Genomic DNA, 259,634 nt, shown 5'->3' with positions numbered 1-259,634 from the left:
GCCTTTGTGATGTCTTGACAGGTGAGCATCGTTAGCTGGCCGGGGTCCACATTTAAAGCTTGATCGTAGCAGAAGCAGCTCAGGTGGCTATCAATGATTTACGTCAATGCACATATGTTAATCTCAAACAAGGTGAAGGGGCCAGGGAGTGTACGGCACTCACACGAGTGTTTATCTTGACAAGTCACTCTGCGTCAGTTCAAATCCTTATCTCTGGGGTACACACGCTTCAGGGCAGTGGGGAATGTGTCCTTAATATTACACTTTACGTTTTAAGGAAAGCTAACTCAAACATTTTAAAACTTCTCTAACGTTCTTTAAGCATTTTAAAACATTTCTATATTTTACTGCAACGATTGACTTGGGGCTGGGGATGGAACCTGCAACCCAGGTATGTGCCCTTGACCAGGAATGGAACCCGAGACCCTCTGGTGCTCAGGCCAATGCTGTAACCGCTGAGTCACACCAGCCAGTGTGAAAAAAAAAACAATGCAACATTTCTAAGGTATGGCAGAGTAATATATTAGAAGGAGCCTGTTACCTTGAATGACTGAGAAGCAGAGCTGCAGACCACACTCATTTCTAGAAAAGAGAAATAAATTTGATCTTGTTTGAGTCATGGGAATTGTCATAGCAAGTTAGCTCATAGCTTGACTAATATAAATTTAAATGTCTGTCAATATATACTCCCCCCCCCCAATAAATTTTGTTATAATGGAATCATTAAAAGTGATTTTATAAATCTATAAATGTCTACATATATTGTTGGGTTTCATAGTGTGCCTGAGTTGCTATAATGAAATTATACAGCATGGCTTAACAGAAATTTATTTCTCACAGTTCAAAAAGAGGCTGGGAAGTCCAAGGTCAAGATTCCAGCCAATTCAGTTTCTGGTGAGAGCTCTCTATTCCTGGCTTGCAGATGGCCAGTTTGGTAGCTGTTCACATGGCCTTTCCTTGATGTATAAATTTGGGGAGGTGGAGCGGTGAGGTGGTGGAGAGAAAGGGATTGAGAATGTGCTCGGGTCTCTCTTTCTATTTTTATAAGGTCACCCATCCTGTCCAACTAGGGCTCCATCCTTATGACCTTATTTAACCTTAATTAACTCCTGAAGACCCTATCTCCAAATACAGTCTCATATTCATTTGAAGGGGGACACAATTCAGTCCATAGCATTGTTAAAAGAACTACTAAAATCATGTATGTGATTCCAATTATTTTAAATGTGATACGTATGTGGGTGCGTATGTATAGAGTGTGTTTACACAGATAGAATCTGAAAAGATGCTCTCTGCAGCAATGAACTCTGTGTAGGTGGGACTTAAGTAGGCAATGACAGGCATCCTTGGGCTACATTCAGAACAAAATATAGCACAGAAAAGCAGGTATCACTAAAAATAGTGGTTGACCTAAGAGTAGCCAAAAGCTATATAACAAATTAAGATGTTTCATATAAACCAAATTAAGTGTAAAAAAAGATAATAACCCCAAAGAATGACACTTTTCAAAAGCACAAGTGTGTACAATGAATTCTACCATAAAGTGAAATATTTCTTGAAAAGTACAAATTTCTTCTTGCTGTTTCTGTGCTTTATGTTGGGTTGGGTTAGCCTACATATTTTAGAGGCTATTTCTTTTTCTTTTTTTTAAATATATATTTCTTTATTGATTTCAGACAGGAAGGGAGAAGGAGAGAGAGATAGAAACATCAATGATGAGAGAGAATCATTGATCGACTGCCTCCTGCACGCCCCCTACTGGGGATCGAGCCCACAACCCAAGCATGTGCCCTTGGCCGGAATCGAACCTGGGACCCTTCAGTCCGCAGGCTGACGCTTTATCCACTGAGCCAAGCTGGCTAGGGCTAGAGGCTATTTCTCAGGAATAAATCATGCCTTCATTTCCTGAGTCCTTTCAAATTTCTACTTTGGTTCACTCTGTCATCTCTCACTTATTTGCCCCTTTCTCAGAGTGTTATGTATGGATCTCCTTATTCGCCTTCTAGCTCTCAATTGCTACACTTTTCTTCTTCTTCTCTTGTTAGTTACATGTTACATATCTGTGTAAGTGACTGTTGCTTTTTTCCTTTTATTCTCTTTTCCTTCCTTTGTTCCCTCACTATCTTCCTTGTTCTCATGCTTTTTACTTTTTCTCAGTCCTCTTATTGACTCAATCTTGATTTATTGAGTTTTTCATTGCTTTTTTCCCCCTCGGAAATCTTAATCTCATAAGAAAATGAAACAAAAGTGCCTCCACAGAACAAGCAGAAAATAAAAATGTGGGGCTTTTCTCTGCCCCTAGATATTCCTAGAACAGTCTGCAAAGATATTACAGTCCTTAAATTGATTCTGTCCATAAAGGTGATAAGTTGAACTGAGCCTCATGGTCAATATTTAGTTTACAGCCCACTTCATTATTCCTGTCCTTTAAACAGGAAAAAAATATGTCTTTTCTCTTGTCACTCTCCAGCCCTTATTTGACTTATTTGCCTCTGCATGTATTGTTCAGAAAACATTATTTACCTAAAAGAAAAAAAAATTATTGGGGAGGAGAGGTGGTGAGGGAAAAGAAAAGTCACCTGCAAATATCTGTCCTGGACCTTCCTCTTTTGAAGATGGCTCATAAGAACCAAATATTTGAGGGGGGGAAAAACTATAATTGAGGCAAATACTTGGAATGGAGCAGAGGGTGAGAAGACTAAATCATCAGGAAACAAGCTCTAGATTTATGGCTTCCATAAAATTTGGGAGATATTAAGGTAATACAGATTATGCTGAAACCGGTTTGGCTCAGTGGATAGAGCGTCAGTCTGCAGACTGAAGGGTCCCGGGTTCGATTCCGGTCAGGGGCATGTACGTTGGTTGCGGGCACATCCCTGGTGTGGGGGTGTGCAGGAGGCAGCTGGTTGATGTTTCTCTCTCATCGATGTTTCTTTTTCTTTTCTTTTCTTTTTTTTAAAATATATTTTATTGATTTTTTACAGAGAGGAAGGGAGAGGGATAGAGAGCTAGAAACATCTAGGAGTCCGTTATTCCCCTAAGGAATTACAACCTAGTAGGAGAAATGATATGCCCTCTGTGTTGGGTGTCCCCAAGACCACCCTTAGTTTCAATGATTTGCTAGAAGGATGAACAAGATTCAGAAATTTTCTCCACTCCCAGTTATCATTTATTACAGAAAAAGGATCTGCAGTGGGGGAAAGGTGCACAGAGAAACCAGGAGCAAAGCTCCTCTCCCAGTGGAGTCCCACAAACAACACTTAATTCACCCAGCCACAATGTGTAATAACAGTGCAAAGTGAAGGAAATTCACCTAAGCCTTAGTATCCAGCATTTTAAATGATGGTCAGTTACATAGGCATGCAGCACCCATGTGACTGACCTTAGCTAATCAGTCCCCAGTTCCCCGAAAGGTAAAGCTGACACAGCATGGCCCAGGGCCTCAAGTACACAAAAAACTCCTATTAGTCCTAATTCATGCTGTTGTTAATAAAAACTATCTGGTCAAACTGATGGAGTGTGGCCCAAAGCCCCAAGCATACAAAAACATTCTTTTCAGGTAGGATAAAGGTTCAGAGGTCATCTCCCATGAGTTAGTCAAGGACCAGTTCTTTCTTTGGAATGTGCAGGGTTTGAGTATTCTAAGCTCACTAAGTTAACCCTTTAGTGCACCCCCAAGTAGTATGTACAGTAGACTATAAACATTTGTTGTTGTTAATAAGGATTTTTTCCAATATATATATATTAGAGAGAGAGAGTGGAAGGGAGGGAGGGAGGAGGAAAGAGAGAGAAACATCGATTGGTTGCCACCTACACTCATCTGAATGGGGCCAGGTATCTAACCCGAAACCCAGGTACATGCCTTAACTAGGAATCAAACCCATGACCCTTTGGTGCTGCCCTGGCCAGGGCTAGGCTATAAACATTTTTTTAGAATAACTATGTATGGTGCCCGTTGGGTACTGGATATATCAGGGGAACACTTAGTAAACTATATGATTGTCTAATCACTATGCTATACACCTAAAACTAATACTAAATAATATTAAATGTAAATTGTAATTGAAAAAAATTAATGTAAAAATTGTAAATAAAAAGTATCATAAAAGTAAAAAAAATGAATTTTATAAATAAATAAAATAAAAATAACTGAACTTTTTATCTTCCTGATGGCAGAAAACTTAATCTAGTCATATTCTTAACTAGAGGCCCGGTGCACAAAATTCATGCATGGGGAGGTGTGTGTCCCTCAGGCCAGCCTGCACCCTCTCCAATCTGAGACCCCTCAAGGGATGTCTGACTGCCCATTAAGCAGGCAGTCGGACATCCCTCTCACAATCCAGGATAGCTGGCTCCCAACAGCTCGCCTACCTGCCTGATTGCCCCTAACTGCTCCCCTGCCAGCCCGATTGCCCCTAACTGCCCTCCCCTGCCAGCCTGGTCTCCCCTAACTGTCCTCCCCTGATGGCCTGGTCACCCCCAACTATCCTCCCCTGCAGGCCTGGTCCCCCCCAACTGCCCTCCCCTGCAGGCCTGATCACCCACAACTGCCCTCCCCTGCTGGCCATCTTGTGGCAGCCATCTTGTGTCCACATGGGGGCAGCATCTTTGATCACATGGGGGCGGCCATCTTGTGTGTTGGAGTTTTGGTCAATTTGCATATGACATCTTTATTATATAGTATTATTTTAGGTTTTCTTTCCATTTTGGTTTTGATCATCATTTCAGGTTTTAAATCAGTCAATTCAATATTCATTCTCCCTTCTAGTTAGGGCCGATTTGCAGATCCAAGGGATTAATAGTGCCATGGCATACGGGGGAGCCTTGGGCATCCTTGGTCATGGCAGCATACACAGATGTGCCTTGCCTTCATTGGTTCTTGACTGCTGGCATCTCTGTGGAAGCCCCTGAGATAACGTAAGACAAACTTTGGTTCCTGAACATGCATCCTTCTTGTCCTAACAATGAGGACTCTAGTCATCCAGGCCTCTCAGCTACTAGTGAAGGTACAAGGAACTTTTCCTTATTTCTCTAAAACTATAGGAGATTGGGTTGTTACCTGACCGTTTCTGTGCCAGAGACTGGCCCTGCCCTTGCACATCTGGGGACCTTTCTTGTGTCAGGTGACCTCCAGGTTCTTGACTCACCCAAGAAAAATTTCAAGAATGGGTATGTAGGAGTGAGAACAAAGCAAGTTTTATTCAGTTAGAGAAAAAGAGAGTCCAGGGTGCAGGCACCGCTGTGAAAGAACCAAAAAGTATGCAGATGAGTGAACTCAGGGCAACTCCCAAGTGAATTGGGCACCTGGTTAGTTAGTTCTTGGGATTTTATATGTTTCCAAGGTGGGGTTGTCTCCAAGTTTTGTGACACCCAATTCTGACTCTGCCTTTTGGTTGGGAGGGGGAGGGTCTTGTTCCTAATATGGTCAGCTGCCTAAGTGTCACCACATTAGTCCCCCTTGGGCCCCCTACCTTTCTACTTGTGGCGTCAATTTTCATTATAATGATGGTATAATGAGCTTTGGGGTCATTTTATGGTCAGTTTTTCCTCCACCTTGGATTAGTCTGGAACTAACTGTTTTTTTTGTTATCTACCTCCCTCACTACAGTCATTTAAACCATCTGCTCTTAGGCAACTTCAGTTAGGGAGGATAGGGTCTCTTGCTCAGCTGTTCTGGCTGTTTGTTCAAATATTTGTCTGGGTTTCCTCATTCCACTTGCCAGGGAATTTTCCTAGTTTTGTACTGTCCTGTGTCAGGGTAAAGGGGTTATCTCAAACCCTCCTTACCTAGTCATGTATCATAACGTCTGAGAGGTCTGCTCAAAGACGATTTTGTTAAACTTCCCTGGAAACTCTAGAATTTCTACCCATTACTACCTCTTGAGGGGTGGGCATGAGAAATTCTCAGTAGCATTTAATGCTCTTGCTATCCTTGCAGACTCCCTTCTCTTCCAGCACAAACAAGTTTTGTTTAATGGTTAACAGTATTCCAGATTTTGCCTGTTTTCCCTTTTTTGTCTACCTCTCTCCCCCACCATCCAGCCTCCACCCTACCCAGGCCTTCACCACATTATTGTCTGTATCCATGGGCTATGCATATATGCATATATGTTCTTTGGTTAATCTCTTCCCAGCACAGACAACTCTTATCTCCACTCTCAGAGGTGATGGTAAATGTGATGGTGGTACAGTTTAGACAAAGGCAAGTCATCCAATTAGGCTGAAACTTAAAATGGGTATGGAAAAGCAGTAATATTCAGGCAGGAAGACCAGATAGGAATGAAATTGTAGAAAGCCTTGCATGCAGTAGGGAGCCATAGAAATTAACAGAACAAGAGAGGGGGATAGAATGAGAGCTATAATTAAGGAAGAATACTCTATTAGTAGTGTGGATCTCTAAAATATTTGGGGGCGGACAAGAATATCTAGATTTTTTAAAATCACATGAGTAAAAGACCTATAACAATAAATTCATTTTTTTTAATTTTCAAGAAAAACAATTTTAAGTATAAAATGTTACATGCAATAAACATTAATATTTTAAGAAAAACTATTTTAGCCCTAGCCGGTTTGGCTCAGTGGATAAAGCATCAGCCTGAAGACTGAAGGGTCCCAGGTTTAATTCCAGTCAAGGGCACATGCCTGGGTTGCCGGCATGATCCCCAGTGGGGGCATGCAGGAGGCAGCTGATCAATGATTCTCTCTCATCATTGATGTTTCTATCTCTCTCTCCCTTTCTCTTCCACTCTGAAATCAATAAAAAGAAAAAAAAGAAAAACTATTTTAAATATAATAATATTACATGCAATAAAAATTAATATTTCAAGAAAAAAGATTTTAAATATAATAATATTACCAAAACTGTACTACTATAGTATAATATCAAAAAAGTTGCAGGAAATATTAAAAATCTGCAAATAACAGGATTACTTCTATTATATTCTACAATATTTTTTTCCCTCTGGCTCTATTTTTGTTCATCAGTTTATGTTGTTCATTACATTCCACAAATGAGTGAGATCATGTGATATTTATCTTTCTCTGACTGACTTATTTTGCTTAGCATAATGCTCTCCATGTCCATCCATGCTGTTGCAAATGGTTCCTTTCTTTTTATAGCAGCATAGTATTCAATTATGTAGATGTATCACCATTTTTTAATCCACTCATCTGCTGATGGGCACTTAGGATGTTTCCAAATTTTAGCTATTGTAAATTGTGCTGCTATGAACATAGGGGTGCATATATCCTTTCTGATTGGTGTTTCTGGTTTCTTGGGATATATTCCTAGAAGTGGGATTACTGGGTCAAATGGGAGCTCCATTTTTAATTTTTTGAGGAAACTCCGTAATCTTTTCCACAGTGGCTGCACCAGTCTGCATTCCCACCAGCAGTGAAATAGAGTCCCTTTTTCTCCACATCCTCACTAGTACTTGTCATTTGTTGATTTGTTGATGATAACTATTCTGATAGATGTGAGATGGTACCTCATTGTTGTTTTGATTTGCATCTCTCGGATGATTAGTGATTTTGAGCATGTTTTCATATGTCTCTTGGCCTTCTGTATGTCCTCTTTTTTTTTAAAAAAAATATATATATATATTATTGATTTTAGAAAGGGAGATAGAAACATCAATGATGAGAGAGAATCATTGATTGGCTGCCTCCTGCACACCCCCTACTGGGGATCGAGCCCACAACCCAGGCATGTGCCCTTGGCTGGAATCGAACCTGGGACCCTTCAGTCTGCAGGCCGACGCTCTATCCATTGACCCAAACCAGCTAGGACTGTAGGTTCTCTTTTGAAAAGTGTCTATTGGGTCCTTTGCCCATTTTTTTTATTGGATTGTTTATGTTCTTTTTGTTAAGTTGTATGAGTTCTCTGTAAATTTTGGAGATTAAACCCTTATTGGAGATAATATTGGCAAATATATTCTTCCATGCAGTGGGCTTTCTTGCTGTTTTGTTGATAGTTTCTTTTGCTGTACAAAAGCTTTTTATTTTGATGTAGTCCCATTTGTTTATTTTCTCTTTAGTTTCCATTGCCCTAGGAGCTGTATCAGTGAAGAAATTGCTTCGGCATATGTCTGAGATTTTGTTGACTGTGGATTCTTCTAAGATTTTTATGATTTCCCGTCTTACATTTAAGTTCTTTATCCATTTTGAGTTTATGTTTGTATTTGGTGATCTAGTTTAATTTTTTTGCATGTATTAGGTGTACCAGTTAATAATGCGGATTTTGTAATCAAAGAAAACACGATAATTTCAAGAGAAACATCAAAAGTGCTTTATTCAAAGTAATGTCCATTGCTAGTTACACATTCCCCCCACCTTTAGGTAATGTGTGGATCTCGTCCCAATAGAACTTTTCTTGTTTTGAGGCAAACCATTCAGAGACCCAATTTTCCACTTCTTCAGATGTTTTGAAGTGCTGCTCAGAAAGTGCGTGTGCCATCGATCAGAACAAGTGGGAATCTGAAGGAGCAAGGTCTGGTGAACATAGGGGGTGGGTTAATACTTCCCAGGCAAGATCTTTTAACGTGTCTTTAACTGGTTTTGAAGTGTGTGATGGTGCATCATCATGAAGCAAAATTACTTTGCTGTGTCTTCTGGAACATTCAGGTCGTTTCAAGATCAAAGCCTGTTCAAATTGATTATTTGTTGTCGGTAGCAATGAGTATTAACGGTTTCACCTGTTTTTAGAAGCTCATACTACACCACACCTTCCTGATCCCACCAAACGCAGAGCATTGTCTTCTTTCAGAAGCGATTTGGCCTTGCAGTTGATGTTGATGGTTGACCTGGATCAACCCATGATTTTGTGCATTTGGGATTCTCAGAATAAAGCCACTTTTCATCACTAGTCACAATTTCATGCTAAAAAAACTTTTTTTCATGCCGTTGAAGCAACATTTTACTGACGACTTTTTGGTTTTCCATTTGTCTTTGGTTCAGTTGATGTGGCACCCATTTTCCTTCCTTTAAAATCTTTCTGATTGCTTGTAAACAATAAGAAATTGTTTGCTGAGCAACATTTAATCTTTCTGCAAGTTGTTTTTGAGTTTGACATGCATCTTCATCCAATAATGTTTGTAATTGTTGGTCTTCAAACTTTTTTGGTCGGCCTGGATGTTCTTTGTCTTTCACATTGAAATCATCACTTTTAAAGCATTTAAACCAACGTTCACAAGTATCTTGAGATGGAGCATGTTCACCATAAGCTTCCAGAAGTATACAATAACTTTTTCTTCAAAATAATGAATTAAAACTTCCCGCAAATGCTTGGCACGAAATTTGACATTTTTAAGCATAAAAATATCTATGAAGTTAACACCTTCAGCAAATTTGACATATGAAATTTTGAAGCTTGTTGTCAATACAGCAAAATAGCATACATATCAAGTCACATATATATCAACGTATGTGTAACTCCATCTATTGAAAAATATCCACATTACTAACTGGTACACCTAGTATCTGTCCAATTTTCCCAACACCATTTATTGAAGAGACTATCTTGACTCCATTGTATGCTCTTGCCTTCTTTGTCAAATATTAATTGAGCATAATCTCTTGGGTCGATTCTGGGTTCTCTGTTCTGTTCCATTAATCTGTATGTCTGTTCTTGTGCCAGTACCAGGCAGTTTTGAGGACAGTGGCTTTGTAATATAGCTTGCTATCTGGTATTGTGATCCCTCCAACTTCCTTTTTTCTCAGGATTGCTGCGGCTATTTGGGGTCTTTTTTTATTCCATATGAATTTTTGGAGTGTTTGTTCTAGGTCTGTGAAATATGCTGTTGGTATCTTAATGGGTATTGCATTGAACCTATAGATTTCTTTGGGTAGTATGGACATTTTAATGATGTTGATTCTACCAATCCATGAACAGGGTATATTATTCCATTTGTTTATGTCTTACTCTATCTCTTTTTTCAATGCCCTGTAGTTTTCTGAGTACAGGTCTTATACTTCCTTAGTTAAGCTTATTCCTAGGTATCTTAATGTTTTTGTTGCAATGGTAAATGGGATTGTTTTTTTAGTTTCTCTTTCTGTGAGTTCATTATTGATGTATAAAAAAGCCATAGATTTCTGGGTATTAATTTAGTGCCAAATTCATTTATTAAGTCTAGTAGTTTTTTGATGGAGTCTTTGTGGGTTCCCATGTATAATATCATGTCATCTGTGAATAATGACAGTTTTACTTCTTCTTTTCCAATTTGGATACCTTTTATTTCTTCTTCTTGTCTGATCCCTATATCTAGCACTTTCAGTACTATGTCAAACAGGCATGGTGAAAGTGGGCATCCCTGTCTTGTTCCTATTCTTATAGGGGAAATGGTTTTAGTTTTTGCCCATTGAGTATAATGTTGACTGTAGGTTTGTCATATATGGCCTTTATCATGTTGAGATTCGTTCCCTCTATTCCCACTTAGCTGAGAGTTTTTATCAAAAATGGGTGTTGGAGTTTGTCGAATGCTTTTTCTGCATCTATCGATATGATCATGTGATTTTTGTCTTTCAATTTGTTTATGTGATGTATCACGTTTATTGATTTGTGAATATTGTATCAGCCTTTCATCCCTGAAATAAATCCCATTTGATTATGGTATATGATCTTTTTAATATATTGCTGGATGCGATTTGTTAATATTTTGTTGTGGATTTTAGCACCTATGTTCATTAGGATATTGGCCTGTGATTCTCTTTCTTTGTAGTGTCTTTATCTGGTTTTGGAATTAGGATAATGCTGGCCTCATAAAAAGAGTTTGGAAGTGTTCCTTCCTGTTAGATTTTGTGAAATACTTTGAGGAGTATAGGTGTTAGTTCTTCTTTGAATGTTTGGTACAATTCCTCTGTGAAGCCATCTGGGCCTGGGCTTTTGTTTGGTGGGAGTTTTTTTGACTACTGCTTCTATTTCATCAGTTGTTATTGGCCTATTCAGGTTTTTTTATTCTTCCTGATTCAGTTTCGTGAGTTTGTACTTTTCTAGGAATTTGTCTATTTCATCCACATTGCCGTTTGTTGGCATATAGTTGTTCATAGTATTTTTATAATCTTTTGTATTTCTGTGGTGTCAGTGGTTACCCCTCCATTTTCATTTCTGATTATATTTATTTGGGTCCTCTCTCTTTGTTTCTTGATGAGTCTGGCTAATAGTTTATCAATCTTGTTTACCCTTTCACAGAACCAGCTCTTGATTTCATTGATTTTTTTTTGTACTTTTTTTAGTCTCTATGTTATTTATTTCTGCTCCAATCTTTACTATTTCTTTCCTTCTACTTACTCTGGGCTTTTCTTGTTTTTCTTTTTCTAGTTCTTTAAGATGTAGAATTAAATAGTTTATTGCTGATTTTTCTTGTTTTTTGATGTATGCCTGTAGTGCTATGAACTTCCTTCTCAGGACTACTTTTGCTGTGTCCCAGAGATTTGGGGTTGTTGTGTATTCATTTTCATTTGTTTCCATGAAGTTTTTTATTTCTTTTTTATCTCATTGGTAATCCATCCATCATTTAATATCATGCTATTTAGCCTCCATGTGTTTGAATGTTTTTGGGTATTTTTACTGTAGTTGATTTCTAATTTCATTCCACTGTGATATGAAAAGATGCTTGATATGATTTCAGTCTTCTTGAACTTGCAGAGACTTGTTTTGTGGTCTGTCTTTGTAAATGATCCATTTGCACTTGAGAAGAATGTATATTCTGCTGCATTGGGGTGAAATGTTCTATAAATGGCAATTAAATCCATTTGATCCAGTGTGTCTTTTAGAGTCTCTTTTTCCTTCTTTTTTAAATTGATTTCAGAGAGGAAAGGAGAGAGAGAGATAGAAACATCCATGATGAAAGAGAATCATGGATCGGCTGCCTCCTGAACACCCCCTACTGGGGATGGAGCCTGCAACCCGGGAATGTGCCCTGACCGGGAATCAAACCCTGACCTCCTGGTTCATAGGGTTGATGCTCAACCACAGAGCCACACCGGCCAGGCTCTTTTTCCTTCTTGAGCTTTTGTCTGGAAGATCTATCCAATGAAGTCAGAAGGGTCCCCTACTATGACTGTATTGTTGTCAATCTCTCCAATGAAGTCTTCTAGAAGTTTTTTTTCTATATTGAGGTGCTCCATTGTTGGGTGCATATAGGTTTACTAGGGTTATATTCTCTTGTTGGATTGATCCCTTTAGTATCTATAGTGACCTTTGTTGTCTCTTGTGATGTCCTTCATTTTAAAGTCTATTTTGTTGGATATGAGTATTGCTACTCCAGCTTTTTTTTCTTTTCCATTTGCATGGAAAAATTTTTTCCATCCCTTCACTCTCATCCTGTGTGTGTCTTTTGTATTGAAGTGGGTCTCTTGTGGACAGCATATAGTTGGGTTATGTTTTTGTATCCATTCTGCTACCCTACGCCTTTTGATTGGAGCATTTAATCCATTTACATTTAGGGTTATTATTGACTAAAGGCCCAATGCATGAAATTTGTGCAAGGGGCTCCAAGAGCCAAGGTGGCAGCCCCAGCTGCTATGTTAACCCCTGCAGCAGCAGCCTCAGCTGCCGCCTCGGCCCTCGCAGCCCTGGTTCATCCAGAAGGTTGTCCGGAATGTCATGCAGAAGACTGTCCAGTCTAATTAGCATATTACCCTTTTATTATTTTAGATATTTCTGTATGGCTGGGTTTCTCTCTCTGTTTCTTCTTCTCATTACAGCAATCCCTTTAGCATTTCTTTTTTTTTTTCTAATATATTTTATTGATTTTTTTACAGAGAGGAAGAGAGAGGGACAGAGAGTTAGAAACATCGATGAGAGAGAAACATCGATCAGCTGCCTCCTGCACACCCCCCACTGGGGATATGCCCACAACCAAGGCACATGCCCCTGACCGGAATCGAACCTGGGACCCTTGAGTCCGCAGGCCGACGCTCTATCCACTGAGCCAAACCGGTTTCAGCAGCATTTCTTTTTTTAAAATATATTTTTATTGATTTCAGAGAGGAAGGGAGAGGGAGAGATAGATAGAAACATCAACGATGAATCATTGATTGGCTGCCTCCTGCACGCCCCACACTGAGGATTGAGGCCACAACTTGGGCATATGCCCTGACCGGAATTGAACTGGTGACCTCTTGGTTCCTGAGTTGACACTCAACTGCTGAGTCAAACCTGGCTTGGCTCTTTAGCATTTCTTGTAATGCTGGCTTGGTGGTGATGTACTTCTTTAACTTTTTTTGTCTGGGAAGCTGTTTATTTGATCATCTATTTTGAATGATAGCCTTGCTGGATATAGTAATTTCATTCTCAGATCCTTGCTTTCCATTACCTTGAGTTCTTCATGCCATCCCCTTCTGGCCTGTAGGGTTTCTGATAAGAAATCAGGTGTCAGCCTTATGGGAACTCCTTTGTAGATAACACTTTTCCTTTATCTTGCTGCCTTTAAGATTCTCTCTTTTCTTTAATTTTTGGCATTTTAATTATGATGTGTCTGGGCATGGGACTGTTTGGGTTCTCCTTGCTTGGGGTTCTCTGTGCTGCCTAAACTTGTGTGACTTTTTCCTTTACCAGGATAGGGAAGTTTTCTGCCATTATTTCTTCAAACATGTTCTCTATTCCTCCCTCCCTTTCTACCTCCTCTGGCACACCTGCTATTCTAATATCGTTACATTTCAATTTTCCCACAGTTCCATTAATCTGTCCTCCTGTTTTTTATTTTTTTTAAATTTCTTTATTGATTAAGGTGTCACATATTTGTCCTCATCCCCCCTTTCCCATCCCACACCCCTCCCCATGGATGCCCCCACCCCCCTGTTTTCCTTAACCATTGGTTAGGCTCGTATGCATGCACACAAGTCCTTTGGTTGATCTCTCCCCCCTACCCCCACCCTCCCTTATCCTCCCTCTGAGGCCCAACAGTCGGATCGATGCCTCCTTGTTTCTGGGTCTGTTCTTGTTCATCAGTCTATGTTGTTCATCATTTCCCCTAGATGAGTGAGATCATGTGTTACTAGAAATATACTTATAAGAACCGAATGTGAGATGAGCAATAATAGTTATGCTGACAGGCAAATGAATCAGTCTGTAGTGAGTTTCTTTCTGGATCAACAGTTCTTTTGAGACCCAATTTCAATGTCCACCAGTTCCTTATGTGTACATGTCGGCACTGACTTTTCAGTTCTGGATGGTGGACAAATGGTGGTAATGCAGGTCCGACTCCCTCTGGTTTGGTCTCGCCCGGACCCAGGGGCGCGGCCTCACTCGGACCCAGGGGCGAGTGGCCTCACCCGCACCCAGGTGTGCGCGGCCTCACCCGCACCCAGGATCTAGCCTCACCCGGACCCAGGGGCGAGTGGCCTGAACCAGACCCGGGGGCGCGCAGCCTCACCCGGACCCGGGGGTGTGCGGTCTCACCCAGTCCCAGGTGCGCGCGGCCTCACCCACATCCAGGGGCGCGCGGCCTCACCCGGACCCAGGGGCGTGCGGCCTCACCCGGGCCCAGGACCCAGCCTCATCTGGACGCAGGGGCGCGTGGCCTCTCCCAGACCCAGGGGCGCGCGGCCTCACCCGGGCCCAGGACCCAGCCTCATCCAGACCCAGGGGCGCGTGGCCTCTCCTGGACCCAGGGGCGCGGCCTCACCTGGATCCGCGACCCAGCCTCACCCGGACCCAGGGGCGCGTGGCCTGTCCTCCTGTTTTTTAATTGTGTTTTTCTTCCTGGTTTTCTGATTGAGTGATATTTTCAACTCTGTCTTCTAATTCACTGATTTGATCCTCAGCTTCCCCTAATCTGTTATGTATTCCTTCCAATGTATTCTTTAGTTGTGTTATGTCATTCTTTATTTCACTCTGTTCTTTTTTCATAGTTACTATATCTTTTTTCATGCTGTTGATATGTTTACCATCATTACTCTGAACTCTATTTCAGATAAATTTCTTATCTCTGCCTCATTTATCCCTTCTTCTGGAGAATTCTCTAATTCTTTCATTTGGTGGTTGTTTCTTTATCTCCTCATTTTGGCTCTCTGTTTGGGTTTGTGACTATGTATTAGTAGATCCTCTACACCAAGGTGTCAAACTCGCGGCCCACAGGCTGCATGCAGCCCCCAATGAATATATTTTTTTAAATTTTCTTTACTGATTAAGGTATTACATATGTGTCCTTATTCCCCCCTCTCCTTACCCCCATAATGAATATTTTTGCTGCTTAGCCAATATAACGGTATGTAAGAAACATTTTAATAAAAATTTCATAACTTAATTTTTATAATATCCTGTTATAAATAATTATTAATAACTAACTACAATGTTCACTAATGACTGATTACTGTAATTGTGTTGTATTCATTTCCCTTATGTGCCTTACATGCAGGCGCACCATTTCTCTCCACTAATACTAGCAGCGAGTATTTTAGCAACCAATTGCCACATCATTAGTCTTGGACTAACTTGTTTGGTGTGCACAGCAGGAAATATTTTGCTTTTGGAAAACAAGAAAAATTGGTTTGTGTTACACTTATTAATTTGTGCAGTTATTCAGTGTCTGGTAAGTTAATTTTTAAGAAAAATACTAATTTTTATTAAAATGTTCTATTATTTTATGTTAACAATTACTAATTTATTTCAGCCCTTTTTATTCAGTATGTCTCTATCAAAATAACCTATGTTTCTATGAAAATTGAAGCTTTTGTTTTTTGGGGCCCACATAAATATAAACCTTGTTTATTTGGCCTATGTTAGCCTTTGTGTTTGACATGCTTGCTCTATACCAATGGTTCTCAACCTTTCTAATGCCGCGACCCTTTAATACAGTTCCTCATGTTGTGGTGACCCCCAACCATAAAATTATTTTTGTTGCTACTTCATAACTGTAATTTTGCTACTGTTATGAATCATAATGTAAATATCTGTGTTTTCCGATGGTCTTTGGTGACCCTGCTAGCAGTTCTCAACCTGTGAGTCATGACCCACAGGTTGAGAACTGCTGCTGTAGAGCCTAAGACCATTGGAAAACACAGATATTTACGTTACGATTCATTAACAGTAGCAAAATTACAGTTATGAAGTAGCAACAAAAATAATTTTATGGTTGGGGGTCACCACAACATGAGGAACTGTATTAAAGGGTTGCGGCATTAGAAAGGTTAAGAACCACAACTCTATACCTTTCAATCTTTCATGCACGACAGTGTTAAACCCTGTTTCTGACTAATTAGATCAGGCAAAGACTCAAAGCCTCCAGAGAACGCCTCTGCCTACAGACTTATAGGATTCTGACTTGAATTGCCCCCCAGACAATAGTCCTCAGGTGTGGTGAGAGGTTTTTTTTCCAATAGGGTGGGGTAGTTGCTACTGCCTGGAGGCTAATTGTTAATTTTAATCTCTTAAGTGGCCTCAGGGCAATGTGTTTTCCAATAGGGTGTGTCAACTGTCTTCCCTCAAGGCATGGCAGATGTGTATGTGGGAAAGATGTCCTTGGCTTAGTAAAGAAATGACTCAGCGTGGGAAACTTAGGGTGTCTGCCTTCTGAACTATATCCCTGGGAGTCCCCAGTCCTGGCTTCTGCTCTCACAGTTCCAGTCCACTTCACCCTCCCTATACTGGAGCACACGGTGGATGGCTCCACATGGAATTTGGAACATTGGCCCTTTAAGACAGTGCTAAATTTCCAGCCATCTCTCCGTGGCAGACAGCACCCTGCTGCTTTTCACAGCCAAATGTTTTGTGGGTACCCTCCTCAGTTTTGGTGCTCTCTGATGGGGGGTCCACTTTGGGGATTAGATCCCAGAGTTCTCAGTGGCAACCCCCCACAGCTAAGATATCTCTCCGGACTTCAGTTGCTGTCTGTGGGTGCCTGGCCAGCCCTTTCGCACTTCCATCACTCCTATCAGTCTCTATGAGGTCTCCACTTTTAGTCCTCAGGTGTCAGGGTTCTCTCCTGCAAGTTTTCTGTTGATTATTCAGGAAGTTTTTCTGTATTTTAGTTGTAATACCAGTTTGTTCCTGCAAGCATCCACTTACTCTGCCCAGGATCTAGGATTTGAATAAATTCACTTTTTGGATTTTAAAAAATTCAGAGCCATCCCTATTTGAACTAAGTAAAACATATAATTGTTTTTATTACACGAGACTACAAAATTTAGGAATATAGAAGATAATTAACACTGATTATCCATTATGATTGAGAAACTAGTGGGGTATAGCAAATTTCATGGAATTCTCTCAAAATAAGCCTCCCCAATTCATCTCTCATTATTTTTTATGTGCCCTGACCAGAAGGAATCAGACCTGCAACCATTTGGTGGAATAAGAAGGACTTGTCTTTATGAATTATCATATTAAAATCATTAACTTGTAACAGATTTTTATTTTCTAGTATATAAAGATTTTCCAGGTGCAGCTACAAAAAGATAGAGTATAGAATAAGTACTGGGGAAGAAGTGATGAATTTTGAGGTGTTTTAGGAGGACAACAGGTAAGTCTGCATTTTGAAGTAAGGGCATTCCAAAACAAAGGGAAATGTACTAGTATGTGCTCAGCAGGAGGCATTAAAATTAAAGCATGGGAATAGTGGGAACGTCAGCTTGAGAGGTGAATGCTAGTGAAATCATGGGCAGGACAGTAAAAAAATTCAGACTCTTTCTTCATAGAGCACCCAGATAACATCATGAAATGCTGCTTGCTGCTACAAGTAAATATGGGGATAGACCCAAAGAACCAGCTTGCTTTATTTATTTATTTGCTGTTTATTTATGTATTAATTATTTTAATGCTAATCCTAGGGTATGTTCTTACTGATTTTTAGAGAGAGAGGGAGAGAAAGAGGGAGAGAAACATTGACATGAGAGAAACATCTATTGGTTGCCTCCTATAGGCGCCCTGATCTGTAATGGAACCGGAAACCTCGTTAGGTGTCCTGACCAGGAGAAATTGGACCTGCAACCATTTGCTGTGTGGGAAGATGCTCTAACAATTGTCCCACCTGGCCAGGGCAAAGAACCAGCTTTTAAACTAGCTGCTAGTGATTCTTATGCAAACTAAGATTTAACAAACTACTAGCATACAAAATAAATAGCACTTGAGTTCATTAAAGAACTTGGCTCAACCATGGGCACCAGGAAGGTATAAGAGGGGCATATGTAATACTTTCAACAATAAAGATTTGAAAGAAGAAAAGAAAAGGAAAGGAAAGGAAAGAAGAGAAAAGAAAAAAGAAAAGAAATAACTTCACTCAAGAGGCTTATGGAAATTGGATTTAATGACCTGTTTGGAAAAGAGGCTGGTAGGAGAGGAATCTTTTGTGAAAGTAAGGTCTTGAGGGTATGCTAGGATGCCTAGAGTTTATCTGCCATTTCTTTTTCCAAAATCATTACAATTTTAACAAAACCTTTTCTGACCCCATCCCACTCATCTCAAAGTTCCAGCACTACTTTATTTGTACTTAAACATGGCACCGCCATACAAACTTTTAAAGTCTTGTGTACTAGTATATAAGAAAGCTTTGTTTCCCCCACCTCGATTCTTCAAGCTCCTTAAAAGTTTGTCTATTTTGTGTGTGTAAAAGGAGGGGGAGGGAATGAAAAAGAATACTGAATTCATGACTTATTGGGATATCTCTATTAATATTTACTTTTATTTCTTGTAATAATGCATATATACAATAACGACATTTGCAAACAATCTTTATATCTTAATTCCTTGGAAAATGATCCATTTTTACTCACTTAAAAAGCAAATCATTGACTTGAAAAATTAATTTCTTTTTCAGTGGCGAAATTCTTCAAAAATTTCTTACTTGTAAGAGAAGCTTCCCCTTATTCGTGTTCCATCACTCATCATATAGATTAGTGCATTCAGGTGGCAAAACCCATGCTGCTTCCACATGTTTTTCCCACATTTTCCATGTTTAAAATCCATTCCTTATTCGCTCTTCACTATCTCCACTTCGTCATCCTCAGACCTGACCCTCTCACCATACTCACTCTTCCTACAGGACCCCGTCTCCAGTAATAAAACCAGTTTTGAAAGCAGTCAATTAACTCCTAGACGCGGTTGAAGCTCCACCCTGTAAGGAGGAACCAACACAGGCGGGTTGGATTAGGCGGCGGCGGCGAACAAATAAACCCTTAATCTTTAAAGAGGAGCTGCACGCACGCGAAGGCCCAATCAGAGGCCGCGGTTCCAGAGTCCTGAGGGGCGGGGCTGGGCGAGCGCCCTCCCACCGCCCAGCCTCCCGCTGCGCCGTCGGAGCCTCGCGGGCTAAGGGAGGCCCCGCCCCCTGGCCAGGCGCGGCGGCTATTGGACGAGGCGCTGCCAGCCGTTGTTTCAGTTGCTGGGAGAGAGGGCGGGGGCGGGACCGAGGTGGGCTTGGGCCCCAGAGAAAAGCGGGGAGGCTCGGCCGGGCTGGGCGGGCTTGTTGAGCTCCCCGGCCATTGGCGAAGCGGATGGAGCGCAGCCTCCCTGGTGCGAGGAACCGTCCCCGCTGACAGAACCCCCTTTTCAGGCCGCGCTACCCGGGAGGCGGATCCCCGGTTCCCGAGAAGGCTTCCTCCGCCCTCCTTCCCTCCCTCCTTCTCCCGCGGGCCACCCGAGCGGCCTGTGAGGAGGAGGAGGAGGTCGTCGGCAGCCGCGGCGGCGGCGGCGGCGGCGGCGGGCGGAGACCGCGCTCCCCCTTCCCCGGCGGCGGCGGCGGCGGCGGCGGCGGGGGGCAGGACAATGGAGGTGGCTGTGGAGAAGGCGGCGACGGCGGCCGCGGCGGCTTCGGCGGCCGCCGCCGGGGGACCCTCGGCAGCGCCGAGCGGAGAGAACGAGGCCGAGAGTCGGCAGGGCCCTGACTCGGAGCGCGGAGGCGAGGCGGCCCGGCTCAACCTGTTGGACACTTGCGCCGTGTGCCACCAGAACATCCAGAGCCGGGCGCCCAAGCTGCTGCCCTGCCTGCACTCCTTCTGCCAGCGCTGCCTGCCCGCGCCGCAGCGCTACCTCATGCTGCCGGCGCCCATGCTGGGCTCGGCCGAGACCCCGCCGCTGCTCCCCGGCCCCGGCTCGCCGGTCGGCGGCTCCTCGCCGTTCGCCACCCAAGGTGAGAGGCGGGCGCCCCTGCGCGGCGGGACCCGCTGTCACGTCGCCGAGCGGGGTGCGCGGCGGGGGAAGGGCGAGGAAGCGGGTCTGTGTTGGCGGCGGTGACGGGGAAGGGCCCGCACGCCCCGCGAGCAACTTCCACGGGCGCCGGGGACTTGGGCGGCGCTCCTGCCGCTGCTCTGCCCGTCGGCAGCCTCCTCCGGGAGACCCGCACTTTTGGAAAAATCTCTGTCGGAGTCGGCTGCTGTCTGTGTCTCGGATTCTTTGCCAACTGCCTCTCGTTAACGGCTACCCTCTGCCTCCCCAAAGCTTTGTCCAGGTGCATGTGATCCTAGTCATCTCGCCTAGACCCACGTTTTTTTTGTTTGTTTGTTTTGTGTGTGTGTGTGTTGGAGGAGGGAAGGAGGGATGAGGATGAAGTGATTGTGACTTTCTTTGATGGTTGATTACAGATCAGATGTTGTCTATTCTCTTGTCTTGCATGTTTCGAGTTCTTTACCTTAATGAGAACCCAGTTCTCTCTCTGCGGTGGACAAAGGAACTATGAGACAGTGTTTTCTTCTTGTCTTTTATCTTTTCCAAGATTTTATTTTGAGTCGGTAAAGGGTAAAGAGAAATAGAACAAAGTGATTCGGGGGTGCAGGATTTTCTTGTATTTTGTAGACAACAGCTGGAAATGTTGACGCTTCTGTTCTCTTTGTGGTGTTTGTTGCCGTCTAGTTGAGAGTTTTGACAGGTGGCTCCCATTGCTAGCTTTAAAAGGTTTGAAACATTTAAAGTTAAAGTAAGTACAGTAATTATTTGTTTCTAGTAGGATACTTGAGATTTTTTCAATTTTAATATTGCAAATACTTGAGCACCTTATTTAAAAAATACAAAGTAACTGAAAAGGGGGAATTCATTTTTAATTTGAGGTGAAATGCTAATTAAATAATTGAGCTAGGTCAAGGAATATATAAAATTAATGTTTTAAATAGATCATAGTGTTAGACTCCTCGTTTAATTATATGTTAGGAACAGTATCTGGTTGAGGGAGACAATTTTCTGTTTCTGCAGATCCTGCCCGCAGAGTGACTGCCCTTTGTTTCTATTTTAAAAGGATGTTTGTATAAGGAACAGCCTTAGAAGATGGTGTCTTCCATCAGAGCAAAGCGCGGGCATGCATATGGTCCAGTATAATAAAGATAAATGTGTCTCTCTTTGGAGTAAAAGGCTTGCTTACTGCTCCTCATAAAGATTAGGGTTCCCAGAGAGAAAAAAAGAAAAGAGAAAAAAAAAAAAAGATTTGGGTTCCCACAGCATAGATTTTTCTCATGCAACACAACCCATTGCCTGTGTCTACTGGTCCTCTTCATTTTGCTTGGTGGGAACTGGGATTCAGAACCAGTGCAAAATGTTGGTGCTTTGTCTTATATAATTATTGTAAGTAAAATACTGCCTTTTTCCTGTGACCTGAATCTCATGTCTTCTACCAGTATCCACGGTAAGCTACTTCGTTAGCTTGTAAGTTGAGTAAAATATCAGTCTTCACACTAGTTTGCTCAGATATGGCCCACCTGTTGGAAAGTTAGTACAGGTGAAACTGAAATCTTAGTTATTAAATTCTTTCTTTCTTTTTTTTAATATATATTATATTAATTTTTTTTTTTTTTTACAGAGAGGAAGGGAGAGGGATACAGAGTTAGAAACATTGATGAGAGGGAAACATCCGATCAGCTGCCTCCTGCACACCTCCCACTGGGGATGCGCCCGCAACCAAGGCACATGGCCCTGACCGGAACCGAACCCGGGACCCTTCATTCCGCAGGCCCATGCTCTATCCACTGAGCCAAACCGGTCAGGGCAGTTCTTAAATTTTTTAAGACACATTTTAAGGTTTCTTTCATTTTTTAAATGGTTAAACAGGCCAGTAGTCAATTAAGACCTGAATTTTGCATAATTCTAGGATTAAGATGTATTACGTGCCTGGCCATGACATTCAGACCTGAATGAATGAGAACATGGGTAATAAAAGTACTGATTCTCAATTCTGAGACAAGTTTGAATTTCATTTCTCAGAATTCTCTATGTAATTCCAGTCTCCAAGTATTTTTTACCTTTGTGCTTGTATTATATGCAAGTGTTCAAGGAAGGCATTTAAATTTAAAGATAAATGTTTTTGGTTTTATACTAAGCAAAGGCTTTAACAAATGATACTTTTGAGGTGTATACCTCTAAAAAAAGTTAGGGTTATCTTCAATAAATTAAAAATATTATCCTAAATCTTACTGACTTGAATGCTTTCCTTTTTACTTCTTGAAAACTTATTTTAATACAATACATTTTAGAACTAAATAAATAGGGTTCATTTGATGAACTTAAAAAATTTCTTGATTTCAGAGAGGAAGGGAGAGGGAGAGAGAGAAACATCAATGATGAGATAATTATTGATTGGCTGCCTCCTGCACATCCCCTCCTGGGGATTGAGCCCACAACCCGGACATGTGCCCCCACTTGGAATCAAACTGACATTCTGGTTCATGGTTTGATGCTCAACCGGCTGGACCATTTGATGAACTCTTAATGAACCTTCATATATACATACATACACACACACACACACACACACACACACTAGAGGCCCGGTGCACAAAAATTCGTGCAGGGGAGGGTCCCCCCCAACTGCCTTCCCCTGCAGGCCTGGTCCCTCCCAACTGCCCTCCCCTGCTGGTCTGATCACCCACAACTGCTCTCCCCTGCCAGCCATCTTGTGGTGGCCATCTTGTGTCCACATGGGGGCAGCCGTCTTTGTGTGTTGGGAGTGATGGTCAATTTGCATATTACTCTTATTAGATAGGAGACATTGATTTCAAAGAGGAAGGGAGAGGGAGAGAAAGCTAGGAACATCAATGATGAGAGAGAATCACCAACAGGCTGCCTCCTGCACGTGCCCCCCCCCCCCCCCCCCCCACTGGGGATCAAGCCTGCAACCTGGGCATATGCCCTGACTGGCAATCAAACAGGTGACCTGGTTCCTGGGTCACCACTCAATCGCTGAGCCACACCCAGCTGGGATTAATGAACCTTCTTAATGAAGATTCTTTTAATTAACTTGTGGATACAGGCACCATGGATCAAACTACAATACATGCAGGAGCTAAGCAGGTAATTGAGATGGAGAATTGTGAGCCAGCAAATAGGGAATGGTGGGGGAGTGGGAGGTGGCAAATTCTACTTAGCTCCAGCAGATTGTCATGTGAGAATGCAGGGCCAGTGTTGAAGGATCTTTTTTTTTTTCTTTAACAAGAAGTCTGAGGTCTGAATTTTGTGTAAAGTTTCTCTAGTATTATATATTGGCAGGTAATTAAGAAAAAAATGGCATACCCACACAGGCCCTTTCTGTAGGCCGCATAACCACACAAGCCCTTTCTGTAGGCCGCATAACATGTTCCAGTTACACTCTTAGCTTTTAGATTTAGATAGGGGTTTTCAAATATTAGCTACTAGAATCACCTGGTACACTTGTTAAAATTTGGATTTCAAGGCCCCTCTCCCCAGGGAGTCCAATTTGGCATAGTTTTAGAATTCCAGAATATAATATAAAACCCTAGTGTTTCCTTAGATCAAAATATAGTTGATCATAAGGATTCTGTAGAAAATTATGACCAAAATTCAGGTGTAGAGGAGTAATTCTCAATACTATCAGGCCTACTTTCCTTTTCTTTTTTAAAGTTCCTTTGTTTTTCCTTACCCGAGGATATTTTTCCATTGATTTTTAGAGACAGTGGAAGAGAGAGGGAAAGACAGAAACATCGATGTACTAGTAAGTGAAACATTGTTTGGTTGCCTCCTGCAAGCACTCTGACCAGGGCAGGGACCAGGGAGGAGTCTGCAACTGAGGTACGTGCCCTTGACCGGAATCGAACCCGGGACGTCTTGGTCCGCAGGCCAATGCTCTCTCCATTGAGCCAAACCGGCTAGGGCTACTTTCCTTTTCTGTTAACTTTTTGGTGCTCCCTATGTTATCCTAAATGAAATTTATAGAAAATAAGTTCTTCCTAACACATTTTTCATAGTCAAAACATAATACTTTACCTTTTAAAAAAGAAATAAGTTATAATTTAAAAAGTATTGCAGCCCAGCCTGTGTTGCTCACTGGTTGAGCATTGACCTATGAACCAGGATATCACCATCTGATTCCCTTCAGTTAGGGTACATGCTGGTGCTGGATCCCCAGTAGGGTCCATGCAAGAGGCAGCCAATCAGTGATTCTCATTGATGTTTCTCTCTCTCTCCCTCTCTGAAATCATTAAAAACGCTTTTTAAAGTATAATTTACAAGTGCTCAGAAGTGTTTGAAAGGGGTCACATTATTTGTCCAGGGAGTGTGAAATATAAGAATCCATGGCTGTAAGGTATATAACTCAATTCTGGGAGCTGATTTCTTTTGGTTCTTGGCAAAAAGTATAAATCATTTTTGAGTACAAAATATGAGGAAGGATTAAATAGTATTTAAGGTCGATTCATATTGTATCAGTTTTTATACACAGTTCTATATACAGTATATGCAGTATTCACCTGTTGATGGAAATTACTACTTTTTTTCAGTTTGGGGCTTCTGTGAATATAATTTTTATAAGTATTTGTGGACAGTTCTTTATGTGGATATGTTTTGTTTCCTTGGGCAAATACTTAGAGTTGGAATTTACCCTGGTTGTACCATTTTGCATTCCCTCCAGCAATGTATGAGAGTTCCAGTTGGTTCACATCCTTGGCAATTTGGATATTATTCTTTAATTTTCGCCTTCTAGTTTATGTGACGGAGTATATCAAGGTTTTAATTTTTATTTCCCTGACGAATAATGATGAGCATCTTTTCTGTGCTTATTGGCCATTCATATATCTCTTTTGGTAAAATTTAAGTCTTTTGCAGATTAAAAAAATTAGGTGGTTTGTCTTACTGAAAAGGAAAACTTGTTTACACTGCATCTTGGTCCTGTTAGGTACCTTTATTGCAAGTATTTTTTCTCCCACTCCTTTTTACTTTTGAAATGGTATCTTTTGAGGAGCTGAAGTTAAATTTTGACTGGTTTATCAGGGTTTTTTTTTCTTTTATGTTTAGTGGTTTTCTAAAAATTCTGTGCCTACTCCAAGCTTACTAAGATTTTCTCCCATTTTTTCTTTCATTTTTATTATTTTTAAATATATTTTTATTGATTTCAGAAAGGAAGAGAGAGAGAAATAGAAACATCAGTGATGAGAGAGAATCACTGATCTGCTGCCTCCTTCACACCTCCTACTGGGGATGGAGCCTGCAACTCAGGCATGTGCCCTTGGCCAGAATCGAACCCTGGACCTTTCAGTCTGTAGGCCGATGCTTTACCCATTGAGCCATACTAGCTAGGGCTCTTTCATTATTTTTATAATTAAGCTTTTATACTTATATCTAAAATCCATTTTGAGTAACTTTTTTGTGAGGTTGTAGTGTTGAGGTTCATGTTTTTAACTGTATGTTAAAGCACCATTTACTGAAGAGTTCTTTCCCATTATATTACTTTGGCATTCTTTATGAAAAGTCATTTGAACAAATATGTATAGTTCTATTTCTGTACTCGATTCTTTTCTATTGATCTGTCCTTTCAGTACTATCTGTACATTTACGTTTTAAGTAAAATTTGAAACTGGACAGTTTTGTTCTCCTTCAAAATTGCTTTGGCTCTTCAAAGTCATTTGCATTTCTTTGTAAGTTTTAGAATCAGCTTGTCAGTCTCTACACAAAAGACTGATTTTGATTGGAATTGCATTGAATTCGGAATAACAATTTGGGGAGGATGATCTTAATGTTGACTATTCTTATCCATGAACATGTTTTATCTCCCATTTATTTAGATCACTAATTTTTCTCAGCATGCTTTAGTTGTAGTAGTAGTATACAATTTTTCAGAAGTTTATTCTAAGGCATTTTATGATAATGTTTAATGTTATTGTAAATGGTGTTTTTAAATTTTCATTTCTAATTGTTGCTAGTATATTGACATATAATCGACTTTTGTATATTGCTTGTATCCTTTATATTGATGAATTTAATAATTAAATCTAGTAGTTTTTTGTGGATTATTTTCGTATAGTTATACTACTTTCTTGCCCTTTATAATTTTATTCCATTATTGCACTAGCTAGAACCTCCCATACAATATTGAATAGGAGTTTAATTTTAGTGCTAAATGAAAGATGATGTTATTGTCTTATTCCTGATTTTAGGAGAATATTCAGGTTGTTCACTATTAATATGTTGGCTCTGTTAGTTTTTTAATAGATGCCCAATACCAGAATTAAGAAGTTTCCTTCTAGTCCCAGTGTGCTGATGGTTTTTATCATGAATGGATAATGAATTTGGTTAAATGCATTTTCTATACAGTATCTGTTAAAATGATTGATTTTTTTTTTTCTGTTAATGTGGAGAATTACATAGATTTCCAGATGTTAAACTAATCTTGCATTCTTGGGATACACCCCTATGCTATATAATATAGAGGTAATATGCAAATTGACTGTCATGCCCTCGCACAAGATGGCCACCCCCATGTGGTCAAAGATGGCCACCACAAGATGGCTGGCAGGGGAGAGTAGTTGTGGGTGATCAGGCCAGCAGGGGAGGGCAGTTAGGGGTGATCAGGCAAGCAGGGGAGGGCAGATGAGGGTGACCAGGCCGGCAGGGGAGGGCAGTTAAGGGCGACCAGTCCTGCAGGGGAGGGCATTTGGAGGGGGGGACCAGGCCTGCAGGGGAGGGCAGTTGGAGGGGGGGGGACCAGGCCTGCAGGGGAGGGCAGTTGGGGGGAACCAGGCCTGCAGGGGAGGGCAGTTGGGGGCGACCATGCCTGCAGGGGAGGGCAGTTGAGGGCAATCTGGCCAGCAGGGGAAGGCAGTTGGGGGCAATCGGGCTGGCAGGGGAGCAGTTAGGTGTCGATCAGGCTGGCAGGCAGAAGCGCTTAGGGGCAGTCAGGCAGGCAGGTAGATGAGCGGTTGGGAGCCAGCAGTCTGGATTGTGAGAGGGATGTCCAACTACTGGTTTAGGGATCGGGCCTAAACTGGCAGTCAGACATTCCCCGAGGTGTCCCAGATTGGAGAGGGTGCAGGCTGGGCTGAAGGACAGGCCCCCCCCCCCCCCCCAGTGTACGAATTACGTACACTGGGCCTCTAGTTTGGTCATAATGTATTATCCTCTTTGCATATGTCTGATTTGTTATTTTGAAAATTTTTAATGTTCATGAGGAATATTGGTGATAGAGTTTTCTTATATCTTTGTCTGATTTTGATACCCAGGTAATACTGGTCTCAAAATGTGTGAGGTGTTCTCTTTATCTCTATTTTCTAAAAGGATTTTTGTAAAATGAGTATTCTTCCTTAAATATTTGACAGGATTCAATAAGTCCATCTTAGGTTGGAGTTTTCTTTTTTGGAAAGGTTTTTTATTAGGAATTCAATGTCTTTAATAGACACACAGCTATTCAGATTTTCTGTTTCTCCTTGAATTCTGCTTTGGTAAATTTAAGAAATTTGTCAGATTTGTCTAATTGTTATACTTTTTGGCATAAATTGTTCACAATAGTTCCTTTTTTTAAAATTTATTTTTTTTTAATTACTTTATTGATTAAGGTATCACATATTTGTCCTCAACTCCCCCCCGCCCCATTCCCATCCCAAACCCCTCCACACACATGTCCCTACCCCCCTGTTGTCCATGATCACTGGTTAGGCTCATATGCAAGCACACAAGTCCTTTGATTGATCTATCTCCCTTATCCCCACCCTTCCCTCTGAGGTCTGACAGTCTGATCGATGCTGTTCTTGTTCAGTCTATGTTGTTCATCTTTTCCCCTAGATGAGTGAGCTCATGTGATACTAGGAGTACACTTATAGGAACCAAAACTGAAACAATAATGGTTATGCTGAGAGGCAAATGAATCAGTCTATAGTGAGTTTCTTTCTGGGCCAACAGTTCTTTTGAGTCCCAATTTCTATGTCCAACAGTTCTTTATGTGTACATGTCAGCAATGATATTTCAGTTCTGGATGGTGGACAACACAATAGTTTCTTATCCTTTTAAGGTTTTCAGGAGCTGAATGATGCCCCCTTTATTGTTTCTATTAATTGTTAATTCATGTTTACTCTTTCTTTTTGCTGCTATTATTAAGAGCTTATCAGCGGACTTTTGGCTTTTTGTTCTATTTATTGTTTGTCGCTGCTTTAAAGGTATAGTTTTTTCTTTAGCCACCTCAAATTTTGTGTTGTTTTTATTAATATTCCACTAAAATATTTAAAAATTTGTCATGATTTTTTCTTTGAGCAATGGATTGCTTAGAAGTGTGTTAATTTATAGGTATACTAGAGGCCTGGTGCACGAAATTTGTGCACGGGGGCAGGGGGGTGTTGTGGCCCTCAACCCAGCCTGCGCCCTCTTGCAGTCCTGGACCCCTTGGGGGATGTCTGACTGCCGGCTTAAGCCTGCTCCCTGCATTGAGTGTCTGCCCCCTGGTGGTTAGTGTGCATCATAGAGACTGGTCATTCTGGTTGTTCTGCCAAAACTGTCGCTTAGGCTTTTATTATATACACTAGAGGCCCGTTGCAGGAAGATTTCCTGCAAGAATAGGGCTTCCTGCGGCCTGAGCGAAGCAGAGAAGGGAGCGAAGCCCACTGAGGCGGGCTTCCCTCCTGCTGCCGCCACCCCGCGCTTTCCCTCCCGCTGTCGCCGCCCCATGCTTTTCCTCCTGCTGCCGCCGCCTTGCTTTCCACTTTCCCTCCCTCTTCCTTCTACGCTGCCTTCAGTCTTCGCTCCGCACCTGCATATGCAAATTAACCAACATCTTTGTTGGGTTAATTTGCATACTTGCTCTGATTGGCTGGTGGGCTTAGCGGAGTGATGGTCAATTTGCATGTTTCTCTTTTATTAGTGTAGATTTTCTAAATAGCTTGTTCCATTACTATAAAAAATAGTGTAAGATTTAAATGGAGGGTATTTTTCCATTTTCAGATTTTTTTAAGGCTAACATTGATATAGTGATTTTTATTTTTTCTTTATTGATTAAGGTATTACATATGTGTCCTAATCCCTCCATTGTCCCCCTTACCCCGCTCATGCCCTCAAACCCCTGGTGTCTGTGTCCATTGGTTATGCTTATATGCCTGCATACAACTTCTTTGGTTGATCTCTCCTCTTTACCCCCACCCTCCCCTACCTTCCCTCTGAGGTTTGAGCATCTGCTCCATGCTTCTCTGTCTTTGGATCTGTTTTTGTTCATCAGTTTATGTTGTTCATTATATTCCACAAATGAGTGAGATCATGTGATATTTATCTTTCTCTGACTGACTTATTTCGCTTAGCATAATGCTCGCCAGCTCCATCCATGCTGTTGCAAATGGTAGGAGTTCCTTCCTTTTTACAGCAGCGTAGTATTCCATTGTGTAGATGTACCACAATTTTTAGATTTTTTTTTTAAAGAGAGTGGTAGGGAGCGGGGAGACAGAAACATCAATTGTTTGCCTCCTGCAAGTGCCCTGACCAGGGCCAAGCCTGCACACTGCAACTGTGGTTCATGCCCTTGACCAGAATTGAACCCTGGACTCTTAAGTCCACATCGTGATAATCTGTCCACTGAGTCAAATCAGCTAGGGCTTTCCATCCCCCTATTAGTAATGGAGAAGAATGTTAAAATCTTCAGTCATGATTATTGATTTACCCCTATTTAACCTGGTTAGTTTTTGCTGCAGGTATTTTAAACTTTTGTCTTACTGCTTCATAACCTCCCCTTTTGAACCCTCAAATGCTCTATCTCATACTACTATTTCATGAAATCTGACTACATTCTATTATTAGTATAGCTACACCATTTTCTCTCTTTGTGTTTGAATGATATATTTTTCCATCCTTTTACTTTTAACCTTTATATTTGTGTCTGTTGTAAAATAGTGTATAGTTGTCTAACTTTTTTGTCCAAACTGAATTTTTGCTTTTAATTGTTTAATTCATTTACATTTAAAGTAATTATTAGTATGGTTAAGTTTAAGATGCATGAGTTTATTTCTTCCTGTAACCATGACCCCTTTCTCAAATTTTATTCCTTCATTTTCAAGAACATACTGTACCAGTAGTCTGCAAAACGGGTGTGTGCCACATTCTGAAGTAAAATATACTCTATTGATGTGTTGGAAAACATTAGAACTTATTTGCATAAATTAGGTTTTAAAGTACTTGGTATGTAGATTATCATGGTCATGGTCACATGAATAAGCATGTCAGATGGCTACTCTTGAGGGAGGAGTCCAAATATCTTTCTATGAGTTAGAAATACACTCTTTTTGGCATATGCAGCACTAAGCGATACATTTGCCCTCTTAAATTAGACAGTCCCTTTTGCTATACAACCTATCATCTACATTAATAAAAGAGTAAGATGCAAATTGACCATACCTTCACAATGCCTACCAGCCAATCAGGAGTGAGCATGCAAATTAACCCAACAAAGATGGGGGGGGGGGATGCAGGCATTCTGCACCGCCCCAGCCGTTCTGGGCCTCTGGGCAGCATGGGAAGGTGAAAAGGCAGCTCCGGCCGGAGCAAAGGCTTTGCCGGCAGCCAGGGGAAGGGAGGCCCATTCTTGCATGAATCTTCGTGCATTGGGGCTCTAGTAGTATGCATCACTGCCCTGGAGGTAATGGTATTTCTGTATTGCAGACCTCATTGTTTCACCCCCACCCCTTACCTCCAATATTGTACTAATTTCCATGTACTTATTTTTATGGATTTTAACATGTTTTTATCTAAAAGTGACAAAATATTGAAGATTATAGTATGCCATCACCAGGACCCTGGCATAAAACTCTAATCTCACTTCCTAGGGAAGTCCCATATAGAGGTCACTCAAAAAAGCCCCTCAATCTCAGTAATATGGAAAGTCCCTAAGTTGTAGGACACATGTGCAATAAATATAGTGTTCCCAATACCAATTAATAGCATAGAGGTAGTTCCATTTAAGTGTATAATCAAGGTTAGTTGCTGATGACTTGGCTTTTTCCCAGTTTAGGAATATACAGAAGGCTGAGTCAGAAAAATCAGGGCTGCTCAAATTTGATGACATCTTCATTGTTGTAGAGGAATAGATACTTGTCATTCTTGGCACCTGACGATGCAGCCAGTGGTAGATTAGCTGGCAAGGAGATCCATGTTCTGTAGAAAGCTGTAACCATTGTTGCCCATTTTGTGTTTTATTTGATCAGGTGTATGGAGTTGATGGAGTTGAGATTTTCCACCAGTCTTAGTAAAAATGTGAATCTTTCAAGTCTCATTTTCTGCTAAGATAAAGATAATGCTACATAATTTTACAAGTATAACAACAGAGTGCAGAACTGATACTTTAGATTTATAGGCTTTGTCATTCTTATTGTGAGGTTAACAGCAATGATTATCTAACCATATCTAACAAGAACTGGCCCTAAAAGTTTTAAAATTAGCAAAACTTTTTGTAATTGATTGACATCATCTATTAATGATGAACTATGCCTTAACTATATATTACATCTTGGACCATTAGCTCATAGTAGTATGAAGCTATCATCATTAGCAAGACATTTAAAAATTCTTATTATCTAAGTTTCATTACTTAACAATGTCTTATTTTTAGATGGTTTATGTACAAGATACACACCAGTATTGTAGTATATATACGTAAGTATGTATGGTACATGTTCAAATATTTGTGTTTAAAATAACACGCTAACATGTAACTATCAGCTGAGTTTCCTCAGTGTTTTTGCACGTTCATCTAGTTTTTCAGATCTTCTTTCAGTCTGGTTGGGAGTCCGTGGATGCAAAGGGCCAACTGTATGCTTTGTTCTGTGCCATTTTATGTAGATAACTTGAGCATCTGCAGATTTTGGTATCTGCAGGGATCCTGGAACCAATTTTCCGCAGATATGTAGGGACAACTTAAGTTTTTTGGGAGTCAAGTTATATGAGGATTTCCAACTGTGCCGGGGGCAGGTGTTAGTGTTGTTGTTCCAAACCCCCACACTGTTCAGCGGTCAGCTGTATAGACAAAAGGTCCTCATCTCATTGTACATACAATACATTTAAAAGAAACATGTCTTAAATAGTTATTAGGAGTCATAACTATCAGAAGAACTTTATTTTACTTTGCTTATGAAGGAAGAGTCTCCCTGGGATCACTTGATTGTCTATATTCAACATTAAGCATAATCAGGAAGGGAGCCCAAAGTACATGAGACTCTTAGTGTTTGTCTCTCTATATATACTGCTACATGTTGATTTATGTTTCTTCCTGTCCTTATCAGTCTTCTAGACTTGGCTTGTTTGTCATGTGCCTTGCTTTTACTAATCTTCTCAGCTCAGCTTTCCCACCCATCTTTTGGTATAAGATTCTCTTCCCACTTCTGTGACCTTTCTTTTTTGGTCTCCTTTTTGTCTTTCCTTCTTTTACTCTGAAGAGTAAAGTGAGATCACCTAGGACAAACCTTCAGGAATTCTGATATGTAATGATCTACACTAATAAAAGAGAAACATGCAAATTAACCATCACTCTGCTACACCCACAAGCCACGCCCACCAGCCAATCAGGAGTGAGTATGCAAATTTACCCAACCAAGATGGCGGCCAGCCATGGAGCTGGAGCAAGCAGGAAGCTTCTTCCAGCAATGGAAGAAGCCAAGCTTCCCATCCGCCCTGGCCTCCGCTCAAGGCTACAAAGTTTCAATTATAGAAGATAAATAAATCCTAGATACTTGCTTCTGCTCAAGGAGGCACTGAGAAAAAAAAAAGAAAGGAGGGGCTGGGACCTTAGGTCACCGGGGGAAGGGGGGTGATCAGCCCAGGATGGGATGGCAGGGGCTGTTGGGGGTAAGCAAACCAGCAGGGGGGCCAGTTGGGGGTGAAAGGTCGTCAGTGGGGGTCAGTTGGAGGTGATCAAGACAGTGGGGGGGGCAGTTGGGGGTGAGCAGGCTGGCAGGCAGAGTGGTTAGGGGCAATCAGGTAGGCAGGCAGGCAGGTGAGCGGCTGGAGCCGGCAGTCCTGGATTGTGAGAGGGATGTCTGACTGCCGGTTTAGGCCTTATCCCTGTAAACCGGCAGTAGGACATCCTTTGAGGGGTCCCAGATTGCCGGGCTGAGGACCCGTTCCCCCCCCCCCACCCCACCCCCGTGTGCACGAATTTCGTGCACCGGGCCACTAGTTACTAGATAAGGATGAACCTTCAAAGGAGACTGAGAAAAGAGGTAGGAGAAAACCAGGAAAAAGAAGGAAAGTATTAACAAAGGCAGCAGTGCTGTTAAAACATTGAAATGTGAGCTATGGCTATGCCTTCTCCAACATGGACTGATAACAGACCTGGAGGGAAAATTCTTCTTTGTGCATTCTGTCTCAGCCTTAGTGGTATTATAATCATACATCTTATCAGGTCTGCTATCTACCTGTGTTCTTTAGAATTCTTTCTATTTACTAGCCAGTCCTTGTTAACCCAATTGCTTGATGTAGTTAACCTTTTGCACTCAGATGTCGAGTGTGACTCAACACGGTTAGCATCGGTAGCAGCTCTTTTTATACTCTTTGCATGTATCAATAATTTGAAATATAAAAAAATCCAAATAAATAAGTTTGTATGAAAAGAAACTCCAGTTTTTTATTCTACTGCCGCGCTTTGTAAAATCTGGGGTATTTAAAAAATTAAATCCCGAGTAGAATAAAGGAATCGAGAAAAAAGCAAGCGAGTGCAAAGGGTTAATATTACTTGTGTTAGCCCTAAGCAGTTTGACTCAGTGGATAGAGCATCGGCCTGCAGACTCAAGGGTCCCAGGTTCGATTCCGGTCAAGGGCATGTACCTTGGTTGCGGGCACATCCCCAGTAGGGAGTGTGCAGGAGGCAGCTGATCGATGTTTCTCTCTCATGATGTTTCTAACTCTATCCCTCTCCCTTCTTCTCTGTAAAAAAATCAATAAAATATATTTTTTAAAAATATTACTTGTGTTAAACTTTCTTTTTTCAAACTTAATGTGTGATTTCTTTCTCCTTATTGTATTCTGCTGTGCATCATTTTTGGCAAAAGTGATGTCCTTTTCAGTGCTTTACATTAAGAAACATGATCTCATTCTGTCCCATTATTGTTAGTTTTGGTTTGAATCACTTGTTTAAGGTGGTAAACTGCCAGGTTTCTCCATTCTAAAGATATTTTTTCCTCTTTGTAATTATTCGGAAACCTTCTGGGAGATTCTTTGGGGTCTGTATGAATATTCTGTTCCCAAAAACCTTAGATTGGCATCCACTGATGATTCTTGCCTTCATCAGTTATTATTGTAATGTTACAAAATGGTGACTTTTTAAAAATTTATTCAAATATATTCAGGAGAGCACACTGCAAAATGGTGACTTTTCTATGCTAATTATTAGTTGTTAGTCTACTGTATGGGTGACATTTTCTTTTCCATTTGTCTATCATTACAGATTCATTAAATTTTTAAATTTAATGTTATAATCCATTTCTTGTATTATTTTGTTAATCAAATTCTTCCCATTTGGGCAGTATGAACCCTTTCAGGTTGACATCTTGTTCGTTGACACCCCCCTACTGTTTTTGAGCACTTCGTAGTTTTTGAAAAAATGGAGTTTCAAGTTTCATCTTGTATTTGTTCTGCACCAGCTTGATCATCTCTTCAAGGAACCCAATTCCTTATTTTAATGAAGTCCAGTTTACAAAATTTTATTTTGTGCTATGTCTGAGAAATCTTTACCCAATACAGATATTTTTCTCCTTATAGTTTCACAGTTTTAATTTTTATTTTTAGGTCTATGACCCATTTTGAGTTAATTTTTTATGTGGTATGAGGTATGGATTCAAGTTTATTTTACATACAGATATTTAATTTTCCCATCCTATTGTTAGAAAGCCTACTGCATTGCCTTTGTGAAATGATCAGTTATCCATGTTCATTGGGAGGTTTGTTTCTGGGCTCTCTGGTTTTTTTGTTTGTTTTTTATTGATCTATTTGTCTGTCTTTATTCCAATACCACTCTGAGTCTGTATATCAATGTCAAAAGGCCTTATGCCAGGAAAACAACAGGAAAGATGTTCTGCAGAGAATTCTTATGTTTAACTGTAGAACTGAATTTAATGATGGGGATAAGGGATGACAGAGTAGTATGTACTTGTTATATGCTCTGACAATGTAGGTATAATACAATTATTCAGGAACTTAAGGAATATAGTTCAAATGAATCTTTCCTGAGGAAGCTATGAAAGAATAAATTTCAGACAACCAAGAAGAAATGTTTTAATAGAATTATTGATTTCCTTATAGAAATTTACCTGGGAATCAAAGGATATTTTACTTTATAAACGGATGCTTGGGGATTCAGTGCAGGGATGGTATGAGTAGGAAAAAGCTAATTTCTATATTGCTCATACTAGGAAGTTAAAGATAGCATCTAATGAAGAGAGGACTAAGGTTATATAAAGGTATTAGTATAAAGATAACCATTAAGACAAAAAACTAAGCCTTTCTAGATTCCAAAAGATATATGGAAGGGGGAAAAGGGGAACAAAGAAAATATGGTTAAATAATATATATATTTTCTTTATAACAGAATTGAGATCATATCAATAAATGGACTTTGGCCTATAAGAGAGAGAAAAATATTTTCGGGTAGGAGCAAAATCCAAATTTGTGCTCTATGCAGAAGATATCAGTACAAAACTGAAAGACTCAGAAAGGTGAAGAATAAGAGGTTATGCAAAGATAATACCAGAAAAATCAAATATAAAGAAAACAGGTTATTCCTTTGATGTTGCATAAAGTAGAACTCAGGCCAGAAATGATTAAAGAGGGAGACACAAATAAGACTACAAGCTGCAGTCTCAATGAAGATGTATGGATATTATTACCTCGTTGATTTTTAAAAATCATTTTAGGAGAGTCAATAAGACTTGGAAACATTAATAATATAAGACTTAAAATCTCTCTTAGTTGAAGATAGATCAAGTGGGAAAAAATTTTATAAGGCTGTCGAAGACCTAAATAATACAATCAAAAGGTGGATCTCACAGTTGTGTATTACATATGAAAGAATACACCTTCTTTGGGTGGAGGGTGGCAATGGTAAGATATGTACACATATGATACCTTAATTAAAAAAATTGAAAAAAAACATAAAATAAAATAAAACAAAAAAAAAGAAAGAAAGAATACACCTTCTTTGCAAATGCACATGTAGCATTGAAGAAAAATGATCATTTGTTGAAATATAAAGAAAACTCCCTGAAATTTACCTCCAAAATAGATACAATGTGTTAGTTTGTTTTTACTAAAAATTAGTTTAAAAAATTCATAGCCCTGGCTGGTATGGCTGAGTTGGTTGAACATTGTCCCATGCACTGAAAGGTCACTGGTTTAATAATTCCCTGCCAGGTCACATACCCAGGTTGTGGGTTTGTTCCCCAGTTGGGATGTGTGCTGGAGGCAGCCGATCATATATATCTTTCTCTCTTTGTCTCTCTGTCAATTAAACTTTTTTTTTTTTTTTTAAAGGCCCTTCCAATCTGGAAACTAACAAACACATTGCCAAACAACTCTTGACTTGTGAAAATACAAACAAAATTGGTAGTTACTTGACATGAAACATCAGAACATAGGTTTGATAAAACAATAGGTTTTATCAGGGGTCAGAAAACTTTTTGAAGAAAAGGACAGATAGTAAATATTTTTTTAAAAAAATGGTTTTATTGATTTTAGAGGAAGGGTGAGGGAGAGAGACAGAAACATTGATGAGAGAGAGAGACTTCTATCGGCTGCCTCCTGCACACCACCTACTGGGGGGATCGAAGAGCCCGTAACCCGGACATATGCCCTGACCAGGAATCAAACCAGAGACTCTCAGTTTAAGAGTTGATGCTCAACCACTGAGCTGCACTGGCCAGGCAATAGTAAATATTTTTACAGTTTGTGGACGCTGTGGCCTCTGTTGCAACTTTTGAACTCTTTTCTTGTAGCATGAAAGCAGTTATAGACAGTCTTATCTATATTCTATATCAGGGGTCCTCAAACTTTTTAAACAGGGGGCCAGTTCACTGTCCCTCAGACCGTTGGAGGGCCGGACTATAGTTTAAAAAAACTATGAACAAATTCCTGTGCACACTGCACATATCTTATTTTTGAGGACTCTTGTACAACCAGAACGACCAGTCGCTATGACGCGCACTGACGGACAGGGGGCAGATGCTCAACGCAGGAGCTTCCCCCTGGTGGTCAGTGCACTCCCACAGCCAACCTCCTGTGGCCGGCCAACACTCCCCCTCCCCCTTGTCCCTCTCCATGGCCAGCCAACCTCCCGCGCTCCCTACCCTGCTAGTCCCTCCCCCAGGCCGGCAGGCCCTGATTGGCCCTGATCACTGGTCAGGCCTAGGGACCCCACCCATGTACAAATTAGTGCATCGGGCCTCTAGTACATAAATAAGTGGATATGGCTGTGTTCCAAAAAGACTTGCTTTACAAAAACAGGTGGTGTGTTGGATATGGTTCATGAACTATATATAGTTTGTCAACCTCTATGTTATAGCCAAAGCAATCATCATAAGAAAATCTGAACATCAAATGCTTATATCAGTGAAAATGAATATTAATGAATACTCAAAAAAAAAAAGTAGAAAAACAACAAAGTAAACCAAAGAATGAAGAAGGAAAGGTAATGAATTTTAGATAACAGAAAAATAGTAAAAAAAATACATCAAAATTTTGGTCCTTTGAAGTTTTTGTTTCTTTATCTCTCTTTTTGTTGTTCCACTTATTTATGCATTTATTGGTTGATTCCTGTATGTGCCCTGACTGGGGATCAAACCCGAAATCTTGGCATATTGGGAGGATGCTCTAACCACCTGGGCTATCCAGCCAGGGCCCTTTGAAGTGTTTTTTTTTTTTTTTTTTTTTTTTTTTTATCAAACAGACAAACTATTAACTGCCCTTTAAAAAGGAGAAGAAACCTTAAGTACAGTGGGGAAGAAAATGTATGCAAATAAGTTTGAAAATTGATGACAAAAAGGATATTTTATAGGAAATCAGTTTGTCACAATTGACTCAAGTAAGATACTCAGCCATATTGCCAGTGGGATGCAGAGTGATAGGTCTCCGATGGAACAAAATGTTGCCCAATTGCAATTGCATTTCCTCATTGATCCAGCAATCTTCACTCTATTCGTAAAGATAGATTTGCAACAGTATAAAATTAGGTATGTTGGTGCAGCATTGTTTGCAGTAATGAAAAGCTAGAGTGAAGAGCAATAGACAGCTACTGGGATAAATCATAGTATAACACTGGGTGGATGTAAAAGAGAAATGAGGAAGATCTGTAGACTACTATAGAGAGCATTCCAAGATGTATTGTTGAGTAAAAAAAATGGCAAGGTATAGAAGAATATGTATTACATGCCAACTTTTGTGAAAAATGGGGTGAAATTGTGTGTCTGTGTTTCTTAGATCTGTCCACTAAAAGGGCCTAAAAGCAAAAGCAACAATATCTCAGTAATAATAAAGAATAAGGAGGAGAGAGAGAAAGAAAAAAAATTATATTTTAAAAAGAAACAATAGAAAAAAACCAAAAATGGCTACCAATGGAGGTAAAAGGGAATAGAAGGAACTGTAAAATACACTTGGATAATATAACTTGTATATTATGGAATTGATTTTAGAACAATATAGATATGCTGTATAATAAACAAAAAAATAAAATATTAGTCCCTACCCTCCTCCACTCCCCAAGAAAAGAACAACCATGAAATGAACATTATATATATACAACCAGATGGTTTTCAGCTGAATTTAAGTTACAATATTAATTGTGCATCTCTAGTGTGATATATCCTAATCACAAAAAGAAATTTTATATTTCATTCAGTGGCCTATTTTTAGTGGTAATATTGGTATGGTTATTTTGAAATTAGATTTCATATGGCATAAATATGAAATAGATAGAATGACAGCTTGCCGGCAGGCTTATTAATGATTGGAGCTGAAGGAAAGAACAGATTTCAGAGTATACATGTGAGGAAACAAGTAAAATTCATAGGTTACTTGATGGTTTTGAACATATTAAAAGCTACTTTGGGAAAGTTTGGTGTTGATTTAGTGATGAATACCTAAAAACAAAGCAAATAAGTAACTTAATTACAGAGAATAAGATCATTTGAGAAAGGAAATATAATTGCAATATGCTCTGTGGCTCAGTTGTGAATATTACTAAATGTTCAAATGGTTTGATTTAATGGAAAACGAATAGAAATAAATGTTAGGATGAAGAGGGACCTTATCCATCATCTTCCATTGTATGGTTGGATAGTGGACTACATCTTAAAAATAATGTATTAGTAAAGTTAAAGAACTGTTAGAGCCCTGGCTGATGTTGCCCAATGGTTACAGCGGTGGCCCTAAGCACTGAAGGGTCGTGGGTTAGTCAAGGGCACGTACCTGAGTTGCAGGTTCAATCCCCAGCCCTAGTTGGAGTGGGTGTGGGAGGCAACTCACATCGATGTCTCTGTCTCTCCCTCCATCTCCCTCCCTCCCTTCCCCTTTCTCTTTCCTCCTCTCCTCCCTTCCTCCCTATCTAAAAATCAATGGAAAAAATATCCACGGGGTAAGGATTAACAACAACAACAAAAAATGTTAGAAGTATTTTTATTAATAGGTCAGGGAAAATTATTTTGAGAGTAGGAAAAGTCTTTAAAATAATACCTACGGCAATATTCCATTAATAAAGCTCAGCTTATTATTATAAAGTGATATTTGAACACTGAGGGGTTTTTTTTGTGTGTGTTTTTTTTAAACTGAAAAGTAGAATTCTTGGTCAATAGGGTATGTGAATCTTTAACTTACTTTTACCAACCCTCATATACCCACTAGTAGGTAATGTGCATTCATATTGTTTAAGATGAGGACACTCATCAACATTTGGTGTTATCAAATCTCTAGTTTTTGGCAATCTGGTAGATGTTTCTAGTTACCTTCTTTGGATCTGATATGCCTTTTCCCAAGTACCAGTTAGGTTGAGCAATTTTCATATGCATATTGGCCACTTGGATTTCAGCTGTAAGTACTTGTTCAAATCTCTTTTCCATCTTTCTGTTGGGTTATTAATTTTAATACGAGTTCTTTAATATTTAGTTATCCTCTCCCATTCTGTTTGTCTTAACTTTTTAAAATAGGGTCTTTGAACTAAACTTAGTTTTATGAATCTTCCCCTTGTGGTTAGTGCTTTAGCTTAAGAGTTTTTCCATGCCTCAAAGTAATAAAATTATTTTCCTCTATTTTCTTTTAAAAGCTGTAAGTTTTGCCCTGCACATTTAGGTTTTGGTTTCAATTGCAGTTGATTTATTTATGTGGCAATAGGTGGGAGTCTTGTTTCATTTTGTTGTTGTTATATTTTTGTTAATTCTCACCTGAAGATATTTTACCATTGATTTTTCAGAGAGTGGAAGAGAGTGGAAGAGACAAAGAAACACTGATGTGAGAAAGATACATTGATTGGTTGCCTCCCACACGTGCCTCAATGGAGCTGCAACCTACGTACATACCCTTGACCAGAATGGGGACCCTTTAGTCTGCAGGCCTATGCTTTATCCACTGAGCCAAACTGGTTAGAAAGTTTCATTTTTTACCAGCTGTCCCAGCAGCATTACTGAAAATGGCCATTCTTTTTTCAATGCACGGTCATCCCTATCTGTTATTAGTTATTTATATATGCAGGAGTCTTTTTCTCAGCACTTAATCTCTGTTTCTCAGCCAGTTTTGATCTGTTCATCTATTTGTCACTCCTAGAAACAGTGCCACCCTCTTTCAATCACTATGTCTTTATATATTTTTTTAATCCTCATCTGAGAATATGTTTTTATTGATTTTTAAAGAGAGGAAGGGCATAGGGGGAGAGAGAAACATTGATTGGTTGTCATGCCCCAACTATGGATCAAACAGGTAACCTAGGTATGTGCCTTGACAGGGAATCGAATCAGCAAACTTTCGGTGCACAGGGCAACACCCAACCAACACATTGGCCAATCAAATGTGTTGAGCCACACTGGCCAACACAGGTTTTATTTCTGTGTTTATTAAATTTTTTTAAAAATATAGTTTTATTGATTTTAGAGAAGGGAGAGAAAGAGAGAGAGAGATAGTTAGAAACATCAATGATGAAAGAGAATCATTAATTAGCTGCCTCCTGCACACCCCTCATTGGGGATTGAGCCCGCAACGTGGACATGTGCCCTGACCAGGAATCAAACCGTGATCTCCTGGTTCATAGGTTGACTCTCAACTGCTGAGCCACACCAGCTGGGTTATTTATTTTTTTAATGTTAAACATCCTATATAATAAAAGCCTAATATGCTAAGTGACAAGTCAGCTTGTTCAACCAATCTAAATGTAATATGCTAAGGCCACTCAACTGCTCGCTATGACGTGCACTGACCACCAGGGGGCAGATGCTTCAACCAGTAGGTTAGCTTGCTGCTGGGGTCCTGCTGATTGGGACTGAGCAAGATGGGCCAGACATGCCTTGGAGCCCTCCCACAGCCCCTCCCCAGCTGGCCAACCTCCTGTGTCCCTACACGGCCCCAGTTGTGCACCAGTGGGGTCCCTCAGCCTGGCCTGTGCCCTCTTGCAATCCGGGACCCTTCGGGGGATGTTGGAGAACCAGTTTTTGCCCGATCCCGCAGGCCAGGCCGAGGGACCCCACTTGTGCACGAATTCGTGCACCGGGCCTCTAGTATACTGTATTGTTTTGATAGCTTATTCATCCCATTGGTGAGGGAGAGATTCCTACCCTAGGAATGGCCTAACACAACACCCAACACTGGACAGATGAGATTGACAGCAGTTTATTAGTCACATATACTCACAACCCTCTTGGGGAGATCACTGAGTACCATGCAAGGCCACACAGAGGTTACACTTGTGGCAGAGTTAGCAACCAGGTACTGTGGGAGGCAGTCTTTATATATACTTTTATGAAAGTGGGGTGCCCCCTAGAAGATGCAATTGGTTTTTTTGCATAATTCTATAAGCTGGCAGAAAATAAAACCCGCTCGTCGGGGATAAGCAGAAACTACCTGGTCCTGTTGATAAAGGAGGGATGTTTAGTTGGGGACCTTATCTGTGGGAGTAGAGGGGAGGAGAACCCGTGGTTATGCTCTTCTTGGCTCCAATTTTACCAGAATTGAGCAGCACATTATATTAAGTCTTAATTTTTAGACCTTACCACAACCTATTTATTTCTATTAGCTACAAAAGGTTTTTGGTTTTCTAAAGTTATGAATATATTTTTTTAAAAATCAAACCTTTTCTGCATCTAATGAGAAGATAATGTGTTCCTTTAATATGTTGTATAGTGAATTCTAAGGATGATTTTCTAATAAAATGATTTTGCATTCCTAGGCAGAAATCTACTTAGTGATGGTATATTCCCCTTTTTACATGCTGCTGAATTTGGTTTGCTCCTTCTGGCAGAAGGAAGTGCCTACTACCAAGGGCTTCCTCCCTTCTCCAGGCAGATCCTGGTGTCAGTTGCAGGGCTGCATCTGCTGGTGGTCTGCACTTTCCTCCCTTCTCATCTCCCTGATTATTCCCATTTGCCCACCTTTAGATGTTTCAGTGTGAAGGTCTCTCAGGCGTGCATCTGTGTTAAGCAGGGATTTCTTCGTTGAATTATAGTTGGTTAGCTTGTTGAAATTTCAGGGGGAAAAGACATGGTGCACCCTCATGCAGCATTCCTCTGACATCACTTTGTATACCTTTTTAATATAGTTTTTGATTTTTAAAACATGTAAATGTTTCACATTCAAAAATAAGTTTATGCCAAAATTAAAACAAAAATCTAAAACTACATGAACTAGTGAACCCGAAAAATATTAAATGGTAACATAACAGCATATTGCGGAATTTTATTATCCATTGCGACAGTTTATCTTTCAACGAATGCATCTTATTTTATCTTGAGCGATTTTTTCTGCTGGATTTAAGAGTTCTGGCTGTATAAGATGTCTTTCTATTGTCTTCTCTTTCCCATCATTGCTGATTAGAAGTAGGCTATAAGTCTTACTTTTGTATTTTTTTATGAGAACCCACCTTTTCTTTTTTTCTGTAAGATTTTTCTTTTTATCCTCTCACCCCCTTTGGTTTTTGCAATTTTAGTGTGCTATATCTAGAAGTAGTTTCTTTTTATATGACTTGAGATTCATTCATTCTGGCAAATTTGTAGGATTTCTCATTTCACTTCTACAGATTCACACCCATTTTGTTTTATCTCAATTTATCCTTTTGAGACAATGAATAAATACTTTAGACATTTTCTATATATACTAGTATATGTCTATTTTTGGACTCTATTCTGTTCCATTGTTGTATTTCTGTTACTAATTTTTACCTACCCATTGCCTTGTAGAACTGGCTTTGGTTTCATTGATTTCTTTATTCTCATTTTCTTCCCTTCCCCCTACTTTCTGTTCCTTATTATTTCCAGTCGTCTATTTTCTTTAAGATTAATGCTCGCTCTCTCTCTCTCTCTCTCTCTCTCTCTTTTTCCTGCTTCTTGGAGTGGAGGCTTAGATTATTGATTTTTAGACCTTTCTTCATTAATATATCAGTTATTTGGAACCAAATATTGGGTATTTTCCAGTTTTATCTATTACTGATTTCTGAGTTTATCCCATTGTGGTCATGAAACATATTTTGTGTGTTTTTAGTTCTTTTAATTTATTCACACTATTTTATTGCCCAGCATAGGTTATTTTGGTGAACATTCCATTCACACTTAAAAGAGTAGGCATCTGGCCCTAACTGGTTTGGCTCATTGGATAGAGTGTTGGCCCAAGGACTGAAGGGTCCCAGGTTCAATTCTAGTCAAGGGCATGTACCTTGTTTGTGGGCACATCCTCAGTAGGGGGTGTGCAGGAGGCAGCTGATCGATGTATTTCTCTCATCGATGTTCTAACTTTCTATCCCTCTCCCTTCCTCTCTGTAAAAAAAATCAATAAAATATATATAATTTTAAAAAGAATAGGCATCTGCTCACTGGGAGTTCTTTAAACATCAGTTGGATCAAAGTATTTCATTCTTTTTTATATATCCTTACTGTTTTTCTCTTTATTGCTTTTGATTACTGTAAAGTGAGTTGAAATCTCCAACTATCATGAAGTATTGCTTCTCTTTTGAGTTCTATCAATTTTTACATTGATTGTTCTGAAGCTCTGTTAATTTGGTGCATGTACATTTAGGATTAATATGTTTTCATGAAGAATTGACCCCTTTATCATTTACACTGTCCTCACTTTATATCTGGTAATAGTTCTTAGTCTGTAGTTCTACTCTGTCAGATATAAGTTCTCCAAGTTTCATATGTTTATTGTTTAAATGTGTATCCATTTTCATCCTTTTATTTTTAACCTGTGTGTGTATTTTATTTATTTTTAATTAATTCTTTATTGTTGAACTATTACATATGTTCCCCCCTCCCCCCCCCCCCCCCCCATTGTCCCCTTCTGGCCTACCCCACCACTCTCTCCAGGCCTTCACCACCCTATTGTCTATGTCTGTGGGTTATGCATATATGCATACAAGTTCTTTGATTTCTAACCAGCCACCCACCTCCCCCAACTTTCCTCTGAGGTTCTGCAGTCTGTTCCATGCTTTTATGTCTCTGGATCTATTCATCAATTTATTTTGTTCATTAGATTCCACTTATGATTGAGATAATGTGATACTTGTCTTTCTCTGACTAACTTATTTTGCTTAGCATAGTACTCTCTAGGTCCCTCCAGGCTGTTTCAAAGAGTAAAAGATCCTTCTTTTTACTGTTGTATAATATTCCATGGTACAAATGTAACACAGCTTTTTTATCCACTTGTCTACTGATGGGCACTTGGGCTATTTCCATATCTTAGCTATTGTAAATTGTACTGCTATGAACATAAGGGTGCATACACTCTTTCTGATTGGTGTTTCGGGTTTCTTAGGATAGATTCCTAGAAGTTAGATCACTGGGTCAAATGGCAGTTCTTTATTTAATTTTTTGAGGAAACTACATACTGTTTTCCATAGTGGCTGTACCAGTCTACATTCCCACCACAGTGTACTAGGGTTCCCCTTTCTCCATATCTTGTCATTTTTTGATTTCTTGATGATAGCCATTATGACAGGTATAAGTGTTACAGAAGACCAGAGAAAACCAAGCAACCCTTAGATTGGAGTTCCACTTTGTTACCATTTATGTGCGGTCCCAGAGAAAAATGTCTTTCAAATTCTGGGCAAAGCAACAAGCAGAAGTTTCCTTTTTATTAAAGAGCCAGCCCTATGTGTGCTTAGTTAGTAGTTATCTCGCTGGAAGCTTGTGGCCTTGAAAACAACACTGCTCTATTCAATTAAATATATCTGGCATGAGAGCACGTGAGTGTCTAGTCTCTGGACTACAAGGTCAGACAACTAAGTTTATCTTCCTTATTATTCAAGCAGGCTAGGAAGCAAAGTTATTTTTGCAGAATAAGGGGCTGTCTAAAAATAGCAGAGTTGACTTTACAGAACAAGGGACTATCTAAATAGCAGAGAATTTCAAACAGTTTTACAAAATAGGGTTTAGCCTTCTCTTAAGGTGATACCTCATTCTCATTTTAATTTGCATCTCTGATGATCAGTGACTTCGAGCATTTAAAAATATATGTCTGTATATTATTGATTTTAGAGAAGGGAGAGGGAGAGAGAAAAACATCAATGATGAGAAACATCAATTGGCTGCCTCCTGCATACCACCAGTGGGGATGGAGGCCACAGCCTATGAATGTGTCCTGACCGGGAATCGAACTGTGACCTTCTGGTTCATAGGTAGATATTCAACCACTGAGCCATGCCAGCTGTGGGCTCTTTGAGGATTTTTTCATATGTCTCTTGGCCATCTGTATGTCCACTTTGGAGAAGTGTTTATTTAGGTCATTTGCCCATTTTTTAATTGGATTATTTGTCTTCCTTTTGTTAAGTTGTATGAGTTCCTTTTTTTTTTTTAATTTACTGCCTGGGTCCTTCAACTCCCTTGTAGGTTCCCTTGTCTTGACTCTGAACATGTTATATGCCACTTTGTAATCTTCAGTATTTCCTTTAGGAGAAACGGTTGGAAACAATGGAGATTGAAAAGCTTTTACCAGTACAGCTGCTCTCTCAGTTCCTCCTCTCATATCTATGAGTTCCTTATATATTTTTGATATTAACCCTTTATCAGATGTATCATTGCTAAATCTCCCATACAGTGCACTCCCTTTGTTTTATTGATGGTTTCTTTTGCTGTGAAGAAGCTTTTAATTTTGATGTCCCATTTGTTTATTTTCTCCTTAGTTGCCTTTGCCCTAGGAGATGTATCTGTAAATATATTGCTACAGAGATGTCTGAGATTTTGCTGCCTATGGTTTCTTCTAAGATTTTTATGGTTTCACAACTTACATTTAAGACTTTTATCCATTTTGAGTTTATTCTTGTGTATGGTGTAATTTGGTGGTCTAGTTTCATTTTTTTGCATGTATCTATCCAATTTTCCCAACACCATTTATTGAAGAGATTCTTGACTCCATTGTATGTTCTTGCCTTCTTTGTCAAATATTGAGTATAATGGCTTGGGTAAATATCTGGGGTCTCTGTTCTGTTCCATTGATCTATATGCCTGTTCTTGTGCCATTATCAGGCTGTTTTGATTACGGTGGCATTGTAATATAACTTGATACCTGGTATTGTGATCCCTCCAACTTTGTTCTTTCAAGATTGCTGAGGTATTCAGGGTCTTTTTTAGTGTCATATAAATTTTTTCATTTGTTTCCAGAAAGTTTTTTCTTTTTTGATCTTGTTGGTAACCCATTCATTGTTTAATAACATGCTATTTAGCCTCCATGTGTTTGAATGTTTTTTTGTTTTGAATGTTTTTGGGTATTTTTACTGTAGTTGATTTCTAATTTCATTCCATTGTGATATGAGAAGGTGCTTGATATGATTTTAATCTTCTTGTACTTGTAGAGACTTGTTTTGTGTCCTAACATGTGGTCTATCTTTGTGAATGATCCATGTGATGGCCTTCATTTTGAAGTCTGTTTTGTCAGATATGAGTATTCCTACTCCAGCCTTATGGGAACTCCTTTGTAGGTAACAGTTTTCTTTTTACTTGCTGCCTTTAACCAGTTAATGTCCACGTGTCCAAAACGGAAACCATCCACTCATGCCACCATATTTTGAATTTAATTAAAAAGAAATCAATTTGCAATGACTATTATAAAAATAAATATATTACAATTCGGGTGTTCTTGAATATTTTCCTTTGAAAATTCTCATAGAAAATGATTTTTAAAGTGCCATTAGACACTTATGGCATACAAATGATTAAGATTCTCTCTTTGTCTTTAATTTTTGGCATTTTAATTATGATGTGTCTGGGTGTGGGCCTGTTCAGGTTCTTCTTGATTGGGATTTTCTGTGCCTCCTGAACTTGTGTGACTTTTTCCTTTACCAGGTTAGGGAAGTTTTCTGACTAATCAGATTAGGCAGAGACTCAAAGCCTCCGGAGACTGCCTCTGCTTACAGACTGATAGGTTTCTAACTTTAATTGCCCCTTAAGTGTGGGGAGAGGTTTTTTCCAACAGAGTGGGGCAGTTGCTACTGTCTGGTGGCTAATTGTGATTTTTAATCTCTTAAGTGGCCTTAGGGCAGTGGTTGGCAAACTCATTAGTCAACAGACCCAAATATCAACAGTACAACGATTGAAATTTCTTTTGAGAGCCAAGTTTTTTAAACGTAAACTTCTTCTAATGCCACTTCTTCAAAATAGACTTGCCCAGGCCGTGGTATTTTGTGGAAGAGCCACACTCAAGGGGCCAAAGAGCCGCATGTGGCTCTCCAGCCGCAGTTTGCCGACCACGGCCTTAGGGCAAGGTGTTCTCCAATAGGGTGTGTCTATTGTTTTCCCCCCAGGCAAGGCAAATGTCTATGTGGGAAAGATGTCCTTTGCTGTGTGAGGGAATGACTTAGCCCAGGGGACTTGGGGTGTCTGCCTTCTAAGCTCTATCCCCGCAGGCCAGGCTGAGGGACCCTACCAGCCGGAGGGACCTCGCTCACTCTGCAGACACCCTTTGAGCCCCGGTGTCACCCCACGTGTGGCTGGCTAGAGAGGGACCACGGGAAGTTGGCTCCAGGGTGTGTCTGGCCCATCTCACCCAGTCCCACCTTCTAATTAATTTCCTTTCAATGTGCACAAATCCATGCACAGGGTCTCTAGTATCTATATAAGTCTTAAAATTGATAGTGATTCTTCTCACCTTTTCTTTTTCAAGATTGCTTTAGTTATTCCAGTTCCTTTTCTTTTCCCCTACATCTTGAAATAATCTTGTCTATACCTACAATGAAATCTTATTTGGGGAGACTTAACATCTTTACTGCACTGAGTCTAACAACCCACGAACACAGTATATTATCAGCACTTTTTTGTTGTTGTTAATACTCACTTGAGGATATTTTTCCATTGATTTTTAGAGAGAGGAAGGGATGGGTAAGAGACAGAGAGAGAGAGAAACTTCAATGTGAGAGAAGTTTGCCCATATTGATTGGTTGCCCCTGCATGCATGCCGACCAGGGCTGGGGATTGAACCTGCAATCGAGGTACATGCTCTTGACTGGAATTGAACCCGGGACCCTTCAATCTTCGGGTCAACACTCTATCCACTGATACAAACTGGCTAGGGCAAGTATATTATCAGCATTTTATACTTGTCAGCATAAAGATACTTTTACATCTTTGTAAAAAATCAGGTGGCCCTGCTTGTGTGTGTGTCTCTAGTTCAGGTCTCTTTTGTTTCATTCGTCTATGTGTCTATCCCTCCCCCTCCCTTGGTCAATATCAGACATTCTTGATTATCATAGCTATTCATAGCTTATATAAGTTTTGATATTGGATAGAGTGATTTCTCTATTCTTCTTTTCAATATTGATTTAGTTATGCATTTGCCTTTCTATATAAGTCTTGAGGTAATGTCTAAATTTACAAAAAAATGTTGCTGGGATTATATTAGGAATTGTGTTAAACTTGTAGATCGTATTAAGGAGAATTGACATTTTTGCTATATTTATTACCCCTATCCATGAACACTGTGTCTCTCCATTTATTTAGATCTTCTTTGATTTCTTTTATCAGTATTTTGTAGTTTTCAGCATATAAATCCTATACATGTTTGTTAGTTTTGCACTTAAGTTGTTTAGAACCAACTGCCATATACTTATAGGGATATTCAAATTAATTTCATATTGGGTAAGTTTTGGTAGTTTGTGCTTTTTGAGGAATTGGTTCATTACATTGTTACATTTATATGAGTCATGTTCTTAGTGTTCCCCTATTCTTTTTATGTCCTTTGGTCTGTAGTGATATTCTCTCTTTCATTCCTTCTTGGTCATTTATATCTTCTTTATCTTGTCAATCTTGCTGGAAGCCTGTTAAGTTTATTGACTTACTCAAATAACCAGTTTTTTGTTTCATTGACTTTTCAGTTTTCAGTTCCATTGATTTCTGCTCTTATATTTATTATTTTCTGCCTCTGTGACACCTGGAACAAGTGGGACAGCCTTCTCCATACTGTGGACGGCATGAAAGTTCAGGCTCCCCCGAGGCGTCTGTTGATACATCCTTGGCTGGTAGGGATATGGGTGCCTATTGACTGCTTTCCATGTGTCTTTTTTCATTGACACCTTTAAGGAGTGGGCACATGGGCAGGGAAAGGAGGTTACTGGTAGGCAGTAATAAAAGTCCTGACTTTAGGCCTCCTCTGATGCCAGCACAGCATAGAGGTGGAAGAGTATCTCATTACCATGCTGGAGGTGCAAGTTCAGGCTCCTGTAACGAAACTGAATGAAGGTGTGTGCCTGCCCAATGTGCAGCAGAGCCAAACACTGAATATTGAGGTTTCCAGTGGAGAAATTAGAGCTGTTTATTTGCAGGGTGCCAAGCAAAGGAAATGGGAAGCTATCACTTCTTTCAATCAAGGGTTTTTAAAGACCAAAGATTGAGGGTCAGGGAATCACAGGTGAAGCTGATTGGTTAACTCTTGTGCAAGCTTCAGTGGTTTTCTCTAGTCTGATTAATTTAGTTTCTGATGTCATCTTGTCTGTAGCCTTAGAACTGTGTGCAGGTAATATAAATAGGTTGAGGAACCAAGATTCTGCAAAATATCTCATGATTGTGCATCAGTGATGTAATCTTCAAAGCAAAGGACAGAAACTGAACATTTTGTGAACTTTGTTATTGTTTAAGCTGTCAGTTACTTTATACTTAACTAGCTATATTTATGTTATCTCAAGCAAAGTATACTTTTTTTTTTTTAATTCAAAACGTATTTATTTAATATATTCATCACAGGGGCTCAACCAGATACTTAATTTAAAAAATAGACACAAAACAAATATGACACCACAGCTGAAGATAGAGTCCTATACAGAAATCAAGGCAAGGACAGACCATCCGAGGAAAAAAGAAAAAGACAGCACAAGGAGACAGGCTGGACAGCCCAGGTCAGGGCTCTTGGCTGGAGACCTGCTTTGCGTAGTTTTCCTGTAGGTACTTCATGAAGGCTGTGGGGTTTTTCCAGAGCTCTGCAGCATGTGTGTTCAATGGGCTATCGATGTTGGGTTCTCCTAGCAGGCTCTGGATGGAGAGCAGGATGGTCCTGACGTCATACAGGGCAGACCACTTGTCCTTTAGGATGTCCAGGCAGATGTTACCCTGGGTGTCTACGCTGGGGTGGTAGCAGGGCATGAGGAATTTCACCGTGGGCGCATTGTACGGGTAGCCACTGGGAAACTAGGGAGAGTTTATACCTCAAGTCTTCGTATACTGTGCCAGCTGCTCCATGGATGGTCCCCACCCATTTGAAAAGGTTGTCTGATTCAGGGAAGGCAGAAATTCCTTTGTCGCCAGATGTCATGAGGGTCATCAGCTCCTGATGTAACCTCTTGCCCACCGGGCCCCGGGCGGCGCCCCCGCTGGACTCGGCTCTTTTACAGCTGCGGCGACGCTGGCTGCGGCTGGGTCGCGGTTTTGGGAGGCCATCTGGGCAGCGCTGGGAGAGATGCGAACTTGGAGAACACGACTGTAATTGCGAAGCAAAGTATACTTTTAAACATTTCTTTTAAACATTTTTTTTTCTTGGAACTTGCTTTACAGCAGGCCTCTAGGATCTGACTAACATACTTTTTAGATCTTTGACTATAAACTGTGTGACAACCAAAGCAATTGAAACATTTAAATAAAGCCTATCTATACCTACAACTCTAGACTCTATATAGTACCTAAGCATATTTACTATTAACTGTCAGATTCATTCATATGGTCTCCAATGAGACTGCAAGGGGCCTCATTACAACCGAATGGGGATCAAAGCCTCAGCTCTCACCAGAGCTCTCTGACAATGCCCAGCAGGGGATAGTTAGGGGCACCCTGTTTTTGTTTGGCCAAGGTGGAAGTCTAGATATCCCATCAGTCTCTGATAGTGGGAAAGGGGAGTGCATCTCTTCTCTCCCCCCCCCACCCCCCCCCCCCCGCCCCCAGTCGGCTGGAGTAGAGCAGTTACTATCTAAATGTTTTCTGTTTTGTTAGGCTACCCTTTCCCTGGTCCTTTGGATAGAGGAAGCATGCTTCTTCGAGCATTTTTGTTGTTGTTTTACACCTGTTAGTGTTTTGGGTATGGTGGCTTTAGCAACACCCACTTTATTATATAAGGCTAAAAGAAAACCTAGGTTCCTTGGGTTCTGAGGCCTCTAGCTGGTCTGTCACCTTTTCTCTACCTTGTTTTATATAGAATGTCTAGGGTTTTAGCCATATTTATCTGGAGGAATAGGGAAAATGTGTTTATGCCATCTTTCTCTTCTGCAAAATGCATTGTCACATATTTATAGACTTTAATTATATGTGTTGGGTAGATCTCTCAGCTTGGAGCCTTTTTTTTTCATTTTCTTCATAGCAATCTTTTGACTAGTTGTAGTTCTTAATTAATTTCAATGAAAAATTCTATTGAAATTCCTGTTTGGATTGTTATTAAAACTGAATTGAATCTGTAGATATGTTTGGGGAGATTTGCCATCTTTAACATCATGGACATTTTTTTTATTACTTAGATATATTTTTCTCGAATGGCCTTATACATTTTTAAAAATTTATTCCTAAGTACTTAACATACTTTTATTGTTATTATAAAGTGGATTTTAAATTTTAAGAAATGTGTTTATTGCTTGTATATACAAATAAAATTATTGACCTTTGGATTGTTTTATGCTTATTCTAATGCATTTTATTTTGCAAAATTATCTGAGAAACTTATTGCAGTCTCCTTGGTACAAATTACAGCATCAAGTTTATATCCTACCTGATAATAGACAAATATTCAAATTGACCGCACCTTTGCTACGCCCAAGCCACGCCCACCAACCAATCAGGACGAGCATGCAAATTACCCCCAACAAAGATGGCGGCTAATTTGCATACCAAGACTGCGTAGAAAGAAGCCAAGAGATGCTGAAGGGAGCAAAGCTGTGGAGAAGCAAGCAAGCCAGGGGGAGGAGAAGGGTGGAGCGGAGGCAGGGCCGGGGGAGAAGGAAGGAGAGTGGGGCGGGCTGGCGGAGAAGGTGGGCCGGGGGACAAGGGAGGAGCGGAGGCGGGGCGGGGTAGAGTGCAGCAGGAAACCCTATTGCAGGATTTTTCCTGCAACGGGAACACTAATTAGATATATAAAAATTTAACTACAAATTTAGATTTTAACCTTTTGCACTCGGATGTCGAGTGTGACTCGACACTGTTAGCATCGGTAGCAGCTCGAGAAAAAAGCAAGCAAGGGTTAACTCATTCATAATTATGTGTTGTCTTATCAAGCACTATAAGAAACTAGAGGCCCGATGCACAAAGATTCATGCAAGAATGGGCCTTCCTCCCCCTGGCTGCCGGCACCGCCTTCGATCCGGTCCGGAGCCACCTTTCCACCTTCCCATGCTGCCCAGAGGCCCAGAGCTGCTGGGGCTGTGCAGAACGCTTGAGTCGCCCTACCCCCGGCTGCTCAGCGATTGTGTATGCAAATTAACCCACCATCTTTGGGTTAATTTGCATACTCACTCTGATTGGCTGGTGGGCGTCGTGAAGGTACGGTCAATTTGCATCTTTTTTATTAGTGTAGATGATTCCTTTTCTCCCCTAAAGGAACATTATTTGCACTTATTAAAGGGAAATAGAATAGTGTTTCCTAATCTCCCAAGGAGATTTTAACCTTTTGCACTCGGATGTCGAGTGTGACTCGACACGTTAGCATTAGAATAAAGGAATCGAGAAAAAAGCAAGCGAGTGCAAAGGGTTAAACTAAACAAGTATGTCTGTGCTCCACTTTCACAAATCCTGATGCTATAGGTCCAGAGCGAACCAGAGCTCTCTGTTCTTTTAGTAATCTCCCACGTACTTCTGCATATTCCTATCTGAAAACCACTGCTAGAGAAGTTGCTAAACAAGAAAAAGAGTAGTCCATAGGGATGTTTATTTGGAGGAGTAACTCATTTAAAATTATGGGGACTAGGTGTGGGATATGTATAGACACACACATATAAAATCCTTATATGTACATAAACTGAATTGCTTTGTGTTAAGTAGCAGCAGGTATGAATTTGAAGAGCATGAACATTATAAAAGAACCTATTCCCAGTTTGGATGAGATTGGTTGGTTTTAGTGCTTAGTAGATTTGTATTAAAACTTAAAAATGTGAGCTCACGGATATAGAGAACAAATTGGTGTTTGCCTAAGGAAGGGTTGGGGGTGAATTAAATGGGTGAAGAGTCATAAGGTACAGATTTGTAATTATAAAGTGAATGTCATGGGAACAAATATACAGTATGGTGACTGTAGTTAATACTATAATGTATTGCATATTTGAAAGCTAGGAGAGTGGATCTTGAAAGTTCTTAACCACAAGAAAACAATTTTGTCACTGCATGGTGATGGATGCTAACTGAACTTATTTTGGTGATTATTTTACAGTACATACGTATATCAAGTCATTATGTTGTACACCTGAAAGTAATACAATGTTACTAGCATTCCCGTTGCAGGAAAAATCCTACAATAGGGTTTCCTGCTGCACTCTACCCCGCCCCGCCTCCGCTCCTCCCTTGTCCCCCGGCCCGCCTTCTCTGCCAGCCCGCCCCGCTCTCCTTCCTTCTCCCCCGGCCCGCCTCCGCTCCTCCCTTCTCCTCCCCCCCAGCTTGCTTGCTTCTCTGCAGCTTTGCTCCCTTCAGCATCTCTTGGCTTCTTTCTACGCTGTCTTGATATGAAAATTAGCCGCCATCTTTGTTGGGGTAATTTGCATACTCGTCCTGATTGGTTGTGGGCGTGGCTTGGCTGGTGGGTGTGGCTTGGGCGTAGCGAAGGTGCGGTCAATTTGCATATTTGTCTATTATTAGGCCAGATGTCAATTATACCTCAATTTGTTGTCTTTTTTAGTGGGAGTCATTCGCTGTCCAGTTTGCAGCCAAGAATGTGCAGAGCGACACATCATAGATAATTTTTTTGTGAAGGATACTACTGAGGTTCCCAGTAGTACGGTAGAAAAATCTAATCAGGTGAGTGTATTAAGTCTTGAATCTTGTGCCTCCTCTTTTTTTTATTTTTAAATATATTTTTATTGATTCAGTGAGGGAGAGGGAGAGAGGGATAGAAACATCAGTGATGAAAGAGAATCATTCATTGGCTGCCTCCTGCATGCCCTCTACTGGGATCGTGCCCACAACTTGGGCATGTGCCCTGATGGGGAATTGAACCATGACCTCCTGGTTCATAGGTTGACACTCAACCACTGAGCTACACCAGCCGGGACCTTTTGCCTCCTCTTAATGAGACAGCCAGAAATGTTAGAGGACTTGAAAATAAAAGGTGTCAAACATTAGAGCATTATATCTATGAAATGATATGGTATTTTAAAGGAATATATGTATATGAAGAATAATGATTAATTCATCTGAAGGAATAAAATAGTGCCAATCTAGAAGCTCTGATGACACTTCTATCTTACCTATCCTGGCAGAGAAAACCTTTATTCTATACTTGACATTATTTAATTTCATTTCTTTGTAATTTTACTCTGTATTGACAATTAGATTTTTTATTTTAAGCCCCCCTTTAAAAATTTTTTCTGTTTTAATTATAAGCTCTTTAATGATATATATGATCCAATACAGTTTCTACATTTTAAGAAAGTCTTCTTTCCTACATGGTATTTCTTTGAAAGCCTCATTTGGTGGCATTGTCCAAGGTATTACATTTAGAGGTCCAATGGTGTTTTTCTTTTTTCCTTACTTCCATAAACCCACATGTAGAACATTTCTGTTGGCCTCTTATATCTAAATGTCAGGTTCCTAGTGGATGTACTCTAGTGGAGGTGAGCTATAATTCTGCAGTATGTGCTAAATTTAAGTGTAGTGTATTATTCTTATTTTTGGATCATGAATCATTGATAGTTTCTCTAGGCAGTTTCTTCAATTTGGAACAGAATATCTCTGAAGGAACTGAATCTGAGTATAAAAAAATGATTGTTAATCTAAAATGTAAAAATCTAAAAAGTAATATTTAGGACTTCAGTAATCACATAGCTAAGTTTCTGTACTTTCATTTTCAGTGTTGTTTTTTTTCCCATTGGGAACTATAGGAACTTAGGGTTCACTTTAAATGAATATAACCACTACTAACTAAAATAACTCTTTGTTTAAAAAATATCTACAACTCTTCCTAATGTGAACTTTCATCAAGATCAAAACAGGGTTTGGTGCAGAGAATAAACATTCCTAATTGTTGTGAAATCAGCTTTAAGGCATGGAATAATAATTATGTGAGTTACAGTGTCAAATAGCCCCACTGGAAGTTCCCTTCTGAATACTACTGACTTTGTTTCTGTTGTCTAGAGTGCCCTATTACTTTGCTTTATATATGATAATATTTTCAGATGTATTTTGTTAGTAATATCACACATCAATTACAGTTTAGGTGAACTCTAGTAGTACATGTGAATGATCAACCCAGAAAATTAAAAAACAAAGCAGCATAAATAATCAACCAGGTGGAGAAATGATAAGACATGAAATTATGGTAAGAGGTGAGAATTGAAGGAATTCACATCTAAAGGACAATTTTAAGAGGCTGTTTTATGTCTTTATAATCAGTTTTCAGTGTTTGTTTATTTACTCTGCTTCTATTACAGAAACATAAAATAAGTTACAATCAATTAAACTAGAGATAGAGTCCAATAGACCTCTTCAGTGTTAAGTAAGTGGAGGTGGGAAGAGTATTAAGTTTGGTTCAAAGAATAAGATGCTTGTAGGGATATTTTGGGAATAAAGACTTGGGTGATAATGTAGGATGAGTTGGGGTTAGGAAGCAGTAGGTGAGAGGTAGAGCTGAACTAGCATGGTGGTGATAAGGAAAGGAAGGGATAAGTTATAGTCCACTCAGGACTTGATAATACCTGATTGCATGTGGAAGATGAGAGAGGCCCCACTGCCAAGATGGTGGTTCCTTTTAACAAATCAAGAGAGCCGGGAAGTAGACAGAGGTGTAGAGAATGGGTTTTGAATGTGGTAAATTTATCTATAAGATAGAAATGTCTTTTGTGGTCACACTGGAGCTCTGAAGAATTTATAGCTAGACATAAAGTTTGAAAAACTTTTGTGATGGATAATTTCAAGCATTCCCCAAAATTGACAGTTTAGCATAACAGACTCCCATGTACCCATTAGCTCAATTGTTCACAACTCTTGTTTTATGTAAAATAACCCTGACACCCCCTCCCCCCGACACACACACATACACACACACACACACACACACAACACACGATTATGTTGAAGTTAATTCCAGGTTTTATATAATCCCATAAATATTTCAGTATTTATTACTATGGAAAAATAAATTTTTAAAAAATATAACCACCATATTAATTTATATGTAAAATTTATAGTAATTCCTTAATATTATCAAACATTCAGACACTGATTACATATCTCTATTTGTTTTTTTGTTTTGTTTTGTTTTTAAATATATTTTATTGATTTTTTTACAGAGAGGGATAGAGCGTTAGAAACATCGATGAGAGAGAAACATCGATCAGCTGCCTCTTGCACACCCCCTACTGGGGATGTGCCCGCAACCAAGGTACATGCCCTTGACCGGAATTGAACCTGGGACCCTTGAGTCCGCAGGCTGACGCTCTATCCACTGAGCCAAACCGGTTTTGGCAAATCTCTATTTGTTGCAGTTTCTTTTTTTAAACAGTAGCTTATTTATATAAGGATCCAATAAGGCTTACACAATATATAAGGATCCAATAAGGCTTACACAATGCATTTGGTTGATTTATCTAAAAATATATAAGGATCCAATAAGGCTTACACAATGCATTTGGTTGATTTATCTAAAAAATATCTTTAATGTAATCTCAAATCACCCCTTTGCCTCACTGGCTTTCTTTTTTCTCTCTTCTAACATATTTGTTGGATAAACTGGGTTGTTAGTTCAGTAGAGTTAGCCCTATTCTGAATTTTGCTGACCATTTCCATGAAGTCATTTAATGTGCTTTTCTCTCTTTTGTGTAAACTGGAAATAAAAATGTAGAGGCTAGGTTAGATTCTGGTCCCATTGGGTGCAGGGGTGGAGGGTTAAGGGGGTGTGTAAAATAATTTCTCTCATATGTCCATTTGTATTTCAATTGGCAAGCATATGATGTTTGGTTGTCTTTCTCTTTTCTGATGTTTATGTCCATTAATGATCATTGCCAAATCCATATTTCATTAGGGCTTTGTGAAATGATTACATGGTCATTCTATCATTCCCCTTTATCTTAACACTAGAATGGAAAGAGTTTTCTTTCTCTATTCTTTGGTTAAGCAGGGAAGGTAGGTTAAACATTGATTCTTTCCCTTCAGTTGCTAACTTTTTTAAAATATATTTTTATTGATTTTTTTACAGAGAGGAAGGGAAAAGATAGAGGGTTAGAAACATCGATGAGAGAGAAACATCGATCAGCTGCCTCCTGCACACCCCCTACTGGGGACATGCCCGCAACCAAGGTCCATGCCCTTGACCGGAATCGAACCTGGGACCTCTCAGTCCTCAGGCAGATGCTCTGTCCACTGAGCCAAACCAGTTAGAGCTAGTTACTAATTTTTAAAAAATATATTATTTTATTGATTTTACAAAGGAAGGGAGAGGAGAGAGATAGAAACATCAATGATGAGAGAGAATCATTGATCAGCTGCTTCCTGCACACCCAGTACTGGGGATCCAGCCCACAATCCAGGCATGTGCCCTAACCTGGAATGGAACCCTGACCTCCCGATTCATAGGTTAACACTCAACCGCTGAGCCACACTGGCTGGGCTCATTGCTAATTTTTAGAGTAGTAACTTAGTTTCTACTAAGGTGACTCATGAGTGGTAGGTAGGTGTTTGTGTTTATCATTATAAAATCATGGATTATTAACATAAAATGTGTTGTGGTTATTTTTATTGGTGCTCAAATTGTGCCATTTGGCAATAGGAGACTCACATTGATTCCTGAGTCCTCTTGACACAATTACCATAGTCATTGCTGTTTCTCTTGCTTTCTCTTTTGACAAGATACTGGTCATTTTCTGTTCTAGACCTGGAACCAGCCATTTCTCCTAGGATCCTTGGTTTCTTTTAATCTGGAAAGGTATTTGGAGACCACAATATGGGTGCTAGGATGCTTAACACCATTGGGTTAGTCATTTTACTATGTCTTTCAGAAGAATGATTTAATATGCTTTTTACTTTAAAAAAAAGGGAAAGAAAAAATACCTCAGAAGTGTGTTTATATAGTGTAATTATTATAGGGTTTTACTTTTTTTTTTTTAAATCCTCACCCCTGGATATGTTCTTATTGATCTTTATGAAGAGAAGAAGGAAGAGTGGGAAACATCAATTAGTTGACTCCCATATGCACCCCAGCCTTGGATCAAACCCATAACTTAGATATGTGCCCTGACCAGGAATTGAACCTGAAACCTTTTGGTGTACAGAAAACTGTACCAACCAACTGAGCCACATAGCCAGGGTTTTACTTTTTTTATTTTATACTATAGGCCCAGTGCATGAATTTCATGCATGGGTGGGGTCCCTAGGCCTGGCCGCAATCAGGGCCTATTGGGGCCGGGCCCATCGGGCCCGATGGCCCCAGCGGGGTCAGGAGAGGAGGTGACGGTCACCAGCCGCCGAAGGAACGGATGCAGGACACCAATGTCGCTATCGTCAGTGCCCTGACACTGCATAGTTCCCCGTCTCTCCCTCTTCTTCCCTCGCTGCCATACCTCCAATGCGGTGGGCAGGCAGTGGGCTGATCAGGGCCTGCTATACGGCGGCAGGGAAGGGGCACTGGAGGTTGGCCGCCGGCCCGGAGGAGGGAGCCAGCCCTCGGCCCCCCCCCCCGCCGCCGCCACCCACCACTGGTTCCCCGTCACAGACCAGGGCCCGGAGAGAAGGCAAAGGTCGCTGGGTTGGGCACGGAAGTAACTGATGCCAACGCTGCCATCATTGGCACCCAACCACCATGCAGTTCCCCACCTCCCTTCCTCATCCTTCCCTTGCTGCCGCACCACCACCACCATGGCGGGCAGGCAGCGGGCTGATCAGGGCCTGCTGGCTGCAGGGAGGGACGGAGTATGGGAGGTTGGCTGCCAGCCCCAAGAGGGAGCTGGCCCTTGGCTCCCCTGGGAAAAGGGCCACGTCCGTCGCCACCCACCCCCAGTTCCCTGTCCCAGTCAGGGGCCCAGCCCTGATCGGGTGATTGGGGCCTGCTGGCGGGGCCGGGGGGGGGGGCGGGGGGGGGGGGGAGGAGGTTGGCTGTGGGAGCGCACTGACCACCAGGGGGCAGCTCCTGCGTTGAGTGTCAGTGTGTGTCATAGCCACCGGTCATTCTGGTTGTTTGGTCGTATAGGTCACTTAGGCTTTTATATATATAGATTTATTTAACTTCTGTAGTACCAGAAGTATTGGTCCTTAACTACATTGATATAATTATTTTCTCCAAATATATAAAAATATTAATATATTTAGTGATGTGTTCATATTTATTAAAATAAATATCAATGTAATACATAAAATATCTGTATAAATATATATTTACATTATGTATTATAGGTTATATGACAGTTTTGGTACAATCAGAAATTATTTTAATTCATTTTGTAATGTTAATTATTTAATTTATTTTTAATTCTTTTTAAATTAAAAAGTTTTTAAATTGTAGTTTACATATTAGTTTCAGGTGTGCACCATAGTGATTAGACATTTATGTAACTTACAAAGTGATTACCTTATTAAGTCTGTTACCCATCTGACACCATACATAGTTATTAAAATATTATTGACTATAGTCTCTATGCAGTACTTTACATCCTGATGCCTATTTTTATAAATGGCAATTTGTAATTCTTAATCCTTTCATCTTTTTCACCCAGTTGGCAACCATAACTTTGTTTTCTGTATCTATGGGTTTGTTTCTGTCTTATTTGTTGGTTTATTTTGTTTTTGGATATCACATATAAGTGAAATCATATGGTATTTGTCTTTCTCTGTCTGACTTATTTCACTTAGCTTAGTACTCTCTAGGTCCATCATGTTGTCACAAATGGCAAGATTTCAGTCTTTTATGACATCCTCACCAATATTTGTTTATTGATTTATTGATAATATCCATTCTTACAGGTGTGAGGTGATAACTCATTGTGATTTTAATTTGCATTTCCCTGATGATTAGTAATGGTGAGCATCTTTTCATATGTCTGTTGGCTATCTGTATGTCCTCTTTAGAGAAGTGTCTATTCAGGCTCTCTGCCCATTTTTTAATTGGATTGTTTGTTTTGATGTTGCGTTATAGGAGTTCCTTATGTAGTTTGGATATTAATCCCTTATCAGATATATCATTTGTGAATATCTTCTCCCATTCATTAAGTTGTCTTTTTGTTTTGTTGATGGTTTTCTTCAATGTGCAAAACCTTCTTAGTTTGACATAGTCCTATTTGTTTGTTTTGATTTAAAAAAATATATTTTTTTATTTCTAAAGAGAGGAATGGAGAGCATTATCCCAATCCTTTGAGGTACTGCTTCCCGGCAATTGTTGACAGTTTGGCTCAAATAAACTAACAAAAATTCTTAAAAATAAATAAATGAATGAATGCAATAGAGGAAGGGAGAGGGATAGAGGGTTAGAAACATTGCTGAGAGAGAAACATCGATCAGCTGCCTCCTACACGCCCCCTACTGGGTATCGAGCCCACAACCAAGGTACATGCCCTTGACTGGAATTGAACCTGGAACCCTTCAGTCCGTGGGCCGATGCTCTCTCCACTGAGCCAAACCAGTTAGAGCTGTTTTTTTTGAGTTTCCCTTGCCCAAAAAGATTTATCCAAAATAATATTACTAAGAGCAATGTCAAAGAGTTTACTGCCTGTGTTTTCATCTAGGAGTTTTATAGTTGGTTTTATATTTAAGTCTTTAATCCATCTTGAGTTTCTTCTTTTATATGGTGTAAGAAAGTGGTGTAGTTTCATTCTTTTGCACATTTTGGTCCAGTTTACCCAACATTTATTGAAGAGACTGCCTTTATTCCATTCTTGCCTCCTTTGTCATATATCAATTGACCATATAGATAAGGGTTTATTTTTGGGTTCTCTATCCTGTTCCATTGGTCTGTGTGTCTGTTTTTATTCCATTACCATGCTGTTTGATTACTATAGCCTTGTTGTAATGTAGTTTGAAATCAGATCGTATGATACTTTGTTCCTTTTCAAGATTGCTTTGAGAACAAAGACAAAAGTTTGGAATATTGTAAGTTAGAGGATGGGCCTTATGGAATGTCAGTTTAAAACATCCGAAGAGGAGATGCTGTTTGTCTTGTGATGGTCTCTGAACCTTTGGCCTTGGAATCTCAGACCTCAGAGGAGCAAGAGTAGGCTGATGATATTGATATATCTAACGCTGGTTTTACAAGTATTGGAAAAACTACAAACTTGCGCTAACTGTTGCTATGGAAGGAACTGCTGCTTTGTATGGTGTGCTCAGAAATCGATAGCAAATAGGAAGCCCACTAAGACGATTAAGTCCTTTCTTCCTCTGGTATTGCAATACCACCTATTCTTGGTATGGAATGTGAAACCAGCTCATAAAACAAAAATATGGCTTGCAGAGTAAGAGTACTAAAGAATAGAATTGGTGCTGAAAGTAGAAATTATAGAGTTGTGTCTGTCAAAACAGAAAGCAAGGAAGACAGTAAGAATATGTGTATGCACTGGAGATGCTTAATCAAATTATCATCTTTTAAAGTTACTTGAAGTAAATAATTATTCTCTATATGGCTAAGCCACCCACTTGATAAGACAGGTTCATTTGTTTCATTTTTGCTTTTGATGTTTAAGGATTTAAATTTGTATAACTACATATAAAACATTTATATAGTTCTAAATAAAATCTGTAGCTCAGGGTGTATTCAGATAACTCAGACATCTATCCCCATCTCATCTATCTGTCTACCTTGTTTATTCTCTGCTTTATAGAGAATTTCTTTAATGGTTTATCCTTGTATTTTTAATATTATTTATATATAATTTTGAGTAATTTTATGTTTTAACAATGTAAGCAAATAAGTCATCCCACCCAAATCCCATCTTTTCTTAAACAAGCAGTGGCATGCTTGCTTTTTCGCTTTGCTTTTAAAATTTTTCTTTATATAGTACTAGAGATCCCTCCCTAGCAGTATACATAGAGATCCTTTATTCCTTTTTGAAGCATTGTGTGGAGACTGTTTTAGGGGACATCCTTATTGAAGTGACAGTTGAAGCTAAGGGAATGGATGAGACCAATCTCAACATCCAACAAAAATCTACGGAATCAAAGGAAAAAGAGTGGTGGTAGGATTCGGATTCAGAGGGACATTCAGACAAGAGGATCCGGAGGTTTCGAGGAATTCAAATGATTTCTAGGAAGTAGGAGTCAGTAGCATCAAATGATGTTAGAAAGATTGAAGATGATAAGACCTAAAAAAGGGAGGTTTTAATTAATAGAAATATTGTCCAGATAACTTGGAATTTGGCTAATGTAAATCACTGACTGGCAGGGGAAATTTTTCCATCCCTCAATCACTATAATGATATAATAACAACTTATATGTGGTGTAACTGGAATAACTATGTACATGGTGTAATTTAAGCTGGAAATATAGGAGCTATCTTCTTCTTTACCTCCCATATGCTGGGCATTCAACAAACCAGTCTGTTTTACTTTCATATATATATAATTAATTTAAAGAGGAAGGGAGAGGGAAGAGAGCTAGAAACATCAACGATGAGAGAGAATCATTCATCAGCTGCCTTCTGCATGCCCAATACTGGGGATCGAGCCCACAACCCAGGCATATGCCCCGACCATGTCAAACCATGACCTCCTGGTTCCTGGGTCAACGCTCAAACCACTGAACCACTCAAGCCAGGCTGTTTTACTTTCTAAGTCTCCTTATTTATCTCCACTTCCTCCCATTTTCACCTAAAACACTGAAAAAGCCTCCTATTTGTCTCTATGCTGAAACACTTGCCCCTTTTCTAATCTCTTGTTTACATTGCAGTGGTGGTGATTTTAAAAATGCAAATTTAACCATTTCACTTACTGCTTAAAAACCTTTTAGGAGACTTCTTTAGACAGAAACCAAATTGTCTTGTGATCCTGTTTGACCTGGCTGTTGCCTGCTATGCCACCAGCTTCTCTTGCCAGTCTTCCCCTTGATCTCTCCACTTCAGCCATACTACTTTTCTGTCAGCACTTTGAACCTGCTATGGTCTTCTTGCCGGAGGCTTTTGTATATACTGTTCTCTCTGCCTAAAAGGCTTTTCATCGGTAATTGATGACTCAACTTTCATATTTTGATGCTAATATGATCTCCTTGAGAAGATGGCAACCGGCAGGAAGGTAGGGAGAGAGAGAGTGTGAGTGAGGAACCCATAGAGGAGAGTGTAGACGTGTGTGGTGTGTGTGTGTATGAGCTAGGGTCAGTTAGATTCTGCAGGTCTTCCAAGGGGCTGCCTAACCGGGCAGTCCTAGACGGTGGAGCCCCGCGCACAAAGCGGACACATCTCGGCGGCTGGTGCGGACGCGGAGACCACGCCATCTTGAGAAAAAGAGCTGCCTGAGACTCGGATCCTGGCTTCTAACACAAGCCAGGACCCTGCAGCCACTGGGGACAGAGAACTGCTATCACAGCTTCAGACCAACAAACAACAAGAATCCAGACTTCCCGGCAGAATTCCGTGAGTCAAAGAGCCTATCCCCCTTCCCGTAGGCGCGCAGACAGCGCCATTGTAACTGATAGACCCGCCCCTGGCCCAAGCCGCAGAACTTTGCGCAGGGACTCGCTCCCCCTCAGGGAATTTGGCGCGCGCGGGAGAGAATCAGCTCCCTGTTGGGGAAATCTGTCAGTGCACACAGAGGGCTCCCCTTCGGAGAATTTGGGGGAATTTGGCTTGCGGGTCACAGCTCCCCCTTCGGGGAATCTTGGTGCTTGCACAGAGGGGCTTTCCCTTTGGGGAATTTGGCGCGCAGGACGGACTCCGCCCCCCTTCTGGGACTCCGGTAGAGTGCACGGAGCCAGCTCACCTTCAGGAAATTAAGAGTGTGCGCCCTAGCCGGTTTGGCTCAGTAGAGAGAGCACACACAGGACGCAGCTCCACTTCAGGGAATTTGGCACGCCGGACACAACTGCCTGGGATCCCTGACTCATAGCGCATTCACACTAAGAGCCAGCGACCCCAGTTGTTGGTGCATGCACACACAGGGACCCTGATTCTCAACGAGAAACTGCACAAGGCAACAGAGACTCTGACACTCGAGTCTTGGTGCAGACACAGGGAAACTCTGACTCCTGGCACATGCTAAGGATCTCATTTTCGGCACATACCAACAGTGTGGTGCAGACAGGGCCCCTGATTCTAAGTGTGCACACGAGACCACACGCAACACTGGGGACACTGACCCTGGGCAAGTCTGGTTCCCACGAACCAAAGGCAGCCACACGTCCTAGTGTCAGAGCACTTCAGTGAAACTCGGGTGGAGCGAAGTCCCCACAGCACACGGCCCAGGTCCACGCAAACAGAAGCTTGAGCTTTCTGGTGATAGCCAGAATGGGGAAACGAAATAACTCACAGAGGAAAGAAAATGTGGAGTCGCCAAGAAAGGAAATCAGTGAAACTGAAGCTTGCAACATGACCGAAAAGGAGTTTAGAGTAATGGTCGTGGAATTTATACATCGGATGGATGAGAAAATCAACAACTTATGCAAGAATCAGGAAGAAATGAAAAGTGATATAGCTACAATCAAAAATACCATGGAAAGTTTCAACAGTAGACTACAAGAAGCAGAGGACCGAATTAGTGAGTTAGAAGATCAGGTACAGAAACAAGCTCAATCTGAACAGCAATTGGAGAAAAGAATTAAAAAGCAGGAGGAAAGCCTAAGGGAGCTTCGGGACAACATGAAACGAAGTAACATACGTGTAATAGGGCTGCCAGAAGGACAAGAAGAGCAGCAGGGATTAGAAAATCTATTTGAAGAAATAATGACAGAAAACTTCCCGGATATGGGAAAGATCAAAGTCACGCAAGTACAGAGAGTCCCAATAGGATCAACCCCAAAAGACCCACACCAAGACATGTCATAATTTCAGTGGCAAATATAAATGATAAAGAGAGAATCTTAAAGGCGGCAAGAGAGAGAGAGTTACCTACAAAGGAACACCCATCAGATTGTCAAATGATTACTCAACAGAAACACAACAAGCTAGAAGTGAATGGAAGGAGGTATACAAAGTGTTGCAAAGCAAAGGACTGAATCCAAGAATACTATATCCAGCAAGACTATCAATCCAAATTAAAGGGGAAATCAGGAGCTTTGCAGACAAAAAAAGGCTCAAGGAGTTTATCACCACCAAACCAGCAATGCAAGAATTGCTAAAGGGAATACTGTAGAAAGAAGAAATAAACAGGTAAGAAGGAATACAGACACAAAAGTAGATATGACTACAAACAAATACCTTTCAGTAATAACTTTAAATGTAAACGGACTAAATGCTCCAATCAAAAGATATCGAGTAGCTGAATGGATAAAAAAACACGACCCATATATATGCTGTCTACAAGAGACCCACCTCAGAACAAGAGACTCACACAGATTGAAAGTGAAGGGATGGAAAAATATCTTTCAGGCAAATGGAAATGAAAAAAAAGCTGGGGTAGCAATACTTATATCTGACAAAATAGACCTCAAAGTAAATGCCATAACAAGAGATAAAGAAGGCCACTTCATAATACTAAAGGGAGAAATCCAACAAGAAGAAATAATTCTGGTAAACATATACGCTCCCAATATAGGAGCACCCAAATACATAAAAAAACTCCTGGAGGATTTCAAGGGAGAGATTAATAGCAATACAATCATAGTAGGAGATTTTAATACCCTACTATCACCAATGGACAAATCCTCTAAACAAAAAATCAGCAAAGAAACAGCAGTCCTAAATGAATCACTAGACCAGATGGAATTAATTGACATCTTCAGAACATTTCACCCCAAAGCCACAGAATATACATTCTTCTCAAGTGCACATGGGTCATTTTCAAAGATAGACCATATGCTGGGTCACAGGCAAAGTCTCTTCAAATTCAAGAAGATAGAAATTATATCAAGCGTCTTCTCAGATCACAGTGGCATAAAACTGGAAATCAACTACAATAAATACAATCCAAAGAAATCAAACACATGGAGACTAAACAGCATGCTATTAAACCATGACTGGGTCACCAGAGAGATCAAGGAAGAAATAAAAAACATCATGGCAACAAATGACAATGAAAACACAACAATCCAAAATCTATGGGACACAGCGAAAGCAGTCTTGAGAGGGAAGTTCATAGCTCTACAAGCCTATTGCAAAAAACAAGAAACAATGGTAATAAATTACTTAACCCTACAACTCAAAGAGCTAGAAAAAGAGCAGCAAGAAAAGCCCAGTGTAACCAGAAGGAAGGAAATAACAAAGATCAGAGCGGAGATAAATGACATAGAGACCAAAGAAACAATACAAAAGATCAACAAAACCAAGAGCTGGTTCTTTGAAAGGAAAAACAAGATTGATGGACCTCTAGCCAGCTTCACCAAGAAGCAAAGAGAGAGGACCCAAATAAACAAAATCAGAAATGAAAGAGGTGAAATAACAACAGATCCCGCTGAGATACAAAGGATTGTTACAAAATACTACGAACAACTCTATTCCAACAAACTGGACAACCTGGAGGAAATGGACATATTCCTAGAAAAATATAACCTTCCAAAAATCAATCAAGACGAATCTAAAGAGCTCAATAGGCTAATATGATCTCCTTAGAGAAAGCATTGTCAGGGTAATCTCTCCTTTCACTTTTTCCCATCTCTGCAACCCCACTAAAGTAAAATCAGTTTCCCCAACTGTACGTTGTTAACAGTGTCTCATACCTTTTCTTTTATAGCACTTCTCAGTTTGTAATTACGTATTAGTGTGATTATTCCAGTAGCATTTGTCTCATACTTAATCTTCACAACTACTCAGTAAATTCTGTATTACTACCCTCATTTTAAACATAAGCATTCTAGGCCTGGCCTATGTGGCTTGGTTGGGCGTAGTCCTGTGCACCAAAAAGTTGCAGGTTTGATTCTCTGGGCACATGCCTAGGTTTCGGGCTTGATTCCCCGGTGCGGGGCATGCAGGAGACAGCCAATCGATGTTTCCCTCTTACATCAATGTTTCTCCTTCTCTCCCCTTTTCCCTTCCTTTCTCCCTCAAAATCAATTTAAGAATCTTAAATAAATAAGCATAAGCATTCTAAATAACCTGCCCAGGGGGACTCAGCTGGTAAGTGGGGGAACTGGGATTTGAACCCATATTCCATCTGTGAGACTCGGTATCATAAGGGCAGGTACTGTGCTTGCTTTTCCTGATTGTTGTAACCTCAACACTTGCATATTGCCTGCAATATATGCTGTATGATACTAAGGACAATGTTGTTATATTTTCACTTCATATGTTTATAGTTCAAAACATGTCAGGCCCTAGCCAATTTTCTTAGTGGTTAGAGCAGTGATGGTGAACCCACGCGTAGCCATTTCTGATGACATGCAGCCGCTTAGTGATAGATTTAGTCAATTTAGAAGTCTAGAACAGACCATGAAAATAATTAAGTATCCTGACGTAGTAGTCTACAGTAGTTTGGAATTAAATGGTTTCCAATGGATGCAAATTGATGATTTGGAGATGCAACTTGCAGAATTTCAAGACAGTATCTGGGCTCAGGTGTTTGTCGCCTTGAGGTCAAAGCTTGAGAACCTGGAAAGGTGCTGCTTGGAGAATCAAGAGGAGTGCCACTATGAACAGGAAATTTGGAGTGCCTGGAACCGACTACCAGACACTTTTAGCACCCTGAAAAATATAGCAATGGCTTTACTCACAATTTTTCCCTCTACATACTTTTGTGAGGCCTTATTCTCAGCATTAAATAATATCAAAACCCAACAAAAGGAACAGATTGACAGATGAAGTTAGTAGCGCTTGCTTGGGCCTGAAGTGTACAAAATACCAACCTTCAATTGAAGATTTAGCCAATGAAATTCAGCAACAAAAAAGTCACTAATAGGCAGGTTAGTTAAAGAATTCCCCCTCCCCCTCACTTATCTTAGTTCACGGCACCCCACACAAGCTAAATAATATCAAGACCAACAAAAGAAACCGACTGATGGATGAACAAAGAAGTCACTAAGTAGGTAAGTTAAATATTTAGTTTTTAGTTTATTAAATACAATTATATATAATAATTATACATTTATATTATTTAAACTATAAATATCGCGAAATAATGTTTTTTCCTCAAAGTGACACACTACCCGAGTTATGCTCAGTTTTTTGGCGAAGTTTGACACACCAAGCTCAAAAGGTTGCCCATCACTGGGTTAGAGTGTTGGCCCTCAAACTGAAGAGTGCTGGGTTCGATTCTGATCAAGGGCATATACCTCAGTTGCAGGCTCGATCCTGGCCCTAGGTCATGGCGTGGGTGGGAGGCAACCAATTGATATTTTTTCTCTATCACCCCTTCCCTTCCACTCTGTCTAAAGTTCAGTGGAAAAAGTATCTGCAGGTAAGGATTAACAAAACAAAATAAATAAGCATAATGTCAGTTTAAATTTACAAACCCTGTTAAGAAGATAACTGATAGAGTCAGGTATGGTTGTATCATTTATATATGATTAGTGTTGTGACCACCTTTTCATTTTTCTCAAATTGATGTGATATGTTTCTTTTATTAGGTGTGTACAAGCTGTGAGGACAATGCAGAAGCTAATGGGTTTTGTGTGGAGTGTGTTGAATGGCTCTGTAAGACATGCATTAGAGCTCATCAAAGGGTGAAGTTCACAAAAGACCATACTGTGAGACAGAAAGAGGAAGTATCTCCAGGTAATGAATTAGTTCTTTTAATCTCTTTTTCTCTATTCCTCCCACCATTTTTTTTTCCTTTAACGCTGACATGTTTTGATACACTTATAAGCACTATCATGTGCTTGGAAAAAAATATTAAATGTGTTTACAAGTTGTGAAGAGAATTGGACAGAAAAGTAAGAGGTTATAAACAGATTCTTAAAAGAAATGCAAATGGTTGATGAATGTGTCAAGTTTTCATCTCCGTTATTAAAGAAATGCACCTATCCCTAACCAGTTTGGCTCAGTGGATAGAGCGTTGGCCTGCGGACTGAAGGGTCCCAGGTTCGATTCCGGTCAAGGGCATGTACCTTGCTTGCGGGCACATCCCCAGTGGGGGGTGTGCAGGAGGCAGCTGACCAATGTTTCTCACTCATTGATGTTTCTAACTCTGTATCCCTCTCCCTTCCTCTCTGTAAAAAAAAATCAATAAAATATATTTAAAAAAAAAATGCACCTAAAGATTGTGAAATATTTCTTTTTTTAATAAAATTGGTGAAGAGTAAAAATACTGAGAAAACCTTATTAGTAAGCTAATAGTCTACCCAAGTAGGAGTACAAATTGGTACAGTTTTTCGGAGTACCATTTAGTTATGTATATATGCCCAACAATTATGTTACTAGGAATTTGTCTTATGGAAACATTCAATGCCTTATACATTGTGTTTGTTTGTTTCAACACTAACACACAATATTGAAAAATGAGAAACATTTAAATGCCCACTACCAGGTAGTATATCCTTTTGATGGAATACTATCTATATATACAAAAGCCTAAGCCACCGTCCGACCGGTAGCTATGACGTGCACTGACCACCAGGGGGCAGATGCTCAATGCAGGAGCTGCCGAGCAACAGCATCTTTGCAGAGTGCCCTCTCGAACTCTGGGACCCCTCAGGGGATGTCAGACTGCCGGTTTCGGCCCGATCCCCGCAGGCCAGGCTGAGGGACCCCGCCTGCTGGAGGGACCCTGCTCACTCCACAGATGGCCTTTGAGCCCCGGCACTGCCCCAGGTGCAGCCGACTGGGGAAGGACAGCGGGAGGTTGGCTCCAGGGTGTGTCCGGCCCATCTCGCCCAGTCCTGCCCTGCTGGCCACCTTCCAATTAATTTCCTTTCAATGTGCACGAATCCGTGCACCAGGCCTCTAGTATAGTTAATAAATACATAGGTGTATTTACTAACACAGAAAGATAGCTAACATAGAGGTAAGTGGGGAAAAAAAAAAAAAAGTGTATTTTTTACCTCCCCATCCTCCCTCTGAGGCCCGATAGTCCGATTGATGCCTCCTTGCTTGTATTTTTAAAATTTTATAGAAGAAAATACCCACTAATATATATATAGTTATATAGAAAAACATCCAAAGGAACACATACCAGGTTATTAATATTGATTATCTCTGGAGGTGAGATTATTTCTGAAATGTTTCAATTTTACTTTTAATTATTAGATAACTGGTGGTGGTACTGTTTAATCATATTTATTTGTATTCTGAATTTTTCCATTTAACATTATAGTAAGTATTGCCCAATTTTATTCCTGTTCTGGTTAACTATTGTAAAGTTACATGGATGACTGTATAATAGTGAAAACTTTATAATTACTTGTGTTGATGGGTATCCTTTGTTAGTATTTTTACAAAAGTGAAATTTCTTTTTTTTTTTTTTTTACCACATTTCATTATATTTTCTGAATAGCATTTTTAAAAATGTCCCCCTGTACTTGGAATAGAAAACATCAAATTGGTTCATATTCACTTACCTGGGCCATTAAGACTTTTAATTTTATAAAGCATATTTTTAACCACATTTTTTTCTGAATTAATTGAAATTTACACATTGGAAAGTGAATAGCTCATTTATATTTTCCTTCTGAAATGCTGAGAATACTTAACATTTTAACTTGTAAAACCTAGAACCAGTGATGTTGTTGATGAAATTGTTTGTAGTTCTTTTATATCTCAGTAGATTTAGATTTAAATAATCTAATTATTTACTATTCGATTACGTTAATTTTCTTTTTTTGCCTCTCATTGTTTCTCCAGAAGCAGTTGGTGTGACCAGTCAGCGACCAGTGTTTTGTCCTTTTCATAAGAAGGAGCAGCTAAAGCTTTACTGTGAAACATGTGACAAACTGACATGTCGGGATTGCCAGTTATTAGAACATAAAGAGCATAGGTACCAACATCTTTCATTCTATACATAGATTTGTAATATAGCTTTATGAAAGTAGAGGACTGCTGGCACCCAGCCAAATGGCAGTCTGCAGATAATGTTTTGCTTGGGCTATTCAGGAACTAGAGGCCTGGTGCACGAAATTCGGGGTGGAGTAAGGGGGCCAATGGGGGGGTCCCTCAGCCCAGCCTGCATCCTCTTGCAGTCCGGGAGCCCTTGGGGGGGTGTCTGACTGCCGCAGAGGCAGGAGAGGCTCCAGCCACTGCCACTGAGTTTGCCAGCTGTGAGCCTGGCTTCTGGCTGAGCGGCGCTCCCCTTGTGGGAGTGCACTGACCACCAGGGGGCAGCTCCTGCATTGAGCGTCTACCCCCTAGTGGTCAGTGCACGTCATAGTGACTGGCCAACTGGTTTACTGTCTTCCCCCTGGTGGTCAGTATAAGTCATAGCGACTGGTCGACTGTCTGCCCCCTGGTGGTCAGTGCATATCATAGCGAGTGGTTGAGCAGCCTTAGCATATCATTAGCATATTACACTTTGATTGGTTGAATGGACAACTGGACACTTGGCACATTAGGCTTTTATTATATAGGATATTTCAACTTTGGCACTATTGACATTTTGGGCCATAGATAATTCTTTGTTGTGGGGGCTGTCTGATGCTTTATGTGGTATTTAGCTGTATCTTTGATCTCTAATCACTAGATTCCAGTAGCATCCTTTTGTCACAACTAAAAATGCATGGTCCTGGGAGCAAAATCACCACTAGCCCCACATACTGTTTTACTTATTTTGTTTTTTAAATTTTTATTGATTTCAGAGAGGAAGGGAAAGGGAGTGAGAGATAGAAACATCAATGATGAGAGAGAATCATTGATTGTCTGCCTCCTGCACGCCCCCTACTGGGGATCGAGCCCAAAACCCTAGGTATGTGCTCTTGACAGGGAATTGAACTGTGACCTGCTGGTTCATAGGTCGATGCTCAACCACTGAGCCACACTGGCTGGGCTGAAATACACTTTAGACAGAAGAAAAATGGGAGATGATGCATGGAGAATAAGAGCAATTAAAATAAGTATTTGTATATCTGAATAAATAGCCTATATAATAAAGAGGCAATATGCAAATTAATCCTCACGCCCTCACAAGATGGCTGCCTATGACCAGGCTGGCAGGGGGGTTAGTGAGGGATGACCAAACGACTGAACAAGCAGGCTGCATAGTACCACCAGGCCAGCAGGGGGTTAGTGAGGGGCCACCAAATGACTGAACAAGCAGGCTGTGTGGGGCAACCAGGTTGGCAGGGGGGTTAGTGAGGGACAACCAAATGAACAGCAGGCTGCATGGGGCGACCAGGTCGGCGGGGGGGGGGGAAGGGGGGGGCGTGAGGGGTGACCAGGCCGGCAGGGGGAAGCAGTTGGGGGCGACCAAGGCTGGCAGGGAGGGCAATTAGGGACGATCAGGTCGGCAGGGTGGTGCAGTTAGGGGCGATCAGGCAGGCAGGCAGGTGAGTGATTAGGAGCCAGCAGTCCAGGATTGTTAGAGGGATCAGGCCTAAACTGGCAGTCGGACATCCCCCGAGGGGTCCCTGATTGGAGAGGGTGCAGGCTGGGCTGAGGGGACACCCCACCCCCCCCCCCGCAATGCACCAATTTCGTGCACTGGGCCTCTAGTTCACTTATAAAGCAATAAAAATATCTAGTTGGTTTGCATTGTGTGTGTTGTATATCACACAGCAGGCATGTTAGGAGGATGTGGAGTTCATGGTCTAAGGCTTCTGAATAATTTAGGATGGAGGGTAAAATACACAAATCAATATTAGATGATAAGTCAAGATCTGTGTTTTGTAATATCTGGAGTAGTCACTGAAAGAATAGTAAAAGTATTTAGTGGGGGAGAATGGAATATCCCTCTATAGATAAAAAGCCAGTGTCCCTAACGACTGTGATGACCAAACGACTGGTCACCATGAGGCATTTCTTGGTCCCTTCTCCCCCACCCCCCACCCCCGGCCTGCAGTTTCTGATTGCAGCGTGGCAAATGGGGAACCACAGCTAATGAGGCAGCAGGGCAGAACTGGCAAGCAGGTGAAACGGGATCTCTTGTTCCCGCCCCCCGGCCTCAGGAACCAGAGCCATGCTGCGATCGGGGATCCATGGTGAACCAAGGGGTGGCGGCAGGGACTGGCGAGCAGGCAGAAGATGGCCTAGGGACCCTAACTGCGCACAATTTCATGCGCACTGAGCCTCTAATAATTAATAATCAGTCTTAACACAGGTCAAAAAAAACAACAACAAAGAACAGATTAAGGACTTGATAGATCTATAAATATATTGTAATTATAATAAATGTAAAAAGATAAAATGTTCAAAATATTTTAGGCTGGATAAAAAGAAAATAGAAAGTCTGTTATTTGCTTTTTTAAAAAAATATATTTTATTGATTTTAGAGGAAGGGAGAGGGGGAGAGAAATAGGAACATCAATGGTGAGAGAGAATCATTGATTTGCTGCCTCCTGCACGCCCCCTACTAGGGATTGAGCCCGCAACCCAGGCATGTGCCCTTGGCCAGAATCGAACCTGGGACCCTTCAGTCCGCAGGCCGATGCTCTATCCATTGAGCCAAACCAGCCAAGACCTGTTATTTGCTTTTTACAAGAGAAACATCATAAACCTGAGTATGTTAAAAGGACAGGTAAAGATGTGCCACACAAACACTAACCAAAGGCAAGCTGGCATAGCAAAATGCATTGAGATAAAGGGGGAAACTTTATAATGATAAATGGTTTTCTTCATCTAAAAGATACAACAGTTCTAAATTTGTGTTCTTTAAAATATATAGAGAAAAAGAAAATAAAAAGAAAAAATATATAAAGAAAAATGACAACTTGGAACAAATATAAACAAATCTACAATTAGAGTGGGAAATTTAACATCTCAATAATTGACAAAACAAGCACGCTGAAAATAATGATATTTCCGTAAAATTCAAATAACAACTAGCAAATAACCTCATGGATGTTAAGAAATACTGCGGCCAATACACATTCTTTTCTAACATAAATAGAAAAATTTTAATCATGTCAGAGCAGTCTTAAATTTCAAAGGGTTAAAATCATATAAAGTCTTGTGTAAACTCTGCAGTTAATCTGGAAAATAATAATAGATGAGAAAAATCTCCAAATATTTGAAAATGAAGAAATACAGTTCATATGAAAACGAAATGTAATGATGTATTATCCTCGATTGTATCCTGGATTAGAGGGAGAAAAGATTATAGAGGACATTAGTGAGACAAATGACATAATTGGTATATGGTCTATAGATTAGTTGGAAGTATCTCAATGTCAATTTTCCTATATTTAATAATTATGGGTAGACAATAGAAAATTCTTTTTAGGAAATGCATACTAATTATGGAATTAAGGGGCTGTTGAAGAGACAATATTTGAAAAACTAAGCAGTGTAAAAGTATATGTGAACTCTACTATGGCAAATTTATCTTTAAAATTATTTCCAAATCAGTTAATAAAGTGTGAAAAAAGAAATCCTGATATAGTATACTAGATAATATTTTTATCTGAATGATAGTGGAAATATTTCTGAAATAATACTGCTAAAACCATGATTAGAAAGAAATATATAATTGCTTATATTAAATAGGATAAAAAAATGAATGTGCTAAACATTTATCTCAAGTTAGAATGAGTAAAATAAACCTTAAGTAAGTGGGAAAAGGGACAAAGACAAGTGCAGAAATTAATGAAATAGCCAAAGCCAAAAATTGGATCTTTGATGAAGACTAGTAAAATTACCAAATCTTCTTATGAGTGATTAAGAAGGAGCAGGCCCAAATAATAGGAGTAAGGGGTTATTTTGTAAAGCAATTAAATATAAAAAGGGTATCTGTAAAAATGGGAGATATCTGTAATACTATCAATAGTAAAATATATTAAAAAATTAAAAAGGATATCTGTCAATAGAAAATTTTTACATGAAATGGGATAATTCTTAGAAAGTACAGCTTACCAAAACTAGTACAAAATAAATAGAAAATTAGATTAGTCCTTCAATTTAATGTAAATCCATGATTTATAATTTTCCCATAAAGTAATCTACAAATCCAGGTAAACTTCACTGATTATGAGGAATAAAAATAGAAAATTACAGAGTAGTCTCACCCATGAGATAAACCTAAAAATTCTAGGCAGTTGTAAAGTATATTATTGTCTACCCACTATGCTGTACAACTGAAACTAATACAAAATAATATTGAATGTAAACTGTAATTGAATAATAAAATTCTAAGAAATAAATTGGGAAACCAAATTCAGTAGTATTATGATTTTTGGATAATGTAATCACAACTAAGTTGGCCTTATTAGTAATACAAAGTTTAACATCTGAAAATCATCATGTAATTCATATATTTAAAGAATAAAGGAAAAATTATGTAACCGTCTCAGTAGAGGCAGAAGATACATTAAATTAAAAATATAACCCTTGATTACCCTGGTTGGTGGTGGCTTGGTTGAGCATCGTCCTGTGCACAAAAAGGTCATTGGTTCAATTCCCAGTCATGGCACATGCCCGGGTTGCAGGTTCTATCCCGTCAGGGTGCATACGGGGGCAATGTTTCTCTTTCTTCCTTCCTCTTTCTCTAAAATCAATATAAAAACATTTAAACATATATATGCATATATATAAAAATCTTAGCAAACTAGGAATAAAAGGAGGCTTCCCAAACATACTAAAGATTATGAAAAGAACTAGTAAACATCATAAATGGAATATTGTAAGTTTTTGCTTTGAGTTTAGGAAGAAGGTAAAGATGACCATTTTGACCATTTCATTCAATATTACACTGTATTAGGATCCCAAACAGTGTAGTAATGAAAAAAAGTTTAAAATAAAAATCTTGTTACCTAAGAAGGAATTTAAACAGTCATTTATAAATATGATTATGTACAAAGGAAATTGAATGAAATTATCTGTTTATCTTTCCTAACTTTGACAACCCTCTTAATACTTAATTTAATTATACTTTCAAGTTACATTACGTAAAATACTGTATTTATACATTTTATGAAAAACTTTTAATGAAAATCTTTGTATCATTTACATCGTTGTCTTTCTCTCAAGATACTCTTGAGTCATCTTATTTGTCAGAGGCTATCATCTTCACTTCTAAGTTAAATATTTTAAAAGGGCTTATTATTTAAAAATGATCTTCAAAATGATTATAGCATCAAACTTTCATAATTATGAAATTGTAAAATAGTTAAATCTGCCTAAATATCTGTTACTACTTTTTGGCCAAGTGAACTCTGTAATTCTCTAAAACTTTGATAATGAATGTGTGTCTCCCAAATTTTCAAAATAATTTAAAGAGTGTTCATGAATAATATCTGTAAAGATTCCCTTTTTCTTTTTTTTTATAATCCTCACTCTAGGATATTTTCTATTGATTTTTAGAGAGTGTGGAATAGAGATAGGGAAAGACAGGGAGAGAAACACATTGGTTGCCTCCTGCATGTGCCCTGACCATGGCCCAAGCCAGGGAGGAGCTGCAACCTAGGTACGTGCCCTTGACCCGAATCAAACCCGGGACCCTTCAGTCCACAGGCTCTATCCACTGAGCCAAACCAGCCAGGGCTAGACTCCCTCTTTCTTAACGGATAATTTCCACAGGAGAGGAAAACCTGCCTTATATACAGGGTGCGTGCCCCCCTCCCCTCCCCCAATGTATACACACTTTAACAGCAGATAGCTCAATTTTGAAAATGAAATGTATTTTAATTAACACTGCCTTTGTAATTATTCAATGTGTGTGTATACATTTTTTTGGGCCACCTATATTTTGTATTTTAACTGATTTTTTATATCCTTTCTATTCTTATTATCTTAATAGTTTTCTATTATTTCTTTGCTTTGGGGCTTTTCCTCATTTTACACAGATTAATTCATGTGATAATTGACTTATTTACTTATTTCTTCAGATATCAATTTATAGAAGAAGCTTTTCAGAATCAGAAAGTGATCATAGATACACTGATCACCAAATTGATGGAAAAAACAAAGTACATCAAATTCACAGGAAATCAGATCCAGAACAGGTAAATTTACATTTATATATTACAATAAATCATCTTTATATAATGTGTTAAGTATTCTCACTTTTAGAACAGACATTTTATTTAACTCACGGTGAAATAGATCTAAGTAAGCTGCCAGATGACTCAAATAGCACAGAGTTGATAAGACTTCCACAAAATTTTGGGTTTCTGGAAAGTTTGGGTTTGAAAGCATCTTTTCAGCCAGCCATGAAATTTAAAACTATTTTGATGATAGACTGCATTATAGCAGCTCACTTAAGTTGTCGATAATTCATCATTATCAGTGTTTTTCAATTTTAAAGAAATAACAGGCTTTTAAAGATAAAATCAACTGTTTTTGCTAGTGTAAAATATTTTAACACTATTATATACATAAATGCTATTTTAAGTATTACTAAACTTTGAGATGCCCCCTCTGGGCTGTCATCTTAACTGCAATGAATTGGAGACATTAGGACCAGGAGACAGGGATTGTTACACTGTTTCACACACCTTTTATTCCTTGTCAGGTACAATACTTACACAGTTTCTACATATTATTTATTATGTTTTTGTCTTCCAACTGTCCAAGGCTCCTGTCTCACAATTTAGTGATTGGTGGAGGAAACCACTGGCCTCTGTGAGGAAGAGGGAGTTTGTCTAGTTCCTTTTTTTTATCCCATTTGGGGCACACACTGACATTTTGCAACCTTTACAACACCTATGAAATTCTATATCCCCTTTCTTTTAACATGTCTGCCTAAATAAATCAAGAAATGCTTATTAGAAAGAGCCTGGATAAGAGAGGCCTCATAGGGGATTTGAGTGCTGTTTTCAGAGAAAATTTTGTAAGGCTTTGTGGTTCATCTTCCATAAGAGCAATCATAATTTTGGAACATGACTAGGGTTGGGCATTTGGGAATTTTTTTCAAGGAATTCCTTGGTTTACTTGATTTAAAAAAAAAAATCTTAAATATAAGTTAACTTTTCTTTTTCTTTTTTTTTAAAATTTCTTTATTGATTAAGGTGTCACATATTTGTCCTCATCCCCCCATTCCCATCCCACACCCCTCCCCATCGATGCCCCCACCCCCTGTTGTCCTTAACCATTGGTTAGGCTCATATGCATGCACATAAGTCCTTTGGTTGATCTCTCCCCCCTACCCCCACCCTCCCCTACCCCCCCTCTGAGGCCAGACAGTCAGATCGATGCCTCCTTGTTTCTGGGTCTGTTCTTGTTCATCAGTCTATGTTGTTCATCATTTCCCCTAGATGAGTGAGATCATGTGTTACTAGAAATATAAGAACCGAATGTGAGACGAGCAATAATAGTTATGCTGACAGGCAAATGAATCAGTCTGTAGTGAGTTTCTTTCTGGACCAACAGATCTTTTGAGACCCATTATTAGTAGTATAGCTAGTCATTATATATTGTGGTAATAACAGTTTTAGTGTATGTCTTTCAGTTTTTATTATTCTGATTAGCTCTCATTTCATTTTACCTTTCTCTTTCACGTAACTATAGTTAACCACAAACTATTTCCCTTACCATATTTTAATCATAATACTGTACTTTTCCAAGTAGAGTAATTGGTGAATTGGTGCATTTAAAATATTTTGTAACTGAATAATTGAAAACTTGTAATTAATATTTATAGAATAAGGAGAGATAATGATAGTCAAATTTCTACCATCTAGTGGCAGATGGTAGCAATTGTTAGATTACTAATTTTATGTGAAAGATCCACCCTTGGTAAAATTTACCCTTTTGACTTTTTTCTTATTCTTTCACAATGTAATAGTATTTCACTTTTTTTAAATTGACATATGGATGTCCATTTGCTCCAACTCCATTTGTTGACAAAACTATTCTGTTGCTATTGAATAGCCTTGGCACCTTTGTAGAATATCAGTTGACCGTATATATGTGTGGATTTCTGGACTCTGTTCTGTTCCATTGTGTTCATTTGTTTGTTTGTTTGTTTGTTTTTCGCCAATACCCAACTTCTTCATGATTATACCTTTTTAAACAGTCAGTCTTAAAATTAGTGTGAATTATCCAAATTTGGTGGGCTTTTATATTTTTAGTATTTTGGTTTTTGAATTGTAAAAATTAAAGAATCTTTGGATTAGGTGTTAATTGTTTATATCTTTATTGCCTACCTGATTATAGAAGATTAAATTTACTAGACTGACTTATTTGACCATTCATTTTCACACAAGTGCAAACATGGTACTGATTGTCCCTTTTTTATCCTGTCCTACAATCATGAGGATTTATATTAGTTTTTCTGAACCGCTAGCCAATATTGATGTCAAATAATTATCTTGAAGATTTTCCGACAGAGAATAAAATCTCTGTCTTTTTAGTCTTAAGAGATTTGGAGGGTAACTATGGGAGAAACAGAAGAAAAGAAGCTTTATTTCTCTTATAATATTCAGTGGGTGCCTCATTATCCTTTTCTGCTTTTGTAAGGTATTCTGGTGTAATGCTATGTATTTTCTTTATGTCCTCGATCTCTTTGAAAACAGCATTTCCATTTTTTCTAATTAAAGGAAAAAACTTATTTGGTGGTTGATTAAACATCAAGTAGTTATTTGGCTGCTTATTTAAAGACAAATGTGTTATTAAAAGTAACAAACTATTGTCTTTTTGCTTTTTGTATTCAGGTATAATGAGTACTGTAGTAGTTCACATGACTAAATAAAAGGGACACATTTACCCTTTCCTATTTCTTAGTTGCAGTGAATAAAATAGAACTCTTCCAGATTCATGGTTTTCTTTATCATCCTTTTAGGCTGAGTATTGATTTTCCTGGGTGTTACAATAATCTTTCCAGAACATATTTTCTTAAAATGTTTTTTATGCATTTTGATTTTAAGGTTGAATTAAATGACTATGTCTTTCAGAAGAATAGTATTTCTGCTGTATTATTTTCAAGAAAGCCAATTTAAACTAAAGCATCCTAGAAATAGCTGAGCTTTTAAGTGCTGAAAACATTTTGGTCTAATTTAGACCTTAAAAAATCAATTTTAAATATTGTAAAGCAATTTTCCTGCCTTATATTTCCCCCTTTTCATTTAATTTTCAGGATAATTGAAGTAAATCAAAATCAAAAGCAAGTGGAACAAGATATTAAAGTTGCTATATTTACATTGATGGTAGAAATAAATAAAAAAGGAAAAGCTCTACTGCATCAGCTTGAGGTAAGTTACTGTTAATGCAGCATACTAGTATGCTGTAGTGATTTAATAGAATTTCATATGTATTTGCGAATTTGAAATTATAGCCTTTTTCATATAATTGTTTTATGATTCAATAGTATTTCTTCTCTATTCCAATGTTTTCCTTTGCCAGGCTCTGCATTGTTAAGCTGATGATTTAGGCCTTTTTTTTTTTTTTTTTAATATATTTTATTGATTTTTTACAGAGAGGAAGGGAGAGGGAAAGAGAGCTAGAAACATCGACCAGCTGCCTTCTGCACACCCCCTACCGGGGATGTGCCCGCAACCAATGTACATGCCCTTGACCGGAATTGAACCTGGGACCTTTCAGTCCTCAGACCGATGCTCTATCCACTGAGCCAAACCGGTTTCGGCTGATTTAGGCCGATATAAAACAGTAGGAATGTCTTGTTTTTAAAAATGTCAATCTTTATAGAACTGTAGCCTGAAAAATTAGAGTGAATCTACATTAAGAAAGTTTAACTGAGGGCAAATATGAATGGGTGCTGTTATTTAATAGCATTTATGCGGTTGATGCCCATATATGGGATTTCCAGAACTTGGACTATTTATGGAAATGATAGAAAATACATTTATTGGCATATCCAGTAATAATTTTTTAAACCAAATTATATCATGATGTTAGTTTTGTTTGCTTTTTGTTAATCCTCACCTGAGGATATTTTTTCCATTGATTTTTTAGAGAGAGTAGAGGGGAGGGAAAGAGAGAGAGAGAGAGAAACATCGATGTGAGAGAGACACATCAATTGCTTGCTTCCTGCACAAGGCTCGACCTGGGCAGAGATCGAACCTGCAACCCAGGTACGTGCCCTTGACCAGGACCCTTCGGTGTGTGGGCCAGTGCTCTAACCACTGCACACACAGGCCAGAGTTATCATGTTTTTTTTTATAGATTATAATTATTTATTCCAGTTGATTTCCAAATAAAATAATTCTGAAGAAAAGAATTTAAGCATTTTTGAACTTTCGACATGCCTTATAAGGCAAATGTAGATAACTGAATTATTAGAAACTTTTGTGTGAAGTATTAAAGAAAAAAACTCAAGGGAGTAAATTTGAAGATCTAATTGGCTATATTAAACAATTCATGAATCCGGCAGCGTCCCATCTAGCAAGTAGGTTGATACTCCCACTAGGAATGTCTTAATTCTTATTTACTTCACAGTGTCAAACATAATGCATTGCTTGCAGGAGAAACTCTATAAATGTTGAAGAGATGAATCATTTTAGAGATTCATTGAAGTGACAGTTTTGCATCACCAAAGGGGTGGAGTGCAATTGAACATAATTTTTGGAAAGATACACTAAGTTAACTATGTTTAGTTCTCAACTATATACATTTAACCTTACGAGATATTAGGTAAAAGGAGGTGCCTCCTGCCCTTAACATTTTATGGTGTTAATTGCTAAAGCCAGTACTTCGAGAGAAATGCCCATGGCATTTTGGATAGTTGTTTCCCACTGCAGATAAGAAAAATATTACTATCTTCATCAGCTGTTTTATGTTTCTGAAGATCAAGATCCGAATTCACTGCTTGACTTCAAATAATATGGAGGTTACAACTTCTACATGGTATATTAACTGCATGATATTTTAGAATTCTTTTAGTATATTGATGCAGAAGGAATTCACAGTAAAGAAGCAATTTAGAATGGGAAAAGAGTAAAAGAATTGTCATGTTTGAAGATTAGAAAAAAACTCCTAGAAATAATTTAGTTCAACATCTTTTTGTTGTTGTTAATCCTCACCGGATTAACACGTACCCTGCACGTACCCTGATCAGAGCTGGGGGATCAAGCCTGCAACTGAGGTACATGCCCTTGACCCTTCAATCCTCAGGCCGACGGCCAAGGCCAACATCTTTATTTTATAGTTGACAAAATTATATGGTCTTTGTTAGAAAGTTTTGTCCCCTGCAAAGCAAGGCCACTATTATGGTTTAGCATCTATACTGGAAACAAAGACTAAAATAATTCTTTGTTCTTTTATAATCAAACTAGCATTCCCGTTGCAGGAAAAATCCTGCAATAGGATTTCCTGCTGCACTCTACCCTGCCTCCGCTCCGCCCTTGTCGCCTGCCCCGCCTTCTCCTCCAGCCCGCCTGCTTTTCCCTTCGCCCCGGCCCTGCCTCCGCTCCGCCCTTGTCGCCTGCCCCGCCTTCTCCTCCAGCCCGCCTGCTTTTCCCTTCGCCCCGGCCCTGCCTCCGCTCCGCCCTTGTCGCCTGCCCCGCCTGCTTTTCCCTTCACCCCCGGCCCTGACTTCGCTCCTCCCTTCTCCTCCCCCCGTCCCCCTGCCCCCCTACCCCCCCCCCCCCCGGCTTGCTTGCTTCTTCGAAGCTTTACTCCCTTCTGCAGCTCTTGGCTTCTTTAGACGCTGTCTTGATATGCAAATTAGCCGCCATCTTCGTTGGGGTAATTTGCATAGTCGGCCTGATTGGTTGGTGGGTGTGGCTTGGCTGGTGGGCGTGGCTTGGGTGTAGCGAAGGTGCGGTCAATTTGCATATTTGTCTATTATTAGATAGGATACTTATTTAGTGAAGAATTATTCTGTCCAGGAAGAATCAGACCTTATTTATAGTAACTGTTTTTTCAAGGTTCTCTGTTTCTGTTTTAATAGCTACATTTAAACAATTTAAAATGTTTTCAAAGTTCTGCTTAATATAAAAAGTGACTTCAAATTGCTTTCTCAGAGATCAGTAGTGGCTGTGGTTATTTCCAAACTTCATTGTAAATCAAAGTTACTTGCAGATTAAAAGAATAAGAAAAAATGTAGGAACAAAATATGACCAAATTCCCAATCTCTAGGAATGAATTTAGTTATCAGTATTATTTTTAATCAACGTTATTACCTTACAATTTTTATAGAACTGTTTAAAAATGTTTTTATTGATTTTAGAGAGAGGAGAAGGGAAAGAGAGAAACATTGATGAGAGAGAAACATCTATCGGCTGCCTCCTGCCTGCCCTCTACTAGGGATCGAGCCCGCAACCTGGGCATGTGCCCTGACCAGGAATCAAACCAGTGTCCTATTGCTTCATGGGTCAATGCTCAACTGCTGAGCCACCCTGGCCAGGCTACAGCTGTACACCTTTTACAAATGCCTCTAGTCCTCATACCCTTTCTTCTGGCATGTTTTATCTAAGAATCAAGAGAAATCAGCCCAAATAGTTGTTACTATGGAATACCAAGAAACTAGACCTTCTGATTCTCAATTTGCAACCTAATTAAAAATAAACAGAATTTCTATTCTTTCTAGAATGTCTCCAAAGAAACAGTTTTCACAGAGGTCAGAAATAATGTAATAAGTAAGTTATCTCTGATATGACAAAGCCATTAACAGTCACTGCAGTTTTTTTCTTAATTCAATTTAGCACATGTGTATTTTCAACATTTGAAACTGACTATGGCTAGGATCTAGGTTCTTTTTTTATTGAGACTATAAGTCCATATTGGAACATAGCAATTTTACTTTAAACTTTTTTTTTTTAAGCCAGTAGAAAGCCCTATTTTCTTTCTCTTTCCTTGCCAGGTAAAGGAGATTTTTGGATAGAGACCTTTAAAATAACCCAAGTTCAGTGCTCTTCACTTTTTATTAACCTGTGTTCTTCCTTGTGTACTTCCCTAAGAGAAAGGTAAATCCCTCAGAGAGAAATTCTATGTACTGCTTTTCTGTAGCTTTTCTGAGAGTGCATTGGCACATTAGTCACTAAATCAGTGGGTTCCCATGTAACTCTCACTAGACAAAAATAATGTTATAGCTTTTTTACCACATGCAAAGCATACATGTTGTCTGCCATATGGTTGCAATGAGGAGTAGAATGCCTAAAAGGTGAAATCATGTGATTGAATAAATTATGTGATCTGGTAACTTGACTAGATTGCTGGAAAGGTTACATTTATTTTATTTGTGGGTATTGAATTTAACAGTCATTTACTGTATGATAGCTGATCTACAGCTTTTTGTTCCTGTTGGATATTGGAAGATAACATGAACAAAAACCTAAGTCCCAGAATATATAAAACCAGACTGAGGGTGGAGGTTAGGGGCCGTGGAGGCCATGGTGGTGGTGGTAGCGGTGGCTATAAGGAGCATTTGTTTTGCTGCATTAAGACTGACCCTTTGTACTAAGTGGGGAAAAGCAACACTAAGAGGATTTTCAGTTTCTTAAAGGTGATGGTTATTCTAATATGTTAATCTGAAAATGACCATTAAAATATGTTACAGACAGAACTAATTTTGAAATTATTTTCTTCATTTTAGACCCTAGCAAAGGACCATCGCATAAAACTTATGCAACAACAACAGGAAGTGGCTGGACTCTCTAAACAGTTGGAACATGTCATGCATTTTTCTAAATGGGCAGTTTCCAGTGGCAGCAGTACAGCACTACTTTATAGCAAGAGACTGGTAAGATAGACCAAGTGTGGTATTTAATATTCCATCAGAATATAAAGAGAGCCCTGGCTGGTGTGTCTCAGTTGGTTGGGCATTGTCCTGAGCACCAAAAGGTTGCAGGGTTGATTCCCAGTTAGGGCACATGCCTGGGTTGCGGGCTTGTATTAACCTACTTTTGCCCCCACCCCTTTATACAGTAAACCCTCAATTTAACAGACTTCAGATTTAACGGACAAAACTTTTAGTTCATATGTCATATGTGAAAATTAACACCCTGTTAATTTTAAAATGCTTTTTAACCAAGATTTGCTTATAATTAAATTAACAGGGTTTTGTTTTTTTTAAACAAAACTGTTATTTTTAACAAATTCTACCGAGCAGGGAAAAAAACAGTGTAGTAATTTTGCCGACATAAATATTACATAAAATATCTAGAACTGTGGTCTACATATTTAAATCCAAGAGTCACCGCTTGTAAACAGTGTTTGGCAAACATTAGCATATGATCACACTGCATCTCATGTGCATGGTAATTGGTTCTGTTGTTAACGTGGCATGACTTTCTGCAGCAGTTTTAACGTGTTCCGATGTGTGCTAAGCCATGCCTCAGTCCCTGTGCATTTGTTTACTCTCGGTGACTGGTGAATGTGTGCATTTACTAGACTTATTCAGTATAAATTTAAAATTACAGTAATACATAAGAAAACTTTTCTGTGAAATTAAACTTTTCATACATGCTTAATTTTAATTACACAAACGTGTCTACATAAGTAGAAACAGGTAAACTAATTTGTCACTTTTTTAATACATGCATTCAGAAAATCTACTTTATTCTATAATGGACTTTCAGCTTTAATACTAGTCGATACCCCCTTGCCTAAATTAGTCTGTTACAGTGAGGTGTTACTGTATTGGATTTTTTAAAATACTGTTTTAGCTGATAGAGAAGCACAAGTCCTTCATGCATTTCCTGATGGGCATGTGCTCTATCATCGTGCTCATGTTCACAGATTAGAAGCTCCAGGTCATCTATTTGGGATTGGGGTGTGGGTAATGAATGTAAAGCCTTCTCTCCACCGCTCCCCCACCCAAAGGTTTTGGTTGGTGGAAGAGGGGTACCTCAAGGGCCCCACTGGGGACAGTGCCAGCTATTGTCTCTCTCCCAAGTGGCTGGACTCAAATTCACTCATCTACCACTAGGCTCAGACTATCCAGAAGAAAATCAATCTAGGGAAGACAACATAATTGTCCCCTTCTTCCATGTTGTTCTCTTTTTCTCCTGTTTTTCTTTGGCCTTGTGGTCATTTTTCCAGCCTTTTCTTCCAGCCTCCATCTCCTATTTAGAGAGTTATTTGTAACCCCAAGTTGATAAATCTATTGATTGCAAGAGTAGATAGGTAGGTAGGTAGGTAGGTAGGTAGGTAGGTAGGTAGGTAGATTGATTTGTAAAACTACCATGTCACTCCTATATTGTTCTTTTCTAAGTTTTCTCTGTCTTAGTAGCAAATGAATTTAATACTAATAATAGTAAATTTTTCCTGATTACCTATCGTGTGCCAGGGACTAATTTTAATATTAGTGTAAATATTCTTGTAATATTTCCTTAAACTTTTATGAAATAGGTATATCTTTCCATCCTCATTGTGTGGGTGATGAAACTTATGTATAGAGCTGAGTTTAAACTGCCTAAGGTCACACACCTGAGCCCAGAGGCTGTGTTCCTCTTGTTCTACATTGTTTATTCTGTCAGCAGTATATTTCAACCCATTTACTAGAGAAAAGTGGCTTTAGGATTTGATGAACTATTTTGACCAGGCGTCCTCAAACTACGGCCCGCGGGCCACATGCAGGTGTTTTTGCCATTTTGTTTTTTTACTTCAAAATAAGATATGTGCAGTGTGCATAGGAATTTGTTCATAGTTTTTTTTTAAACTGTAGCCCAGCCCTCCAACGGTCTGAGGGACAGTGAACTGGCCCCCTGTTTAAAAAGTTTGAGGACCCCTGATTTTGACAGTACTCTTGAATCTTGGTACTGAAAATATGATTGCATAGTAACCACCTAAAGATTCTGGTTCAGTGGATCTGGAGTGGAGCCAGGTTTTGAATTTTTAACAAGCTCCCATGTGATGCAGATACTGTTTTCTGTGGACCAGGACTTTAGTATTAAGGATATAGGACACATTTAGTCATTGGAGGTAAAAACATATAAATGTTCTTAAAAATTCCTGCTTTCCTTTTCATTTTATTAAAGATTCCACATAAATGTATACTTTATAATCAGATTATGATATCCAAATCAGTGTTCTGTTCAGCTATTCCATTTTTTGGAATCAAGTGGCAGAAATTTCTAATGACCATTTTGAAATAATGAAATGCACTTCTGGATCAGCTTTTATAAACTAAATCCAAATGCTGAGTGATTTATTAGAAAGTTGATTTGCAACTATTTCTGATCATGAATTGTATTCAACTCTTATGATTTTTTCCTTTCATAATAATCAATGATGTAGTCTTAATCTTTTTTAAAAAATATATTTTATTGTTTTTTACAGAGAGGAAGGGAGAGGGATAGAGAGTTAGAAACATCGATGAGAGAGAAACATCAATCAGCTGCCTCCTGCACACCCCGCACTGGGGATGTGCCTGCAACCAAGGTACATGCCCTTGACCGTAATCAAACCTGGGACCCTTGAGTCCGCAGGCCGGCGCTCTATCCACTGAGCCAAACCGGTCAGGGCTGTAGTCTTAATCTTTAGGTCTTTTTTGTAAAACTGCTTCATTGGTCTAATGAAAACAAACAAACAAACAAAAAAACCTTCTACGTAGTACAGACCTTCTCTGTTACTGATGTTATTTATGTATGTAAGAAAGCATGTTATTCACACATAAAATAATCAGATACTCATTCTTATCAGTATAAAATTTTGTTTCTCTAGTTTTATTCTATAATTTTGTTAGTAATTATAATAGGAGAAAACAGTGAAAATAGAAGATGGACCCTGGCCTGGTTGCTCAGTTGGTTGGAGCGTTGTCCTGTTGTGGGTTCCATTCTAAGTCAGGGCACATAGGTTGTGGGTTCGATCTTCAGTCGGGCATGTACTGGAGGCAACTGATCGATGTTTCTCTCTCACATCAATGTTTGTTTCTCTCCCTCCCTCCTTCCCATTTTCCCTCTCTCCGTCTCTCTGCCTCTCTCCCTCCCTACTTCCCTTTCTCTCCAATAAAACAAACAAACACATACAAACCATTAAATATATCCTCCGGTGAAGATCTTAATAAAAAAAGAACTCCAAGATAGGTTTACTTAATCTGCCCAATCTTTTGAAATAGGAGAGAGGATGTTTGTCTTCTCTGTTACTTATAGGAGAAAATAGGCACAGAGAATCATAAAGAACTAAAATTACCAGATTTCCTGATCATGTTTTTTTCTAAATTTTAAAAGCCTATGTAATTCGAGTTGGCCTTAGTGCCTATTTAGAAAAGGATATAGTTAATAAAATAAATTGCCTGTAATGCATGCAGAGTTAAAGCTTATGATTATTTTTAAACATTTGAAGGATTTTCAGTCTCAGGAAATTAGAAAATCACCATATTATGCCAACTGTGTTCTTTAGAGCTCTTATACTTTGTAAATATGATGTTTACCCACGTTATTCTTTAAATGTATTTTTACACACTTAGAAGGACTTCCAGTCTCAAAAATTTGAAAATTTGCTCTTATACTACCTGTTTTTTTTTAAGAGTTCTTATGCTTTATAAATATAGCCATGTCTACTCAGGTTATCCTTTGAATGATGGCTTTTACATACTTAAATATAAAAAAAAGTCTTGCTGGTGTGAAATTTCATTCTTGGATTGTAATTCTTAGTTCATCTTTTTGCTTTAGGAATTGTAGTCAGTAAAAGACCAGACCTATTGGAATAGCAGAATCCTTTCAGAAGTCCAGTTTTAAATATATTTTAAAACATTTTCACAGTATTTCCTTAGGATTCTTCTGTTACCCTTACATTTATTTAGAAGGAAGGTAAGAAATATTGACAGAAGAGAGACCAGAAGAATAAAACACAGGCATTCTTTTTTTTTTTTTTTTTTTTTTTTTTTACAGAGAGGAAGTGAGAGGGATAGAGAGTTGAGTTAGAAACATCAGTGAGAGAGAAACATCGATTAGCTGCCTCCTGCACATCTCCTACTGGGGATGTGCCTGCAACCAAGGTACATGCCCTTGACCAGAATTGAACCTGGGACCTTTCAGTCTGCAAGCCGACGCTCTAGCCACTGAGCCAAACCGGTTAGGGCCACAGGCATTCTTTTTACTAATAGTAGATATTTCTATAATACTATAGATAGATTAGGAAACTGTTAAGGGTATAAGTAGTAAAAAGGAATTCTACAATCCTATTCCCTTTTCCCCATTCCCCGCCCCCCTCCCGCCATCTAATTGATCTTCAAAGACCTTTTTTATGTTTCCTGATGTCTCTTTGCCATTTCCTTATTTCTGATCCTCAGAACATACTTGGGTTCTGGTACCCTTTCTGAAAATGCCTCCTCTTTCTCCTGAGTAACTAATGTTCATCTTTTTGGAGACTGCCAGGTTCATTTAGGTTCGTCTTCCTTACCTCTTCACAGCCTCCAGTGACCAAAACTGGGTTAGAATCTCCTTCTCCTTACAAAGCTCTTATGCATATGTCCATCATGCTATTATTTACTTTCATCTACTGTTATTACAGTTGTGTATTTTTCTATGAATTTCATTAGATCATACTTCTAAAAGTAGGAATTAAGGAACTCAATGAAAAATTGGTAGTGAAAAATAATAATTAAAGTACCAGATAACATCTCCTACCAGAAGCTGTAAGTATAGATGAAACTTTGTTAATTTATAGTGTTGGGAACTTAGAAACATGACATTTTTTTTAATGAAATATTTTTTAAGTTTATGTAACTTAATACAAGACAGTTACAGTACTGCAATCTCAAATGCTGTTAGGACATCCTTCATATTTTTAAAAAAGTTTTTGCATTTTGAACAACAGCTAAGTTTTCAGTGTGAAACCTGTGCTCATTTAAGTGTAGATACGCCTGAAGAGATGAATAAATATATTTAATGACCATTGTTTATCGTCTATACTACTTAGGCTTTATGATTTCTCAGCATTATTTAAAATCTGCATCTGATGGAAGGAGACATGATTTGGGGTGATGAACACATAATACTATTTACAGAATGTGTTGTGGAATTGTGTAGCTGAAACCTATATAATTTTTTAAAATATATATTTTTTTATTGATTTCAGAGAGGAAGGGAGAGGGGGAGAGAGCTAGAATCATTCATCTGCTGCCTCTTGCACAACCCCTACTGGGAATCGAGCCTGCAGTCCAGCATGTGCCCTGACCAGGAATCAAACCACAACCTGCTGGTTCATAGGCTCAACCACCGAGCCACGCCAGCTGGGCCTATATAATTTTGTTAATCAATGTCAGCCCAACACATTCAACAAAAGTAATTTGACAATAAGAGAGTTCTCATTTTTACATTGAATGGCAGTAAAATACAACCAAAAAAATGTTGCTTAAGATAAGGAGCAGAGTTTGGCCAACTTTGACATTACTTTTAGACCTTGCCACACTAAATTGGCAAATAGATATTAGCTATCTGAATTGTAAGTAAATTCTGTGTCTTGTAGCTTTTCATCAGCAAAAGTTTACAGTTTAGTATCTCAAGGGGAAAAAAAGTATCGATGTCCTAGTAGTTTACCTCAAAGTTCCCTTTAATTAAAGCTGATTTTCTTTTAAGGAAGTACATTTCTGATTTTTTTTTTTTTGGGGGGGGTGGGGGGCAGGTAAAAGAGCTTTTACTGCTCAATTTCCATACTAAAAATTATAAGATACTCAAAATGTTAAGTCAGTATATTTACCTAAAGACAGAAAAAAAGTGTTTTTAAAGAAAAATGATCATCTTTCCTTTCTGTCATGGACTCATCAGCATGGTGACTGAGGACTCAGGGTAGTGAAGATGGTTGGGGGATTACACTGCATGAGGCTAGCAGCCAGAGATAGGAAGTGGTGAGTGGAGAACACAGAGAGAGTGAGCAGAAGTATTTCAGATTTTGGTTACATTAAGCAAATAAGTGAGTGGATTGAGGAAATAAGTAAATATATTGAGGGTAATGGCAGCTAATATTTTTGCTAAAGATACAGTCATAAGGTGCAATAGATTGGAATTAAAAATATAAGTATGAACTCACGACTTATACACATATACACAGAGATCTGGAAATAGTTATAGGTGTTTATATATACATATATGCACACACACATAATATGTAAATGAGTGTGTGTGTTTGTGTTTGTGTTTGTGTGTTACACCACAAAAGCAATGAGCCCAATGTTATTCCAGATCTTTGTTTCTAAATTCCAAGCAAAGTGAAGAAAAGCTCAAATTGTACTCCGAACATCTTTTACCAGAGACCTGCTGGGGACATGTCAAAAGGACCAGGATCCAGCTTAAAAGGGCTCTTTCTGGGCAAATCAACCAATTTGAAACTCAAACTAAATAACTATAGTAATGAATCAGAACACATTGAATTAAGTAGGAATATGTGAGTCCATGATGATAAACAAGTAAATGATAAAGAAAAATTTGTCAGAACATAAATTAATAAATGTCATATGATAGCCAGTCAACCTTAGGGACTGATCTGAAGTAAGATTTGTTTTATCTGTGGAAAAGGTTGAGGAGAGGAAAGGGATTTTGTGTAATTGGGATGAGAGAGAAAGAGGTGTTGAGGGTATATGCAAGGAAATGATGATGATGATTGACCCTGGGATTTAAGCTTGATAAGAAGGAATTGAGGGCTAAGAGGGTAGGGATAATGGTAAGGTAATATTGATAGGACAGGGAAAAATTGTAAGAGCAAATGCTTATAGGACCTTTAAGGTTTGTGAGAGTGTTTGTATCTGTGCAAGAAGAAGCAAGCTATAAGGAAGATCACTTAGGTGGATGTTAAAATCACCAATAATTAATATAGTAGTAATGGTGACGATGGTTATAGTGAATCAGGAGCTAAACTCTTCAAAGGCTGAGGGAGAATGACTCAAGTACTCACTGAGGACTGCATGTGGGTGGGAGGATGATGACAAGGAACTCAAAGCATAGGAACAAGGAGAACCATTCCACTAACTAGCAGGCCTAGTTGTTGGCTGTACTTATACTTCCTTAGCAGAGATTAGTTTGTCTTTTCTGTAACTCAGTAGCCACCTAATCTAAGTTCTGAATCCTTCGATAAAAGAAGTAGTAAAATAAATAAAAGAGCAAAATGTGTTAAATTTTTTTATTTTAAAAATACTAAGTTGGTGCTTCTGTGATGTTAATTAAAAGACTGACCTTTAACCTGTCACTTTAAGATACTCTTTAATTTTGTATTCAACATCATAACCAACTAAACTATACCTCAAAAAAATTGTTTTATACCTCAAAATTTTTGATGTTTTGAAAAGAAAGCTGTTATAGGTCTACTTTTTTATTTTATTTTTAAAAATATATCTTTATTGATTTCAGAGTGAAAGGGAGAGGGAAAGAGAGATAGAAACATCAATGATGAGAGAGAATCATTGATTGATTGCCTCTTGCATGCCCCCTATTGGGGGTGAAGCCTGCAACCCAGGCATGTGCCCTTGACTGGAATCAAACCTGGGACCCTTCAGACTGCAGGCCGATGCTCTATCCACTGAGCCGAACCAGCTAGGGCAGGTCTACTTAAAAAAAAAATGTTTTGCAGTGGATAGTGCAAATGCACATAGCTAGTACAGATCAGCCCGGAGCTCCTGAGCTTCAAATTGCTGTGTCTAACTGCACACTGGCCATCTCCACAGGCTCTCTGTGTCCTACCCCTCAATGTCCATGTGCTTGTTACTAAAATTTGAAACGTGGGAGTCAGCCTTGATACCTCCCTCTCCTTCAGCATCTCTTTCACATTTAAATGATCAAAACACTCGCTCATTGGATAGATAGAGCATCAACCTGCGGAATAAAGTGTCTCGAGTTCTATTCCAGTCAAGGGCACATGCCTGGGTTGCAGGCTTCATCCCCAATAGGGGTCATGCAGGAAGCAGTCAAATCAATGATTCTCTCATCATTGATGTTTCTCTTTCTCTCCCTCCCTCTCCCTTCCTCTCTGAAATCAATAAAAATATATTTTAAAAAATGTTTTTATTGCTTTTTGGAGAGAGGAAGGAAAAGGGAAAGAGAGAGAGAGAGAAACATCAAAGAAAGAGAAATGTCCATCAGCTGCCTCCTGACATCCCCTACTGGGGATCAAACCCACAATCTGGGGATGTGCCCTGATCTCTTGATTGGTGCATTGGTCCAGTGCTCAACCACTGACCTGAGCTGTCTGCTTTTTTTTTTTTTTTAATTTCAGAGAGGAAGGGAGAGGGAGAGAGGGAAACATCAATGATGACAGAGAGAATCATTGATCATCTGCCTTCTGCACTGGAGATCAATCTGGCAACTCAGGCATGTGCCCTGATCAGGAATTGAACCATGACCTCCTGGTTTAAAAGTCAACGATCAACCACTGAGCCACACTGGCCAAGCTGGGCTGCCTACTTTTTATAGTTTATATTTTATTGTTTATTTTGTGTTGATATACATACAAGAGACTTATTTTTTGTGTATTTACTGGGAGTGTAATAAATTATTGGCCTGATAAAGATACTGATGTTTAATTGTCTCCTTTCTTCTAGATTACATACCGGTTACGGCATCTCCTTCGAGCAAGGTGTGATGCTTTCCCAGTGACCAACAATACCATCCAATTTCACTGTGATCCTAGTTTCTGGGCTCAAAATATTCTCAATTTAGGTAGGTCATTGTGTATATTTTCTCAAGTGCCATTTGTTTCTGGAACTCTTAATGATTATTATGTTATTGAAAATGTATTCCTTACACCCTCAAAATGTTTTTGTTACCTTGATTTAAAAACATGGAATTTTTGTTAGTATTTTATTCACATGCATGAATGTTAACATACATGTAAGTATATGGATGTTAAGAAACATCCTCTGTTGACTCGGGATTAAGGAATTCTATTTTTCATAGATTCTTGCTTGAACTTTTTATCAGAATGGGTTGATAAAACTTTTGACTTGTGACTGGCATTGTTATAGAATTTTTTGATATTTAGAATGTTTTCTGATAAAATAGTATTTCCAATACTATTATTGGCTTTCTCTTTAACCCTTTGCACTCGCTTGCTTTTTTCTCGATTCCTTTATTCTACTCGGGATTTAATTTTTTAAATACCCCAGATTTTACAAAGCGCGGCAGTAGAATAAAAAACTGGAGTTTCTTTTCATACAAACTTATTTATTTGGATTTTTTTATATTTCAAATTATTGATACATTCAAAGAGTATAAAAAGAGCTGCTACCGATGCTAACTGTGTCGAGTCACACTCGACATCCGAGTGCAAAAGGTTAAATGCCTAATGTCACTCATTTGCTTTATCTTGCTAGGGAAAACTTATTGCTTTTTCTTTTGCCTTTTTGCAATAATTATACATATAATTTTATGTAATAAATGTAACTACATATATATTTAATTTTCTAATTGAAGTGTTATGTGCATAAAGAAAAGTGCCCACATTTTAAATAGTGGTGTCCACTGAATTATCACAAAGGAAGACTATCAGCTTGGTAACAATAAGAGCTTAAACATTCTTGCAGGCAGTTCAGTAGGAAGTTATTTTAACTTTCTTGTTATATTATTTGCTAGGAGAAAAAGTCCTCACATTTTGCCTCCTCTCTTAATTTCTCACAGGGAAATTATAAAAACAAATTTAAGAATTCCCTATGCATTCTTCATCAACTACTAATATTCCCTTTGATGACAGCATTGGGCTCATTAACTTTGTTTCAAAATCATCAAAAATGATTGCACTCTCATTCTGTAGGTTAGATTCTGAGTAAGTAAGTAAAAAATGATGGGATAGAGAGCCAGTACTCTCAGAATACACCAGGAAAGGAAGAAATCAGCTTACACAAAGCTCATCCATACAAGGGAAGAACAAAAAGAATAATGATAGGGTGTCCCCTTAAAGAAAAAATATGATGACCCCTGCAGTTCAGTTTAGAAGTACGCAAAGCTATATGTTTATTGATACATAGCAAGCAACTGGAACCACACACAAACACACACCTATATGTGTTACTCTGTATCCTATATAACAAAAGCCTAATATGCTAAGTGTCCGGCCAGCTTTTCAACCAATCAAAGCGTAATATGCTAATGATATGCTAAGGCTGCTCAACCACTCTCTATGACATGCACTGACACCAGTGGGCAGACAATCGACCCGTTGACCAGTTGCTATGATGTGCACTGACCACCAGAGAGCAGACACTCCAACTGGTAGATGAGCTTGCTGCTGGGATCCAGCCGATTGGGACTGAGCGAGATGGGCTGGACATACCCTGGAGCCCTTCCGCGGTCCCTCCCTGGCTGGCCAACCTCCCGTGTCCCTCCCCGGCCCCAATTGTGCACCGGTGGGGTCCCTTGGCCTGGCCTGTGCCTTCTCGCAATCCAGGACCCCTCAGGGGGATGTTGGAGAGCCTGTTTCGGCTCAGTCCTGCTTGACACAGGAGATGCCCCCTGGTGGTCAGTGCGCTCCCACAGTGGGAGCACCGCTCAGCCAGAAGCTGGGCTCACAGCTGACAAGCACAGTGGCAGTGGCGGGAGCCTCTCCCGCCTCCGCGGTAGTGCTAAGGATGTCCTACTGATGGCTTAGGGAGCGTTCCTAAGCCGTCAAGTCGGACATCCCCCAAGGGCTCCCAGACTGCGGGAGGGCGTAGGCCGGGCTGAGGGACTCCTCCCCTCCCCGTTTACTCCCCAGTGCATGAATTTCATGCACCTGGCCTCTAGTTAATTAATACAAAGCTTGTGTCTAAATAACTATCTCTTAACCCTATCCCTCTCTACCAATCCACATTCAACTGTACAGAAAACCTATCACAGTTATATATCCACACAAGTAGTCATATCTATAGAGATGTATGTACTTATGTATATCAGTTACAATACAAATATAGGCATAGGTAAAGGTAAGAATAGATATATAATTGCACACACAAAAATAAATATAGTTTTAGGTAAGTCTGCATCAGTAAAAATCAATTAAAGACAGCATCTCCTGTTTGTGAAGAGTTTGTGAAACTCTGATAATAAAGTTAAATAATATTCTTGACTGTAGAACTTCTAAGAGCTGTCATTTATATCTCTGTAAATTGTCATACAATGAAATTTACCTTTTAATTCTTCCAAAGAGATAAATTTTCCCAACTTGTTTTCCATGGCTTTGGGCAAGAGGAAAATATTGATCTAGATCAGTGATGGCGAACATATGACACACGTGTCAGCACTGACACGCGTAGCCATTTCTGATGACAACGCGGCCGCATGCTGAGGAGGAAACATTTGCGACTAGAGTCTTGGAGTTAGTTTTTTCCTCAAAGTGACACACGACCCGAGTTATGCTCAGTTTTTTGCGAAGTTTGACACACCAAGCTCAAAAGGTTGCCCATCACTGATTTAGATAAATATTCAGTTAATGTTTTGGGGATTTGGGTAAGTTCTTCAATGTCTCTGAACCATAAATCCCTTATCTGTGAAAAGGAATTTAACAGTATACATAGACCTACTGTCACAGTGCCTAATACCCAGTAAGTATTTAATGAATTATAGCCATATTTTTTTTAGGATGCATATACTTTGTAAATCTAAAACATTTAATTGAATCTCTACTGTTGAAAAAATTAATCTTTGCCTTGTGCTTGGTTCAGACCTATTAGATGCAGCCTTAAACTCTCTCAAGGGTAATTGTAAGTGACTCAAAATATTCTCTATCAGAAAACTGACATAGTATGTACTGTGAAAGTGTAAGGAACTCGAGAGATTACAAATTATTAATATTAAAGAATCCGAAATACTTTGTGGGAATATTTTTGGAACCAATGTCAGATTTGCTTGTTTTGTCTTAATATACAACAGCAGTTCTCAAAGTGTACAGTTTGAGTCTCCTTCAGGGAACCACAGAGGCCTCCCTTTTCCAACTACATGTCTGTGTGGCTGGATTTTCTTCCTATATTTCAACCTAAACAATATATTATGACAGATAATGCAGAAACAGATATGGGAGTTCAGCTATCAAGCCAGACATATAAAGATATTTTTAAAAATATAAAACAGTGCACTCTTCACTAAGATTTTTAAAAATATTATTTTTTTATAAAGGTATGCTATTAAGGGTTTATTATTTTGAAATGAATTAGTAAGTAAATTTTTTAAATTCTTATTTTTAGTGTCAAAGATAGTAAATTTTGATAGAATCTCCATCAATAAAAGCTCTTTGGGGCAATCTGTTTTTAAGAGTGTAAAGGTTTCCTGAGATTGAAAAGTTCCTTGACAGTTTGGAAGTTCAGCAACAATAGCCTTACAAAATGTGGTATTTCACTATCAGAAAAACTTTAGAACTTAACCTTTTCTCTTTAATTAGGTTCTTTAGTAATTGAAGATAAAGAGAGTCAACCACAAATGCCTAAGCAGAATCCTGTCATGGAACAGAATTCACAGCCACAAGGTGGTTTATCTTCAAACCAGTTATCCAAGTTTCCAACACAGATCAGCCTAGCTCAGTTACGACTCCAGCATATGCAGCAACAGGTAATGGCTCAGAGGCAACAGGTGCAACGGAGGCCAGCACCTGTGGGTTTACCAAACCCTAGAATGCAGGGGCCCATCCAGCAACCTTCCATCTCTCATCAGGTAAATTTGGAAGCAGGCCTGTCCTAAATTAGATAATTATAGTACAATTTTATTTAGCAGCTCTGAAAATAACCAAGACATCCATCATCCATGATTTAAATATATGAATTTATAAAAATGTATTGCATTGAGGATTCCTGATTTAGCTCCTAGATTTTAGCCCTTCTCAAAAAAAAAAAAAAAGAATTAATGGTTTATTAAACCGGTACATCTATTTTTATTACATTGTCTTAATATTATAGAGAGTGTGGGGATGCAAGTGTTTAGAAAACCACATTGCATCTTAGAAACTAGGTCAAAATGAAATAGAAAGGGGCAGGGATGTGGTTCATTAGAAATATACCTTTTTCAGACTTTATTTCTGAGCAAATATTCCATGAACCATTGTTATTTTCACTAATTATGAAATATTATTTACTTTTAATCCAATTTTTAAATCAGCTTAGATGTGGGCATACTTTGTTTTAATAAAGGTTTAGTAAGGAGTATAAGGTCAAATTCATACAAATTGTCTTTTATTTTCAGTTACATATATTTATGAATTTATAGTCTTCCTATTTCTGAGAAGGATTTGAAGGACAGTAAATGACATGAATGAAATGGAATGGGGTTTAATAAGAGTCAAAGTGTGTAGAACTAGGCTAAGAATTCTCATGCTTGAGAGCAAGCCTTAGCTCAAAACTTATTGTTAACCTAAGAAAAGAAAATAGAAATAACTATATTGTGTGATAAAAAGGAAACATGTTAGTTATTTAGAGGAGAAACATTTTACTAGCACTAAGAGGCCAATATTATGTGAGCCTTTATAAAACAGCAATTAAATGGCATAATTTTATTTTTGTTAATTTTACTAGTACAGAACATAAAAATGGTCTTCATATGACTCATTTTAATTCTGAATAAAAGTTATGGGCATATGTAGATTCTGATTTTGTTAAATTGCTTCTTTGAAGGCCTTAGGTGATGTATTTGAGGTTTATGGCTTTCTAGTGATTTGATTAGGAAGGCAAATCAAATCCAAGGGAATATTAGTATACCCAATTGATTATTCCTTTCAAACTTTGTTTTAACTCAGGTTTTTACAGGAAGTAAATAACAAGCAATTTAAGGTTTTATGGTGAGTGTTCTATGAGGAAAGAATTGTACGCTTTAGATACCAGAAGTGAAACTGGCAAAGTTGAAATTTTGTTAAGAAAATTGAGGAGTAATTTTGTTACTACCTCTGTAGACTGCAGTGATGATTGCAGCTAAACTTCAAAGAATGCCAAAACTTTTTCTGAAGATAAATGTGAGGAGGAGAAGAGAGAAAAAAATAATAATTTGTTGAGTGCCTAGTGCTAAGCATTTGCATAATTAATATTTATCTTAAGTGTCTGAGATATGGTAAAGTGATTTTTATTAAGTAGTCTGTTAACCTGAAGAAGAGTAAATTGGCTTTTCAGTAAGAAGTGAGGAACTGAGGCGTTAATAGAAATTATGTAACTTGGTCGCATTCCCATAAATAGTTATTTATATAAGCAATGACAGACAGAAATGAACACTGAACCTTTAGCTTGTATATTTCAGAAATTTGCTTTTGATCTTATTTTTCCTCTCTAGGACTTACTGCTACATAATCTATATAATGCACAATCTCTATTATCCAACCCAGTTTTCTCACTTAGAAATAAAGTAATTTTTGCATCTTTTGGTCATTACCTCATACACTGTTCTTTTCTCTTGACTCTCAATGACTCCTGAACCTTTTTTCACACTCTCATGTTTCATTTTTAGCTGCTCTCTGCCAACATTCACTCATACATTTTCCACTTACCATTTGCACTCTCTACAGATTTTTACATTGCCCTGCTTACCAACATTCTTCGTTTTCTACAAGTTTATATACATATATGTGTGGGAAAAATGACTGTCTATAAGTAGGTGTGTATATGTGTTCCTGGCTTTGTGGATATATTCAGATTGTACCGTACATCTGTCCATAGGGTTCAGGCAAATTTAAAAGACTGCTTCTAAAAGTCACTTACATGATTGCTCTCTATTCTTCTTCCTCTGAAGATTAACCATGTACTCTGCATGGTTAAAGAGTTCGGTGATACAGAGGTTGAATACATAGTTACATGATTGAGTAATAAAACTTTTTTTTTTTTTAAGTAATAAAACTTGATAGACATTGTGCATCTCTGTTTATTTAGCAGTATACAATATACTCTATTACACTCCAATGTTCAGATCTAAGTTTGTTAGCACTGTCACATGTGTTATTTTTTAATATATATACTAGAGGCCCAGATTTGCATAGGATTTGTTCACTGGTGGGGGTCATGGCCTGCGGGGATCGCCCGCTGTGGGAGTGCCACTCATCCTGGTCAGCCAAGCGGCTGTGGACCTGCCCTCTGAGCAGCTGCTCCTGCTGCGGAAGCACCGCTCATCCTGGTCAGCGGAGTGGCACTTCCACTGTGGGAGCGAACTGACCACCAGGGGCAGCTCCTGCGTTGAGCGTCTGCCCCCTGGTGGTCAGTGCACGTCATAGCGACTAGTCGACCGGTCTTTCAGTCAGTGGGCTTTTATTATATAGTATAGGATTTTTATTGATTTCAGAGAAGAAGGGAGAGGGGGAGAGAGATAGAAACATCAATGATGAGAGAGAATCATTGATTGGCTGCCTCCTGCATGCCCCCCACCAGGGACCAAGCTCATAACCTGCGCATGTGCCCTGACCAGGAATCTTACTGTGACCTCCTGGTTCATAGATTGACGGGTGCTGAACTATTGAGCCACTCCGGCTGGGCACATGTGTTATTTTATACATAATTCACATCAGTGTTTCTCAAACCTGAGCCAGATTAACTGTTGTGGAAATATTTTCATTTTATATGTACATGTTAATTTCCCTACACAGTGATGGATGTTAGAAAGACATCTGCTATCCTTCATTTTATACACAGTTGGGAACTACTGACCTAGAATAAAATAAAAAACCTGCCCTAGTCAGTTTGGCTCAGTGGTTGTAGTGTCGGCCCTCGGACTGAAGGGTCCTGGATCTGATTTTAGTCAAGGGCATGTACCTCAGTTGCAGGCTCTATCCCGACCCGGGCGGGGTGTGAGCAGAAGGCAACCAATCAGTGTGTCTCTCTCACATTGATGTTTCTTTCTCTCTGTCCCCAAATATCCTCAGGTAAGGATTAATGAAACAAAACAACAAAGAAACCTGTAATACTAAAGGTACTTAAAATGAAGATGAGGATAATTATATGTCAGTTTCCTTAAGATCTCTATTCTTCTCTCCCTCACCCTCCCCGATATCTTACAAATTAATTGACTCCATATAATTAAAATAACAGTTATTTTGCCCTGCCGGTATGGTTGAGTGTTGACTCATGAACCAGTTCGATTTCAGGTCAGGGCATATGCCTGGGTTGAGGGCTCAATCCCTTGGGGTGGGGGGGGGGCGTGCATGAGGCAGCTCATCGATGTTTCTATCTCTCCCTCTCCTTTCCTCTCTCTAAAAAAATTACAAAATACTTATTTTAAAATAAAAAGTATTTATTTTAAAATAACAGTCATTTTACTATTGTTTTTAATGCTCATAACTAGTTCCTAATGTTATTCTTTCAAGTTGCTTCCTCTGTCACAAGGTTTTTAAAAATAAATTCAGTCAAATAAAACAGTTTAGGAGAGGCAAGAAAATTACCTCACATCTTACCAAACTTCAGGGTCAATGTTCATTCCTACATTGATTGATTCCTCAGAGTACATTGCTGTGGCAAGTATCTCTTCTTGACTGAATCTGGGTGAGGGTGTGAAAGCATGGTAGCGAAGCTTCTACAACTACCTTTATTCTCCCTTAAGGATTATTTTGGGTGCTTTTTCACTTTAAAAAAAAAAACTAAAGATAAATGTAGGAATTTTTCACTATGATTCTCCAACTATTTTCTCTTTGTGTTTCTATGATATAAAACCCTTCAAATCACAAAACTTTAGTAGAAGAATAAAAATTGTTATTGCTTCAGGCTTTTTACTTCTGTAAAATTTTGACACTTTCTCTGTTTTTCACACACAAAATTTTCCTTGGTCTTGAGACAATATTTAAATCTATTTTTCATTGGTTTTATAATTACTCTTGAAAGTTACTGAGGGTGAACCCAGTGCTAATTAATTTGTAAGAGAGAGGAGAGAGAAGCAATGTTATCCAGGAAAGGAAAGGAAACTCCAAAAAAGGGAGAGGAAAAAGAAGACAGGGCTATCCTCTTTATTGCTATCTGCCTTCACAGAGTCAAAGTTTAAGGTGTTACTAATTCAACTTTATAAATTCCACATTCATTTTCCCCTGTGAATGTGAGAGTTAATAGTTCCCTCTCTGAGAAGTTCTAGTCGTAAAAATAAACTGTTAAGATAGCCTGCAAGTAAGTATTTGCAATAGTTGCCAACCATAAAGAGAACTGGATAAGCAAGAGAGACTGGCATATAAGGTTACCTTTTTCTAGAACACTGGTCTCAGTTTCTAGGGCTAGCATTTATAAGCAAAGTAAGCTTGCCTTCCCAGCCCTTGCCCTATCCTGTAATCAACCAATTTTGTCCTTGAAGTGTTTCCTTTCAAATCTATTTCTTTTAGGGAAACACATCCTCTAAGCTGTAATTAGTATATTAACTCCTAGCTAAATAATAGAACATGGCCCTGATCAGTTTGGCTCAGTGGATAGGGCATCGGCCTGCGGACTGAAGGGTCCCAGGTTCTATTCCGGTCAGAGGCGTGTACCGTGGTTGCGGGCACATCTCCAGTGGGGGTTGTGCAGGAGGCAGCTGATCGAAGTTTCTCTCTCATTGATGTTTCTAGCTCTGTATCCCGCTCCCTTCCTCTCTGTGAAATTTCAATAAAATATATTTTTAAAAAATAATAGAACATGATTTGGTAATAATATGGCAGACTAGATTTGGAGAATAGCCTTAGTGTTGCCTTTTTACTAGCTATGTGGCTTTTTTTTTTTTTCCAAGTTATTTAAGCTTTCTGATGTTTAGTGTCCTAATTTGTAAAATGAGGGGAGGGTAAAATGCTGATCACAATGCCTGGCATATAGTTTTATTTCAACAAGATCTAAAATTCATTTACTTAAAAATGTTGTTTAATATCAGCTGTTTTCATTATTAATGATTTATTGGTTGAAAGTGCAGACCTTAGAGCCAGAGTACTTGAATTCAAATCCCAGCTCTGTCCCTTACTATCTTTGTTAATTTTTGATAAGATACTTAAATTGTCTTTACCTCAGAGAATTGTTGTGAAGATTAAATGAGTTAACACATGTAAAGAACTAAAGCAGTACCTGGCTTGCAATAACTGATAAATAAATGTTAGCAATTATTATTTTACCACCACCTTATTTAGGAGGTTTGAAGAGGGCAATTCTTTGCAAAAGTTAATCATAAACAAGGACTGAGAACCAAAGATAAATTTTCCCTACTTCCCCACATGGTATAGGCCCAATCCTGGTATAACCTACTTACAATTGGAAACCCCTCTACCAATGCTCTTAATAAAACTCCTTTTCTTTAAATTGCTTTTATACATTCTGGAAGGCTGCCTTTTCCCCCTATTCCCTTGTTGTAGTGTTAATTGTTGATTCATCTGTGGCAGAGTTGCTGTTTTTCTGTAAAAGTAATAAAATAGAGTGCTTTATAATTTTATCTTTCAGATTATTGTCACTGAATTGGTTTTATTTTCTTTTTTCAGCAAACCCCTCCACGTTTGATAAATTTTCAGAATCACAGCTCTAAACCCAGTGGACCAGTTCTCCCTCCTCATTCTCAACAGCTGAGATATCCACCAACCCAGAATATGCCACGACAAGCAATAAAGCCCAACCCCCTACAGATGGCCTTCTTGGCTCAACAAGCGATAAAACAGGTATACATATTCACTTATTTTCCTGTTGCTACTTTGAAATTACGTTGAATTTATGGATAAAGTAACAGTTATGAAAAGTAAGAGCAAGCCTTTTAAAAAAAAATGTGAATTACAAAATTTATTATAGACTTATAGAGACAAAGCTAAGAGAAAAGTCTTGATGCTTTGTAATTAACAAGAAAAATCAAGCCACTTTATATGAATGAAGGCCAGAATAATCAGTGTGTTACAGGTATTGATTTTTCTAATAGTGATATATGTAGCTTTTAGGTGAATACAGGCAGAAGTATTAAGGTGCTAAGACAGAAGTATTCTAATACAGGTTACATTCTGCATAGAGAATAATAAATTAATCTTTAAATGTTTCAAGGAAATTTCTTGAAACAAATTTAGTATGACAGTTTTAATATGGAATACATATATATCTGATAAAACTTAATAATTAAGATTGTATTTTAAATCTGATGAAGTTTAATATTTATATTCTTAATGTCTTCAGATAAAAATATATTCTAGGTATTACATTATCTTTAAAAAAGTAAATGTTCTCTCAGTGCCTGTCTTCTCCACGCACTGGGTCAATAGTTCTTCCAGCTTAAGACTTGTAGATTGATTTCAGCTTAATTATTTTGCCAAGGCTAAAATCCATATGCTATTTCCATAATTCTGTGGCATTCATTTCAGTCAAATGATTTGAAAATTTTATTTTAAAAGCATACACACTTCATCTGTGTAAAATTCATTCCTATCTTTATTTCATCATTAGAGGCGAAGAGCAAAGGGTCCAAACAACAGTTTGACCTTAGATTTTGGCCTTTGAAGGGTTATTATTTTAAATCTTATTCACCCCGAATATAAATGCTTTATAGAGTTGTGCTGAGACTTAATGCTAATGTGTATTAAAACACCTACCACATTCTGTGTACTCAAATTTTACTTTCCCTCTTTCCCATTTATTATTTGCAATGGACAGACCTACACTCTTAAGAATGTTTCCTGATCAAAAATCTAAACATGAATGAATAAATGAACATGCTAGTGGAAAATGTAGTGAAGAATTGGTTTTAATTGATAGATTTTTTAACAAATTATATTTGTACATTGGGAATACCAGTTAGCTATTAAGAACATGCAGTAATCTATATATGATCTAAGTATATTATATGGAGGGAAAACATGCTAAATTCTTGTGAGGTATCTTATTTTTGTGTGTTTTTCTTTGTTTGTTTGTTTTAATATTATATATATAAAGAGGAAATCTGGAGGGTCATAATCAGCTGTAGCTGATTATTCTAGGGAGCAAAGGAGGACATGAGTCCAGAAAAAGGAGGGTGGGCAGAGATGGGAGAGGTGGGTGGCTATGAGGTGAGGGGTGGGTAGGTAGTAAAGATAATTCACATTCACAGGTTTCCTTACATAGTTTTTTCAGTGGATCATATAAATTAGAATGTTTCAGACACCATCACTCCATATAATGTAGGCCATATGTTAATGGTATTGTATTTGGGAATGTTTTTTTCTGCATAGTCTTGAAATAGCTCTTAGTTGCTTTCCTTTTTTCCAGTATTTTATTAAGAAACAAGAGGCCCAGTGCACAAAATTCATGCATTGGGGGGCAGGGGGGTTCCTCAGCCTGGCCTGCACCCTCTCGCAATCCGGGACCCCTTGGGGGATGTCCGACTGCCTGATCGCCCCTAACCACTCTGCCTGCGTGCCTGATCGCCCCTAACCACTCTGCCTGCCTACCTGATCACCCCTAACTGCTCGCCTGCCTTCCCGATCACCCCTAACCACCTCTGCCTCAGCCCCTGCCGCTGTGGCTTCGTCAGGAAGTACATCCGGAATGTCTGGAAGGTCTTTCGGCTGTCTGGTCTAATTAGTACATTACGCTTTTATTATTATAGATGTTTCAAACATAACAATTTGGAAGAGTGGTATAGAGGACAAATTGCTTTATATGCCTTCTCAGTTATTATGTATATACCCCTTGATCCAGTCAATCAACTCTTATTTTTTTCTAGATTTCGATGTAGATTTAAGACACCAGCATGGTTCATCTCTGTACACTTAAGCATTCCTAGTGTTAGCTTAGTTAATATATTTATCTTGGCCTCTAACATAAATGATGCTTGATTACCTGTTCAGATACAAGAAATGAGTAAAAAAAAAAAGTGAAATCTTGGGTCTGGGGCTAGTGTTTGATGATTGAGTTTTCACTCTAATATTAAGGCTACTAGCAATGTTTATTGGGAGAATTCCTAGTGTCACCATCTTTAGGTCTTAACTCTTAGGCTGATCCATTCCCCAAAGGATCTTTGTCTTCTGCCTAAAATGCAGGGTCTGGCTGCTTGTTGAAGCCAGCTGAGAGAAGAAGATAGGGAGTGAGCCATCAGCAGAGTGGGTGAGAAACTCAGCATTCAATGTGTGTTTGGTTTCTGAATCTTCATTTTCCATGCAGTACTTCTGCCTGCACCTGAATATGGTGCTCTTCAATCTAAAGACACTGTTTTGGAGAATAAACTTCTAGCCTTTTTCAGTGTAGGTGGAGGAAGTCTTTATTACCTTGGGGTAACTATAGGTAGAGTAGGAAAGAAACACGAGATTTAACACTGGTTAAACACTCAGATTATTAGCCTCAGCTTCACCTCTCATGCTTCTAATTTCCAAGATTTTAGAGGTTCTGCAGTATAAGTTGATTTGCTTCTCTATCTTCCCCACTGCCACCTTAGATTTCAGCTTTATTAAATTGATTAAGTAATTTTCTATTTGTCCATTTGCTTTCCGTTTCTGTCTTTTCCTGTTTTGTCTTTATGACTCAGTGCCTTTTTAAAATTCCTCTTAACTATTATTTTAGTTTCATATATATCAGGTAGGGACAGAAGAAAATGTTGGTTTTTTGCCCTCTATCTTTACCTTGAGGTTGCTGCACATGTGTTTATATTTCTTTTCCAGTACGTACAAGCTTTCCAAGATTGGTACTGTGGTTTTCTGGTATATACTAACTGCTATCTTCTTGTAAAAATCAGTGCTTTTTATTTTTCAACAGGATTCATGAAAGTTATGTATACCTGTGCCCTCTCCCTCTTCCAATTACAATTGAATTCAAATTGCAGAATGTGCCTTCCATTTTGTTGTGTGTCTGGAATAGGGATTAGGTGGACATTTTATGTAATAGGCCTGCTGATAGACAACTTTTCTTTTTTCTTTCTACTGTAGTGGCAGATTAGCAGTGGGCAGGCCCCCCCATCAACTGCCAATAGCACATCCTCTACTCCTTCCAGTCCCACCATTACTAGTGCAGCAGGATATGATGGAAAGGCTTTTGGTTCACCTATGATTGATTTGAGCTCACCAGTGGGAGGTTCCTATAATCTTCCTTCTCTGCCAGATGTAAGTATACAGAGAATTTTTAAGAATCTATTTCGAAAATTTTATGTGGACTTGGATTTGGTAAAAGACATGGATGGGTTTGTTGCATTATAGGTTGTGTGTGTTTGTTTTAGAAGTTATGTACATCCTTTAGAAATATAACAGCCAGAAAAATAAAAAGTTTATAGACACTTGACCATACTACATAATATTTTTCAAGGTGCTGGAGCTTAAGGTGTTTGTAATGAATGATTTACAAAATGGTGATGGATTATGGAAATTAATGATTGTGGTGATGGATATGGAATCTAAGCTGGGAATGCAGGGAAGTAAGGACATGGGAAAGAGGTACTGAAGAAGTGAATTGCTGGAACGTGATATAAGAATTTAATCAGATTAGAAAGGAAGGCTAGAATTCAAGACATTGGCAGAGATGGAGGCAAGTTAGAAATGAAAATATTTTCTGTTACATCATACCAGTGCAAAACTACCTCTGATTTCTACTTAAGTTAAATATATTAACTCTCTTCCTGGCTGATTTGGCTCAGTGGATAGAGCATCAGCCTGTGGACTGAAGGGTCCTGGGTTCTATTCCAGGTAAAGGCACATGCCCGGGTTGCAGGCTCGATTCCCATTGGGGACATGCAGGAGGCATCCAATCAGTGATTCTCATCATTGATGTTTCTATCTCTATCCCTCTCCCTTCCTCTCTGAAATCAATAAAAATCTATTAAAAAAAATATATATATATATATATATATATATATATACACACACACTCTCTCTAATTTTGTTAGTATGACGTTTTAAAAAGATCTTTCAAAAGGCAGAAAATATTCTGTGAATTGATCTCCATACATAAGTTGATATTTGTTTTATATTTTGTTATCTTACAAGGTTAGGTAATCATGCACACAAATATTAAAAACTTTTAAAATCTTGTAAGATTGTGAAAGAATTTTAAAATTTTTATTAGTTTAAGTTACTGAGATCAGCTAACATTTCCCAATTGTGACATCATTAACCTTACCAAAGTTATTTCATTTTTTAAATAATTGTATATACTTTAAATGGTAGAGTACATGTATTTTTCAAACATAGGTAATACATAGGACAACTTTTTGTCTTGTTCTGATAATGTTATTTTAGCTTTTAGGATTACTCCACAGTTGTAAATAACTTTTCTTACATTAAGATCTTTCAAATCCAATCATTTCAATACTCTTTGCACTCTCTGAAAAGTACTGACCAAGCTATTGCCAAAAAAATATTAAACATAAACGACCCTGGTACTTCCCTGCTCCCCCAACTGAAAGATGACCCACAAATATTAATATTATCCTTCTGCTCTTTTCTCTGCAGTCCTCAGATACAGGTGACTCTGTTCACCAGCCTTTCTCAACTGAGATTCCTCATCTAAACCACAGAACAAGAAACTGCTTTGAGAGTGTGTTTTCTCAGTCCTCCTAACGGATGGTTCATAACTAGCACCATTCTAGATGCAGAGGCAAGAAGTAAATTTGTTATATATAGTCTGTGCCCTAGGACTATAGGACTTAATTCTTTTATAGAATCCTGGTTGAGAAAGGTTGCAGCTGTATTAGAAAATTGAACTGGATTTTAATCACAAAGACATTCTTGGAAATAAATGGTATATAGAAGCATGAAAAATATTTGCATTTAAAGCATTAAAGTCTTATTTGATAGAAATTTATCACTATTTTGTAGCATGGTAATCAATTATAAAACATGTGTTATTTGTAAACCTATTTTATTAAAGCAAGAATCCAGGAGGGATCATTTTTTTCCTACCAAACGGTAATAGTGTGCTTAGATGACATTAGTGTTCTGGAAATGTTGTTTCAGCTTTCTGGTGCATACCAAAGCCTCGGTTCTCAAAGTATGGGCCAGGGACACAGGTGTCTCTACAACCCTTTCAGAGATTCCATAAGGTTTCCCTGTGTAAGGCCAGATTTTTCTTCATATTCTTCAATCAAAAGAGATTTAGTACATAAGCAGCTATAAGAATCCTGTTAGTTGTTATTAAGCAAGATGCTAAAGAAATCTGCAAAAATGTGAAATTTTGCTACTTTTCTCACCAAGCTTTTTTTTAATTGGCTACATTTTGTTATTGTTAAATAAATTAAGTATTAAAAACTGTTTTTGCTTTTATTTTTAAGGGTGTGAATGACATACAATACTTCTTCCTCTTGGCTCATGATTTCTGAAATAGCATGTATTTTTCCTACCAAATGGTAATAGTGTGCTTAGCTGACGTTAGTGTTCTGGAAATGTTGCTCAGTGTATTTACTAACATGTAACATTTAAGAAGAGTGAAAACCCTGGCCTGTTGCTCAATGGTTAGAGCATCGGCCCTTGGACCAAAAGGTTGAGGGTTCAATTTCTGGTCAAGGGCACGTACCTCAGTTGTAGGTTTCATCCCTGGCCCCGGTCTGGCTGCAAGCTGGAGGCATCCAATCAATGGGTTTCTCTCACATCGATGTTTCTCTCTGTCTCCCACTCCCTTCCACTCTGTCTAAAAATCAGTGGGAAAATATCCTCAGTGAGGATTAACAAAAAAGAGTGCCAAGTTTTTGTTGTTTTTTAAATGTTTTTATTGTTTGTTTGTTTGTTTTTAGAGAGAGAGAGAGGGAGAGGGAGAAATATCAGTGATGAGAGAGAATCATTGATCAGCTGCCTCCTGCACACCCTTACTGGGATCGAGCCCTCAACCTGGGCATGTGCCCTGACCAGGAATCGAACCAGCAATAAGAGTGCAAGTTTTTTTAAGATTGTTATGGGGGAAATATGCATCAGAACTTCTCAAATACAATTTTTCATGTTTTAGCATTTGGTAATAATTAAACTATTAAAGTTTTCTTATTCATTTAAAGTGGTTTTTAACTTGCAAACCCTGGATACCACAAAATAATTTTCTTTTTTATAAGATTGACTGTTCAAGTACTATTATGCTGGACAATATTGTGAGGAAGGATACTAGTATAGATCATGGCCAGCCAAGACCACCCTCAAACAGAACTGTCCAGTCACCAAATTCATCAGTCCCATCTCCAGGTCTTGCAGGTAAAGTGGGCTTCTTTTGATTTTGTTTTTCCAGTTTTTTCTCAATTTGTAATTTTAAAAAAACAATCCCCCCCCCCCCCCTTTTTGTTGGATGATTTAAAAGGGTTTGGCACCATTTAAAATGAGTATAGTATACGGTACTTTCAGAGGAGAAATCAAAGGCTAAGCCTCTGTACCTTTTCAATTTCAGCTCCTGTGCCAGAAATTTAGCAAGTACTTAACCATTTCATATACTTTGTGTTCCAGTTTCAGTGTAGTGCTAAGTGAAAACACATTCAATTGGGATTAAATACATAATTATTCATTTTATGAATGTGTATGATTTCCTCCTCTTCAGGACCTGTTACTATGACTAGTGTACACCCACCAATACGTTCACCTAGTGCCTCAAGTGTTGGGAGTCGAGGAAGGTAAGCTGACTTAACCTCATTCTCCAGATAGAAAATCTCTAATTATATTTATTTTGCCCCAGTGCTCAACACACTTTGGGTAGTCAATACATTTTGAACAACTTTTTTTATTTTTTACTTTTAAATTAAAATAATTTAATAATTATTATATATTATGTTAATTTAATAAACTAATGGATTAAGTAAATTATAATTTTAACTTTAAAGATACAAATATCTTTGTATATATGTTAAAAATAAAATGTTATGATTTTATCATAGTAGCAAGGAAAAAAATAAAAACGTGGGATACAACAAACACTGTACTATATAAGAACACACACAAATACAAACTTAGGGAAAAGAAAAATAATTTTATATTAACTTCAATGTTTTCTGAATTTTCTAATGACCAAGTGTTGATTTTGCTTTAAAAAGAAGTTTACATTTGTTGGAATTCTATTTTAACTTACTGCTTTGCTCATCACATGGAAGAAGCATTCTCTAAAGAAAGTTTGGGTTCAATTCCATGAAAACATAGTGGCTATCTGTAAAAGTTTTTTTCCCCCCACTACATTTTTTAAATAGCAGAACATCAATAAATTATGTCCCTCATTGTCTTCACACTTCATAATAATAAATCATTAATATGAGCTTAGTGTTCTCTTTTTCACTGATTAGAGAAAGAAATGGGAAAGCCTAAAAAAAGATGCTAGCTTTAAGAAGTAAATCTGGCTGCCCAATTTTAGAGCTTCAGAATATTGAAGGCAGTTTTCTTTTAATTGAGGTATTATTTAAATTTATTTAAATACCTTTTCAGATGTAACATAACTATTTAGATAGGTTGATATGTAGAACATTTTTTATTCATAAGTGAAATTTTTGTACATAGCAGTTGCATATAAGTTATGTATCATTTTTTACTGATATAGTAGTTACCATTGCTGTGAAGATAGGGCATTATTCTCAAAGCGGTTATACTTTATTTGGAGATACTTAAGGTAGCATTCTTAGATGGTTTTTTCTTTCTTCTTTACACTTATAGCTCTGGCTCTTCTAGCAAACCAGCAGGAGCTGACTCTACACACAAAGTCCCAGTGGTCATGTTGGAGCCAATCCGAATAAAACAAGAAAATGGTGGACCACCTGAAAATTATGATTTTCCTGTTGTGATAGTGAAACAAGAATCAGATGAAGAATCTAGGCGTCAAAATGTAAATATATCTCCTGGCAGGAAGTTGGCTCAGTGATTGAGTGTCGACCTATGATCCAGGAGGTCACAGTTCGATTCCTGGTCAGAGCACATGCCCAGTTTGCAGACTTGATCCTCAGTGTGGGGCGTGTAGGAGGCAGCTGATCAATGATTGTCTCTCATCATGGATGTTTTTAACCCTCTCTCCCTCTCCCTTCCTCTGTGAAGTCAATAAAAATATATATTTTTATTATTTTTTTTTGCCCTAACTGGTTTGTCTCAGTGGATAGAGTGTCGGCCAGCAGACTGAAGGGTCCCAGGTTCAATTCCGATCAAGGGTATGTACCTTGGTTTGCGGGCACATCCCCAGTAGGGGTTGTGCAGGAGGCAGCTGATCCATGTTTCTCTCTCATCGGTGTTTCTAACTCTCCATCTCCCTCCCTCTCTGTAAAAAATCAATAAATATATATATATATATATATATATATATATATATATATATATATATATAAACTATATTAATGACTTCAAATAATATAATGAAACTTATATTATTTCAGGGTAACTGAAAGGCATGAACATCTGAACTGAAAGGGCCTCATAAGTATCAGAACATTAGTGAAACAAAATGATCAATCATGGGTAAAAATTAAACACTTTGTTGGTTTGTTTTTGTTAATCCTCACCTAAGGATATTTTTCCATTGTTTTTTTTGTTTGTTTGTTTTTGTTTTTGAGAGACTGGAAAGGGAGGAGGAGAGACAGTGAGAAACATCGATGTGAGAGAGACACATTGATTGGTTGCCTCCCGCACACACCTCGACCAGGGCCAGGGGTCAAGCCTGCAACCAAGGTATGTGCTCTGGGACCCTTCAGTCCATGGGCCAACACTCTATCCACTGAGCCAAACTAGCTAGGGCTAAATAAACATTTTTAGACATGCATGCAAGATTGAATAAAAATAATTTCCATGTACTCATTCTCAGGAAGCTATTTTACAATATGATTCATCAAATATGGAGTAGACCAAGAAAGAGGAAAACAGTAGTCCAGGAATGGGATATAACACAGACCAGAGGCAAAGAAAATGGTAGTCCCCAGTACAGCAGCTCCTGAAGTATACTCTGTAGCAGGAGGACAGAGGACTCCATAGGAATGTATGTAAGGGTAGGAAAGTATTTTGACAGAATTGAGGAGCATTTTATTACACTGATGGAGATTGTGAGAATGACTTAGTGATTTGACATTTTCACCATCCTAGGCTCCCAACATAAAATTTTGATTTATCTTAAAGTTATTAATAGCTCTATGAATGAGTTTTTTAAAAATCTATACTAGGCATGTTTTATGTCTAGGTATAATTTAAATGAACAGGTCCACTAAAATATACTTACATTTCCTATGGTTGACTTCTACCTACCCATTCTCCCATTTCTGAAATCATCAGCTAATTCATATAATTTTCCTTTATTGTCCAAACTCCCTTACTACTGATACTTTATTTTGCTGATGTTTTCCAGTACAGGTTCATGTCGTCTTTACCATTAGAGATTCGATATACGTTTAGCAGTAAAGATAATTTTTTTTCTTCATGCGTGTTCATAGTCTCCTTTGAAGTTAGTTACCAGGCGCCCTTGAGAGAGCAGTCTTTGGTCTAAAATTGCAGTAGTGCTAATTAAGAATGCCAGTTTTAAGAATACATATGCTCTTACCTCCTTCCATTGCAGACCAACTATCCAAGAAGCATACTCACCTCCTTGCTCTTAAATAGTAGTCAGAACTCTGCTTCTGAGGAGTCTGTACTAAGGTCAGATGCCCCTGATAGTACAGGAGATCAACCTGGACTTCACCAGGAAAATACCTCAAATGGAAAGTCTGAGTGGCTGGATGCCTCCCAAAAGTCACCTCTTCATGTTGGAGAGACAAGGAAAGAAGATGACCCCAATGAGGACTGGTGTGCAGTTTGTCAGAATGGAGGGGAACTCCTGTGCTGTGATAAGTGTCCCAAAGTATTTCACCTTTCTTGTCATGTGCCCACATTGGCAAATTTTCCAAGGTAAGATAGTACTTTCTTTTTCCACATTCTTTCACTATCCTATATAATAAAAGCCCAGTGACTGAAACAGTGGAATGACCAGAATGACCGCAGCCCCTTGCCCCGGCTGGCCCTGCCCCCCAGCGGGAACCCCCACCACGATCGGGGCCCCCAATGAGGGCAGCTGGCCAGCCCCCACCCGTGCACCGGGCCTCTATCCTATATAATAAAAGGGTGATATGTAAATTGACCCTAACGGAAAGACTGGTTGCTGTGATGCAACTTGACCACCAGGGGGCAGACACTCAACACAGGAGCTGCCCCCTAGTAGTCATTGTGCTCCCACAGGGGGAGCTCTGCTCAGCACAAGCTGAGCTGACAGCTGCGAGTGCAGCGGTGGTGGCGGGAGCCTCTCCCGCCTCGGCAGCGCTAAGGATGGCCGACTGCGGCTTAAGCCTGCTCAGAGGAGGCTTGAACGGTATAGACGTGCAAATGAAAGCTCAGAAAGTCACTCTTTTAGGGTCCTGTGGTGCATCCAGGCAGAGACAAACTGATTACCAAAAGCCAAGCACAGATTCTATCCCATCCTCATCCTGCAGCCTCAGCTCCAGACAGGCACTCCCTGTGGCAGGATACAAGGAGAGCCCTGTCTCGAATCTTTGCAGAGATAGGAATGCCCAGGAGGTCAAGATAATAGAAACCTCAGGACCCAAATGCTGAGGCCTATGCTGCCAGGACCTGCTCAGCACAAGGCCAAGGGGAGCTTGGACCAAGTTCTCCAGTTCCTAACCCAGTCGCGACCTGCCATCCCAGGACTGCAGCATGCGCTGGAGTGTGTAATCGCAGGGGGCGCTCTGGAGGCGAAGGGCTCACCTGAACCCCTGGGCCCCAGGGGCTCCGCCTGCGCGCCCTTCCCCAGGCACTCAGCCCCAGCTGTGCTAGCAAAGCCCCTTTGCTAGGGTGGGATCGCAGGGGGCAAGCCAGGGGTGGGGTGGTTGGCCCGCAGCATTTGCTACGGCTGTTTGCACACATGTAATTAGCTCTAATTATCCTGGGCTTTCAGTTCTCCGACTCCGGGCCTGAGAGCTGCGCCCGTGGTGAACTCGCCCATGGAGCCACTGCTCCGCCAAAGGAGCCCTCTCACCGGGTCAGGGAGCTCTATCCCCGTCTATAGCACCCTGTGTCGTGTGTCTGTGTTTGCCCAACTGTCTACAGAGCCATCACATGCTGGATTAGGGATATCTTTTTGTGTCCTTGGTGGTGTGTCTACACTGACCTCTGGGAAGGTTTGCGAGTACCAGGCACTGATGAGAGGAGGGATGGCGGGGGGAGGTGGAGGATGAACTGGTTCTCAGCTCCGAAGGAAGGAAGTGCTAGCGCCGGCTCTCCTGTTTGTGCAAGTCCTACATAAACGTGAGCCCATGGCAGCAGCCAAAGCCAAATATCCCTCGGATTTCGGATGTAACCGCCAAACCGAGGTGTCCTAAACTGTGCTCTTGTCTCCTCGCTCTCCAGGCCATTTCAAACCTCAGCCACCAGCATTCCTCTCCTGCAGGTGGCATAGCCAGGGCTCAGAGAGGTTAGAGAACTCATCCTAGGCGGCACAGCAGACCAGGGCCGCCACTCTCCAGAGCTGCGGCATGGGATTCGGGATTTGGGCTTCGCTCAAAAACATTGGTGTGCAGGGACCTGGGAGGGAACAGTTCCAGATCCTCCTCTCTGGTCTCAGATACCTAGCCCTCGGTGACCCTGGTCCTACATACTCAGTCTGTTACTCGCCACATCCTTCCAGCCCTTTCCTGAGGCCCGTTTAGCTGAACGGAACCAGAGCACAGAGGAGAGCAAGCTCAGCCCCAGGGGCCTTAGTTGGAGGTGGAGGAATCAGCCTCCCCAAAGCAGGATTTCTCAGCACACTCACTCTGCTCTTAGGGTTGAGTCCCTCCCTTAACGTTCCGGGGTTCTCTGTGTCTGTCTTTCTTGCCCTGTGCTTCTCTCTCTCTGTTGCTTCCTCTATGATCCTGTTTACTCATTCCCCATGTCTTGCTGGGCCTCTTGTCTCTGTCTCTCATCGGATCTCTGCCTGTGGAGAACACCCCTGCTGCCCCCGCAAAGGAACACACAGCAGCAGAATCCACCTTTTCAATAAAAAATGACAAGTGGGAAACTGAATTAAAAAGCATTAACTTAACCCTTTGCACTCGCTTTTTTTTCTCGATTCCTTTATTCTACTCGGGATTTAATTTTTTAAATACCCCAGATTTTACCAAGCGTGGCAGTAGAATAAAAAACTGGAGTTTCTTTTCATACAAACTTATTTATTTGGATTTTTTTATATTTCAAATTACTGATACATTCAAAGAGGATAAAAAGAGCTGCTACCGATGCTAACCGTGTCGAGTTACACTTGACATCCGAGTGCAAAAGGTTAAAAACAGTCCATGTGTCTGCAAATGCATTCCAAATGGCAGCACTTTGGCGGGGGTGGCAGGGGCGAGGCATGTTGGCCACATGTTCTGGAGCCTCAGACACAGAAGTGTAGGGGGCTCAGCGCCTCGCTATGGACCCCACCCACTAGCCACCTGGGATGGCAGGGTCTAGGAAAGGGACTTAGTCTATACTCACCCTTGCGGACCTCCACCTGATTCCATAGACCCTTTCCCCTGTTCTGGATCTGCTGGTCCCTCTTACTCCCCCAGTACCTCCAATGGTACTACCTTCCTATGCTGACCCCAACTCTCCCTCTGCATCAGCCCTCCCCACCACACCAACACAGATTTCACCCTCTCCTTTCCCCACCCCTCAGTCTTCTACCCCATATTTCTTCCTGCCCTGCCCCACCTCCATTGTGCCCTCCTGCCCCAGACCACGCAGGAGCCCTGGCTCCAGGAGGAATGATTAGAACAAAGCTTTTCTTTGGCCATAAGAGACTCTCCAGGGAGCTGCATGCAGAAAGGCGCTCCCAGTCCCAAAGCTGCAACTACTCTGTCCTGCCAAATGCCAATCACTAATTGTGTCTCTGGAGAGGGAGGGTAGCAGAAGTAGGCTGCTGCCCTTTGAAGCCCCTCATGAGGAGGAAACTCTCCCCATCCCCTCCCCCCAAAAAGTTCACCTTGCTGCCTCCCTTGTCGCTTTCAGCAACCCTCCTTTGTCCTTTCCCTGGAAGTGATTGGAGCACATCTGTCTATAATAATAAAAGCATAATATGCTAATTAGACTGGACATCCTTCCAGACGAAGCTGGGGCTGCGAGGGAAACCCAGGTCCCGCATGCCAGAGGGAGGCCGGTGCCAGCAGCCAGGGCAAGGAAGGCCTACTCTTGCACAAATTTCGTGCATCGGGCCTCTAATATATATATAAAAGAGTAATATGCAAATTGACCTAACTGGAATGACTGCTTGACCAGTTGCTATGAGGTGTACTGACCAACTCTTGGTCCCTCCCCCTGGTGGAGGGCGGGGCCAGCAGCCGGGAAGATAGCCCTGATCACAGGTCAGGCCTAGGGACCATACCTGTGCAAGAATTGGCGTGTGCCGGGCCTCTATAATAATGGGCCAGTACTCTATCCACTGAGCCAAACTAGCTAGGGCTAAAGAAACATTTTTAGACATGCATGCAAGATTGAAAAAATTTAATTTCCATGTACTCATTCTCAGGAAGCTGTTTTACAATATGATTAATCAAATATGGAGTAAACCAAGAAAGAGAAAAATAAGAACCCAGAAATGGGATACAACACAGAGCAGGGGCAAAGAAAAGGGTGACAGTTATTATAACAAAACCATTGTAAAACCTTAAAACTAAAGTCCACTTGTCACAAATGCATACTTCAAAACGTACAACATAGGGTTTCCTTCCCATACCCTGCCTCTAATTCCCTGTGCTTCTCTCAAAAACCTAGTGTTACGAAAAGAAGAAAAACTTTAAATTATTACATGGGGTTGCCATAAAGAGCAATGATCCTTATGGATCACAATTGTTTGGCAGGCACTGACATTTATAAATATCTCAAGTAAATTTTCACAGTCCCTTTGAGATGATGATGAAGAAGAGCATTGAGTTAATCTCTCAGTTCCTCAAAGGATATACTATTTAAAATATAATTTCAAACAAAGTTGCAAGGATAGTACCAAGAATGTTTTTTGTCTTGAATTATTTGGGGTAAAAATATGAGTTATACATCACATCAGCCATAGACTAATGTGTTTATTTTATGTATATTTCTTACCTCCTTAGCTAGACATATTTATACCACTTAGGCTCTTGCATTATATTATTATAACTGTTTAGCTCTCTCAGGATGGAGCTGAGTGCATAGTAGATATACAGTAATTCTTCAGTGATTGAAATTCATGCCAAATAAATAATTCTGTATCATAGATGGCATGGATGAGGTAGGAAAGAGATACGGTGAATAGCGATTCAATGCATTATAATTCAAAGACTTTATCCCCCAACAGTGGAGAGTGGATTTGCACTTTCTGCCGAGACTTATCCAAACCAGAAGTTGAATATGATTGTGATGCTCCCAGTCACAACTCAGAAAAAAAGAAAACGGAAAGCCTTGGTAAATTAACACCAATAGATAAAAGGGTAAGTTTTTGAGCATTTCCAACCTAGACTGTTATACAGTTGTTTTGTTTTTTGGTTAGATGCATTATTGTAATGCAGGTGTGCTTTTCACATTAACGTTTTTCTTTAGTGTTTATTTCCACAAAAGTATAGGGATTTTAAATAATATACTTAGAGGCAGACTAACTTTTTTTAGTTAAAAAAAATAATCTTAGTACTACATATACATTTTCTAGAAACTTAAAATACTGTACTTGAACAACGTAGAATGTGTGTCCTTTATGTGGCCTGCATTATTAAATTTGGTCTATCTTTAGTAAATTTCTGTTTTGTTTTATTTCTATTATAGATAGGTTTTCTTCCTCAGAATTTGTTGAGAGATGAGTTTTTCTATTTCCATTCTTTCACCCAGTGGTACTAGGTTTATACCTTAAAGCCAGCTAAAATATTTAACTGTAATTAACATTTAAACCTACTAAATCAACACTCTGTATTATTAAAGAAGCTCCTTTGCTCAATTATTAAGTAGAACAAAGAGTATGAAAGTTGTCATGCAAGAGGGGGGCCAGACACGCACTACAGTGCTTCAGCGTTTGTATAAGCCCATAAGCAGAGAAGTAGCAGAGTGCATGATAGCACCATCTGCTTTAGGCCTTAGGATTGTACACACCAGGAAAGGACTCCACCTTTAGATCTCTTTTCTCTACTAATAATTTAATACAAATTGGAGAAATAAGTGTAAATTTATTTTTAAGAGCTTCAAATGGGTTTCTAGTGATAATGTGTTTGTTTCTATAATTAAAAAGGACTGCTCTCATATATCACATAAACCCCAAGCTATCAAACAGTACAGTTCAGTAAATGGGAAGGAGATAAAAACTCTTAAGTATCAATACTTTCCTTGTATTCATCTGGTTTTAATTTTTATTCTGGTACTTTGATATATATGACATTGTTATAAAAAATAAGCTGTGACTTCATTTTATTTTTTATTTTTTGCTTAGAAGTGTGAACGCCTACTTTTATTTCTTTATTGCCATGAAATGAGCCTGGCTTTTCAAGACCCAGTTCCTCTAACTGTAAGTATTAATGTCATTTTGTCCATTTTTACACTATGAAATGATTTTTCTGCAACTTGATCTATGATCATCTAGTTTCTGTACCATTTTTCAGTAGTTAATTTCTTATGTCTAATCTAATCTTAAAGCTTATTGATACATACTGAAAGCTTTGATCTTAAATGTTTTTTAATGTTAATATAGTTGGCCTAAAACATCTACTCATTTCTCATACATTCTTACACCTCATCTCATGTATTTTACCTACTTTTCTCTGTAATGATTTCCATCACTTGCCTCTTAGGAGATTTAGGTATATATCTCCTTAACTGTTGAGGGGGATACTTTCCATTTGAGATAAAACCCCCCAAATTCTCTGTTCATATTTTGATGTATATGTCCATACTTCAAAGATTAAGTAGACTTTAACAATAGAAGAAGGTGTGCATGCACATTGCATGTGTGTTAACAAATTGATTTCAGCAAAGTTCATTTTGAAAGTTTGATGAGACTTCAATGCACAATCTCCACTAATACCAGCAGCAAATATTTTAGCAGCCGATTGCCACGTCATTAGTCTTGTACTGACTTGTTTGATGTGCGCAACAGGAAATATTTTGCTTTTGGAGAACAAGAAAAATAGTTTTATTTGCATTACGCTTATTAATTTGTGCAGTTATTCAGTGTCTGGTAAGTTAATGTTCAAGAAAAGAATATTAATTTTTATTAAAATGTTCTATTATTTTATGTTAACGATCACTCATTTATTTCAGCCCTTTGTATTCAGCATGTCTCTATCGAAATAAACCTACGTTTCTATGAAAATTGAAGCTTTTGGATTTTTTTTTTGTAGCCCACATAAACTTAAACCTTGTTTATTTGGCCCATGTTAGCCTTTGAGTGTGACATGCTTGCTCTAGGGCCAGTAATTGCTTTTTGTTTAATAATGAAGAAGGAGAATAGAGAAGAAGGTCTAGGAGGGAAAAGTGATTTTTTTTAATTAAAAAATAATTGGTGAAGCTCTGGCTGGTTTTCTCAGTGATTAGAGCATTGGTCCATGGACCAAAGGGTGCCAGATTCAATTCCAGTCAAAGGCACGTACCTTGGCTGCAGGCTCAATCCCTGGCCCTAGGTCAGGGCACGTGTGGGATGCAATCAATAGATGTATCACTCTCACATAGATGTTTCTCTGTCTCTCCCTCTCCCTTCCACTCTCTTGCGGGGAAAAATACCTTGGGGAGAGGATTAACAATAAATAAATAATTGTTGAAATTTTTTGAAAAAAGTGATACAAAACATTTTCCACTGTGTGGAAGGCTGTAGGCACATGCACAGGATTTCTTAGCAATGACAAAATAGTACAATTTGAATTTTATGCTACTGCTTGTAGAATTTATTTAGGATGAGGTAGAATTTACATTATAGTATCTCTCTTATTTTGAAAGGTGCCTGATTATTACAAAATAATTAAAAATCCAATGGACTTGTCGACTATCAAGAAAAGACTACAAGAAGAGTATTACATGTATACAAAGCCTGAGGATTTTGTAGCTGACTTTAGATTAATCTTTCAGAACTGTGCTGAATTCAATGAGGTGAGGTGGAAGGGAGGGGAGACTAATAGTAATATTGAAAGCAAGGTTAAACCAAACATCTTATCAGCAAACAAGGATATTAAGATAATCTATTTATGTTAGCATAAATTTCCAAATATTCCAGTCTCTCAGAGAATGATTTTACCCATATTTATATTCCAGTGTTTATTATATGTTGAGTGGAAATGCAGATTATAGCTGACAACTGAAAACACTGTAGAAAATATTTTTAACCTAGAAGCATTCTTTGTAATTCTTACCTTTATTTCTTAGAATATAGCACTTCCATACTTAAGTGGGTTTTTTTTAATATATTGATCTTGAAATATTAAAGATGTGGTCTAAATAGCTCTAATTTAATATTTTCTTATCTGTCAATTTATCCAAATAGCTGTTAGACTTAGAGTCTTGTTCTATGTATTGGTTACTCATTCCAGAGTTCCACATTTTATATGTTCTGAAAATACCTGTTATACAATACTGTAATTATGGCATCTTTATTTCTGTTTGGGAATCCAGTCCTGCAACTGCCATGCCCTTATAGAATAAGCCAGATGAGTCAAAGCCTTTTGTTTACCTTTAATGTGACCTTCTCTACACTTTGTTTAGCCCCAGACTATTATTTACTTTATATCAATGACATTGTATAAATATTTTTTCAAAATAATCCACTGGTATTCCTAATTTCAAGTTAAAAGGGAACAAAAATGTGAGAAATTTACTACTTTTGGATGTCTAAATGTTGGTGTCTGTATTTTAATTCATATTTTTATTTTTACCCAACAGCCTGATTCAGAAGTAGCCAGTGCTGGTATAAAGCTTGAAAGCTATTTTGAAGAACTTCTAAAGAACCTTTATCCAGAAAAACGGTTTCCTAAACTTGAATTCAGGAATGAATCAGAAGATAATAAATTTAGTGATGACTCAGACGATGACTTTGTACAGCCTCGGAAGAAACGCCTCAAAAGCGTAGAAGATCGCCAGTTGCTTAAATAAGCAGCACCATTGGCGTGTGCTGGTTTTTAGATTTTTTGTTTGTTTGTTTTCAAAAATTATTTTGTAAATAATTTAACATCATTACAAAGAAGAGTTTGTGACAATGCTGATCTATAATTTTTTGATGTTTACTAGATTTTGCTTTTCTTAACCCATTTTTTTAACCTTCTGATTAATAACGTAAGAAAAAAAGAAAGGGAAGGAGAGAGAAAGAAGAAAGAAGCACCTCCAACAAAATATACATTGTTCCTACTTTCTGGATTTCAAAACTGTAATCTGGAATGATAACTACTATAGAAAGGAAATAGACTTTGTATGAATTCTAAGTTGAAATTTTAATGTGGTTTGGATGTGTGCATTAATCCACTTTTAGAAAATACCACTACTAATTAATATGGCCCAACCGTGAGTTTAGGTGTACTGTCCTTAAGAACAGCTGGGCCACAGTGAATTAACATGGATGGTTATAAGAGTTCTATCGTAGGATGCCCACTGGTGCAACAAAAACTAGATTAGACACTATTAAGAAGGCACCTAATAGTCATGTAAGATGGCAATTGTATTAAAGAAAAAATGGGAAAACAAGTGTTTTTTATTTATTTTTTCTTGTCTGTAGAGATGTTTGCTATAGCAGATTTTCAAGGCCATTTTCATACATTTCTTAATTGAACTTCTTCCACTGAGAAAGTAAGTGAACACATTTCGTTTTACTGTATGTCTATCTGTGGTTTTGTTGCTTGTTTTAACTGTGCAGATGATCCTTATATGAAGACTCATTGTTTGCAGTATGGTTTTTAGTGGAACACCTGAAATATGAAATACAGTTGTGTGCAGTATTTGATGTGAGGATTTTAAAAAACACACCCTGAAAGGGACTAGTTTTTGTTGTTTTCATCTGTCTTTTTAATTTGGAATGAAAATGTATTGTGGAATTTGGGAACAGGAAATTGGAGAGAATTATAGTGAAATTTTAATTTTTTTCTGAAGCATCCATTTCCTATTTTTAAGAGCCAGACCCTAAAATTGATTCTTGGATCTCACTTAATTCTGAATTTCATTTATGTCCTTCCAATAGAGATACAAAAGATGTCTTCTGAGGGCAAGCGTATTCCTTAATGGGCCAGACCTAGCTAGTTTAACTGACATTCATTTATTTATTGGTCAGTGTCAAAGAAAGAAACTAGATTAAGATAGTGCCCCTTGCTAATTTAACATTTGATAAAATATTTACATATGAATTATTTTTAGTTTGCCAAAGTAAACCTTTATTTATAAAACACTAATTGGCTGAGGACATTTTTCTCTGTAGGCTGATGGAATGAAAATATGGCTGTCTTGAAAGAATGTTACTTTTTGGAAGGTATCATCTTCCATGAATTAAACCTAGAGGACTTGATTTTATCCATGTAGCATTGCTTCTTAAAATGGACAATTTGAAAATATTCTGTGGCTAATTGATTGGGTTTTCAGACATTGATAAAGATAAAATATGAGAAAATAACTTACTAGCAATAGTGTCTCACTTTCTATATAGATTTAATGCTTGTCCAGAGTGTAAATTATGAATTAATGGTTAAAAAGTCTTAATATTGTTTTGAATATGCATTTGACATTTATTCTCCAAAGACTGAACAAATTTTTATAATCACATATATACCATTTAATTGTCTTATTTTGTACCAGCACTTATTGCACACCAGCTGTTGAGCTTTTAGTAGTAAGTTTAATGTTGGTATCTTAAAATATTGTTCTTCTGACAGTTTGTTATTCCATATTTGTCTCCAGAGTTGAAACAGGACAATAAAGATAAATTTTGAGAAGGATCACAAAGGGGAGTAGCACTAAACAGAATATATATATATATATATATATATATTTTTTTTTTTTTTTTTTTTCTAAAGGCATCCAAGCCAGAATTTCTAACATTCTCAAAACTTTCACTGATATATTCAGTGCCATATTAATCTTTTAAAACAGTATTTAAAGTGTTTTTCTCTCCAAATAGCCTTCAGTGACAGTCTTTATGATGCAAGTCCCGTGACCTTATTAACAGGCATCTATATACTCAGGTGAATCCCAGCTAAGTAGTCCTTAAATTCTAATAGACAGCTGTAAGATATCCTAACTGTATACACCCCCTGTTCATTTATTGAACATCCTCCCAAAAGTTTAGTGCAATTCAGGCAACCTTGGCCTAATAGAAAAACACTCCAGTGTTTATCTGTGATTCAAAAACTCCAGGAGATATCCTTCCGGATTTGGAAACAAGAGCCCAGTATCATAGCTGCAAGACCCTCTCAATACATGATCACACCTTTAATGGGGGCTTATGTACAAGGAAAGCATATGGGAGCTAGGATTTACTCAATTCCAACTCATGGAAAGCTTTCCCAGATGCCAATTATTTGATCTTTCCAGCAATGAGGAAACCCAAGTGCACAGTCAGTGACTTATATGACCTTGGCAAAACGTATAAATGGACTGAGATATACCTACCATATTAAATTCAAAATGTATTTGTACATCAGCATCTGGCAATGCAATCATTTTGTCCTTTGAATTAACAGGTCCTGCCTACCTTTTCTGAATGATGGGGTAGGAAATTGGAAAATGCTAAGAGGAAATGTCCTCTTGCCTGGGTAGTTTTAACTTTCTTTTCTAAACTAAAGAGGCTCCACATTTTACTACAACATAATAGTGTAGTTGTAACATAAGTTAATGCTTTCAGAAAGTTTCACTAAGTCCAAAAGGTGAGTAGTAGACAGACCTTTACCCTATTTATGAAATTGCATTTTAAAGTCCTATGATGCTGCATTGCTTAAACTTTTGAATTTGGGTTTCATGGAGAGACTAGACAATGAAAGAAGGAACTCCTCCTTTTGCTGAGCCCTGATGTACAAATGCATTGTCAAATGCATATTCAAATGTGAATCCCAAAAATAAGTTGCTTCATGTGATGAACAAAAAGTTTTTAGGTTTAAACTGAAGATATACTCATTTTCTGTTTATCTGTACTTGTTATGAATGAGAGAAATCAAGTGATCTGATTAGCCATTAAAATTATGGACATGACCATGAGTTCAACTATCTAATTGCTTATTGAAATAGAGCACCTCCTTTTAAATAATCATGTACATATTTTTTTAAGTATTTTATAACCTCATGTAAATTAGTAGTTGAAGTCTTTTTACAGACATATCGCCCTGTCATTTGGGTGTGAATTTACTAAGTCATAATTCACATGCTGGTGGCTCATGTTTCTGAGTGAGAATAATGCTGGCCAATCAGATCACAATTTCTATCTCCATGGAGGTTTTGCTTATTGTGAAGGACATCTGAGATACAGTCCTTGTTTGTTTAATTTTAGAGAGCCAACTGGTGCTTTGATTTTAATAAAAATTAGCATCGATTGATTTTTACTATGAATATTTTACCACAACAAGGATTTTTTAATGAAAAACTCACTCTGTGTCATTGAGTAGAATTTAAACTAGTTTGAGTCTGCCTTCTGTACTATCTTTTTGTGTTCCTCTATAAAATTGATACATAGGGACAAGCTACTCGTCAATGATAATAAACTTTAAAATTCTAACACAGGTATTTTACCACTTGAAGGGAGTGAAAAATATCTTCAAACGTTGATTTCCACTCCCCCCCCCCCCCAAAAAAAAAAAAAAAAGGAGCTATTGGCTCAGTGGTTGAGCATCAACCTATGAACAGGAGGTCACGAGTAGTTTGATTCCCGGTCAGGGCACATGCCCAAGTTGTGGGTTCGATCCCCAGTGTGGGGCATACAGGAGGCAGCCAGCCAATTGATGATTCTTACTGATGTTTCTATTGCTCCCTCTCCTTTCCTTTCTGCAATAAATAAAAAATATATTTTAAAAGGCAGGGTTGGAGGTGTGAGGAACTGTTGGGGGAGGAGGATGTTACACAAAGTATGAGTGATGTTTTTTACAAGTCACTTTGAAAATTTACCTATGTTAATTTTACCTGAAAAGTTAGAAAGTTTTGATTCACAGAAATAACTTTTTAAAACTTACTATTGGATATTTAATAGATCTTACTTTGATGGGGATTTGATTCGTAAATGAGTTTTTAAATAGAATAAGTAGGTCCTAATTTGAGTCCTAAAAATATCCTTTATTAGAAGTTATAAGTTAAACATTGAGCAAAATTTTATCTTTCTGACACTTTCAAATGTGTTATAGAAGAAAGGCTGTTTTAAAGTTGTTGATAGAAGAATGTCCAAATCTGCAGAAAGCTCTATAAGAATTTGAGCCAAGATTTGAGGACATTCCCTAAAGCAAGATCTCAACAGACAGAAAATGCTGCAGAGGATGGCAGTTTTGCAGCTTATTTTCTACATTTAGAATCAAGAGAAAACGTAAGGGAGATTGTATGGAATCTGTTGGTGGTACATTAAAAAGGCAAGAGAAAGCAAACCGTGGAAATGCCCAGGATTGGAGAAAAAGGGAAATGGAGAGAAACATGCTTCCTTTTATATTGGTGGGTACAGGATAGTTAATTAACATTTACAGCACATAGAGGTGGTATGCCGAAACAAGATAACAATGAAGTGTTACGTTGTCTCCAGAGTAGGTGGTTGTGCCTTAGAGGGGTCTGGAAAAGAAAATTACTTGAACATTTCAAAGGTATGTTATCCTAGATGCATAAGAACAATGAATAGGGCTCACTTAAGGTAAGTGATTGACTTTTGCTAAGGAAGCTGTAGTCCTGGCTAAGCTTGTGGGGTCTACTGTGCAGTCCCTTTTTGTTCACAAAGTCGTCTGCTATGTATCAGGAGACTCGTGAGTATGAATCCTTTGCCTATGTTCTCTAATGCCTTTAATGCCAAGTGAGCCAGAAAATTCAGTCAGGAATCTTTCCATTGAAACTGACTGAATCCCAGGTTTGATTGTTTTAGGGGAGGGAATAAAATACATGGGTCAACCAGGTTAAGGACTTTTCACACTTGGAATGGCAATATACTGACCTGAGAAGTGGCACATCCCCAAAGAAGATAAGTGTCCTTAAAAGGAGAGGAGGAATGGCAAGACAGACAGGAACAACAATTCAGTGGACCACCAGATCCACTTTGACAGTGAGTGATTCTGGTTCTCTAATCTATTGTACTAGGCATTAACTAATGACGGTATATGTTAAAAAAGATCAACATACAAAAAGTCCAAATTAAATGTTTTGGCATTCATTACAGGAGTTTTTGCTAGTATAGATTAGGTTTTTAAAGAGATTACAGAAATTCCCCCTCTATATGTCATTTGATTCAGACAAATTCAACCTCTATAGTATTACATAAAACAAAATATGCTTGTACCGAGATTCCACTTATATTATTACTGTTTCCAGTACTTCAACGAGTATTGTCTTGGTTTTTTTATAGGCTGTGAAATCAATCCAAAAACATTTACAGGTGATAGGAAATTTATTGACTTTCATTTCTACTAATGACCAATAGTAGAAATGTAAACAAAATGAACACATTTATCAAGGATTTCTCAAATTTAGTGTTCAATTAAATTTATGTTATTAGAGTTTTCTGGTCATTTAATGTCTTCTAGGAATTCTGGTTGATAGACAGTGCTGGACAACATCACAAAGTTCCTTAAGCCTGGATAACCCCACAACTATTGAAAGTTCCTGAATTTGGGAAGGTGCTTGAGCATCAGGTTTGTCATTGGTTGACTTTGGTTTTAATTATAAATGGCTGCTGTAAACTTTGAAATTAAAAAAAAAATTTTTTTTTTCAATTATCATTGACATACCAGAGAGGAAGGGAGAGGGAGAAAAAGATAGAAACATCAATGATGAGAGATAATCATTGGTCAGCTGCCTCCTGCATTAATCCCCTCCCCTGCTGGGGATTAAGCCCGCAACCCAGGCAAGTGCCCTTGACTGGAATCAAACTGGGACCCTTCAGTCCACAAGCTGGCACTCTATCCACTGAGCCAAACCAGCTAAGGCGGTAATTTGTATTTCTTAATCCCTTTACTTTTTTTTCACCAATTCCACCAACCGTCTTTCTGTCTGACACCCATCAATTTGTTCTCTATGAGTTTGTTTTGTTTGTTCATTTTTATTTTTATTTTTAGATTCTACATATAAGTGAAATCATATATTTGTCTTTTTCTGTATGACTCCTTTCACTTAGCCTAATACCTTCTAGGACCATCCATGTTGTCGCAATTGCTAAGATTTTATTGTTGTTGTTTTTTTGTGACTGAGTGACGTTCAATTGTACATACGGACCACATCTTCTTTATCCAATTGTCAATAGACACTTAAGTTGCTAACATATCTTGACTATTGTAATAATGCTGCAATGAACATACCTTGTTTTTAGTAAAATCTTTTATTTTTTTATTTATTGTTGCCAGTATTACATATGTCTCCTCTTTCCCCCCATTGACCCCCTCCAGCCCATCCCCCATCCCAGGCCCTCACCGCCCCATATATGCATGACCTCATCTGTGTCCATGGGCCATGCATATATGCATACAAGGTCCTTGGTTGATTATCTCCCACTCACCCACCCTCCCCTGCCTTCCCTCCGAGATTTCCACACACTGTTCCATGCTTCCATGTCTCTGGATCCACTCTGTTCATCAGTTTATTTTGTTACTTAGATCCCATATCTGACTTGAGATCATGTGATACTTGTCTTTCTCTGACTGACTTATTTTACTTAGCATGATACCCTCCAGGTCCCCCCATGCTGTCTCAAAGGGTAATAGATCCTTATTTATATATATATATACATATATATATATACTGTTGCATAGTATTTCATGGGGTAAATGTACCACAGCTTTTTTATCCACTCATCTACTGATGGGCACTTGGACTGTTTCCAGATCTTAGCTATTATAAATAGGGCTGCTATGTACATAGGGGTACATACTAGTACATTTTTTCTGATTGGTGTTTCGGGTCTCTTATATGTTCCCAGAATGGATCACTGGGTCAAATGGCAGTTCTATATTTAATTTTTTTGAGGAAACTCCATACTGTTTTCCATAATGGCTTTATTGGTCTGCATCCCCACCAACAGAGTATGTACTAGGATTCCCTTTTCTCCACATCCTCGCCAGCAATTATCGTTTGTAGATGGCAACCATTCTGGCAGATGTGAGGTGATACATCATTGTTTTAATTTGCATCTCTCTGATGATCAGTGACTGTGAGCATTTTTTCATAGGTCTCTGGGCCATCTGTATGTCCAGTTTAGAGAAGTGTCTATGTCCTTTGCCCATTTATTTGTATTATTTGTCTTCCTTTTGTTAAGTTGTATGAGTTCCTTATATATTTTGGATATTAACCCTTTATCAGATGTATCATTGCTAAATATGTTCTCCCAAACAGTGGGCTCCCTTTTCATTTTGTTGGTTTCTTTTGCTGTGCAGAAGCTTTTAATTTTTATGTAGTCCCATGTGTTTATTTTCTCCTTAGTTTACTTTGCCCTAGGAAATGTACCTGTAAACATATTGCTACAAGAGATGTCTGAGATTTTGCTGCCTATGATTCTAGGATTTTTGTTTCACAGCTTACATTGAAGTCTTTTATCCACTGTGAGTTTATTCTTGTATAAGTTGGTGATCTAGTTTCTTTTTTGCATGTATCTGTCCAAATTTAACACCATTTATTGAAGGACTGTCTTGACTCCATTGTCTGTTCCTGCCTCCTTTGTCAAATATTGAGTGTAATGGCTTGGGTCAATTTCTGGGGTCTCTGTTCTATTCCCTTGATCTATATACCTGTTCTTGTGCCAGTACCAGACTGTTTTGATAACAGTGACTTTGTAGTAAACTTGGTATCCGGTATTATGATCCCTCCAACTTTGTTCTTCTTTCTCAAGATTGTTGAGGCTTTATTTAACCAACTCTCAACAATAAAGCAGGCAATCTACATCCCAAGGGTCCAGAGAACTGCAACATGGGGCAGAATGTAGGAAGCTTTTATAGAATGAAAAATAAACAACAAAGAAGAAATTGGAGGCTTAGATTGGCTTGGCAATTTGGAACTGGCTTGCTGGTTATAGTGAATTTCTGGTCAAGCGAAGACTTTCCAGGGACACAACCTTGGGCCTAGAAATTTTATTTCAACAGCCCCCACTCCCTTTGGCCATCCTCTCGACTATTCATAAGGTTTCTGTTTATTTTTAATGTACTAGTGTGACTCTAAAACTTTTGAGAGAACACAATAGCAACCATTATTAATACCCACAGTTTGGAGTGTGCTCCTAAGCCAAGGTTCCCATATCCCAAACCAACTAGAATCAAGTCAAGAAATGATTCCAAAGAGGAGGATACTTTTTTTAAGCCAGTTGTCTTGTTTGTGTATTTCGTGTAACTCTGCTTCCCCAGAATTATTCTGCAAGCTTGTTTTAGAGAAACTGAGGCATTAGAAATCAGAGAAGTGTGTGTTGGAGGTTGGATTACCCTCCTTGTAATGGCCTGATGTGTGTGAACAAAGGCATCTTCCTAGGTTAAGGGAAGTAAAAGGTTGACAGAATTATAAATACCTTTATGGTGTAAAAGTTAGGGAATGGATGGTCAAAGAGGGAATGGAGAAATCTTTCTTGATCCTCCTAGGAAGCAGCAGTCTACCTCGATGTTGGCTACTTCTCTTCCTAGTCAATTTGATTTTGAGGTCTATATATTGTTTACAAAGTACCAGAAGTCAGGTAGAGCCTTCTTCAGTTATGAAATATACACCTCAGATTTGACACCTTGAAATTTGGCAGTGATGTCAGTAGTCAAGAGTACGTAGTATCTTTTCCATGAATTTCACTTTTGCAAAAGGATTGGAGTAAAACAATAACTGTAAATGACAAAAGGCTATATAATTGACTTGACAAGGAAATGGTTATTTCTGTGATGTAACGAAATACCTGGTTTTCAGGAATTTTATACAGTTTCTGAAACCATTTAACTTATACCCATACAAATATAACCTAAGAAGTTTAAATGAACAACATTTCTTATTTAACATATCAAATAAGCTTAATTGGTTTAACATTTCTCTTTTACAGTTGACCTTTGAACAACATGGGTTTGAACTGTGTGAGTCCATTTATACAGATTTTTTTCAATACATACTGTAAATGTATTGTCCTTATGATTTTCTTAACATTTTCTTTTCTCTAGCTTACATTTTAAGAAAATACAGTATATAATTCATATACTTTTTATAACCTACAAAATCTATGTTAACTGTTATTAGTAAGGCTTCTGGTCAATAGTAGGCTACTAAGTTTTGGGGGAGTCAAAAGTTATACATGGATCTTCAGCTGCACAGTGGAGGGGGGGGAAAGGGATCAGCACCCCTAACCCTTCCTGTCTCAAGTTAATTCGAAGTCAAAAAGGCTTTAGAATTTGATTTGGGGGAGCTTTAAGTTAATTTTGATAAGATAAAAACCTTTGCTTTCCAGGCCGATTTTTTCAAAGCTAGAAAAAAAAAACTTGATCTGCAGTTTCTTAAGATCAGACCAATAGACTAAGAAAATTTTGTCCTTTTAACATAAAAAAATTCTAATTTTGCACCAGTATGCTTTTTTAAATTGTTTGTTTTTTTTAATCCTCAGTGGAGGATATTTTTTCCATTGATTTTTTTTTTTTTTTTTTTTTTTTTAGTGGAAAGGGATGAAGGGGGGAGAGAAACATATATATATATGTGAGAGAGACACATTGCTCGGTTGCCTCCTGACCAGGGCCTGGGATCGAACCTGCAAACGAGGTATGTGCCCTTGAGAGGGAATCAAACCCACGACCCTCTGGTGCTCGGGCTGACATTCCCGAGCTGGTCAGGGCTGTTTCTTTTCCTTTTTTTTGCACCGGTGTACTTTTGATATTAAAACTAATTTTTTAAAAGCTTGAATCCATTTTAGTCTTAGCCAGCTTGGTCACACAGAAAAATTTTTCCACATTCTAGAACTTTTTTTTAAATATCCATTTGGGTTTTATCTTGTTTCTTCTCTTGACCAGGAGAGCTGACTTTGGTAAGAATTCTCACTCTTCACCAGATTCCGCTAATTTCCCCAGCATCCCATTTTCAGGTTCCTTGGTGAGTAGAGTTTAAAGTAGAGGGTATAGCTCTGATATCAACCAGAATTTGGCAAGGTTTTCCTTTTAGTTTTACCTGGCTGTTTAAGGGAGTCACATCAGTTTGGGGGAGAGCCCATATTGGGGTCCGCCTTTGAGAGTTGATATAAGAGTGTTGAAGTCGGTAGAGAAGGATTTGACAGAACCTTCAAGGACACACTTTCTTCCAGTGTCCCAGCTGATTGCAAATGAGACACTGATTTTAGGGCCAGTGTTTTGATGATGGTTTTGGGGGTGTTGCAGGGCCACTAATTTGGTAGACTTTTGTTTATTACCTTGTGGTCCTCTTCAGAGTGAAGAGATGATTCGGTTAGAGCCGTGGTCGGCAAACTGCGGCTCTTGAGCCACATGCGGCTCTTTGGCCCCTTGAGTGTGGCTCTTCCACAAAATACCACTGCCTGGGCAAGTCTATTTTGAAGATGTGGTGTTAGAAGAAGTTTAAGTGTAAAAATTTGGCTCTCAAAAGAAATTTCAATCGTTGTACTGTTGATATTTGGCTCTGTTGACTAATGAGTTTGCCGACCACTGTGTTAGAGTATTAGTGGAATGTGAGGGTAGAGGGGAATAGGAGTCACATAAGTCTTGTGTGGTTTTTTAAATTTTATTTTTTTATTACTGGTTTCAGAGAGGAAGGGAGAGAGAACCACCGACCAACTGCCTCTGGCATGTTCCCCCCTCACTGGGGACCGAGCCTGCAACCTGGGCAAGGTACCCTTGACCAGAAACAAGCCTGGGACCTTTCAGTCCACAGGCTGACACTCCATCCACTGAGCCATACCAGCCAGGGCACGTCTTGTGTCTAATTTTTCATTTAGTTTTTTGGAATTTTGAATCCTTTGTGGGGGAGGGGGCTCTTCTGCATACCAACTAAAATAGGCATTCCATTCTGGTTGTTGATCTGGAAACCCTTACTTTCATGTGCACTTCGTAAGGAAATGATCTTACCTAACTAGAACATTCGCCATAATGGTCATTGTAATGTTAGGTTATTGCAGTAAGGGTTTGCCATTTTTGTAGAAATCTACAGTTGATAATTTTGTATGGTCCTCAGATGATGTTATAAATATCCAGATGGCCCTTAGCTGAAAAATGGCTCCTCACCTCAAAGCCAAATGAGTATCTTGAATATCTAAGAGGGATGTGCCACTGGGTTGGGGATTGTGTGGTGTTTTACAGTGTACCACATTGCATGGAATTTTTCTTGAGGTTAGCAGGTGAACTAATTTCAATCTAATGTATTCCATGACCAACTTATCCTAGCACAGAAGGCTTAGATTTAGTGGCGAGTACTCTTAACATCTTACAAGTGTTTGACCTGTACCCACCATTTTTCAGCTTTGGCCTCAGATTCCTATTAGCAATAGATTTATTATTCCTTTCCTGAGAAGCTTTCTTTATAGTGTCAGACACCCTAATGGCTTTTAATTGTCTGGTGTATGCCTACTTAGATTTTGTTGTGCCATTGGTTAAAACTATCTTAATTTAGTTCCCCAAGTCTCCTAGTAGTTTAGTTTATGCTGTGGACTTTCCTCAAGGCTTTGTGTTTCCTAACAGCTACCACTTACCGCAGATTCCCACTGTAACTGTCCTGGAACCTTTCCGGGAACAATCGTTTTTTTAAATAAAGTGTTTAGATTAGAGAGCTACATACAAGGAAGTGGAGCTCAAATCCAAGAGTGACTTACCAACGGCCCTCGGCTTTGACGAGAGGAACAGTGAACTCAAAAGATTCAGTGGGCTCCTAGCCTGTGTGTCTTATTGTCCTGCAGGCCCTTAGCAGTCAACTTCCATCCTTATCACCAAAAACTGTTTAAAGAAGACAATTTAGGTGTTTCAAACAAACTTTATTTTAAACACTTGCTGAAGCAGGCAGTCTACAGTTCCAGGGGGTCCTAAAGACTGGGGCAGAAGGCAGGAGTCTTTTAAAGGATAAAGAATAAAGAACAAGAAAGTATAGAGCCCAGAGTTGGGTTGCTAATTACAATATATTTCTGGTCAAGCAGAGCATTTATAGGGACACAAAATTTATTCAAGGTTTGGTTTGCTGATATGGTACCCCCCAGGCAGGAGTAGTCTTCATTTGGACCTAGAAATTTATTTCAACAAAATTCAACCTATGGCCTACTTTTACACAGCCTCAGAGCTAACAGCATTTTTCACATTTTTAAAGGCTTGTGGAGGAGAAAAAAAGCAACATCATATGCAGTGCACCAAGCCTAAAATATTTACTGTCTTCCCCTTTACAGAAAATGCTTCCTTGCTTAAAGCCATCTGTGCCTGTGGTGAAATAGGAATGACTTGCACTCCTACTGAAGCAGGGGTATAAACCCTCTCATATGCAGTTTGGTAGGGCAGGGACACCAGTGTGGCTGCAGCAAGTCGTTCTAGTGCAGAATGGGGGTGAGTAGGTGAGCCAAGCCTTGGGAGCCTAATTCCCGAGGACTTCACAATAAGTCTGAACAGTAATAAAAGACGAAATATAAATGTGAATACCATAGGTGCTTCCTTTCCACAGCATATCTAACCTAGTAGAGTGTGGCATGTATGGGATCATGCAGCAACTGTTCAACAAAGGGCAGACAGTTGGATAGTGTGGGTAAGCTTGCTGCACTCTTCATTTATCACATGAGAATGAGATTCCCCAATAAATTGAGAATAGAAAAAAAATGGGGAAAATTTCTTCTCAGCTTCTTGGTGATTATATACAAGGCTTATATTAACTTAAACATTGTTTATGAATAAGCAATTTTCATTAATAAACTGGAGGTCACAATTTTAATAAATATGCTAATTTATATTGTAAATTTGACTATTTTGAAAGTTTTAATGATACCATACCAAGTTCTTATCTTAGTATATATGTTGTTTGTCTTAGGTGAATAATTCTCAAAGTTGGGACTTGATGTCAAGGAAGAAAAGCCACCTTCCCTCTATCAGACATACCTTTCAATTTTCAAGTATACTTCATATAAGTTCTAGGTGTTTTGGCTCTTTGGGAGAGATCAATATGCAGTTAACCTACCTTATTCTTGTGTGCCTTATTTTTAAAAAATAATCAGAATCCGTTTCTTAATTACCAAGTAGATACAGAAATAAAATCAGGTTGTTTAAAATGTACCACAACTCTTTGTGAAGATAAAATGCATTTTTCTTCTTTGGCAGACACAGGTTTTCGGATCTTCATTTAATTTGCTAGAAAAATAAGTTATTTAATAGATCAATACATTTAAAGTCTTCTCCCATTCATACTCAGCTGTCTGGCACTAGAAATAGTAATAGAAGCCTCTTTTATTAAAATTAAAAGGAACTTACCTTTGTGTACCTGAAAATGGAATGGTTGCTGTACAGTTCAGTCACCATTCAGAAAAAAGTCACATTATATAATACCCTCTTTCAAGAGTTTTTTCCAGCTTACCAGGCTCATCAAAATGAATAATTCTAAAGTAGAATTACTATTAACCAGGAGGATTCATCCAGTCAAACTGTTGGAAGTTAAATTTTGTTAGCATGTTTAAACATTTCTAATGTTAAGTGCTCACAAGATTGAGATACACTGTTGAAAATTTTTACAAACTGGAGAACCAAGATGGAAGTGTAGTTAAGCATGGAATTAACTGTCGCCCACAACCACCTCAAAATTACAACTAAAATACAGAATAACTACCATTAAAATCTGGCAGAATGGAAGTCCTACAACTAGAGAAGTCAAGTATCACCTAAAATCTGGCTGAATGGAAGTCCTACAACTAGAGAAGTCAAGAAGAAAGCACATTGAGACTTATAGGAGGGGTGGGGGACAGGCTGGCGCTGCACCCACATGTGGCGTTCTTTAATTGGGAGGATATCTTGGCCGTAGAGGCCTCCTGTGAAGAGAAGTACCCAGTTTTGGGGGCTAAAAAACCAGCAGGGATTGTGGTTGAGTGACGTGGAGGCTGCTGGAGACCAGGCACTTTCTCTTAAAGGGCTTGCACATGGACTTACTGGATTCACTCCCTCTGAGCTCCAGTGCTGGAGCAATGGCTTGTGGGGGATCCAGGGTCATATGAGGAGAAACTGGATTGTCTAACATTGGAGCAATAACTCAGGGGTAACTTTCTCCCAGGCAAGGTTGTTTGCAGGGGTCATTCATATGCTGAGATCTCCCCCATCACTGAGCTCACTGGCAGATGCCATATCTGAGTCTTCATCATCATGGCTCACACTGTTCGGACCACCCTGGTCATTCCCTGAAACCCCGCCTAACCCAAGCTATTTTCAGCTGCTTTTTCGTAAGAATGGCCTGTCCTGGCTCAGGCTTCAGACTCTCCTAAAATCTCTTAAACAAGTAGCAGCTGGACTCAGTGTACCACATACCTCTCAAGTGGCCACAGGCCTGGCTAGATACAGAGTTCAAAACTATAAGGATGCTCAAGGATCTTAATGAGAGCTTCAAGGGACTTAGAACATCAAAGACATGAAAAAGGACTAGTCAGAAATTAAGCATACACTAACTGAAATGAGTAATTTACAGGTAATCAGTGGTAGAGGATACCAAGAATCAAATATGAGGAAGCAAAAATCACCCAATCACAAGAGCAAAAAAAGAAAATAAAAATCCTCTGGGATAACTTAAAGAGTACCAGCATTTGCATTATGGAAGTGCCAGAAAGAGAAGAGAGAGAGCAAGGTATCAAAAACCTATTTGAAGAAATGACAGAAAGAAATAAACTAACAAGTCCAGGAAACAGAGTCCCAAACAAGATGAACTCAAAGAGGCACACACCAATACATCATAATTAAAATGCCAAGGGTTAAAGACGAAGAATCTGAAAAGCAGTTACCTATAAGGAAGCACCTATCAGATGATTTCTCAACAGAAACTTTGCAGGCCAGAAGGGAGTGGCAAGAAATATTCTAAGTGATGAACAGCAAGGATCTACAACAAAGATTACCCAGCAAAGCTATCATTCAGAATTGAAAGTCAAATAAAGAGCTTCATAGATAAGAAAAAGCTAAACAATTTCATCACCAAGTCAGTATTACATGAAATGTTGAAGAGTATTCTTTAAGAAGAATAACAATAAAAAATATGAACAACAAAATGGCAAAAAATAGATATCTACAACAATAGAATCTAAAAATCAAAATAAACGAATAGGGAATCTAATGAACAAAATAAACTGATGAATAAAATAGAACCAGAGGCATGGAACAGACTGACGAATTTCAGGGGAAAAGGGGAGGCGGGAAGAGATTAACATAAGAATTTATATGCATTACTTATAGACACAATAGGGTGGGGTGGTAACGGGTGGAGGGGGGAAAGGGGGACATCTATAAAATTCTCAATAAAGATTAAAAGTTTCTTTTTTCCATAGACAAATAGCCACGCAATGGCTTTATGTGCTCACACAATCATAGTTATTGAACATACATGTTATAGTTGTAAGGAAGTTATATTAAAAAGTCTTCTAAACAGACATGTAAAATGATTCCACCACAATGGTAAAAGCCTGTCCCAGTCCACAGAAGAGGGACTAATCTTTTTTTTTTTTTTAATCCTTACCCAAGGACATTTTTTTCATTGATTTTTAGGGAGAGTGGAAGAGAGAAAGGGAAACATCAATGTGAGAGAGACACATGGATCAGTTGCCTCCTACATACAGACCAGCCTGGACCCGGGAGGAGTCTGCAACCGAGGTATGTGCCCTTGACCAGAATCGAACCCGGGACCCTTTGGTCCGCAGGATGACACTATCTACTGGCTAGGGTGGGAATAGACTTTTTTTAAGTGGGTATGATTTCAATTGGAAATCCATAGAGCACACTTGATGGTGAGCCTAGTTCCTCCTCCTCCCCCCCTTTTTTTCTTAATTCCTTACCCAAATATATTTTTTCCTTTGATTTTTAGGAAGAGAGGGAAAGACAGAGAAATATCAATGTGAGAAAGACACATTGCCTCCTACACACAGACCAGGGCCTGGACCTGGGAGGATCCTGCAACCAAGGTACATGCCCTTGCCGGGAACCAAACTTGTGACCTTTTGGTCCACAGGCTGACTCTCTGTCCTCTGAGCCAAACCTACTAGGGCCTGGTTTCCTTTTATATGTACCGTACTTTCCAGCGTATAAGACGACTGGGTATGTAAGATTTTCCTGGGTTAAAAAGTCATTTTATACGCCAGAAAATAAGGTATATTGGATTATATTGATGGGATTAGATATAATGGATTAGATATATTGGACTACCATATTTTCTGGCGTATAAAACGACTTTTTAACCCAGGAAAATCTTATATGCCCAGTCGTCTTATACGCCGGAAAATACGGTAGTGTTACTACTTAATGAGCGTGGAAAACTAGATTAAAATTTAGCATCACTTGCCCTGGCCCGTGTTGCCCAGCGGTTAGTGCGTCAGCCAGAGCACTGAAAGGTTGCGGGTTCAATTCCCAGTCCCTGTCAGGGCACTTGTGTGAGGCAATCTCTCAATGTGACTCTCACATCGATGTTTCTTTCTCTCCCCCTCCCTCCTTTCCACCCTCTCTGAAAAGCAAAGGAAAAAATACCTTTGGGTGAGGATTAACAGCAACAAACAATAAAAAACATTATCAAGATTTAGCATCTCTTAATTTTACAATCCGTTTTAAATTCCAGTCCTACTATATACTGGCGTGTTCCTTTATACAAGTTACTCAACTTACCTTTTAGTTTCCTCATTTGTGTGAAGGATATGATAATCCTTCATGTAAGATTAAAAGGAATCATGGATCATCGAATGGATTACCTTTCCTACTATGGAACCTAAACACAGCCCTAAATTTGTAATTATATGACAGGTTATCTAATCTGTGATTAAAATGTATATATTATCTTACAGATAATCTAAGGTATTTAAAATGGAGTAGCATATTTTGGACCTAGGGGGAAAAAATCAAGAGTGGTGTGTTTTTCTACTTTACTCAAAAGTGCCTTATATCTACTCAGACAACAAAATGCATCAGTACCAATATTAATGTGTCTGTGGTGTACCGTGAATAGGACAAGTCACAGTCAGCCGGAGAAGCATCATGACTGAACAGCCTCATTTAGGGGCAGCAGTTCAAGATCAAACCCAACTACCCCCCCCCCTTCCCCCCATGCACATGCACACCCTTGCATCCAGCAATAAGCATGTTTACAGCAGGAGAACATCAGTGCCACTACCTATACTTTGATAAGGGCACAGGGATAGGAGAGGCCCTGTCCTCTACAACTTGGCCCATGGAGCATACCTTACCCTTCGGTGCATCGTGTTCTGTGTACTTTGTGAAATACAGTAAGCAGTCAGTGTCTACTGGCTGTTAAGTGCAACTGGCGCAGCTGAAGCTTTCGACTTATCACTGGTGGCCAATAGTACTGGTGGGGAAAGGTAGCTGGACTCGTATGTCAACACCGACATTCTAAGGGCAACACAAACAGCTATTTCTGCCCTTGGGCCGCCTTCAGTTCTGCAGCAGTGCTTGCATCCAGGAGGAAAAGTGGGAAGGGTAGAATGCTGAGGCCTCAACAACTATCATTCACCATGATCCCTGAATCAAGCTATAACTTTTACTGAAAGCAGGTGTGAGGTGGATAATCAGTTACTTTAACTTAAGTGCTGCTCAAAGTTACATGTGGGGAAAATGGATACCCTTTTATTTTTTTTGGACACTAAACAAATACCAGTGTTAGCCCATGAATAATCCTGTCTGCTTAAAAGGATTTCATACTCCAAGTTCATTTCTTTGTTCTAAAAGTGGGGATTGAGGGTTTTTTAGATCCCTGCATCACTCACCTGTAGGGCCCGACCTTTGGTCTCGATGGGGAGTGTAAATGCTGAAATGGCACACACAACACAGACGGATGAGAAAAGGCACAGGGCCCCCAGCAACGATGCGCTCATCAGAACCTGCAAGTCACAAAGAATGACTTATTGTGCCCCAGGCACTTCTAAACTGATCCTTCCATCAAAGGGGAAAGGATTCACCAAACATAAATGAAGATCCTTTATAGCCATTCTGTGTTGTGCTTTTGTGGGACTCCTCCATGAACGGGGACTGGCAATATGCATTGGCCAGCTTAGACTTGCCTCTGCACCCACCCTTCAGGCATTTCCAGAGCAAACCAGGATCCCACCCCCTCTTGCATACCAATGCAGCTTGCTTAACTTCTAACCCTCTCGTCCATTCGGTGACCCCCTCTGCCAAACATCCATTTCCCTCTTCAATTCTGACAGGATGAACCAGGAGAAAGTTTTGTGTTTTTTTCAGAAGAAAGATAATCTCAAGGTCTCTCTGAAAACATAACGTGTCTTGTCCATTATGCTTCACTGCGTGTGTGACAAAACCATATGGTGACCATTTTCCCACAGTAAGAATGGATTTCTGTCACTCTACATACATTCTTTGGCCTGGATCCTCTCACCCCGTTAATGGCGAGCAAGTTCATACACTCCATCTCACATGTCAGTTTCTGCAGGACTGTGCCCCCAAGTTAGCAAACAGCCAGCCACCTGGCAGTTGTCAACTACTCTCCCAAAAATGACCTGAAGCCATTCAGGAGCAGCAAGGCTCTGGTGTCACAGAAAACTGCACTTTGGAGAGGCCTAGCAACTATGGTCTAGTCCAAACTCCTTGCATTACCGATGAGCCAGAGTCAGAGCTAAGTGACCACTTATCCCAAGTCACATACAGACTCTTAACACAGCACAGTGCTCTTACCGCCACTTAGGTCCTCCCGAGACAGGCAGTTTGAGAGCCTGTCCTTTGCACAGGCCTGTGGCCTTCTAGAACGGTAAATAATCCCATTTGGCATGCGATAGAACCATGATATTAGCCTCATTATTTTGTAGTTGGCCTATGTATCATTTCTGGTTTTATTTCCCAAAATAAAGTACATACAACTTTTCTGAAATAGTTGTATAAGTGAGTATGTGTGTGTGTCCCATCTATAAGGCAGGGAAACCAGGCTCAGAAAAAGGAAAAGATGCAGGAACCAAGAGACTGGGCAGCCTGAATCATGACCAAATCATACAATAGTTAGGCATGTGTCTAAATTCTGCCATTGCTGCCCCTTTTATTATTGGACATCAAAATTCTTGCCACCCACAAAATGAACTTTAAACTCTCCCCACCTCATACCCTTTGCACCAGATTCAAAGTCCTAGGTGGAGTGGTACCCTGATGGGTCGGTCGAGTTTAGCTCATAAAATGCTCAACCAGCTGGGGTCAGAGAGAACAACTGCTTTGTCGTCTTGGTTTCCCTAGAGGGACAGGGCTCTGCTTCCTGGCAGGACTCGAGCAGTCCAGTGGATGCTACTGGATAGTCTCCCAATGAATTCCTTTTTAAGTTAACCAGAGTGATTTCTATTGTTTGCAAGTGAGAATTCTGAGTAATACCTGCTTTAAAAAATCATCTGGGAAGTTTGTTAAAATGCAGGTTTCGGGCCCTACTCCAAATTCACTGTATCAAAAAGATATGGTAATCTCTACTTCTAAAAGCCCAGACCAGGGACAAAGAGGACATTACCTAATAAAAGTTTCAGTCCACCAAGACAACAATCCTAAAGATTTATACACCAAACAAGAGCCTCAAAATGCATCCGTAGCCCTAGCTGGTTTGGCATAGTGGATAGAGCATTGGTCTGCGGACTGAAAGGTCCCGGGTTCGATTCTGATCAAGGGCACATGCTTGTGTTGCGGGTTCGATTTCTAGTAGGGGGCGTGCAGGAGGCAGTCAATCAATGATACTCTCATCATTGATGTTTCTATCTTTCCCTCTCCCTCTCTGAAATAAATAAAAATATATTTTTTAAAAATGCATCCAGCCGAAACCGGTTTGGCTCAGTGGATAGAGCGTCGGCCTGCGGACTCAAAGGTCCCAGGTTCGATTCCGGTCAAGGGCATGTACCTTGGCAGCTGATCGATGTTTCTCTCTCATCGATGTTTCTGACTCTCTATCCCTCTCCCTTCCTCTCTGTAAAAAATCAATAAAATATATTTTAAAAAAAATGCATCCAGTAAAAACTGAAAGGAGAAATAGATAAATCCACATGCAGTTGGAGACTTCAGTGCCCCTCTCTCAGCAATTGATAGAACTAGATACAAAATAAGCAGGGAGATAAACAAACAAAAACACAAAGTGACACGTCAACTACCAGAATTTGACTGGAATAGAACACACCGCAACAGCAGAAGGTACATTCTTTTCTGCCCGTGGAGCACTCACCAAGACAGACCATGTGCTGGGCCATAAAGTAAACCTCAAAAGATTTTAAAGAATTAAAATTATAGAATGGGTTCTCTGACTAAAATGGTATTAAGATACAAATAAGGATAACAGCAAAACTTCCAAAAGCGTTTAAACTGTGGGTCAAGGAAGTCTCAAAAATAAAAATAAAACACTGAATGTGATGAAAATACAACAATAATAAGTTTGTGGGACATAACTAATGGGAACAAAAAATACTTAGGAATAAATTTAAGAAATGTATAAGACATGAAAATTATAACTATTAAGAACATGAAAATTTGAATAAATCTAATTCTTGGAAAAACAGTATTTTTTAATATAACATAATTCTCACCAAAGTAATCTAATGCTGCCCGGCTGGTGTAGCTCAGCAGTTGAGCATCAAGCCAGGAACCAAGAGGCCACTGGTTTGATTCCTGGTCAGGGCACATGTCCGGGTTGCGGGCTCGATCCCTGTTTGGGGGTGGGGGGTGGTGGTGCAGGAGGCAGCCAATCAATGATATTCCTCTCTCATCATGGATGTTTCTATCTCTGTCCCTCTCCCTTCCACTGTTATATATTTAAAAAACATATATATATATATTTAAAAAACAGTAAGTAACGCTAATGGATTTTCGATCAAAATCCCACTAGGATTTTAAAAAATCACTTTTGGGGAAAAATTGTTTCTATAATTAATTTGAAAAAAAAATCTGAAAATATGTCTGGGAGATAGGAGAGTCTGGGGGAGGTTTTTAGCCCAAGAGGCATTAAACAAGGTTTCAGTCATTAGCCGTGTGATTGGTGCCAGAATAGATACAAGAATCTATGGAAATTTGGTTTATTATAATAGGGGCATAGTAAGTCAATTGAGATGAGCCAAAACACAAGGATGATTAATGGCTTGGGAACAACCAGCGAGGCATTGTTTTGTTGCTTTTTAAAGCTGGATCCTAACTTCAGGCCTTAAGCATAAATTGACTTTCAGTGTTTTAGAAATATGGACAAACAAGTGATGAAGGCCATTAAGCATGATACAAAACATTAACACAAATGAAAATAGTTGGTAAAAAATATTTTAAATTTTGCATGCAAAAAAAAAAAAATACAGAGTAAGATAAAAAAAAGTAAACCACAAATAATAAATATCTGCATTATAGTAATAAATGGCTAATCGCCTGTAGAAAAATTGCAAATCACATTTAACAATTTACCAAAAAAAAATACAAATGGATAATAAAAGGTGCTCAGCCTTACTAAAAATGAACAAATTACAGATTAAGATGATATAATGTATTTTGTACCATATTAATAAGGCTTAAAAGTTTACTATCCCTTTTGGTGGTGATGGATGGAAATAGGGATGCTTGTTTAAGAATGGTTAATATGTTATATCATGAAATGCATAAATTTAAAAAAAATGAAATTTGACAAGATCATCACAATTTAAAATATGTACATCCTTTGACCTAAAAATTACCCAGTAGAGCTTTTCTAAAAATTCTGCTTTTCCCTCAGACATATTGCATTCATTCTCATGTCTGTGTCCTATTGCAGAGGCCCTCCCCACCACCCTGTACTAGTATTAGCATACCACCCTCATCACTGTCTCCTTTCCCTATTTTATATGTTTGCATAGCACATAGCATTATATCTGACATATTAATAAGCTGTCCCAGGTCCCTTTACCACTATAGTGTAATTTTAAAGAATCTGGGACCTTCACTTGTACAGTATCTGGAACATCAAGGAGCTCAATGACTATGTGTTGAGTAACACAGTTGCACATGTACAAAAGTGTAGGGTGCATGATGTTCGTTGTCCCATTGTAAAACCATAGAGAAATAACACAGAAGCAACTTACTCATAAACAAGGTAATGACTGACTATGGCATATTCACACAGTGGAGATCTATGCACCTACTAGTACTTAAAAGAATGAGGTTGATCTACATGTACTGACATGAAACAATTGATGAGAAAAGGCAGTTGCAATACGTAGATATCCTATATAATAAAGAGCTAATATGCAAATGGTCATTGCGCCCTCGCGCCAGCTTTGGGAGACCTGAGGCCACGCCCTCTGTCCCAGCACTGGGGCCAGGGGACATGAGGGTGGGCCCCCCACTCAGCGGGGCTTGATGGGGGACCTGAGGCCATGTCCCCCACCCCAGCGCTGGGCCGGGGGACCTGAGGCCATGTCCCCCTGCCCGGCGGAGCTTGACAGAGGGACGTGAGGCTGTGCCCCCCACACGGTGCCAGGCCAGGGGACCTGAGGCTGCACCCCCCGCCCTCCGGGGCTTGATGGGGGTGGGGCTGGCCGGGTCTGGGTCTCCCGTGATTTTGAGGCAGGTGGGCGGGGACTTGACTCTGGGTCCCATGGTGCACCCCAGACTCTGACATGAGGGAGATTTTCATATACATTTTACAAATTTTCTTTCATCTCTGACACTTCTATTATAGAGAAAGGGCAAATAGCAATATTAAAATATTTCCTCTAATTACCATATTTTCCGGCATATAAGACAACTGGGTGTATAAGATTTTCCTGGGTTAAAAAGTCATCTTATACACCGGAAAATACTGTACCTTTTCTGAAACAATTCCCACCCCCTGTTCCATCGTTCCTGTTACAATTACCATATTTTCCGGCTTATAAGACTACTTTTTAACCCAGGAAAATCTTATACGCCCAGTCGTTTTATATGCCGGAAAATACGGTAATTCCCTTTTAATGTGCACGAATTTTGTGCACCGGGCCACTAGTATATATATAAATATGTAGATGTATGGGTAGGTGTTATACACAGGCTTGTCTACATACACACTCACATACATGTAGAAACACAGTGTAAAGATGTAAACACATCTATTTGATGGCTACTGACAGCCTTTAAGCTTCATCCTCCTCTCTTTCCCTTGTTCTCCAACTTGTGGACAAACTTATAAAAAAGCCTGAGTGCTCCTTCCTTTGGCGCTGGCAGGAGATTTGAATTACACAAGCCCCTGCCCGAGCATGGGAACTCTCAGTCTAACCAAAATAGAAACCCGGGCAATCTGCTTTCCTTGCCCTCAGGCCATTTCAGATCTGTGAGAGGCCTGTCCTCCCTCGGAGACCTGAAATACGTATGTGACTAAGTAAGAAGTATATCTACACTTATACATACATCTGTGCGTATATAATACATACATTATAAATATAAAAAATACATATGCACATTTACAGGTATACAAATACTACTACTGGTACACAGGCACACCAAAAGAGAGACAGATATATGCCTAGAAAAGCATTTGGAAGAACATACCCCAAACTATTAAGAGAGACAGTTGTTATCTCTGATGATCAAGTTACAAGGAATTTTTCCTTTCTTGGTTCTACACTTCTGTATTTGAAGTTTCACAACAAACATTTTTATATTCAGAAAAAATCCCCAAATGATTGTAAACCTTGTTAATATAAATAACCACTGAACTGTACTTCTGACTCAAGAAGTAAAATAAAAAGCTAATAAACCTACGAAATTAGTGTAAAAGAATTCATAAAAACAAAAGCTTAAATGAATAAATTAAAAACAGAAACAGGCGGACTTGATAAATTGATCCAAGAGCTATTTTAGAAAAAAATAAAGCTAGCTATGAAAGTGAAAAATCATAACCCACTGGTGTGGCTCAGGAGTTGAGCATTGACCTATACTGTACCAGGAGGTCACAGTTCAATTCCCAGTCAGGACACATGCCTGGGTTGTGGGCTAGAATCCCCAGCAGGGGGTGTGCAGGAGGCAGCTAATCAATGATTCTTGTCATTAATATTTCTATCTCCCTCTCCCTTCCATTTTGAAATCAATAAAAACATTTTTTTTAAAGTAACAATTTTTTAAAGTGAAAAAATCCTAAAAACATGGAATTAAGAATGTGAAAGAAATAATCACTAATACAGAGGATGAAAATACTATCCCAAAATTTATATTTGCTTATAAATTTGAATAATTAGATATTCAGTAAAAATGTTTCCTGACATTTACTCCCAGATATAAAACCAACAGAAACAATCCCCCAAAAAGTGACTAACAAGTACAACCTCAAAAGTGCCAATTCTTTCAAATTTCTAAGGAACAGAGTCCAGGGAAAGAAGAAACATTTATTTCTTTTTAATGAAACCTGGATGACAATGAGAACCTAGGAAAGATAAAGCACACACAAACAAAAACCAGCCATCATGTCATCTCTGTGTATTGATTCAACGTTTATAAATAAAATACAGGCACATAAAACTCAGTGCTTCTCTTTAAGAGGAAAACACTGGCTAAATGAGGTCTTGCTGCTGTCATACCTGCAGCATGACCTGAAGGCTCTCCTTGCCCACTCCTGCTCCTTCCCATTCCCCCTTCCAGGTACTTCCCAGTAAATCTCTTGCATATGCAATTCCACAGTGGCATCTGCTTTCCTGAGGACCCAAACTGAACCCTGGTATTTCAATAAAATAGTTGGATACAAAATTAATAGGAAAAATAAATTCATTTTCTTTATTCAAAATAGCTAGTTAGAAACATCACTCACAAAAAGTTCTGAGTACCCACTATATATGCCAGGTCCTGGAGAACGAGCTAGGAGTAAAGAAATGAGCAAAATATGCACATATCCCTGTCCTCATGGGGCCTAAAGTCTATTGAGAGAGATTTTAGTCTGACAAATAGGCAACTACAATCTGATAAGCAACATGAAGGCAAATCTCAAAGCGCTAAAAGAGCTCATAACAGGGAGACCAAACTTGGTTTAGGGCAAAGGGGAAGGCTTTCCTAAGCAGGGAATGAGTCATAGCTAACCGGGGTGGCGACGGAGTAGGAAGGGATAGGGTTTCCAGTACCAGCAATTGAGAACACCCTGGGGTGGCGGGGGGTGGGTGTGAAATTTGTGGTGGTTTTAATAAACTACAAGAACCAGATTGTTTATAGCTAAGTAAACAGCAGGGAAGAGTACCAGATGGGGGCCTCAATGGTAGAGCCCTGTAAATCATGTTGAGAATTTTGGTCTTTATGTATGAGGAAGGGAAGGAGCAATACAATCAAGGGCTATAAGCACAAGAATAACACAAGATCTACATGGATGCAGTCAAGAAAATGAGTTGAATGAGAAGAAGAGCACACAGAAGGAGACCAGTCAGGACTCTATTTTAGCAGTCCAATGACAGGTGATGGTAGTTTCAACCAGAGTGGTGCTGGTGGTGGAAAAGCAGATAAGATGCTCCAGCATCTATTGGGATGTTAAAGCCACATGGTTTGAGGATTGAATATGACGATAAAGGAGAAGGGAATAGAGGACAGCTCCAGACTGGAAACTGGAAGAAGAGTGGGTTTGGGGAGAAATGTCATGACTTGAATTTTGGACATGCTGAATTTAAGATGATTTTGAGACCTTCAAATGGAAATGTTGAAGAGGTGATTGGATGTATCAAACTGCAGTTCAGAAGAAAGGCCTAGTCTAGAGATATAAATTTGGGACTCATGAGCACATAGATGATAATTAAAATAAAAATAGGTGAAATCATCTAAGTGGAGAGTAAAATATGAAGAGATGAGGGTCTAATATTGAGCAGTAAGAATTCTCAAAAATTAGAGGACAATGTACTACAAAGAGATAGAGAAGGAACAGCCGAAGTTGTAGGAGGAAAACCACAAGAGGGCAAGGTGATGGTTGGTATGGGAAGGGGATAGAGACACAAAGGCATGGCCATCAGTCCCTAAAGTGAGAGAGAGGTCACATGAGATGGGGGACTAAAACAACGTTTGTATTTAGAGATGTGGAGGTCCCTCAGAGACCTTGCCAATATTCATTGTGGTAGAGTAGGGAGGGCTGCAGCCAGGCTGGAGAGGGTGACAGTGTGAGTGGGGAGAAGGAAATGAGGACAGTGAAGAGAAGGAACCCTCTTAAATAATTTGGCTGGAAAGAGATAGTCAATAGGGTTGAGTTTACATTTTGTAAGCTGTGAAATCTTAAGCACGTTAAAATGCTAAATAGAAGGATTGGACCTGGAGAAATAAAATCACAGGATACAATTGTAAACCTGAAAAACTCAACTCAAATGAAAAACCATCCAGAATGAGCTGGCTTTTAAAAAATCAATAGACAAAAAGACTCAATAGCCTCTCTAAATACAAATTACTTGTTAGAATGTTAGACTAGAAATTATAATGAAAAAAAAAATCTATTCACAATAATGAAAAGCCATAAAATGCCTAAGAATAAACAAGACATGCGGGATCTATTTTAAGGAAACAATAAAATCTCAGCAAGGCTTGTAGAAGGAACACCAAACAAATGGAAACACAAACTATAATCTTAGAAAGACAACACTAAAAAGAAGTCCATTTTTACTACATTAACTGATACATTTAACAAGTTAACAATTAAAATTTTAATAGGGCCTGGCTGGTGTGGCTCAGTGGTTGAGCATCAACCTATAAACCAGAAGGTCGCAATCCAATTCCCAGTCAGTGCACATGCCCAGGTTGTGGGTTCGAGCCCCAATGTGGGGCATGCAGGAGGCAGCTGACCAATGATTCTCTTCCATCTGTTTCTGTCTCTGCTGTTTCTATCTCTCCCTCTCCCTTCCTCTCTGAAATCAATAAAAATATATTTAAAAAAAAAAATACCTACATAAAATCTTAATAGGTTTTGGGCAGACAAGGGAGGCAGAATGTAACAATTACTCTAAAGTATATCTGAGAAGAGCAACGAGGTGGTGCTTTAGCAGCCAGTTTTGTTATTGTACTATAAATTTCATTCAACAATGTCATATGACAGTGACAATACCAGACAGATCAATGGACTAATATAGTGAGACTAAATATAGACCAAGGAATTGTGGGAATACGAGCAAACAAACATTTCTATTGAGTTAAAACTAGGTTATTCAATAAATGTGTAGGGATAACTGGCCTGCCATTTGGGAAATCAGAAAGCTGTTTCCTGAACGAGACTTCTCCCTTTGATGAATAAATACTTCAATGGCCTGGAAGAGGGCATGTCAAGGATTTCTGGGTCAGAGTCTGGGATTCATTCACTTTGTGAAAATTGATTAAGTTGTCCACTTATGATTTGGATACTTTTATATGGACGTTATGCTTCAATTTTTTATACACCCTCTCCCCCCAAAAGATGGACTAGAAGAAGAGACAAATGTGGATTTTCATAATCCTCATCATAGAAGCCAGAAATTGTGGAGAAAAATATTGATTAGTCTAAATGTATAAAAACCTAAAGTACAGAGAAAGGAGAACATAGACAGGAATGAAAGAAATTGGTTAAGTTGGGAGGGGTTAATATTTGCACCATGACAGAAAAATAATTAAAATCCTTTATGTATATGAAGGACTCTTACAGGTTAGTACTTTAAAAACTGAACTGGAAAACAGGCAAGGACCTGAATGGGCAAGCTAAAAAACATGAAACACCCAATTAAAATATGAAAAGAACAATTCAGGTCCATTCCTTATCAAAGAAATACTAATTATAATAACAAAGATACCATTTATGGACAGTGAGATTGGCAAAGATGAAAAGACTAACAAAACCAGTTGGCAAATATGTGAAATAGTGGGGCTCTTAGGCATTGGTACAACCTTCCCAAAGGGAATCTTAGCACAATATATCAAAATGGAGAATGAACAGACTCTTTGACCTACCAATCCAATTTCTAGGAATTTACCCAAAGGAGATAACTGCATAGCTAGATAAAAATGTAAGGCCCAAGGCCCAGCCGATGTGGCTCAGTGTTTGAGTGTCAACACATGAACCAGGAGGTCACCAGTTCATTTCCTGGTCAGGATACAGGCCTGGATTTCGAGCTTGATCTCCAGGAGGAGATGTTTCTATCCCTCTCTTCTTCTCTGAAATCAATAAAATTTATACATATATACATACATATATAAAAGAAATGAAAACATAAAAAATGTAAGCACAAGGATGTTCATTACTGTTGTTTATAATAGAAAATTATCTGAAATAGTCTAGATATTCAACAATATGGAACTGATAAAGGAATTGAGAAGTAACTTTTGAAAGGCATTTTTAAATATTTATTGACATGAAAAAATGTCTACAATGTATTTTTCAGTGCAAAAAGAAAACTATAGAAAGTATATGAAGGTTCTGAACTCCCCTCCTGCCCTGACACACTGAATCTACAGCCACACATGCAACAGTTTCCTCTGAAAGAAACCCCAAAGCTAGCTGAACACCTCCTATAAATCAGGCACAAGAGAAAAACCCACATCAAATTGTATAGGAGAGAAATAGAAACAGACTCAAATACAGAGAACAAACTGAGGATTAAAGAGGTGTTGGAGGTGGGGAGTTTGGGGAATCGGGCAAAGTGGGTAAGAGGGGGATGAAAAGATACAAACTTCCAGTTATAAAATAAGTCCTGGGGGCCAAAACCGGTTTGGCTCAATGGATAGAGTGTCGGTCTGCGGACTGAAAGGTCCCAGGTTCGATTCCGGTCAAGGGTATGTACATTGGCTGCGGGCACATCCCTGTTAGGGGGTGTGCAGGAGGCAGCTGGTCGATGATTCTCTCTCATCGATGTTTCTAGCTCTCTATCCCTCTCCCTTCCTCTCTGTAAAAAATCAATAAAATATATTAAAAAAATAATAATAAGTCCTTGGGATATAACATACAGCATGATGAGTATAGTCAACAATATCGTATTCTATATTTGAACATTTCTAAGATAATCTTAAAACTCTCATCACAAGAAAAGAAAAATGAGTGGTGATGGATGTTAACTAGACTTACTGAGGTGATTATTCTGTAATACATACATATATCAAATCATTATGTTGTATACCTGAAACTAATATAATGTTATATAATGTCAATTATATCTCAATTAAAAAAGTATATGAACTAATAAGCTATGATCAAATTTGGGTAAATGTATATGCATATACATACTATCTATAGATATAAAAGGCTAAGTGACTGTCCGACCGTTCAACCAGTAGCTATGTTGTGCACTGACCACCAGGGGGAGGATGCTCAACGCAGGAGCTGCTGAGCTGCAGTGACTTGGCAGCGATGGTTCTCAGGTGACGCATCCTAGAACCAGAGAGGAGGGAGCCCGATTCTGGGGTGCGTCACCTCATAACCACCCTCTCGCAATCGACCCCTCAGGGGATGTTGGAGAGCCAGTTTCAGCCCGATCCCTGCAGGCCAGGCCGAGGGACCCCACCGGCCAGAGGGACTCTGCTCGCTCTGCAGATGCCCTTTGAGCCCCGGCACCACATTAGGTGTGCCTGGCTGGGAAGGGACCGTGGGAGGTTGGCTCCAGGGAGTGTCCAGCTTGTCTCACCCCGTCCTGCCCCGCCGGCCACCTTTTAATTAATTTCCTTTCAATGTGCATGAATCCATGCACCGGGGCACTAGTACTTAAATATATTGAAAGAGCTTCATTAAAATATTTGTATTTTATTAGTGAAATTTAGTAAAATATTAGTGAAATTTTCATTTTAGTTTTAATTATTTGTTTTCAGCATGGAAGAAAAAAATGCCTTTGGAAATCTCTTAAGTCACGGAAAATACAATAAACACAAACATATTTATGAACCACACTTGACATTGACAAAGACTCCTAGCTGTTAGGTTTGATTGAGCAATTGAATCGATACCCCTCCCCCCAGGAACTGACTTTTCAAGCCATTTCACTATGGACATTCCCTTTCGCTGAGACCACACTTTACTTGCCGAGACCACATTCCATTACCTCTCCCCTCAAGACCTGCACAGAGAATTCCCCGCCCAGAAAAAGCCCGCCAAAAGTCCTTTAAAAACCGCTGACTCCCGTCACCGTGTGCTGGAGCCATCCAGCTCAGCCACCTGGTGCGGGGATGATCAAATAAATCCGTGACCCCTCACCATTCTGGCTCGTGCGTTCCTCCTTCGGCGACCTAACACTAGCCAGGCCCCTCTGAGCCTCTTCTCACCTAGGCCTCAACCTTGGTCTATAAAGACGTGAATAAACACTAACATAGTTTCTAACAGTTCAGCGCTGCATCCCTAGGGTAACTCTGGCCCCCCTTAAAGTGCCTACTGGCGATGACTCGGGCTGCCAAAAGAATTTGCTGTCTGTTCCAGGGACACCTGAACATACGGCTCCTGGCTGGGTCTCGCATGGACCAAGCTCCCGTCCTGCTTTCTGCAATTTTTCACCTCCCTGACTCTACAGATCCTGCCATCCTAGCTCCTCAGCCTCTCTTTCCAACACCAGTCACCTCTGTACACATCGAAGTTGAATTCAGTTCACACTGGTCTCTTTTCCCTATGACAGCACTTTCCACGGACCAAAAGTTGTCCGATCCACTTTAACGAGTTCCGGAGTTTATCACTCTGCAGTTCCTCAATAAGTTTATGTCTATTTATGGAAATAGAAACTGGATATTATCTTTCCTTCCCGTTAACTTGTGAAGCTCTGTGAACCACCTTCTGCATTGACCAACTGGGTTTTCATGCTTTCGGAGAAAAGGTTATTTGGTAAGACAAGAAAATCATAGCTCGGCTGTGACAATTCAATTAGAGTTTTTACGAGACCCTTGAAAGATCAAGGTTTGTCTGTCAGCCTTTTCTATGGTAAATTGTTTTCTGTGCAGAAATTTAAAATTTTTATATAGTCTTTTCCTATATCTTTACCCTGTAAGAGAAAGGGTTTTTCTAGAATTCTGAAATCTCCCTTTTCATGTGAATAGTACATGGCGATGTGAAATTAGAGTCTTATTACAAGCTAGTTCCACCCTTGTCTATTTGCCTCCCATCCCCCAAATCACTAACTATATAAGTAACCAAAGCATTCTTTTTAAATGCAAAACTGATTGTGTCCATCACCCGCTTAAAACCTTAAATTATTTCCCACTACTCCTGAGGGGGAAAACAAATCCAAAGTTCTCAATACATCTGTAAGGGACATTCTCCCCTGCACGTCTCTCCACTTTGCTCACCAAAGCTAGTTCCTATTCCTGGAACAATCAATATCTGTCCCATCTCTGGGCCTTGTAGCAGCTGCCATCCTATTTGAAATGCTATTTCCCTTTACAAGTTGCCAACTCTTCATACTTCGGTCTCAACTACCACCATGCTAATTTCAAGCTACAATGTGACAGCAACCAGATTACCGTGTGATATTAACAAATAAATAGAACTAGAATCATGCCAGGCAGAGAGTAAGCGTGCAGTAAGTGCTGATTGAATGTGGAACTGAGATAAAAGAAATTCAATTCTATCCTATCAACTATAGATTGTAGCTAGAGTTCTTTGTGGTGGTCTAACTGGCAAACTGTATGAGGGCATCTAGAATTTGTAGAGGATTCCTCCAAAAACAGCTTGTCGAATGAGTCATCACCATAGTTTCTTAAATGAAGAAACCCTGACTCCTAACAAAGAGGCTCTGTGTATCCAGCTTTCTTTGAATCCTGAGAGGCTATATGATTTCAGTCAAGAGACAGCCGAGAGCTCTGGAAGGCTGTAGGGGGGCCAGAGAAGGACTAGTTCAGGCGGCATTTGGTAGAGTTTGAACTGTGAGGGGTGATGAGATTGAGGGGATGAGACTGGAGATGGTGCAACTGCCACACCACTGGTGACAACGGGAGTGAGGCAGGCAAAGAGGATTTTTAAAGGTTTTGCAGGGACTTACGAATGCACTTCCCCATTGACACCCCTTTAAGAGGCTTTTGTAAAGATTTAAAATGTTTTCAGTGCTTTGATAGGATGCTGGACTGAGTTTCTTTTGATGTGGCACCATGTTAAGCCTGGCCACAAAAAAACAGTCTTACTTGTGTTACCCAGGCCCTATAGTCCCCACAGCTACGTGGCCATGCCTAGATGGGCCTAGAATGCAAAACTTGGAGTGAAGTCCAAGGATACATACATGCATGACCCAGAGATGGGACATGGATTTTTTAACCATCTATAGTAGGACCTGCAGTCCTGACATCGCTGAACCTAGGCATGCCCGGCAAGGCACCTGACTTCTTGCCATTTCCCAGAATAAGTGGGAAGGCTGTCCCTGATCTGCTGGTAAGGGGCCAGTACTGGTCCCATCTACATTTGTTGAGGCTTTAATACTTGTAACTAAATCTCCCCTTCTCTATTTTCTTGGACTATATAACCCACAACTCCTATTATTCTATACCATTAAAGTTTTTAACTACTAAACATCTTGAAACATTCATAATTGGTTTAATAGTCTGTTTTAGGGCAAAAGGAGGTGGAGGAAGAAGAGGAGGAAAAAGAGAAAAAAGAGAAGGCGAAGAGAAGGAGGCAAAGAATTAGGTGAAATTAGAAGCTAATCTCCCAATTGGTATCTGCCCTATAGATAGTGGTACCTCATGCCTCTCAAAGGGGGGTTGGGGCGGGGTGGCCACAGACCAGTTGTCTCAGATTCACTCAGGATACCTGTTAAAAAACACAAAATTCTGAATATGGTGCCATATACAGAATGAATCTTTGGGTAGAGTCATGGATGTTCATGTTACCAAGTTAGTTATCCTGGTGATTCTGACACACTGAAGCTGGAAGGCTGACCTGTTAGTTCAGGAGTGATACCACGCCCTGCTGTCTGAAGAGCTCACCCCACCCCCAAACCCAGACAACACCTTTTGTCTAAAAACTGCACCCCTATTTTTGGTTCTGCACCCCATGACCATGTGCGGTGGGGGTTTTCTTCCACACCACCAACCAACTCAATTCTGACAACTATCTCCCTGGAGGTGGCATCAGGTCCCACAGCGGAGGGCTCAGTCCCGCAAGGCTGCCCCCACTTCAGGTGCCAGTCACAGTCCTGGTTCCTCCCTGAACTTCTGACCAACTGGCTGTGAGTCAGAGGTTCGATGAATGTGCTAGAGCAAGTCACAGGACTCAGGAAACCTGTTCACTCACTGGATTGTCAGTTTATAACAAAGGATATTAGAGTATGAATCAAAAGCCAGATGAAGAGACACAGAGGGCGAGGTCTCGAACAAAGGCACTTCTGTCCTTGTGGGAATGTGGGGCCCTGCCCAGAGGCACAACCGCATTCTGGCCCCCCACCTGGAAGCTGCCCACACCCTCCCTTTGGGGTTTTTATGGAGGCTCCAGCACACAGGAATGACGGACTAAATCCCTGGCCACTGGTGACAGAGTCAACCTCCAGCCCCTCTTCCCTCCGCGGAGGTCAGGGTGGTGGGACTGAAAATCTCAATCCTCTAGTCACATGGTCGGTTCTCCTGACAACCAGTCCCCACCCTGAGGTACAGTCCCAAGGTTACCTCGTTACCATCGAAAGACGTCCTTGTGGCTCTCGTCATTTAGGAAATCGCATGGGTCTTAGGAGCTCTGTGCCAGAAATCAGGATGAAGACCAAATACAGCTTTCTTGTTACAAAATCACGGTATCACAAACCGCCCTCAGTGGCATTTGTACATAGCCCCGACTCTTGGCCATAACCGATTTAGCTTAAGTAGGAACAGTTAACCAGACCCGGCCAATGAGAGGCCCTTTCTAGGGATGCAGAGAGGCATCACGGTCTTCTGGAGGCTGGAGGGAAGGACATGTGCTTTGGATTTGTGGGGCGGCCACACACACAGGCTAGCCCAGGGCCCTGGTCTTCAGGGGGACGGGTGTAAGGCCTGAGGAGCGACCACGGGCCCCAGGCAGGCCTGAGGGTTCCTGTCAGCCCCCCTGTCTGGAGCTGGCCCTCCAGGGCCCAGCCTCACTCCGGCTTTTTCTGTGGCAGCAGCTCAGGTGGATTCCCATTTCTTGTGGCCAAAGAGAATGAGCAGCGGGGGACCAGCCATCTAGCCCTCTGAGGCACCTGAGGAGGCAGGTCGCCAGATCTGCCTGTTTTCCTCCTGAAACAATGCCCCATCCACGGGTCCAAGTCAGCCCTGGATTCCCTCCCACTCCCCCGCTGCCCTGCCTGTGCCTGTGTTTGATTTGCCTGAGCCCTGGGCCTCCCATGCTGGAGGCCACCTCCCAGCACTCGGCTCTGTTGTGCAATTGCACCCCTGGTGGAGACCATTGTCATCCAACTGCACAAGCCCCTAGTGTCACCCATTTCTTCGCATCCTCCCCCAACAGCACCAACAAAACCTAAACCTTGCTCGCAATGCAGCACCTGCTGGGGACTGATGGGAGTTTGGGCATTTAGCTTCCTTCCCTATCCAAATTCACCACACAGTGAACAACGGCACCTCAAGAAAACTCCTTAAGCAGAAATCCTGGTTACGCCCTTACCCCGAAGGGACCCAGGTCCCTCTTTACCCACCTCCCTTAGGCCCACCCTCCTGCAGAGACTCCTGGGTGTACCTGGGATATAAATGGTGCCACCATGGCTCCAATGCGACACAGCGAGCCGCTGGTCCCCATCCCCAAAGCGCGCATGGTGGTGGGGTAGACCTGGAGGGAGGGCACAGAGCACCAGTTAGTCCAGGCCTCTTCTTTCTCGCCTGCCCTTCCCTCCCCACGTCAGGCTTTGGTGCATGCAGGGGTGGGCAAAAGCAGGGAAATTACCAGCCTAAAAGATAAATCATAAGTAAGGATACTACTACTACTAATAATAATATAATAATTAATAAGTGATAATACAAGAATAAACTGTGTTTAGCATACTCACAACTGAAAACCTACTTTTGTCCACACCTGTACATTAAATACCAAATATTCTATATAGGCTATAGAAGACATTCATTTTCTCAGGTACACTACTTTGAATTTTTAAACTTTATAACTATCACAAAAAGAATAAGCACTTAGAAATTATCCTTTAAGTAAGCAAATTTCAAACTATGTATTTTTAATGTATTTTTATTGATTTCAGAGAGGAAGGGAGAGGGAAAGAGAGATAGCTCAATAATAAGAGAGAATCATTGATCAGCTGCCTCCTGCACACCCCATACTGGGATCAAGCACACAACCCAGGCATGTTCCCTTGACCAGAATCAAACCTGGAACCCTTCAGTCCGCAGGCCAACGCTCTATCCACTGAGCCAAACCAGCTAGGGCCAAACTATGTGTTTAATTGAATATTTAAAATATAATTTTAGAAAGAGCAAGCTCTGGAATCAGACAGATTTCCACTTTAGAGCTAAAAATGCATAAGGATGGTTCTACTGAAGGAAAATACTTCCCAAGTAGTGATTCAATGAAACCTTAAAGAAGTGCCATCAGAAAGGTCACTGGTTTGATTCCTAGTTAGGGCACATGCCCAGGTTGTGGGTTTGATCCCTGGTTGGGGTGCATGCAGGAGAAGGTCTATCAATGTTTCTCTCTCATCATTGTTTCTCTCTCAACATTGTTTCTCTATCTATCTCCCTCTCCCCTCCTCTCTTTAAAATCAATAGAAACATATTTAAAAGAGACAGGGCTAGATACATGCTACACCCTCACCATGTTCTCACTGCAAAAATCTTATGACATAATCTTACTTTGTTTCTGCAACTTCCTTACATTTATAGTAAAACCTCATTAATCTGTACTTCATTAATTCAGAATTCTTATAGGAACAGGCAAAAGTTGAATAAGAAAGCAAAAGTTATGTAACAAATGAGATTATAGGGAGAATATATAAAAGGGTGGTTTTTAAAAACTCTGGAGAATTTTCTCTCAATACTATACAATACTCAAAAAACAGTTTTTACCATTTCATTAAAACAAAGCACGAACGCTCTTTCACTAGGCTGTGTCTTGTTAGCCACCATCTGTCAAGTGCAAAAGCAAAATGCGTTCCTGCCTCAGCGGCCACTGCTATGTTTATAGGAGAGGGGGGGTGTGGGGGGGTGGTCTCAGGGGAGCTTGCTTGCTTTTTCTAGAAAACGGGGCTGCTGACTGGACCTGAAAATAACGGATTTGGATCATGGTGATGTTTTTTTCTATATATAATATTAATAAAGTCTTTTGTTCAGATTTTGACAATTCTGGGAGATAGAATAATAGATGATTTTTAAAATAAGTATCAGGAAAAAAAATACTTAGAAAGGACCTTTAAATGAAAACATTCCAAAATGTTAAGCTGAACGTTGCAAAGATAGCTTTAGCAGCAGAGCGTATTCACACTGATTGCAAATTCACAAAATCATTTTAGAAGAGGCTGTTAATGGACTTAAATGAAGTGTTCTGTATATGCCAAATATCTCATCATTCCCTGTCTTCATCTGGGCAGGGAGAATATTTCCCTGTGGCTTTCATGTCTTTGACACGTCACGTCTGTAATCTGAACAGCCTTCACATTTCCAGGAATGGCAACAAAGGCAGTTCATCAGTCCCCACAGCACTTCTTTCTCCAGCTCACTGAAGGACAAAACCAGTAAAATACTACGTTTCCTCCCCAGAAACTGCTCATTTCTAGGGATATTAGCTCTTTAAAGTGAGGGTTAATGAGAGGAGCTTCTAGCTCCCTCAGGCAGGGCCTTGCATAGAGATGTATCAGTTCAGTAAATTCAGAAAGACTATATTACTGTTAAATTTCAATGTAAGCTACATGCAGCCAGTAACAGATGAAGGGGGTGTGATCTTTCAAAAGAATAAAGGTGAAAAACACATCCCAGTTTCAAAAAGAGGGAAATCGGGAGTTCTGCATTTTAACATCAACATGCAGCTTGGGCCCTATTTCTCTGAAAGCATGGCGCTAGGACAGGGAGTTGTTTTTATATGAATGCTGTCTAGGAGAAGGGAGGAGGCCCTACGTTTCTTCTCAGACACTGGCTTGCACTAGACTCAAGGGGGCAGGGGAAACTCCCTATCAAATCAACCTTCTGGCATCATTTTAATGAGAAGTTTTTAGAAAATCATCAAAAGTCCACAGAAGCGAGGGATGCGTTATCTATGGATGGACATCCTCTCTAAGTAGCTCAGCTTACACCCCCTGAAGGAACCAACCCTTCCCCAAACTAACCTCAGCGGTGTAAATGTAGATGGTGTTGAAGTTGGCAGCCACCAAAGCCCTCAGCATAAAGAGGAAGCCGATGAGGCCGGCACTAGGGAACAGAAAGCCACAGAAAAGTTACCAAAGGCAACGTGCAGCGTGTTCCATGGCCCCAGCCAAGTGCATTACAGATGCCATCGCCCACCCACCGATGACCAGCTGCTTCTCAGCTGGCCCGATGAGGGGGTCCTAAAGCAGATGCCTGACTTGAACCTTCAATCCTACTCCCTGACCCCTCCACTCCCCAAAGTGTGCCATTCTAGCCTGGCCCCCACTCCCCCAAAATGGTGAAGATAGTTTGCAGAATAAGTGGTTTATATCATAACTGAGGCCACTCTAGGGTGGCAAATTAAAAGTTAAATGAATTTTCACACCACAGGTATGTGTTGTTTTATGTTATGTTATATATCACTAAACTATCTTGACTTATAGTCAGCGTCATTTGTTAACGGGAGTCCCATTTCTCCAGGAAGCTTGGTATGAAGATCCTAACTATGTGGGTGAGTGAAGTGAGTAGTCCCATGGTGGGATCCATATTCTGTGATAGCTGAAGAGGGCTGGGTCAGTGGGAAGAGGGAGGCCCCAGCGTAGATGCCAGGTAAGAGCATTCTAGACAAACAAGCAGCCCCCATTCTCTGCTCTCCTGGTGAAAGAGACTTGACCCTGACCCCCAGTGAACACTGTGGGTTAGAAGACCCCATCTTAAAACCACGGCACAAAACTCGACTCCTTTGAAGCAACCAGAGAGAAAATACCTTGAAGTGCAAATATTGAGGAGAAGGAAGAATAACGCTGTGCAGCCCATGGTGATAGACAGGCTCAGCCGTCTGCCCAGGAAATTAATGCCCAGGATATTCAGAGGATTCACTAGGAAGCAAATGACAAAGACAATTTCTGGAACCTCGGGAGGGTGGCACGAGTTCCTCCTCATTTCAGGAAGAAGCAGCTTCACAAACCGTGGGTCCAAGAATGACAAGCACTGGTGTGTATCAAGGATTTCTCATGCCCAGGTGCTTACCATGTAGGTCTGTTGTAAATTGCCTACTTGCTAGACCTATATTTTAAATGTATACGGTTTTTCATCAAATTCAAGGTGTCATTGAAATTTAAGTACCATTATTTTATGTCTACTAAGACAGAAACAGTACTGCAAATCAAAATCTAACATGCCATTGCAAGATGCATTCCAATTTCAGAGACGTTACAATGTGAAGAAAGCCTGGCCGGCGTGGCTCAGTGGTTGAGCATTGACCTATGAACCAGAAGGTCATAGTTTGATTCCCCATCAGGGCACATGGCCAGGTTTGGGCTCATTCCCCCTTGTGTGGTGTGCAAGAGGCAGCCGATCAATGATTCTCTCTCATCACTGATGTTTCTCTCTCTCCCTTCTTCTCGGAAATCAATAAAAAAAAATTTTTTTTTTAAATGTGAAGAAAAAATACATCTTAAAATGGACAGGATTTCATAATTCAAAGCTCTGCTCCTCCAGACTTCTCCCTGCCCGAACCACACAGGCGGCTGTCAGCATGATCTGGGGAGTTGCTCAGTTCTGCCAGGCGGGAGCCAGGTCTATGGCGGGTCACACTTCTCCCCTCCAGGGCCGACTTGCCTGTCCCCCACCCAAAACAGAGAGAGGCCCCATACGTAGAGACACTTACAGGCAATTTCACCAATGGTGCTGATAATCATGGTCCGGTAGTCAGAGGGGGCAAACATGTGGCAGTAACAGGGGCTCCGGCTCTCCTCTGAGACCCCCACGCTCACCACGGCCTCGGACTCGGACCTCGAACCACAGACCAGGTCCCGCTCCAGCAGCTCGGTGCTGGCCAGGATGACCCCGTAGTAGGCGAAAGAGATGCCCAGCCTGGGAGTGAGAAAAGACGGACATGAGAAAAGCGGGTGCCACCAAGAGCTGCAGGGAGATGTGAGAGGGCTTCAGGTGGAAGGTGGGTGGGGAGGTGGGGTGGGGAGGGCGGGGCGGGGAAGAAACCCCAGCTCACATCTCTGGGGGACTGGGGGACCGGAAGCCACACAGTGGGAAACAGATTTGCAAGAGCAGGAGCAGCTGGGTTAGGAGGACCCCACAGGCCCGGTGAAGGAGTTTGAAGTCTAGATTCGTTTTCTGTCGCTGCTGTAACGAGTTAGCACAAACGCTGTGGCTCAAAACAACACACTTCCAGGATCTCACAGTTCTGGAGGTCAGAAGTGCTCGGGGCCTGGCTGACTCCTCCGCTCCAGGTCTCAGAGGCAAACATGAAAGTGTAGGCAGGGTCCTAGGCCTTTCTTGTGGGGGGAGAATCCATTTTCCAAGCTCACCCAGATGGTTGGCAGAATTCAGCCCCGCGCGGCCGGAGAACTCATACCTGTTTCCTCGCTGGCTCCTGACCAGTTGTTCTCAGCTTCTACCGGCTCCCCTCACTCGGTCTTCAAAGCCAGCAGCACGGGGTGGAGACCGTCTCAGACTTTGAATCTCTCTGTCCTCTCCCGCCTCTTCTGTTTTCTCTCCTCCGGCTCTCTGCCCAGCTGGAGACATTTCTCTACTTTTAAGGACGCAAGTGATTCGATGGGGCCCACCTGCCGAATCCGAATCCTCTCCCTATTTTAAGGCCGGTGATCTCAATGACATCTTCACAGCCCCCTCACATCAGCTCCTGAATTAGTGTTTGACTGCATCAGCAGGAGTTGGGGTCATCTTGGGGTCACTTTAGGATTCTGCCTATCACAAAGGGTCTTCAGCCGGCGATGATGAGCCCCAGACGGTTTTTGTGTTTGCTTTATATTTTCTCCCCATTCTTTAGTAGGTGTCTTTAATGAGATATAAAAATAAGGAAAGTTCATCTATCCAAGTCAAGAAAAAAAAAAGGTCAGCCTCCCGGTTTTTCAGAAATGGTTGCAAAAGCCAGCTGAAAAAGACATGTGGGGACAATCAGAGGAAATCATGTATGTCCTGGGTATTGGATGAGAGTAACCTGAAGATCATTACTCTTGTCAGTGTGATTATAGGATTGTAGTCATCTAAGAAAACGCCCTCAAGTAGCTGAGCCTTAGAGAGATACCTGGGGATGAAATGTCAGAAGCCTGGGGCTTGAGAATACTTCAGCACAGGAAAATGTAGCTGAGGCAAAGGGTGCATGTCCATGACCGTCAGATCTGGGTGATGAGCGAATCCAAGTTCATCCTGGTAGCCTCTCTACTTACACACATGTTTGAAATTTTTCATATTTAAAAAATTTTAAAGTGTCAAGGGGAGACATATTAACCTATTAATAATGATTATATCAGAAGAAGGCAGATAGGCAACCATTGTCCTGAATTCAAATCCCAAAGATTCGTTTTGCCTATTTCCTATCTTTATGTAAGTGCGATCACATCATATGCATTGTGTTTCTGGCTTCCTTTGCTTGTTATTACCTTTGTGAGACTCAGCTATGTCGAGTGTTGACCCCTAGTTTTCTCATCTTCATTAGTGTATAGTATTCCACTTTATGAATATAACACAATTTATCCATTATGTTGTTGATGGACCTGGGGTTGTTTATAGTTTGGGCCTGTGACAAATAAAATAATGTGCTGGACATTCACGTAAATGTCTTTTGGTAAATGTATGTACGCATTTCTGTTGGGTATAAGCCCAGGAGGGGAATCGCTGAGCCATAGGATATGCATATTTTCAGCTGTGATAGATTTTTCCAAAGTGGTTGTAGTAACTTGAACTCTAATCAGCAGTGAATGCAACAGTTCCTGTTACCTTACCTCCACCCGACACTTGGTACAGTCCGTCTTTAACTTTGGCCATGTAGATGGATTTGTAGTGGTGAACCAGACTTCAAAGGGTTAGAAAGTGAGGTCTTATGTTGAGATGAAAAGTAAAAACACTGTGGACAATTAGGATTCTTCTCTTTCTCTCCTTCTTTTAAATGGTTATTTTACGTATTTCTTTGGTTGGTGGCATTGGTAAAAAGATGAGATTGCTGGGGTCTTCCTTGTGTTTTTCTCCCCAGTAGCATTCAGAGTGGATTTACTTTAGTAGGCTTTCTATAAAACTCATTTTGATATAATTACATTTTTTAAATCCTTAACCTAGGATAGGTTTTTTAATTGATTTTTTTTTTTTTTTTTGAGAGAGAGAGAGAGAGGAAGGGGAAAAGAGAAAAAGAGAAACATTGGTTGTCTTCTATACGTGCCCCGTCCATGAATTGAACCCGAAACCTTTTGGTGCACAAGAAGATACTCCAACCAATGAGCCGCCAGCCAGGGCTGAACTAACTACATTCCTACCATATGACCCAGATCTGTAACGTGGTCCGCAAATATTTAGCATCCAACAGGTCTGCAAACCTTCCTCTTTTATCCTAGGGCAGTGAAAAGAGCGAAACAGAATAGATTTAGTGGGTTAAGGACAAGCAAAGATGTCTCTAATATTTTAGATATTAAATATGAACAACATATTTTAAAACAAGGACAACATGGGATGTGGGGAGGTGAAATAACCACTGAATTCCTATGAGTACATCCCACCCAATCCCATAATCATTTTTAACACATGCATCCCAGCCAATCAGTCTTTGCACACTTATTTTCATTGGCAGGTACCCCAACTCGTGGAATTTATCATTCTAACACTTTCATTCATCCTCTTCTCACCGGTGTTAGCGAGGGGTGTGGTAGAACATAGGAGGATACATGAAAACAACCATAACATTGATGGGATATTCTTTATTATTAACATGAAAATGAAAAACCTAACATTTACAAAGTGTGTGAGGCTTTTATAAGAAAAGATTGTCATAAATTTTAAAAGAGGATAGAACACCCGATTTCTTTTTGTGTCTTTAGGGTAATTAGCAAACGTTCTTATCCACAGTCAGTACCTATTAAGTACTTTTGCATAAAAATAAATGAGGATGAGTTCCATATTATTGACAGTAATGGGTTTTATGTAAAGTTAGGGAAGCTTTGGGGGTTCTCAGCAGAAACCAATTACTCATTTCTCACAAATAGACCTGGGATCAAAGGACTCTTGAGAGACCAGGAGTGTGGTCAGGGAGTCCAGGATTTCTCTCTCTCTCTCTCTCTCTCTCTCTCTCTCTCTCTCTCTCTCTCTCTTTCTCTCTCTTGTTTTTGTTAATCCTCTCCTCACCAGAGGATGTTTTTCCATTGATTTTTAGAGAGAGTGGAAGGGAGAGGGAGAGACAGGGAGAAACATCGATATGAGAGAGACACATCGATTGGTTGCCTCCTACATGTACCCCGACCAGGGACCTGCAACCAAGGCACATGCCCTTTACCGGAATCGAAGCCAGGACCCTTAAGTCCGTGGGCCAACACTCTATACACTAAGTCAAACTGGCTAGGGCCTCTCTCTCTCTCTCTCTCTCTCTCTCTCTCTCTCTCTCTCTCAATCTCTCAATTGATCTCAGAGAGAAGAAGGGAGAGGGAAAGAGAGATAGAAACATCAACAATGAGGTGGCGGGACAGGTGAAGAAGGCGGAGAGGTGAGGGAGAGGTCGGGTGAACTCCTCCAGGCGCCTGGGACTGAGCCGCCTGCAGGTGGGTGAAGAGGGTGTCTGGGCTGGTGTGTGGAATGAATGCAGATTTCCCTGAGAGGCCTGAACCAGTAGAATTTAAACGCCACATTTTGCTGTGTCTTTTAAAAGCATTTAATGAAGTTTATAACTGATATCAAAAGAAGATGAGGCCAGTACAAGAAAATTAAACGTTAAATCAATCTCTCACCTACAAACAGTGATGCCAATCCTGTGACCACCTCGGCAAGGTAGGTGTGATTATGCCCATTTTATTGATGAGGAAAGTGGAGGTAGGTAACTGACCAGGGCTCCCCGGTGGATCCAATCCCTTCTACTCTGCTCTTGTCGCTCTTTCCCTCCAGGGGCAGGACTGGAGAGCTATGGCCCCCTTCCCGCTAGCCTTCCACGACGAAGGGGATTTCTGGGTGGTCCCCACGGGTGGGGGAGAAGACCTCCCTTCCGGGCACTCACCAGGATGGGCTCCCCCAGCCGCCCCTCAGGCATGGCTGAGCGGTTCATCTTGGCGATGTGCTGCAGCGTAGCCAGGGCAGCCTGCGTGTTCCCGGTGGAGACGTTGAACCGAGCAGATTCAGGGATAAACTGGGCACAGGTGACGAAGAACATGAGCGCTGCAGCTGCTCTGAACCCAGGGGCACGACTATCATCCCCATGTGCTGACGACACCGTCCCCTTTCCAGTGATGGAAAAGGGTGTGGGAGCGTAAGGGCCCACAACCTAGCAGGCACGCTCTTGCATCCCCGGTTGACTTGGAACAGAAAAGGTTGCATTCTCCTTCTCATAGTGTCATCTTAGACAACAGCGGCTGACACGGAACTCCATTCCAACTTGGCTCAGCATACTTGTTAATACAATGAAATTCTTGTCTGATTGGTAAATATCCCCTCCCCGAGGCCCCCTGTGCGCCTTCACTGCTCTGCCACCCCAGTCCTCTGCAGGAATCCCCAAATCTCCCCACAATGCAACAGATCATGGCAGAAGGCGCCTCCAGCACCCACAAGGGCCTCCTGAATGTCAGGGCCCTTGCCCCCCCGATTGTTGAATACTTTGCACACCACACTCGGCAACAGCACAGGTCTCCACAGAAGCTGGGACCTGGAGAATCAACTCGGCCTGCTCCCTCCCCGTCGTGCCTCACACCCAGTCCAGGCTGGTTGGTGCTTCCTCAGGAAAACATCTCCCCAGGCAGCACCTCGCTCCCCGTTCCCACAGCCAATGGGCAGCTCGGGTCCCCCCCATTTCCCCCCCCCCCCCCCCCGGGAGTGTCCTGACACTTCTGACTGCCTTTCTGCCCTCTGCTGCCCAGGCTCCATCCAGCCCCGAGCCAGCTTCCCAGCACCGAACCCCTCTCACCCCCCCAGAGGCCCTGGCCTGTGAGGCTCTTCCTAATCTGGACACAGGCCTGTCTCCCCAGCCTCCCCCAGCACCCCTCACCCCAGCCACCCAGCCTACCTGCTCTCCCCCAGACACATGCTGTGCGTGCACACCTTCGGACAGGCCTTGCACATTAGCCCTGCCACAATGCTTACTAAGATGGGGACTTAAATAAAGGAAAGAGGTGGGGAAGGGATCAAAAGGCCACTGGACCCCTGGAGGGAAGGATGGAGAGAGCCTAGTGAGCTTCCTCACCTTGAAGGCCAAGATGAGGATGATGCCAGGAATGGAGGCGATGCGGATGAGCCAGCGCCACCCGATGGTGGGGATGACCACAGAGGCCAGGCCGATGATGAGCAGGGAGCCGGCAAGCCAGAAAACCTGGGACAAGAATAAGGACACAAGTAATACCTTAACTAATAAAGAAATTTAAAAAAAAGAAAAGAATGGAAGATGAAATCCCTCCTCTCAAACCTGCTCCAGACTTCCGCTCCCAGGAGCTGCCCCGCCCAGCATTTTACCAATGGAAGAGGGTGAGATGGAGAGAGGGTCTCTGACTGAGGAGCCCACGTTCTGGTTCCACTCAGGGCCTGGCTGGCTGGGGGCAGGGACTTCACTGCCCGTGGCTTTGTTTGCTAGCCTGAGTGGGGGACTCATAGACAGAGTGTCAATAATGTCACCAAAGTTTTAAAGATCTGGGACCCCAGACCTTGGCTTTTATTTTCTCAGATAAGCAATTCACTGGTTCAGAACTCAAGGTACAAAGGAGAACACTCTAAAAAGGTTTTCTTCTCCTACTTCCCTGCCACCAATTTCTCTCCTCGGAAAGGACCTGTGTTCGGTTTGTTACATATTCCTAAAGGTGTTCTAAATATATACAAGCTAATAAGTATAGTATTATGCTCTTCTCTTTTTTCACAAATGGTCACGTAGTATAACTAATGCTTACACTTTGCTTTTCACACTAAATATGTAACTTGGAGATCATTTTATATCAATGAATAACATGGCAGCCATTACGACCAGGCCCCATTGATTGGGAATTAGGACAATTCTGAATATTCAGCCTGAACATTATTTCCACTCTGGAAAATGAAGAATAAATGATCATTCCATTCCACCTCACAGAGATGGAGAGAGGATAATATCCTAAAAGATTCCTTGAGGGACTACTTAGGGGTGACTATTTCATCACCAAGGGATTCTACTACAAAAATGCAAACAAGATGATCTCAGGAAGTGGTAAGGGCTACAAAAAAAAGAGTAATGTGATGGAGACTTGAGTGACCAGGGACAACCTTTCTGAAGAGACAATGGATATGAAGGGCAGTAACAAACCATTGCATAGACCAGGGGACAGGTGATGTGGCATTGAAGAGGATTTTAATAATGAAATGGCAAAAAAAAAACAAACAAACAAAAAAAACGTTTAACTCATGAATATGACACACATTTTGGAGGTCAAGAGGACAGGACTGATGGACACTGTGGTGGAGGGCCCATTATAGGGGACACATCGGTAGGGCGTGGCAATTCATTGAATGGAAGTGAGGGAAAGGGAGGGGCCAGGGATGGTTCTGGAGTTTGTGGCTCAGATGACTGAAGGGATTTGCTATTAACTGAAAGTAAGTGAGAGTGTTCAGAGGAAGAAGAAAAATAGATTAGTTCTATGAATGTTGTATTTGAGGAACATGTAGGATATTCAAGTTGTTATCAGGTAACTGGTCACCTGGGTCAGAAATTCATGGAGGTGCTCCTGGTGGTAAAGATTTGGGGGGGGGGGGTGTCGTACGCACATAGTTAGTTAAACACATTGGAGTAAACTAGATGACCCAAGGAGACCTGGAAAATAAGACAAGGAGAATGCATAACCAGGAAGCATGCTAAGGACTGAGTGGCAGGTGCAAGAAGCAACGCCCACAGATGACCTTGAGCAGGACCATACCAAGGAAATCACGTTAAATGTAAAACCCACCCCCTAGGTATTGAAAGTGTGTGTGTCCACCTCAACAAAGGTCAGAGGAATAAGTCTGGGGGGAATGTAAAGAACTATTTACTGTTTGTTGGGTTTCTAATTTGTTGTTGGTGGTGCCTAAATTTAGTATCAGAAAAATTAAAAATAAATGTACAAGCAGTGTCCTACTACTTTATTGTTGTCTTTTTCCTGGGACCTCTGAAAGGCCAGCGCTTTTGGACAAGGATGGCATCAACGGCGGGACCAGGGCACCTAGGGAGCCGTGGCCTCTCATCAGTGGCCAGCGGGGCCTGAGGGGCTGGAGAGCATCCTCATCCTCTCCCCAGGACAAATGGCTCGTCACCGTCACCGGGGTTGCAGCATGGCATGGTCCCCCAGGCAGGGGTCAGTGACAGACACTAGTATCCTGGGGAGGGAGGTGAGACGCCCTAAGAGGGGTGGTGGCTATGTCCCTCCATAGAGAACGTCCATTGCAGATGCGTTCCTGGGCTCCTGTCACTCTAGTGAGATCAGCCATTGCCGTTTCCTGGCTGTTGAGGAAGGGGGTGCTGTGCTCTAAACGCTGCTGCAGATGACAGAGTCCTGGCTCAGGGAACTCGGAACTGGGTCTGTGCTGCCCAGCATTCCAAGCAACAGACAGGGGACCTACCCTAAGAGCAGCCAACCAGCCAGAAGGAACCCCGGGAACCCCATATTCTCTAGGTGCAGAAGACGGGGTAGAGTTCCTATTTACCTTACCTGGGACAAGGGGAGCATGTAGCCTCGATACTTCGTGGGCAAAAATTCAGTCTTTATGATCAGCCTACACAGGAAGGGGACAAAACATAATTTTGTTTTTAGAAAACCAAATAACTCATTTGAACAGTTATCATTTGTCTTGCCACAGAGATAAAGACTGAGAAAACATGGACATTCATCCTTGTGAAATGGTAAGACGTGTCTATTGTTCCCAAACAGCGGGTCTTTGGTCTCCTGACACCAAGGGCGCTCCTGAAACCCTTGAAACGTCCTGGGTGACAGCGAGGCCGGGCAGCACCCGGGGAGGCCAAACGGGGGCCTCAACCGGATCCAGGTCCTTGTCACCGAACTAGAAGGAATTCAAGAGCGTGACAGGAAGATTTAGCAAAGCACAGTACATTTATTGAAGTGATAGTACTCGCTTGAGAAGTGAGAGTGGGTGACCTTGGAGAATGAGACACCCCGGTGGTGTCGGGGTGGGAGGTTTTTGTTAAACGTGGGCATAGGGTGGTCCTCTGCTTCTGACGCGGTGGGGTGACTACCCGGCCCATCCTTGTCTCTCCTCCCCGAATAGTGATTTCCTTTTGGTTCTCCCAACCAGGCGGTCAGTGAAGGTCACGTCCGTGATGTTCCAGCCAAAATGGAGAGGGGGAGGGTAGAGCCTCAGGCCTTTGTTCCCTAGTCTCCTTTCCTGCCTCAGTAGGACCATCGTTTGTTCTACTGAGGAACTCTCAGGCTCTGCCACGAGGGCCGGCCCCTGGAAAGGCTAAGCCACGATTAGAAAGTTGGAAGGCTGGGTCCTGCCCCATCTTCCAGAGGGGAGAGGGACTGGAAAGTGGGTTCATCCTCAGTCATGCCCACACAGTGATGCCTCCATAAAAGTCTCCGCAGTGTGGCCTTCAAAGACCGTCAGGTTGCTGAGCACAGCCGTGTGCGGGAGGGTGGCGCACCCCAGCTCCACAGGGGTGGAGGCTCCCGGCCTCGGGGCCCTCCAGGACCTTGTCCTGGGTATGTCTTCATCTGGCTGCTCATTTGTATCCTTTGAAATAGCCTTTGTGATAAACAATCCTCTTGCCATAGTAAGTAAACTGCTTTCCTGGGTTCTGCCAGCCACTCGAGCAAATTCTCAAACCTGAGAAGGGGTTTGCGGGAACTTCCGATTCGTAGCCAAGTCAGCCAGCAGCTGTGGGTAAGCTGAGGACCTGCTGCCTGCACGTGGTGTGCGAAGTGGGGCTTTAATCTGTGGGAACCGCACACACTCTGGTTAGCGTCAGAAAGAATCATGGGGCATCCAGCTGGCGCCAGAGACTTGTTGGTGTGGGAAAATCCACACAGCTGGTGTCAGAAGTGAAGTATTGTCAGAAATAGGGAGTGCAGCCTTGAAGGAAGACAGAAGAGAGTTTCCTAGACGATCATACATCAAAATATAATTGTTACAGCTGTAAAAAATAATATAAACAAAGCCACTTCCAAATAGAGTTGGAGTCCTGGCTTCTGTGGTTCAGTGGTTAGAGCATTGGCCCATACACCCAAGGGCTGAGAGTTCAATTCCTGGTCAAGGGCACACACCTGATTGTTGGTTGGGGTGTGTGCGGGAGTCAACCAATCGATGTGTCTCTCTCACATCGGTGTTTCTCTCTCTCTCTCTCTCTCTCTCTCTCTCTCTCTCTCTCTCTCCCCCCTTTCTCCCTCCTTTCCTCCCACTCTCTCTAAAAATCAATGGAAAAAAATATCATTTCTGATAGCAAACAAACAAACAAACAAACAAAATGGAGTCCGAGCTGCCATCCCAGACAACCACCTTGCATGTCTTACTTCTCAAACCTCTGGAATGTTAAAAATGGGCAAAATGACCTTTGGACTGTGCCTGAAGCAGTACTGTATTCCAAATAACTGCTTGCAAAGATAACAGGAAAGCAGAAAATTAAAGTCATTCTTCAGAATTAGTCACTATGTCAACGTATCTGCACCTGTAGAAATTCCTTCCTTAGCTTATCTGCAGCCATAGAAATTCCTTCCTTCTAGTCACGTAATAATTCCCCTTCCCCTTCTCATAAATACCCCCTTGCCTTCAGCTCCCAATTGGAACCCTGGGTTTTTGCTGGGATCGGTGCTTCCTGAATACCTATTTTCTTGGCTCAAATGAGCATTTGTTGCCTGTCACTGTGGCTTTTTATTTTTAGATTAATACAGCTAAGATCCACATAAGAAAACAAGAAGTAAACGTAAAGACTGCTCTTCTGTTTATACTTTTATTCCTGATGTTATATGAACACTTGTATGCCCAGCATTATTGGAAGTCAAAGTTATTGAATTTTCAGTTATCTCTTACTATTTAAGAGGTATTAGCCTATCTCTTTTGCCAAGAGAAATGTTGGAAATATGTTTTCCCAAGTCTGATTTGCTTTTCTAAAATACATTTTGGAAATTAAAATACCACCAAGAGCAGATAGTTCCCTCGACTAATAATGACAGTCAAAGCACAGTTTCTAATTAAGTATGTATTAATTCTGTGAATAGAAGAATATATGAGCTCATATCCTATCATCTTTCTAGTTGTTCTTCTCTATGGCAGTTATTAGCAAGGGTTTAGTTCAGGGGTCCTCAAACTTTTTAAACAGGGGGCCAGTTCACTGTCCCTCAGACCGTTGGAGGGCTGGATTATAGTTTAAAAAACAAACAAACTATGAACAAATTCCTATGCACACTGCTAAGTCGGCTGCTAAACAGGACAGGCAGCGGCGGCAAAAACACCCAGCGGGCCGGATCAATGTCCTCAGCGGGCCGCATGTGGCCCGCGGGCCATAGTTTGAGGACTCCTGGTTAGTTTTTAACGTGTGCATTTATTGGGTGTCCTCTGAGGGATGCTTTAAAATTTTACTGACTTGACTCCTCCAGGGCTCTGAAGCACAAGTGATATTTAACTCATGCCCCAGGCAAGAACAATTTCTTCCCTAACACATTAAGGTAACCATTAGGTGCTTTGAAGTCTCCCAATATATTCTAAGGGCACTTGTTCCCAGGCACCCAGGAGAGAATAGCCTGAGAGGCCCTGTTAATTTAAGGGAGGCTCCCAAATTGCTGAAAATTTAGCATCACCCCTTTCACACACACACGCACACGCACACGCACACGCACACACACACACACACACACACACACACACACGATACTGCACACTCATCCAAGGGTATCTTTCAGTGCCGCGCACCCTGCTCTGCAAATTCATTTGACAAAGTCTTAAATTATAGGGCAATGGCACTTTTAAACAGTCATTCCTAAATGTTCCAGGTGCTTATGGTCAAACTGAACTCTTCCAACAAATTCAAGAAATGAATAGGTTGTGTTTGGGTGGACATTTTTGTTTCTGACATCATATGCCACTCTTTATTTAGCATTTAGTCTAACAAAATAGTATTTATCTAAAAAATGAGCGACCTTAGGAACAAAAACGTTAACACACGCTCAATCCAGCAGTCTGCTGGCCTGACCATCAAACATCGTTTGGTCGGGCCAATAGCAACTAATAAAATAAGATGCCATCATTTAAAAACAAAAAGTTCAAAAATAATTAGCACAAGTGAAGTCGATAAATTTGCAACTTATTGATGGTATTACCATCCCTCATTACCTAAAAGATAAATCATAAGTAAGGATACTACTACTACTACTAATAATAATAGTAATAATACAATAATAGGTGAAGTCTTTACCCTTGTGAATGGCCAGACACGCCACAGCCCACCATCATCCGCAGGAAGACAAACCAGATGTACGAGGGAGAGAACGAGGTCAGCAAGGAGAAGTAGGCTCCCCACAGGAATGAGATGAGCAAAATCTGAAGCAACAAAAAGAAAGTTATTAATGGGACCTGCCTCCATAGAAGATGGGGGGACCCTCACTTCCGAAGGTAATTTTTAATTTCCATCCAGGTGTTTCCTCCTCTGAGGGGCTGGCCTACAGCGAGCTCACTGATCTCCCCCAATCATCAAATACCAACCGTGATACTCTATATTGTCCGAAAACCCAGACATTCCATGGACGTAAGAACCTCCAACCCTGCAGAGAATTTTTATGAGTTTATTTGAGGCAAACTGATGACATCTGCTGGGAAGCAAGATCGCACATGTTCTGGGGAATGACAGCAGTGCGGTTCCTTTTGTACATTTGGAATTAAGGAGGGAACCTAAGGAAGATTCCATGGAGGTCGGAGAAAGCAAGGCGGGAAATCTCTGTGGTTGGGTTGCAGGATAGTTCTGTGCTCATTGAGAGTGCCTATGACTCACCCCTGTCGCCAAGGATCTGGAAAAGAGGATTACGCTGGTATTTCAAAGGGGTGTACCTAGATGCCCAGGAACAATGGACAGGGCTTGCTTAAGGAAGTGACAGGCTTGAGAGCATGACTGCCCACCATGACCTACCCAGTTAGGGATTTATGATCACATCACCCTGTGAGGTTACTTTTGCTCATTGGACTTGTCACATTTATTAAAGCCCCTATTTCACTCACAATTCTTTTTTTTTTTAATAATTATTTTCCAAATTTATTTATTGATTTTAGGGAGAGAGAGAGAGAGAGAGAGAGAGAGAGAGAGATTTGTTGTTCCATTTATTGATGCATTTATTGGTTGACTCTTGTATGTGCCCTGACTGGAGATCGAACCCACAACCTTGGTGTATAGGGACAATGCTCTAACCAACTGAGCTACCCAGCCAGAGCCCACTCACAATTCTGAGTTTAGACCATTCTTTGAAATTCCCCAACTGCATTGAGAATGCAGAAATGTGCCCTCCCTGCTCACAAGGATGTCAGGAGCACAGGAAGCATTGTGTGGGAGTTGGGTATCAGGAGACATTTTAAGGTATTTCTTTTTTCTCTAATTGTAAGAATAACAAAGTTCATAGTAGAAAATATGGAAGAAAAAGAGCCTGGCCGGCCTGGCTCAGTGGTTGAGCATCGACCTATAAACCAGTCGGTCACGGTTCAATTCCTGGTCAGGGCACATGCCCGGATTATGGGCTCAATCCCCAGTGCGGGGCATGCAGGTGGCAGCCTATCAGTGATTCTCTCTCATCATTGGTGTTTCTATCTCTCCCTCCTTCTCCCTTCCTCTCTGAAATCAATAAAAAATATATTTAAAAAAAAATATTTGCTAGTAAAATAAATCACCCTTAATTCTCCACTCAGAGAAAATACTCTTAACATGATTTTATCCAATTTTCCCTGTTTCTTAAAAAAAAAGTTTAATTGATTTTGAGAGACAGAGAGAGAGGAACACTGACTTGTTGTTCCAGTTATTTATGTGTTCCTTAGTTGATTCTTATAGGTGTCCTGACCAGGGATTGAACCCACAACCTTGGTTTCGTGAGATGACACTCTAACCAACTGAGCTGCCCAGCCAGAGCCAGAAAACCTATTTTTAATGGCTGTAAAATATTCCATTGGAAAGATGCACTATAATACATATAATGCATAAACCTTTCCCCTGTTATTGAATATTTAAGTGATTTCACATTTTCTATAAAAATGAGCTGTGATGATGAATGTGCATAAATCTTTGCAGTTCTCCGATGATCTAAACAGGCTAGATTTCTGGAATGACAATTGTCAGATGAGGAGGATGGATATTCTCAAGGTTCTGGATCTGCCAAACCGATGGTCAGAAAAACTATACCAATAGTATGCGAGGGCATCCATACACGTGCATGCTTCTTAGAGAAAAATTCCTTCTGAATTTGATGTTTGAAATAGACTAGATAAGAAAAAAATTATAGCCCTAACCGGTTTGGCTCAGTGGATAGAGCGTCGGCCTGCGGACTGAAAGATCCCAGGTTCGATTCCGGTCAAGGGCATGTACTTTGGTTGTGGGCACATCCCCAATAGGAGGTGTGCAGGAGGCAGCTGATCGATGTTTCTAACTCTCTATCCTTCTCCCTTCCTCTCTGTAAAAAATCAATAATATATATATATATATATATTTTTTTTTTTTACTGCTTTATTATTTATTTATTTTTTAAATATATTTTATTGATTTTTCACAGAGAGGAAGAGAGAGGGATAGAGAGTTAGAAACATCGATCAGCTGCCTCTTGCACAACCCCCACTGGGGATGTGCCCACAACCAAGGTACATGCCCTTGACCGGAATCGAACCTGGGACCTTTCAGTCCGCAGGCCGACGCTCTATCCACTGAGCCAAACCGGTTTCGGCAATATAAAATATATTTTAAAAAGAAAAAAATTATATCTGGTTTTTGAGGATATAGATGGTGCTTCAGGTGTACTGTCTTAATCAGTAACCAGGAGAGAACCATGGGCCTCCTTAAATTCCTCACGAAGGCACACACCATGGGGGCTAGCCTCCACACCTTCTGCAGAATTTCAAAATTAAAGGTCAATGATTACAGAAAATTGTCTGTTCTCTCCATATCCACATAAAACTGCATCGCAAACAGTTCCAAGGCAGTTTAATTGTTTCCAGACCCAACCTTATCCTTCCTATACATTCTTTCCAGGGGCACCATGATGACCCAACCTTATCTTTCTGATGCATTCCTTCCATTTGATGTAAAACCCTCAAATGCTGAAGTGTATGCACCCTAACTGGAACTCCTGAGGTGCCAGGTGTGCTTTTGCCTACTTTTCTGCCTCTACGAGCGCCACTCACTTCTCCAAATTAGGAGCCGTTTCAGGCTTCTTGAAGCTTTGCTCTTGGCTGTAGCCCTCCATAAGGCCCCAGTAATATTCTTTCTCAAATTTGCAGATGGAAATTTTCTTTCCATTGACACTATGTAATTTTGCTTTTGACAACTCCTGTGACTGAAAGCTTTTCAAGGTTTCTTAACCATTTGTACTTCTTTTGTAAATGCCTTTCTGTGCTCTTTACACTTTTTTGAGATACTGGTAGGGGCTTTTTGGTGTGTGTGTGTGTGTGTGTGTGTGTGTGTGTGTGTGTGTGTGTTTCAAGAACAAAGAAAAGTTTATTTAGAAAGTCATAGAGGTAGAAGAAGTGAGCCAGCTGGGCTGCCAGGGCTCAGGGAACAAGTTACAGAGGCAAAAAGAAGGGCCTTTGGAGCTTGGGAAAAAGAGGCAAGAAAAATGCGCCTGGGGCAGGGGGTGCGGAAAGATGCGGGTGTGCTCCTTAGAGAGAGCCCCAAGACACTTGTGTTTTCACGTAAATTATAAGAGCCTGTGATATTTATTTTGTGTACTTCAAAACATACAGCCAATTCTGCTAATGCTTTGCCTTGGGGCCTCTCCCTTTGAGTTTATGCCTTGAGAGGCATTCCCATGAGAAAACCGACAAGAAAAGAAGAGAGACCTGGGTTTGTAATCAGAAGACACAGATTTGTCTTAATGTTTAATCTCAGTATGTGTGTGACCATAAGCAAGTGGCTCAGTTTCAAAGTTAACTCACGTGAAGCTGCTATGTTTCTCTGTGCAGATTCCACATTCTAACATGTTCTCCCTATGCACATCCACCAACACCCTACCTGGACCACAGAGGCCTAGTACAGGGCCAGATGCCTCAGGAAAGATGAGAAAGCGAGAAGACAGGCCTGGAATTCAGGCAAGTGACGTCAGAGGAGGGCATTTCTGCACTTTCTATCTTGGGTATTGATAGAGAAATGTCCACTAAAGAGAAGCAGCGGTGCCCTAACTGGTTTGGCTCAGTGGATAGAGTGTTGGCCTGCGGACTGAAGGGTCCCAGGTTTGATTCCGGTCAAAGGCATGTACCTGGGTTGCGGGCACATCCCCAGTAGGAGGTGTGCAGGAGGCAGCTGATCAATGTTTCTCTCTCATCGATGTTTCTAACTCTCTATCCCTCTCCCTTCCTCTCTGTAAAAAAAATCAATCAATAAAGTATATATTTTTTAAAAGCCTCATTTAAAAAAAAAAGAGAAGCAGTGGTGACATGGCCACAAAACAACACACAGAAGAAAATTGCAAATCACCTTTCAAGGCCAACCTACCTTCCAGCGGCCATATCTGTCAGCCAGGAGGCCAAAGACGATGCTGAAGACCATGTAGCCAAAAAACACCATCTGAGGGGTGGGGGGGGGGGGGGGGGGGAGAGAAAAAATTATCCTTGAAGCAGAGTTGTGATGACCTGCTAATTCAGTGCATTAAGCGTGCATCCACCTCAATCCCAGGTAGACTAGAACTATGCACGGGGTGGAGTGAAAACAGGTTTTCACGAAGATCTCCCCTGACTCCTGCTGAACCTGTTCAGGGCCTCTGAGGCTGATGCTTCTCCTTGGCAGACCTCACACCGGGGAACACTGCCACCCGGTGGAAACGGGTGGGAAGAACAGGCAACTGCCTTCCCTCTGATCCAAGATGATGGCATTGGCCCTACTCAACTCAGATGGATAATTGTGAATTTCCATATTAACAACTTAAAAAAACCCACCTCCATTTATGCTCCAGTTCTACACACAGTTGAGACTTCTAGAAGCAGTCTCCTTTATGTATTACAGATAAACATAAACTTCTAACAAGCACCAAACCAACCATTCATGTAGAAACACTCTTCCGATCAAATACAAACCTACCTCTTCTCCTTACTTGTTCTCACAATGTCTTTCCCTAAAGAAAACTCAAGAACCTGGATAGAATACCAGCATGCCAGCTCAGCCTGAGCTGTAAACGAGTGTGTATGCCTTTGGCAGCTCCACGCTTCACTGCTTTGCCTTCTGTAAGATCGCTGGCGGCTGCTTCCAGGGCAATCAGAGGAAAGGTGGGAGCTTTAACATACTTCCTGGGAAGATCTCCTTCTCTCTGCTGCCTGCGTTGCTCTCTCTTTACCTCTCTCCCTCACTCTTCCTAAGGAAGACTCCGATGCTTTTCTTCCACAGGGAACTATTGAAAACAACAGCATCGTGTCTATTCTTGGGTGACAAAAGCCATGCGTTCCTCTGTGCACTGTCCTTTCTAGGAAGAGATGGGGGCGGGGGGGGGGGGGGCGGGCAGTGTTTTCTAAGTGCCAGGCCTGGGACACGGCTTTGCCACAGTGCAATCCAACCAGTCCCCTGCAAAGTGGTAAAAACAGGGCGCTGGGATACACTTTGCATGGATCTAAATTCATTCAATATAAAGGGTTCTTCTTATCCTGGAATAATTTTATTCCTGGAAATAATTTTATTTCTATAAATTTTATTTATATCCTAGAAATAATTTTATTTCTATAATGTGCCCTTCTGTTTTTGAAAGGTGGTGGTTGTTGATGGCAAGCTTTTCTGCCTCTTTTCTTCTTCTAATGAACTTACTTGCCAAATACATACATGTTCTAATGTCAGCCACTCCGTTTAAGAAGTAAATTCTATCAGCTGGTGAATCCCAAATTTTGGGTTCCCCTGAAATTAAGTTCCTACAGCCATGCACCGCTTAGCGATGAGGATACCCTGAGAAATGCATTGTCTGGTGATTTCGTCACCAAGCTAACATTATAGAGTGCACTCACACAAACCCAGGTGGTATGCCTACAACACAGCTGGCTCTGTGGTATAGCCTATTGTTCCTAGGCTGCAAGCCTCTACAGCCTGTAACTGTACAAACAACACAAGGTTAAGTTAAGCATGTGGGAATGTGATGCGATCAAGAGACATGGTCAACATGAGATGGATGAGGCTGCTGCCGGGGTAAGACGTGTATTGTTTTACAGCAAACTGAATTCCACTTTGCAGCAGTATTTGGTGTGAAACTCACAAAGCTATTCACATGGTCTTTGAGGAAAGTTGAGTGTATAACACAAACAATTCGATTTGGTAATTGGTTAAGCCACTATGGCCACACTAAGTAGCCTCTTAGTGTTCTGAACTAATGGTTAAAGCATATCTAACCCATGGCTTGAGAGTTCCTTTCTCTGATTTGCATTTATCTCTTTGGGGCTTTTGCTAGGAGCTGGAAAATAAGCAATTCAAAGTTATGCTCTCTAGGGGAGGGGGAAAAAACAGGAAGAAAGGCCTCAAATGCTAGTTGGAGCTGCAAACCCATCAGCTTTGAAAGCCAACAGACTAAGGGTGGGATATCCTTTGAGTCTCGCCCTGTGGGATGGGGAAGGGGCGCGGAAGCCCTGGTCTCCAGTTGGCTCATTTGCAGCTCGGGAGGCAGGCACTCACCGTGGTCACTAACGCCACCTGCCAGTTCTCCAGCTGCCATTCACAGCGGATGACGGGAGACACAACCGCTATTAGCATGATCTCCATGGCCTCGGCAATCTTAAGAAAAAGGAGGGAAAATGCCGTGTCTGAGTGCCAGCCTGTCACCACTTCTCCCCACGCCTGCCTTCCGCCACCCTTTAGTCCTACCTCTTCCCTCCCCTCCCCCATTTAGGGGCACCTATTGCGTACCCACTTAGCACTACTTGGACATTTTGAAATGTCCCCAGATTTATCGCTCCTATTTACTTGTGATGTTGGGGATGCATGCATTTGCGTGTATCTGAGGGTGTTGTGCGGAGGCCAGTCACTCAGCTAGTGGCTCATTACACCATCCACTTCGACCTAGCTTTGTTGTTTTATACTCATCATCGTGAAGATCTCAGGGCATGCCCTTAGCAAATGGATTTTTAAAATAGTCCCTTTCTCAAGAAGTTGGGGTGGGGAGACAAGAGTCATGAAAGCTAGACAACAATAAAGTAACAAGTACAAACAATGAGTTCATCATCAGGAAAGAATGTCTACTTAGCAAACAGTATAAGATGTGCTACTAAATATTTCTTTCTTTCTTTCTTTCTTTCTTTCTTTCTTTCTTTCTTTCTTTCTTTCTTTCTTTCGTTAACCCTCACCTGAGGATTCTTTTTCCAATTGATTTTTAGAGACAGTGGAAGGGAGAGAGGAAGAGAGAGAGCGAGAGTGAGAGCGAGAGCGAGAGCGAGAGAGAGCGAGAGAGAGAGAGAGAGAGAGAGAGAGAGTGAGAGAGAAACATCAATGTGGGAGAGAAACATTGATGGATTGCCTTCCACACACACCCTGACTGGGGCCAGGGATGAACTTGCAACCCAGGTACATGCCCTTGATCAGGAATCAACCCCAAGATCCTTCCATGCATGGGTCGACACTCTTAACAACTGAGCACACCGGCCAGGGCCTAAATACTCCTTTCAACAGAAAGGTTAATTATCATCCTCTGTCCATATCTTGCTATCCATTACAGGGTGAGTGTATCTCCCAGGGAAATGAAGTGGATGCTAGAAACGAATTGATAGAATAAATAGAAATAGAGGATAGAAATCCAGCTCAGAATAATGAAGAAGAAAGTCAAAGATCATTCTGAGGTTTTGTACCTGGAGGAAGGGATGAAAATGACATCATTAAAAGGGAAGAGGGTATCAAGGGGGACCAGGGGGAAATGAATTGTTGGGGACACGTTTGCCTCACAAACTCCCTGCCCCCTTCACACCTGCCCGAGTGGACATCCCTGAGCTGAGGTCAGTGCACGACTCTGTGTCCCACAAGGAAATGGCCTGGGAGACTCACGCGATCTCCCAGCAGCACTCACCCCCGTGCTGCCCATGATGAGGAACAGGGCGATGTGGAAGCGCCCGAACCCGATGGTCTCCACGGCCTCTTCCACGGTGAAAGTCCTGGGCTCTAAGGCGGAAAAGCACAGTGAAAGGAGCAGCCTCTGTGGGTAGGAAATGTGTGTGGACTATTGCTCACCCCAGAGGATGCTGGGAAACCAATGCCTGTTATAAAAACTAGTAAATGCGGGGGCAGGGGGTGGAATTAAGCAGCAGCATGAGGTCAGAGACTTCCAGATCATCTGACCTTTCGGCTGTGGCTCTGGGGTTCCCAGGCTCAACTTCCGGAGGCTGAGGATGGTGACCGGCTCCGCCCGCTTGGTGGCCATCTCTGATGGTTCAAATGTCCCACACAGCTTCCCTGATGGACACAGGAGAGGGAACACGGAAGGAGCTGTAGCTGAGTACATATTTTCCTTCAGTCTTCACAGAAAATCTGTGAAGTGGGTTTTACATATTAATGAATCAGAAACACAGAGAGGCTAAATGGCCAAATGAGATCATTGGGCCCCAGTGGCTAGCAATCAACCCTGCGTGGGGCCAGGTGAGCTCTGGACAAGCCGACCGGCAGCCTCTGAGTGGGAGTGGAGGTGGGCTTTACTCCAGAGAAGTAATCGCCATGCCAGGTCTTTCCATTCCCGTCGGTCCTGTATATACAGTGTAACCACATGTCACAGTGCGCTTTCTTGTGTATTATTTTTATTTATTACTGACAGAAACCCATGCAGCCCTTCTTTTCATTCCCCCTTTCTGTATTTAATCCTAAAAAAAGGATTAATTCCCCCAAACCAAAAGAAAAATAAACCAAAGAAAGCTGAGGATCAAGTTAGTAAAATATGTTCCAAATGCCTTTAAGATACAGTTGTTTAACTCTACACCCCTAGTGGGATAAACAGAACTCCTAATCTGGCCTCAGTAATTATACTGTGAGTAATAATATTGGTATCATTATTTTGATACCAGCACATATAGGAGGTTCATTTCACCATCCTCTGCTTTCAAGAAGTGTTAACATTTTTCAAAATAAATGGTTCGCAAAAGGAGGTTCTGAGGTTCTCAATGACTCGTCAGACGCCTGGTGAGAAGCAGCGGGACGCAGGCAGCCCATCAGGTCCTTAATGTCGGCCAGCACCAGCCTGCACTGTGTGGCGTGGGCTCCTGTGGGGACTTGGGAGCCTCTGACATGTTCCTCGCTCTGAGGAGTTTTTCATCTATCTGGGGACCCCGCAGACACACATAAGAGCAACTATACCGCAATGTAGACATTCTTTGTTTTCTTCAAACGCTGTCACAGTGTCAGATGGATCAATAATGCTCAGAAATAATCCTGGAAATCCCCTTCCCAAGAGACACCATGAAAAGCATGGAAAGTTATTATTTCACAGAGTGGGGATAGTAAAAATAATTGGTCTCTCAGCCCATCTGGAAGCCCGAAAGACACGAAGACAGACTGTTCTAGAAACTACTCTTGTTTCCTTCCAGACATTGTCCAAACACCCTTTGCAGGGGTGTGCTTTTTTTTTTTGGGGGGGGGGTTCATTTATTAAAGCGGGGAGCAGTGCAATAAGGAAGGGCTTAGGACAGAGGAAGCGACAGGAGAGCCCAGGAGGGGCTGGCTGCTTTGGCTCACTGGGGAGTCAGAGAAAAGGGGCCTAGGGGCGGGTTCAGGGGGTGAGCCTAGGACAAGCTGCTGCTGCTCATGGCTCCCCTGATTGCAAGTCTCCTGGGGTCCCTTAGAGTTTACAGTTATGTGCCTACGGGGGGGGATGGAGGGGAAGGAGAAGGCGTGGGCACGTGCTTCAGGGAGGGAGGGTGTTCTGTATCTGGTAACTTTTTTTTTAAATATATTTTATTGATTTTCTACAGAGAGGAAGGGAGAGGGATAGAAAGCTAGAAACATCGATGAGAGAGAAACATCGACCAGCTGCCTCCTGCACCCCCTCCACTGGGGATGTGCCTGCAACCAATGCTCATGCCCTTGACCGGAATCGAACCTGGGACCCTTCAGTCCGCAGGCCGACGCTCTATCCACTGAGCCAAACCAGCTTCAGCTGTATCTGGTAACTTTTAATCCTGTGTACGGAGGTCCTCTCTGGTTATAAAGATGCCCTCAGTGCACCTTAAACACCGACTGACTGCATATCATGTTCCTATAGATGGGAAGATGAACCACAGATTACCGCAATCAAAATATGAAAACAAGACCATTCGGTGAGGCTTAAATAGTGGTGATGTTTGTACAACCTTGTGGCTGTACTAAAAATCATTAAGTGATACACTATAAATGGTGACTATTATTGTATGCAAATTATATAAAGTTTTTCTCTCTAAAAATAGTCATTTACATCATGGCAGCAGGCTTAAAAACCAAAAGGGACTCTTGCCATTTAAAGTGTTAAAGAATGGAACAATGTAGTTGGGTGGGAAATATTTTTTTTTTTAATCCCAGTAAGTTCATCTTAAGTTCAGTTACAACTAAATGCTCAACAGCACGTTCAGTCTTCACTCAACATATAACTCTTCTACCAGCCAAGTTTTATGACTTCTCACAGCAATGTAAACATGTTTTATAATTTTAACATAAAGGCTTACGTTTGAGTAGTAAGACAATGTGCCGTAAGTCTCCTTGCTCTTTTATTAAGCGGAAAGAAAAGAAACCCAGGAAATCTGCCACTTACTATTGAGCAGAAAAAGCTTTAATTTGAGGTGTGTTTTAACCTGATTAGGTAGCCCCAGGGGTCCCAAATATCCTACTTACTTCTCTTATCAGCAAAGAGAGGTGATTCCTCTCAGACGGCCTGGCAAAGGTGTTACATCCAAGATAATGGCATTAAGGTTCTCTTAATTAAAGCTGATCCCGTAAAGGGAGATTTACTGTTGTGATTTCCGATATGTATGTACATTCAGAGGCCAAATCATGAAGAGTCATTTATTTTATACTGAGAAGTTTCCAAAAGTAACCAGGTTTACTACAAATATAAGGAGATGATGTTAGGTAATACACAAACAAACTTTTAAAAGTTTTAATAGTTGTCTATGTAAGAAATGTCCAAACCTGGAAAGCATTTTCATGAGTTTATTTGAGCCCAAACTGGCAATTGCCAGGAAGCAAGACCTCAAATGCTCCCGAGAATGACGGGATTTTGTTGTTTGTTTGTTCTCTATTTCAGTTTTATTTTTATTGAATTTATTGGGGTGACACTGGTTAACAACATTATACAGCTTCAAGTGCATAACTCTACCACACATCATCTGTACACTCATGTTTTTCTTTGTTTTTTAATATTTTTCATTTTTTTGTTCTTATTTGTTTTCTCTTTTATTCTTTTCTCCAGTAAATGTTTGTAGTAGCCAGCCAGTGTGGCTCAGTGGTTGAACTAGGAGGCCACAGTTGGATTGCGGGTCAGGGCACATGCCCAGGTTGTGAGCTCGATCACCAGCAGGGGGCGTGCAGGAGGCAGCCGATCAATGATTCTCATCATTGATGTTTCTCTTTTTCCCTCTCACTTCCTCTTTGAAATAAGTAAATATATATTTATTTTTATTTTTTTAAAAAAATATATTTTACTGATTTTTTTACAGAGAGGAAGGGAGAGGGACAGAGAGTTAGAAACATCGATGAGAGAGAAACATCGATCAGCTTGCCTCCTGCACACCCCCCACTGGGGATGTGCCTGCAACCAAGGTACATGCCCTTGACCAGAATTGAACCTGGGACCTTTCAGTCTGCAGACCGACACTCTATCCACTGAGCCAAACCGGTTAGGGCAGTAAATATAATTTTTTAAAATGTTTGTGGTAGCTATAAACCACAAATTACAATAAAAAAATAAGATCCTAATAAATTAATGGCCAAATTATATGAACAGGCAATTCCAAGAGGATATATAAATTATAAACAAAACTGGAAAACTGTTCACTTTCTGTAGTAACTGACAATTACAGTAACAAAAACCTTTAGTTATTGCTAAATTAACAAACACAGAAAAGACAGAGGGAGGGCGGGGGAAGAGGAAGGGAAGAAAGGAAGGAGGGAGGGATGGAGAGAGGGAGAGGATTAGAGGAGGGAGGGAGGGAGGCAGGAAAGCAGCAGCCATGGTGAGACAGATTAAACTGGTTCCATTTCTATTTCCATTTCTTCGCCTGAAAATAAAAATAGTACCAGCTACTGGTGGGAGAAATAGCCTGCTGCCTTCCAATAATAAGTCTTCCTGTATACCTGATTGATGGGGGGGGGGGGGGGGCGGGGGGCGGGGAGCCACTGAGTTGCAGGTGGTTGTTGGAGGGGCGGCACTTCTGAGAAAGCCCTATTCACCCCCTCCCCCTGCCCCTCCCCCTCCCCCTCCTGCCTTTTTCCAGCCCGTGGACACCTGTTGGCTGGTGCTTCAGCAGGCGTCTTGGGTCCTGATATAAGCGTGAGGATGGAAAGGTGGAAACCGCGGGCTAAGTCGGGCAGAGCAGAGGTGAGAAAGAGCCTGACCTGACGAGGCAGGGCTCTCCCACACCTTGGTCTCCGTACCTCCCGACGTCTTCTACGTGGGAAAGAAACGAAGGCTCTCTCCTGTCTCAGACACTGTTGTTTCTGGTCTCTACTACTGACTTGCAGTTGTGTGCATTTTTTTTTTTTTAAGGCTGGTCAAGTGAGGCAGTGGGAGGAACAAGGAAACCTGTGACCAACTGGCTGTGATGACTTAGAAGCACTGCACTCTGACTAGCCAGCTGTGTGCCCTTCTTAACTGATCAACTGCCTCCAGCGGGAAATGGGGATGAAATGAGACGATGTTTGTATAACGTGGCACAGTGCCCATTGCAACATAAGCGCTCACGGCTGTTCGTATGGTTTCTCATCTCTGAATGGAGGTATCCACGAAGTGTCTGAAACCTCACTGTAACCATAAATCAAATACACTCAGCATGAGTTCTTATCTGCGTAGTTAGCACACGTATATGGCTCCAAAGGCATTCACTGCTAATATTCTGCTAACATGAGAACACTTTGGGCTCAAATGAAAAACCACCTGAAAGGGAAAACGCCACCAGTTAATTGTTTTCTGAAATAGGTTGCTCTTATTTCAAGGGGCAACGTAAGTGTATTAAGAAACCCTCCCAGGTGCTACGTGCCTATTGGAAAACACGACCTCAAAACCACTCCAACCACAAATGTAACAGATATGCACCCAAACCAGTCACCGCAGCTTCCTCATGGAAGGCACGGCACCATGGATGATTTCACACTAAAAATACCTCTATCGGTCCACATTGCTTTCCATGTATAATTAGCATCTTTTAGAGAAAGAAAAACCTTCCACACCTCAGTTTGGAATGGCCTCGGTGATGTGGGGGTGAGGTGGGGGAGAAAAGGGGTGGCAGGGAGGTGTGACTCACTCAAACTCTAGTCAGAGGAGCAAACCTGGCCCTTGTCCAGGCACCGACACAGTGTTCCGTGTCAGCAGTTGTAACATCCATCTTTCTAATGCCCAGCCCTTGAGGATGGTCAAGGTCGATGGGTTCCCAATGTCAGGTGAGGCTGCTAAGGGATGGAAGAAACAAGTTATCGGCCACAGAGAAAGCTCTGTTCCTGCCTATGAGGCTATGCAGGGTCTTCAACAACAGGATTTCCTCAGGGTGGGGGTGGGGCATGGTGGGGGGCAGGGAGGTGCAGAGGTGTGGATGGATTGTCAGGATTTGGGCATTTGTATCTGTACATTGTAAAGGGGCTTACATTCCAGATCATTCAGAAGACACTCAAACACTAACTTAACTTCAACAGGCATGAAAATTATTTGCTTAGTATTTTCTAGAGATTCAGCCAGAAGTTTCATGAAGAGATGTTTTCACAAAGAAGAGGATGAAATGTTTCAGAGAGATGGAGATGAGGAACGTTCCTGAGATACAGAGTTTATCATCTCAATTTTGAAATAAAATGTTGGGAAAACTGAGTTGGTATCTTCTATTGTTTGGCTCCCTAAGTCATTCTAAATCCCTTCTAACCTAGGAAGAGCATGGATGGATGGATGGATGGATGGATGGATGGATGGATGGATGGATGGATGATCAGACCAATTCAGGAAAATAGGGAATAACATGGGAAAGAATGCTTCACAGCCCTATCAGTTCCTTAAAAACAACAATGGGAAAATTACCCATGGCCTTCCTTCAAAAAAATCTAATAAAGAACTGACACCCAGCTGACATGGCTCAGTGGTTGAGTGTTGACCTATGAACCAGGAGGTCACAGTTCAATTCCTTGTCAGGGCACATGCCCAGGTTGCAGGCTCAATCCCCAGTGGGGGTCAGGGGTGCAGGAGGCAGCCAACCAGTGATTCTCTCTCATCATTGATGTTTTTATCCCTCTCTCCCTTCCTCTCTGAAATCAATTAAAATATATATTTTTAAAAAGAACTTACATATTGGGGGCTTACTCTGAAACTCAAAGGCTTAAATTGAGCTCAAGCTTCATTAAAACAAATTCTAGGTGACCGGCAGGCATTTTACTCTACTCCATTTTAGCCAGAAATAATTGGGCCTCTGTAGAGTTTTTTAAACTGAACTTGTGTGTGTCTGTGTGTGTGATATAATTTGTTTTGCAATGTCAATAAGAAGAAAGTCTCAAACTCCATTTGCCTTCAGCCAGGCACTCGTGGTCCAACCCTCCCACCTCCCCAAAGCAGGAGAAATCAATCCAGATCCATGCTGCCCGTTGGGGTTTCTTACCTGTGTATATTTCCTGGAAATCTTTCCAGTCTGGGGCTTTTTTGCTTCTCCTTCACAACAGCCAAATCCCACCTAGAAGTTGCACCACTGATGGCTTCTGGACATATTTTCCCAAGAAGCCTGGCGCCCAGGTCTTCTCCTTCCCGTTCAGCTCAGTTCTGTGAACGGGATTATTTAAGAAACAATCTTGCATCCTGGACAAGTGAGTGACATCCAGGTCACACCCCCTTCTCAGTCAGCCCTTCACCTGATCCCTTTGCTAGTATAAAGGGGAAATTACATCTCTTATGGAAACAGAAAGAGGCTGCCACGCTTTGGAGGAAACTAATATGTTGTTCTCAGGAAGGCTGGGGCGATTTCTGAAAGAGCAGGGGTCTAGGCCAGGTGCAGAGGGAAGTTCTGCATTTTCAAACCTTCCCTTGCAGCCATCACTGTTTAGGATTGAAGGGCAAAAGGCTGGTTGGTGATCCATCTAAGCAGAGCATGGTTTTAGACGGCTGTTGAGAAGGGCAATAAGGAGCTGAGAACCTTGAAACTGTCCAGTGACCTTGGCAGCATGGGATCAACGTTATTGGCTGCATGCCTTGTCCGTGCCCAGTGCTTTACCATCCCCTTCCACAGCCCAGAGGTGGAGATCACCGTCCCCACTTTGGCCATAAGGGGAACAACTCCACATCCTGCCTGAGAGCACACACAATAAACTATCAGAGATGGAGCTCAAGGATACACATCTTTTGATTCCAACTGTCATTCTTGGGCTCAGCCTGTTTTAATCATTAAATGAATATTTGTTGAGCATCTAGTTGTGCCCTACGTTGTGCTGGACGGGTCATGCATGACCTTGATGTGGAAGGTGACAGAGAAGCCCCCGTGGGTATGAGTAATGACACTTCCATAAGCACCAGGCAACCCAATACAGGGAGGGGCAGGTGGGGTTGAAAAGAAGAGACCTGTCCAAAGGCCTCTTAGTCTTCTGGAATCTTACTTAGATCTAGATACTAAGTGGAAGTGCATCGTAAATTGTAAAGCACTATGTATTAAGTAGACTTCATTCTACCAGGATAGTTACCATAGACATAATAATTAACCTGGATAAAGGTCATTCAGACTAAAGAGTTAATGGAACAACCTTTTTTAAAAAATTAAATTTATTAGGATAACATTGGTTAATAACATTTTTAGATGTAAGATTCCATAATATATCATCTGTATATTTCATGTATGCTCACCCTGCCCCAAAGTATATTTACATTCCATTACATATATTTTCCCCCTTTACCCTTTTCATCCTTCCCCACTTCTACCCGCTACCCCCCGGTAACCACCATACTGTTGTTTGTTTCCATAAGTTTATTCATTTGTTGCTGTTTTATATCCCACATGAGTGAAATCATGTGGTTCTTGTCCTTTTCCATCTGACTTATTTCACTTAGCATGATACTCTCAAGATTCACCCATGCTGCCACAATGGCAGTATCTCATCATTTTTCACGGCTGAGTAGTATTTCATTGTACGTATGTGCCACATCTTTATCCAATCATCCATTGGAGGGCACTTTAGTTATTTCCATGTCTTGGCCACCGTGACTAATGCTGCAATGAACACAGGGGTGCATACATCTTTGGGAATAAATGTTTTCAAATTTTGGGGGTAGATACCCAGATGAGGGATTGCTAGGTCATATGGTAGCTCGCTTCTTAATTTTTTGAGGAACCTCAATAGTGTTTTCCATAGAGGCTGCATCAGTTTACATTCCCATTAGACAGTGGACAAGGGTTCCTTTTTCTCCACATTCTCTCCAATATATTTCTCGTCTTATTGATGATAGCCATTCTAACAGGTGTGAGCTCGTTGTGGTTTTGATTTGCATTTCCCTTGTAACTAGTGAAGGTGAGCATCTTTTCATATATCTGTTGGCCATCTATATGTCTTCTTGGGGAAAGTGTCTATTCAGGTCCCCTGCCCATTTTTTAATTCGATTGTTTGTTTTTGTTGTTGAGTTGTATGCGTGTGTTTTTTTCTCATTAAACTTTGTTATTTTAATGGGTCTCAAAATTCTGTGACGGATTTTTGGTCATGTTGTTTCCATTAAAAGGTACTGATTTTAAAAACGAATAACTTAAAAACTGCCACACACACAAAAGAGCCAAATGCTCCACAAAACACTCGCTTTTCCTTCGGAAGGTTTTCCGATGCATTGTGATCATTAACCAGTCCTTTACTATTAAACTTAACTGGCCAATTGAGACACCGTTCTGAGACCGTTCCTCCACCACTGAGTAAGACTGGGGTGGCAGGTGTTGGGAATAATATTCATTTAGCCTTCCGAGCTTTCTGGACAGACCTGGTGACTTTGCCAGCTCCAGCTGCCTTCTTGTCCACTGCTTTGACGACACCCACAGCAACTGTCTGTCTGACGTCACGAACAGCAAAAGAGCCCAGAGGAGGGTAGTCAGAGAAGCTCTCAACATGCATGGGCTTCCCAGGAATCATATTAACAATGGCAGCATCACCAGATTTCAAAAACTTCCAGTTTTGTAGACATCCTGGAGGAGCAGTCACAGGGGCTTGTCAGTTGGACGAGTTGGTGGCAGGATGCAATCCAGAGCTTCAAGTAGTGTGGTTCCTCGGCATTGCCATCTTGACGGGTGACCTTCCATCCCTCGAACCGAGGCATGTTAGCACTTGGATCCAGCATGTTGTCACCATTCCAACCAGAAATTGGCACAAACGCTACTATGTCAGGGTTGTAGCCAATTTTCTTAATGTAGGTGCTGACTTCTTTAACAATTTCCTGGTATCTATTCTGGCTGTAGGGCGGCTCGGTGGGATCCATTTTGTTAACACCAACACTCAGCTGTTTCACACCCAGCATGTAAGCCAGAAGGTCATGCTCATGGGTCTGTCCATTATTGGAAATACCTGCTTCACATTCACCAACACCAGCAGCAACAATCAGGACAGCACAGTCAGCCCGAGATGTGCTGATACTCCTATTTTTGATGACGTCTCTGTGCCCTGGGGCATCAGTGATGGTCACATAATACTTGCTGGTCTTGAATTTCCACAGGGAGATGTCAATGGTGATACCTTGCTCCCGTTCAACTTTCAGTTTATCCAAGACCCAGGCATACTTGAAGGAGCCCTTCCCCATCTAGGCAGCATCCTTCTCAAATTTCTCGATGGTTCTTTTGTCGATCCCACCACATTTGTAGATCAGATGGCCAGTAGTGGCAGACTTGCCGGAATATACGTGTCCAATGACCACAATGTTAATGTCTTTTCCTTCCCCATCTTGGGTTTGAGTTAACAGTGGTTTTCATGACATCTGTGTTCTAGCGGCAAACCCATTGCGAAAAAGCTGTATGGTTTTTTATTTGTTGTTTGTTTGTTTGTTTTATACATTTTAGTCCCTTATTGGAGATATCATTACAAATATCTTTTTCTATTTGGTAGGTTGCCTTTTTGTTTTGTTGATGGTTTCTTTTGCTGTGCAGAAGCTTTTTAGTTTGATGTAACCCCATTCATTTATTTTTGCTTTTACTTCTCTGGCCTTTGGGGTCAAGTTCACAAAAAACCCTCTGAGACCAAGGTCCATACGTTTAGTACCTATATGTTCTATGCATCCATTGTTACAGTTCTTATATTTAACCCTTTAACTCATGTTGAGTTAATTTTGTATGTGGTGTCAGCAGTCTAGGTTCATTCTTTTGCATGTGGCTTTCCAGTTTTCCCAGATGCTTTCCTTTCTCCATTGTATGTTTTTGGCTCTGTGTCACTTCTGTTCTGTTTGTCTGTTTGTCTATTTGGAGCAATCTTATTCTACACCTGGTCCTTGAACTTGTCCAAGCCTACAAATCACTTTCTCCAGTTACTCCAGCCTAATGTGCTCTCAGAGCAAACAAAGTTGCTGATGATGTCAGGTGGGGATTAACAATGCAGAGAGCCACACGGGGGCCAGCCCTCCATCAAACACAGACCATTAGCTGTTCTTCATCACCCAGAGAGAAAAATCTATGAGGAAGTTCCTGATCTTGTACAGCTTAGCCTCAGACGAAGATAAAAGGTGTTTGAGGAAGCAGGAAATGAAGGAATTAAATAACAATCCTTCTTTAGGAGTAGTTTGTGTAGCTCTATTGTTTAACTTTGCCCTGAAATTATCAACACTAAATTTTATGAAGTAATTTTGAATAAAGACATCTTACGGAAAAAGTGAATGGCCCAAGAAGTTTATTTTCTTAAATATAATACTTACAATATGACAATAAAACATCAATTTAGCAACCCCTCCCCAATTTTTCTATCACTTTAGTATTTGACAATTAAGACCCCACAGGAGGTTGGAATGACTTGCTACGTAGTTCCTCTATAACATGGTGAAGTCGAATCAAATCCCAGGGCTTGTAGCTAAATAATACATGGCTTCCTGCCTCTGGTTGGCTGAGAACAATCATTCCATTGACAGCCTTGCACGGCGGATGTCAAAGACAAGACTGATACAGAAAGTGGTGTCGGCCATCGGCCACGGGACCTGCAGCTACTCCTCGGCTGTCCCATCCAGGATGTTTTTAAAGGAGAATGGAGAAAACTTGTACCCAGCCCCGACGTAGAACTTGTTCTGGAACTCCACCCTGTTGTTGGGGGCAAGAAAAGGGGGGTTAAACACCCATCTCTAGGGGGTACCCAGAGGCAGGCAGCTGGAGCTAGGAAGCATTTGTCAAAACCAAATGCAGAGTCAGGAAGGCGTGGGGGGAGGAACCCAGGCTGATGCTGCCACAGGGAACCTCTGAGGCTTTTATAACCTTCTCTCTTACACCTTTCCTACCACCCCCCCCAACCAGGCCTCTGCTGGTGGCCTCACAGACCAGCATAGCCACCCCACCCCCAGCACCCTCGCTTTGAACCACTGTCTGATGAGCTAGTGAGCAGAGTGCTTAGCAGGTTACACGTGCTTTTTCGTTTTCATCCTGATGCTAAACTGCATAACAATCAGAACCTTAGTTTATATTTCTATAACTTACAGAACAGATATCACGTAAGATCATTTATGTTTATAATGTTGCAGAGTTCGCTTCCTAAGGACACGGGCTGAAATGATGCTATAACCTTAGGCAGGGGACGCTGTGATTCTCAACTCAGTAGTGAAGTATAAAAACATTTTTTACGAACAGCAGGTACAGAGGGAGGCGGAAGCTGAAGACGGGCTACATTCCGGACAAATCTGTGAATGTCAAGGGGGCCTTCTCCCTGGCAGGCACCCTCCTTCAATTTCCACTTTCTGAGAATTTGGAAGCCTGGACTATGGGTGTTAACTCCTGCACTCGGCAACAAAGGCCAAAGGTCCCAGACTCAGCCGGCCTTTTCAGATCCGTCATCTTACCAACATCTGCAGGTATCCCTTATTCTAAAGCCAATTGTAATAGAACAAGTGGAAATGTAAAGGAGAAGGAGTAAAGGGGAACTAGCATTTCTCACAGGGTAGCCATGATATATGCATACATATATGATATCATTGAATAGTTCACCTACAGGTGCCTAAACTAAGGTTCCGGAAAGGTATGTCAGTGGCTAATGCTACACAACAGGTCAGAACTTGGACCCAGTCGGCTGGCCTGACAGCCCGACTTCCACCCTAGAGCCCTCAGAGGTCCTGCAGCCCGGCCGTCCTCACCAGTGCAGCCGCAGGGCGTGCAGGAAAGCAGAGAGCCCCTCCATGATCAGCAGGATGGCTACTGTCAGAACAGCAAACACAGCAAAAATGATAAAGACCCCGATGAGTCCTCCCCAGCCTCGCAGGCGGAGGCCGATGTTCATCACCATGGTCCAGAGCACTTCGGACAGTTCTGCAAGAGGCGAGAGCAACATCACGGGTTTATTGGCAAATGCAGGCTATTCCTAAGAAAGAAGAGCCGGAAAGAACCCAGAGAAGGCACTGCTACAAGCACATGCTCCGAGCTCTGCACCACGGCTGGAGGCTCACTCACCTGCATGGGCCAGGCTGAGGGCCCAGAGCCGGAGGTAAGAGGCTGTGTTTGAAATGCAGCCCAGGCAGTACTCGATCGTGTGGATGGCCTGATGCACGAATATGTCTCCAAAGTTGAACTGAAAGAGGAAACTTTTTGTTCTATTTCATTAAGTACTTTCTACATACAGAGTAGTATAAATAATATGTAGATGAGTAAGACATGGGCTTTGCTGTTAAGGTATTTCCAGGTGAACTAGAGGAAAATAAATATTACTGTACGTGTAGAAAGAGAATTAGCAGCACCAAGTAGGATGTGGTGTGTGTGCAGTAACATGTCCCAGAAGTTGTTGAAAAAGGCTCATGAGATTTATGCTGGGCCATGAAGGATGGGGAGGCATCGGAAGTCAAAGAAAAACAAGACCATTCCTGGTAAAGAGAAGGACTCTAGTAAGGCGGGTAGGTGGGAGTATCACAGAGGCAAGTTTCGGGGAAAAACAATTTGGCTGGAACTGGGAGCCTGTGTAGGTGACCAGTAAGAGAGTGCAGGTGTTGAAGTTTCAGGAAAGACCAACGCAGGACAGAGCTGAGAAAATGACCCGGAATCCCTGAGCAGCCATAAAAAGGATCTGAATAGAACGTGGCAAGGGAACATAAGGAAATATTTGGGGGAAGATTAATCTGGAAGCAAAATGAACCAGTGAAGGGACAGCCTATAAGCAAAAAAGTCGGGTTGTGGATTAGCTTAGGGACCCTGGGTGTGAGGGGAGGAGAAACGGGGGGAAGACAGGGATGATGCCCACTGTTCCCTCCATGCACTCTGATGCCGTGGGGGACACAGAATGACTGGCGCCTTCTCTGCCCTCAAGTAGCTCACTGTCTACCAGGGAGAATATGCAGACAGACAGACACCACACACCAGTATGGGAAGTGCCCTCATCGAGAATGCAGCGGCATTGTGGGAACACAGAGAAGGACCCTTTGCCCAGAAGGGGCCAGGGTCACACAGGACTCTGAGATTCCTGAGTCCGAGTAGTGAAAAGAGTTGCATTGACAAAAATGGATAAATTGGGAAAGGAGATGAGCAGTTAATTGTCAGATGTGTCACGTTCCAGGTGACAGCTGCCCATACAAGTAGGATCTCTCAGCACACAATAGTAGAGGCAGAACACGCTCAGAAGAAAAGTCTAGGCTGGAAATGGACACCTGGGACGTCCCCTGTGGGAGGAGGGACAGTGGGAGCGAGGAGGACTGAGAAGATCAATAAGGAAAAGATCGTTGGAAGAAGAGCTCTCACTCAGCCTTGGGGAACATCTTTCAGAGATAGGAGGAACCACCTGGCTGCAGTCAAGGATGGAGAGGTATCTAGGGAGGAATGGGGGTGTGGTCAACCATGTCAGTTGCTATAGAAAAGACAAAAATCAATGCCTCTCAATTTGGCAATGAAAACCGCTAGGAGGAGTGGAAGGCTGGGGATGAGCAGAGATGGACAGAGTAGGTAGAGAGAGTCAAGGAAAAGGAAGAATGTGTAGTGAAGAATTAACCCTACCCAAAGAGAGGTTCAGCTTTGTCCTGGCCCCGAGGGCCACCTCCAAGTCCTTATACTTTCACAAGTGAAAGAAATGCTTTTGTTATTTTTGGTGAGTTCTTGGGACCACTTCTGGCCGTTTATTTGGGGGTAGGCCACCCCAGAAAGACCAACCAAGTGGTTAGAATTGGACTTGGAGACACATGCTCTCAGCCCCATCTCCAGGAAAGAAAGGGCGACAGAGACCACCTGGGTGGCACTAGATCAACCATGCCTGTGTAATGAGGCCCCAATAAAACATCGGGCAGTGAGCTTCCGGGCTGGCCACCTGCGCACGCATTACCACACGTCAGTGCTGGGCGAAGAACGCACCCCTGAGAACACAGAAGCTTCGCTTTGGAGTCCTCCCAGTGGCTTCCCCGTGTGCCCCTTCCTCTGGCTGGTTCTGATGTGTGTGCTTTTGCTACAACAAAACTAAGCATTGCCCTTTCCTGAGTTCTATGAGTGGGTTTATAAATGATTGAACCCAAGGCAGTCTGAGGGGACCCTGAACTTGTAACTGGCTGGTCTGAAGGGAGGGTGGTCCTGGGGAGCCCCAAACTTGTGGCTAGTGTCAGAAGTCTTGGGTAGACTTGGCAGTCTGGGCACTGTCCTTACCCTTGAGTTCAGTTAACTCTTGGTGAGGAGAGAAGTGAGAGAGGACTTCTAGGGGGAGGTGGAGTTAAGCCTGAATTCACCTTGCAATGGGAGACCCATGCATGACCATGGGGGGGGTTTGCGGGGGTGTGTGTGTGGGGGGGGGCTTCAAATGGAACCTGATGTTACCCAAACAGGGGCAGCCGGGTTATGGTTTGGTGGCCGGTGAACAGGGACTGGATACATGTCGAGGGCATGAGAAGATTATAGAAGCTGTACTGGACAGGCTGGGCCTGGTAAGTCTGAAGATGTGAGGGTTGGAGTCTAAAACATTCCAGCAAGTCTAACAAACTTAGTAATATCAATAGCCACCAATATGGGCTATTCTCCTTACCTGGAATCTTGTAGGAACAGTTGTTCAAAATCCAGATTGTTTTTCTCATTAGGTCTAATGACCATCCATTCATTCAAATGATTTTTTTAGTAATTAACATCACAAATGGAGCTATTCTTAGCATCCCTCAGGCCTCACAGAACCCTGTCCCCACTGCAGAATAAGAATAGAGCTCCAGATCTCGCTCATCTAGGGGAAATGATGAACAACATAGACTGAGGAACAAGAACAGAACCAGAAACAAGGAGGCATCGATCGGACTATCGGGCCTCAGAGGGAGGATAGGGGAGGTTGGGGGGAGGGGGGAGAGATCAACCAAAGGACTTGTGTGCATGCATATGAGCCTCTCCAACGGTTAAGTTCAACAGGGGGTTGGGGCATCCGTGGGGAGGGGTGTGGGATGGGAATGGGGGGATGAGGACAAATATGTGACACCTTAATCAATAAAGAAATTAAAAAAAAAGAATAGAGCTCCAGTGATAACCCCCAGCCAGTTCAGGACTGTGAGGGAAAATGTGGCACATTCCTGAGTGGGGAGTGGCAGGGAGGGAGGAGGAAACAAAACAATTCCTGAATCCACAGAGAGCAGATAGTCTTACAAAGGTTAATTAATGAAGGAAGTTGTGACAGAGCACGGTGGAGGCAGGAGGCGAAGGAAGCTGTGCACACTTGGGTCCGGACGGGGACTGGGAAAAAAATGATCCACTTTTTGCTTCAATATCTAGGGTGACATTTGGGCTCTGCTCTCACGGTTTGAGGGGCCCTGATGGGAAAGCTGACTTTTGGGGCCCAGTGCTGAGCCAAGGAGGTCTCAGTACCATTGGTGGCCTCTGATGTCACTAGATCTGAAGGCTGACGTTCACCTCACGCTCACAGATGTAGCAGCACCTGGGCTAAAATATTACAACACTCCTAGATTGGTTGGTAAGTAGCTGTTGTTCTGATCCTGTAGGCATCCCCTGCCCTAGGAACTCCCCAGCTTCCTGTGACTCAGCAATTACAGGGCTGCCACCAGCAGGGTCCTCTTGACCCAACCAGCTCTACTGCCTACGTTCATTCTGATCGGCTGGTGCCCACGCCCAAATGGCTCTTCAATACTTGACCACCGCCCCTGACCAGGTCCGCTTCTAGAATCTGTACAAACTGGGAAGTCTTTGTAGGGTGTCGAGTCCCAAATACCTCTTCTTCGTAGTCCTCTTGGGCCCTGCGGGCACCTGCTCTCCTGGGAGGGCTCGAGTTGTCACCTTCAATGTCTTCAGCAGCGTGTTCTTGAATTATGGATGCCTGCAGCTGTCAGCAAGCAAGGAAATGAGGTGCTCGATTCATCCTTAGATTCAGAATCACAACAATTCTATACAAAATACAGGCTCTCGTGAAATATTAGCTATGATCCAGCCACTGTTCTAAACCCTCTCTACGTTATCTCATTTAGCCTTCATAACAATCTTTTTACACGAGCAGAGTCACCACCCCATTTTACAGAGAGGTAAACTACAGCACAGAAAGGTTCACAAATGTGCCCAGGATCCCAGCCGGTAAGGCTGGTTAGCAGCAGAGCCAGGATTCAAACCCAGGCAGGGATTCCAGAGCATGTGCTTTTCTCCATGGCGCCAGAAGGTGCCAAATGGGTCAGTCTTTAGAGTAAACCAACGCACACACCAGAGTGCCTTTCTATTTATACGTATATGCACACAGTCATAAAACCATCAGTGACATACTTAGCCTTGTGACCAAAACATCCAGATTTCTACGGGAAAAGTTAGGTATTAATAACTGCTATGATCTGAATGTTTGTGTCTCCCTCCAAAATTCCTATGTTGAAATCCTAACCTCCAAAGATGATAGTTTTAGAAGGTGGGGCCTTTGGAAGGTGATTAGGACATGAGGGTGGAGCCCTCAGGAATGGGATTTGTGCCCTTATAAAAGACACCCCAGAGAGCATCCTCACCCCTTCCTCTATGTGAGGACACAATGAGAAGGTGCCTTCTCACCATGAGCCAGGAAGGGGCCTTACCCAGAAGGTGAATGTGCTGGAGCCTTGACCTTGGGCTTCCCAGCCTCCAGGACTGTAAGCAGTGAATTTCTGTTGTTTATACGCCACCCAGTCTGTGGTACTTTGTTATAGCAGCCCAAACAGACTAAGACAATCACTTTTCCAACACAAATATACTTTTCTAAATAAAAACATCACTTTATAAAAATAGCTAAGAAAAAAATCCAAGGGAGGGGGAGCGGGGGTGGGGGGGGTGCAAAAATCAAGGTGTAGTGACCATTCAGTTTGGCCTGGTTTTATCCCTGAGTTTCAATCAACTATTTCTTCCCAGTCGCTGTGAAACTTAGTGTCCCATGCTGAAAATTGTTCCTAGAATGATTTCACGGGAGGAGTGTTGCAAATTAGGCATGAAAGTATCAGTGCTTTTCTCTCTTCAGTGAGTCTGCACCTAGTATTTGCAGGCCCCTGGGCAAAGGTCACAATGGAAGTCCATGTGTCATATGTTTAAATACTGAAAAGTTATAAATTAAGCCAACATATTCCTAAGTAAAATATGTTCTAGCCTCATAAGAACTTGAAAGGCCAGGTTCAAATTCAGAGTCCCAGGAGAGCTGGCCTGCGCGATGACACGCCACTTTCCTTCTCAACTCTGGTCCCCTCCCACAGCTGGAGGGCCGGTGTGCACATGTGTGGATACTACCCCCACACTGTCCATGCTCACCGACACTCTCCACAAACTGCTGCCCAGTGGCCACACCAGGATCTAGTTGTGCCAGTGCTGTGGTTGGACCTTTGTAGAGCCCAGAAGTGGGCTTGAGTCCATATGGATAGGAATTCCGGGGTACCAGGTACCGACGGGGCTCTGGGTTCATGGTTCCCTGCCCCCTGGTGAGGAATGTGACTTAAGCGAACATTACTTTAACATTCCGTCAACTGAAGGGAGAAAATATCACAGAAAAAAGAAAAGATAGTTTCTCCACTTCCATCTCTAACTCTAGCCTTTTCTAGTCCTATGCTGGAATTGGTTAAAATAAACATGAATAGTTTGGTAAAAGCATGATACTGGACTTTGTGAATGTTAGTGACTCTTCTCCCCAGTCAAAATACACTTTGTAGTCAGCCCCTTTAGCTAACATCTCATGCTGTTTGACCTGGGTGCTGTCTGAAATAAAAAAATCAATTTTAAATTAGTTACTTGCAACTCTCTAAAGACACAGGTGCCACAGGACGTGCACAGGAAGTTTACAGAAGCACTATTTGTAATTACCAAAACTGGAAACAAGCCAAATAACTATCAGTATCTGAATGGTAACTAAATTGTGGTACATTCATGCAAGGGAGTATTATATAGCAATCACACACACACACACACACACACACACACACAAAAGCAAAGTTTGCAAGACGTAAGATTTAAACCTGCTTGGCCTTAATAGATCATTATTCTGGAAAAGTCAAACTCTGTAGAAGAGAACATATCTGGGTAAGTCCAGTTACCTATCTTGCCACTGTCTTTCAGGCTTGGGCCACGCAGCTTGCTCTCTCAACCCCAGACTTCTATTTCCAAGGGACCCACATGCCTACCCACAGTGAGTGAGCTGAAAGGAATGATTCTTACCTGGGATTTCCGATGATTGGCTCTAAGAATAAATGGCTTAATCAGAAGCATCCACGGTACAGAAATCAAAGCCATAACAACAAAGAAACTTTGGACTTCTTGCTGCAAGACCAGAATGGTAAGATCCTATCACTTTAAGGTGACCACACAGCATACTTTGTATGATAAAAACGCTAAGTGTGAGTCATTTCAGTTGCATTTTATTTTATTTTTTAATATTTTTTATTAATTTCAGAGAGGAAAGGAGAGGGAGAGATAGAAACATAAATGATAAGAGAGAATTATCAATCGGCTGCCTCCTGCATGCCTTCTACTGGTGATGGAGTCCATGACCTGGGCATGTGCCCTGACTGGAAATTGAACCCTGACCTTCTGGTTCATAGGTCAAAACTCAACCACTGAGCCATACCAGCCAGGCCCATTTGTCCATTCTAAACCAGGCTTTCCCCCTCGTGTTGTACAAGCAACTGGAGATTTACTATATTATCTGTTGCTCTTCTTCGATAGTCAAGCACGACAGTAAGTCAGCCAGGACAGTGCTGGGAAGGGGCTGTATTTATCAACCTGCAATGTCTCTCCCAGCTGCTTGATCCCAAAATGAGGTTATGGAAACTTCAAACTGTGTCAAGATAATTCATCTTCATACTAGGGCTTGGGAAAACCAGTCAACCCCAACGATGTTTTTAATGAGAAAAAGCTGGAAAAGCCATGCTCACTGCATATTCCAGACTAAGTGAGGGCTTCAGTCTTCATGAAAAGGGCTATTAGCACGTGAACTGTTTGGTGAATTTCAGTCCTTTGCCTGAAAGTGAAGACTTGCTTGGAAAATCCAAGTAAATTTTCATTTAGACTCAGGCAATGAGTACATTAACCTTCCAAATACATTCATTTAATGCTAATGGCTAGGGGTGGTTCAAGGTTACCACTGACGTATAACAAAAAGATAGGATACCACCAGAGAGCTTTCAGAGGTATACGTCTTCTCTGGTTATTATCGAAAATAGTCTCTTATTTTTTCATTAAAAAAAAAAAGCCCCATCACAAGGCATTTTTTCCTTCTTATTTGCTGCTTCTGAAGGGAAGGAGAAAACAAGTAGGAATCAAACTCGTGAGGACGCGCAGGGCCATGGGAGGAGCCTGACTTTCACCGGGGCCCCAGGGTGAGCACTCACTGGTGGGACAGGTGCACCGCAGGGTCCCCTGGCTTTGGGAAACTCGCCCTAGAACTTGACCCAGAGGAATCACGACTATATCTGTGGGCCTTCCTTTAGTGAAAACTCAACTTTCAAGCAATATTATCAGGTTAATCGCTGGGAGAAGCCAGAGGAAGAGATCTATTTGTGTTACCAAAGAATGACTCACGGAGTGCTATTTATATCCAGCTCCCATGGAACATTTATACTGTTTAAAAATAGAATATCAAGTTGAGAGTGAAGCTGAAATAAATGGAAGGAATCAGAGTGGCAAAGAAGTCCGAGCGTTGGGCGGTGCTGTCCACAGAGGAGGAGCCCAGAGGAAAACAAGAGATAAAACCCAAACGAGCCAGCGGAAGCCCCCGGAGAGCCTGACATGTGAACAGAGGGACTCCTCTTCCTGATCCTATTTCCATTTTCTTTCTTGTAAATCTTAGCTGGAGTTTATTTTTATTTTATTTTTAAAAATATATTTTTGTTGATTTCATAGAGGAAGGGAGAAGGAGAGAGACATAGAAACATCAATGATGAGAGAGAATCATTGATCAGCTTCCCCTGCATGCCCTCTGTGGGGGATCAAGCCCACAACCTGGGCATGTGCCCTTGACCGGAATCGAACCCAGGACCCTTCAGTCCGCAGGCCGAAGCTCTAGCCACTGAGCCAAACTGGTTAGGGCAAGATAGCTCAGTCTTGCAAATAACTAGTCTCTGTGGTACTCAAGAGTATAAGAGAGATCTACCATAATTAGGTGCATAAAAGAAGAAAAAGCCCATAATACCTGATGTTTGTACAGGGGTGCATTCGAGGGGTCGTTATAGTTAAACATAAACATGTTGATGAAGTGGATGAGGATGCTGGGGGCCTTCTGGGACATGTGGACATCGTAGTAGCACCATTTGAAAATGATCATGAAAACCAGGTATCCAAACAGGCACAGCATAAAAATCATCTCCGGAATAAATTGCAGAAGGATGTTGAGCGTTTTTCTGAAGTATCTATGGGGACACACACACAGAACATTGAGAAAAAATATCAGTAACTAATTATTCTTCCCAAAGCATAAAATGTTAACTGCATTCACTCCCCTGGGAAGCAGCAATCATACTCGGATGGAAAGGAAAGTGCGTTTGCACAAAAGATTTGGAGAGAAGCAAAGTCTAGAGGTCAAGTCTGAAGCAAAGATTGAGCCCACACAGTCAGTTGGTGATTTGGCCAAAGCTTCAAATGCAGGCCCAACTCATGTCAAAACATTGAAAACACACGGGTATATGGGGGTGACTTGAGAGCTTTCCTCCTAAGAATGCCTTAAGATAGGGGGGCAAAGTAGGGCCCTCAGGTTTTGTTTTGTTTTTTAAAATATATTTCTTTATTGATTTCAGAGAGGAAGGGAGGAAAGAGATAGAAACATCAATGATGAGAGAGATGAGAGAGAATCATTGATCGGCTGCCTCCTGCACGGCCCCCACTGGGGATTGAGCCCGCAACCCAGGCATGTGCCCTTGGCTGGAATCGAACCTGGGACCCTTCAGTCCGCAGGCTGACGCTCTATCCACTGAGCCAAGTCAGCCAGGGCCCCCTCAGGTTTTTATAGCCTGCAAGTTAAAAATGGTTTTCATATTTTAAAATGGCAGGGGGGGGGGGAGAGACTAAAAAGAATACTATTTTATGATATATGATAATTACACAAAATTCAAATTTCAGCATTCATAAATCAAGTTTTATTGGAACAGTCACACTCATCCCCTAATGTGTTTGTATTGTCAATGGCAGTTTTCACGTTACCGTCTGGCCTCCAAAGTCTAAAAGATTTACTATCTGTCCCTTTGCAGAGAATGCATGCCAACTCCAGCTCTAAGGCCTTGGGTCGCACAGACTAAGTTGGGGGCACCCAAGTGAAAAATATCAGAAAGAGCCCCATGCCCTTTGTTAATTGCAAGAGCTAGAAAAGGAGATTAAAAAAAAGGGATTATCAGAGCTACGTGAGGCCAGCCTGACACTTAATGAAGCCAAATAAGGTCTAGGCAGAAAGTGCCGTCTGGGATTCTTTCTCGCTGAATCCACATGGTACTGCCAGGCAGGCAGGAGCACCAGGGTGCGCGTCATTAGTTTGCACACTACGTACTTCCTACTTTCCAGTAGAATTGTACTTCTTCGGCCTTTCAGATCAGGGGTCACTGTGTGACTGGCTCTGGCCAATGAAACGGGAACGGAAGTGGCAGGTGTCACTTTGGGGTGGAAACTTAAGCGTCAACGGTAATTAATCAGTCTCCTCCCACCATGGCACTGGCAGCGCTCCACTGGTGGCTGCCCATCAGCCCAGGTCCCAGTGTGAGGGTGACAGGCACAGAGCCCCCGGTGGTCCAGCAGTGGACATGTCATGGTCTTTAGCTTAGCAACTGAGATTTGGGGGTTATTTGTTACCTCACAATAACCTAACTCATTCTGACTACTACATTCCCATTCTATAAAAGAAAACAATCTCAGAGACGTTAAGCAACATGTCCATGGTCACACGGATATGAAAAATTGGAAGCAGTATTTAAACTTCTGATTCCAAACCCTGTATCACGTGTGTGGCCTCATGCTGCCCTCACTTACTCTCAAACCACTCGGCAGCAACTCCTACCAGCTGCCAGGTCCCCACACGGCGCCTCTGAACAGGCACCGTGGATGCTGGCTTCAAAGACGTATACCTGCGGCGGAAGTAAGTTGGAGAAGCTTTCCAGAGATGGTTCTTGATTGAAGGAAAGGAATAGGCAGGAGAACATTAAGAGCCAAAGAAGGGAGAGGGTGCCGAAACCGGTTTGGCTCAGTGGATAGAGCGTCGGCCTGCGGACTCAAGAGTCCCGGGTTCGATTCCGGTCAAGGGCATGTACCTTGGTTGCGGGCACATCCCCAGTGGGGGGTGTGCAAGAGGCAGCTGATCGATGTTTCTCTCTCATCGATGTTTCTAGCTCTCTATCCCTCTCTCTTCCTCTCTGTAAAAAATCAATAAAATATATTTAAAAAAAAAAAAAAAAAAAAAGAAGGGAGAGGGTGCTGCCGACAGGAAGAAATGACACCAAAGGGAATTTAGAATCGGAGGGCACTTTGGCAAAAGGCACTATGTCCCCACTGGTGGGAGCTGGTGGGAGCTAAGCCTTGATATACACGAACAAGCCTTTCAGGTTGGGGGACACAAGGTGCTGTGGGCTTGCCAGCCTCACTCTGAACCCTCGTGAAAATATTACTCACCTTTGAGGAATTCAGCTGAGGAACAGAGGGGCCATTCCCAGGCACCAGCTTGTCCTGGCTCACGCCAAGAGACATGGGGAAGGAACCTCACCCAGAGGGACACGGGGCACAGTCCGTGGCTCTGTCACTGCTCATCGTCAATGGGGTCAGGCCAACAGGCGGAAAGAGAATCCTAAAACTCACATGTGGTTGAAAAGGCTGAGAATGACGCCGAAAGTCATCTGGACGATCCCCAGGATCACCGACATCTTCATTTTATAGGAGTTCAAGAATGTCAGCTTGTTTGAAGCCAAGTTCCAAATCTGGGTGGGAAACGTGAAGAAATGCTTGAGGCCAGAATCTGGACGTCCTACCGGGGCTGGGGACAATCCCACAATTTCCCCTGAGAAGTGGCTCTGGGATCCACAGTCTCTAATTTCAGTCCCGTTCCACTCATGCATTTTAGGTTCAGAGAAGGACCAGCCCCTTATATAAATGCAACTCTGATGACAAAAGTGTCCGAACCATTAGTGCCAGTAAAATAGCAAGTGGCTGGAAGGAAACTGGGGAGGAAAATCCTACATGATTTTTCCCTGATCGAAATGAAAATAAATCATGAAATACTTTGGAGATCCCAAACTTGCCTCAGTTCCCTTAATAAAAGTGTAGATCTCTGACCCATGAATTTATCCAATCCCTTCCTTTTTAAATATAAAAAAATGATTTCAGAGAGGAAGGGAGAGGGAGAAAGAGATAGAAACATCAATGATGAGAATCATTAATTAGCTGTCTCCTGCACACCCCACACTGGGGATGGAGCCCGAAATCCAGGCATGTGCCCTGACCAGGAATCAAGTCATGACCTCCTGGTTCATAAGTCAGTGCTCAACCACTGAGCCACACCAGCTGGGCTATCCAATCCCTTCTTAATAATAAATAGCATGTTTGACTTTGAAATTCTATAGGGCTTCACATTACAAAGCCTCTTCCAGGCCATTCGCAAGAAGCCACTGCTGTAGCCTATATTTATTAGCACTATGGGTAAGGCATGGTCCCTGCCTTCTCTGAAGTTCCTGTTTGTCAACTTGCAGAGTGATGGGCATGTGTATCTGCCTGCCCCCAGGAGAACAACACAGACAGCAAGCACCCCCAGTGGTCGGGGGCTGATTAGTGACCCCATTCACCAACGTTCTTCTTCCCCACAGAAATCTTAAACTCCCTGTAGTTTCCAATCCCCACCCTCAGGCAAATGATTCAAGTCCTCTCCACTACCTCTGACACCTCTCCAACTTCAGGCACATCCCCAACTGCCTGCTAGACACATCTTGAGGGCTTGTCGTACTGCATCTCAAAGGTAGCAAAGCCACAAACTTCTCTTCCCTCCTACAGTGACTCAGGGTCAGCATCCACCTAGGCACAGGCTCAATGCATAGTCACCTGCCCTCTCTCCTGTACACACAGGGGCAGGGACCACATCTCACTGCTTCTTTACAATGTCCTGAGTGGCTCCCAGCGGGACGATCACTAAGGAGGTCGCTGGGAAGGTAAGAGAAGGGACACCAGTGATGATGCCCACACACCAGAGGAGCCTCCCTCTCCTCCCCTCCCCGTGTGCCTCGACCTCTGAGCTGCACCAGGCTTGCCCTCCACGGTCTGCTCCTCCTTTGCCCACCTGGTTAGCCAACCCCACGGGATCTCTCAGCTTGGTGAGGGCAGGGTAACTAGCATGCTGCGGAGCCAGCCAAGCCTGATAAACTAACCATGCTCGTCGGTAAGTACCAGGCACACACTAAGCTCCTTAAATGTGTTTATCCTGTTTAATTCTAACAAAAACCCCATGAGATAGAGACATTTGTCCCCCACTTAGCTATGGTTTCACTTTTTGTGGTTTCAGTTGTCCATGGTCAACTGTGGTCTGAAAATATTAAATGGAAAATTCCAGAAATAAACAATTCATAAGTTTTAAGTCGTGTGCCATTCTGAGAAGTCTGATGAAATCTCGCACTGTCCCTTTCCATACCACCTGAGTCACGAGCCATTACGTTGTCCAGCGTCCCCGCACTGTACACGCTTCCCGCCCGTTAGTTACTGAGTAGCCTTGGTTATCAGATCAATACTAACATAGTATTGATACTAACGTAGTGCTTGTGTTCAAGTCACCCTTATTTTACTTAATAAGGACCCCAAGGTGATGCTGGCAATTCAGATATGCCAAAGAGGATCTATAAAGTGCTTCCTTTAAGTAAAAAAGTAAGCACAGTACAATAAGGTATTTTGAGATAGAGACCATATTCATATAACTTTTATTACAGTATATTGTTATAATTGTTCTATTTTATTATTGTTAATCTCATTCATAAATTAACTTTATCATAGGTGTGTATGACAGGAAAAAACATAGTGTACATGGAGGCAGTACTATCCACGGATTCAGGCATCCCCTGGGGGTCTTGGGACGTGTCCCCATGAATAAGGGAGGACAACTCTATAAGGATTCCCATTTTACATATGAGGGAATTTATCTTAATTTTGGGGAAACAGAGTTACTTAAACACCTAGGGAAAAATAACACAAATAACAAATGGAGCATTTACCCCATTTATGCATTAAACTCTTTCTAGGTGTTTTACATGTGAAAATCATTTAATCTTCTTGTTACGGGAGAAAAACAGGTCTTGTCTTCCCCCATTGCTAGTGGGAGTGGACTTCTTGGGGCACCACTGAAATAAACACTTCCAGAGGCCCCCATGAGAAGATGCGATATAGTAGAAAGCTTTATTTCCATGGGATTACGCTCCTGGGTTTCCAAAGTCCCATTTCCCTTAGTCCAGCTATAGAAGTGTAGCTGGGGTGTCAGTAGAGCTCAAATCAGAGCCAGTGCCCAGAGTTTCCGGCCAGGATTTAAACACAGGCTGCCTGATTCCATAACCATTGTTATGTTCATTTCTTATAAAATATTTACAGACACCTTTTGAAAGACCGCGCAGCTCTGATAGCCAAGTATTTCGTGATTTGATTCAAAATAGATGATGCATTCAGTCAATAAATGCAGCTGTAGAAGTTTACAATATGCAAAAACCAAACCCGTCATTAATATATGTAAGAGCTAACATAGGCACAGAGATGTTCTGTTTAACAGGTTATCTCTGGGGACTAGGCCTGCAGGACCGGAGAGGTGGGGAACACAAGTCTTTCTTTTCATTGTTACAGTGTTTTGTGTTATATGGATTCTTCATCATACAGATCATTATTTTATGATAAAAAGACCATAAGTTTTTAAAAATCTAAGTGCTAATTTTCAACACCCCGCCTTCTCTTTCACCCTCACGTTTTCCTTTCTTTTTTGCCTGGTGAACAGATGACAAAAACTGCACACAGAGCAGGAACTCTGGAGGGCTCAGTTCTGAGATGTGAATTAACCACCCTCCCTTTGTGGGGAGCAGACCTGGGCACTCAGGATTTGCTGCTGCATTAGATGTGGGCTGTGAGGGCAAGAGAGAGGACAGTGGGAACAAAACGATTCAAAGCAAGGCCAACCAGACCCTAAAACCACCCCCTCTGTACTCCCCTACCTGCTTGCTAATCAGAAAACTCCCAGGACCAAAGATAAAGCCTTCCAGTCTACAAAAATAACAACTTGCATATCTTTTTAGCATTTTGCAGCTTGCAAACCAGCTTTCAAGGACTTTACCTCTTTTGATAAAACTTGGAATGCAAGTGTCCCTGGGAAGCAAGCATAAATACATCCTGGGTAATGCTTTCTTTTTAAAAAATATAAATTTTTATTGATTTCATAGAGGAGGGGAGGAGTGATAATAACATCAATGATGAGAGAGAATCATTGACTGGCTGTTTCCTCCACATCCTCTACTGGGGATCAAGCCCACAACCTGGGTATGTGCCCTTGACTGGAATTGAATCCAGGACCCTTCAGTCAGCAGGCTGATGCTCTATCCACTGAGCCAAACCAGGTACGGCCTGGGTAATGCTTTCTGTTTTGTTTGTTTTTAATTCTCACCAGAGGATATTTTTTCATTGATTTTTAGAGAGAGTATGGAGAGTATTGGGGGGGGCGGGGGGGGGGGGGACGGGCAGAGAGAGAGAGAAACATCACTGTGAGAAAGACACATCAACTGGTTGCCTCCTGCATGTGCCCCAACCAGGGCCAGAGCCTACAACTGAGGTATGTGCCCTTGACTGGAATCAAACCCAGGACCCTTCAGTCCGCAGGCTGATGCTCTATCCATTGAGCCAACAGAAAAGCTAGGGCACTTTCTGTTTTTATAAGGGAGGGGAGGAGGGCAGGCAGTGGGAGGACCCAGGAAAACTTAAGAGGAGAGAGATGACCCACAAGATAGGAGAGACCACACAACCAATGTTAGGGCCAGTGCTGTTTCCTCTTAACTGTCAGCAACTAAAGCTGAGCTTTTGGGTTCTCTGTCACAAAAAGAGCTTAGGAGATACACTTCTGGACTGCGTCTCCCAAGTTCAGGGCTAGACCACTCAAGCTCATTTGGAGCACAAGGCTGCCACCTGGTGGCGATCTGCGCTGGGCCACTACGTGTGCGTGTCTTCTGGAAAACCCCTTCATATCCAGTGCGAGGAATCACCTTGGTTTTGCTCAGCTCAAATCCAATTGAGATAGATATAACAAACAAAAGCTGACCATCTCTTTTTCCACTCGTATCAATTCTAGGCAGTAAAATTAAACAAAAATAAAAGCAAATCCATATTTTTCTAGGAAAAAAAAGTTACCCCACTGCAAGAAAATGCCAAAGGAGGAAACTTGATTAGGATGCTAAATTGGTGATCTAATATGCATACTTTCCAGGCAACCAGGGCCTTTTAAAAGAAGCAGTCATTGCCCAGCCGGCGTGGCTCAGTGGTTGAGCGTCAACCTATGAACTAGGAGGTGAGGGTCAATTCCCAGTCAGGGCACATGCCCAGGTTGTGGGCTTGATCCCTCGCAGGGAGTGTGCAGGAGGCAACTGATCAGTGATTCTCTCTCATCACTGATATTTCTCTCTCTCTCCCTCTCCTTTCTTCTCTGAAATCAATAAAAAAAACAAAAAACTGCCGAAACCGGTTTGGCTCAGTGGATAGAGCATCGGCCTGCGGACTTGGGGGTCCCGGGTTCGATTCTGGTCAAGGGCACGTCACGTACCTTGGTTGCGGGCACATCCCCAGTGGGTGGGCGTGCAGGAGGCAGCTGATCGATGTTTCTCTCTCATCGATGTATCTAACTCTCTCTCCCTCTCCCTTCCTCTCTGTAAAAAATCAATAAAATATATTTAAAAAAAAAAAAAAACTTTTTTTAAAGAAGCAGTCATTAACCGCCAAGGCATAAGTGATGGAGAACAAGGCAGAGGTTTGGGGAATTGTATGGAAAATGATCCAGGGGCTGGGTCCGGGATGCAGGCAAAACACTTACTGGAAGTCAGCGCAGTGTGTCACAAAAACCTCCATGTAATTCTATCTCCACACAAGTTGGTTGGTTTGACAGGTTCTGGCACTCCCCCCACCACACCTCCACCCCCGCCCCGATTTCTCCTCAGTCAGTCATTTAACTATTTAATAACTATGTAAGCCCAGAGGCCATTGTTACCGGATCAATCCCAAATGGGTATGGGTTCCCAGAGTACACGCCTGGAATGGCGGGGTTCAGCTGTAAAAGTGGGTTTGTTTCCATCGTTTCCATGCTGCAGAGGGAGAAAGGAAAAACAAAGCCAGTGAGTGACCGAAGGCAGGAAAAGGACCAGGGTGCCCTCTGTCAAGCCAATCACAGCTAACTGCTGGTGCAGCGCATCCATTCAGCTCATTCGGTTATTCCATGAATGGTACTGAATCCCCACTGTGTGCCAAGTACCGTCCTGTGGCCTGAGCAACAGAAATGACCCACCACCCCCCAAGGAGTATATAGTCTGAGCTTTCAAAGTGCTCCCAGCCTGGTGGGGTACATATAGTAAAAAATAAAAAAAAAAATTATACTACATCAGAGAAAAAGTAGGGGCAGGGATGAAGGAGCCCACAGAAATAGATTCCAGCCCAGGGACTGGCCAGGCACTCTCTCCCGGGAGCACGTGGTAACCCTGGAGGAGGGAGCTGGCTTTCACACAGGGGCCCTGATCTCTGTGAAACTCAGCCCTCAACAGTTGGGGTCCATGGATGTCTTTAAGTCTATGTCATCTTCACCCAGAAGCACAAAACAGCACACATCTACAGAGGGCCCCCAAAATGAGTATTTGAAATGGTGAGGGACAGAGTGCTGGCAACTTTGACAGACTGTCTGCAAATACACCCACTTCCTCCTGCGGCTGAGGTGCTGGAGGTGCTCGGTAACAGAGAGGAGAATTAGGGAATCTGATCATGCCCCAGGCCCTCGGTGGACAGTGAAGGCAGCTGGCACTAACTGGCCACCCTAGACACACACAGATCCCTGTCTTAACAACACACCTAGATCCCTGTCTTAACAACACACCTCAGGGCAAGTGGCTGGATTTCACTAGCAGAGGCGTGTTGGTGTGTCCACAAACCAGAAAGCCACCCCTGACGAGAGCGAACTGGCCGGGTACCCACAGCTAAGCCTGCTGTTGAGCATAAACAGTTTCACAGAACACCAACATCAGACAAGGCCATCCTGTGACCGCGATGGATCGAGACAAAAGCAAGACCAGTCCACAACCATATCTGATATAGAATATGGACATATCAACAGAAGGACATTGTCCAAATCACAAAAATGACCAGAGATAACCTTTATCCTCTGAGAGGCCAAATCCTCTAAGTCAGTCTTTTTAAAAAAACATATATATTTTTTTATTGATTTCAGATTGGAAGGGAGAGAGAGATAGAAATAACAATGATGAGAGAGAATCATTGATTGGCTGCCTCCTGCATGCCTCATGCTGTGGATCGAGCCCTCAACCCAGACATGTGCCCTGACCAGGAATCGAACCATGACCTCCTGGTTCATAGGTCTACACTCAACTACTGAGCTACGCCAGCCAGGCAGTTGAGCTAAAGTTTTAAAAGCTATTTCCATGTGTTACAGTTACCAGCACAGTTACTGAGGAAGTGGCACAAGGTCTCACGCTCAGTTGAGAAAATGGCATTATTTGTTGAATTTGAGGGTACACCTCTGGGCCGAGCCAGGCGTGGATTTGCTCCGCCATAGATGGCCAGGGAACAACCCCCCCCCCCCCCCTGTCTGTGAACTTACTTCCATGTGCCATTTCTGAACATGGGTCGGACGCTCCAAGAAGAGCCGAAGATGTTGAAAGCCTTGGAGAAGCAGTCGTTGTAAATGAAGCCCGTGTAAATGGAGAAGATGCCCATGAGGAGGATGAGATAGCGCCCGTGGAAGAAGGTGTTCCAGATCTGGCCTCGGGGAGACAGAGAGGACTGTCAGTGAGCTCTGAGCCGGCTCCGAGGCGTGTGTGATCAGGTCTCTCCGTAGCAAGGCACGGAGGCCCCATGCAGAGGGGCCACGCGTCGAGGCAGGCACCAAAGTGACCCAAATAGCAAGAGCACACACATCATGATGACTTAGAAAAGTCCTGGACTGGTCGTTGCTATTGTGGAAACAAGCATAGAAGCCTCATATTCTTGAATTCAGCCTTGGTTAGAAAATGTGATTAAAGCAGAAACTGAGGCCTCGCCTGTGAAAGAAGGGACTTGAAAGTGGGTGGCTGTGTCTCCAGCACTTCCAGGAGGTAAGCACTGAGCTGGCTGCTAAATTTTACGGCAAGTCAAATCTATACTCATTTGGCGGGGCGGGGGGGGGGGGGGGGTCCCCATTAAAAGTTGAATTTCTAAGTACATCCACTAAGAAGAGAAAGTGCTTTCTCCCAATACTGCAGGATGTGCAACAACCATCAGAACCGCTGAGTAGGACTTGGAGAGTTCAAATATTTATTACAGGAAACTACATCTATTAAAATGCTTGTCATGAGCCTGGCCGGGTTGCTCAGTTGGTTAGAGCGTCATCCCGATATGACAAGGTTGTGGGTTCAATCCCAGGTCAGGGCACATACAAGAATCAACCAAAAAATGCATAAATGAGTGGAACAACAAATCAATGTTTCTTTCACTCTTTCTCTCTCTCCCTTCCTCTCTCTCTAAATAAAATGCTTGTCATGAAAACTGTATTAGTCATAGGTCGATTTATCACTAACCTTGCTTATGATTAACTCACTCTGACATCACTGAACTAGCTCTAGTTAAATCAACCTGTAAAAAATAGATTGCAGATAGTCTTAAAATTCAGAACATAGCTAAAGGCATGTTTGCACTTTGTAAAATGCAATACCGCTGGCCACAAAGTGACGTCAGCTGATTAACTTTGAAACAATGCAACTCTTGAGTTGTCTCAACCTTCACATCGCTCTGTGAGGGAACTTCATGAAAGGACTCTATAGTGTGAAAGCGAAGACATGGTATTCAGGATGTCTGTGTTTCACAAGAACACTGAGCATGGGCTTGTGGGGAAAGGGCTCTGCCATGAAAAATTATTTGTGCTATTTCAAGTGAAAAAAAGGAGGTTACCAATTAATATGCACTATTTTATCCCAATTTCTAAAATTACATATTTTTGTATAAGCACAGAAAGGAAACTAGAAAGATAATACAGAAACACTCATTGTAATTTTTTTCTAAGTAGATGGCTGTATTTTCCCAATGAATGTATATTGCTTTTATAATCAAAGAAAAAAAATCAATATTAGCAAAAAGAAAAAAAAAAAGGAAAAATCAATGCCTTGCCAAACAATGTACAAAAAATAACAAAAATGCTAAAAGGAACTGCACCAAACCATCCAAAGGACTGTGGACAAAAAGGGACCACATGCTAACCTGACAAGCTCAGGGAAGGCCTAGTGTTTATGCTGAGTTTGGGCCCTTACTTTTCATAAGAACAAGCTATTCCTATGGCAAAAACAACATACACACTTTAATGTTCTTGAGGAAATGAGACATTTGATGGGCGCCCACCTCATTATCCGTCTTCTGGGCGAGTAAGCGTCTCTCATTATGGACCATCCAAAGGGCTGCCAGGAGCATCACGGTTCCGTGACCACAGTCTCCAAACATCACGGCAAACAGGAAGGGGAAAGTGATGATGGTATAGGGAGCTGCAGAGGTGAGAACCACAACAGCCTGAGTCTTCCCAACAGTCCTTTGGGCTCCCGACTAAAGATCTGTCTATCACGCTCCTTGTGAGAGGCTGGCTCCCTTGGGTCTTTCTGATTCTGTCATCTCTCAGTATTCACACCCCTGACACCTGCTTGGCTCCCACATACATGAGCTCATCGGTGGATAAACACTATTATTCCCTATGTTATAGATGAGCTGAGTTTGGGAGTGGTTAAGTGACTTGCCCAAGATCACAAAGTTTCATGGGATTTAAAATCCGTTTTCTACATGCTTTTTATTCTCTTTCCACCACCATCTTCTGCTTGTTTCTCCACCATTCACATGTACCACAGACCTCCAGCAGTTACTCACCTATGGGGCCCTGCATTATGGTTCACAAATTAGATTGGGACACAGGCTAGACAAGAACAGCATCATGCACTGCTTGGCTAACAGGCATCTGGTCTACCCCTTTATTTTACAAACCAGGTCACCAACATCACAGTTTATGTCACTAGGAACCCAGTCTTCTGACTCCAAGTTCTGTGTGTTCCACCTCTCCCATACAACTATGAGAGTGTGAAGATGCCTAGAGAGGACCCTCGTTGAATTGTTAAACAAACAAGAACCGAATGTGGCTGCCTGATAAGGCTACAGTTTAAGGGAGAACAGGTGAAATCTTGACAAGGAACAAATCTTTTACTAATCACCTTTACAGAAGACAATGCAGAGCATTAAAAAAACAAATACGATTTTAGGAAAGTCACAGTTTTAAGTAATTCATCTCCTAGGTTGCCAACTTGGGGGTAAATCTTACCCAGTTTTCATTTTCAAGCTGCTCAGGCATGCAACATATCAGACACCTTACCTGGGTTTATCTCCCGGTAATTGCCTACACCATATGCATCTACAATATTCTGGAAGCCAGCAGTGAATTTATTGGTCCTGTTAAACGTGGGAGGAGCTGTTTTAGATTGCACTGCTGTCAAGATAGGGGCCATGGAGGAGCCACTTAGTTCCTGCAAGAAAGAACATGTGACAAAAATGTAAGGAGGAGAGCCTTGCGCTGGGTACCAGCACATGGATCACAGGGCAACTCTTACCATCACTTACTGGGTAAACCTGGGATAATCTCTTGACCTCTTTGAGACTCATGATCTCTCCCATAAAAGTGAAAACCTTCCTAATACTTATCTAACTTATCTGACAGGAGGGTTGTCAAGAGAGTAGAATTCCTCCTGCTTCTCTGGCAATTTGCAGTCTCCTGCTCCTGAAATGCATATTTACGCCTCGGTTCTGGCTCTCCTCTCCTCAGTTCTGGCTCTCGGGGCTGGCTCTCCTCTTCCTTTCTCTCCACCTACTCCCCCAAGAGCTCATCCACTTTTTGAATTTTGTTCCAATCTTTCAAATGGCCTTGACCTGCTTGAAAATTTCGATTATTTTTTCATTGCCTGCAAACTCTCATGTCTCAGCAACCCCACATAATCCAGGAGCCTAGAACTGGAATCATCAGCTTGCCCTAAAGCCAGGCTATTCCTTTGACAGTCTCCATCCTCCAAATTCTTGAAACTTTGGAATCCACAGACTTCTCCCTTCTCCTGATGTAGTCAACCAATCTCCAGATCTTGCTAATTGTCCCTTTCCAATTCTTCTCCCTCCCATTCCCACAGCCACTAGCCAAGCCCCAGCCTCCCCATCTTCCGTCATCTCTTTCCCTCCCATTTATCTTACACTCCAGACTGCATAATCCTTCTTTTAATAAAACAAAACAAACAAAAAGCCCTACTTTAGTCATGTTACCTTCCTGCTCAAAAATCCTCAAAGGCTTCCTCTTACCGAAAGAATAAAGCCAGAACTCTTTAGCCTTGTAATCAAGACTTCTTTACATTACTGACTTAATCCTCCATTCACACCTTTACCCCCACTGCTTCTCCGTGGAAATCACCCAACTCCACAGTAGCCACCTCCCTTGTTCACTTACCCAAGTAGGAACCACTCTCCAAGCTCACCCCCCAGGAGCCTTCTGGTCACTCCAAATTCCAACAGCACTTACCACCTGCACACCCAGTGGGGCTGAGCACCAGCTAAGTGAGTGCTCGTCAGTCCTCCTAACAACGCCCCATTTTAGAGATGAGGAAACTAAGGTATAGAGAGGTTAAGTAACTTTCCCAAGCTTACATGCAAGCAGAGGAGTTCCTTACTCTATGATTATATACTAGTGGCCCAGTGCACAAAATTCGTGCACATGTAGGGTCCCTAGGCCTGGCTGGCAATCATAGCCAATTGGGACCTTCTGGCTGCCAGCCAGGGCCTCGCTTCATTCCATACCGCCCCCTGGTGGTTAGCGCGTGTCATAGCAAGCGATTGAACTCCCAAGGGGACAATTTGCATATTAGGCTTTTATATATATAGATGTTTTCATGTGTGCGATTATGACCTCCTTGAGGTCAAGGACTGTGGCTTCCTCCTTTTTTTCTAACATGTCCTCCAGCAGCAGACATAACATTAGCATAACCTAAGTATTTTAAGGTCATTGGTGATAATAGCTATACTCCTACACTTTCTCCTCATCTCCTACCAGCATAGCGCCTTCTACTCCTATCTGGGGAAATACTTTGATTATTTCAGAGGATGAAGAAACTGTAGAAATAGCCATAAGCAGCAGCCTGGGGACAGAGAACTGCTATCACAGCTTCAGACCAACAGACAACAAGAATCCAGACTTCCCGGAAGATTTCCATGAGTCAAAGAGCCTATCCCCCTCCCCGCAGGCTCGCGGATAGCGCCATAGTAACTGATAGACCCACCCCTCGCCCAAGCTGCAGAGCTTTGCGCAGGGACGTGCTCCCCTTTAGGGAATTTGGCGCACGGGACAGAAGCAGCTCCCCTTCGGGGAAATCTAACAGCGCGCACAGAGAGCTCCCCTTTGGGGAATTTGGGGGAATTTGGCTTGCGGGTCACAGCTCCCCTTCGGGGAATCTTAGAGCGCGCACAGAGGGGCTCCCCTTTGGGGAATTTGGCGTGCAGGACGGACTCCGCCCCCCTCTCGGGGAAACTGGGAGAGTGCACAGAGGCAGCTCACCTTCAGGAATTTGAGAGTGTGCGAAGCCCTAGCCGGTTTGGCTCAGTAGGAGAGCACACACAGGACGCAGCTCCACTTCAGGGAATTTGACACGCCAGACACAGCTGCCTGGGATCCCTGACTCACAGCGCATTCACACTAAGAACCAGTGACCCCAATTGTTGGTGCATGCACACACAGGGACCCTGATTCTCAACGAGAAACTGCACAAGGCAACAGAGACTCTGACACTCGATGCTTGGTGCAGACACAGGGAAACTCTGACTCCTGGCACATGCTAAGGATCTCATTTTCGGCACATACCAACAGTGTGGTGCAGACAGGGCCCCTGATTCTAAGTGTGCACATGAGACCACACGGAACACTGGGAACACTGACCCTGGGCAAGTCTGGTTCCTACCAACCAAAGGCAGCCACACGTCCTAGTGTCAGAGCACTTCAGTGAAACTCGGGTGGAGCGAAGTCCCCACAGCACACGGCCCAGGTCCACGCAAACGGAAGCTTGAGCTTTCTGATGATAGCCAGAATGGGGAAACGAAATAACTCACAGAGGAAAGAAAATGTGGAGTCGCCAAGAAAGGAAATTAGTGAAACTGAAGCTTGCAACATGACCGAAAAAGAGTTCAGAGTAATGGTCGTGGAATTTATACATCTGATGGATGAGAAAATCAACAACTTATGCAAGAATCAGGAAGAAATGAAAAGTGATATAGCTATAATCAAAAACACCATGGAAAGTTTCAACAGTAGACTACAAGAAGCAGAGGACTGAATTAGTGAGTTAGAAGATCAGGTACAGAAACAAACTCAATCTGAACAGCAATTGGAGAAAAAAATTAAAAAGCAGGAGGAAAGCCTAAGGGAGCTTCGGGACAACATGAAACGAAGTAACATGCGTATAATAGGGCTGCCAGAAGGACAAAAAGAGCAGCAGGGATTAGAAAATCTATTTGAAGAAATAATGACAGAAAACTTCCCGGATATGGGAAAGATAAAAGTTACGCAAGTACAGAGAGTCCCAAGCAGGATCAACCCCAAAAGACCCACACCAAGACATGTCATAATTTCAATGGCAAATATAAATGATAAAGAGAGAATCTTAAAGGCGGCAAGAGAGAGACAGAGAGTTACTTACAAAGGAATACCCATCAGATTGTCAAATGATTACTCAACAGAAACACAACAAGCTAGAAGAGAATGGAAGGAGGTATACAAAGTGTTGCAAAGCAAAGGACTGAATCCAAGAATACTATATCCAACAAGGCTATCAATCAAAATTGAAGGGGAAATCAGGTCCTTCGAAGACAAAAAAAGGCTCAGGGAGTTTATCACCACCAAACCAGCAATGCAAGAAATGCTAAAGGGAATACTGTAAAAAGAAGAAATAAACAGGTAAGAAGGAATACAGACACAAAAATAGATATGACTACAAACAAATACCTTTCAGTAACAACTTTAAATGTAAACGGACTAAATGCTCCAATCAAAAGACATTGAGTGGCTGAATGGATAAAAAAACATGACCCATATATATGCTGTCTACAAGAGACCCACCTCAGAACAAGAGACTCACACAGATTGAAAGTGAAGAGATAGAAAAATATCTTTCAGGCAAATGGAAATGAAAAAAAAAGCTGGGGTAGCAATACTTATATCTGACAAAATAGACCTCAAAGTAAATGCCATAACAAGAGATAAGGAAGACCACTTCATAATACTAAAGGGAGAAATCCAACAAGAAGAAATAATTCTGGTAAAAATATACGCACCCAATATAGGAGCACCCAAATACATAAAAAAAACTCCTGGAGGATATCAAGGGAGAGATTAATAGCAATACAATCATAGTAGGAGACTTTAATACCCCACTATCACCATTGGACAAATCCTCTAAACAAAAAATCAGCAAAGAAACATCAATCCTAAATGACTCACTAGACCAGATGGAATTAATTGACATCTTCAGAACATTTCACCCCAAAGCCACAGAATATACATTCTTCACATGGGTCATTTTCAAAGATAGACCATATGCTGGGTCACAGGCAAAGTCTCTTCAAATTCAAGAAGATAGAAATTATATCAAGCATCTTCTCAGATCACAGTGGCATAAAACTGGAAATCAACTACAATAAAGACAATCCAAAGAAATCAAACACATGGAGACTAAACAGCATGCTATTAAACAAGGACTGGGTCACCAGAGAGATCAAGGAAGAAATAAAAAACATCATGGCAACAAATGACAATGAAAACACAACAATCCAAAATCTATGTGACACAGCGAAAGCAGTCTTGAGAGGGAAGTTCATAGCTCTACAAGCCTATTGCAAAAAACAAGAAACAATGGTAATAAATTACCTATCTCTACAACTCAAAGAGCTAGAAAAAGAGCAGCAAGAAAAGTCCAGTGTAACCAGAAGGAAGGAAATAACAAAGATCAGAGCGGAGATAAATGACATAGAGACCAAAGAAACAATACAAAAGATCAACAAAACCAAGAGCTTGTTCTTTGAAAGGATAAACAAGATTGATGGACCTCTAGCCAGGCTCACCAAGAAGCAAAGAGAGAGGACCCAAATAAACAAAATCAGAAATGAAAGAGGTGAAATAACAACAGACCCCGCTGAGATACAAAAGATTGTTACAAAATACTACGAACAACTCTATTCCAACAAACTGGACAACCTGGAGGAAATGGACATATTCCTAGAAAAATATAACCTTCCAAAAATCAATCAGGAAGAATCTAAACAGCTCAATAGGCCAGTAACTATGGACGAAATTGAAGCAGTCATCAAAAAGCTTCTAGCAAACAAAAGCCCGGGGCCTGGCGGCTTCATAGGAGGGTTTTACCAAACATTCAAGGAAGAACTAAAACCTATCCTCCTCAGACTATTCCAAAAAATTCAAGAGGAAGGAACACTTCCAAGCTCCTTCTATGAAGCCAGCATCACCCTAATACCAAAACCAGATAAAGACAACACAATGAAAGAGAATTACAGACTAATATCCCTCATGAGCATAGATGCCAAAATCCTCAACAAAATTCTAGCAAATCGGCTCCAGCAGTACATCAGAAAGATCATACACCATGACCAAGTAGGATTTATCCCAGGAATGCAAGGATGGTACAATATCCGCAAATCAATAAATGTGATACATCACATGAACAAATTGAGAGATAAAAATCACATAGTCATATCAATTGATGCAGAAAAAGTATTTGACAAAATCCAACACCCTTTCTTGATAAAAACTCTCAACAAGGTGGGAATAGAAGGCTCATACCTCAACATAATAAAAGCTATATATGATAAACCCACAGCAAACATCATACTCAATGGACAAAAACTAAAAACATTTCACCTAAGAACAGGAACAAGACAGGGATGCCCACTCTCACCACTCCTGTTTGACATAGTACTGGAAGTATTAGCCATTGCAATTAGACAAGAAGAAGAAATAAAAGGCATCCAAATTGGAAAAGAACAAGTAAAGCTGTCTTTATTTGCAGACGACATGATATTGTACATAAAAAATCCGAAAGACTCTGTCAAAAAACTAATAGACTTAGTAAATGAATTCGGCAATGTAGCAGGATACAAAATTAAAGCCAAGAAATCTATGGCCTTTCTATACACCAATAGTGAACTTACAGACAGAGAGACTAAAAAGGCAATTCCATTTACCATCGCACCAAAAAAATTAAGATACCTAGGAATAAACTTAACTAAGGAGGTAAAAGACCTATACGTGGAAAACTACAGGACACTGAAAAAAGAGATAGAGGAAGACGTAAACAGATGGAAGAACATACCATGTTCATGGATTGGTAGAATCAACATCATTAAAATGTCCATACTACCCAAAGCAATCTATAGATTCAATGCACTCCCCATTAAAATACTAATGGCATATTTCACAGACCTTGAAAGAACTCTCCAAAAATTCATCTGGAATAAAAAAAGACCCCGAATAGCCACAGCAATCCTGAGAAAGAAGAATAAAGTAGGAGGGATCTCAATACCAGATTTCAAGCTGTATTACAAAGCCACTGTTCTCAAAACAGCCTGGTACTGGCACAAGAACAGACATATAGATCAGTGGAACAGAATAGAGAATCCAGATATTGACCCAAACCACTATGCTCAATTAATATTTGACAAAGGAGGCATGAACATACAATGGAGTCAAGACAGTCTCTTCAATAAATGGTGTTGGGAAAATTGGACAGATACATGCAAAAAAATGAAGCTTGATCACCAACTTACGCCATACACAAAAATAAACTCAAAATGGATACAGGACTTAAACATAAGACGGGAAACCATAAAAATACTAGAGCAATCCACAGGCAGCAAAATCTCAGACATATGCCAAAAGAAATTCTTCACTGACACTGCCCCTAGGGCAATGGAAGCTAAAGAGAAAATTAACAAATGGGACTACATCAAAATAAAAAGCTTTTATCACAGCAAAAGAAACCATCAACAAAACATCAAGAAGGCCTACTGCATGGGAGAACATATTTGCAAATGGCATCACTGATAAAGGTTTGATCTCCAACATCTACAGGCAGCTTATACAACTTAATAAAAGGAAGATAAATGATCCAATAAAAAAATGGGCAACAGACCTAAATAGAAGCTTTTCAAAAGAAGACAGAAGGAAGGCCAAGAGACACATGAAAACATGCTCAACGTCACTAATTATCCGAGAGATGCAAATCAAAACAACAATGAGGTACCATCTCACACCTGTCAGAATGGCTATCATCAACAAATCAACAAACGACAAGTGTTGGCGAGGATGCGGAGAAAAAGGAACCCTCGTGCACTGCTGGTGGGAATGCAGACTGGTGCAGCCACTGTGGAGAACAGTATGGAGTTTCCTCAAAAAACTGAAAATGGAACTCCCATTTGACCCAGTAATCCCACTCCTGGGAATATATCCGAAGAAACTAGAAACACCAATCAGAAAGGATATATGCACCCCTATGTTCATAGCAGCACAATTCACCATAGCTAAGATTTGGAAACAGCCTAGGTGCCCATCAGCAGATGACTGGATCAGAAAACTGTGGTACATCTACACAATGGAATATTATGCTGCCATAAAAAGAAGGAATTCTTACCATTTGCAGCAACCTGGATGGAATTGGAGAACATTATGCTGAGTGAAATAAGCCAGTCAATGAAAGAAAAATACCACATGATCTCACTCATTTATGGATAATAAAGAACATTATAAACTTGAACAAAAAGATAGATGCAGAGGCAGTAAAGCACCAAACAGTCTGTCAAATTACAGCAGGAAGGTTAGGGAGAGGTGGGGAAGATAAGAGATCAACCAAAGGACTTGTATGCATGCATATAAACATAACCAATGGACGCAAAACTCTGGGGGGTGAGGGCATATATGGGAGTGGGGGGGGGGGCAATGGTAAGATATGTACACATATAATACCTTAATAAAAAAATTGAAAAAATAAATAAAAATAAAATGCAAACCGGATCATGTCACCCAGCACGGGAATAAAATCAGCTCACTTACACCGCCATGTGGTCCTTCAGGAACGGCCCTGCAGCCTCTCCCTGACCTTCTTCCCATTCCTTAAACTGCTGCACCCTCTTTCCAGCCACTGGTCTGCAGGTGGGCCTGCACCGCACACTCCTCCCACCTCTCTTCTGACCACGCTTCCACAGTCCAGCTCATGCATCACTTCCTCCAGGGAGCCCCCTGCCCTTCCCAGTCTGGGTGAAACACTCTTTGCAAGTGCCCCATTTGGGGAGTTACCGGACCATCATGTGAGGACATTCAAATCCTGCCTCCTGGCTACAGGATCACAGCCAGGTTATTTCCACTCTATCTGCCTCAGTTTCCTCATCTGTATAAAGGAGATAAAGACAGCTCCTATCTCTTAGTCCCACCCCACCTCAAGGCCTTGACCTTCGGATCCCTCAGCCTGAAAGCACTTTCTCGCACCCACTCCAGTCTTCCCAGGGCATTTAGGGAAGTCTGCTCCAATGCCAGCCTTCAGAGGGGCCCCTGCCCAGAGCAGCCCTATCACAGCACATAAGACCTCAAAGTTCAAGTGCTGCCTTCACATCGTTGCGTCTCACAGGGCCCCAAAGGTCAAGCCATGAGTTCCTCTGGTCTCACCAGATATGCCACCCACTTAGCAGGCAAGGCCCACCACTGTCCTCTCAGCCAGCCCAGCCCAGTGCCTAGTAGTCAACCTAATGGGTTCCACTTCCCAGAAAATTATTCCAACGAGCTAATCACACCCTCCCATGGAAACCAGGGGTCACCCGACCCTGTTGTCACTACAGAGCCTGCCTCCCACAGCCCCTGCTGGCTCACTCTGCTCCCAAGTACCGGTCCCAAGTGCAGCCTCCACGTGGCCCTGTGTGGCCCGTGGTGTCCTCCCCGAGCACATGTGACTAGTAAACTGCTGCCAATCTCAGCTGCCCAGTGCCAGGTGTCCTGTGTTTGGCCACCTGGCACTCTTTAGGGCAGAGGGTCCCTTCTCCACCAATGGGGGGACTAGGTGATAAGAACAAGCCTCCACTCCTCACCCCACCCCTCACCACCCCCTGCCTCACTTCCGCCCACCACGGATCACAGCCTGAAATCACACTAATGATGGGCATGCTGACTGCCTGTCTCCCTTTCTCGGGAGTCTATCAGAGCAGGGCCTAGTGACAGCACAGACCTACATCTGCTCCTGTGTACCGTGAACATGAGAGAGATGAATGGCGAGCGCTGTGAGAACCAGCATGTAGGGAGCCTTCTACGCCCGCCGGCTGTTCTTACAGGAGCCTGGTTATTGTCTGTGCAGGGAGACGGTGACCGTTATGAGGTAGAGGATGGTATCCACAGTCACACTGAACTGTGAGCGCCACAGTCATAATGAGCGTGGTGACTGGCACAGTAATGCTCGCTATGCACTTGCTGAAGGTGAAAGACAAGGTCAAACGCTGAGAGGAAAGGCGTTTCTGCTATGTGCCCTGCCACCGGTTACAACTGAAGATACAAAGACGAAAGTGACAATCCTACCAGCCAGTCACTTGTGAGGTTCACGTGACTCAGGAGGCTGACAACCCCTCAGTGCCCGGAGGGGCTGCCGAGGCTGGACGTGACTCATCTTTCCCCTTCCCTGCTCCGCCTGCCACTCACCATGCCTTGCTCCAACGCCTTCTTGATGCGCCCGGTGTCTGCCACCGGGAACCAGATCTCGGCGATGATGCACTGCTGGGTGACATCGATGTTGCACATGTTCAGGATGTGATAGATGGCCTTCATCTTCTGCACCTTGACCACCCAGGAGTGCCAGTTGGCAGCCGCTTCCTGCAGGAGGCTCTGACGGTGAGACTCGGTTTGTGTTATAACCTGGGCAAAAAACAACACACAGAAAAACAAGGGACACTCATGAAATGTCTGGCAATGCGGCAGAAATGGGGGTTCATCAGCCACAGTGGCTTCCTTTGCTCTGGACTCCCTCCTCTGGCCGGTGGCTCTCTCCTGGCCTTGAACTCTCATGAGCAGTGTATCTCCCCTACTAGAGGTTAAAGCCCTTAGGCAGAATTCTTCCTTTTCGTATTAATTCCGTCCAGTACTATTGTTATTGTTGAATCCTGTCTCCCAAAAAAATATGTTCAAGTCCTAATTCCTGGTAACTGTAAAGGCGATCTTATTTGGAAATAGGTTCTTTGCAGATGCAATCCAGTTAAGATGAGATCATACCTGAGTAGGGTGGGCCTACTGCCTATGACTGGTGTCCTTGTAAGAAATTTGGAAATGGAGTACACGGAGAAGAGCACCTGTATGATGGAGGCAGAGACTGGGGTGACGCATCGACACACCAAGGAATGCCAAGAGATTTTTCTAGGAGGGCGAAGATGTCTGTTAGCCTGAGAGTTTGGAAGTACACCCACACCCAGTGTCTAAGGACAGCACTGAGGATCTAGAACTGTGCTGGCCAATGCATCAGCCACATGGAGCTACAAGAATTTAAATCACTCGCCATGTTCCAAGAGCTCCAAGGTCCCATTGGTGCTTGGCTCCTGCGGGTTCTATACCGTATATAACATTTCCCCCACCACAGAAGTCCCGTTGGGGCAGCACCGATGCAGAATTTACAATACGCTGTGGGATCAGCTGCTCTTAGTGATAACTTTCAAAGCGTACTAAAGGAAGTATTCTAATCATGTAAGCGCTGAGCGCCACCCTGGGTGACGACAGACTTTACAACAGCTGGGCAATTCAGCAGAAGAATCGGTCAGGCTGGCTGCTGGACTTCATTGGCTAGTTGGCTGTATCTTAGATGAGGCTGGGCTGTGGTCAGTTCTAGCTCCAGGCAAAATATTACTGACATGAAGAGTCATCACCTCGAGCCTGTGAAACAGCCTCTTTTTTTTAAAAAAAAATATATTTTATTGATTTTTTACAGAGAGGAAGGGAGAGAGATAGAGTTAGAAACATCGATGAGAGAGAAACATCAGCTGCCTCCTGCACACCTCCTACTGGGGATGTGCCCGCAACCCAAGGTACATGCCCTTGACCAGAATCGAACCTGGGACCTTTCAGTCCGCAGGCCGACGCCCTATCCACTGAGCCAAACCGGTTAGGGCGAAACAGCCTCTTAATGATGAACTCTTCTGCACCAGGAGCTACAAGAGCATAGCACGCGCCCCAGCCAGCTTTCCAGCGAGGGCCCCAGAGGACAGGACTCATTCGGCAATGGCAGAGGCAGCCCAGCCGCAGTGCCCCTCAGACCACGTGCCTGAAGCCCTCACTCACGGTGACTAAATCTTCCAGCCTCGTGTTGATGCCAGCCAGCATCTCCTTGCGCTCCGCCGCAGGCTCTGGGCAGGGGTAAATGGTGGCCCGAAACCTGTGTTTAATGCATTCCAAAGGGACACGTGGTTATCGCTCCAGAGCATTCTGCACACCCTCTTCTGCTAAGTCACTGTTTGCTGGCTTTGGTGAAGCAACACCTTTCCCTAGACTAACCCTCTCCGTGGCCGTCTATCAATGAACCCCATTATAAGGGGGTTCCCAACACGTGGCTCATACTATAGGAATGAGCTGCTTTCAAACCATAAAGCCTGTGAGCTGTTACATAAACAAGACTACAAGCTTAACTTGCCCCTTTTCTCCCCACCCCCACCCCCCAAATCTATTAAGGCATTAATGTCCTTCTTTACTGAGTAATTCCTGCTTCTAAGGGGCTGGATATGAGATGATTCTGCGGCATTAGAAACAGCTTAGCCTGTGGTTTGCCTGTGAGCAGGGGTAAACTGCAGTGGTTAAAAGGTCCACTTTTAGTTACCTTTAAATTTTGCCCCTTTAAGGCCTCTCTGTTCCTATTTCCACAGCTATTAAGGGTCAGTTACATTCTTCACACTCTCTTGTCAAATGTGGGAAAGTTATTCTAAATCCCTAAACGGACCTCAGGGGCCCCGGTGGTGCATTTCGCACTGCACACCTCTGGCCTCACCCTGCCCCGCGTCGCTGGTGAAGGAGCCACTGCCCGTCCCCCTTACCCCTCGCAGATCTTCCTGATCTTCTGCCTGAGCTGCTCTCCTTGATAAAATATGATGAACATGTTCTTTTTCACTTCTTCTTTCTGGAAAATCAGAACGAGGAGGAAAAAATTAGCTTTTCTTTCTGGTTACATTATAATAAAAATGTCAAGTTCTGTTTTTAGGTTTTAAAAAATATATAAATTGAAAATCGAAAAACTTCCATTTCTCCCAGTTAGTCCAAGTTTATAATTCATTACGGTTGAGGGCAAGGCCACCGAGGCAGGCTGTACGGGGCCAGCAGGGAGGCCAGTGCAGTCTTAAGGGGACAGAGAGTTCCACTATCGGCTACACTAGTTGGATCACAGCTGGGCCTTGTACTCAGCTCTCAGCCCTCTCCTTAAAGAGATGTCTGAATAAACAAGGAAACATCCAGAAGAGGGTCACCATCCAAAGCCGTGTCTAATGTGGGACTCACAGTTACTCACTGTACATCCATAAGAACATTGATTAAAATGCATCTTTTCTTTTGCCTGTCTGCTTGTTTTTATGTGCAGATCAAAGTCTGGGACTGCAACACAGGAAAGTGCATCGAAACCCTGCGGGTAAGGCCCGTGGCGTTAGCATCCAAGGACACAGTGGAAGGCGTACCAGGAAGCCAGGCTTTGGCAGATCTTGCATCCCCAGAGCCCAACGACGTGTTTTTGGCAGGGAGCCCGGATGTGGCCCACGCTTGCACCTTCACCCCAGATGGGCAACTTCAGTGGTGTCTGGAGCTGCTGATTAGGCAAGACGCCAAATCCACTGCATGATCAAACCACCCAGGGCCTCTCCAATATAACATGGCCACACCTGGCTCTCAGAACTCAAGTCCCTGCCTCTCCCTGCCCAGGGCGCATGGCGCGGGCAGAAAGGATAGTCAGGGCAGTTCCACGCTGCAGGCCCAAAGTCACCATACCAGGGCACCCCACAGATCCTTGCAGCCAGGACTGCCAGGGACCCACACCAGGCCTGCCCAAATCCATCAGACACCTGCGCCTCACCAGCCCGTCTCTCCAGCAAGGTTAGCTGAAACAACTGCAAACACAAAGCAACCTCAGCCAGTTTGTGCTTTACTGACGCCCCCGATGCTCAGGCCTGGACCGTGGGCTTGCGCGGAGGGTACAGCCGCTCCTTCCGCGGCTGCTTCTTGGTCGTCAGGTTCCCTTCATGCTGCTGAGCCGCGGAGCACGGTCTGTGCTTTCTTGGGCCACAGACCCAGGGGCTTGCGCTTCTTGCGCTTGTAGAATTCCCTCAGGTTGTCTTCCTGAGTCTGGTTAAGGACGGTAAGAACGCGGGCGACAGATCTGCGAACAACTCGGATCTTAGGAAGCTTGGAAGCAGCGCCGCCCGTCCCTTTGGCTCCGCGCAGCTGGGACAGCTCCGCCTTCAGGCCGTCCAGCTGTTTGAGCAACTTGTCCTTCTTGCCATGAAGGTCTCGAGCCCTAATTTTGGCCATGGCTGAACAAGCCGCAACCGCCTGCCTAAGATGCATCTTAAAAGTCCAAGTTTGACAATTCACAAGAAAGGGAGCATATATATTTCATAAGCATATATGAAAATGTTACTTTAAGCAAAGAAAGGTGCTCTTTTGCTCTTATTTCATTTGAGGTGGAGGGTAGTCAAGGTAAAATTATGGAGCCCATTTTTGGAAAAGTTGCAATAAATCCAACGAACTTGTCACATACCACTTGGGGCACTGGAATCAGGTACGACCCGCGTCCCTTCCCCCCCCCCCCCCTTGAGAAACCATCTGTCAGGTCCCAGCCAATGTCACAAAAATGCCCACAACCCTTTAAGCCAGCAACCCGTTAAGCCAGCAACCCTATTTCCTTGAATTCCTATCCTGGAAGCAATTCAAAAGAAAATAAAAATCCACATGCATGACGATGTCGGGGGATTGGACCTGCACCCCAGGTACCCACCCTTGACCAGGAATCGAACCTACAACACTTCCATCTGTGAGCTGTCACTCTGACCACTTAGCAACATCAGCCAGGCACCCAAGTCATTCATTCTTATGCTCATGTGCACACTGACCTAAATCAGTTTAGTTCTTTGTGATTAAGAGACAGCCTGGCTGGGTAGCTCAGTAGGTTAGAGCATCATCCCGATGCACCAAGGTTGCAGGTTCTATCTCAGGTCAGGGCACATACAGGAAGCAACCAATGAATGCATAAGTAAGTGGACCAACAAATTGATGTTTCTTTCTCTTCTCTCTCTCTCTCTCTCTCTCTCTCTCTCTCTCTCTCTCTCCCTTCGGCTCTCTCTAAAACCATTTTTTTAAAATCATGACAACAAAAAGAGACACAGCTGCCTAGTGTGGAAGGAGTAAAGCTAAGTTTCTAGAAACTAGTATAGCTAAGTTTCTTGAAGGAATGTGGTGTTAGTAAGAATTTGTTCTTGACCTTTCAAAGGTAGAAAAAAAGAAAAGAGAAAGCAAGGGAATAGATATTGGCTTCACAGAACCAAAGACTCGGTGTTTGCAGGAATACAAGCCCTCTGGCGAGCGCTCCGGGGAATTTGGGAGGGAGTTATCTGCCGCCTGAGATACCCACTGTGACGGGATCCTCCAGAACTGCGTCCATCTCACTGAACTTCAAGTAGATGTTTCCTCGGCAAACTCGCCACAGCAGCCTCTCAAAGGAAGCCATCCTCTCCCTGTTTATCACACCGGCCGTGAACCTGGTGTCAACAGTCAGAAGAGGACCCGTTACTGAGGAACAGGGAGTGGGGTGCAGGGAGAAGACTCCTGGAGACGTGAAGATGTGAAGCCATTGCAGGACCACCTCCCTCCAAGCAGGACGTGATGACACAGCCCTGCCTGGCGCTCCGCAGCCCTGCCCTAATTTACCTCAAGTCCCTTGTGACCGCCTGTTTCCTTGGACATGGTAAGGCTTCCTTAACCATCCCAATAGTTTGTATTTAATTATTTACAATTAAAAATATGATCGACCATTCATTATAGCATTGTAGATGTTCAAAACGCTCAACAATGGTCTCTGTATTCTTACAAATAATGTACTAAGAGGGAAACATACACATGGATTTGTGTACATCTTTATTTTTACCATTATCCAGGCATCTAGATCATTTCTGACCCAAACTTTACACGTTAACCTTAAGATGGTTACGTCTTACACATCAATTATTTTTAATGTACATTGGTCTGTATTACTTTCAGATCAAACATTTTCAATAAATATCTTTTCTTTCTATTTCTAATTCAATGCTTACTACCCAAATAGCAGGCCCTCAGGTATCTACTGAATAAAAAACTAGAATTGTAAAACCCAGCACTTTGATCAATTAATCAATTTTACTTTCCACTGTGTGAAATCACACCATTTTGTTGGGCATAACCACATTGTATCACCACTGCTTGTGAATGACTTGATTGTATAACTATCCCATTTCTAATTACACTTCAAACTTCAAAGTCCAAATCTATCTTATATCAAATCAGTATTTCAAAGTTAAAGAAAAAAACATATATCCTATAAGCTTTGTCCCAAAGCCAGGGAACAGTTAAGAAAACCCATCAAAATTATTATTCCCGTCCTAGCCAGGTAGCTCAGTTGGTTAGAGCATCATCCCGATATGCCAAGGTTTCAGGTTCAATCCCTAGTCAGGGCACATACAAGAATCAACCAATGAGACACTGGAGCGGTGGGGGCTTACCCTCGGGGGTGGGAGTAGCGGGGGTGGGGGTGGGGGTGGTGTCAATCGGGGGGAGAAAGGAGACATATGTAAAATGTTAAACAACAATAAATAAATAAATAAATAAATAAATGTGTTCTCTAGGGGAAAAAAGAATCAACCAATGAATGCATAGATATGTGAAACAAAAAAATAGATGTTTCTTTTTCTTTCTCTTTCTCTCAAAATCAATTTAAAAATAAATAAAATAATTTAAAAATTATTATCCCCACATCTTTTCTATGTGGGGACAATACAAACATTGCACTCTTTGGGCTCATTCCAGTGGCTATTTGTTTGTTCACTCATTCATCTATTCATTCATTCAAACACTCGGGGAAACCCATCACACTCTGGGCATTGAGCTACCAACGGAGGACCCATTTCCACATAACTCTCAGAGCAGAGTTACACTCACCCCAGCTTTCCGGCCATGTATGCAGGCATAGCTCTTAACTCCAGGAGACCCGAAGTGTCTTCAGTAAAGAAATCATCAGGTAAGTTGGTTTCCGTCTGAAAGTTAAATGATCAATATATTCATTGAAATGTATTTAAATAACCTTAAAAGCACCCCACGCCTCAAAGTTTATTCTATTTCTAAGGAAGCTTTAATTTTCTACAAATAGTTAACAGAATTCAAAAAGTAGAGTGCTCCATGCCACATCGAAAAGCTTCCCCAATCTCTTCCTACCAAATCCCAAATCTGCTCAAACGAACTGTTCTGCTTTGTTCTTACACTTACACTTCTGTCCTGGCCATTTGGGGCACATATTTTTTAATGAGCATCATAGTATGTTGCCATTTAATTCAACCAGCACCACAGTTATTGCGCCCAGAGCACTCCCTGCTCACCAATGGCCTAGCCTTGGGACAGAAACAGTGCTTTGTTCATGTTCCAAACCAGCCAGCTTTCAAAACAGAAATTGAGGCTGGGGGGAGGGGTGGGAAGGAGGGCTTTAAATAGTCCCCAAATAATGACCTCAAAAAAGTCCTGGGTTTTCTTCAGGAGATACTTGAGTTCAGTCAGTTCTAGGAAGCTTTTCTTCAATGCCTGATGGTTCTGGTTGGCTTCCTGTAACTCTCCTTCGAGTTTTTCTAGAACAGTCTATAAATAATGGGAAAAACGGTAGTCTAGGCAGAAAGTACTATGACACTTACTGTACATTAACCACACAGATAAGTAAATAGAAAAGAAATATTCAGGGCACCATCGTGAGCTTGAAGGGGCCCGTGCAGTCGTTAACTCGGTGTGATGGTAGAGCTATACGCCAGAGCCACAGTCACACACACTTTCGTTCCATCATCGTGGGGAGGGTTAAAGAACACTCCGGGAGAGTGAAAGGCAGCTTCATGGAGAAGTCAAGGCATTTTGGCAAATTACATGTCTCTTCCCCATTTAAAACACTAAAGAGGGGCCCTAGCCGGTTTGGCTCAGTGGATAGAGCGTTGGTCGGCGGACTGAAGGGTCCTGGGTTCGATTCTAGTCAAGGGCACATACCTCGGTTGCAGGCTCAATTCCCCACCCTGGTCGGGGCAAATGTGGGAGGCAACCAATCGATGAGTCTCTCTCACATACATGTTTCTCTCTCTCTGTCTCTCCCTCTCCCTTCCATTCTCTCCAAAAATCATTGGAAAAGTATCCTCAGAATAATAATAATAAAACACTAAAGAGGGAAGCTGAGGTGAATTTACATGTTGAGAATTCCTTCTGCCCAAACACACTGTAACAATAACAAAATATAAAAAGAGAAACCTAGTGTCATCCCCCCCACCACCAACAACAACCAACAAATACCAGTTATGGGCTGGAGTCTAGAAAGCCAGGGATAAGCAAGTGTAATAAGGGGACAGGGAAGCATAGGCATGGAAGGTGAAAAGACAAAAAACAAAGAAAAGAACAATCTCCCTTCCAAAATGAGCATCCAAAGGACAAACTTCTGCCAAAACTCAGACACAAGATCGGGGCGAAAGCATCAGCCAGGATGACATCTCACAGTTCCCCAGAACAGGTGTAGGTGAAAGAGAAGGTGAAGGGGAGGGTGGTGGCGGGGGAGCGGTTAATGAACAGGGCTGGTCTGAGGAGACTAGTGATAACACTGAACTTGGAGATGATTTTACGGAGACCCTATTCATAGCTCTTCGATTAAGAGCTATTTCCCCAGAATATCCAGATTTTAATATGACAACACCTAAAATATTTTCTAGGGCAGTTGCCAGTCTCATATCTCTGTTAGAGTATATAGATGTATACTACCGAGGATTACAAAAATGTCAAGACTTTTAAGTTATCTTCAAAGAAAATAAAGACAAATCGAGCCAGAGATAAAGCTAAGCTCAGTGAAACCTCACCTACCTGCCCGCCTCCCTTAGTGAGTCCTTCTTCCTCTGAGGATTCAAAACTGCACTTTTTTGTTTTTTATTTTCTCAACAGGGTCTTCCATGATCTGGCTCTGCCATCCTTTGACATCTTCTCCCACCGCCTTCCCCCTGCTTCCCCCTCCATCTGCGCTAGAAGCTCCTAGAGGGCTTATTTTTTTAAATATATATCTTTATTAATTTGAGAGAGGAAAGGAGAGGGAGAGAGAGATAGAAATATCAATGATGAGAGAGAATACAGCATATGCCCTGACCGGGAATTGAACCATGACCTCCTGGTTCATAGGTCAACACTCAATCACTGAGCCACTGAGGCCAGGTGGGGTTCAGTGTTTTATAAAGGAAGCAGAGAGGGGGGAGAAAGAGGGAGGGGCCTCCCCAGCCATAACGTCCCTGACTAAAGAAAACTGCCATCCTCTCACACAATCTCAGAAACCAGTCTGAGAGGCCTCAGCCCAGACTGAACTCAATGCATCAGCTGCTTCCCACCACATAATGAGGAAATATCCCCCTGCATCCAGGAATTCCACTTCTGGGTTATTTGTTGACAGTAAATGAAGTCATTATCTCAAAAAAAAATCTGCATCCCCATGTTAACTGCAGAATTGCTTTCAATAGCCAAGACATGGAAACAGCATAAGGCCTGTTCAGTGGCACCCTATAGATAAGACTTTGCTGCCTACAAGAATCGTTTGCCCACAAAGGAAACCATTCTCCAAAGTGGGGTGAGCTTCCGTAGGGCTTCTCTGGAAGAGGAAAAAAGCTCTCTCCTGGATGGGGAACAGGGACTCTAAAAATGGCACAATGGAATTTTCCTGGGGACGTAACACTGATAAGAAGGAAACCACATACATATATCCACCCCACGCCTTCAGCAACTGGGTAATGGATCCACGAGTGGCTCTCCGAGCTCCCGACTGTCCTCGGCAAAGTAGGGGAGAACCTACCTCCAGTGTAATCATATCCCGAGGGAGCGGGGTCAGTGGGGACTTCTCCAGCAACTGAACCTCAACCTCATTTTTTATCTCATCTTCCAGAAAACCTGAATGAAGAAACCCCAAGAGAAAGTCCAAGATGATTATATATTCTCATATCTAAGAAATGGGATCAAGCAGGACAATGGCTTTAGGCTAGCTCAGTCACCTGAATTGCCCCGGCAGCATCTCTGACCTCCCCCACCCTGCCTCCAGATCACCTTGGAAAGTACTACAAATAGGACACGTTTGTTAATCAAGGCCTGCACGCCTTTTACCTCCCCGCCAGTTCAGCTAGATAGTAGGCAGAAAATTGGCTTACGGAGGATCCTCTCCATTGACTCACACCTTCTGACTTCATTCACAAATTTCCTTTGGAAGCTGTTCACATCCACATTTAACTAGAAAAGGGAAAACACCACACGGCACGCATTAGTAGCAACAGATGCCATCATACTCCCTTTGGCTATTTTGTTATATTTTTTAAATGCTGGAGGATGTCACTAAAACTGTCTTAGAAATATATATTTCCATACACAGGACAGATATTACAGGCAAGCCCTAACCGGTTTGGCTCAGCGGATAGAGCATCAGCCTGTGGACTGAAGGGTCCCAGGTTCGATTCTGGTCAAGGGCATGTATCTTGGTTGCGGACTCTCATCAATGTTTCTAACTCTCTATCCTTCTCCCTTCCTCTCTGTAAAAAATCAATAAAATATATATTTTTTTAAAAAGATATTACAGGCAAAACACACCCTGATGTGTCTACACTCAATCCCCAAATGCCTCAGTTCTGGCCTTCTTACTCTTCTAAGAGAAGCAAAGTCCTCCCACAGTTAAGGTTTTCTTACTTTAGATACAATTATCCAAATGAGCCTTCAAATCCTCAATGGAGTCGTGAATATGATTGGACCTTGAAAACTACGTAGCCCCAGGCGATGTATCATGGGCATCAAAAAAAATTACAAGGCCTTGGGCTGGTGACCCTCAGCTCAGCCCAAAAAGAATGTTAGGGAGGAAGTGGCTCATGTGCTAGGGACTAGGGATGCAAACAAGCCAATCCTTCCATGCGGGAGCTTGGCATTGATCTTGACCTTGGTGAGGAAGTAAAGAAGAATAGAGACCAGTATTCTAAATTGGATTCAAAATGGCTTGAGGAGGCTCTAAACTGCCTCTTGGAAATGATACCCAACATCACACTCCAGGCAGTAGACCTAGAATGTCACTCTAGGAGACTGTAGACTCCAGGATACTTTGTCCTGGGACAGACAAGTCAGGAAGAATTCTCGGAACAAGGTTTGGTAGTAATCCACGTGCAATTGGATATATCCAATGCTCTGAAGTTGCTACACATAAAATAGAATATGATGCATCTAACATGTAGTGATTGCATAAGAGTTCCAACACATTCCTGCAGCGGAAATACACGTGGAAGAAGAGAGGTCATGTTAGCAAGTCACCTGCCCAATGTTATCGCAAATCCTAGACGGAGGACTAAAACCACGGAATCCCATCTATTCCAGCTCGGGGCGCTGCTTCCTGCACTTAGTTCACTACCAAGAAGTGGCATGAAAGAGTTGTCAATACCCACTACACCTTCCTCTGGCCTCCAAAGAATGCAGTGCTTACATCTTCGTTTGTTTGTTTATGTTGTTGTAATTTTTATTTATTTCAGAGAGGGAGTGGGAGAAAGAGATAGAAACATCAATGATGAGAGAAAATCATTGATCGGCTGCCTGTTTCACACCCAGCACTGGGGATTGAGCCCACAACCTGGGCATGTGCCCTTGACCAGAATCAAACCCAGGGACCCTTCAGTCTGCAGGCTGATGCTCTATCCACTGAGCCAAACCAGCGAGGGCTGTACTTACATCTTTAAACTGAACCAATCCAAGCTCTCCAAGCTCCGCAACACAGCAATATGCAGCCTCTACCTGGAGAAATAGTTGTGACAAACACATCTCCTCACTTCGAAACACAGACGCCATCTTGACCCAGCCTGGTCTGCAGGAGACAAAGAGACTGGAGGTAGCAAATGCGTGGAAACCTCATGATGAGAACTTTTCTGTTGAGCTAATGAAACCCAACAGGGGGAAAAAATCCAACAGGAACTACTCCTGATTTAAAAACTAGAAATTGGGGTGGTGCACACACAGTACAATATATAGATGATGTATTATAAAATTGTACACCTGAAACCAATACAATTTTATTAACCAATGTCACCCCAATAAATTCAATTAAAAATTTTATATTCCTCACATTCATGACCCAAGATTTCCACAAGGAAGTTTCAATAACATTGTATATAATAATTATAACAATGGATCTAACCTAGATATCCATCAACAGGGGGATGATTACACTGATACAACAGAACCCTGTATAGTCAGTAGAAATGAAATAAATCTGTATGATCTCTATATGGAATAAGGATATTTATCTAGCATCCATTTCCATCAAAGACCTTCTAGACTGCCCTACTGCTGCCAAACCACATTGTTTTCCCCAAAGTCCAACCTTCTGGAAGAACTGTCTCACTTCCAGAGTCAGCCCCTTTCCTCACGTCATTTTGTGACATGTGGAGTATCCACTGTTTGGAGACACTGGGTCCATCCCTCCTGTTCAAATCCTTCCATTGTTCCATTTTCTCACAGGAGAAAGTCAAATCCCTTGACCTGGCCAACAAAGGGAGCATAATCTGGCCTCTGCCTCCCCTCTGGCTTCATTGCTCCTCACACTGCTCTGCAGACACGTGGATTTTCTCCCCCCTCCCCCCCTCCCCCCTCCTACCTCAGGACCTTTGTCCATGCTTCCCCCTGGATTTAGAAACTCAACCCTTTCCTCCCCATCCCAAGCTCATCCTGTCACTCCTCTCCACTCAGTGTATGGAACCGATTCTTCCATACACCTTTCCTGACAGCCACCAACACCCTCTGTGAGCTAAGCCCCCTCCTATATGCCCCCACAACACCAATCCTCTACAGTTACATGTACTGTCTGCATTGTCCAATAGCCAGAAAGATCCATGAGGTTAAAAATTTGTATGTTTTTCACTCTCACCAGTCTAGCTCAACCATAAAGCTGGTGCTCAAAACATGTTTCCCGATTTATTGACTAAAAGCTAAATATGCTTCCCTCCCTCCAGAATGCATAGTCTGGTCCCCTATTTTTGCCTTTGGACACCAAAATGAATCAACATTTTACACTGCTCTTTCTGATAAATAAAGCAGTGTTTTTATAGAAAGAGAAGACACTGGCTTCGTGCAGACCCAAAAAGCACAGCTCTTACCCCAGCTTCTCCCGAGCAGGTCCTGGACGGGGGGCTGGAGGTGGCAGGGGTATAGCTCTCCGGTACTTCCTTCCTTTACCGACCCCTGAGCTGGGAGCTTCGGCTTCAGTGGCCGCTGGGCCTCGCCTGGCTGAGGAATCCACAGGTGTCCTCCCTGCAGAGGCACAGGGAGTGACTCAGTGCTTCTCCTTCCCAGACTCCCGCAGTGCCCTGAGGCAGCTCTTGTTATATCAACACCGCCCTGGGTGAGGACAAACCTGCCCCGCAGGCCTGCTCAAACCCCTCCCGGACGCCCTCCCCCCACCTGTGTCCTCTGTTGACCAGGAAGCAGTAACTGTCTTCACTAAGGAAAGTGATGTACCCTTTCCCCCACTGTGAGGACAGGGTTTGGGAAGAGGGTTCTTGAGGCCTCAGGAGGGCCCTGAGACAGTCCAATGTATGGACTAAGCACACCAAGCACTCCTTTTCCTGGCAACAATAAAATAACAAAAAATCGTTTGGGGAAAAGGGGGACATAGGTAATACTTTCAACAATAAAAGTTTATTTAAAAAATAATTTGGAAAAGAAAAAAAATCACACTCATCCTATCAACAATTATTTTCCAAAACACGTTACTTTGAAGGGAGAACAGATAGACAACTCTTCATAAATACCCAGGGCCCAAAATTCTTCCATGTGAGCCAGGTGAAAAGAGACAGGGTCCCACGGGAGGTTTACGCTGACCTTACTGAAGAGCCTGTCTTTCTCACTTGTCTGGTGGAGGTTTACGCTGACCTTACTGAAGAGCCTGTCTTTCTCACTTGTCTGGTGGAGCGGACGAGTGAGCCAATTTGATGCATTTCTCCTGGTCCAGGGACTGCTCTGCTGGGACCACCTGAGTTCACAGGAACCAGCTTTGCAGAGCAGTTTCTCCAGGTGGAGCGGACAGATCCCCACACGCACCCACCTGGGGCACCTGCACAGCGTAGCCCAGACTGAGGGGTGCTTCCTAGTTTGGGGGCTTTTTTTTTTTCTTTTTACTTTTTATTACGGAGAAATTAAAGCCTCTGCAAAAGTACAGGGAACAGTATGAGGAACCCCATGTGCAGACCAATTAGCACCAATAGTTGTTCAATTTTATATCATCTATATGCTTCTACCCGTCCCAGATTATTTTAAGGCAAATCCCATACATCATAGTATTTCTTTCAAAATATTTTAGTATGTATCTCTAAAAGATAAGGATTAATTCACTTATGTATGTGCTTAGACACCCACAACTCAGGGGTGTCTTTTCTTCCCCTCCCCCTACTCTCCTCTGTTCTTCTCTTCCCCGTCCCTTGCAATTGAAATTTGCATACAATTTTAGACTCCCCCAGAACTGTTGATCTGAAGCTTTATCAATAACACAAACAGTTGATTAACACATATTTTGTGTTATATGTATCATACATTATAATCTTACAATAAAGTAAGTTAGAGAAAAGAAAATGTTTTATCTAACTGTTTTGCTGTACACCTGAAACTAATACAAAATAATACTGAATGTAAAAAGAAAATAAATATACTTTCATTATGTAAAAAAATAAAATAAAATGTTATTTCCTCTCTCTAAAATCAATAAATAATTTTTGTTGTTGTTGCTAATCCTCACCTGAGGATATTTTTCCATAGATTTTGAGGGAGAGTGGGAGAGAGAGGGAAAGACAGAGAGAAACATTGATGTGAGAGAAATATATCGATTGGTTGCCTCCTTCATGAGCCCTGACCAGGGCCCGGGCTGGGGAGGAGTCTGTAATCAAGATATGTGCCCTTGACTGGAATCGAACCCAGGACCCTTTGATCTGCAGGCCAACTGAGCCAAACCGACTAGGGCTAAAATCAATAGTTTTGAAAAAAGAAAAAGAAAACCAGCCCTGGCCTCTTTTGCTCAGTGGTTAGAGTGTCGGCCCACAGACTGAAGGGTCGAGTGTTCGATTCCAGTCAAGGACAGATATCTTGGTTGCAGGTTCCCCAGTTCCAATAGGGATGCATGCAGGAAGCAACCAATTGATGTGTCTCTCTCACATTGATTTTTTTTTTTCTTTCTCTCCCCCTCCTACCTCCCTTCCACTCTTTCTGGAAATCAATGGAAAAAATATCCTCAGGAAAAAATCATAAGGAAGGGAAAATACATTTACAGTACTGTACATATTTACTGAAAAAGTCTATGTATAAATGGACCCATGTAGTTCAAACCCATGTTGCTCAAGGGACAACTATATATATAATACCAGGGTCATGTCTTATTCTACAATAAGTCCTTAATATCAAATATCCCATAGGTGTTCAAATTTCCCAGCTTCTCTGAGGTTTGCCTTTTCAATAAGCCCCTGAGTGATCCTTATGTGTGAACAAATTAGAATCATAGCTTTGAAAACACAGGGTGAGAAATCAAACTTGAGCCTCGAGACAGCAGGGAAGAGCAGGGTGTAGGCATTTGGGAACCATTAGCTCAAATGCAGGATTTTGAACCTGGGGCAGGGGAGGCCGGGACCTCTGAGGGAGCAGGCGGCCTGTAACCATGCCTTGCAAGAAAAGTCCTGCTTGGGTTTCTTAAGAAGCAGATCTTGCCCTGACTGGATAGTTCAATTGGTTAGAGCATCGTCCCCTTATGTCAAGATTGCAGTTCCATCCCCAGTCAGGGCACATACAAGAATCAACCAATGAGTGCGTAACAAGTAGAACAACAAATCGATGTTCATCTCTCTCTCTCTCTCTCTCTCTCTCTCTCTCTCTCTCAAAGAAAAAAATCAATTAAAAAAAAAGAAAAAGAAGCAGCAGAGCTTGTTGGCACCCACCCATCCCCGCAGAGCAGATCCACTCAAAAGTTCACACTCACCTGGGCAAAGTTCCAGAGACTGAACCCAGGATGGCAGAGCAGAGCAGGGCGATTAGAACTGGAAATGCAGAAGGAAACACAATGGCAGATGAGCTCTGGGGGCAGGAGCCCCGGCCCCAGCTAGTGCCGCCCTCTTCTTGACCCTCCCCCTGCCCACCTCTCTTGCAGCTCTTCACCCAGGGGGGTTTGCTGTGTCTTCCTTCAGCCTGGGCGCATTCGTTCTCAAATGCCCCGTGCCCAGGAATCACTCAGGAACATACAGAGAAAAAAGTACATCTTGACAGGCAAGAGCAGAGTCCAGGGCCAAACTGCCTGAGTCAGGATCCCAACTCTGCTGTTGACCACAGGCGACCTTGGCGAAGCTACTTAACCACCAAGCCTCAGTGTCCTTATCGCAAAATATATAAGATCTTAGATGTTTGTTTAGGAGGTGGAAGCATAAAGGAGAGGTTATTTTATTTTTTATAAAATCAAGGGTCTTTTTTTTAAAAAAAAAATGCTTTTATTGATTTCAGAAAGAGGAAGAGAAAGGGAGGGAGAGATAGAAACATCAATGATGAGAATCATCCATCGACTGCCTCCTGCATGCCCCCTACTGGGGATCGAGCCCACAAACTGGGCATGTGCCCTGACCAAGAATTGAACCCATGGCCTCCTGGTTCATGGGTCGACGCCCAACCACTGAGCTACACAGCTGGGCGGGAGAGGTTAAAGTTTGCTTTTTTCTCTCCTAAAGCCCCAAGTTGAAGGTGCAAACGGCCAGCACACTCCAGGGACCCTGGCAGGACTATGAATGAGCACACCTCTCTGAAAGGCAATTTGCATTTCCATTTGAGAAAGTTCATCCTAAAAAAATAAAAGCATGTAAGAAATGTAAACCAAAATTTAACTCCAATAACGTCTATGGTAGCACTGTTTGCAATAAGTGTGTCATGGTAAACAACCTGAATTCTTTCATCTGTTCAATCTGTATCAAGAGCCCGTGCCACTGTGTCTGGGCTCTGAGGACAAGGCAGTAAATAGAGACAAGGCCTCCCTCTCCTCATGAAGCGTATGTCCACCTGGAAGGGCACAACAGTAGACAAGGAATCACGTAGCCAGATACTGCAGGTCATAAAAATGCAATGGTAGAAAGATAGGCTTTGGAGAAATGGAAGCTACGTTGGGTAAGTGGTCAGGGAAGGCTTCTCTCAGAGGTAGCATTTGAACTGAGGCTCAGAGGATTAAAATGAGCCTGTCCGGTGAAAAAGAAGCCGTGAGAAGGGTATTCCCGGCAGCTGGAACAGCAAAAGCAAAAGCAGGGCAGTGACGTCCTCGCTTTAGCGCCTATCTATGGAGCATCTCCCGTGTGCTGGGCATTGTTCTCATGACTTCAGATACATTTAAGGACTTTACATGTATTAACCCATTGAATCTTCTCAACAACTGTATGAGGTTGGTGGTATTCTCAATCTCATGTTGCACGTGAGGAAACAGAGGCACAAAGAGGCTAAGGGACTTGCCCAAGGCCACACAGTCACCGACAACAGTGCATCTGACACCAGAGTCCTGGCTTACAACCACTGCAGGACCCTGTCTCGTGGTATGAGAAGCAACCTGCCCAAGAAGCAGAGAGGAGGCCAATGTGGCTGGGGCATGTGAGGGGCGGGGAGGTGGTGTAAGGGGGGTCAGAATAGGCGGGGCCAAGCCATGTGAGGTCCCGATGGGCCAGTAAGAAACCTGGATTTTATTCTAATAGCACTGGGAAGCCCTTGATAAATTTGACGCAGGGGAGTGGCATTGCTCAATTCACTTTTTAAAAAAATTATGTTGGCCCTGGCAGGTTGGGCTCAGTGGATAGAGTGTCAGCCCCTGGACTGAAGGGTCCCATGTTCAATTCCGGTCAAGGGCACGTACAAGTTGCAGCATGATCCCCGGTCCTGGTCGGGCACATGCAGGAGGCAACGAATCAATGTGTCTCTCTCATCGATGTTTCTCTCTGTCTCTCCCCCTCCTGTCCACTCTCTCTAAAACTCAATGGAAAAATATCCTCGGGTGAGGATTAATTAAAAAATTACTTTGACTTCTGCTTCTGGAAAGATGGAGTACAAATCCTTTTTCTTCCCAAGAAGAAACACTAAAAACCCTAAACATTTTACATAGGACATTTATTAAATCTAAAAGGTGGAGAGAAGACAGACCTTCCAAGGACCTCAGGGTCAAGAAACGTCTCTGGGTTTGTCTCATTTTGTGTGTTTTGTTGTTGTTGTTGCCTCATATAGTCTCAACTTGGCACTACAGAAGCCACCAAGAGATGCAGACAAAGAAAGTTCCAAAGAAAGTCTGCTTTCTCTAGCCAAAGGAAGAGAAACCGGGCAGCCCAGCAAAAAAGATGACTTTCAGATGGTGAGCCCTCTCATACAGCCAAAGATCACAGAAAAAATCGGTGGTCTCACACTACCGGGCCAGCAAAGCCCAAGTAGAGAGCCTAGATGTCCACCCTCACCCAGTGTGGGGTCAGAGAAGGCCCAGTGGTGACCCTAATCCCAGCCCCACCTGTGGGAACAAGGCACCCCTCATTAACCTGTGCTGGGCTGGTGTCAGAAGGACACAATCAGAACCTTCACGATTGCTCATTGGTAATGAGGCCACCCCTCATCGGGGTGCAGAGGTCCTGTGGGGAGCTGTAATCAGGCCCCCCTGCTCCTTTGGGCCAGGGTCTGGGTGTAGAGTCAGCAGAGGCCTAGCGAATGGAAGAATAAAGTGGTTCTCCCACTCTGCCCAATTTCAAGACAGTAATCAAATTCGAGGCATGGCGGAAAGGCAGACATATACGTAATGTAAGATAATAGAGAAGCCAGAAATAGCCCCACACAAGTCTCAGCAACTGGTTTTTGAGAAAGGTGAGGAAGCAATGTAGGGGAGAAACAATAGTCTTTTCAACAAATGGTGCTAGTCATGGGACCACCATAGGCCAGAAATTGAACTGAAACATAAACCTCACAACTTCTTCAAAACTTAACTCTAAATGGAGCGGAGAGAAATTGAAAATGGAAATGATAAATCTTGTAGAAGATACACAGTAGAACATTCTCAGAATCAAGGGCATGATGATGAGTTCATAGACAGGACACCAAAAGTATAATTCACAAATGAAAAAAAAAATTGCTATGTCAAAAGACCCTGGAGAAAGGGTGAAAAGACAAATTAAAAGCTGGGAGAAAATAGTTGCAAGCCACATATCTGGTAAAGGACTGATATCTACAACTTACAAGAGTTCTCAAACTTCAACAGTAAAACAAAATCAAACAATCCAATTGGAAAATGGGCCAAAGACACGAAGAGACATTTCGCCGAAGAGGACATACAGGTGGCAGATAAGCACATGAAAAGATGTTCACCGTCACTAACTATTAGGGAAACACCCTTTGTACTACTTGATTTTTAAAATCTGTGGCTATTGATTAACTTGAAGAAATGAAACGTTTCATTGAAAACAAATTTTCAGTGACAGTAAAATAAAATAATCTCAAAAATATTTATTAAGCAATTATGATGTGCCAGGCAAGGCCCTAAGTGCTCAGGGTACCACAGGGACAAAATGTCCCTGTTCACAGAGTCTAGCAGAGGAGCCAGACATAATAATCCTAACAGCAATGGCTAGTACACAGATGATGCTTACTATGGACTAATTTAAGAGAAAACTCAAGGAAATAGGTTCTATTAGGATCCTGTGTGTGTGTGTGTGTGTGTGTGTGTGTGTGTGTGTGTGTGTGTGTGTTACAGATTAGGAAACTGAGGCAGAGAGAGGTGACCTGCTCAAGCTCGCTCAGCTAGGAAGTGGAAAGCAGAGACCTGAACCCAGGCAGTGTGGCACCAAAGCTGAGACACTCTCGTCTCAGTAACCAAATTATTAAGTAACCACAGGGACAAATGTGAAATGACTGGAATGGATGTGATGAAAGAAGGAAGATGGCTCTCTGAGCTGCAGAACCCGACCCAGCCTGGGTTTGGAGAAGGCTTTTTCTGGGCAGAAAGAATAAGGAAGGGCTGTGGACTGGGTGACGAGGAATTTCAGGATCTTGTAGACTGGATTAAAGATCGTGTCTTTATTCTAAGAGCAACAAGAAGTCCTTGGTAGGTATGAAGCCTATGGGATGGGGGTAAATAATACAACTTTGAGAATATTTTTTTATTAATTTCAGAGAGTGAGAGAGAAATAGAAACATCAATGATAAGAGGGAATCATTGATTGGCTGCCTTCTGCATGCCCCACACTAGGGATCGAGCCCACAATCTGGGCATGTGCCCTGAAAGGGAATCAAACCGTGACCTCCTGGTTCATAGGTCAATGCTCAACCACTGAGCCACACCAGCTGGGCGAGAACATATTTCTAATTAGAGCATGGATGGGACGGCGGGGAAGAGAGAGGCAGAGCAGTAGCAGGCAGACCAGCAATGAGACTAGGCTAGTGGTCCAGGCAAAAAGTGAAATGTTTTTTATTTTAAATATACTGTGTGACAAAATGGAAAGTACACATAGAATACTTTTGTGGCATAAAAAGGTAAGAAAAGCAATTATTTGAATTGAAAGCTATTTTATGGACACCACTTTGACTTAGAAGAACTGCTGACCAACGATGGCCATTCAGACTTGGGCACTTACTCAGCAGGCATTTTCTAAAAAAAAAAACAAAAAAAAAAAACACGATCCAAATGATACTGTCACTTCAAAGGGAAACAACTGAGTGTTTGTTGCCAATGGTAACATTCTAGATTTCAAGCAACAATTAAAATTTTGCCCATTTGGCTCAGTGGATAGTGTTGGCCTGCAGACTAGACTGTCCTGGGTTCGATTCCGGTCAAGGGCACATTCCCTGGTTCCGGGCTCGATCCCCATTAGGGGGCCATGCAGGAGGCAACTAATCAATGATTCTCTCTCATCATTGATGTCTCTATCTCTCTCTCCCTCTCACTTCTTCTCTGAAATCAATAAAAAAAAGATTTAAAAAAAATTTTTGGAAAACTTTTTTCTGCCACCATGAACATGGCACCAAAATTTTTTCTGATGAGGATATTTCTGTAGGAATATTTATCAATGTGATTTTTAAAATGTGTTGTATAATGAAATGTGACAACATTGGGAAGGTCTGCATAACTCAATGAACTAATATTTTCCAAATAACCTATGCATGACGGGCAAATGATTCATCAAAAGAGCACATGACTAGCCAAAGGATTTAAATGAAAAGGTCACTGATTTGGTTTCAGATTCCACATTGCAACTATGCTTTTAAAAATTACTACTTATTACCCCATTGGAGATACAGAAGCCAGTGAACCTAGTGGTCAGTGTGAGACACAGACTTCAACTCCTCACATCCATAAGTGACACATTCAGGAGGCAGACTCAGAGAACACCAAAGCCCCACTGAAACAAATCCTGCACCAGAAGCGTGTCTCCAGCGCAGCAGTTATAAACACAGCAGGTCCCCACAGCCAATTGGCCTGGAGGACAATTCCTCCCAGTGTACCAACAGCAATCAAGACTTAACTACACCAAGACTTTGCACTCAGCCCACAAAGGGGTGTACTAAGAGCGACCACCTTGGGTGATTGGGGAAGCTGAGCTACTGGCCTCTATAGGTCACCTACCACACCAAGCCACTCCATCAACACAGGGAGGCAGCCAAAATGCGAAGACACAGAAGCATGTCACGAATGGGAGACATGGAGGAAAGTAAACTACTGGACGACACAGTGTTCAGAACCACATTTATAAGGTTACTCAAGAATCTTCTAAAAACCTTTGAGAAACTTGAAGAGACCTCCGAGGAACTTAGTGAGACCTTCAAGGACCTTAATGAGAATGCCAAAAAAATGGAAAAGGACCAGTCAGAAATTAAGCATACACTGTCTGAAATAAAGAATATACAGAAACTCAACTGTAGATAAATGTACCCCAAGAGTCAAACCAAAGATCTGGAATATGAGGAATCAAAAAACATCCAACCAGAGAGGCGGAAAGAAAGAAGAATCCAAAAGTGTGAGGATAGTGTAAGGAGCCTATGGGATGGCTTTAAGCATAGCAACATCTGAATTTTTGGGGTGCCAGAAAAAGAGAGAGCAGGATATTGAAGGCCTATTGGAAGAAATAATGTCAGAAAACTTTTCCTACCTGGTGAAAGAAATAGACTTACAAGTTCAGGAAGCGCACAGAACCCCAAACAAGAGGAATCCAAAGAGGACCACACCAAGACACATCATAATTAAAATGCCAAGGGCAAAAGACAAAGAGAGAATCTTGAAAGCAGCAAGAGAAAAACAGTTAGTTACCTACAAGGGAGTACCCATACGACTGTCAGCTGATTTCTCAACAGAAACTATGCAGGCCAGAAGGGAGTGGCAAGAAATATTCAAAGTGATGAACAGCAAGAACCTACAACCAAGATTACTCTACCCAGCAAAGCTATCATTCAGAATTGAAGGTCAGACAAAGAGCTTCACAGACAAGAAAAAGCTAAAGGAGTTCATCACCACCAAACCAGGATTACATGAAATGCTGAAGGGTATTCTTTAAGAAGAGGAAGAAGAAGAAAAAAGTAAAAGTAAAAATTATGAACAACAAAAAGACATCAAATACATACCTACCAACGAGTGAATCTAAAAATCAAGTGAATAAAAAATCTGAAGAACAGAATGGACTGGTGAATATAATAGAATCAGGGACATAGAAAGTGAGTGGACTGACAATTCTCAGGGGGAAGGGGCTCTGAGGGGTGCGGGAATAGACTGAACAAAAATCTTACATCTATGGATGAAGACAGTGGCAGGGGATAAGGGCATGGGGTAGGGTGGGGAATCAGGTGAAGGGGAGCTATGGGGGGAAAAAAAAGAGGAACACCTGTAATAATCTGAACAATAAAGATTTATTTTAAAAAATTACTACTTGTTAAGTTCTGGTGTGGTAGCAAAGAAAAATATATACAACCATCTGAAAAACTAGTAAAACATTTTCCCCTTGTTAAAACTACATGCCGACATGAGGCCTGATTTTCTTCTTATACTCAACAAAAACATCATATAGCAACAGATAGAAAGCAAAAGTAGGTATGCAAAGACAATCAGCAGGAAATCCAAGTCAGACATTAAAGAGATCTGCAGAATAAAACAATGCCGCTCTTCTTACTAAATTGTTGTTTGTTTTAGAAAATAAAGTTATTTTCATAAAAATATGTATTTATATCAATATATAATTGGTTTAGTTATATTTTAAATGAGCTAATATATAAGTATTTTTAAATTTTCTGAATTTTAATTTCTAGTGTGGTAAATATTGGTAGGTAGACTCCACATAAAACCAAAGCTCTTCGAAGGGGGGGTCTCAATAATTTTTAAGAGTATAAAGGGGTCCCTAGGCCAAAACATTGGCACAGCACTGGCCGGGGGAGAGCAGAGAGGAGTGTATTAGCTTGCTAGGGCTGCCTTAACAATGTACCACAATCTGGGTAGTTGAAACAACAGAATTTATCGTCTAATGATTCTGGAGGCTGAAAGTCTGAGATCAAGGTGTGGGCAGGGTTGGTTCTTCCTGGGGGCTCTGAGAGGAATCTATTCCAGGCCTCCCCCTGAGCTGCTGCTGTCTGCTGGCCATCTTTGGGGTTCCTTGGCTTGTAGAAGTATCACCCGATCTCTGCCTTCATGTTTGCACATGTGTGTCTGTGGCCAAATCTTCCCTTTTTATAAGACGCCACTCATACTGGATTAGGGATCCAGCCTACTCCAGTATGCAGGTGCCCTCACTTACACTACTTCCTGCTGCAAAAACCCGATTTCCAAATAAGATCTATTTTCTGAGGTCTTGGGATTAGAACAAAATCTGAATGTAGGGGGAGGGAAGATACATAGTTCAGTGCATAACAAAGGGAAGCCATAAAGTGGGGTCTGAGCATGGGAGGATGCACTGGTTATAAGGCAGGACAGAGGAGTGAACAGGAAAGAAAAGGGAGGGTAATCAGAAGAATTCAAGAGAAGAAAGTGTCTCAAGAATCGTGGCGTGGTCACGTGAGAGGAGGACCTAGAAGTGGCTGGAGGGGTTGGTGACTCCAAGGACCGACTTCAGAGAAATGAAAGGGGCAGAATTCCAAGCAATGGCTGGAACTGGGATGTCAGTGGCTGGTGGAGAGGAGATTGGGAAGGAGGGAGCAGGGCAGCAGCCGGTGAGAAAATGAAGCATCACAGGAGGGTGTTATTTATTTTTTCAAAGGAAGAGACAGTGCACAGCACATCTAGAAAATGATGGCCATTTCCTTCCCGTGATGGACATTTAAGACAATCACCTTGAACAATACAAAGATATCTGTTCAATTTCTCTGAAAGTTTCCTGAGAATTTTATATGCAACATTTTATAGCAATGACTTACCCAAAGCGAGATAGTACACTCACATTTCTTTAATTATTGTGTCCCTGACTTTTTTTTTAAAGCAAGTAATTCTCCTATTAATCATTAAATACATATATTTGTAGACTCTCAAAAATCCACAGCTCACTACTTTGTAGGGAATAACACAAATCTGGCATTAGGTCTTGAGAGAAACTACCTACTTAGAGCAGAATCAATCCCCTATATTACCCAAGAGAACACTGTTTTTGACATTTAGTGTTTAACACCACTCTTCCCATTCTTTAGGTAAGTCTGGGGCACAGTGCCAGTGGCAGCCACCACACAGGCCCATGCACGTCTCCGGGAGGCACTTGTGTGGCTCGAGGACTTACTATAATATGGCTCCTGTGGACTGAAGAGATAAGTACTCCACTTACACCCCTTCAAACTGGGCATTCCTATGAACAAAAGGCCTCCTTTGTCCTCCTACCCCTGTACCTGGGATTAAGACAATACTGTGCATAACAGGTCCAGCTGTACAAGATCAATTTACAGGAGATCAGCATAACTTAAAAAATTAAAGGGGCTAAGTGGAGAGCAAGCCAAAATGCCTGCAAGGAATGTAATCCAAAAGTAATAATCTAACCGTAGAAGTAACAACCAGATATTCTAAAAAGAGAGTCTAGTTTTTCTGAACTGAATTCCAACCAGATCACCTTCATTCAAATAACTGATTTTACTACCCACTTACCCAGCCACTCCCCACCACTGGCCAGGCACGGAGCCCCCCTTCACGATCCTTCCCCTTGTTCGCTAATAGAGAAAGTGCTGCAGGCAGAAAGAATGGTTTGAGATTGCTAAAAATGAGGCGGAACTGTCTAATCAACTTCACACACACACACACACACACACACACACACACACACACACACAATTAGATGCAATTCGTCAGCAGTAACGGCCAAGAGTTCACGTTATCAGCACACTGAGGTCAATAGCCAATATCACCACGCTGGAACCAGCATCATCCCCTGCCGTGTCCATCCCCACTCCCTCCTGGCTGCTGGCCTTCTCCAGTGAGGACTCTCAGTGCATTCTGGTGCCATTGGACATCAGCTTGGTCCTCACTGTGGCTCTACAACTTCCTGTCCTCTAGATGGTGCGCCGAGAGAAAGCCTTCTGTGGCTCTCCCTGACAGCCGCATCCTCCTCTAGTCTCCATCCGTCCCACCATCTCCTGCCCAGCACATGGCCACCTCATTCCTTAGGAGAAGACCCCCCAAGGCGGAGCCCTGCAGCTTCCCTCTTCCCCACCTCCGCATGTCTTGGTCTTGTCTCTCTGTTTCTCTTCTCTCCAGAGCAGAGACACTTTATGTCCCTTTCATTCCTGTCCTCATTGGCCAAGTCACAGACCGACTGGGGGCGAGATTGAGGAAAATAAAGTTTCCCTGTGAAGACAACAGGATGTCTCCCAGTTTCTCACCGTTGTTCACTTGGGAGCATCTCCCAGTTCGTTGCCTTTTCTATAAGAATATTTATTCCAGACTCTACTAGGGAATTCCTTTTTAGCACAATTTCTACTCCTACTTTCTATATGTAAGGAAATACTTTATTTGTATGTATCTCTTCTTTCTCATTTTAACATAATGTACTGAGCACAGAGGCATAGAATTCTACCATTAGAAGAAAACTTTGAGATCATCTAATCCAACCCCTTTATTGATTTATTTTTAATTTTATTGATTGATTTTAAAGTGAGAGAGGAAGGGAGAGAGAGAAACATTGATTTGTTGTTCCAGTTCTTTATGCACTCACTGGTTGCTTCTTGTATGTGCCCTGACCAGGCATCAAACCCACATTCTTGGTATATCGGACAATGCTCTAACCAACTGAGCTACCCGGCCAGGGCCCAATCCCTTTACTGTAGAGATGCAGAAACAACTCCAGGGAGGTGAAGGGATTTATCTTTGGTGATACAGCCAGTTAGTTCAGAGCTGGAAACAGAACAAAGGGTTCCTGGCTCTGAGGGTCTTTTCATGGTTTCTCAGAGGACTTAACATCCCTTTCTGTGGGAGTCCCGAGGTCCCCAGACAAAGGTCTTCCCCAAAGAATTGAAGGTAGACTTCTGCGTCTGTGTCAGCTTGTGTAATGGCTCCTGGGAGCTTGGCCTCCAGTGACACCTTGATCTCCTCGGCCTCACTAACCTCCATGAACCTCCACCTCTGGATGGTCTGGGTCTCTAAAGCCAGGCCCATGCCACCATACTGTCCCACCACCACGCCACAGCCCACCCATGCGGAGCATGGTGCTGGAGGCACTGCAGGCGGGGGAGCAGCGCCAGGGCACCTTGGTGATGGCCATCAAGGTGTACATCCTGCAGAAGTACCCTATGGTGGACGCCATCCGGCTCAAGTACCTGCTGAAGTGGGCCCTGGATACTGGCATGCCGTGCAGTTTCCTCATCAGGCCCATCAACTCCAGGGCTAGGGAGGCCACTGGCAGCTTCAAATTAGTTCCCAAGCAAAAAAAAAAAAAAATCCAGCCCGGGAAGACAGCCACCGGGTCGGCCCCCTGGAGACTGGGTGAGGCCAAGGAGGAGGCCCCCAAGAATGATGGCCAGACCAAGGGCAAAGAGGCAAGAGTGGGCAAGGCCAGGAAGGCCCCCCAACAGCCAGACAAGGCCACATGGGAAGTCAAAGGTTAAAGGCAAAAAGACAGCCCAGATGCCAATGCCTACAGGAAAACCAAAGCTGGGACTCAGAGTTCAAAACCCACAGTCACCAAGGGTGAAAATGGTGTGACTTCCCCAGCCAAAAAGAAGGCAGGGAACAAGTCCTTAGAGAGGCCACTGCCCAGGGTGCCAGGAAAGGGTCGAAAGCCAAAGCTGCTGCTGCTCCTAAGGACAGTGAGTCCAAGATGGTACCTGGACCACTGCCCAGGAAGACAGAGGTCCCCAAGGGCCCAAGGGCTGGCATGTCCACCAAGGCCTCATCATCCAAAGACACTAGTAGGAAGGCTGAAGCCAAGAGCCAGAGGCAGGGTGGACAGACACTAAGAGTTTTTATTCCCCCCAAAACCATCACTTTATTTATTTTACTGTAGCCTATTTATCAATAAGGAATTTTCCCCCTCAAAAAAAGAGAAGAATTGAAGGCAGCATCTCCCTAGATTTTTCCCCTTGTGTCCCCCTCCCAGAGAGCCCCTGCCATCTCTCTCAGCTGGCATCATCACCAAGGTTATGTGACTTCCCCCAAGGTCACACAGGAAGTGACAACAGAAAACTAGAATCCAGAACTCCTGACTCAGGGTGAGTGTGTTGACCCCAAAGGGGCTACAGGCAGCCTGGACATGAGAGATGAGGGAAAGAGAGACAGAGGGTGAAGGAAAGTTAAAGAAGTGACCAGAAAGGCACCGTGAGAGAGAAGCTGGTGTTGGGAAGAGAGGACCACCAATCTCTGACTTGGCTCCCTGGTCCTTTTTCGTTTCATGTGGACAAAACTGGAAAAATAATTGGCTGATTGTTGACCACAAGCATGCAGCTCATTTCCCAAAAACCTTAGCTTAAAATTACTCTTTTGAGAATACACATCTCTGTTTATCAAACAAAAAATAAATCTGACCACAAGCACTGTTGTGCCAACAGAAATATTTTGCACAAATAGTAAGAGTGGACATTGAAAGGAGCCAGAAATTGCCAATCACAGAGTCATGGAGCTGAACAGATCCTCCCCTCCCATTGTTTATTAACTTCACCTTAAAATGCCCTTACCTGTTTGATGCTAGTAACTAACTTCTCTAACAGCTAGAGCTACCCCACAGTGGATCTGGCTGCCTTAAGGAAGGAAGACTTGAGGTCTTTTAGCAGAATCCAAGCAACAACCTTGAGAGGCAGGAGAGGTCAAATGCAGCCATACCAAACTCTTTAACATATTACTTTCTGTGCAGAAGAGCATTCTTACTAGCTTAAGGATTGGGGCAGATGGCCTCTAGGTCACATTCCAACACTGCGATGCTATGTGTTTTTTCTGTGTCATATTTCTAGTCTTCTCTATGTCTTGAACATTCCTGGGTGTGTCTGTACATTCTATTGTACATCTTGGACACCCCAAAGCAGAGGTTCTCAATAGTATTTCTCTGTACGATATACAACTTACACTTAATTAAGATTTCTTTTTAATGGAAAAGAAGATTCCCTGACGTTGAAATGTTTCTCCAACCAGACAGATTCTGTAAAATGTAATTTATCTGCTCTATTGTAGCTATATTGCTTTCCTCTGAAATATTCTTTAAAAAAAATGTATTAACTTCATTTTATTTCCTGATTTTAAGAGTAATATAGATTCATTATAGATAATTTGAAGGGCATAAAAAAGTATAAAGAAGAAAATGAAAATCATCTCAGATTGTATATTCTAGCTATGACTACTACTAACATTGGGTAGGATGCTTTTCAAACTTTTTTCTTTGTATAGATGTGTGTATCATAAAACTGGAACCATACTGAGTACATAGTTTTATATCCTGCTATTTATGTTTGTATTATGTGGCAAATGTTTTTCTAAATAATTAAATGTTATTTTTTTTTTAATTAAATGTTATTCTAAAATTAGAGGCCTGGTGCATGAAATTTGTCCCCTGAGGGTTCCCGGACTGTGCCTGCCCCCTCTCACAGTCCAGGAACCCTCAGGGGATGTCCTACTGATGGCTTAGGCCCGCTCCCCGGCCTAAGCCTCAGTCTGGCCTCCCTCTTCGGGAGGCGACCAGGCTGATCAGGGGAAGGTGTCACCCCCATCACCCCACTGCTGCAGCCACTGCCGGCCACCGCAGCTGCCAAGGTGTTTTCATCAACATGGACTTCAGTCCCTTCTCCACGAAAAAATGACAACTTTCTTTAGGCATTTTCAAGATGTCTCTTTCATAGGATATGACATTTCTTTCTTTCTTTCTTTCTTTCTTTCTTTCTTTCTTTCTTTTATCCTCACCTGAGGATATTTTTCCATTGATTTTTAGAGAGCGTGGAAGAGAGAGGGAAAGACAAAGAGAAACATCAATGTGAGATGCACACTTCGATTGGTTGCCTCCTGCATGAGCCCTGACCTGGGTCCTGGCCAGGGAGGAGCCTGCAACCTAGGTACATGCCCTTGATCAGAATCAAACCCGGACCCTGCGGTTTGCAGGCTGAGGCTCTATCCACTGAGCCAAACCAGCTAGGGCAGGATATGACATTTCTTAGCCCCTCCAGCAGCGGACCTTCGTTTTTTTCCTCCAGGAGTGAGGTGGAAAAATCCTAGATCACCTTCTTGGATTCTTATTACCCAAGCAAGTGGCGTACTGCAAGCTTAGCCAATGAGCGGTCAGAAAAGGTGTTTTCTCTGCAGCTCCCCCACAGAGGCAGGACTGCAGGCACACCGCGGCCTTGGGGCATGTTGTTCTCTCCGGCTCCGGCCCCGCATGGCCCCTCCTCCTGAGCTGGTTGTGACCATTACAGCGTCCCAGCCTAATTTGCATATTAATTCTTTATATATATAGACACTATTTTTTTAAAAATATATTTTATTGATTATTTACAGAGAGGAAGAGAGAGGGACAGATAGTCAGAAACATCGATGAGATAGAAACATAGACACTATTTTATTAACTACCTTTTATTCCATTACAAAACTTTCATTTTTACAAATACTGTAATGTTGAAATAGAGAATCTTGGATATACATTTTTGTACTCATCTCTGATTATTTCCTTGAGGAAATTTTTAAAAATATTTTAATTATTTTTTTTAGAGAGAGTGGAAGGGAGAGGGAGAGAGAAACATCGATGAGAGAGTGAAACATTGATCAGCTGCCTCCTACACACCCCTACTTGGGATCAAGCCCACAATCCAGGCATATGCCCTGACCAAGAATTGAACTGGTAACCTTTCATTGCCCAAGACTATGCCCAACCAACTGTGCCACACCAGCCAGGGCAGGGAAAAGATTTTTTAAAGGGCTACACTGTATAAGGGAAGGTGACCAAAATAAACTCACCTTTACAAAATCTACAACTTAGCTATACATCATCTCAATTCCTAAGACTGGACTGACATGATGGAAGATTATTGTTGCCCTCAAGCACTTGATTAAAACAACTAAAAAAATATCATGTCTAGAGGAAGATAATATCATCCTAGGTCTCAAGTTATTTCTATATATACTTGTGTGTAATTATAAATTTGCACACAATAAAAAATAGCCCAGTACACAAGGAAACACATTGACATGAATGAAAACCAGCAGAAATGGTAGACAATAGAACGAGACTGATGGGGATGGACAAATACTGACATTATCAGACACAGATTTTAAAATAATTATGTTCACTCTGTTCATGAAGTCATCCAATCCCCAAACCAACACTGGGCCTTTTCATCTCAAACAAGGTTGACTGTCACCCCAGCCAATCAGGTACTTGTCTCTTCCTTATTCTTTATCCTGAAACAGCTTCTTTCCATTATTTTTTACCATTCTTCAAAAGGAGACTGTCGACCTCATGAAGTGTTAAAGTTTGTTCATATCACCTAAATTGTCCTCTTTAATCATTTTTTCTTAGGCACAGATGTCAAGAGATTTATTAAAGATAGGGCAGAAGAAAGTATACAGAATTAAGCACATTAAAACAAAAAGATGGATAATAAAGAAGAGGGCAGGGAATCAGAAGATACAGTGGAAAAGTCTTAAATTATGTGTAATTGGAGTCCCAGGAGAGAAAAGAATGGGACAGAAGTAGTATTTGATGGCTGAGATCTTTTCAAAACTGATGGAAGACATTAAACTCCACATTCAATTGCCTACAAACCCCAAGCAAGACAAATCAAAAGAAATCCATACCTGAGTACATCAGAATAAAAGTGCTGAAAACTAAAGACAAAGCAAAACTCTTAGAAACAACCAAAGAAAAAAAGAGGCAAGTTATCTACAAAGCAGTACCAGTTAGATGGACAGAAACAATAGAAATAAAAAGAAATTGAATTAGCCTGTTGCTCAGTGGTTAGAGCATCAGCCTACAGACTGAAGGGTCAGGGGTTCGATTCCTGGTAAGGGCATGTACCTCGGTTGCAGGCTTGATCCCTAACCCCAGTCAAAGTACGTGCAGGAGGCAACCAATCGATGTGTCTCTCTCACATCAATGTTTTTTCTCTCTCTCCTCCTTACTTCCACTTTCTCTAAAAATCAATGGAAAAAATATCCTCGGGTGAGGATTAACAAACAAACAGAAAGAAATAGAATGATATTTTTAGCACTGAAAGAAACTGTCAACCTAGAATTCTACACCCAATGAAAATGTCTTTCAAGAATAAAGAATAAAAACATGCCCAGACAAAACCTAAAAGCATTCATCATTTACTGAGGGAATACTAAAAAGGAGAAAGAAATTATTGCAAATGGAAAAACATACATGTAGAAAAAAAAAAAGAACAATAAATTGGTATGTATGTGGATAAATTTAAACAGTCACTGTGTAAAATAATAATAATGACTTATTTAGTTAAAAAGTATGTAGATAGTTTAAATATATGATTATAATAGTATAAAAATTAGGAGTGGATAAGTAGAGTTAAAGTTCCAAACCCTTCACATTATCTATGAAGACAATAAGAGCATCAATTATTAGCCTTTGATATGATAAGAATGCATGCTGAAATCCCTTAAAAAAAAAAAAAAGGAATAAAAAACTCAATCCAGATGCAATGAGAAAAAAAATAAAAGGAACAACAGAGAGATTGGAAAACCAGAGAGCACTTGGTTAGATGGAGATTCAAACCTAAATCCATCAGTAAATATATTCCATGTAAAAAGATTCAGTGGCCAAATCAAAGACAAAGATAGTCAGACTGAGTTTTTTTAAAATATCCTCCACTATGTTTTTATAAGGTACACATCTAAAACATAATAAGGATTTAGAAAAGTTAAAAGAAATGATGGGACAAGATATAGCATGCAAAACTAAGCAAAAGAAAGGTGGTATCACTACGGTAATAATATCAAGCAAAGTAAATGTTGTGGCAAAAAGCCTTAAGAGAGATAAAGAGGATGAAAAAAGTTCCTGGATCCAATTCCAACATGTGTGTGGAGGAGGCGAAGCTTTCTCTCACCAACAAGCAATCCTGGATGCCAGGAGGGTGTCTGAGAACTCAGCTCAATTCTGACACTATCTTCCTGAAGATAGAATCAGATTCCACGGGTAAAGAGCTCAGTCCCACAGGACTGCCCTCCACTTCAGATGCCAGTAACAAGCCAAGTTATCTGTGCTTCTGACCAACTGGCTACAAATTAGAGGTTCCAACAACCCCCTCCAACTCAGGATGCCAATCACAAGTTCAGGCTGTTACCTCTACTTCTGGACCAGCTGGCTATAAATCAGACATTCCCACAACCCCTTCCTTGGTTTTGCTTAATCTGCTAGAAAGATTCATAAAAGTCAGGAAACCCGATTACTGCCTAGATTACCAATCCTATCTAATAAAGGGGGAATATTCTAATTGACCCTCACACCATTGCAAAGATGGCGGTGCCCACAGCCAATAAGGAGGGAATATGCTAATTGACTGCCCCGCCCTCAAAGATGGCAGCACCCACAGCCACAAGATGGTGGTGCCCAGTCCCCTCAGCCCCACTGGGGCAGCAGGCATGGCAAGGTACTCCGTGCACCCGCGTCTGGAGTCCCCATTCCCCTCAGCCCCCAGCCCCCAGGGCCAGCCCAAGGCACAGGCAAGCCTCAGATGGTGGCTGCCCAGCCACCCAGGGCTGCCCAAGGCTCAGGTAACCAGGGCCAGCCAAGGCTTGCGCTGCCAGCAGTGGCAGCAGCAGAGGTGTGATGGGGTGTCACCTTGTCCTGATCGCCAGGTCGCCTCCCACCCCTGAGGACTCCCGGACTGTGAGAGGGGGCAGGCTGGGCTGAGGACCCCCCCTCCAGTGCATGAATTTTCATGCACCGGGCCTCTAGTTTATTATAAAAGGAAATAACTCAGGAATAGCCAGGTGCAAGTGCTGCATAGGGCAAGGTATGGGGAGGGGCCACACAGGTGCCATGCCTTCTCCAGGCTTGCTGCTCTCCCACCACCTTCCTGTGCTCACCAACTCAGATGCTCTCTGAACCCCACCCATCCTTTTAGGTTTTTATGGAGATTTCATTACACAGGCATGCTTGATTAAATCATTGGCCATTGGTGATTGATTCCACCTCCAGCCCCACTCCTCTTCTCTCCTCTCCACAGAGGTCAGGGGATAGGACTGAAAGTTCCAATGATGTGGTTGGTTTCCCTGGCAACCAGTCGCCATCCTTAGGTGCAGTCTAAAAGTCACCTCATTAACATAACAAAAGACACCTTTGTCAGCTCTCAACACTTTGGAAATTCTAAGGGTTTTAGGAGCTCTGTGCCAGAAACAGTGCAAAGACCAAATACATAGTTCTTATCTGTATATCTATATATATAAAAGCCCAGTGACCAGAACGGTGGAACTATCAGACAACCAGAATGACCGGTGGCTATGTTGCGCACTGCAACAGCCAACCAACCTGATCTGGCTCCTGATAGGCCCCCAACACCCTGATTGGCTGACCAACTGCCATGCCCCCCCCCCCCCGCCTCCACATCCGGTCCAGCCCGATGGGCCCCCATGGGGGCAGGCTGGCCAGACCCCACCCCTGCACAAATTCATGCACCAGGCCTCTACTTATTAATAAATCAACAGCACAATGACTTTTAAAAGAAGGTTCAATGCACCGGGAAGGCATTGAATCTTCTATATATTCCTGTTTGTTTGCTCTTAAATTTGGTTCACTTATTCTATTGACTACTAACTAGAAAAACTTAATTTCCATATATTTGGAAATTAAGAAATACACCTCTGAGAAGATGGAAGGGGATGAAATCCAGGGCCTAAGTAGAAGATGGCCTCAGCCTGAGGAAGTCCCATTCTTCTTGTTAACCCACCTCAATCCAGGCAGTGGTCCCAGCGCGCCCTAGTGCAATTGTGGGTTAAGTGCAAGCTGAACGAATCACTCTGGAACCTGTTCAGAAATGGTTCCAAATGGCAGGCTCCAAGCCTTGTTAACTTCATTACCTTCATCAACCCTATGATATGGTCCCAAAGTTGGACTGTGTAGCTTTCCATTTGTCTTACAGGGGTGATCCTCATCCTCTCCAAATTATAGACCCATAACCGCGTGGCAACGAGTGAGATTAACCTCCGCCACCAACTAACTGTGGCTCAGGTGAAGGTCTAGATGTTTCAGTCCCACAGTAACTAGAGACCGACATTATTTTGTGAAGTAAAAGCCGCGTGCAGGAAGAGCCAGGGACCCTCATCTCTGCGTGAAAGTTAGGAAATAGCAGGCACAGTGTGGTGAGGGCCATGATTCTCCTCAGAGTGGCTTAACTGGAAATGCAAGCTCCAAGTTCAAGGCCAGTGGTCTCTTCCCAAAGATGGAGAGGCAGGAGAAGGGCCTATCAGAATCACAAGGGAGGTTTCCTCAACATAAAATATCCTTCCCATTGACAGAGGCCATTCCAGGCCACAGGTTGCTGGCTTTCAATCTTTTAGCCCAGCAAACACTCGGGCCCCTCCTCTTCCTTCTCACAAGAAATCATAGCAGGCAAAAATGGATAAAATTGGAACCAGTGAAGGCCCTGAAGCCCCATGCTCTTGGCCAACCCCAACCATCACCATGGAGCCTGGCCACAGACATGTTAGCCTGAACTTTTTAAAAGTATGTGTAACCAAACACCTATCTCAACGATTAAAAAAAAAAAAAATGTCTTAAGAAAGTTCCTGCAGAATGTCTGGCCCAGAGCAAGGCAACTTCCTGGTACACCTTCCAAAGCAAACCTGATATACAATGTATCGAGAGTTCCCGGGTGGGGTAACCTGCTGCATGGAGCTATTAACTATAGACCGATATTTTAAAATAGGGAATAATGGTGACACTTTAAAATAGTTACCATTGCTTTGGGAATCCATGAGTTGCCAGAGACCAGGCAAGTCCATCCTGTTGTAGGATAATAAAATCCTTTGATCTGTAAAGAAAATGCTTAGCTTTTTTTAAAATCCTCACTCAAGGGTATGTTTTTATTGATTTTAGAGGGAGAGGAAGGGAGAGAGAGAGAAAGAAAGGAGAGAAAAGACAGACTATTATCTTTGCCCTCTACATGAACCATATCCAGAATTTTCCCCACTGGTATGATTTAACATGATGCTGTCAACTTAGATAGGTGAACGCTATTCAAACCATCATCGTAACAACCCAGGGCAGGACCATTTTAAATCTTTTTTTAAAATATATTTTTATTGATTTCAGATAGGAAGGGAGAGGGAGAGAGAGAGAGAAACATCAATGATGAGAGAGAATAATTGATCAGCTGCCTCCTACACACCCCACACTGGGGATTGAGCCCACAACCTGGAAATGTGCCCTGACCTGTGATTGAACCGTGACCTCCTGGTTCATAGGTCAATACTCAACCACTGAGCCACGTCGGCTGGGCCTTGTTAAATATTTGTGTGTCCCAGGCTCTTATCACTTCAGAGGGACACTCTCTGCTCACATCAAACATATTCAAACGCACCCAACAGCCTACATGAAAACTGTTTCTGTTTAAATGACTTATGTAGCTTTGATTGCACAGTTTTGTTCATATTTTGGATCTGAGAACATTTTTTCAGGGCTCAAACATTTTTGACTCTTGAAAATCTCAGAGAACCCACACACTGCTGTGATCTCCAGAGCCTACTGGATAAGTCAGCCCCAGTCTAAGGAGCCTCCTGCAGGGGTTGCTGGTGAGGAAAATGTCAAGAAGCATGTTCATCCTATTAAGTAATGCCATCTCTGGGGGGACCCGGGGGGAACTGCCCCCCTGACTTTGGTATCAAGGGCACTGTGCTTCTCCTACTGTTTCTGTCTTGTGAGC

At 41.6% G+C, this 259,634-nt stretch overlaps 3 protein-coding genes and 4 pseudogenes across 5 annotated transcripts; 2 read left to right on the top strand and 5 right to left on the bottom strand.

The window, feature by feature from the left end:
• The first annotated feature begins 19,622 nt into the window (after window positions 1-19,622).
• TRIM24 (tripartite motif containing 24) lies at window positions 19,623-124,037 on the top strand. Of its 3 annotated transcripts, none has more exons than XM_028159028.2 (19): window positions 19,623-20,063; window positions 54,620-54,738; window positions 69,557-69,704; window positions 71,772-71,901; window positions 77,894-78,010; window positions 81,082-81,196; window positions 85,498-85,644; window positions 94,378-94,495; window positions 98,184-98,452; window positions 104,178-104,351; window positions 107,568-107,741; window positions 110,669-110,804; window positions 111,142-111,214; window positions 112,239-112,407; window positions 114,112-114,440; window positions 118,876-119,008; window positions 119,992-120,066; window positions 121,491-121,640; window positions 122,427-124,037. In XM_028159028.2, the coding sequence occupies exons 1-19, from the start codon at window positions 19,700-19,702 to the stop codon at window positions 122,634-122,636; spliced, it is 3,150 nt and encodes a 1,049-aa protein (XP_028014829.2). In that variant the 5' UTR covers window positions 19,623-19,699; the 3' UTR covers window positions 122,637-124,037. The 3 variants fall into 3 exon arrangements, with proteins under 3 accessions (XP_028014829.2, XP_008148713.2, XP_008148712.2); XM_008150491.3 differs by having other exon boundaries at window positions 71,769-71,901; window positions 98,184-98,350; XM_008150490.3 differs by having other exon boundaries at window positions 71,769-71,901.
• On the bottom strand, window positions 50,507-51,195 carry LOC103294101 (ubiquitin-conjugating enzyme E2 C-like; annotated as a pseudogene).
• A 16,492-nt stretch (window positions 124,038-140,529) lies between the features above and the next one.
• On the bottom strand, window positions 140,530-190,298 carry SVOPL (SVOP like). The gene is given in 16 exon segments (XM_054726048.1): window positions 140,530-140,664; window positions 157,320-157,409; window positions 159,904-159,985; window positions 160,689-160,800; window positions 161,592-161,797; window positions 164,212-164,285; window positions 165,933-166,061; window positions 167,109-167,234; window positions 169,567-169,630; window positions 173,280-173,404; window positions 177,540-177,611; window positions 179,688-179,786; window positions 181,069-181,160; window positions 181,338-181,423; window positions 181,425-181,526; window positions 190,150-190,298. Coding segments are annotated over 16 exon segments (1,743 nt in total).
• A 26-nt stretch (window positions 190,299-190,324) lies between these two features.
• LOC103294161 (putative elongation factor 1-alpha-like 3) lies at window positions 190,325-191,156 on the bottom strand (annotated as a pseudogene).
• A 1,167-nt stretch (window positions 191,157-192,323) lies between these two features.
• ATP6V0A4 (ATPase H+ transporting V0 subunit a4) lies at window positions 192,324-235,160 on the bottom strand. Its single transcript, XM_008150486.3, has 20 exons — window positions 235,044-235,160; window positions 233,495-233,573; window positions 233,146-233,240; window positions 230,802-230,927; window positions 230,241-230,335; window positions 228,682-228,808; window positions 226,106-226,188; window positions 225,360-225,453; window positions 223,737-223,949; window positions 214,341-214,491; window positions 213,332-213,471; window positions 211,563-211,720; window positions 209,949-210,042; window positions 204,548-204,666; window positions 201,909-202,125; window positions 199,937-200,038; window positions 197,505-197,615; window positions 193,790-193,907; window positions 193,477-193,648; window positions 192,324-192,436 (listed from the first exon to the last, which is right to left on the bottom strand). The coding sequence occupies exons 1-20, from the start codon at window positions 235,158-235,160 to the stop codon at window positions 192,343-192,345; spliced, it is 2,505 nt and encodes an 834-aa protein (XP_008148708.2). The 3' UTR covers window positions 192,324-192,342.
• On the bottom strand, window positions 227,216-227,582 carry LOC103294099 (60S ribosomal protein L35-like; annotated as a pseudogene).
• Window positions 235,161-249,835: 14,675 nt separating the features above from the next.
• Window positions 249,836-250,789, top strand: LOC129151389 (histone H1.8-like; annotated as a pseudogene).
• The last annotated feature ends 8,845 nt before the right edge of the window (window positions 250,790-259,634 follow it).

This window comes from Eptesicus fuscus, chromosome 14 (genome assembly GCF_027574615.1).
Source record: "Eptesicus fuscus isolate TK198812 chromosome 14, DD_ASM_mEF_20220401, whole genome shotgun sequence".
NCBI lineage: Eukaryota > Metazoa > Chordata > Mammalia > Chiroptera > Vespertilionidae > Eptesicus > Eptesicus fuscus.
This window is presented reverse-complemented; position numbering and strand designations above follow the sequence as displayed.

Coding starts and splice junctions, on each gene's coding strand:
- TRIM24 (XM_008150490.3), top strand. CDS start 19,700: ATGGAGGTGGCTGTGGAGAAGGCGGCGACGGCGGCCGCGGCGGCTTCG. Junction 54,739..69,556: donor CGGTAGAAAAATCTAATCAG/GTGAGTGTATTA, acceptor TTCTTTTATTAG/GTGTGTACAAGCTGTGAGGA. Junction 111,215..112,238: donor AGTGTTGGGAGTCGAGGAAG/GTAAGCTGACTT, acceptor TTACACTTATAG/CTCTGGCTCTTCTAGCAAAC.
- ATP6V0A4 (XM_008150486.3), bottom strand. CDS start 235,160: ATGGCGTCTGTGTTTCGAAGTGAGGAGATGTGTTTGTCACAACTATTT. Junction 210,043..211,562: donor TTCAGAAATGGCACATGGAA/GTAAGTTCACAG, acceptor CTCCCTCTGCAG/CATGGAAACGATGGAAACAA. Junction 193,908..197,504: donor AAGAGGACTACGAAGAAGAG/GTATTTGGGACT, acceptor TTCCTCTTTCAG/TTCAACTTTGGAGACATATT.